This window comes from Poecile atricapillus, chromosome 7 (genome assembly GCF_030490865.1).
Source record: "Poecile atricapillus isolate bPoeAtr1 chromosome 7, bPoeAtr1.hap1, whole genome shotgun sequence".
In the NCBI taxonomy this organism is placed as follows: Eukaryota; Metazoa; Chordata; class Aves; order Passeriformes; family Paridae; genus Poecile; species Poecile atricapillus.
The window spans coordinates 22,795,129-23,042,379 of record NC_081255.1 but is presented as its reverse complement, the minus strand read 5'-3'; the positions used below and the strand labels follow the sequence as shown (position 1 = coordinate 23,042,379).

Sequence of the window (247,251 nt, the reverse complement as noted above, 5' to 3'; positions counted from 1 at the left end):
ACACGTTTTTACTAAATTGTTTATTACAATATTTCTGCAATGAGAGCTATGATAAAGATAAAGTCTGACAGAAATTTAAGATTTTTAATTAAGATTTTATTATTATTATTATTATTATTATATAGACTTTGTAGGGATTTTTTTGCCCTCTTATTTCTCAAAATATATGTTTTTCTGTCAACAGGTAAGTGAATGTGTACAGGAACCATACCTTCCATCTACTGCTTCTTAAGCCACTGGGCTATATATCAGTTTTCTATAGGACACATAATTGTATTTTTTTTTTTTTTTAATTACTGTAAACACCCTGAGAATTACAGGGGGATTTGCACACTTTCAGTTGGAGGTTAGGAGTTGGTCCAGGTCTTTAGATTTTGGACTCTGATTTGTTTATTGAAAGATCCCTCTAATCAAATACCAGGTTAGAGAGAATGTTACGTATTTGAAGACAATGCTAGACATTAAATGAAAAACATAAGATTATTCCGGTAGCTAATAATTCACAAAAACAAGGCATCACTTATCTTTTAATATTTTCAAGTGAAGGCTGGACAAACTTACTGAATGTAACAAATCAAATATGAAAAACATTGATGTGAATTAATGAGAATAACTTGGATTAAAAAACAACTTTTAAAGGTTGTGATTTATCTGGGAAGAGAGCATGTAGTGGCCAGCCTGTTTTTAAGTTGTTCCATAAAAAATTTCCAGGTAGGTTCATGTTTGTATCTGATTAATAGGACACCTTGTAATAAAATATTTGACCATAATAACATCAGGTACTTTTAACTGACACTTGGAAATACAAAGTAAATTTTGAAAACAAATCTTGAATCTTGAGCAGTGAGCTAGTAATTAATTGCCAGAATGTCAATGCCTAGTGCAGAGGGATGTTACCAGATCTAATTTAATAATAAAGAAGTAAGCTTTGAAATTGTTTGGGTTTTAGCGACTTCCTCTCTAGATGAGAGAGATTTTGCAATAACCTTAACCCTTTTATTTGTGATAGTAGCAAGCTATGGCTATTTTAACACAAAATCCCCACTGAAAATAGAACACATAAGATGATTCAGCCAGGTCAAAATGACAACGTTTCATAAAATGTTGTCCCTTTGTCTTCATTAGCCATAATTATTGCTGTCAGTTAAACTCTGGGACAAATACACATCTTCCTTTTGATTTAAAAATAAAGGATAAAAATGGCTCTGTAGAAACAATTTTGAGTTCATGTTTGAGATACAGTAATATTTTTGACAGATTGCTGTGAAGCCTTGTGCACTCTTGGATCTCAAAAATACAAGGTCAAAAATATCGTTTTTGATGCCCTATATATTTTAACAGTAATATTGTCAAAAGAAATTATAATCAGGTTTTGACACTTGTCCTAAAAGTGCCAAGGCCTCCATAAAATATAATACCTCAGAAACCTCAAGCAAAAAATTGTAAGTGTAATATTCATTCAATAACTCTGTAAGGTATCGATCATCTTGCAATGCTCAGTTTTGGATCAGGACACACATGAGAAAGAGGTATCAGCCCCTTAACCTTTGCTATGGATTTCATTAGATGTTTAAAAAAAAAAAATAGAAAGGGGAAAACCCCCCAACTAAAGAGAAAAAGTCCAAGCCCCCCCTCAAAGAACATATTCAGCACTGTACCAAGCTCTAACAGCTCCAAGTAGGGTGCTGGGAGTGGGGCATCAAGCTGAGATGATTGCTGTGTCAAAAACTGAAGAAGAAAAGGGCACATAGCATCTGAAGAATTCTGTTTAGAGCCAAAGAAATGGAATCATTGGGAATATTTCCAGCTCAAGGCATGCAAGCAAATTAAATTCAGAATAGTTACCAATTATTATTCCAGATTCAATAACGCCTATGGGTCTTTGGGATATTAAGAGATCCAGTATGGTCCAAAAGTGTCTGAAAGAGCAGGGGGAGGCGCAGGATCATCCTTTAGCACCTTTGGCGTCACTGTGGAATGGCCAGAAGTATAAAAATAGAGGTGCTGATGGCGAGGAAGGAGAGATAGGTGCAGCACCCAGACAAAGGCTGTTCAGTAGCGCTTGCAGCGCTGTGCACTGAAGGGACATCAGCTCAAATTGAAAAGGAGCTGCTGGCTGTGTTCTCTGCTGCAGAAGAGTCTGTCAGTTCACCTTGAGGCAGCAGATGGACAGTGTGCTCAGAAGCCATTAGGAAGCATTATGGTGAAGCTGGTGCTGGGGGCAGATGAATGACTACAGCCCTTGTCAGGTGTATGTCAGTCCAATGAGGGGATGGTAAGGGACCCTGAAAAGCAGTTGTGGCCAGGGGCAGATGCACATGCTGACAAATTTTTGGAATGAAAGAAAACTTAGCTATGTGCTTCAGTCTGTGTTTTTTGACTGGAGTATGTTTTGCTATGATGGACTGCTTGAAGAGAGGGAGGTGGGTGAAGTAATTTCTAGGACATTTTAGAGATGACAACAAATATGTGCTACATATAAATACATAAAGTACATGGGATTATGACATGTCCACAGGCTGGTTATATACAAATAGATTTTATCCCAAACAAGTGTAAAAAAACCACAAAGCTCCCTGTAAAACTTACCAAAAAGGAAGATATTTTATATCTAGGGCTATGTTAGTGAAGCATATTTTGTCTTTACATCTCAGTTCATAAAGACCTCCTCTTGCTTTCCCTGAAAATATTTGCTAGAAATCACAAGTGAATTCTCTGCTTAGCATGCTGACAGGGAGAATACGCTTTATATCTCCTTTTATTTGTCATACTTTGTATCTCCCTTTTTTCCTCCTTCATCTAGAGTTTGGCTGAGGGTTCCTTATTTCAAAGGGAATTTACTCGTGCTAAACCCCTAAATGTGTATACTTGCTATAGTGAAATGAAAAGTACATTTTTTTTAGTATTTGTTTGGCATACTGTCCAATATTTGAGGGGGAAAATGCTACCTAACACATATTTGAATAGAAAATGCTACCCAGGAAATAGACTAAAACCCAGCTCTTTCTTTGAAGGGAAGTGAAACTGGCCTGATGTTACTAAACACTCCAAAGTAAACATCTCCAGTTCACTTTTTTAGAGGTATGGGATTGTTTTCTGCCTCTAAAACATGCAGTTTCATTAAAGAGAAGATAATTGACAATAAAAGCAGGAGAAGAGTGTGCATTCTGGTCTTAAATGCTATGTAAGTGATGTAACATCAGAAGAAAACTGCATTGCCTACTTAGCAGGCTGGAAGCTGCTCTTATTTTCTATCAAACAAGATTTTCAAAAATCACTTTACAGCTTATAAGTGGTATGCAGGCTTAATTGTTTCCTTATGCTCCAATCTGCAAATATACTAGATGATAACAATCAATTAGCTATCGGTGTGCCAGACTGTTTCTTAATGTGGAATGCCTGCTGTGTCTTAATTTTTGCCCTGAACAGGTATTTTCACAGAGCTAATTCATAATATCTTATCTCAGTATAATCCCAACTAAACATTTGGATACTTAGACCTCTTGGAGTTCTTGTGCCAAGGGGTTCCTCCTTAACCTGTCAGGAAATGTGACATGTACCTGGACATGTGCAGATGCCAATGTGAGACAATTCATGTGGAATGCCTGAAGGAGGCAATAAATATTGCATGCAATGCAAATTCTGTTGACAGAGATATCCGAGGGAGAGTGAAATCCTTATCTGGCTGTTTGGAGGACTTTGTATGGAAATGAGCCACTGGTAGGGCTCTAGGAATTGCCATATTCCATCAGAACACTGAGTTTGATTTCTTGCCCTCAGCAATGCTGTTTTATAATCTGGTTATCCAGAGAATGAAGGACTACCCTTCTACAAATATGCCAATGTAAGTCACTCAGAAGGCAGCTATACTTGTTCAGGGATGAGGAGTAGACTCTGTTGATTTTTTTTCTTTTGAAAGCCCTGACCTTCTTCCCTGAAAGATGAGAGTACAGTATCCTCAAAACATGTACACATTGACATGGCCACAACAGGTCTAATTACTGCACTTCAAATAAATTCTGCAAATATTTTTGTGTCCAGTTTCTTTTAACCGCAATTGGTAGAACTTTTTACCTGATCCATCTTATCTGGTATTTTGCCTGTACATCAGCTGAGAGCATAACATTTCTTTTTCAAGTGCATCAGTTAAAACCTTTTTCTTAAGTTGCTTAATGTGACTGGTGTTTAGAAAGACATGCATTTTCTTGAGTTTGGCTGGTCTTCAGTTTCAGCTGCAGTCTGAGCTATTGGGCAAGGTGGATCAGGCTGATAGGGACTGCAGCTGGGAGCCTGGATGCACAGAGTAAACTGTGTTGTCTTCATTCTGGTCAGACATAACCAGTGTTTAGAAATTTACTTCAGATATTTCAAGCTAAGCAAGCGTAGTCTCAGTGTACTTTATCAATTTGCTGATTAAGCCCTCTGCAAAGTGTGACTTATGACTAAATGACATTAAACATCCCCTGTAGGCCTCAGTGGGAGCTTTGCACAAGGGTTTGCATGCAGCTTTATGATCCACCGTGAACATGAACCATATACAGACTTTAATGGCACCATTATGCTCTCCTTTATCCTAGAGAAACCTGTTAATTCTAAGTAGCTTTACTTATGTTTATTTTTTAATTATTCTTCTTCCTTCAATTTCTTACAAGGAACATTCAGGACATGCAGGACCTATAGTCCATTCCATTTTATCCAAATTTATGTCAAAGCATGTGAGAAGCTATATACAGATTTGTGTATATATATTTAAGAGATTATCAGAATATAGTTTTTTCTTGCAGTTTTCACTAACAGCTGCTGGAAAACAGTTATAGCCAGAGAGAAAATATGGAGATATGTGAAACCTAGGGCACACTAAATGCAACGCTGATTAAATTCATAGCAAGATCATTTCCTGTTCAGCAAAGCTTGCTCAGCCAGCCAAGAAAAAACAAGAAGACAGATACCCAACCTGCCTTATTTTCAGTGCTCAAATCTTGTGCATTCATCCTCAAGGTTCAACAGTGTGTTTACACCAAAGTTTTAGTTGGATCTGTATTATTGAAAGGCTGTCCTGGAGAGAACCTCACAACACATTACCACAGAAATCACCCCTAGCAGTGGAAACCTAAATGCTGCTTAATTGCATAAATAAAGGCAAAACTCAAGGCTGAAGCAGGGGTGGCTTAAAATAACATATCTACAAATTGCTCAGCTCTGGTAACAACTGATAACAAGCATTAATGCATAACACAGCAAAGAAATTATAGACATTTATATCCATCTCCTCTCTACAAAGAGCCATAAATGTTGTTCTTTCAAAATGTGTTACTGCTATGTGTGAGACTTGACATTGGTGTGACAAGATAAATTATTTAATTGGGGTTTTAGCATACTAGCAATGTACTTATCACAGTATTTAGCATTCAGTGACTAGGGAGCCATGAAAGATTATCTTTCCTGAAGAAGTAGAAAATGGCATCTCCTTTCCACTTGCTGTCCTCTAAGCCTCTTCTGAATATCCTATTTACCTTTTGGAATCACCTTGACTTTTCCCTGTGTCCAGTTTCCAAGAGGAAACTTACCTTGGAGTTGTCCCAGGTTAAATACATTGCCTCCATCTACTTCTCTAGCCAGATGAAAGCCTCTACCTATCTAAAGGTGTTTGATTGTATTAACTTGTGCTTTTTCTGCTGTGCAGTATGTTGCAGTTGCCTTCTCAACGCAGGCAATCAGGGTGGCCTTGGGAGTTTACTGCTTGAAAGATTTATGGTGTGGATCACACTGAAAGAAAAGAAAAAAAAGAGAAGAGAAAAGCTTCATGTGGATGTCCAGTGCTTCTCACAGGTTCTGGGAGCATCCTACTTTCCATATGTGTATATTTCAACTTCTGTTATTAAGTGAGGTGGAGACATTTTTATCTTAAAAATAATGGATGAGCTACAAAGTAGTTCTTTCTCTCAGATTTATGTTTTACATCCAATAGAATGTGGCTGGTTTTTTACTGCTACATACTGGTGTGGTGCAGTTTACTCAGGTTCTCTCTGCATGTCCAGAAAAAATTGATCCAATCCAGAGCCAGCAGTTTGACATAAGTGGGAATGGCCTCATTTACAAGCTCAAACACTTGTAACATGCTGCTGGTGTTTAATATACACATACTCAGTTCCTCCTCTGTGGTTACCAAAACCACAAAACTTTAGTCACATTCCCTTTTTGGTTGGAAAGGGGAAAGAGTAGAGTGTGACATAGTTTTAGTATTTAACTATACAATGAGTATCACTAGGATCATCTTGATAGAGCTGTAGCTGTCAGTGGGTGAGACAATTACTAAATGAGGGCATAGAAATACCCTTGAATAAGGATTCTGCAATAAACTTCCATATTTATGGGTACTAGAGAGAATAAATTTTGTAGTAAAATATGATTTATTATATTTATGCAGATTTGGAAACTGCTGAACAGCTGGGCAGAGAAGTCACAGAGCTGGGTATGTGGGTATCAGCTTGTGCTTTATCTTCTGCAGGAATACAAGAATTCCTGTCCCAACCGTTTGCAGAGATGGGTTCTACCAGCTGGAGAACAGCATAACCTTCCTTCCAGATCAAGCATCTGTCCAGCAGTCACCTTAAAAATTTAAAACCCAACTACTGCAACACTTACTGCTTTTTTCTCCTCTCCATAGATACTTCTTACCCCCAGATTCTTAAGAGCGCTGAGTGTTATGCCTTTCTGAGGAGTGGGACACAGATCAGATTATTTTGTTGGCCTCAACTTGTTTTCCCAAAATGTTTGATTCTTACCAAGTCATTGTCTTCCATACTTTCATCCCACTGGTAGCCTTTCTGTGCCTCTTTAAATCAAAGAGCCTGATCTTCTCATGTGATAATCTCCTCCCATTCCACTTGGCTGCAGCTGGCATTGTGAGCACTCAGCACTACTGTAAATCAGTCTCCAAGTGTGTAACTGGTAGCATGTGTTCTTTGTAAGCACTGGCTCACTTGAGCTGAGCTGCTGCTTTAGAAGCTTTGAACTTCCTTAAGTCACTGACGCACAATTCATTTCCTACTGGAGTTCATGATTGTATGGGAAAATCTTTATCTTGTCAGAGACAAAGGGAAAGGATGTAGTGGGTTTGTGTTTTAAACTCTGTTTGCATGATGTCATGTGCTGCTCACTAGTATCTATACAGGTTTATTGAATTTTAATTTGTAGGACTAGCTGGAATTATAATCTTCTTCATCCTGTGTTTTCCAAACATCATTTTCCTAACACATCCTGTTAGGCAGATCACCACTTCATATGACCTGCAACCTAAGGCTGACAAAGACACTTTCTAAATCACATTGGCTTAAACGTGTAACTGCTTATATGAACAAAAATCAAATTACTTTTTACAAAGGACAGACCTAACACATCAAAACTTTCTGCAGTTCTGTGGTCACAGTTTTCAACTCATTTAACTTCACCCTTTCTAGAGCTGAGCTTCCTGAGCCAGATATGCAAGATTACCAGGAAAGCTCCCAGTTTGCTTTCTGAAATATCTTCTTTGCTGTTTAAGACACTGAACTTTTGCCTCTGCTCAGGCTGGTAGTCATGAGTAGTCACGAGTGCTGGCTGCAGCCGTGTGTGCTTGCTCCTAGAACACAGCAATGCATTTCCAGCCTGCCTAACGTTCTCATCAGCAAAGGCTGCTCATGAGCTATGCCTGCTAAACCTATTTGTCTCACCTCTATTGCATTGTAATCCAGCTCCGTTGTTTCTGCAGGAGTCACTTGTTTTGGCATGCTCCATAACTGCAGTATTTCAATCACACAGCACAGAACTAATGGGATTTCACATTCTTTCACTAAGGTGTTATTGAAACTGGATGGCCACAGCAAAATGGTTGTGGGGCAACTGTTTGTAGCTATATAAAAGAGATGCTGGAACTCAAAATAGCTGCAATGATTGCCTGCTTAGCATACACCAACACAATTCATCCTGACAACTGTCTCATGGCCAAGGCAGGTTAAATGATGTTGCAAACACTGCTCAGAGAGAGAGATGGCACTGTAGTCCTCTAGCTGGGACTGCTAGTAAGGACAAACCCTGAGTAGAAGCTGGAGAAAGAAAAGCAACGTTTAATTGCCAACTCATCCTTTGTATTTATCTATTTCACCTGGGAGCGGTGCCTTCTAATGGAATGAAGATATTTTCAGAACAGAATAAAACCAGCATGGGCATGAATAGGAAAAAGGCAGGTTGAGGTTCTAATACCACCGAAACATATTAGAGGGGGCAGAAATTGAGTATTTTTTTCCTTAGTTCCCCCACACATCCTTTATTTGCACTAGAAGAGCTTTCCACTATAGTATTATGTGGTCTGTGATTATCTGTTGAAAGAAAAAGCTACAGAACACTTAAGTCAGCCTAAAATCAATCTCCAAGTACAGTGGTCATGCTATATCTTGTTCTCCATGACCGTTTGTGGTAGTAAATGAGAAAAAAACTGGGCACTTGCAGAGAATTTTAACATCATTAATGTGTTATAAAAACAATTAATTAAGGCTCCACAGGAAAAACATCCTTTTGCCTCCCACATCCTTCCCTTTTGCAGTCAAGTTTCCAGCTCTGCAGATCTGGGAAACAGTTTGTCTGAAAGAATCTGGGAGAGATTCTCTGACATAGCAGATACAACTGGCAGAAAGGGCAAAGAAAGATATTTTTGATTTTTCCATTTACATTTTGTCTATTCAGTTAATCAAGATAAGGGAAGTTAGGAACTACTCGGTTGTAGGACTGACTCTGCAATGATTAACAATGGGTGGCTTTGTGGTTAAGAGCAGCGTTCATCTCTGCAAATGCAGCTCCAGATGTGCCAGCCCTGAGCAGTACCTGACCCTTCCTATCTGCAGAAGGAACTGAGAAGCTTTGCTTAATCAGTACTAAACAACTTTATAGAGGACATTTTCCTCCTATGTGGTTGAAGTGTTTTTCCAGAGAGACATATAAAGGAGGGAGGTGGTGGCCCTGCCAGGTGCAGCAAAATTATTTTTACTAAACTTGGACAGTTTATGAACTTGAAGAGTTTCTCACAGTCTCTGTAAGTGGTCAGCTGATGGCAATACCAGCATAGTTTGATTACCTAAATTAGATCCCAATTGTCCCAATTGGCTTTATAGCATCTACTTTAAAAATAAATTAAATGTGAAATGAGATACCAAGCAGAGTCCCAGCAGTAATCTACAAGTGGGGATCAATTTGAACTGTGTAATCTAACATGAAGGAAAGAAGAAGCCAGTAGATACCCAGAGAGCCAGGGAAAGGAAGTAAAAAGAACCTGACTGGAGAAAGTGACACAAATGTGTTGTTTGTGCCAAATAGTCAAGTTAACTCTGACTGGAGCTGAGAGATGATAGTTTGCACAGAATTAAGGCCTAGAGCTGCAGAGAGTTAGTTGTCTGACTTTGGTTGTAGTAAATGACTTATATGCCTAAAAGCCTTTGAAAACCCAGTCCTTAAAATGCTTAAATGTATACAGCTCTTACAAAATTTGAAACTTCCCACAGCTATTAAAGAAGTGAGCAGGTAGGACAAGACAAATACATTGGCTTTACAAAACAGCTGCAGAGCAGAAGCTCTGGTTGTGACAGTCACTGCTGCCAAGGATTTCCCAAGAAAGGGTGGGGTGGTTTATTTGCTGCCGAATATTTCCTGAGCAGGTTGATGTCCATGGCTGATGTAGCTGTAATCCAGGGGAGGGGGCTGCTCTCCACTCTGACAGCTTTTCACTCAGGACTTGCACTCAGGAGACCACGCTGAGCATTATTCTGGGTAAATATGGAAGGAGTAGGATGTGCTGATAAAAGTTGTTTTGCAAATGAGCTGGGTTGGTGAGGTGTTATTAGGAGTGTTTTTTTCTTGAGACATTACATGTGCAGTGCTGGCTTTCTACTACTGACACATTTCAGAATATCTTCTCTTGTGTGGGCTACGCTGTCTCTCAAGCAGGCCTGGAGTTTCATATGCATCTTCAGGATAATGAATGTATGTTGTATTTTTTTCCCTTTTTGGATTTTTTTCTTCGTATTAGAAATCCTTTCACTTTGTTTTAAATCATTTAACTAATGTAGATCTTGAAATGTCATGAGGATTAGCTTAAATGTTTTTGCTGTGCTTGCTTTGAAGATGTAGAATATTAAAGTGCTAAGATTAAAATATGGGCTGTGAAGAAAGTGCTGCTGATTGAAATTTTAGAGGCAGCGTGTTAGATAACACTGAGTTTGTTATTTAAAGGTAAAATGAAAGCCATGGAGAACTGCAAAGTATGAATAGTAGAGAAAACTTCTTAATGACTTTGTAGAAAACAATATGTCTCTCTTTTATGGATGCTTAAAAGCCCTTAGGGTTTGATATAGATTAGGATACTTGAGGGATTGTGATGAGAATGGCAGCCAAAGCACATCTTTTGGCCTGAGACTATCTTGTGTTGTTGTATATGACACATATAATTGATGTTTTATAGTTTTTTTGTTGTTTTAAATTTTGATCCATATATGCAAAACCAATAGAATAAAGACACAAGAGCTTTACTCTTGCACTACACCCCCCAGAGAACAAGGAAATGCAGACAAACAGGCCTTAGATGGAAGGGCTATAAATTTTCTTCTAAATCAAATACCATTTTGCAGAACAATATGGCACAGATATTAATGGGTTAAAGCATCCTGCTAAATATGCTGTTAAGCCTCTAGGAGGAGAAAAAAACACCCACAGTTTAATTCCAGTTTTCTTCAGGGGGTACAAGTATATGGATTGTGGTGTTGTATTCCATGCAGCAGATATAAAACCCATGTGGCAAATATTCCTTCATTAATAAAATATTTGAATGGAAGCTTAATAATATATTTGCATAGAGATTGATGTGTTTCTAGTTTTTCTCTTTGAATAGAGAACATATTAAAGTCTTCCTCAAAAACAGTATTAATGACTCTTTTGCAGAATATGCAATAAACATTTAAAGTGTTTCCTCTGTTAGTGTCTTCTGCAGCCACATTTCAGAAGGTTAAAAACTTCAAGTATGAAATGCTGCCTTCTGTTTTGAGCAGGGCTTTTTTTTGTTTTCTCCCCCAAGAACTGAGAATATTTTTGACTAATTGGAAATGAGTTTTTGTGTTCCCCAAGCAACCTGCAATATCAATTATTTGCACAGCCTTAGTCCTACTGTGTATCATCTGCTATTGTGTGTTCTCAGGAAGGCAGTAGGTCTTGGATGAGCTGGAACATCTCCAAACAGCCTAAGTGGTACCTTAGATCAGTTTGATTCTGTGATTTACAAAATCAGCATAAAGATGGAAGCAAATCTATTTTCTATTTGTTTCAGCAAGCAGCTTTGTTTCACATAACAGTATTTTATCACACTTCGTCTGACGTAGAATAATCCTTGTAACACATTCTGAGTAGGATGCTGGAAGGATGTTCTAAAAGAAAGGGGAAAATATGTTCTCAAAGGGACCAGCACTTCTGAAGAGAATGAAAGGCCAATGAATAGTTGTTCAGTGTTTCTTCTGCCTTTTCCTTCACTTTTCTCCAGAGATTTTGCAAATATCTTTTGACAGAATATAGCTGTCAGCACTGTAAAACATAGAATGATTGTACCTTGCCAAAAATGTGATGCCATAGTGCCAAAACTATCAATAATATGCATTTTCTATTTTAGAGGGCTCCCTAAATCATGAAATTGAGTGAAAATCTAAATTCTTGATTCCCTGCAGGCCTAGGCAGAATTTAAGCACTATTTTTGTTGATTAGTTAAATAAACCAATGCCTTATGTGAGAGACTGCTGGATTTGTGAACTTGTAACTGGGGTGAGAGGTTTGCAGCATGAAAACATCCAGGGATGGCAGCAGTGGGTGAAGAGCCTTGTATTGGCCAGGAAGACCAGGTAGCAAAATCAGCACTATATACAGCATGTATTTATTGTGTACTTGGTAAGCTAGCCTTGGATCTTTCTGCTGTGCTGGATATTTTCCTACAGACAGGTGGCTCAGACTCCCCTTTGGTTCACTACAAGGTTTCAGTTTGAAGTTATGAGTCAATATTGATGATCTACCTTGGCATCTGGTGGGTAGGTGCACCCTTTATGAGACTTTGGCAAAGGAAAACTCTAGGAAGAGGTGGTCAGTGTTGGAAGTCCCTTTTATGTACTGCCAAAAAGCTCATTCAGATGCTGCAGCAGTGACAAGAGGGTGCCATCATGGCAGATGGGCAGCAATGAAACTGTGTTGAGGTTTTTTTACCCAGGGTCTTGCCTGACACTTATTACCTTAGTAATAAACCTGCTTCCCAGACTTGTAACACACGTTGAGTGACTTGTATAGAGTATCCAGTGCTTTGCCAGCAGCAGCCAACAATTAAAGCTCCTATTGGAAGCAACTGGAGGAGAAGAACACTGCTCAAGCTTCACTGGTGCATGTGGGTGGCTTCTACACCCATCCTAGTTTAGCTTTCCAGGGTAAAACAGGTAAGCTTCAAACTTGCTTGACGTTTCAAAAACCCTCAGGTACAGATGGATACCTTCACTGGTATCCACTGGTAACCTGCCATGGCCAAGCTGAGCATGTGAGATGGAGATGCTCCCATGGAAGAACACCCTAGGGTTGTTGTTATGTTCTCTTTGAAGGTTTGCAGAGGCCTCTTTTTCCCCAGCAGATGTTCTGCAGCTGGCTATTACACAGGAAGGAAGCAGCAATAACTCTTTCCCTTGTTTCCAATGAAACAGATTTTTACCAAGAGAGTTATAAGTATCTACCCTTGGCAGTGTGTGACCACAGAAAGTGATTGTATGAGAGCTTCAAAGACATGGCTTATGAAGTTTTGTAGCAAGCTAAAGGCATCATTTTAGCTAAGGGCGGGGGGAGTCATTAAGTACAATGGAAGCACATTAATTTGTGCAGTAATCACTGTCCCCATCCACCTTCATTCTGGAAACTAACCAAAGTCTTAGCCACTCAAAATAACAAAAACCAAAAAAAGTAATTGATATAAAATATGATAATGAAATTCAGTAGTAGAAGAAGAAAAAGTGTTAGGGTTGTGTCTGAGGCTTTGCTTTCAGGCAAGTCACTTGATTACTGAGAAGAATAAGAGCTGTAATAGGTGAAAGTTGTAATCTTTCTAAAGAAATAAATTCTGTCAAAAGCTTCCCTATGAGGTTCTGAGTGTTAAGCTTGGGGAAAGAAAATCTGGAATTAACTCAATTAGTTATATAAGCATATGTGACTATTCTTTTCCTACAGGGAGTGTGCTATAAATGGAGTCAATCCAGAATGGCTCAAGGGCTTTTTGGTTTGTTTAGCTTTTATCAGCTTGTAAGGGTCACTTGTGAACTTATAGCTTCAGAGAACGATCACATGGAGGGTCTCTGGCAAATCTTGGAAAGCCACAGATCTGAAAATTCTCATCAATGACAGTCTGTTTCTCACCTGTTGCTTAGAAGGACAGGAATTTCCAACTGATTTGAAATTTCACTCATCAGGGTGTGTGAGGATCAGCTATGGGGCAAACAAAGAGACAGTATTTTTCTCAAAAAACCTTCCCAGGGAGGATCACAAATAGATAATTAATTCCAAAGGACAATAGTTCCAGTGAGAATTCACTTTTCTCATATGTATGTTATGAACTGTTGCCACAGCAGGACTGAGTGATATAAAGTCCAAATGACACAACAGATGAACTTAGGGGAATTCTGAAAAATGAAATGGAAAACATATGGAGGCAATATGAATGTCTCCCTAGTGTGAGGATCCAGACTAGATCATTACAAACGGGTGGTACCTCCTTCCTGTGATCTTGCATCATGTTTGGCTAGTCACTGACAGGAGTATTGCTGTGATTTCTATCCCCCAGCTCTGCAGAAAAGGCAGGACTTCTTCAGAAACTGAAGGATCCAATTTGAATTATGACTCTGACTATCGTGAGGTTATTTATTTTAATCACATGCATTTTTCTGTGGTATATCTCCTAATAACTGTGAATACTTTAGTGGAAAACATCTGTTATTTCCAACAGTTAACTGAAGTGGAAAATTCAGATAGACAAGCCCATTCTATTATTGCATTCCAACAAGAAATGTAGATTGGCTCTCGGTCCATATTCAACATGCTACTGGTATTTGCTCTAGGATGCCCAATGTCTATTATTCCTTTATTACTCTTCCTCTTGAGAATGATTTCAAAGTAAGACAAGACAGGCCCAGGTGATCCTGGCTGCCTCAGTACGTCCTGACAGGTTTTGCTTTGTAATTTAACTGATCACGTGGTCTATACCATTGAATGCTAATATTTTTTTAAATTATTTTTTTGTTTGGGTTTTTTAAAAAATAAAAAATAATTTGGTTGGGCTACAAGTAACATAGGAATATGAATGCAATATCTGATTCAATTTGTAATTTAGACTGGTGGAGCTATTTGAAAATGTAAAAATACAATAATGTCTGGCTAAATCAGGCTGAGTTCAGATATTCTGTGCTACAAGAATGGTGCACTTGAGACTACTGAAAAGCAGAGGAGAACAGCAAGGTTAGAGAGGGCAAGTTATAAAGCTCTGACTCAGAAAAGTAATTCAATCTTCTCACCTGCAGTCACTGTTAAGTACAAGCCATGAATTGCACTGTTGTAGTTCTGAATGGCATTTAAGAACTGCAGTGAGCTGCTGTACCCAACCAAATACCATGAAGGGGAATGGAGGTCAGTGTATGTGCTTGGGTGCCTTTTGAATTTGTCACTTGAAAGTGTACATTCTCTGAATGCTGCTGCATGCATGCTCCCAAGCAAAAGCATTCAGTGAGAATTGGAGGGCTCAATGCTAACACGTTTATTTTCCTATGTTATTTTATGTTTCGTTGCCCTCTGCTGAAATCTTGAGCAAAATGTACTAACTTTCCCCCCATGGCAGTGGTTTGCCTTTGAACCTCAGGAGGAAGGCCATGGTCATAGAAATTTGAGCACTCTGTCTAATAGCACAGCATAACCCCATCACAAATGATTTGTCTTGGAGGTTGCTAGTGCCAGGCTCTAACATTGTTCTTGTGTTCTGTGATTGCTACAGTGCTGTTTGACTACAAATGCTGTTTATTATCCTTTTGGGAAGGTTTCTTCTCTCTTACTTTCCAAAACAAATCAAAGTGCTCACTATTTAAATTCTTACTTCATTAGGTAACTAAGCCATTAAAGACTGTGAGACAAATACCATGAAATAATTTTGAGGGGTAGTGTGAAGAAACTGAAATGTGTTCACAGCCACAGAAGAGAAGCTAATTATATGAGGACTTTATATACGTACACCCACAGACATACATGTGTGCACAAAACCAGACAAATATATGTACCCACGCTGGTGGCTAATTATGTAGATCATTTAATAATCTCAACTCTTTTGGATCCTTTTTCTGGGTTGCAGTGTCCATATAGAAATATCTGATGTGAGATTTGCTAATCCAAGATGAAGAGAGAATCCCTTCTAGTTTGTCAGGACATGCACCTAGGAATATTTCTGTTATATGATTCTTAACAGTATTTCAAATAGCAAGATATTTTAAATTAAGATAAAAAAAAGCTTTATAGCATCTTTTCTCCCATGGTTCTCTTACAGCCTGCAGAACAGCACTGGTTGCAGTGGAAAATACCCTTGTTTTTCTTTAAAATTAACAGTTCTATTTACAACTGATTATTGGTAGTACTCTGTGCAAGGAGAAGGAAGCAAGGATCCTGTTACATGTGGGTATCATGGATAATCCCAAAGAATAATACTGTGTGAACACTAGAGTACACTTGAGGCTAAAGCAGAATAATCTCCTAATGGGGTATTTGCTGCTCAAGACAAGTGGCTCTCCTGATGATAATATAATTAAGAGCTTTTTTTAATAACCAAGCCTGACAACTTTACACTTAGTGTCACTACTGGCCCTTACACAAAAGGTACTTTGATGTCTGTGTAAATAGTTGCCACCATTCCTTGAATTTCTGTATGGTGCTGTGCAGGTGTCCAGTTTGCAGCTCAGGCAGTGCTGCTTTTCAGACATGTCATGAACACTCAGTCACAAGTAACAGGCAACAGCACAGATTTGGCATAGAAGATGTTTAAATAACTTTTTCTTAGAAAAGGATTCTGTTCCAGCAGAGCAAACTGTTAGATTTATTTGCATTTACCTCACTAAAAATGCATGTACTTACTGTGAAAGTACACACTGGATGACATGACCACCTAGTGGGGCTTGTTTTTTCAATGTGTAAATAATTTGCTTTTGGAATAAGATGTTCCAGTACTGACACTGCAGCCTGAAGTGAGAACTGAAAGAGCCAATATAAACCTGGGCTCAAAGAGATGTGGCTTGTTTTGGGGTTTTTTTGTGATTTCATTATATGCAGTATGATCAGCAACTATAGTTAATGTTCTAAATTCCTAAACTGTTTAAGAGCAGATCCTGACTTCTGTGAATTGCTTTATAGCACATCTAGGAACTTCCTGAGCAGTTATTGGAGTTTTCTTTCTCAGTGGGCTAAATCATAATACTGTTTACTTGCATTTCAGCCACAGTAAGGAAACTTTCTGACTAATCTTGGAATAGGTGAATTTAGACTGTTCCTGTAAATAGATTCATGTTTTGTTTGAGAATGTTTTCCAGTGTGTTTCACACATCACTGAAAATTCTTTTGTAGTTTTAGAAAGAAAATGCAAATGAGTGCTAAACACTTGAGCAATGCCTCTTTGAAACACTAATTAAGTTAATACAGAAAATAAATTAAAATATTTAAAACTTTAAATTTCCATCTGTGTGTTGACAGTCTTGTCTCATGGTCTTCTCTCTCTCAGGTTTTTCCATGCAACTTGCAGAGTCCTGACCTAGTTTTGTTTTGCCTCATGGAAGTTTAGTCATTATTTTTGTCAACTGCAGCAAGTTAAACAGAAATGCTGGCTTTTTGTAGATTGTTGCTTGCTCCCCAGCTGATATTGTTTCCTCTAACAACCCATCTCCCCTTGCTGTATCAAAATTACTTTTTCCCAGCATTTACCTTGGCACACAAATATGGGGCTATGTGGGTGATCTCTGACACTATTCTGGTTTGGGCATGGTCAGCATCCCTGCTACTGCTTTGAGCTGGCTTGGAGACAGGGAAGTAAGGATGAAGGAGAGCAGGAGGGGGCAGGTGGAAGGTTGGGGAGAATCCCACATATTTCTGCAGCTATTCTCTAGGAGAGACAGGATACCATGATAAAACTCCAAAAGCTTTGTTCAAAGTACAGCAGAGCTCCCATTTGAAATATATTCAAACCTAAATTCTTCTGCCCCTCCACTGAACTTACTTTAGCAGTGCGTGTTTTGACTGTGCAAAAGAAAAGCTTCAAGTGATGCAAATAATGGCCTTCTGAAACCTGGATAGAAATAAACTGGGCACACTCTAGAAATGTAAATGTCACTAAAATCTCAAGTGGGTTTAAGAAACTGCTTTGAAAATTCACAGATTTGCTCTCACTTAGCCAGGCCTTCTGTTGGGGAAGCTGTGTTAAAGGAAGAGATTTTCACTTTAGCACAACAGTCTCCATTTCTGTTTGTGAAAACAGAATTAAACACAAATCTGTCAGCTTTTCACCCAGCCCTGATGCTGTTCTGTTGAGCTGTGCCAGTCAGTGCCCTGGTGCCTTTACCCTTCTAGTGCAGAGCTGCTGTCAGCTTGGAGGAATTCCTGATGCTTCGCTTTGTGGGATTTAAAAATAGTAACCAGGAGAAGGAAGGAACTGCTCTTAAAGTTGCAATAGGGTAATTTTCTGATTGTCATTTTTCTTTATCATCCCACCATCTATTAAATATTCCAAGACCTTTAGTCCCAACTGAAACCTTACTAATGTTACAGCCCTTAGCACTCCACAGCAACAGCAGCAAACTGCATGGTTCACAGGAGGAGAGTGTGACAGGAAAGCCTGATGTCCTTGATGTTTCCAAAAGGGGAACTCTACTGGTCGCTATTATATTAAACTAAGATTTTTACAGGGCCGAAACAATGTGCAGTTCTCTTTATTCTTACCAGGAAAAGATAGAGAAATGTTAAATTGCAAAGCAAATTGTCCAAGAATACAAAGGCTATGTCTGAGCTATGAGCTGAAAAAGCTGTCCCTCCTTCCTCCCACTTAACTTCTGACCCAGCTGCCTCTCAGGCGTTCATGACTTCACCTACCAGTCAGGTTTATTTCTTCCTTCTAATGAAAACTCTCAAAAGATGTTGATTTATACCAGGAAGGATGTAAATATAATCCTGGACAAAGTTCAGTGGATCTGGCCATTTCTCCCGTGGCATCTGCTTCAGGAATGATAATTCACTAAGGGTATTAAAGGAGAGGATTAGTCCAATATAATAAAATTTCCCTCTCCCAACTCCAAAGCTATGCAAATCTACTTCAGGGGCCTTTAACTGCAAAAGATAATTTCAGATTAATATAATAGAGGGACTCTATGTTTGTAGATACGTGTTGCATTTAGTGTCACACACAAAAAAATCTATGCAATCCATATACTCTGACACTTTTTAGTGCTAGCAGCCATCCTATTTGCATCTGAACCCCTGAATTTAAATTAAACCAATCCTTAAAATACTTCATGGACCTCGTCTTGACAGCTTGCTTCCATGACTGTTATACAAAAAATTACAAAACAGGTGTAAGGTAAATCTTAGCTACTAATGTGTGTTTTTTTCACTCAATGAAATCTGGTACTGCAGTTTCTGCAAATGCTGTTGTAAATTTTATTAAAATGGAAAGCCAGACACAGTAAGTTTATCTCCAACTATAAAATATTTTCTTTATCAAGTACTGCAGCATTATAAAGAGACAAGTGAGCTATGGGAAGAATTATGTCACATCTTGATAAGGAAAATCCTAGAAGGTCTTGAAAACAATAAAAATGTTATAAAACTGTATTAAGGTGTGCATAATAAATTACAAGCTATTTTTAAATTTAATGCTGTCTGGTTGATTAAGACATACTGTAGTTTTATTGAGATTAACAGTAATTCTAGTGATTTGTTGCTGGGGGAAAATGAAGAGTGTTACCCATCTGAGGATGATTAAAACTATTTTCTTTCCAAAATGTTTTCTATTTAAAATATGTCTCTCTATGCTTATTTTTTCTTATCCTGGATGTTGACATGCAACACTACTTGTACTTCTGGTGCAAAAGAAATAGGTTTTTATGTGACCTGCTAACACTGCTCTCAATATATGAACAGACAGAAAAATGAGATGCTGATGATCATCTTCAAAATATAGGGGCAGGAAAGGTCTTTATTAGTCATGCATATAAATTTTAAAAATATGCATTATGAACACATTTCACTTGGATGTTCTCAAATTGGCTGGACCCAAGTTCTGATTCCTTTGCTCCTGAGATGTAGGCTATAATTATAGAGCAATCTTAACAAACTTCTCCTGGAGATATGGAACTTGCTTCCAGTGAAAACTTTGCAAAACCTGGTATTTTACACCAAAGGTCACTGTGTCCATAAAGTCTCTTACTTGGCTTAGAGTGATCTATGGCAGGATTGCATTGCTTATAAAAAGGGTTTTTTTAAAAACAACCAGATTACCAAATCTTAGTGTTTTGACACCATAGTGGATCTGTGAATCTTCAGCTTTCAGTTTGGGGAAGCTGTTAACAGAGGGCTTAATGACTTTTTGAAAATTCAAAAACAACTTTGAACAAAACATCAGAGTCACCAGAAGCCATAAAATATCAAAATTAATTAACTAGGTTGCCTAATTTCCTAATGGACACTCTTATGCCATTCACTGTAATATGACACCTTGACATTAAAAATGATTACTGTTTTATAGGAAATAAAGTGAGTCACAGGGAAAAGAATTAATGTGTCCTTTTATGCTGCTGTCCAATATTAGGTGTCTAAGATTTTTTTTTTTTGTTCAGAGCAGTCAGCATTATATATCAGTTAATATGATCAAAATGTAACTCCTATTACGTTCAATTGCAGCTGCAGGTACCCAGTGCATTGGTAAATAAGCCCTTATGGTTTCAAATTCTGTGTCCAAAAAATGAGGAAAAATAACACCAGAGCCTAGGTATTAAATCAGAGACCATTGCAGTGGACTTCTGTTAGAAACAAGTTCAAAATCCACCTCTTCAAAGATGCTTTCAATGATTTAAATCATCAGACTTCTGCAGCTTTTCTTTAAAACCACATCTCCTGCATTGTATCATATTTTCCAGTAAATGAAGCAGTGATCCTGTAGGAAACATCATATTCATGCAATGCTGATTCACACTCATCTTTTGCAAGTTTCATTTTTTGAACTAGAAAAGAGTGGACAAATGGAAAAAAACCCCAAAACCCCAAACCTCACTCCTCACTCCATCTAAAAAAAAACCCCAAACAAACCTAAAATCAAACAACCCACAACCTCAAAGCTTCCTCTGGGGAAAGAATGGTGTGATCATGTTAAGCAATTAAGCAATTCTGAGATCTGTGTACTCAGACTTAATTCCTGTATTTTTTTAGTCTTGTGTTCAGTGCTGCTATTTTGATTTCAAGGTTGCTGTTTGGTCCAACAAGGCAATATTCACAAGTCCTTTAATTTATTAAACACCTTAAGATCCCCTTATAAATGCATCTTTTTTTCTTCTAGTTCACTATTACACAGCAGTGTAGACAAGTGTTGAAGGCAAAACTTGTCAGCTGTAAATTTTGTTAATTAAAACAATTGCACGGGTTAGATTTTGTTGAAAATTTGTATGAGAGCTGTCAGATGTTCCAAAACATGTAAAGGTGTTTTCCTTGAGTATATGTGTGAATAGTTGGAGATGGACTCTTCAAAGTATGGCAACACTTTGCTACTGGCAACTTTTATGGGTGAAAATAACTTCAACAACAAAATATTTTCTTCACTTTATATCCAGTGGAGCAAAGTCTGTTGGCATTTGGGCACAGCAGGATGGCTGGTTAGAGCCTCTGAAGGCTCCAAGGAGAGTGTGGATTTACAGGGCAGTAGGGTAGCAGTTTATTTGGATTCAGAGGAGTAAAAGCTCATGATTCCAGATCTATAAGCAGCTTTTGCTGCTGCTCATGCTGTGGCTATGTAAGACATTAAATTTGCCAAGAACAAATTTCACAGAAAGAATCTTAATGGAAGGAGTAGAGCTGGATTTCAGTATAGTTCAACTATAACTCAGGTATCAAGTACAGAATGAGGTTTAAAAACAGGAATTAGGTGTTTTTTGTGACTTTCTGATCATCTTCTCTAAAACTCCCCGTATGACACCTTTGCTACCAAGAAAATGTCACTTACATTTGTGGTTGCACAAATGTAATTCTTTTCTGCATGTCTAAACATTGTGGCCATAACTGAACAAAATATATCCAAGACAGGAAAAAAAATCTGTGAAAACCTTTTTTTTTATTCCTAAAATTATGGTAATCATATTAAAGATCGATTTACAGCATGCGAAAATAATGCTAATTCATGTAATTTCCTGAAACAAGACCACCAGTTACACTTGAGGCTAGTTTATATCCCGTTTTGTGATGGTGTGAGCAGGATCTTGCAGAACAAGGTGGCTTAAATTTGACACTGCTGGCGTTGAGACCCTCTAGATGTTACTTGAGAGTGGTGTAAAAATCCACCCTTCCCTCCCCTGCCCTGCATCAAAATTAAGCCACTCCTGAATTTAATATATTTGTGTTTTCTGCTGCACTTTTAAAGTTTTCCTTTCAAGTGCAAAGAAACATTAGATAAACCCTTTGGATGGAAGAGAGAGAGGTTTGGTTGTTTCTGTTTTGGGTTTTCTTTAAATACAAACCGTTTGGATAATGACAGAGCTTAGCCCACAAAAACAGGCTGGATCTTTGGAGGAAGGAGGCAGGGTATGTCTCTGCTTCTTCAGTTCAGGTCAAGGCATTCCCCTAAGCTGAAATTCTGCTTTTAAATTTTGTTCCAATTTAAGGCTTTCAATACCATGATTGAAGTTGTTTCCGGTTCCTTTTCCTAAGCTGCTTTTATGTGCACAGCTGTATTCTCCAGGATAAAATCTCATTAGAGGATAAACTGACATGGCCATAGACTGTGAAACGGTATCAGTATTTTTGTGATGTTAGTTACATCACATAAAACTAGTGGGAGTGTAAAGCATTGATAACAGAGCAAAGAATGTAAAAACTTTATAGTGGAGAAACCCAATGCATCCTTGACTGAAGAACGTACAAGAAATACCTATTGACCACCCATATCCTCTACTCAGCAGCTACCTGCAAATGACAGTGCATTTTCAAACACATCATTTAGCTTTTGAATGCCCTTCAGAATATTACTGGTAGGTTTTCTTCTCCTGGAGACTGCAGCAAATTTTACATTTGTTTATAGTACTATTTTTATACAGGCAAAACATCTGGTGGCATAAGCAGACACAGCACTCTTCAGAGTTGCTTAGTCTGTTTATTAATTAGACGAAAGCTGTCTGGGACAGACACAGTTCTGCTCTAAGCATGTGGGGGTTTTGGTTTTTGTTTTGAGTTTTTTCCCCCTGCATTTAAAAAAATCCACTGTTTTTGTTAAACACATTTAATAAAAAAAATAAATTAACAGATGACATACACTTTTTCATTTATATTTAAAAAGCCCAACAATTTGTAGTTTAGTGTAAAATGATCACTGGTTAATAACCATTGTTGAAAACAGACACCTGAAGCTCTCAGATGAGCATGCATTGAAAATAAAATGCCAACAGTCTGAAAAGATTACTGATTTGGCGGGATTTGCTTTTTTCTGCTTGCAGGAACTTCTACAGACCTTTGTGTTTTAATCTCTGAATATTCATGCAGTATTAGGTGTGGCCAAAACTTGGTTTTATTTATTTATTTATTTATTTAAAATAATGTTTAGTTGAAAGAAAGTTGGGAGGCCTTGATTTGAGTGTTTGTGTGTGTGTATTACAATGGGGCTGGGGGGAACACCAGAACATGCAAGGTCTGCAAGGGCTGTGTGGCTGTGCTAAATTGTTACCATGACACTGAGTAATAGTGAGGTGATGAGCTGAATTTCAAATAGGAGGAATGGTGCTGAGCAATCCTTGTACCCTGCCGCTGAGACATGCAGAAGTATTCCATGACTAAACCTTTTTTTTTATTTATTATTTTATTTTTTTTAATGGATCTGGGTTGTCCTGCAGCTGAATCAGGTTCAGATTAATTATTCTGAGAAGGAAACTGGGCAGGGCAATATATACTGGCTCTTTCAGTAATGTGCTCATGGCAAGCTTGCTTTAAGCTGTAAGGATATTCTGAAAAGTAACAGTAGAATTTAGGCTGTAACAAACCCCACCTGTTCTCCTCAGCTTCTCCACTCCAGAATGTAGCAGAGGTTCACCTCTAAAGTGAAGTACTCAGGCTTGATTAAGCCTTTTTTCTTACCTGGAAAATCAGCATCAATAAGAGTTTTAAATTAAAAATTCCATGTAGCATTTGGATAACCTGGTAAGGTTTCCTGTTCATAATCATAACCTCCTGGTTTTTCAATCATCTCATCCTCTACCTCTGCCATGACATTGGGCTGCTGGGTACCTTAAATTTCTTACTTATAGTGTTGAGTTACATGAGGTAAGAACTTGATACAGAAGATTGGGAAGATGAGATCTCTGGATAACAGCAGAGTGGATCTGTTACTCTGCCACTGACTCAGGTTGCACCTGAAGGGAGAAAAATGTCACCTTGTGTCATCCTTGTCTGATAAAACTTTGTACTGGCAACAGGTTCTTCCTTTTTGGCACATTTTCACTACATGAACCAGTGTCTGATTTCATTGATCAGTGAGATGATAGCTTTCAGGCTTTGTGTAAACCTGCACATCTAAAACACAGATGTGGGACTACAAAATTAACTTACTGTTAAAGTCCGTGAGGTTTTGGCTTTGAAGTTCTTTCCATAGGTGAAAGTGCAGCTTTATCAGTGCCACAGTGCCCAGCCACCAACCAAGCCAACTGTTCATGGCACAGCCTGCCCAGCAGGACTACCCACACTGGCACTACAAACTCCTGCCTGGATGCTGGATAGCTGTATTAATCTCTGAAAACTGAGGCTTGATCAGCCGTCTCCATGAAGGATTGATTTCTTATGACAGAAATACTTTTTAAGAATTAGAATTGAAAAGGGCTGCTGCCCACACAGCCATATTTTCCCCAAGGTTACGTCTCCGTAGGAATGTCATCGGAAGGGTTTGGACTAGATGGAAAACACGCAAGGTCTTTCTCTTCAGAACTAAAGGTCTTTGTCCTCAGAACTAGAAGCAGTGACTGTGTGGCCTGTCACAATGACTCAGACTTGAAAGGCAGATTCACACTGCCTTTGACATCCCTACCAGGCAACAACAACCGTGTTAATTTTGGATGGAAAATTACAATTTATGTGAGCTATGTTTGGCCTAAAGCTGATTTCAAGAGTATTGTAAGTTCAGGTAAAGCACTTCATGAGACTCAGGGAAAGATGTCCTTACAATGGCTCCTTGCTTTTATAATTTGGTGGATGCCTTTCCTGAGGTGAAATTAGCTCAGCCTAAGGCTGGACTTTCTGTTGCTCTTTGTGGTGATCTCAGCTCAAGTCACACCTTCAGTTTTGTCCCAAGGGAAAAATAAAGTGAAATCTCACATCCCTCCTGAAAGAAAGTGGGAAGGATAGATGATGCTGATGTCTAGAAATGATGAAGTATTTTTAAGATAAATATTCATTTACAAGAAGTCTAGAAGTTAAAGTTCACTACATTTTGGCTGATGTGATGTTTAGAATAAAGGCATGTCAAGGATGTTTAAAACAAGACAACTACCCATGCCTCTGCCTTTCCTTAAGTAATATTATTCACTGGAAATCCCTCAATGCTTTGGACATGTTGAAATGGTTGACCTTTCCAGGACGGTTTCTCTCCAGTCTCATTCCTTTTATTCTTTACAGAGCTGGTATGGTGGAGGGTGGGAAGGGGGTGGAATATGAAAAACTCAGATGAAGACTTCTTTCATGCCCATCACACAGGTGAAAGGAACAGTTTCATTCCAAGGAAAACCAGATTCTTGACTGCTAGAGAGAAAAATAGCCAATTATTTTTTATTCAGGAAAGAATGAATTATTTGTTTACCTTATTCACTAAGAAACAGAGCTTTGTTACAAAACTCCTTATGAATAACTAGCACTTAAAGACACATAAACTGCTATCCAGAATGATCTAACACTGGTTGGTGGTAGCCTCTAATTAAAAAAAGGTTGTAAGTCCTTCCTTTAACACCTTCTTCTGCTGACTTGTCATTTAGATATTTCCTAATGTCAATCAACACAGTTAGAAACTTCACTAAATTATTTTACATTAGTTGTCCCAGCAATACTACAATTTTCAGCTCAAGAGCTTCGGCTTGTGTCTGTAACTGAGCAAGGAAGTGGATCTCCAGTGGTGAGAGGTGCTGAGGAGTTTGGAGGACCTGTGTAAGAGTACAGCACTTTGGACGCTGATACAAAGGCCAAACACACATTGGCATCTTCCCTGGAAATGCTCAGGAAGGCAGCCAAGGAGTGTGAGCAGGAGAAATCCCCCCAGGCCATTTGCTCTGGGGAGGATTTGCCCCTGCATACAGATGAGGACATCAAGTTCCTTTAGTTTCAACCTACTTACTGTCTTGAGGGATTGCACCTGCATCCCAGAGGCTTGCCAGGCAGGGGACAGTATTGGTTGTTAAATGAGCAGCACAGCACTAACCCCTTCTGGCTCCCACCCACTGAGGGGCTCCGCGGTACATGGTTCCATAACATGAACTGGAGGGTACTGCCTGCATGTAAACAGGTACCCTGACTTGCTGCAGAGGGGATGAAGACACACACTACAAGGAATTTATTAAGAGAGCTGGAGAGCTTTTGGTACTAAAGCAGCAGGAGTGAAGCAATGTGGCACAAAAGGAATACAGGGAAGGTGCCAAGTACAGAAAACACAGAAGGTTCCAAGATGAAGTAATGAGAAGTACTGAGAAAGTGTAAGAAGGGGAGAAAGAAACTGCAGGAGAAGTGACAAATATGAAGTAAAACCTCTATGATATATAGAGTATGTTATGTAAGGGAAGAATTTGAATTTGATGAGATTATGTAAAGCGAAGGATTTCTTCAACAGCTTAATTTATTCATCTGCACTTTACCCCACTTTCTTATCTTAAGAAAGTCCAAAGAAAGCTGCACAAGCAAAAAACTTCACAAACCAATCCTAGATTTCCATTCTCTGCGATGGATGCCAGCTCTTTATGCAAAAAGGTGTGCACCACACAACGCAAACACCTCTGGTGGGATATTTGGGCTGATAATGATTATTTCTCATAGGGCAGCAATTTAGACAAAGTACAGTGCAAAGGGCTGAACATTAAACAACACTGCGCTCTAACAAGCAGCGTAAGGATTTTTCCAGCCCAAATAACAGAGAGAGATTGGACTTTTCTGCCCAGCTGCCAGCAGCCGTCTCCTGCGAGCACTGAGGGCTGCAGGGGGTTAACGATGAGCACGCAGCTCGGTGTGCAGGCATTGCAGAGCCCCTGCGAGGTACAGGCTGCCGTGGGCAGGGATGGCAGGGGCAGGAGCTCAGCAAAACACGCTGGAGCCATGAATCAAAGGCGGTCATGTGACGGAGGGGAGGCGCTGGGCTGGCTCCCAGCCAGTGGCAGGAGCTGATGGGTGGAACGAACCGGGCAGAAAAAGACTAATATGACTAACGGAGCCTGGATGCGTGGTACCTCCGTTCGGATCTACGGGAATGTAGATTCCAGCAGTTCTGCAGCTCCACCAGCCTCTTGCCCGACACTGGAACTGCTGCTCACAAAGTAGAATCCTGCTGCTCTTTGGTAGGAAGGATAGAGAAAGAACATGGCCTGCATTCTGAAGGTAAATCTCTATCTGTTGCTTGAATGCATTGTTAGAGAGCCCCTCGCTGCTCGGAGGCATGGATTTGGTATGGTCCTATTGCATCTTCGTTGTCTTTTTGAGTACTGGCTTTGTTTGGCATATGAATATGGAGAGATTCTGCAACGCACAGCTGTGCTCTGCTTCCCTCTGCCATTCTTTCTCTTTTTCCCTGCATTGTCAGAACTGTGAGCTAGCGGGAAGAGAAGTGTGTACGAATAACGGGAGGGGGGAGAGCGGCTCTGGATTGTCTCAGCTGACTTTGTCTCCGCTGAATTCCTTCAGGAGCAATAGCATTTGGGCAAGAGACTTCCAGTGCAAAGGACAAAACGGGCAACTTATTTTCTTTTTCTAACCATGCAGCATTTACCGCTCTTAAAGCAACGGCTGCAGATGTCCACAGCTGTCCCAGATGCTCCTTAAGCACACACTCCCCTGCTGCATCTGCTCCAGATCCACATGCCCCACACAATTATACTTAGCATTTAACCCCATTTTCTAATTAAGCAACCTATTTGACAGCGGGTTTTCCCCCTTGGCGCCAGCAGACACAAGCACAAACTTACCGTGTGCTCACGTGTTTTCTGCAGTGTGTTCCCCAGCGGGGTGGCGGTGCTGGAGCCCTCACGCCGTGCGGCCGGGGGGAGCCCCGGCGGTGCTGGAGCCCTCACGCCGTGCGGCCGGGGGGAGCCCCGGCGGTGCTGGAGTCGATGGCAGGGGAGGAGGCGGAAGTGCGGTCAGTGAGAACAGGCAGCGTTTGTTTCCTTGCAGCGCTGTCACTTGCGGGGAGCCGCTCTCCTGAGCTCGCTTTCAGACCCATTTGTTATCCGCCCTGCATCAGGTCCCTTCGTTACCTGCCCTTGCTGCTTCCTGTGCATACTTAGCGTATACCTGCGCTTTGTTTCTTTTGGCAAGTAAAAGTGATGTGAGAATTCTTTGTTATTTGCAGTCTGATCTTCTAGCATAGAGTTGATTATCTCAAACTTTGGGATGGCCTGTCGTAGCAGTTGCTTTCAGCAAATTAACGAAGTGGATAAATTGCAAAACTTTAAAACACCTTCTGGATAATGCACATTTAGGTTCTCCATTAATCCAATCCTTAGCACTACTTTTGGGCATTCAGCTTTGAAAAAAACTTGTTACTTTGCTGCACTCTTTTCCTCATTCATTCGTTCATTCATTCGTTCGTTCATTCATTCATTCTCAGCTGGTGGGTCTGTGGCCCATGGATGTTTTTTGATTTGTCTGTCTTGTAGGTTGTGGTAGCTTATGTTAATAAATATGGCAAAGTCTGCTGTGAGTGCAGAAACTTCCCTGAACTAGCAGGTTCTGCTTGGAGCTAGATGCTAACAAACTCCTTTAGTCAGACAGCAGTAAGGCAACTGAGAGTTGTGATTTGAGATGAGAAGATGTGAGCTCTGCGAATGGAGCCTAGTTTCACAAACATAAGCCTGTATACCCCTGTTTAAACACTCCCTAAATGACTTAGGTTGGATCTGCTAGTGATCTGGAAATCAGAAGTGGATTTTTTTTGTTGTTGTTGTTGTTTTTGTTTTTTGTTCTTAAATTCTGTGGCAAGATCACATTTCTGTGGCAAGATCACATGCAGAATCTTCCTTTTGGCCATAAGAGTTAAGTAAGAATCGCTTTACAAGCAAACTCCAGTGTCTCTCTCACCCTTCTAATTGTTTCCTCTGCAGTCTGGTGACATAGCCTGCCACAAGCACCTTAGAGTTTGAATTACAATGCAGTTTGCCCGGGCCAGGAACTCCATTTGGTTGCTATTCTGATGGTTGAATCAATAGATCAATTGGCATTCCTTGACAGACAGCCCTCTTCCAGCTTAATTCTTAATCTTGTTAATTCAGGCAGGTGCAAGGATAAAAAGTGAAACAGATATGAGAAGATTAGCATTGCCATAAGGCAAGCTAGATTTTCTCAGACAGACATCCCACAGGAGTAATTTAAACGTCTAGCTCAAGATACTTGTATATAAGTTTTTAATGTAATGTCTACAGCTTTTTCCCTAACAAGGAATTTCATACTAATATGTATATTTTGACATGACACTAAGCTCATTCCTTCCTGAAAATACAAACCTGTTAGCTACACCCTTCTCCTTTCCCTAGGGTTTGCCTTGAGCTTGTGTGGAAACAGGAAAAGCCCCAGAAATCTGTAGGTATAGATTTGAAGTAAGTTGTGGCACAGTGGATGGGAAGCCAGAACAACTGTGTGTCCTTTCTACTTCACCCTGAGTGTCTCTCTGACTCTGCCATGTGGCTTATCCTCCTCTTTTCCTAGATTTTTAACCCCCTGACAAAGCTGTTGAGACTTGTTGAATGTTGGAGTTCCATATGTGTGAGAGTTTAATATAAATGCGATTGGATAGAGGTGTCTGTAAAGTGCAAAGATCAGCGGTGGCGGTTAATAATTAATTGGCGTTAGAGTGGTTAAGAGTGTATTAGAAGAGGTGTTATCACCTTCAGATGTGAACATCTCCTTGTACTGTGACTGCTGCATGAAATAATCTCTGTGCAGCCTGAGAGAGCGAAAGTGCTTTGGAAGGGGATTTTCCCTAAGGGTGCCTGCTGTCTCTCTGGTGTTTGCTGTTCACTATTCCTAGGTAAGAGTGATGGGGTTGTTACTGGTCGTGGCTCCAGAAACTTTGTCTTCTGGCCAATAGTGGGGCATTCTCAGTAAAAACAGTGAAATTATTATTCTGAGGCATTCTTTCCTCTGTTAAAGAAGAGCAGGGAAAGATGCAAGTTCTAAAGTGTGTGATGTGTTTTTATTTTCTCTGTCATGGTTTTAAAAATCATGGCAAATAGCTGAGTGAAATGTAGGCATTTTTGGAAGCTAACAGTTGATCTTATGCTTTTTACTATGGCAGCTGCATGTCACTTTGCCAGCCACTAGATTAGCAGTAATTACTAGTTATGTGTCACTCTTGTCCCTAATGATATTGAAGTCCCTAAGTTCCACTATCAGCCAGTGACTCTTGAAAATGAGGACAAATTTCACTCAATAAATTACTTCCTGCTCTACTTCCTGCATAATTGAAAAATAATACTTTAAAGTATGTGTCATTTTATGATAAACACAGCATAAATGACAGCACTCTGTAAAACCATGATATCCCCCAGTGAAGACTGGACCATGATATTTTATAGCAAATAGGACAGGTAACTGAGTTTGCACATGCTGCAGTTTGCAGGAGATTATGTTTTACCCTGTTCCCAAACTCTTCTTTTTGAATGGAAGTTTTGAAGAAGATGATGAGGATGGCTTATATTGTCATCCAAGTACAATTTTAACTTGTTAGGCTTAATGTGGTAGAGCTTAATAAACAAAATCTGTGTGTGATGGGCCTGTACAGTGAGGACTAAGCATGAAATTGAGGAAGACACTTCCTTCTGGTTTGCGTGCTGTGTATTTACTGTGCAGTGAACAGTAGAGGTTTTGTGTGCCTGGGGGCTGGATGTGACCTTCTATCAACAGGGATCACAAACCTTCAGTGAAACTCTGTGGTCTAAATATTATTTGCATAATGTGAGGCAATGTTCTTATTACCACAGCTGATTGAGGGTCCTCTCAAAGTAAGCAGGTGTCCAACTGAAATTCATAGCCTCTTTAGTATTTTTTAAATCGAATTTAAAGATTGAAAGAACTGTTTTGCAAAGCATAACTTACAGGTTTCAAACAAATAAAACCCTTCAGCACAGGCTTGTAAGTGTTCTGCAGGATGCTGTCAAAGTTAACAGTACCTGTGTGTTCATCTACAATTCTTTTACATGCTTCCTCTCCGTGGTTATCTCCACTGGCTTAATTAAATTCACAGGTTGCATTTTTTCCCTTAGTGCACATGGTGAACTGTTTTTGGCAGGAATTTTCTCTGAGAGTTTTTTTCTGAGTGTTTAATGGCCTATGTCTGATTGGGGTCTTCAGACACTGCAGTAATACAGATAACATTACTGTCTACAGGCATATGCTCCATCTGCACTTTTGAGACTAAAATAGCAAAGCTGATCTCATTACATTGAATTTTTACCCTGGCAAGTAGCTGGTCAGAGGGGAGAGGCAGAAGGTCTGAAAGGATCTGATCCCAGTGTTTGGATGCTTGTAATCTTGGATATTATTTGATTTTTTTTTAACCTCTATGTACATGACAATGAGTGTAGATATTTCCTCCAAGCATGTTCTCTGTTTCAGTCTGCTGTGTTGTGCAGGGTAGGCTGTGAGTCTCACCATTATTCCATTCTCTACTAGAGATTTGCAGGATGCAAGCATTTCCATTGAGTTGACCTCTATATCCTGCTTGAATCAGGTCCAGGATAATTCACATTCTGCCTTGACTGTTAAATTGACTGCAGCAATGTTTATGCATGGCATCCATCCGTTTTCCTGTGCTGAGAGTTGTACTTGGATCCTGTTTGATTTTCATGCTGTGCTCTTTCTTCTGACATGACAAGGGATGGAAAGATCCTTGGAAAAGGAACAAAGGTGACCTCCCCTCCATATGGGAGGATGCTGCACTGAGGGGCCATTTCCCAGCATTTTCTGCAAGTTTGCTGTAATGTGAGCTCGCTCCTCAGCATGTCTTAACATGATCAACAGTTCTGTGGGCTGCAGCATTTCTCTTGTAACTGGAATAATTTCTAGGATTGTATGGTTGTGTCTCTAGGGAGGCAAGGTGTAAATATGCAAAGGTGCCCCTGATGAGGTGTGCATAAATGAGCTGGAAAGTATTTGGTGGATGCAATGAGGAGTTAGAGAAGAATCAGGATTTCTGAGGTAATACCCATTTTTTTTTGTGGATCACTCCATCCGTATTTGTTATGGGTTAATGTTCCCATCCTTTTTCACCCCTACCCAACAAAACTGGCAAAACTTCATTTTTAATTATTTCTAATGCTCCTTCTTCATTGGATGGTTCTACATTGTTTACCTCTAAATTGCTCCAAAGTAAATGAAGCTGCATTAATGAACCTGCCAATGTTCAGGGCTAGGATTTGCCGTATCATGGTCCGGTGGTGCTTAATTACCATGTAAGATTTTATAGAGTGCAGTACATGGAATTTCATAATGTGTTTTTTGTTATGTTCACTTCTTGAAAATCTAAGGAAAATTAAATTCTGAGAAGTATAAAACCACTTTTCACTCTTGCTTTCAATGACCTTAAACTAATCATACTTTAAGGATAATATATTAGCCCCCTCCCAGAAAGAGACAGTTTCTAGTCAGTCTAGTTGTACAAAAGGACTTGCTTTGGCTGAATGAATTTGATTTTAATGCCCATGTTACTGAACCAAGAAAAGCTCCAGTTTTCAGTGCACTTCAGTTGGTTTAAAACTGGAGATTTGTGTCTGACTTGGAGGTGTGAAAGGTAGAACCACAAGACCAGCATGAAATTATGATGTGTCTTACACATTTAAGAAGTTATTTGATAAAGCAGTAATGGGGAAAGGTTTTTGTCTTGCAGTTCATCTTTAAACAACGGAGCATGTGTCACCCAGATGTTTTAGGCTTCCCCCTACCAGGGGCACACTATCTTTGTGCACTGTTTGAGCAGCCTGGTTTAAGGAAAAGTGTCCCTGCCCAAACTGATTTGGCCAAATTGCCCAGTCAATTCTGTGATTCTGTGATTATCATGGGTATGGAATCACATATTAAAGGAAATGGTCTCAAAATTCAGCCATTTGTAGACTTGTGTGTGAGCTTTGGTGGTTTATATCTTGTTCATTTTTTTCAATTTCCATTTTGAAGTCCTGAATGCCAGATGACTTGGCCTGTCAGAGTATGACATAAACCATCATAGAAAGCAGCAAATTGCTATACTTTAACATTACATATTGAAATTCCTTGAGATGTGCTATTACCTATTTCTAGCTACATGGTAGCCAAGAGAAAAGCACATATTTTCTTGCCAAACAATCATGATTAATTAAAGGGAGTGTGAAATGCAGCTAAAAGACCCCATATTTTAGGTTTTAATCACAACTATCACAACATCTGTGTGGCAAATTTAAAAAGGCAGAGCTTTAAGCATTTTGTTCCTTTGCCATGTTTCATTCCAGCAGTATCTTGTGTCTTCCAGAAGTGTAATACTGGACATGGTGATCTTTCCAGGATTTGTTCTCTCATCTTTTCCCAGGAAAGCAGTATCTATGCAGCAGATTGACTTTTTTTTTAAGAAGATTTTTTTTTTTTCTATGTCTGTGGCTTAAAGAGAATAAAAGTTTTCTGTGTGTTTTCTAGGAAGGGAAAGGTCAAATGCTTACACATGAAATGGAAAGTGAATTTCTTTATCTTCCTGAGGCTAATGGATAAATAAAATTTTTGGACCAATCTACTCCCCAGGGCAGCTTCTACCATAGTATCAAGAGCTATTTTGTGCAAGAAAAATTATTGATTCTAAATTTATTTTGAAATTTTAGTTTTACTTTCAGATATTAAACAGGTAATTTATTTTGTAGTTGTTATCCATGATATTTTCCCAATACTTTCTTCTGCCTATCAGCTGCTCTCCATTCATATTCGGATTCCTAGCACAGAGGGTTGGAAGTGTGCACATACATAACAATGAGAGGTGGAGATGTGTTTTATCATATTAGTGTTTGAGATTTCTCTGAGATCTCTGACCAGGAGCTAGGAGAAATTGATCTTTGTAAACAAGGTGGGTAAAGGCAGCTCCGTTTATTGGATATATTCTTAATAAATAAGGCAAAACTCTGCCTTGGGCCTTTCATCTCTTAAAGCTGAGGGAGCAGTTGCCTTGCTGTTGTCAGCATCAAATACTCATATGGAATGAATTTGCTGTTGCTTTGGAGGAAAAGCTGCATCTGCTGCATTTTTTGTGGTGGTTCTTGTCAATAACCTGTGGACTGCTGAGAGAATGGCCGCTGCTTTTCCCCCAGCTTCACTGGTTTCTGTGAATGGGAAGTATAAAAGGACAATGTGTGACTGTAATGTGGGTTGTGTTCCTGAATCTGTGGACAGAATAAATTATGGCTGGATGAGGTGAGAATTGCTTTGTGTGATCTCAGAAGATGTTAAATATTGAGCTGACTGTTCTCTACCCCTGCCCCTTCAGGAACATCCTCTGTTTATGTAAATATTGCCTTTACATGGTTATCTGCTTTTAAATAGCAGTGTCCCAAGTTATACTGAGTAAGATATCCTTCTGCTGGTGCATTCATATGCTTTCTGGGAACTGTAAAGGTATACTAATTTTTTTTTTTTAAGTCAGTCAACTAGCTAAAGTTATGAGTACAAAGTTCATATAAATGGGATTTGTATTGAAAATAATAGCAGTTATTTTCATTCTGATTATTTTAGCAGAAGCACCTGAAAAACATGACAATTTTTGGTTTATATATTTGAAAATGGATAAAATACCATGCTGGATATTCTTTTTCATATTTACTATTGAGGAGAACAAAGGTGCAGCAGGAACTGAACTGGAGGGGTTTAGGAGATGAGATCTTGTAAGTGATGCTGTTCAGGATCAGTGGTTCATGTGATGGAAAGGCAGTCCTGTTAAGCAGTTCTTGTTTACTTGCATAGCATGTGTGACATTTAAAATTAACATGGGAGCACTACACTTGCAAATAATTAAATGAAGCAGTAGCTTCTTACAAAATATATGTTTTCAGCAATTTGCATTAACAATAGGCAGAACAATGCTGGCCTAGGCAGGTAGATCGGCAGGTGTGGAGCGGCTGGAAGTGATCAGAAAAAACATGTTTATTTCATGGGAACAGCAATTTGTACAGAAGATATGTGAATGAATTATTTATGATCTAATCTCATCTAATGATGTGTTCCCTGCAGTGTTGGTTTGGTGTAGGATTTGGTATCTTATGTCTCTTTCTTTAATTCTTTTCCTTAAAAATTATGTATAATCTTAATACTAGGAAAAGTTTTCCTGGGCTTTGGCAAAGAGAATGTCCCTCTGAGCATGTAACAGCATAAGACTTTGTTCCATGAGGTTTGGTGATTTAATTGTAAATAGGAAAAGTCAGAAACCAAATACCAATTAATTATTTTTTTCTGTTTCACAACCTTTTTTAGCCATCAGCTTTTAGTTTCCTCCAAATCTACTGTTTAGCCAGATTTGAACATAATTATTTTCTTGGAATGATGGGCTGTCATTACATTTAAGAAATAACAATATGTATCTATTAAGCCTTTAATATACACAGTGGTATTATTACTAACCTGTTGAGGCCCATAGAGTGCTTCTTGGTGTAATTTCAATAATTATTATGACATTGTTTTATATTAGATTATAAAATCATATGCTATGTAGTTTATGTATGTACTCCTCAATATTACTATGATCTGGCCTTTCTCCATAAGTTGAAATCACTTTATCTTTTAGATTAATTAAAAAAGACTGGAAGGCTTTTGTGTTTTGATGTGTTGTGTTCTACTGTGGGATGCAGTTACACCAGAATAAAGTTCCTGTAAAATTTTGTTTGACTTGATTTGTCAGGGGACCAAATATTTTAATTCCAGGTTATGGGTGTCCACAATGAGGCTTATGTGATTATTGAAATTCCTTATAGTTTTACTGAACCTTTCTACCTCAGTCCTCTGAGCCATGTGGTTAAGTTACTTACAAGTTACTTCATGGCAGCTGATCTGTTATAGTTTTCCCGTGTTTACATTCAACTCTAACAAGCTAGTCAGGTTAAAATCAGCTGTTAACAGAAGAGAGCTTTCTATTAGTGTTTCTTACGTAGAAACAAAAAAAAACCCAACATTTTAAAAAACGGAATGGAGAATGAGACTGACTCATTCTGTGGGATCCTTGGGAGCTGTGGAATGTGTAATGTGGGGAAAAAACTAGTGGAAGACACATCTTTAGTAACCGGGGAATGGAAGTTTTGACAAAAGATTTTATAACTTTTTTCCATATGATTACAGAGAGATTTCAGACAGCTGTCTCTGTGTGTGTCTCTATTCCTTTTCTATTTTTCTTCCATGGGGTATAAAAATATATTTACAGAAAAATTAGTTCTACTCTACTAAATGCTTTTCTTGAGAATGGCAGCGGGGAGAGAAAAGAGTACACCAAACCAGAGAGAAGAAATGGCACCTTGTGAGGACACTTCTTGAACAGCATCCTTGCTTTATTGTGCATGTTTTCTCAGCCAGCGTTTTCTGTACCTGTTACAGGGACCTGGAAGTCTGTCTCTGCTGTTCACAACTCTTATTATGAACTTAAGTTCATACTGTATTTTTACTTTGTGTTTGCTGCCACTTGCCCATTCATGTTTCATTAAACCAATTAAGGTGTCTTAGTGGTTTTACCAGGTCACTTAAGGTGAAAACAGAGAACCGAGGACCTGGAAATGCCATCAAAGCTCCCCCCATTCTAAGCACGCATCCTCTTGGGAATCCTAAATATGGAGGCTCAGTTGCCTTGTCTGTAGCTGCTGCCTTAGCCACGAGAACAGAGTGGGATCGCAGAGCCAAGTGAGGAATCCAGGAGTCAGACAGCTGGCAGTGGGCTCTGTCCCAGGGATCGGGAATGGGCTCTGTCCCAGGGTTCGGGAATGGGCTCTGTCCCAGGGATCAGGAATGGGCTCTGTCCCAGTGTTCTGCAGTGGGCTCTGTCCCAGGGATCGGGAATGGGCTCTGTCCCAGGGATCGGGAATGGGCTCTGTCCCAGGGATCGGGAATGGGCTCTGTCCCAGGGATCGGGAATGGGCTCTGTCCCAGGGATCGGGAATGGGCTCTGTCCCAGGGATCGGGAATGGGCTCTGTCCCAGGGATCGGGAATGGGCTCTGTCCCAGGGATCGGGAATGGGCTCTGTCCCAGGGATCGGGAATGGGCTCTGTCCCAGGGATCGGGAATGGGCTCTGTCCCAGGGTTTGGGAATGGGCTCTGTCCCAGGGATCGGGAATGGGCTCTGTCCCAGGGTTTGGGAATGGGCTCTGTCCCAGGGTTTGGGAATGGGCTCTGTCCCAGGGTTTGGGAATGGGCTCTGTCCCAGGGTTTGGGAATGGGCTCTGTCCCAGGGATCAGGAATGGGCTCTGTCCCAGGGAGCAGCACATCTCACCCTCTCCTCAGCACAGCTCTGGTTCATGGAGTGGCACCCCTGCAAGCCACCTGCAGCTGCTCGCCTCCCCCTCTGCGGTGCAGCATAGCTGTTACACAAACCAGAAATGCAACTGGACTACCAGGACTCCTCTTGCTTTCTTGAGTGTTATTTTTAAGATGAATTTGTTTCCTGAGTGTTGCAGGGTTGCATTTGACCCAGCTGAGAAGGTGGTGCAAGTACGAGAGAGTTGGTTAGAAGGGGTCAGGAAATCCTTATGAGGGTCCTACTACCAAAATACTCCTGCAAGAGTAGGAGCTCATATTGTTAGTAGAGATTGCTTGACAATGTAAAGGCAATAAACCCAGACTGGATCTAGCTGCTGTTTAAATGGGAAGTTCTGTAGCAGAAATTCAGTTTTATTCTGTGTAGGCCCTGCTGCCCTGAGGAGGCAAGGCCCCTTGCACAGTTTGATAAATTGGTGCCTGCTGAGTGCTGGAATATGGTTTTAGTGTGCCTAGAATGGACAAAAGGGAGTGTTCCCTATTTCATGTGATCCTGATGGAGGTCACTGTTTGTCCTGAACTTGTAGTACCTGTATAAACTTTCCCAGGTAAGCTGGTTGTCCAGTTTTGCTGTCTTTGGACAATGCCCCTGTGGCCCCCCTGTGTCCGTAGGTGCCTCCACCTCACCTGCAGCCCTGCACAAACTCCAGGTACCACAAAGTATTTGCATTCTTAATTTCCATGCTTGACTGAATGCAAGCCTTATTTATTTAGGAAGCAGTAGTATTTGTATAATGCTGTAGTTTTAGATAGTAGTTGTATTCAAGCAGCTTTGTATTCCCCATTCACAGTTAGTGACTGTGTCTGTTGAATCTATGCTTTTAGGCCCTTTATTTCTTCAGATACATCTCTTACTCAGCAAATGAGTATATATATTCTTAAAATGTTTGTTGTTCTTTTGTGCTTCCTATGTCTGCAGATCAAAGACTTTATTTCTATTGCTGTTTCCCCCAGCCATATTTTTTTTTTAATTAAGAGAATGATTACCCATTATTTGTCAGTCGGAGAGCTTGGAGAAACTATTCAAAGTCCACTCTACTTCAGTATGTTTCATAATATGGCCAAAAAGACTAAACAAAATTTTCCCTCGTTCGATCCTACAAGAACAAGAGGCAACAGTGACTGCACTGTAGGTGGTCTTTATTGAAAGAGTGATGCTTGTCTGACAAATAAAAAATACTAAAATTGTTTGTGATCTTGCATCATGCTGGATTCTGAAGACATTTTGTTTCCCTTGTTTTACTAAATGCCGTGGGTATTATGGGTATTCCAAGTTTGACCACTCGTCTGAAAGACCATGTGTTAGTTCCTCTGCTGTTTCCCATGTGTGCTTTTGTTTTTGAAACACAGGAGATGAAGCTCAGCTGGCATTTTGTTAAAGCTTTACTTGCATTGCATTCTTTGCCTCTTGGTGAGGCTTGTAAAATGAGTGTTTCTGAAAATTCAGCTTTCGGTATTTGCTAAAACTAATGTTACACTTGGTGGCACTTAGGAATTAACAAGATGATTGACTCTGATTTTTTCCCCACTAAAATCTTGCATGACAGCTTATTACCACTCCCCATTCACTGATTCCAGGGGGAAAAGCTGACTTTGGTGTACTTGTTCTGAATGCAAACTGCGAGAGCTGTTAGAACTCCTCTATTTTGTCTTTTACTTCAGATCCTCAGTTTCAAATCTGCCTGAGGCCATTGCAGTGAGGAGCAATTGTACAGTGAAAAGCACATCCCCCAGAAGGCAGATACCATGCAGGTCATAGATACTGTGGAAATGGATTATAACTTGTTTTTACCTTTAAAATCTGCAGGAAAACACTATCAGTAACACTGAAAAGAAAATGGGATTTGACAGCGTCGCTTCTTTTTAGTTTTTTTTTTTTCTTTCTGTCACATCTTTCTCTCAATGGGAAGTCCTAAGCCCCTCTTGAATAAGTCCAGAGAGTTGAATTTCCTTCTGGGCCTCAAGACAAGGTACCATGGCTTGTCAGGATTTTGCTAATGGCACCATTAAGCAAGCCTTGTGTTGGCAAAGTGTCTTGTGAAGCATTGCATGGAAGTGCTCTAAAGCGAGCTAAAGAAAAATGTCATCCATTTATGGAAATAAGCATTCCTGAAAGAATGAGAATGGAAAAATCATCAGTATGTTAGATATAACTGTGGGAAGTCTACCTGGGGGGTGTCTGTGTGCATCTAAAATAAAATAAAAACCTGAACATTTAAAAATATTTACTGGAAGGAAACATTTCTTTTCTTGTGCTAAACGAAGATGAGTTATGAAATTGTTCAGGTTCCAAGGTCTATGACTCTAGCAGCCTGAGATGTGTGATTACTAGTCATGTATTTCTTCAGTCAGCAAAATGTTCTGTAAACAGTTGTGCAGTTTATTAATTGTTAGTTTTATTGTTTATCAGTATTTTATTACCAGCTACAAAATGCTGTTTTCATAGGATCATAGAATGGTTTGGGTTGCAAGGGGCCTTTAAAGGTTATCTCATTGCTTGGACCAGAGATGTTATGGTAACATTGATCTAATGCTTCCCTTTAGTGGACACAGGATTGTTTTGGTTCAACATAGTGATTAATCATTTTATATAAAGGAATTATGCTTTGTTTTTCAAGTCAACACTTGTGACCTTTCATCCAAACAAAATGGGAAAAATTGCTTTATTCACATAGCACTAGCATTGCTTTACTTCATCTTTCCTACCATCTGTAGCTGGGAAAAGTGAGATTATGGGATCTGTATTGAATCATGGGTATGGTATTCCAGGCAACTGGAAAGACTAAAGCTACTTTGCATACTTCTGTAACTACTAGACAGGCAGAGTAGAGAGGAATATAATTGGTAACCAACTCACTGTCTAGATGATGTCCTTTAATATGCCCTGGATTAAAAAGCATAAATTATTTTTGTGCTTTAATAGGCATGTTTCCTTTCAGGAATTTAAAAGTACTTATAAATTCAGCAAGAAAGTATTAAAAACTTCAGAAAATGAATCAGGTTTTGCTGATCTTCTGTTAAAAACTCCTTCCTAATATTCCATTTATATGATTGCAGACTATGATAATAACTTAATTGGTATGATACATGTACAGTATTGTTATGTATATGTAATATGCTTGCGTAATAATTTTGTTGGTTTTGTACTTCTATTAGGCATCTATTTTCCATGCAGTCCATGAGGAAAGGTAATGAAATATAATAAGGGCTGTATCCAAAGCAGTGGAATGAAGTAATTAAACCTAATTGAAGTAATTTCTTTGAACTATAATAGCAGATGCAAAGGATTAATTCAAAGCAGATTAAGGCCAATGCATGCTTTGAATTGCCAGCCTGCAAATAGATAAGTATTACTGTTATTTAAATGAAGTTATATGAAAGTATCTTCTGAAACCTGAGTCTGGGAATCAGTTCTAAAAATAGACAGTTGGGTAACGTTTTGATAAGAAATTTCTGTTTCCTAATTTATTACACTCTGCCAGTCAGAAATGAAATCTTAGAAATGCTTTGCACAGCTCATCAACCAACTGCTCTAGAACTGGGAATTAGCCTGGGCTATCCCTGAAGTTATTCTCTGAATGGCAACTTAATCAGCAGCTGTGACAAGCCCTTAGTTGGAAATTACAGGAAAAACTACTTTAATGATGTGGAAGTAAAATTACTTTTTATTTAGAAATGTTACCTATGAAGTTATAAATGTTCTTCTGTCTTTGTAGTGTAATATTCCAATGGATTTCACAGTCAGTTTTACATTAGAAACTTAAATTAGGCTTATTTGTACTATAACAGGAAAACATATGGGCTAATATTGCATAGGGGACTGAATATGAAAATTTATATGAAAAAGAGGTAAGATAAAGTTAGCTTTTACAGCACATGTTTTATTTTTTTGCAGAACTGATGCAAACATGAGAACCTTAAACATAAATTGGAAGTTTTGGTTTCTTACTCTATAGAACTTTAGAATTGGTAATTTCTTTCCGCCTGCACAATGATTCTAACTAAAAGAGGATGTCAGATATCTCAACTGTCTAACTGTTCTGTCAAACTCCTAAGTGGCTAGATGTGAGTACATCCTTTTCTCCCCAGACCTACAATGTGGCAAAATAGAGGAGTGAGAGCTGTGAAAGACAATCATCCTTCTCTGAATTTGGCTGATGGGCTGAGTGTGGGGGTAGGAACTGAGGCAAAAGCAGAAGCATATGGATTGGGAGACAGGTTTTTCCAGCACTGAAATGGGAAAATGAGATAAGCCATACACAGACTGGAAGATGTCAACCATTAGGAAGAAATAACAGAATTGTAGTGTGGGATTTTTTTTTTTCTCTTCCCTGGTTTAATCTTATTGTTGCTACTGAAGCACTAAACAAGAGCAGGCAACTACTGTAAGATTTACTGCAGAACTGTGAGAGGGACTGCACTTTGAATGTTTTCTTGGTGTTAATTTGTAGCTTAGACTGTTGGTAATTCATGGCAGAGGTGGGGTGGCATGACATTGTATGCATAATTCCATAGACAGCATCACCAGGCTTCCAGAACTCTTTTCATTGCGCAAGGAAAGAAAAATTGACTTCTCCTTTCTGTGTTGCAACAGTGAAGGACTTGGAACACAAGCCCTGTGAGGAACGGCTGAGAGAGCTGGTGTTGTTTAGCCTGGAAAAAAAGAGGCTCAGAGGTGACCTTATCACTCTCTACAGGTACCTGAAAGGTGACTGTAGCCAGGAGGGGGTCTCTTCTCCCAGGCAGCAGCTGACAGAGCAAGGGGACACAGTCTTAAGTTGTGCCAGGGGAAGTTTAGGTTAGATGTCAGGAAAAAATTCTTCACTGGTGATTAGGCACTGGAATAGTCTGCCCAGGATGGTGGTGGAGTCACTGTGACTGGATGTGGCACTCAGTGCCATGTTTTAGATGATGAGGAGGTTTTAGGTCATAGGTTGGACTTGAAGATCTCAAAGGTTTTTTCCAGCCTGGTGCATTCTGTGATCAACTGCTGTGGAGTCTGTTTGCTGCTCCCATTCCCTAGAACAAATAGCAGGCATGTCTGTGTGTATGGAAAGTTGGGATGTGTGTGCCTTCTTTTAATAGGAACTAAAATTAAAGTGAAAAATCCCCGGAGTCTGAGGTTCTCCTTTGCAAAGGATAGTGGGAGGCAGATAACCACCCACTAATATACTAGTTGTTAAAAAGAAAAATCTTGTGAGTCTTAGGCAACTGGGTTTGCTCAGCCTGTAAAAGCAAAGACCTGGGGAGTAGCTTTTGGCGGAATGCTACCTCCTCTACAGGAGATGGAAGCAGGTTTTTCTCATAGGAGCATAGTGGAAAGCGTCACAAGCTGCAACAAAGAAAATTCCAACTGAATATGAGAAAAACACACAGCAAAACTGGAATATTACTGGTACAGGAGCCTGGCAAATACAGCCTTAGAAATACTCTAAACTCAACACGACATGGCCCTGAGCAATCGGATGTGACTTTGAAATTAGGCCTGCTTTAGGCAGGAGGTTTGGCAAGATGATCTCCAGAGGTCTCCCAGTCTTAATTATTCCTCAGTTTTATGATTTCTTCAATGTTGCTTCTGCCATTCATAATGTTAATTGTAATGTACCATATGTGGTGGGTTTATTGAAGCATGTCTAATAGCTCTGTTAACAGAATCACCCTCACCTGTGGGCAGGCCAAGAATTTGTGCTTGTTTCATTAATCTTGCTGAGGTATAGTGTTACCTCCAGAAGGTAAAAACACTGGAAGTTTAATTTACATGTCAAGGGGTAAATGGAAGAAATGGAAGCAGTGGCCTCTCAGTCATTAGTAGAGAAACCATTTACCAATTGGCTTAGGACACAAATAAATTGCTCTCTGGCTATCATGAGTGTAGCATCCTTGATCTTTTTTTAAGGTCTCTACAATGAAGTGCAAACTTCCTCTGCAAGGAATTACAATTTGCATTACTCTTGAGAATGCTTGAAGGGTTGTATTTGGCAGAAAACTTTAATGTGACAGGGTTTTTTGTCCTAGAGCCTAAATTTAATTTGTTCATGCATAATGCACTCAGTTGAGAATTTTCTGAAGTGGTGGAGTGTAACTCTTCTCCCCAGGTTCAATGAGACAGGAAAATCTAGCTAAACTGATGAGCCTCTAGTAATTTGATGGTTTGTGAAAGAGTGAGTGAAAACTCAGTCTTTTCAGCTTTTCTTTCTGCAGTTCACTGTCTCATCCTTCCCTGTTTTTCTCAAAGGACCCTATTTAAAACCTATATTCAGGATTATTAACTTTTTTACCAAGAAGGTTAAGCTTGATGTAATTATACAAGAGAGGATAGCTGCAATGAGGTTTATAGCTCATTACTGGTATGAAAATTCTATAGAGGTTTTTTATTAGTATAAGGGATAAGTAAGGGAATGTTTGATACATATGCCTTTAATAGATACAAGTATGATAAGCAGGAGTGATTTATTCCAGCTGTCTGTTGTCTGTTGAAATCCACACCTTTCCTTGTTTCTCAAGGGCTGTAGTGCAGGCACAGGAAACTTTGAGTTCTGCTTAAGCCAAGCTGTGCATGACTAGACTGTGTTATTTGAATTTCACAACATTATATTTACTGGAATGGTAGAATGTACAATGTTGCTCATGGATTATGACTCCTAGATGTGCCCAAAGTCTTGTGGGTTTCAGAGGAGTTAAATAAATGCTTTGCTTTGTTCTCATCTTAACGCTTTTCTTGAGGATTATAATGCAAATGTCTTGTCAACATATTTTTTCTTTTTTCTTTCTTTTTTTTTTTTTTTTTTTCCCTATTTGCCATTTGTTCACCATAGCTTAAAATCAACTGTCTGCAAAAGTGCTTAGTGGTAAAGTTGTAGAATCTTTGTTGGAATGAAAGGTCCATGGCCTGGTGTCTGAAAAATGGATTCATTCTAACGTGATGGTCACAATTCTTTGCTTCAGTGCGGTCTTGGCTCTCCTGTAAGCAGCTCTCATTTGTCATCTGGAAAGGTTCAAATGACCTTCCTCTGGCTAATATGCTGCCACGTTTTGTATTTTTGAATTGAAAGCTAAACTTAGTCCAGGTTCTCAGACAAACTCTAAATGGTGGGAGTTGTATGCTTTGCATCCTCTGATTCTGGAAGTAAATGATATGTTTTTGCTTTGGCACAGAGACAGAAATTCAAACACACAAGTTCTAGAATTTCTTACAAGCATCCCACAGCCACAGAATCAATTTTATTACAGTATTTTTGCAGTCTCACTATCAGTGGCAAATATGTACAATTTAAAGTAGATTTTTTTTGCAAGACTGGCCTATAATGTGTGTTTGCATGCATGTCCACATTCTAGTGGACAAATAAGAAGGGCCAACGTCACTACAGACTTAGTCTCATATCCCCCCACTTTCTGGATGTAGTTTCTGGCTTCTCGATGCTTTTTTAAGTTCCTAAACTTTTCTTCTCAGAGATCCTCTAATACAGATACAATATTCTTAATATTTTCTGAATTAGGCTGAAGACCATAAGTGGGTTACTACACTTGACTAGAATAAAGCTTCAATTTTAGCAGTTCAGGCCTTCATATGCAAGAACAACAAAATACTCCAGATTTTTCAACTGAAAGGTTGGCGTTCCACCTTAGAGAAGCTGTAAATAAACGCTTTGTGTCAGTTTGTCGGTGTAGCTGCTGTTCTGTGCTTAATGGATTGGAATTTTTTCTTCTGTGGCTTAAGGCAGAACTCCTTGTTAGGTTAGCTCCTCTGGAGCAGTAGTCGGAGGTTTTTCTAGTCTTTCTCCTCACTCCAAAACCTTTCAAAATCTTCTTCTAGTAAAGGATATAAACTAAAAGGACAAGTAAAACTGTTGCCTTTACTGACACCTAGATTGAACAATACTGTTGACTCCTGCAGCTCTCTCTGGGATTTTTAGGAATACTTACTAAAAAAACCAAAAAAACTGACAACATAATAAGCAGACTGGACATAAGTCAGAATAATGTTCTGTCTTAAATTCAGTCTATTGTGTCTTCTTTGATTTTCATCTAAGCAAACAAGAGTTTGATTTAATTTGCCAACTGGTTGTATTATATGCAAGTCTAACTTGGCTGTCAGGGACAGTATCTCAAAAGGGTCTTTTTGAGTAATCTGCTCTTTTCTGAGCCATCTACTTTAAATTTAGAATCTAGGAAAATAAGAGACTGCAGGTCATTTATTTACCTTTTTATTTTCTAATGGAACAAGGAATTTTTTCTCTGCAAATGGTTTAACAACAACAGACATTTCTGATCAGCTGCAAGAATTTGAAGTTTTAGTCTCTTAGTTTGAATTCTTCTTGTTTAGGCTTTTGCATATTTCTAGGAAACTTGTGCAAGGTCAGCTCTGACTGTACTCAAATGGGAGTAATTAGCCTGCTTTCTGTGAGGCTTGACCTATACTGCCCAGAAGAAAAGATCTCACTTCTCTCTTAAGCTCTGCTTTTTAAAGGAGTATCATAACAGAGCAGTATAGTAAGCTAAAAGAAAAAGATTAAAAATTTGTGCTCTGATGATTTATTCACAATTCTTACTTCATCAAGATTGTCTTTCCAGGACAGATACATGCAGGTTTCTTCAGATTCAATAATGAGGCTACGGGTTGTCCTGACATAGGGAATTGGGTTTGCCTTAAGCATTTTAAGCATTTTTGTAGCTATTCAGGAATTTGAATGCATAATATGTTATTTTGTTGCTTATGAAGCAATCTGTGTGCTCCAGGGGTGGAAAAAATTTTGAAGTAGGAAAAGAATAGGGAGGGAATAGTGCTGGGACAGAGAAATAAATACAGCAAGTATTTTGAGCAGTACTGAGTCACCCTACAGAAGTGTTGACAACAGGCTTTCATGCTTCTGTAAGTCAGAACACACTTCCATGGAATAAAAGATGCAGTACAGAGCTCCTTAAAAATAATATTATGGCTTTGCATATTTTATTTGCTACCAATAACCAGATTTCTGGGTAAATAGGCACAACTTCATTAACAACAGCAAGGGTTCACTGGAGTAAGAATGAACGGAATTAAATTCTGCAGAGCTTCTGCTCTTATTGAAGCTTCAAGGTAACAGCTAATGCTCTGCACAGCATTTGGAAGAAAAAAAGCACAGCTTAATTGAAATCAGATGCAGTGACAAAGCTGTGTCCCAAGGTCAAGGTGGGTGGTGGTCATTTGCCAGGAAATATAGCAATGGTTGCGCCTGCATCTTTTATTTGGGGGCATGACTAATGTTTGAATAATGAGGAATCAAATTATTGCATGCAAATCATAATTTAACAAAACCAAAAAAAAGGTGTTTAATACCACCTTACTTGATGGAAATTTGGGGTATTTTTCTGGTTAACTTTTTAAGCTGCTTGAAAGTGCTGGGATCCTGACCCTTTAACTGTGATATCAAAGGTACTGCACCAGCTTGCTTTTTCAAATTGAGTCCAAAGCACTGCTCACTTCTAAGGTATAAATACACTGTAGAAACAGAAGGTAAGCTTTGAAAATCTGCAAGTGAAACTAGCAAGTCTTAAGGTAGTTGCAAGAGTTCAAAGACAAGTAAGAATCAGCTCCCTGTTTTAGAGGATCCTTCCAGGACCAGAGAAATCAGGAATTTTACTCTGGAAGTCTCCCAGAGCATGGTGTTCATGTGGTGTTTCTCTACCCTGCTGTTCAGTTCTGCTGGGTATCCAGAGGAACGTCTTCTGTCTGAAGTCAGGATAGCCTATGAATTGTTAATACATTCATCCTAAGCTATGAAGTAGTTACTGCAGAGAAGACTGGTGCTATTTCAACTGCTGTGAAAATGTGTTTGTTTTGAGCGCTGCATAACTTGGAATAAATGTTTCATTAACTGTGTTATGAATGATGTATTTAACAACTAGAGCAGGTCAGTAATGTTCAAAATTAAATTTAGTGGGTTTTTATTAGAGGTTGCCTGTTTCAGTGGTGGATAGTTTAGTAAGCATGTGGTGCTATAAACAAATGCTTCATATGGTCTGTTATGAGTGCTTTATTAAATAGTTAGTCAATAGCTGCATTTACCAAATGAACTTAATTTATTGTATTTATTTTTTCCTAAGGGTTTCACAGTTCATTGTAAATGATTTATTGAACATATGTAAAGCAGTTTAGTAAGCTATGTTCTGCCTCGTAAAATGAATGCATTGCTAGTAGGGCTTGGTATTGCTAACACTTCGTGATTGTTTGAAGAGTGCTTATAAGTTACTAAAACATCATCAGAAAACACTGTTTGTAGTGGTGGTTGTTGTCTTTGTTTTTTTGGTATTTTTTTGTTTCTTTTGTTTGTTTGTTTGTTTTTTTTTCCCCACTTCCTTAGAAGTCATTGTAGATGAAGTTTAAAACATTTAGTCAGTCTGTAGTGTGGTGCTTTCTGTAGTTCATTCTTACTGGTAAAAGCAGTTGTGGGGACTCACCTGTATACATTAGTATTATTTTCCTACGCAGCAACAACAAATTCAGCATTGCGTGTGGAAGACACCAAAACTTAATTCATAGGAACCATCATCTAGGAAAACAATGCATGTGGCACTCCGACATTTGAAAGTTTTCCTGCCTTATATTCCAGCCAAAGATGTGTGCTTGATATATTTGAAGACTGATATTTGGAGATGGATTGTTACCATTCTCTGAGAATCATTTCCTTTCTTTTTTTTTTGTATGGCATGTATGTCAGCAAAGAAAACAGTTATTCTAGTTTAGAGGTTAGAGCAGACTTCAGTTAGAGAAAATAGGGCATGTTCTTAAATTCACACTTATCTTCATGGTTGTGGCTAATATTACTGCTAGCTGGGCTATGAATATCCAAAAGAGCTTGTTTGTCTGGCAGAATAATGTTGCTGAAGGAAACAAGAACCTGGAGCAGAAACAGAGTCAGAAACTCAAGGACAAGGTGGGGCTGGGAGCTGCATGGTCTCTGCTTTGGGGCAAGGTCCTCATCCCATTCTAGCATGTTTCTGTCTCCAGCAGTGCCATGAATTAACATGTTTAATTGACATGAATTAACAGGTTTAATTTTTACATTTCTTGGCTGACCCTGAAACTGTTTTGAGCCCAATCCAGTTGGTCTCATCAGCCTGCCAGTGTGCCCTTATCTTGTTGAAGCTACAGGAGTCTGATTGGAGCTCTGTGAATTTGTATGTGGGGTTGGCATTTGAGACAGCTTTTAAGCATACTGTGGATGCAAAAAGTATTTTTGTTGACATCATAAAACCCACTAAAGGCCTTGTCTGAGGGAAGGATATGGTACTACGGAGCTGAGTATGGATATTTATAAGCAGCCTACAAAGCAGAAAAAACCCCACACTTCATTTTGATTGCTGTTCTGTGAAATGGTGTAATATCACACATGAATAATTCATAATTTAAAAGCTTAGCTGAAAGTACCTACAGAATGTGCAGCTGTGTGTGGATTGTGCCCCTGGTTGTTTAGTTGTTGTTTTGGTTTTATTCTGTTTTGTTGTTTTTTTTAAAACAATATATGATGAAAATTAATTTGGAGTTGTAGCATGGAAGCAGAAACAAATGTCAAAATATTTTTTCAAGAACTATATCCGGAGAGAGCATACAAAATTGTAAATGTAATACCACATGCATGACAGAAGAAATGAGAGTAAACATGAAAAATGCTTTCTCTATAACTGTGCCCTGGAAGCAGAGGCAGCAAATAGTAAGAGTGTTGGAAGTGTCATGTAGTGCACTGTTATCATTGCTGAGAAAGAGCATGGAAATGCAGGAGGTTGTTCACTCCTTCAGATAAAAATGCAGATACTTGTATTGGCAGGATACGTTTGGATGCAAAGCATAGATTAGCAGGATTAATCCATTTCTGCACACCATTCCATGTTCAAAAAGTGGTCTACAGCCCATACATTTAAGCTGCTTGATGACGTATTAGAGATTTTTGCCTCTGTTTTGTGGTTTCTTACAAAGCTCCAAAACCAAACAACTGTGTGTTTGTAGAACATCTTTCTATAACTTTTGCTGTCCTTTCAGTTTTCCTTTTTTTTTGCACTTCCCAAAAGTAGTTGCTGCACAATGTTGCTAGTACAAATGTTCTGCACCCTTTATTAAACTAATGACTTGAGTTCGTTGTCCTGAAATCTACACATAGAAAAGTTCTTTAAGTAAAGGAACATTGTAAAAGACTGGATTCCTTTCAAGTTAATGAGTTCACAGAATCACAGAATAAGCTGAGTTGCAAGGGACCCACAAGGATCATTGACTTCTGGCCCTGCACAGGACCATGCCCCAAATTCGCACCATGTGTCCAAGGGCATTGTCCAAACGCTTCTTGAGCTCTGTCAGTTTGGTGCTGTGACCACTGCCCTGGGGAGCTGTTCCAGCCACCCTTTGGGTGAAGAACCTTTTTCTAATACCTGACTTGAACCTCCCCTGACGCAACTCAGGCCATTCCCTTGGGTCATCTCACTGGCCACAGTGGAGAAAAGATCAGGTATCTCAAGCATGGAGGAGAAATATTCTCTCCTGTTCAGACCTTCGAATTCTAGTTTGACTGTACTGTGATGTTATCTTATGGGCAGTGTGAACACACAGGAAATTATTAGACCTGTTGTTGTTTGTAGTGGTCATCATTTGAATTAATCCAGGATATCTCTGTACACTAAAACACAATGTCCAGCCTGACAGAAAGTTTGATACTGGGTCTGGTTGTACGTGTGCAAGTCTGGCTTGTTCTGTCCTGACTCCCTTCCCCTCTGGCTGGAATGTAAAGGCTGTTTAGGTGATTTTGATGAATTCAGTCTTTAGGACTCATTATATTTTAGTGTGTCAATTAATGACTGAATAGCTCAGTAATTCGGCTTTTTAAGGTCCAGAATTAATTTTGTCTCCTCTCCTCCCAGCTATTTTCTACTGCTGTTAGCAAAATCTGCTTTCTTTCTGATTCGGCAGATGGATATACAAAACCCTGAAATAACTCTCTTTGGACGGTGACAAGACAAATGCTGCACAACGTGTTGGCCATGACATGCAAGGACTTGAGCCCAGAGCCCATAAAAGGCAATGTGAAGAAGCTCATTGACTAGATTGGATCTTAACTCAGTCCTCTTGCCAGCAGAAGAGGAAACTCGATGGGATAAGAACTCTTACATGTCTGATATTGCATGAGAAAATATTTGTGCCTGATACATTAGGAGATTTGTCATCTTCTCAGCAGTGTCAACACAACTGTGTGCAATTCTTCTCAAGATATTGACATTATTTGGGTTAGACTTCACCTTGTGCCTTCTATTTATGCATTTCTTCTATGAATATTCTATTAACCCATCTCAGAAGCTTCAAGTCCTTGTTCTATGCTCCTGCCTTGCTTTCTCCCCTTTTTAAGACAGTGTGGTATTGACAGATGTTACAATAAGGCTCTTCTTTGCTGCAGATTTATCTGTCCTGCAGCAGTTCTCACTCTCCGTTTGATTTTTCAGCCACCCTGCACATTTCCTTGGATCTGGGTTGTCAACTGCTCTCCATTATCTCTACCACAAACAGAATCCTTTTTTATAATATGGGAATTAAGGTTGGTGATGAACTGGAGAAAAGGCTCTTTGATTTATGATGACAGAGACCACACAGAAGTGTGGTGACGTGTGTGAAAGGTGCACACAGCAAAGTGGTAAAATCTGCATTGTCCCGGTCTCTCCGGTCTCTGGTTGATGTTTGTCTGTGCCACAGGAGCTTCCCATTTGCCACAGAAATGTCCCAGAAGATGGCTGGGAGTGATGTCAATCTTTTTGCCTTATATAAGACACATTTCATAGCAACTGCAGTTTCTGGGTTTTGTTCTTTGGCTTTTTTTTTGTCTCCAGTAATCTGTTGGGCGTTTTTGTCAGACGTTCTTGATACCAGAGCATGGATGGAATTGTGGGGAGAGCAGGGGGAACAGGTTTGGTGGTTTTTTTTTTTCCTTCTTTGTGAACCTGCTTCTGCCAGTCATATATCTACTGCTGTTACAAGAACTGAAATCCAGGCCCGGAATCTTAGAAATTAGGAATGTTAACTGAAAATACTAATCAGTTGCAGAGACTGCTGTATGAATATGAGGGGTTTTTTTGTGGTTTGTTGCTGTCCTTCCCCAGGGAGCCTGGTGAGAGGTGTCAGGAGGTGTCTGAGGTAATGGGTATCCAAGCCCAGCATGCGCTGTTAATCAGGCAGCTGAAGAGGAGCCACCACATTCAGATTGCTGCCTGATGTTTTTCTCTGCACAGATTTTCAAGCTGTGAAGCCAGGGCCCTGCCAGGACTGATAAGGCTAGGCATGAAGTATTGGAGATGGCATCATGTTGGCCCAAAGGGTAACAGTACACAAGCCTGTCACACTTGGGGTTTAAAAAAGACTTGCAGGATTGCTGGGACTCAGTCTCATGTTTGAAAAGCAGTTTAAGCATTTAGGCAGACAATGAGAAATATCCTTGGTGCCTGATTTCCATTTCTCTGATATCAGTGAGAATTTAGGTCATAGGAGCCTGTATGTTATTTGTAAGGCTCCCAAGGCCTCTGAGTTGCTTTACTTGTATCTTACCTGAAGTGGTGTTTATTTTTGAAAGAGATAGTTTAAACAGGTACTTGTAGATATAACTGAGCATTTTACAGCTGCTGTGTGGGGTGCTCTGAGCAGTGAGATGTGGAGATCTGAGCCCTCCTGTTCCCATTTCTGTGCAGGTGCTTTAGGGCTACCAGCAAGCCATCGATGTCTTTCATGTCCTAAGCAGCTCTAGCCCTGTGCTCATGGAGTTTGATACTCCAGTCATCATGAGGACTTTGGAATATCATTGTGATAAAAAGGAGGGAAATTACACAAATCACATATAAGCCTGGCTGTGAAAGGTGAGACCAAAGGCCTACTTGGCAGAAATGAAAGACCAAAGCAAACATCAGACGGTTTTTCCCCTGCTCTCTTCCAGCTCTCAGCAATCCAGGAGGACAGATCTCCTGAGTCAGCTGTGGTTTCTGTTTATTCCGTAACCCTTAATGCACTTGGTGAACTTGCAGAGGCTGCTCATGAGCCCACAGAGTTTTATTATGTCCTGTGTCAAGGACGGCCACGTGCACAGGAAACACCTCTAAATTCATTTGCTGCACCCTATTTCTGTTCTTGAAATGGACACTAAAAAACTATTCCTCCTTCATACCTCGAAATACTTTTTCCCCAGCTACTTGGGGAAGGAAGATACTCAGCATAATTTCTCTGTGGAATCTAGAGAAGTCTACCATTACCTGAAGAGAAGCTTCTCTTTCAGTAAAAGACAGTTGTCTGCAAACTTCGAGTGTGGAAAATAGTACTGTAGCATTCCATCTGATTAACATGGTACTCACCTGGATAACATCTCTAGATATTATGTAGCTCCTGTTGTATTTAAAGAGATTGATACACTTTAAAGCCCCAAATATGGCCCTTGGTGACAGGAAGTTTGTTGCTACCTAAGTAGCCTGACCATTAGGCTGGGAGATGGGAAGTCCTGCATTTTAATCCTTATTCAGGTTGTTTCCTTAAATGTGAGACAATTTGCTTGTATTTCCTTTTCTCAATTAACGCCCCCCCTTCCACCAAATTGTTGAGAGAATATTCTTTTTTAATGACAATTAACCAGCCAGCATTTTGTAAACATAGAAGAGCATTCTTTAAGTAATTTTGATACTGCTGATTCTTTATTTTTAAATGTTAATATTTTTGATAATACTGATGTTAAACTGTCTTCATGTGTGTCTGTATTTAAAAGACCTTGTAGCAAATAGTAGAGCACTCTAAACGCCATTATACTACATTTAAATATTATGGAACTTTTTCAAAGTTATTATTCTGTTGAAAACTTGCAAATAGTGTCTGTAACCTTCAAGCTGTCTTTTCAAGTCACATTTTGGTTGGGAAGATGAAATTGTGGCATCTAATGGATATAAATGCTTCAATGCTGGGCATATTAAATAAAAGAGATAAACATCAATAGCTGTTACTTGTGAGCAGTGGTTTATAGCCTTCCATTGTCTAGAAAATATGTTTTCTTAACCCTTAAAGTCTGATTTTCTCATCTTTTCCTAGGTATTCCAAAAGCTTAAGCTTTCCAGACAGCAACTTAGACATTATTGGGCATATAAGGAAAATTAAACTCTGCTGTGAAATCACTTTTTATTACTATACCCACTGGTAGTAGATCACATCCCTGGGAGAAGAGTTTTGTTGATGAAAAATACAGCCCAGAAACAAGAATGATAGGAGTGTCTTTGAAATAATGAAGAAGGGTTATAGTTTACAGATCCATCTATATATATTTTAAAACTCCCTTGTCCACAAAAAATATTCTCCATTCCAGTTCAATAACCCTATATAGCTGTGCATTTATTTTAATGCCATGGAAAGTCTAGATTTATTAAAATAAAACTCTGGACCAAGGAGAGGCATCCTCCATCCAGTCTCTGTGGATGGGGTGTGTCAAGTGTCTTGACCTTTTATTGTCTGTAAAATTTTATCATCTTCTGCCGTTATTCGAGGACAATGCTGAGCTGAAAAAAACCCTACACAAAACCTGAAAAAACTCTCTCAAAACACTGCTACCAGCATAAACCACCTCAAGACCCAACCCCCAAACAGGTGTCTGAGAAATTTTGAGAGAATAGTGGAAGATCGGTGTTAAGTAATTGCTTTTTTACATCCGGCTCGTGAGCCAGTTGAAGATCTTTTTCACAGGAGTCCACAGAGAATGGCATGGTTTAAAATAGTATGGAACACATCAAAGTCCTCCTATTCCTTAAATGCCTACGTTTTTCATTCAAGGTGTGACCTAGATTCCTGACTTCTTGCCTACAGCAGAGCTTTTTCTCTGTGCCATATAAAATGAGGGTTTAAGAGAAGCTGCCCTGTAACCTGTCCTTGCAATGCAGATCCCTTTTGGAGGAATTTTGGAGGAATTCTTGCAGTGTCTCAGGCTTCCCAGTGAGGAATGGCCAGGAGGATTCTGCTGTGTACTGTAGAGAAACACAAGCAGCACAATAGACTCTATTGTTTTGCTTCCACGTGGTAAGCAGAAGAAACTCCCTGCTGATGAGAGGAAAGCTGATGACTTTACCAACAATTGGATGGGTGAAGGGCTGGGTGCTGACATCTTTGCAATGGCTGTAATGTCTCTGCTGACTTTGGCCAGCAGGTTTGCTGCAGGGCCCGGGCGCCTTGGCTCCTGGAACAAACGGGGGTCTGCACGAGCCTCAGCTTGAGAACTTTGGGGTAAAATGTCAGCTTCAAGGGGGAATATGGGGTAGGAGACTGGGGAAGGCTGTACCTTCCCAGTCCCTCAGCAATGGGGAAGGCAGAGAGCACCATGTGCTCAGGAGAAAAGGAGGCTGCGCCCTCAGAAACCTCGAGAGACAAAACCCCGCGGGCCTGCGCCCTGGACACTCTCCCTTTATTCAAATAAAGGTGCAGAACTCCTCTGTGTCCTGTTTGGACATAAACGTCTGGCTTTTGTGGATTTTCCTAACTCTGACAACTCAGGAGCCTTTGTTCGTGTTGTTCTTGGAGCTCTGAGCTTTTCTTTGTTCCTTTTTCAGGGAGTGGGCTTCCAGGCATTGTTTTTCCAGCAGAGAAACTGAGCTAGCTGTGGGTGGGTGCCCTCCCCTCCACCCCCAGGCACACATAAGCAATTAACTTGTAGATTTAATTGGGGGTTGAGGGAATAGTGGGTATGGCATTGTTTCCATATTGTTAAAGGGCTGTAGGGACCAGTTAGGAGACTTCTCAATAATTGGGATTTTCAATGACCTGGTCCTGTTCACCTTCCCAGACAGGGATTCAGAGCACTACCAAAATTCTAGTAGCTGGTGTTCTGTCAACAGTCCTCCACAGCAGCCCTGATTTCTGAAGGTGTGATCAGTGTGGGATATGTAATATCCATGTGGACTTCTAGGTCAGCTGGAGCTTTGTGTTCAGAGAAGTTGAGCAGAGCCTGCTCGGGCCACTTTTACAGAGTAGTCTTGGTGTGGAACAGAATTGGGAGGTTTTACATTCCAGCTGCAGCAGGAAGGAAAATGAAATAATTCATATTAACTTAATTTACTGTATTGTGCCTTCACTTCTCAGTCTCACATTGCTTTCAGCCATTTGTAAGGCCAAGGAGACCTGTCTGTAACAGCAGCTGTTTTCTGTCCTAGTAGAAGGTTCCTAACTAAGCAAAATACTGGATCTAGTTCTATTAATCCTGAAATAATGTCAGAGGTGGTCTTGGTGAAGCCTGTGGTTACTACAGTAAGTATTTACTTACAGCTCCAAGATGGCAGTGCCTATTTATTTATTTATTTATTTACCCTGCAAAGTCTCCCTTTTGTTGTGTCTTGACAAATTCTCAGAGGCATTTGCTGCATGTAGGATTTGGAAGGAGGTAATTTTCCAGATAACTTGTATTGCCACATGGCAGCTTTAATATGACCTTTGTCCTAACTAGGTCTTAAGCTTTTCCCATAATTCTTAACAGTTGAATGTTTCATTCTTTGAAGCTTTCGGACTTCCATTCCATTTCACTGACCTAGATTTTGTTGCTTGGGACTGATTGCTGGGATGATCTAAGCTGCTGTCTACTAAAGCCTTAAATACTCTCCTTGGTATAAACAGAATGTTACTTCTCAGCTTCTTGTGTAGAGTGTAGTCAGGAGAAACAAATTCAGATGCTTTTTTAACTTTTCATTCCTGGGGAAGTGACCCAGCTTGGATTTTGCTTAGAAAAGAAACAAAAGTGTAAACTGGATTTGCTGAGGCAGCAGACCAAGGAGAGATGAGACAGCTCTGTGCCTCGTGCTGTGGGACACCAAGGGCAGGGGAATTGTTACTCAGGCAGCTGGTGACAGTGACACTGCTGGGCTTTAAAAATATTTGAGGAAAAAGTGGTGGGTGCTGCTCATAATGTGCTGTCTGTCAGTCTCTGACGTCCCAGAGGAATGTTACTGTGGCTTTGAAGACAGTCCAGGAGTGCTGTGTGTTGACATTTGTTTTGCCTTTTCCATTTATTTTCTTTACTTTTTTTTTAATCCAACCTTAATTATTTTTTCTTTTCTTCTTGGTGTGGGATTTTTTTTTTTCATAACCAGGACAGCATTATAGAGGTATATTAAAATACTGCTGTGGCTCTCAGGTGACTAAATACTTCTGCAAATAAAATCTGAAAGTTCGAAGGACATAATTTACAGTTTGGTAAATGGATTGGAAAAAAGCAAGATGATAAACTTACTAATAAAAAATGAAGCTTCACTGTTTTTGACAGAAATAATTTACATATGCTATTATCTGCCTCTTGGTGTTCACACAGGGAGCACTAAATGTAAATATTACCAAGGTCTGGAAGAGAACATGTAATAAAGAAGGATGGATGTGTGTATGAGAGAAAGGGAGGTAAATACTTGGTCTGATCCCAGCCCACTTCTGGCTTTCTTACAACACTGAGGATATGGGCAGAGAGGAAAGACTATTGATGGGTAACAACTGTACACATGTTCCATTAGGATTCAGTCCTTTGTGGGATGAGAGGAATGTCTTAGTATCTTGGCTTATGGCCAGGAGGTATCTGAAGATTTAATGGAATTTCATGTTATAAAAGTAGGACTCTGGAAAGGCAGTGAGTGGGTCTGGTATATGGAGGCACTCATAAAACTGATAGAACCTTTTATTATAAGTAGCTCTTAACACACCTTGGTGTTTGTGTATAGTATTTTCTCTCTGGGAATCCCTTTGTTGACAAATATGCCCATATCACAACATTTTGTGGGGAAGTTGTGCATTACTTTTCACTAGATCCAGCCCGTGTGCACTGGTGGCTGTAGCTGATCATTATTCCACATATTCATTCTGATGCAGAAGAGCCCATCTTAAGCTGAAGTTGCCTTTCTTCTAATTTTCATGGTTAGCCTCTTGCATGAACGGGTGTCTGCAGTAATTTTGAGGTCTGGTTTCATTGCCTTTTTATAAAAGTGAATGACAAGGATGACAGAACTTGTATTTTCTGTTAGCCTTTCTTAACCAACTTTGCCAGTGCTCTGCAACATGACACCCCATTTAATTCTGTTGAGAATAATTAGTGCAGAGTTAGAAATAATGATGCTTTGTATTTGTTTTTATGAACAGTTTTGCCTTTTTAAAAGCTTTGTCCTGTAGAAGCCTCTTGAAGTATAAGGCAGAAATAAATGTGGCTGCATTCAGTAGGACAATGTAGCATTCTAGCTTGTGATTTTTATTTAAAATACTAGGAATGATTATCACTTCTCTTTCACTTGTAATGTGGAACAGGTAAGATTTCTAATAAGAGTAGATTCTCAATCACATCAAGGGGTTTTTTAGTAGTTTTGTCAACATAAATGCAGATCTAATTACATGAAGATTCACTTTTTGATACCTGTGAAGAGACAAACATGAGACAAGAAGCATTTACATTTATTTATAATAGTAAGGGTGCTTGAAGCATACTAATCCAACTTCAGGTTCCTTTATTAAGTGTCAGCAAAGGAAAAGTGGTTATCAGCACTATGGAGTCTCTTCAATCAGACCTGAAGTTTTGTAGTGCAGTTTGGAGCCTCTTGTTAGTGATATTTAATGCAATGGCGTGGCGGTAAGTATACTTTTGAATGACATCTGTTGCTAAAGATTCTCTAATTTTAGACTTAAATGTTTGCTGGGTCCTAATTCAGCTGCATTTTCAATTGTTCCTCCATTCATATGATAATCAGGCTGCACAAGAGTTGCTAATTAATACCACTGTTGTTTAAAGAGTACAGTGAGAAAAAGCATGTCTGTGACCAGATGCTTTTAGAGATATAAGCATTAAGATGATAAAGCTCACATAATTCACAGCCCTGCATCATGTGCAGGGAAATGATTAGAAAGCAGCTAAGCCTGTCATGTCAGCCTTCTAGCTAAAAGGAGAAAAAGTCTGTGTTTGTAAGCAACATGGTAACATTTTAACTGAGAGATGAATGTCAGCATTTCCATAAATCTCCAATTTAGAAAATTAAAATACTTTGGGGGACCATAAAGGGCTGAAGCTGACATCTAGTTTCAGTTCTGTGCTGCTACAGAAGACAGGCTGTCAAGGACGTTCAGTTTAATTGCTAGGAGAAGGCAAACACAGAATTAAAAGAATGAGTAATTCTAGTGATGAGGATTTCATGTTCTATGTGGATTCAACTTGTAAACTCCTTTCCTCTCCTGGGCTTCTTTTATCTTCCTTCATTTCAGGTCCTTCCATCTGCCTCCTCCCCTATTTGTTTCTACCACGCTTCCTCAGTAGCTCTGAGTCTGCTTTATTTTTGGTGCTGATAGCAGCTCTAAAAGGCAACGTGTGCATTTTCCCTGGTAAATTTGGCTTTGCTCTGGCCGCTCGCATTTGGGGCTTTTAATGAGCACCTGCCAGTTTGCATTCTGTGGCATTAGTCAGTACATTACCTTCAAGCAGGTGTCTGAGATGCCTTTCAGTCTTCATCTTCCTCTGTGACAAAAGATGCTTTGCTACCGACATTCCAGTGTAAATAGATAATTATTTTCTGGAAATTTCCAATTGCTGACTGTCTGATTTGAAGATGGACAATGAAAAGCGAGTCGAGTCCCCTGCTTGCTCACCTCTCAATTCAAATTCCATTTTTTCAGTTTTTCTCCTATCAGCTTCAAAGTGTCAGCTGATATTTTCTTCTTATTTTTATTAGTGTCTGGTATGTGCCAGTGCCGCAGCCTGGAGGGAAGTATCACTCCTGCAGAGCTGAGTAGGGAAACACTGGAAGAAACTATTTAGGAGACAAGATAAGGAATAGATTATTTTACACTGATTTGGCTTTGACTTTGCCTGCTCATGTGTCCGTGAGAATAGAAATCCAGTGAAAACAGGTTGGGAAAAAAAAAATTGCCTGTCAGGAACAGGCAAAGTTACAGGGTGATAAGAGGGCATGTAATTACGTTGTTGCACTTTTGGAAGTCCATCATGTTTCAGCATTGCACTCAGTGTCTGGCAGTTCTCACACAAGAGGGCGCTCCGGGAATTTTAAAAGAAATATTAGGATGTTAGGGCTCTTTTTACATGCATGGGTAGTTGAATTTGCCGTTTTCAAAGCTCTCGTACTTTAACTAAGGCTCAGTCTCCGAGCCTTAGAAAGCAGTGTCTCCCTTCTATGTTTACCTTCAAAGTAATTAATAGAAATAACTGTTCTGATTTTGACTTTTAGCCACTAAATCCACTCAGTGAGAAGGAATGATTGGCAATCAATCTGAACAGCATAACCATGCAGATTTTGTTAACAGCTATGTCAATAGTGGATGTTTATTTTTGTGCAAGATGTAGTATTTGTGTAACGTCAGTCAGAAACACATCCTAGTTTTAATTTTCTGACAAAGCAAATCCTTGTATTGGGGAAGCACTATTACATTTCTAGTACCTGGAAGGAAACACCTGCTTTTAGGCTAATGTAGAAAAAAAACATTAAGAAACCAGAATCTACACAGAAAACCACAGCAAGAAGGTGGTGCTGTGGGATTTTTGTTTGTTATTGTGGGGGGTGGGTTTGTTCAGTTTTTTTGTTGTTATTTTTGGTTTGCACATTAAAGAAGTGTGTTCAGCCAAGATCACTGTCTTGGGTACAGTCAGAACAGGGTAGGACATCTGGCCTGTAGCTTGGAAGGCAATAATCAAGTGTAATAACACTTGTGAAAAGTGGAAATTCAATTTCTTACTGAGCTTGTCTCGGCTGTTGTCACTGATACCATTTGGATGCTCACTGGCCTGGTTAGGACTTGGACTGGATGGTGTGAAGCTGAAAGACAGTGTAGGTCAATCAGCAGCACCCATTTCTTACCAGTTTCCATGCTGAGAAACGTTAAGTGTTGGTGAGAGAACACTGACTTTCTGGGAAGAGAAATGTGTTAAATCTGGTTGTGACTTTTTTGGAGCTCACAGGAGCAGACTCTTCCACTTCTCCAGAAATGCACCCGCTTTCCCCTGAGTTTGTTACCTCCTACTTACACTTTTAAAGGAAGAAAACTTGTGTAGCAGAGCACAAGCCATAGTTTAGCCTCGGTGTTAATGCATTAGTTTTGCAATGCAGTGATCTTCTAGGCCTTTTGTGAGTATTGAGACAGGCAATATTTTTCTCCTAATATCTGGGCATGCAGATTAGTGAGTGCTCTGTCTTTCAGGACAGGAAACCGGAGGGAATCAGTCTCACCCTTGCTTACCTTCCCAGTGAACTATTCTTTGTTTTGCAAAATTAACATGTAAATAACCATAAATAATCCCGCTACTAGTGCTACAGCTGTACAGTCCTGGTAAGTTTGAAGATATTTTTCAGTGTCTGTTAACGTGGGTGATTGCTTTTAGGAGGGTATTTAACATTCAACCTCTATTTATCCCTGGTAATGAGTTCTGTGGCCTAGCAAACTAATGTCTTAAAGAGTATTTGCTGTTAATTCACTTGGTTTGCTTCTTATCTTCTGTCTTTCAGATTCAGTGACTGGCCTTGTTCTTCACCTGTTGATAGGCTTACAGGCCTGGACAGGACCTCTGTCATCACCCCTGTGATCCTGCCCGAAGGCAGGATCAGCTGTATTTGGTCCTTTGGGATGGTGATTTTCTAACTAGGTCCTAACACCTTCAATAAGCCAGACCTTACAGGCTAAACCGCTGTATTTCATTACAGTCTGAAAATGTTGTCCTTATCGGTCTTGCTGAAACTTAATCCCTTTACTACTTGTACTTTTATGTATTTGAAGCATATCACATTGTCATCTCTCCTTCGAATTAATGGAAGCATTTATCCTAGCCTTTCCCAATATTTTTTTAGCATCTCTGGTCTGATCTTCTTCATTGCTTATCATTCTTTGGATTCCCCATTTCATTTCCATTTTTTTGATGTGTGATGCTCAGAAGTGAGAATGATATTTTGACTGATATTTTACAGTCTCTCTGTAGAACAAAAGTATTTGCAGATGCTTCTGTATAGAGATCCTATGCGACGCTTACTCATTTTGTTTTTTCAAGTCAGACCGAGGCATTTTAAGTTGCAGATTGCTCATTGGGTCTTTAATAGAAGTATATTTCAGTTTTGCTGTTCTCATGCTCTTAATCAAACTTCCAGTCTGATGAGTCCAGTCTTAATATTCCTTTATATGCAGGCTAACTCCAGATTTTTCAATCGGTTACACGTGCTACTCTCATAGAAATTCAATTCTTCTGTTTCCTCTAAAATGAGGATATCAGAACTGACTTTGTATTATTTGCTGCCAGTTTAATATTTTCTCAATACTTTCAGTAGTTGCCACTCCTTCACAGTGTAAATCAATCACTTTATTTATCTTCAATCTTTAATCCACCAGGAACAGGAACTGTAAAATCCAGGACTTTGTTTTGGTTTTTCTCTCAGTGATTGTAGTTAACCTTGAAACTAGGAATCATAGTTTGAATTATTCTCTTCTACATATATTACACTTCTCAAAGTTTCCCTTTTATCTTTATTGGGAAGAATTGAGTTCACAGTTGAAATTTCTCTAGTACCTAACCATCTTCTTTCCTTAACCTGAGTAATTAGATGTTATGCTCACAGGTTGCTGGTTTACTCTTAGACTAGTTTTTTCCCCTTTTCAGTGGAGTTTTGAGTATAGCAATAAGCACAAAGCATAGATTTTTAATTTTTTTTTTTTTTTGAGGAGGAATAGATTAAAGGTTTTCCAGCTTCTTGATCTGTCAGATTGAAGTGAGTCTTGTTAAAAACAGCTTGCCTTTTCCTATTTGTTTTACATTATGTGCTTTTCACCATGAATTGTACCAGTTCTTTTTTGATTCACATTTCCTAAATCTCTGTTTTATATTTTCTGATCTGAGGCCCAGGCAAGCACAACACATGAGAAACAATCAAAATGTTAATGTAATTTTCAATTACTTTAAGCCCAGCCCTGGTGCTCTCTTCCTAGAGAATGACCTTCATTTTTGTCCCTGCAGGGAAGAAATCTTTCTTAGGCAAGTATAGGCCATAATATGCTACTGTTTTTTAAGCAGAATTCCCCATTGATTTCTTCAGGGAGTTCCACTTAAAATGCGACATCACGGCAGAGCTCAGTCTAGTTATATATATCAAATGGAAGGATGCAGTTCACATACATTTTTGAATCCTGTGTCTTAGATGCAGTGGCCACTAGAGGGAATGAGAGATCTCAGACGTTTACATTTCAAAAGAAACATTTTTTTCCTCTGGTTGGTTTTAGATTAATCTCTGAGAAATAGCTGCTAATCTATATTAGCTCAGTTTTTTTTATTACAAGAAAATTAATCGTGTGCATAAATGTTTGCAATTCTTATCTCCACTCTGTGTTTTTTAGCTCTTCAACAAAAATTGGATTGGTCCCAGAAAAAGATTTGCAAATCATCAGTACAAAAATTAAAAATAATAGGGATTGTGGTTAAAGGGATGTGTTTCTTTTGCCCCTTTCAGAGAGCTCTAGAGCTACTGGCAAAATACTGGATTAGTGTTGCAAACTATTGGGGCCTTCAGTTTCAATACTGTCAGACTGTTTATGCCAGCTACTAATGACTATAGAAGAGTAGGCATTTTATGTTACTGAAAAATCTAAATTGCATTCCAGACAGGTTGACACTGATGCTTCAAATTGTGGGTTTGCGAGATGATAATTCCTAATCTCAATAGAAAAGAGGTGTCAGATTCAGTTTTACTAAGGGACTGATTGTATTTTGCATTTTAACTCTAGAATGCTACAGAAACAATCCACTCTTTTTGGCTCTAAAAGTATTTTCCCTTCACTTTTTTTTTCTGTCTTTAACTAAACATAGTGTACATATAAGCAAATTTGTTCCTTTAAGTTTCTGGTTACCCATTCTCTGTAAACATGACTTAATCTTAAATAATCTCAATATTTTCTCTGTCTTAGCTGTCCTTAATCCTGAGTATGCATCAGGAATTGAGCATGAGGATGTCTGAAAGAGATTGTGCTCCAAGAAATGGCGACTTCTTTTGGGGGGGATAAAAAAAAGGACTTTCTGGATTACCGTAATATTCACTCAAGTGTCTGTGGTTCTTTGTTTGAAGAAACTGGGGGAAAAACTAGGAATGTTAGAGTAATTTAGTGTTTTACTTGTATTTCCATGTAAGGTAATAGAAGCACATGTGTGAGTAGAAATGACAAGGTAGTGCAAAGTTTCTCCTGCACATATCCAAAATGCTATTATGCTAAGTGGTTTAGGATCCTCAAAAAAATAAATGAAAAAAAATCTGATGTTCTGTTCTACAACATTTGTTGAGGTTCATACGAATTCTAGTCCCATGTGCTTCAAAGGATAGACATCCTGAGTGTGTAGTACAGCTAACATAACAAGCCAAATTGTTTAAATACCCCTTTTGAAGGGACTGGAGTGATATTGGTGAGAAAATCCTAATAATGAGAGCTTTTGGGGTGTTTTGATAGCAGCTAGTGTAATCATGAAAGGTGGTGAGCATGCTGCTATAGCCTTTTCAAGATGAATAATGTTACACTTAAAAAGAGGCTTAGGATGAATTTACTGATAAAGCAAGCTTTTATAAGGTCTTCCATATATAGAATACTTATTGGCACTCGACCAAATTATCTAAAAGAAATGTGTGCCTGCCCTAAAATAAATAACTTTAGGCTGTCTTATGACTTTCAAAATACATACTAATTTAAGAAGAATAGATCTCGGTATCTTTTGTCCTGAAATAACTTGCCTAACCTCAGTATTTGTACAGTGTATATTTGGATCGCTTGCGAATATTAACATGATCCAAATTGTTACCCTGTGCAAACATTTACTATTACTCCAGATAGGCAGTGTGAGGTATAGTCTGTAGTCTGATGGAACTTAAAATGCCAATTAAAAATGATGACTTATTTAATGCCAACAGGCCATACCCTGCAGTGCTTACTCAAGCAAAATTCTAATTGACTCCAGTGGGAGGTTTGCTGAAGTGAGAACAGTGGAGAGGGGAAGAGGCATAAGCAGAGGCACGACCTCAAATATTACTCCAGGCATCACAAGGGGCAGAATTTTATATTTCCTGGCATCAGTGAGGAGCCTGTCTTGCTTACAGACAAAGATTGGAAGAACAGGGATTTCTCTGCATGTCTGGAGCTCCCTGCAATTGTAGCTCACTTTAGGGAATGTTTTTGGTGAAGCCTAGCTGCTCAATGAAAATTGCAGATTTAATGACAAAGAAATAACTCGTGAGTTTGTATGCATTTTCACAAATGGACATGGGATGATGAAGTAGGGGGTAAAAGGGGAGATGACATTAAAAAGTACCCACAAAAGTAAAACTTTACAAGGATCTGTTTATTTTTTAAAATTATCTAGAAACAAGATTCCTCAAGAAAACAAAGTTGCTAACAAACAAAAAAATGTGATTTCCATCTCTCTTGGGCTTTATTTATCCTCTTCTGGTTCTCCATGCCATGCTCCCAGCAGCCAGAAGAGCCTCTGCATTTCATTTCGAGTTAGTAAGGTATAAGAAATGTCATCCAAGTGATGTTCTGTTTGCTGTCCTCTGTCCATTGTTTGACAAGTACTTTGATGTGCTTTTTGAACTGCAGTAAACTATCTGTTGAAGATTTTGGTTGCTGCTACTTGAGATGTTTTCACTAGACAGACAAGTTAGAAGGTTTTTCTCTGGCTTTGTCACTGGAGTTATTCCTAAATGCTTTTGACAGTACCAAAAACCCTAGAGAGCAGACCTAATTGATTACTATTGACTGACAGATTAGTTGGTTTGTTTGGGTTTTTGCAGGTAGTAAGTTACTCTATTCAGTGTGCACCTATAAATTACAGTGGTTTAGTTACTTTTATTTTTAATAATGCTTTAATTTAGTATGCTTCTTGCACAACTTCACTACTGCTGCATTTTAGTCAGCAGATCAACTTTATTGCAGACTGGAACACATTAAGAGATGTGTGGTAAGATGTTAAAAATAGCAAGACATACTTCTGCAAGTTCTGAAGCCAGTGACAGGACAATTTAATAGACTTGACTTTTCATATCTACGTATTTTTAAATTATAAAAGCTTAAATGTGGACATTTGTAATGGATTATATACCTCTCTAATAGTCTTTGTACTTCTCCACTTTGTTCTCAGAAAACAGAAATGGCTCAAGGGAGAAATGAAAGTTGAGTTTATATGGTCCTCTTGAAGACCTTTGCCATTTATTGCCAGAAATACTGGGTTTTTCTACTAATTTACTGTATCTCTGTGAGCAAATGATGTCTTGCTCAGATTTACCATCTTTGTGACTTTATTTTTAAATTTTTAAAATTCTTGAATGTTGCTAATTATCCTGTGAGATAAGCAGATGATCTATTTAGGGAATAAAACCCTGCTATTTAAGTGCAGCTGCTGTTCCAGCAGTGGAGATGTCAGCTGTTGCTGGTGGTAGAGAATTTAACCAGTGGGCATGGGCATGGCAAAGGGACAGGAAAGGCCCCTGTTCAGTGCAGCTTCGTTTTTTTATCCTTTTCTGATCTCCATACAAGAGGAAGAATGGCAGCTCTGCATTGGAATGCTGAGTGTTAAGTTTAGAGAAGGAGCAAATATAAATAACATCTCTGTTTTTATAGATGACATCTCCATCTCTGTGGTATCTTTCTAGCACAGAGTATTGAAGCTATCTGAAACTCATTTACCTTTGATAAATGTTGGGGCTTTTCCTCCTCTTTGTGATCTTGTTTCTTAAATGACAGATATTTAAGAGAAGTGATTTAGAGCTCTTTACTCAATGCCATCTAAAATTATGCTTGAATCACTGGAAATTTTTGTAATAGATTTTGACATCAGCAGTACTGTATTTTGCAAGAATTGTATTCTAGTAAGACTTTGCGCTAGATCACTTCTAAAAATGAGAAATGTGCAGTTACCCTAAATTTTTTTTGGTAGTAGTGTGCCACCTCATTGCCATGCTCCATTGTGATTGCCACAGTCATCACAGTGCCACAGATCACGGTGACAGTACTAAACAAACTGACAGTAACCCTGTACAGACTGGGTTTAAAATACAGTTCTCATAGTGATGTACCCCTGCTCCCAGACAGCTGCTTTAAATGGTGCCTCATATTATGCAGGTCTGTAACATTTACCTGGCTACATTTAGACTTTAGTGTTTAATATGCTTAAAAGCTACCAATTTTTAAAAGTATATCTAATCCTGGGATAATAGTTACCTAATTGTTAATTAGTAATTTATTTTTCTGTCGAGAGGCTTTTTAATAAAGGCAGTAGTTTGGTCTTGTTTTTCTTTTTCACTTGTGATAGGAAATTTTCATGGACTATTGAGAATATTCTCCAACTCATGAGATATACTGCTTGTGTTCTTTCATGGAGTTTCTTTCCTAAGAAGAGGTTGGTTTTGAATTTCACAGTGTAATGAAATTGGCACCATCAATATACTGCACAGGAACACAGTGCTTTGCTGACCACAGAAAACAAAAATTCCCACCCAGCGTGGAAATTTAAGTTCACTTCAACCTGTGAACAGACTCTCACCAACAGTTAGTAGTACTTATTCAGTGTTTCTTTATCAAATGCCTTCTACTAAATAACTGCATGTCTTCTAAAAAAAAAAAAGGGGAATGGCAAGGCATTAATTGCATACAGGCATTGGATTTAACGTGATGGTGGTGTTTTTGTTCCGTCATAAGAATGTGTCTTTTAACATGAAGTTGTTAGGAGAGTTGACAGCTGCTTAGGTGGCTCATAATAAGGGAATATTTCATGTAACAGCTCTGGTTTTGTAGATCAATTTTTCTATTGAATTTTTGCATTCTGTATCTGCAAATTTAATTTATTGTATCAAAAACTGATTTAAATAGATTTGCAATTCAGGGCTGACTTTGATCTGTCTCTAACTAAAAAACTGAGCAGCTTTATCTTTTTATTATTTTATTTTGCAGAAGTGTAATAGCTTCAAGTGCTTAAAAACCACAGTGACTTAAATATTCTCTTTCTCCTTATCTTTTTGTTGGCTCCTGTAATTTAACAGTGCAGGTGAAATGATGAAAACTGTGCAGACTTGTAAAAATTTTATAATGGTTGAATTCATTGTAAATGAAGATTTTTTTTTTCTAAATGAGATTTTTTTTTGCCTTCCACTATAGCCTTTAGTTTCAGCTGATTTCCACTTGTGGTTTTTTGTGGAGGTCGTGTTCTGAATGCACATTTAAATATGTAATCATGTGCATGCGTGTGCAGGGCAGTCCCTCTGCTGACATTAGAGGCCTCTAGTGATCCTAAAATCAAGGCCATTCAGAGCTGTATTCCAGGTCAGGAGCAGATGTTTCTGGGGGCTAAAATCTACCCACTTAAAGCGTGATGATTGGCCAATATTTTCTAAAGATTTTTTTTCCTTTAGGGTTTGCTTCTTAGTAAATATCTTGTGTGTGGCCCTTATAAAAGACATACTTGTTAACAAAAATGGCTTTAAATGAGTTTGTTCTCCTGAAAGGCAGCCTGTTTCCAAGACCTATGCCAACTGAAACGTGCCCTACTAATTATGACTGTAGGGACACCAAGCAAATAAAAGACTGAACTGTGCTTGTGGCAGTCATTCATCACACAAGAGGATGCACATGGAATTCATTCTCATTATTACTTTCACAGCCTGGGCACTGGTGACTGTTCTCTTCTGCTCTGGTTGTGCACTCTTGTTGTTTGAGCTGTCCTATTGAGCGTCCTTTTATGTTTCTTAGAGATTGTAAATATTTGTTTTCTAGATTTGTTCGCTTTAAAGAATAATATTTGCTTTGTAGTAACTGTGCTTTCTAATCCATATTAAACAGTGCAACTATACGTGTAGACTAGTTTCCAAGGAAACGTCATCCCCTCTCCTGCCCCTGAACCCCTCCTGGAACTTTAGAAAGTGAAGTGTCTTACTTTAATCACACCCAGTTTTTGCCATCCTAATCCTGAACTCATATTTCCAACAAAATTACAGCTTTTTAAATGTTTGCAACGCTGTTGTGAAGTTTATCATGCACCAAATGATTTCAGATACTTAAATGGTATTGGAACAAATTACTGCCTTCATTGTGACAGACAACAGATGAGTACATTACACTACTTAGTCTCAGCTTCTTTAACTAAAATACTGTGATTGTTTTCCATCCAGTAGTTCTGTAATTACTCTTTCTTTATGTTCACTGTAAGAAGTAAGATGGCACTTTTTTAATCTCTTTAAATGGCACAATCAATATACGTCTTGTGCATTGTTGGAAGATGATCCATTATTTCATTTATGTACCCATGTGAGTAGAATGGTGGTTTAGTTGGGTAAAATTTGGCAAAGATACTTTCTTATTGTTTTGATTCTATTGTAAGATTTCATGGGGTAAATTTCAAGGAGTTGAGTGTATTTACTGCAGTGCTGATAGGAGCTAAGATGGTAATTTGAGGAGTGTCAAATTACATCCATACTTTGATCACTAGATACCTGCTTTGGCTTACAGGTTAAGGAAAAGAGAAACTGATGACTCAGTTAAAGACAGTATTGACCAAAGTTTGAGTTTGTTGGTGTGGAATTCTCTCTCCAAGGTTTACAAAGACCAGAACTTGCTGCTGCAGTTTCACATCTCCTAGAAGGGTGTCAGTCCATTGTTGTTCAACTTGCTTCACATTTCCAGGCTTTCCAAGTGTGTTGTTTTTCTGCATGTGCTGTGTGGATTTTCTGGTGATCAGAGGAAGTGAGGGAGGTGGTCTGCTCTGTGTTCATTGCTATGTTGACCAAATTCAGATTAATTTAACATCAACTGCAAATAAATCAGAAAGTTTTGTCTACTGTACTAGCATCTAAGAGAGCCAGTAAAGACACGGTGTCTAAATAGCTTCTGTATTTCATTGGTTTAAAAAAGGCATAAAGTTAGTGCACTGATAAAAGAGGATGCTTAAGAGAACTGTGTTCTGAATTCGGAACTGTGAAATAAAGAATTGGGAAAAGAATTTTTTTCAGATGTTTTCATATTTCTGACAAGGTGTTTGGCGTTACAGCATGTGCTGTGGCAAGATGTCTGAATTTTATAAATGAGGGATCAGATACTTTGTGCAGACAAGTATTTAATGACATACTGCTGGTATTTTTTATTTTTTCAGTGCTTTGCTTTTGAAGGAGCTCTCAGTGAAGTTACACATCACACACAGGCACAGAGGCTGCCTGAAGCAGTTGAGTGAATCTGTGACCGACTGCTTGTGCCCCTTGGCGCACAGGCTGTGTTCATGCTGGAGCCAGCTTCTGGGAATGTTAGTGTGGGAGCATCTGGGAAGAAGGGGATGCTGCTCTCCTGGGATGCTGAAATGATCCCATGCCATCAAGATAAAAATGTTTTCATAGAAGTATTGCTGAGGAGTGAAACTGGTACTTAATGTAAATATGTCCTGGACAGACCACAGATTATGTCTGAGAAATGCAGCATCTCTGCTCACAGAAGTTTTCTGAAGTCTGGTAAAGTCAAACACAGTTCTCCAAGGACTCTTTGCTTTGAATTACTCCTAAGAAAATTACTTAAAGGACTTGAAGAACTGAGATGGTAAGGAATGTAGTGCAGAAATAATTGATCCTTTTGGTTTATTAGGTTGTGTCCCTGTTGTGGAAGCTTTATCAATAACAATAACACTGTAGAGATGTCTGTCTGCAGTTAGTCTGTAGCTAGATCAAACATTTCATGGGGTTCTAGCTACGTGATTTCTCCTTGAAGAAGGTGATGTATTATTTAATTTGTAACTAAGTCCTGGGACATCTTGAAAAACAGTGTTGTTATTTATCTTTGCTATTCCAGGCAGAAGTCCACTGGTTATGTACAGTACTAGCTTGAGTTTGTGAAAATCTGGCTTGCATACAGTTGATAATGACTTTGGAATATTTTCAGAGCAGAATGAAACAATTAACTTCTTAATTTGATTTGAAAGCGTAGTGTGTTTGAGGGAAACCTTTGAGTATGGTGTTTGCTGACTTTGTGCTTGTAGTTCTTACAGAGTGATTTGATTTGTATTTTATATTTTTTTAAAAATGCATTTCCTTTTAGATACCAGCCTAGCACAAGAAAAATATTTTCTCAGTCAGTACCAACACCACCACTTTTTTCTCTAGGGATAATAAAGATCTGTTTACCTGGAATCAGTGCTGAGGTGTGTAACTCACAATTAGCAGGCAGACTTACTCAGGGTTGCTCGTTACAACTGTTTGGATGCTGGGGAATTAAACTGATTCTTTGTTGGCTTTTTAAATGTTTCAGCCCCCCTATACGAAAGTCTGTTGCTGCAATTGGTATGCTGGCTTTTCTGCATCAGTCACGTTGTGCAAAGTAGTTTCTGATGGTTTCCTTTAGCAACCTTCATATGGTAAATTAAACCTTGAGTTCTAGGTATCTGATTGTACTGACCTTCACTTCAAGGAGGTTTTTTATTTAAGCTTCCAGCCTTCCATCAGACAGAAACATGATCGCCAATAAAAATAAAATAAACACCTAGTCTTGCACCCTCTGCTTACTCAAACTGAAGTGTTCATAAACGTATAGCTCTTAGTTGGGCAAATACAGGCAGCCTGCCGACTTCATTTACATTTTAAAATTTACTGCAGTGAGGGTCATTCCAATTCAAAAGAGAGTATTTGGTAAATGAGTTGGCAAGCAGAATGACTTTGTAGTGTTTAAAGGAGCTCTGCCAAGAATTGGCTGAAAAATGCTTGTTGTCTGGTTGCACCCATTGAAATGAGATGGGAGAAAAGACATTTGGATTTAGTAGAATAAAATATATGAGACTCCCTTAGTCAGTGAAGGAGCTGCCATATTCTAGCATGTAATTCCTTGTGATCTCTGCCTTGAAAATGCTAATGAAGAGAGAAGAAATTTGATGACCAATAGCAATCAACGAGAAAGTGTCTAATGAGTGATGTAGCCATAACTATAAGCCATAAAGACAGTTACTTTTACAGTTACTCTGTGGAACATCCAAAACCCTTGTCCTGAAATGCCAGTTTAGTGTAGGCCATGTAGCATATTCAAAATATGCTGTGTATAGGTCAGGATGATATGAAGGAAAATCACCCTGGAAATCAGGAGATCCAAATCTAGTGAGAGAGCTGAGAATTAATTTCTCTTGCTGTCAATCATACAATCATGGGATGCCAGAATTTGTACCAAAGTGTTTGTGTCTTCATCTTGTCTTCTGGCAAGGGGGGTCCAGTGAGCAGCACATTATCAGTATAGCTGGTTTTTCATTAGAGCAGTTGAGGAAAGAGGCCTCTGGCCCAATATTTGTATGACACATGTAACAATAACACAGAGAAACCTTTGAACTGCGAGCAGTTCAGATCTTATTTGTAGGAAGTAGAGATTGGAGGTAATTATTTACATTTGTTTCAGATTAGCCGTTTCCTGCCCTTCTTAAAAGAGATAATCTTTCCCTGTTTTTTCTTTTGTACAGCCATCTATTTTACTTATTCTTCCACTTTCTAAAAGGAAAAGAACAGTAGGAAGGAAAGAAAAAGCTTTGCTTTTTGAATGGACACCCGCATAACATGGCTAAGGAGTGCACTCTCTTCTTGTAACTCATGGCCTACATCCAGATTAATCAAAGGGACCCTGGGGGTAGAAATTCAAGGTTCTTCTGGACTACAGAAGATGGTGTGGTCCACAGGTGAAAAACCTCCCCAGAAATTTCCCTGCCACAGTCCTCTTCCACTTACAGTAAAGGAGATTTAGTTCTAATCTGGCACTGCGTGATTTGTTTTGTTCATAATGAGAATTTAGCCTCATATTTTGCTCTGGTTCAGAGATATTTCTGCGGTCATACTGGCAAAATATGTAGCATAGTATTAAATTTTTAGTGAGGAGGATTGTTTTTTTATTAGTTAAAACAAGGTAGGTTACGTTTGTGAAAAGAATTGATAAAAACCACGTTTTCTTAGCTGTTGCAAGTTAATACCTGGCAGTAAATACTAAATCCATGTGTGGTGACAGGCAGATTAAGCACTAGGGATTGCAGTGAAGATTAGACCATGTTTTGTGCAGATGTCAGTACTATTTTACGTCACTGTGCTGAGTTTAGCTGCCTTATGTTTTGCATATAAACAGGGGCTATTATATCATCCTCTTTTTCCTTTTTTTTTTTTTTTTTTTTATTTTCCCTTTTATTTGGTGTCCCATTTTCTCATTTCAGTTGCCTCACAGTGGTGCTCATCCTCACGGAGATCGAGTGATAACTGGTGCAGCACAAACATGAAAGGCAGTGTAAGGCTGTGAGCCCACTGCATGAGTTAGGCAGGTGGCCTTCTGGTTAAATGGGAGAGTGAAGGAGAAAGAGCTGGAGGATTTGAGAGGGAGTTGAAGTCAGGCTATTTAGTGGCAGAATAAAAATAGGGACACAGAGATGGAAAAACTAAATGAGACATGGCTTTGGGAAAGTTGTGTCATACAGATGTGATACTTTTCAGGGCTGCCACCTTTCACCTGGGCTGCTCACAGTTTGCTAGATAATGTGTTTATGTGTTAATACCAGATGCACTTTATGAGTATGCTTATGAATCCATGTAAAGCAAGTAAAAGTCGTAAAAGAAATATTTCTGGCCTTGAAGCCTTAAAATCAATGTGGGGAGAAGCGAGTTGTATGCATAAACCCAGCAAAGTGAGAGAATGGATTCACTTTCATCAACTAAAAGTAAGAGTGCAGCCAATCCTAAACAGAACTATCCACATGTAACTGATCACCACCATTCACTGGCGTTGCAGGATCTGCTGAACAGGAACAAATGGTGCTAATAAGTCCAGTAATATTATCAACAGACCTATTGTGTCATAAATGTCATTAGTGACTCTTGATAGCTTTAACTGCACTCAATGGATGGAACAGTGCCCTAGGGAGACAGTGGCCTTGCATCACTGTATTTAAAGAGATATTGTCTCCTCTCAAAATAACTGTTTTGCTTCATTTTTGTCAGGTGTTCTTTAATTTATATGTACTGGAGGTGTGCAATTAAAGGTTCCTTGGCCTGTTTCTTTCCTCCAGTGAACCCTGAAAGAAACTAGCTTTTATTATGTAGAACTCTGCATTAATATGATGATTATATTATATTTCATACATCAGTGTTTCTGCTAATTGCCTGCCAGGAATGAATCCCTCTTCTGCACTCTGCCTGTTCTTCTTATGTATTTTGACTTTGGTGAAATCAGGGTTCCTTGGGAGCATCAAAACCAGGTCGTAGCTGACATCTGAATATGAAGTAGGTCAGGTCAGTGTAATCTCCAGGAAGCTGATGCAGAGAATTCCCTTGCCTCTCTCGGCAGTGATTTGCTTTCAGACCTGTGATCATTCAGGTTTTTCCTCTGGCTTAGCCTGGCTGCAGCTCTGGGAGTGTTTTATCTCTGTGCTGCAGAGGTGTGGTTTGGCTTTTGGAGCTGTCTGGACTTCTGCTCATTAGCTCCTGGCCATTGCAAAGGCTTTGTGTAACACTGCTGCTTTGGCTTTTTCTGTTCTGTAGTTACAGTAGGCTAAGAATTTCAGTCCTAAACTGAAGTACATAACTTTCAGCCTAATGAAGTTATTTGGGTGGGACACAGTTGCATTTTCTGTAGAGGTCAGACTGGATCAGAGGTCAGAAATGACGTGTGCCTTGCTATGCAGAAGGAATTTAATGTTCTGCAAGTCTGACTCCCAGCCTTTGGGTAACTGAAATTAAGATTATTCTCCCTCAAGTGGCCCCTTATGCTCAATCCTTACCATGAGTTCAAGGACAAAGTTAATGTATAGCCCGTGTTTTCTCCCAATTGAGATGTCTTCTAAGAATTATTCTTTTCTCCCTGACTGCAAAGAACAACTCTTCCAGCAACTTAACCAAAAATATCTGCCAACCAAGGGAATAATTAGCAACCAAAGAGTTTGAAAAAGCTATTTAACCTTTTCAAACAGAAGACCATGTCTTGCTTATTCCACATTGAAGTTGGACTTTTTTTTTTCCCTTCTAGCACTGCAGAAACAGTTTTGAATGGATAAATCCAAATTACTTCAAAGGGAGGTGGATCCTGCAGTAATGCTGAAGGGAAAGGAAACACAATAATTGCAAGTTCTGCTATATTAAAGCTCTCAGACCTAGTCATCTCTTGCAGTTGTGCCTCTTGCAGCTGGAGGACTTCTTTCAATCTACTCTGCTTAAGCTTATTCTTTTGCCCAAACTAGTTTGTTTGAATTTGTTTGGCAAGTGTGGCGAGGGGATTCTTTTTCTTTACCTGGCCTTCCCAGACTCAAGATTTCCTGCATAAAAAATTATATTTTAATATTATAAAAGAGTTTTGAAAAAAGACTCTAAATAGCTCCACTTGTGGGATGTGGTATTTATTTAATCTACTACTTAAAAAGTGGTATTTTACACTAGATAACTCTAGTGCTCTGAGCACATTCTTGGGACACAGCCAGGCTTCCTGGTTTCCCCACAACATTTACAAATGCACAGAGGAGATCTTTGCATGATTAATACTGGTTTTATCCAAGGCAGTGAAGTCCATTTTCGTGTAAATCTTTTGTATTAGTGTTCTTTAATAATTAGTCAGAGATGTGAACAGAACTGTGCTGATGAGTAATAAACTGTCGCTGCTTAAGGAAAAGACACGTGAGCCAGCGGGGACTGAAAGGGGACCTCAGGCATGTGCAGCATCCTCTGTGTAGCTCTAGGGAGAGGGAGCAGTGAGCAGAGGATGGAGCTGTGCCTGTGGGGCCCTGCTGCAGAGCCAGGCGTGGTGGAACAGCCCCAGTGGTGACCCACTGACTGGGGAGGCCCCTCCTGCTGAACCCTGGCTGGAGATGGATGGATGGCTGCTGTGCTGTTCTGTGAATGCAGCCATACTGTCCTTCTGGGACACGTGCTCTTGGGAGCCTCTCCTACCCTTCTGACTCATCTGAAGAGGCAAAGCTGAAAAAAATGTGCCAGTCACTTTGTCTTAATTACACTTTACAAGTTTGTCTGTACATTTATATAATAAACACAGGTACTTAGATAATCAAGGAAAGGTGGAAGAAATGGTGCTTTAGTGGCAGAAAGCCGATCTGATTTTGAAGGTGTTAATCTTTCACAGTTTACTTTTTGTTGGGAACTGCTAGTGACCTCAATTTTAATTTTTTTTTCTTAAGCAAGTCTGAATCTTTCCTTAGAGTAAAAAAAATTCTTGACAAAATAAGATTTTAGAAAAAATTGCCATTTTCTTTTGTGGTCATCTGATTAAGTCTCAAGAGCATATTATGTCCTCTTCAGCATTCTCAGTTATGACTTGGTTTGTTATGAATAAATTTACATGTTGTTTTTTTTTTTGTGAAATATATCGCAGCCTTCTGCAATTTGTTTATGAATAAGTTAGCATCTGCTAAACAGATTTGCTCTGCAATTTGCTCTGAATGACTGACTGTCTCCAAATGTGACTGAAGTTAGGCCTAATAATCATCTGAAATTAAGGCTGATGTAACCATGGAATCATAGAATCATTAAGGTTGGAAAAGACCTTCAAGGTCCTTGAGTCCAGCCTTTAGCTGATCACCACCATGTCAACGATATCAGGGCACTCAGTGTCACATCCAGTTGTTTCTTGAACACCTCCATGCCTTTAAACAAATAAATGTAATATATATGTATTTTCCTCCTAATTTTTGATTTCTGGTTTTGCTGCTTTTGAGTGTTGGGGTAATTTTACAATGTCTGACCACTTAGCCAGCAATCTGGAGGGCTTTTTCTACATTGTGCTAATGTCTTTTCCTTGTGCTTAGGCTGGGCACCATTGTGTGAGTTATATTTGTTCACTGGGCTCAGGTGTCTTTTGCTGTGACCGTGAGGCATCCATTGTTTGTATTCCAAAAGATGTGTGAATTTGTATTTAGAGAATTTCTTGTCTCAGTGATAATTTCTCACTGGGATTCAGCCACCACCATATCTAATTGTGCCTTTTGCCATTATCTCATAGCTCAGATATGCAGGGGAGGAAGGTCTTTCTGTTCTTGAGAACTTGTATTATTGGGAAAGAGCCTCATCCTAGGAAGGTGCTGGATGTAAACTCAGTTGTACTGGATGGCAAGTCAGTTATGTATACCTCAGTCTTTTTTTCTTGACATGACTTTTTTTTTTTTTTTAAGCAGCTCTCTGGTGATTTATGATCTTTTCACTAGAGTGGTTTCCTGTCCTTGAACCAAACTTTTCACATGCAAACACTACTTTGAGACATTTCTTTTCAGTCAGGTGTGTATTTTTCCTCTGGTGATAGTGACCTTCACACACAAGGTACTGACTGTCCCTTTTATAGGAATGATCCTTCAAGCACCATCTCACTGGCCTCATGTTTTGTGATTTTCTTTTCATTCACGTACTGCTTCAAGGTGGGATGATTGGTAATAAGCTTCATGCTACCTCTGATGGCTGTGTCAAGTTAAAAGAGGCTTTTCAGGTTGCATCTTTATTTTGCATCAGCCTCATCTCTCATAAGAACACTGCTTGTTTTAGCATTGCCAGGAGCAGCCATCCACTAGGTTTTAACTGAAGGCACTGATTGTATTGTCTCTACTTTCTGAAATGTCACTCTGCGAGTTTATTCTTTGATGCTTTGTATATAATTATAATCTGTGTACTTCCTTCAGTTTTATGACCATTTAATTCAGTTGGTCTCACAGTAGCTTTACATTATTTTCTTGTGTAATTCTGAGGGAATTTGCATGATGTATTACATTTAATTGTTTGAACTTTGTGCGTGTGTGTCTCTATACTTAGTGTTGTCTTTGCTCTGCAAACAAGGCACTGCATGAATGTTACTGATGCAAAATGTTGTCTCCCAAGCCACTGATCCCTGTTGCTGCCTGCCTCAATACAGTGCATTACTTGCTTGTCTGGAAGCTGCGATATAATTCTGCTCTGTACCATAGTTAGTGCAAGTGACCCCTTATATTAACCCTTATACTAACCTTATGCTGGCCTGGCTATTGCTCTTCCTGATTTCCACACTTCTTTGTATGAAATTCATCCATATTTTGTACTTTAGTATTTGCTTTTTCCTTGTTTTCTTACCTTCTGAGGTACTGCACGAGTGGACTCCAGGCCTGTACCACATGTTATCTTTGTTTGGATGTGGTATTGCTCACTAGTTTTGTATGTATCTCTACAACTTTATTATAGAATTCCTGAGTATTCTTACTTGTTTCCCATATTTGTATTTCCCCTTATTAATCTATTGCATGTTAGTTGATCTTTATAAGATTTCATAATAGCTTGACTCGGCCATTTCACACAGCTTGGCAACCAACCAGTCTGCTTTTTCTCCAAATGCATTATTACACTTTCTTGGTATATGACAAAAACTGTGCATTGAAAATGCTTCTAGAATTTGATATAGGTGCTCCTGGTTTGTGCTGAAAAATCCAAGTGCTGTTTGTTGCCCGTGGCAGCCATTGCCCATTACAGGTGATAATGTGACTGCTTTTATTCGAGTTCTCTCTGTCAAACTTCAATGCAGTCTTCCATTGTGATGAGTTTCCAGTTTCTAACTAAATTCCTTCCATGTCCATCTGCTCAGGTACAGGTCTCTGGTCCATTGTCATGATCATGGTTGGTTCTTTGTGTGTGTGTGTGTGTGTGTGTGCCGGAGGGAGATTCAGCTTTTTTAGCTTCTGATATTGGGTATCTGAAGCAGCTAATTCCTTTCTGTCACCAAGTTCACTGCAGGAGAATAAATGGGAATGGAGCCAGGGGTCTAACATGAACTTTTTGCCTTTTTCTGTATTTCCCCATCTCCTCAAGCACTTCTAAAATGAAGAGCTGTCTAGATGTTGTTTCGTATATGAATATGCTATAAAATCATATCATTATGATCATAAAGCAACAACCTTGAGGAACTATTGTCTTTCCTGTTGGGTTTGGCTTTTTTTTTTTTTTTCCTTTTTAGTTTATTTGCCTGAAAATGGGTTGGACAGAGTCTGGTTACCTCATTAATGAACACTTGTATAATCCTTGGCAACTTGTAAATGAAAAACTTGATTGAACTGCAGAATTTGTGGTAGTGATGGCTGTCTTTGTTCATGCTCATTTTCATTATTGCAGCTGCATGTGGTTTTCCCTCCTCACCTGTACTTCAGCACTTTCTGCTCTGCACGTAACAGTCTCAACAGCTTGGATTTAAAAAAAGAATATAAATGCCTTGCTTGGTTGGACCAATTGTCCATGTGGCCCATAGCTCTGTTCCAGTAGCAGCAGCAATCCCCAGCACCCACCATCACTGACTTTGGGATCTTGGAGATACATTCTCTCACCTTTATCATATGTTAATGGACAGATTTTGCAAGCATTTCTTCTTTGCTGTGATGATATAGTGGTTGAAGCTTATCACTATTGAACTGCTGTTAGCCTGAGCACCTTCTCGTAAATGATCTGCTTTCTTTTGCATTTGATAAAATTTGCAGTGCTCACATATTTATGATCACCGAGTATTTTAAAAGTCAAATCTTCTTCTGCTCTTACTGGTTATCTATAATGCCAATATCCCACTTGAAAATACTGATCCTAATTCCACAGAAGTGCTGGAACATGGTGTGTATGTGCTAATTTCCAGAAAGGGCCAAGGCTTCCTAAGGAATTCGCCTGAGTGAAAAGCTGTTTGGGTGTCTCCTCACTGCCAGCCTTACTCGGTTGCCTGATCCCCGTTGTGCCCCGGTGAGAGGGCTGAGTCTGGATAGATCCTCCTCTGCTTGTGGTCATGGGCAAAAATAGGAACAGAAGAGTTGCTCTTTTTACTGAAAGTTTTCTTTGTAACCTTTGGCTTGTTTTGAAATGTAAAAGTTAGTTATTTCTAAAAATTATTTCCTGTCTTAATTAAGCTCTCACCTTAGAGCTCACCTCAGAGATGTTTCTTTTTTCTGTTAAAAAAGAAATGGTTGAATTATGCTGTGATTTTCATCTTGGCAGTATCCTCAAAGAATCTTAATTGATCAGAGATGAGCTTTTTTCCCCCTTCTGGAAATAGATCAAATTTGTTTTAATCAAGTATATTCAATTTTGTTGTTCCTCTTTTTGATCTTAAGAGAGCAGTTTCCATTAACTCAAGTTTGTCTAAACTCTGGTTCCCTAGGGCACATACATGACCTTCTGTGTTAGAATTACACTTGTGACTAACACTAGGAGTCTTATTGGCTTGAACCTGTTTGTGAAAGTCTCTTCTGAATTCTGTGAGTGATCTGGGTATCATGGTTTTCCTTCTAGATGGAAATCCCTCTCATTTTAAACAATATCCTCAGTAGTGTGTTGGATATAAACAGAAATTGTCTTCTCTCCCGCTAAAGAGACTTCCTTTTCCCTAAGCTTTTTAAGTAAATATCTGTGTTTTGTAGGGATGCCTTAGTTAAAAGGCGTTACTGATGTAGCTTCAAAATTTGCACACAGGTGGAAGCATGTAAATGTCATTTGTAATTCTGCATTTGTCCCGCTACATGTACATGAAGAACTGTATTTTAAACATATTATTGTCCAATGCTCTGCATTGTAAAGTGGAGCTTTCTAGTAATCTCATTATGCTAAGGCTTTATCCATCTAAACCGAGGTGGTTGTAAAAACCTTACAGCCTTAAGAAGCTAATTAAGGACAAGAACATCTTGGTCTTGAAATAAAGAGCAAAGAGCACAGTGCTTGTTCCAGGGAGCTTAACAGCAAATTTTATATACTTAATTCCATTAAAAATTGGATGTACACTGTAGATTTAGTCGCAATATGAATTTCTTAGAAAAATCCTCTTCAGAGGTATACAAACATTTCAAAGAGGAGGAACTCTGTAATATATTTACTCTGGGGTTTTGTTTTCTTTGGTTGGTTTTTGGGGGTTTATTTCATTTTGTTTTGCTTGATAGAGAAAAAAAATATTTTATGCCTACTAAAGAATATTTCCTGGACTTAATCACTTAGTCCTGTGCAAGCATTTAATATTGAAGACATTCTTTTCAGGTTTGGTCTGTAGCTTGCTTATGTTGCCAGATGAGGTGCACATTCTCACATCCCAAAGCATGCTGGCTTTGGTTTGTACAAATGCTATTGTGTGCAACCTTGAAAACTGCAGGCTTGGGTGTTCCTTTGTTAAAATTTCTGTGAATAAAGGTAATCTCTGAAATTCTGACAGAAAGCAGAAGAGCCAAAGGGCTAAGCATGGCCAAAATGATCTTATTATGATTGAAAGCTGCAAAGATCTGGCTCATCTTAATTATGATGTGGGGCAAGGGGTGAGTTGGGGTAGTTGAAGGGTGGTGCTTTTTGGTGTTTGGCATCAAAACAGTTAAAAGCTGAGGGGAAACTTAGAAAATTAATTCTGGCAACAGCTTTTTGGGAGCATTTGAAATTAACAAAATTTTAGCAGCTGTGTGAAGAAAAAAATCATCGAAACTGAAATAGCAGGGACCCAAATTAGTTTGCAGTGATGTGCACACAACAAAGAAATGTGCTTTGGAAATGTTACATAGGAAGTAGATAGCTTTGGGACACCTAAGCTTTCATTCTTGAGAGGGAAGAGTCAAAGATGATCCCCCATCTGTTGGCCCAAGGATTACAACTGCAGTGATTATTTGCAGAAATATTCTGCAGTAGCAACCAAGACCTACTGATTATTTCTCACACATGTACTGCGGATTCAGAGAGCAAGATGAGCAAATCCTTGTTTTTCTTCTCAGCAGAAATGTCAGAGAACAAACATTGGCTACCTTTACCAGAATTTCTGCTAGCTAAAATAAAAAGCTTTAAGGGAATTGGAAAGCTCTATAAACTAACTAAAAGGAAATGTTAGTGGGTTTGTTTGTTTTAAATAAGGCTTGTTTTGTAGTTATTATATATGCATGTGCACCAGTATAATTTTTTTTGAAAATTGCACATAACAAAGTTGGAAATTGTGCTAAAACAACATTATTCTGGTTGTACATTTTATTGCCCTTCCATTTTCCTCTACTGTTGATCACACTGCAAAAAAAAAGATTATACTAATTAGTTGATGATATGTAACAAAGGTATTCATGGTGTGGAAGTTAAAGGTCGTCCTAGAACTGATTTTTAGATCATCATCTTTATTATTTCAAGCAGTTTGTCTACAGTAATGGACAATAACACATTAGGAAATGATGCTTAATTTTTCTTCAAAGTTTAAAAAAAGTATGTAGTGCTTTTTCATCAATTAGCAGCAGGAGAGCAAATTACGGTTATATTAAACTGTGCATGCTATATAAATCACAAATCTTGTTAGCAAAGAATTAACATCATAACTGGTAATTTAAAAATTGCCTTTAGCTCTGAATAAGGATTGGCTGTGTATATATTTTAATGGTATTGAAGAAGTAAAAATAGATCTCTCTAGAGGAGAGCTTTTCTGGTGGTAGTGAAATTAACTATCTGCTCTTTTATGAAGTAGCAGTGTCTGTCTTAGCTGTGTAATGGTAACGTGCTATAGAAAGGACTGGCTATCTTTTCCTTGATTCATGGCACTGATTCTAGATTAAAAAAAAAGCAACCAAAGCCAAACTGTTTTTTTAAAAATAATGGCAAGACTGGATTGTATCACCAAAGCACACAGACATCTAGTTTTCTCACTTTTGTTGGCTATCCAGGTACAGATGCATGAAAACTTCATGACTTCTCAGATGCGGATTAATAATAAGGAAGTCAAGGAGATCTTTTTTTTTCCCTCCAGCATATCAAATATGTTTGGTATGTTTCTGAGACAACAGACAAATTGCTGAGTTGCACGCTCCAAGACTTTCCTCCTGCTGGCAAATGAAGTAGAACAAGACATAGAAGAAAAATACACCTTTTTTATTGGTTTGCTGTATCTCATTAATTATCTTGTAGATTCTTTCAGTGTACTGACAACCTCAAAATGGAGCCTATGCAAACAGTAAAATGTGGTTTGCAGTGTATGTTGGGTTCTGGGGGTTTTGGTTTTGTTTTTATTTAAATTTGTTTGGTTTTTTTCCTGGGAGGGCAGGAGAATAGCATTATGCATATCATTAATAGAAATTAAAAACAGTCCACTTACAGTGATGACATTCCCTTCCAATATTCCCTTTTTGGTTAGTCTTATTTTAGTCTTATTTTCTTGCTGGCCTCATCCTTATCTACTCCTGATAATAGATGGAAAATACTATATGAAGAACACCTTTATCTTCAAAAATGGTTTATTTTAGTGTGAGTCTTGGCATGTTGTATCCTTTTTTATCCAGGTCAGTTCATGCTCTCATATACTTTGAGGTCTTCAAAAACATTTTAAGACTGTCCTCCCTCACTGCTACTGGTAGCTTTGGTCTGAGAGAAATACATTATGCAAGTATTTTACTGCTCTTTTGTAATAATGCTGATAATTACTTAAAGACTCTTCCCAATTTGTTGCAGTTAGGCTTGATCAAAGACTGATATAAACAGACATTATGGCTGGGCACTTGTGTTTATTAATCTATTATGGCTTAGAGGACTCAATTAGAAGAGCAGAACACATAATGATTTTATGCAATGCAGAAGGATAAACCAAATAATTTCCACAACCTCTTTAATTTTTAAGATACTTTCCATTTGGTTAACAGATGTGTTCTGTGTTCTTCAAGCTATTTCCCATTCTGTTTATACATTTTTAATGTTTCTGTAAGCCACAATGTGTAGGCATTAGATGCAAAATTCAAATTCATGTTCTGGATGGCTTTAAAGGAAGAACCGCTATTTTTGATGTCTCTCTTTCTTTGTTGTTTTCACTCTACCTGTTTGTTTTGTCATTTGGAAGGTGTTTAATGCAGCCTTTGGAGGGATGAGAGATAGCTGTGAAGAAAGATTAACCTTACAGTGACTTGGACCTGTTTTCTTTGTCAGCGATAAGGAGGTTCATAACACAGACTATCCCTGCTAGAATTTGGGAGGTTTAGTGGGGGACAGTGAAAGGGAGAAAGAAAAAATCTCCCTGATACTGTATCGATCCCAGACAGCCATAATGTGTTGCACAGGGTGTATGGTATTCCAGAGAAGAAACTATATTTTTAACAGTTTCTTTGAGGAAACAGATCTTTAAAATACCTTTTTCTGTTATGCCTTGCATTTTCCTGTATACTTGGCTGTGATGTATCAAGTCAGCTCTTGATATGGACATGTGGGACCCAGTAGAGCTTTCCTGAAGCAGCATACAAGAGAACTGGTAACATTGGAAAAAAACATTGATTTTTAAACTTCTAAAGTAAGTGGATTTTGAGTCCTAAATTAGGGTGGAACAGGATTAGCCTAATATAATTTTGACATATTCTGTAAAAAATGTTTAAAAAACCCTAACTCTGTTTTCAATTGGGAAAGTTGTATTTAAACTTAGCTTTTTCTGTTGTTAGGTATTGTTGTGATAGTTCATGTCGTCTGATGCCTTAGTGCTCCTCCTGGCCTGTAGTAGGATTTCAGTGTTCTGGCCCCAGGTTCCCTGGGCATGCAGACTCTTGGGCTGAGCACCGAGGTGGGATGTGTAGGAGACAGTTGTAACATCTGCAAAATAACATGGAGGGGTTTATTACTTGTTTTTTTGGGAAGCAGAGGAGGGGGACAATTAGTATAAAACTATTCCAGCCTGTGCTATACCTGTTTTGTATGAATTTGTTCTCTTTGCTATCTGTCACATCAGACACAAAGGTATGTCTGCTACAAAATTTCAGATCCCCACCAACTAAGAATTCCATAAGCACCATGATCCTAGAATATATTGAACTGTGATTATCACACTGTTTAATAGTAAACACTTCAGACCAAAATACAAAGTTTTCTAACTGCCAGAGACATAAAGGGAACTTCAGTATTAAAGTATTTTTCTGGGTCAGGGTACTTTTCTTTGGTAGACAGCAAGTGTATATCTTCTCTTTTTGGTATTTTTTTAACTTGTGAATGTCAGAGCAAATGTTGATAAAGGATCCCCATTCAAACCACAGATAGTTTTTTCTCAATTTCTTTTCCGCCCCTGAAATTCTCAGCTCTAGGTTATTTCTAAAATATCACCAGCATTGCATTCCCACCAAGTGCCTCATCTTTGGTCCACCTCCTGTTGTATTTTGTTTTCAGTTGATAACAAGACCCAGAACCGAGCACAGCACGTTGCCCTACATCCCTCCTCCTGCTGCCAGGGCTTGCAGGGGTCTGTGGTGTCGCAGCCCAAAGAGGGCAGAGCTGGAGTCTGGGAGTGACCAGGCTGCTGTGGGTCTCTCCTGGGCAGCTGGAGCTTGGCATTGCACTCGGGCACTCCTCAGTCACGTTGCTCTCAGAAGTGGTCAGATCACGTTCATTTTCTTTTCCAAGTTTCCCACCTTTCAGCGTGTGACTGTTCCTAGAACATCTAATGATGTGGAGCATGATTGATGAGCCCTCGCTAGAGCCATATCCCTGTGATGTAGATGATGAGAGTAGATTTCTTTATTGCTTTCTAACTTCATCTATGAACTCATCCCACAGAGCTGCACTATCTGGGGTATGTTCTTTTTTACCTAATTTTTTCCCTCTATTTCTTTCATGAGCAGTGGTGTCTTGGTGTGGTTGTGGCATTTTTTTCAGGGTTTTTTCTGATTGTTTGTTTATTTTAATTTAGACTACCTAAAGGGGAAAACAAATTGAAGATGGCTGAATAAGTTGAATAAAGTGAATTGAGAAGTGCTAGAAAACATGGAGGAAGTGAATGTCTTCTGCTTCTTTGTGGGTCATCTACTCACCCAAGACACTTGTGGCTATGTGTGTTTCTTCACACTTATGATTTCTTTTGAACTACTTCATAACTAAATTTACTGACAGCAGCACCCACAGATTGGCCTTGTAGATCATCAATGTTATGACACTGTTGTTTTGTAATAACACAATAAGAAACTGAGGCAAGGAAGTTTAAATTACATTGGTGAGGACACAGTGGCATTGGCAGATTTTGGTTACTGGTCTGCAGCTTGGGCTCATTGCTCTTTCTGAAGAACACTTACGTGGGAGTTACCCAGTGAACCTGTTTTAAATAACTTTGTTTAATTCTACTGAAGGTTAATAAAGCCTTTTCTATTTGCTGAATTAAAAAAAAAAATTAAAAAAGGAAAGGAAAAAAGAGGAAAAGAAGGTATAACAGATGACTTTATTAGTACACATATATTATAGTTGCTTTGACACTTTTGTCTTCCATACTGATATATGAATTATTTCTGTACAAGTAAATCAATTGCACCAGAAGTAGTAGCACCAGGGTCTCTGTGATCTAAACCAACAGAGGTTTTGAAATATTTTGAAATAAAATTTAACATGCTTCTCTTCTAGAAGAGTTCAGTGGGGTTTTTTTGCTCCTAAAAAGCATAACAGTTTTGCAACCTGATGTTTAATGTAAACATTCATTCAAATTTCAAGGACCTGCCAACCTTACTTCTGAAGAGTAAAGTAAGAAATTCACTGATTTTTCTTCCCATGTATTCAGTGTTCACTTATTTTCTAACCCCACTTTCTTCTGCCTAATTCTGAATATTGTAATCGAGACTTCACTTCAACATTCAGTCAAATTATTGTAACTTGTAATGTTTTCTGCCAGCAGATAGCAGTCATTTGTTATTGTTATCAGAGTTGTTTTCTTAGGTAATGCATATTTTAAAATATTTTCTTGAAATCAATTATAAAACAAAAAGGGAAATTGTGTAGAAAGAATGTTCTAAGTTCTTAGAAATAATTAGGTAATTCAGTGATTAATTTCATGATTGGCAGTCAGGAAAAACTATTAGTATGTGTTATGACAGAGTTTGTAGGAAAGGTATTTAAAGAGATTTTGAAAAATCTGTTCCAGTACTTTTGTTGAAAAATTTTGCCTTCACACCGTAATTTGAATAGCAAAACATTTACTTGGTTTCGCTGGCCCCCTGTGGATTCCCAGATGATTATTCCATCTTCCCTAACTGTGAAGCAGTATGAAATGCTATTATTATAACAATCTACTGTTACAAAATAGCAGTGACTAATATGTAAACTCAAGTGTACAGTGAATTTATAGAATACAGCAGTCTTAAATCTTTTCAATATGGTCTTTAGGGAGTCTGTCCTTTGAGACAACAGTGGAATTAAACTGTATATAAAAATACCTAAAGCTCTGAGGCTCCTCTTCATCTGTCCTGAGCCAGGTGCTGAATTTGGAGTAGATCTTATCAGACTGACGCAATATTTCTGCTTTGGGAAGGTCTGTACTGGATGACAGGATTCTCTTACTTCAGTTCCTTCTATATAGGTGTCTAATGCCATTTTACATGTTCTGGGACAGAAAAAATGTGTAGTCATCACACAGCCATCTTGGAAAGTCAGCCAGAGACCAAGGCTTGTAAAATGGTGGTAGACATGTGCATTCAGGTATCTGATGTTCAGCTATTTTGTCCAGAGTATTAGAACGAAGATTGTTAATGGGAAGTAGCTGACCAAAAAATCAAAGCTGATCAGTTAGCTTTGGTACAGTTGTAACAACAGGCAATGCTGATCTGAGAAGATGAAAACCAGATTTTGATGCCTTCTCTAAAAGGGGGAAAGGAAAGGGTAAAAGGAAAAAGAAAGGCTTTTAATCATTATTTTTAAGAAGAGGCATTTTCCTCACTGAAGTGGTTTTTTATTCATCTTTACTTAAGGTTTCCTGTATCAAAACATAGCTGTGGGAAGGAAAATGCATGGAAATCAGTAGGAGTTCTGCTGATTTCAAGGAAGAAAGCTTTCATCACTAGATATTAACTATCCACCCAGAAGAAGTCTGTCCCTTGCTCTAACTCATGTGCCCTCACAAGGTATCTTTCATTGCCTCTGTTCCCATAAAACTGGAGGCTTTCAGATGAGACATTTACAAGTATATCTTTCTCTATATAGAACTGACATCTCTATGACACCTTTCTTTCAGGTAATGTTTGTTCTGGCACCTTTTTGCTCTGCTTTCTCCCACAGTGTGCTGGTTTGGGGCTCTGGGAGGCTAGTTTCTCTGTTCCAGAGATGGCTGGATTTCAGTATGCCATGAGGTTATAGACACTAAAGCAGTCGGTGTAAAGATAAATAAATCATAAATTAATGTATATTATTCATGTTGTTCTCTTGGAAGCCTGCTCAATGAGGTGAAGTTCTACTGGTGAGAATCAGTAGCAGTGTTGAAGATTATGAGAATATCTGAGTATCTGTCTTGCACATTTAAGTATAGGTTTTAAATAACTATTTTCTACACTACCTAAATGTTACCAATCCGGGAAGTGACATTAAAGAATGATTCTTAAGCTAATGCTCTTTACAGTTTCCCTATGCATTTTGTATCACAGAAATTTCTTCAAAATAAGTACTGCAGCTTTCAAAAACTGTCGTTCAGAAACTGCAAACTGTCGCTTACAGACACATTATATTCTGAATTAGCCTCTGTAAAATCTTTTTCTCCTTAAAAGTGATGGCAGTGCAGCTTTTTGCTTTTTTTGTTGTTCCAAGTGTGGCCTCACTGGTAGCCATAAGGCAATTTCTGAAGGGAGCTGACACCAAAAGCAATGAGCTGCCTTGTGTTGTTCCTGTTATTTACAAACTTTAATTCAAGGTGTTGCAGTAAGAAAGTGATACCATCAGCTCAGACAGAATTTTGCTTATTCCCTCCTTAGAAGCATCATTGACCTGTGGGGAAACTGTGGGATGCCCAGTCAGATGCAATAGAACACACTCAAAGGCCAGAGTAGTAAAACATATTATTAAATGTCAATGAATACATTTGGGCATTGGGATGCAGAAAAGGTACCTTGTTTTCCAGACTCAGATTGGCAAGAGCAGAAAGCAGCACACAGATCTATAGCAGAGACATAGATCAACGATGGACACTTTTAAAAAATGTATACATCTGGAAATCCTTTAAAATGTGTTTTGGAGGACTGGAGGAGATGGTAATTAATTTTGCATTGACTGCTTGTAAAATATACACAATTAAGCAAGTGTCTTCAGCCCCCAGGTGATTAAGATTGAGGAACTGGAACAGGTCTGAATACAGGGCCATTATCCTGTCAGCAGTGGCATGAGCAGAGCCTTTGCAGGGTGTCCACATTGACACTGAGCTTGTGGGAGGAAATTACCACTTACAGAACTGGAGCACAGTTCCATTTTTACTGAGACCTCCCAGGGGATTATATTTTGCCTCTTAAGGGATGAGTCTGGGATTATGCATACGAGATAGTTTTATTAATTGAACAATAGCAAAAATAGTCTTCCATTCTTACTTTGATTAAGGTTTCAGTAAAAGGGCTTATTTTGTATATTACTTGATGCCCAAAACATGCTAAGTGCAACAGTAAAAATAACTAGCAGTCAAAGATTTTATAATGATGATAGATCTTGACACAGTAGGTAAGAATAGCTCCAGCAGAAAAGAGGATAATAGAGAATAAGGTTTTCAAACTACTCATTGGTGCATGACTTTTTTGGGGGGATGGAAGGATGAATGGTTTATATGTTAGGCGGTGAACTAAGCCTTGGGATTTTAATGAGGTCCAGACTTTCTCAGACAGATGAAGAGGAAAAGTTCTGCTTTTTGGTGTTATTTTTGGATCAGTATCAATGGTGCAGCATCCTAGTTAAAGGCAAGACTAACTCCTAACAATGCTGCTCCTTTATTAGTAAAAAAGTTTGTAGTTTCACTGTAGTGAATGGCAACCCAATTTTGCTGGTCAAGGTCTTAAGTGATATTTTTTCCGTTCTAACTCAACTTCTTTCTTACATTCATGAATGTCATGCCAAATTCTTTCTTCAACTCTAATTTCTTCTTGATTTTTTTCCAAGGAGCACACTTGAATAGGAACAGATGGCACCTGATACTGTCAAACATGAGGGCTTTTCTATAAGTGATTTATAGCTGTGGCTCCTTCTGTATTTTGAGCATGTAGCTTTGCAATTTAGATATTATATAGATTAAGTGCTTTGCCTCAGGATCTGCTGCATGACCACGCTGCTCTAACCACTGTGCAAGTTTGTGCAAGGATACAGTTGCTCTTTTGAAGTTAAAAAGTTTTTTGCTATACAAAGCTTGTTTCAGCAGAATGGAACATCATACGTCATATAACATATAAGTGAATATGTCTTGCTTTATGCTGTTTTCATAGCTTTTGTAATCTTTTCATAGTTTGATTTTACCTTCACTCTCTAAAGTCATGCAGCTCAGTAACAGTTGTGCCTGCACTAAATGGCTGAGTTAAAAGGCAGTATTAATGCTTGGGCGACTCACAGGGGTATATGCACATGTTCTTCTATTTGGATTGCATTAAATGAGTTTTCAGAACCATATGGCAACGTACCTTAACTATTCTTTCTGAAAGAGTCTAACTGTTGCAGCCTTCTGTTCTAATTAGTTACATCTTCTGAGCTTTACCAATTCGCTGGAAAAACTCCATGCTTAATATTGCTTAAATTTTACCCAAATGCTTTTTGTTCTTGTGGGTGTATTTTAATACTGTGCGTGTGAAATGCAGATAGCTTCTTAGTTACTTGCTTTACTTTTAATATCTCCCCAGACAATACATCACTGTTTAGAAACAGTTACCATTGTTTATTACAGTGAGAAGTATTTCTCCTGAATAGTGGGGATTTGATGAGTTGTAGAAGTCATACAAATATTCCTTCTTTGAAACAAGGAGATTGCAGAGCTGCACTGAAATATATTATCTGTGTTCATTCCACCCTCTTGGGGACAGGGAAGAGTCATATGCCATGTGGGTTTCAAATGGTAGTGTGCTAGCCCATCATTTCCAGGTGTTGGAATATTCTGCTGGAGTATGTTCTTTCTAAAGGACTTAATGTTACATAAAGGATTTGTCATTTATTTAACTGCTTTTTAAAACAGTCAAATACATGACTAGGTTATATACTCAAATACATGAGTAGGTTATAATAGAGTTTTGCAAACACAGCAGCATGTTCTCAACCACTGAGCTGAACTGCTGTATGCACTTTTCATTAGCAACTGGGATAATATTGGTGAGGTTTGTACTATTCAGTGTGTTAAAGGTGGAACTGTGTCTCCACTGTGTGTAAATTTGAACTTGCATCTTTAATGGGAGTATCAAATGTATTGGTTTTGTTATCCAAAACAGTTCAGAAAATGGAAGAAGCACTAAAAGTTGGTTAGCATGAACATATGAAGACAGGTAACTCTTTTTTTAGGAATTTGTAGGCTCTTTGTGTGTAGAAAAGGGAAAATACCTTTTCATCAGTAAAAAGAAAACTCCATTCGCTTGTTCCCAAAGGCACTGTGCAAGTAAGAATAATGTAAGATGTAATATCAAATCAATCACATTTACATTTCAAAAGCATCCTTCGTAAAAGTGCCCTAGAGGGCTGAATTCTGCTAATAAAAACACAAATAAAATAAAATATTTAACAAGCTATATCAAGCACAGGTAGGTTGTGCATATTTTGTAAGTCTGACCTTAAAAACTAACAGGAAATCAGAATTTTTCAAAAAAAGTTTAAAAAATGCAGTGTCTAAAGGTAGGGACCAAAAAATACAAAAAGAGCATGGAATCTATAATATCTGCTCATGATCAGAGGAAAGCCACTGGGGCTGAACAGAGATATTGGTCTGAACAAGAGAGAGAAAATGGTCATATGGGTGTGAAACTCTTCAACACTGCATTGAAGAGTTCATGTGTTGCCCCCAAAAAAAATTAAAAATATAGAGTCTTCTTAATTGATTGCTCGATATAAGACTAAAGTTGTAGGATCAGACACTCAGAATTAAAACATTTTCTCAAATTTACTTCCACATTGTCACAACTGGGCTGTATTTTCAGTCAGGCTTTCAAAGGGATTGAATAAAGAATGGAGATTTATGTTTAAAATGGCTTGCAAGGACAGGTGGCCTTGGATGGCCTTTGATCTAAGGACATTGTAAGCTGGCCTTTTATCATAATCATTTTCATGCTTTTCTTTAGCATCAAAATGGTTCCTTTCAAAGGGTTTAAAACATGACAGACCCACACACTTGTGTATAATGTTACTGTCTCTCCTTAACTTCTTCAGAGCCTTTTGGGTTGCTCTTCAGGTGACTTTATTTAAAGATTATTTTTTTTCATTTTATGTTGGAATGCAGTATTTTTTGGCCTGTATTTTTGCTAACAGATATTGTTCTGAATTGGACTAAAACTGTTGCTGCCAATGGGGAAGCAGAAGTTGCCCTTCATCTGGGAATACTGTTGTGAAAAGAAGTGCTCTTTTACAGAACAGATGGTAGAGTGATAGCAGCTTCCACTTCAAACAGAGCAGGCACAGGGTGCATGTGGGCAGAAGGTTTTGTTGCAAATGACTTTATGAAGCCTTGAATGTACAGGTGAGAGAAAGTAGATGGGGTACTGGAGCAGTAAGAGAGGGCTGTATATTTAAAGCATTGGATATTGTCACAGAATCCCCAGCATTCAAGTTCAGAGTAAAGGCCAAAAAGTCCTTCTGAACTGTCAGCTAGAAAGAAGTTTGGTACTCTGTGACTACAGAAACTATCTCCTTTTACTTTAATTTCTGTTACATTCAAGGCAAATCTTGTGTGTTTGGGTGGGGTTTTTTGGGGGGGAGGTTGTTTTGTTTTATTGATTGGGAGGGTTCTTGGGTTTTTGCTTTGGGTTTTTTTTTTCATTTTTCTATTATTAAACAGAATTGCATGAGATACTTGGTTCTATCATAAATTTCTCATCCTAATCAGAATAAACTGCAACACTCCTGAACTGGGTGATGAATTCTGTCAAAAAGGATTATCAGAAATATGAATTCTGTTAATTTGCTGTTGTGTCTCAATTGTTGCCGTAAACCAAACCCTTACACTTTCTCCATGGAAGCATTTGGTTTCTGATAACAGGAAATGTATTTATCTAAAAGTCTTCGTGGTGGCTTCTGACTTGTGCTGGTCCATGATAAGGTTTGGACTTGGTGGCTGTGTGGTGCCACTGCTAATAGAGTCTGAGCACTTTAATTGTGACCTTGCAGACATTCAAACACCCTTACATTGACTCATTTGTCCCGCAGACATATCGCTACCTGACCCTCCTAATCAATCTCTCTGTTCTGGGAGCAATGAGAACAGACACCAGCAGACTGTCTAAGTGAGTTTCTTAACGAGTAAAAAGTCATTCCATCAGTAATGGAATTCACACAACGTGCTTGCCTCAGGATGGGACTATTGTGTCATTGAATGTTTCCCTCCCTCCTTCCACACAACATCTCTTGCTTTTCTGGCTGTTTCGTCATAGCCTTTACAAAAGAGCATCTCCTTGCCATACTTCTGATGTTTTCCTTGGTGTTTTCTAGTTACTTTTCCTTTGTAGCAGGGCATTCTCAAATCAGTGCTGTGAGAGATCCTGAGCTCCAGGAGGCCTGGGTACCTGGTAGTCTGTGTGTATTGGTATGGACCAGAAGTGCAGTGGGTGTCAACAACTTTTGAGTATACCCTGTAAAGATTTTCATGAAATTAGCAAGGAAATCTGACTATTGCAAGTGGTGAATAGACAGGCAGGTTAGAGACATCTGTGACTTCTTTTCTTAGAACAGCAAGCTAAAAATAAAAAATGAGAGGGACGATGCTGGAAAAATACTGGAATGCTGCTCACTACTTCTAGTGGCCTTTCAGCTGAATCTCGTGTTCGTGCAGACTCAGTTCCTATTTGTTTCATGCAAGTGTTAAGTGCCTTCTGTACTAGTCAAGGCTTTAGTGGCAGACCTGTTTTTCAACTGGTGGTTTTATCACAAGTTTTCTTTGTGTTTAGGCGACAGATCAGGTGTGAATGTAATGGCATACAGGTTACAACAGCCCCAAGCAGCGCTACAGGCTCGGGGAGGAGTGACTGGAAAGGTCCCTGGTGTGAAAGGACCTGGGGATGTTGATTGCCAGGCAGCTGAACATTAGCACTGGGTTTTCAGGTGGCCAAAAAGGCCAATGGCATCCTGGCCTCTGTCAGCAACAGTGTGGCCAGCAGGACCAGGGCAAGGATTATTCCCCTGTACCCAGCACTACTGAGGCCAGACCTCGAATCCTGTGTGCAGTTCTGGGTCCCTCACTGCAAGGGACATTGAGGGGCTGGAGCAGGTCCAGAGAAGGGATGAAGCTGGTGCAGGGCTTAGGGAGAGAGTCCTGTGAGCAGTGGCTATGGGGGCTGGATGTTTTTAAAAGTCATGGTTGTTTCACTTAGGGATATGATTTAATGGTGGACTTGATGGAGCCAGGTAAGTGGTTGGACCTGATGATCTTAAAGGTCTTCTCCAACTGAGACACTGATGTGATTGTATAAGTTAATTGGCAAATAATGGTTGTCCTTTTCTCCAGGCATCCCTTCCTTCTCCCTACTGTATGCATGTATTTCCTTCTCTGTTTTTTGATGATCTCCTAAATTCACGTGCCAGCTTCTTTATTCCTCAAGCTAACTTTCAGCCTGGTTTGCTTTTTACGCTTTCTTTTATTTGCATGTACGTGCACAAATTCACAATAGACGCGACCAGCAAATCGGTGTCCCCTCCTTCTGCAGACTATGTCTCATTTGTATCATGACTTTGCCCCCAGGAGTTCTCACCCTGTGCATGTGTGTCCCTGCTGTCAGCTCAAACACAGACCATTAGCAGCAGGGGACTTTCTTACCCTGGAGTGCTCTTTTGGTGTCCTACAGTGTTCTAAACAACTTCAACCTGTAGTTTGTCTGTCCATGTTTGGGTCTGTGGAATATGAAATGTTAAGGCCCATTAAGTTTTTGCAGCAATTGGATTTTTTTGCTGGAAGTGGTCTTGGGTATTTGAAGCAATACAAGGATGTGTATAAATTGAGTGGCATTTTGAAGTTTTCTTTCACTTGAACTCTCATCTCAATTGAATTGCAGTGAAATTGAAACAAAACATTTCATCTAATTGTTAAATAGTTCAGAGGCAGAGCTCAGTTTTAAATGAAATTTGCAGGATATGACAGCTCATAAAACAATCTTAGTAGGAGTGAGGCATAGATTTCCCTAGCAATCGTCCTGTGGTTTGTAAAAATTCAGTGACTGGTTTTGAAACAATTAGAACCAATTGATCAGAAGTTACTGTCCACAAAAGACAGGGTTTTGTCTGGAAGTAATAAGAAAATTAAAAAAGTGTCAAAGGATGGTGTTTCCTTCGATTTATCTTGCTTTATGGGAATATTATAGCCTTTCCCACTTCCCCTGCAATTTCTGTCTTGTAGTATGTCTTTTCAAACCAATGAAATTTTGGAACAGCTTTTAAACTGCAGTGAGGAAAAGTGGTTTTGTAAGGTTGGAAGGGATGCCCAACTGAGTCAACTCATTTCAGGGTGACGTCTTCAGAATCAGCCTTCTGTGCTCACTTCATGTTTGTAGACTAAAGACTTCTATTCCAGAAAAATACACACTATCAATTAGCAAAGCATTTCAGTCATGAGAGTTCCTACAAGGAAGGTGTATTGGTCTTTGACTTCTGAGATAAATGAGTTTGTTGCTTGCTGGATGCTGTTTCTACTGGCAAACTCAAGACTTTTTGAGGGAGAGCTGTTTGGAAGTATGGTCTGAAATATGTACACATATTAATATATGTGCTTAGGTTAGCTTAGCCATAGGTTGCTTTCTTTTTGCTGGAACTATTTTGTTCATGTGCATTAATTAGACATTTGCATCAAAATACTTTTTAACTCTGGTGAAAATAGGATCAAGTGGATGGTGAAAAAACAGTATATGTAGATTTGACCCAAGCCCTGTCCTTGTTTTACACTTCTTTTCTGTATACCGTAGGCTTTTATTGAGGGCTGGATTCAGGAGAAAAAACACTGGCACTATGTGCATCTTTAACAAACATGGAAGAAATAGAAATGGAGAATCTGTATGTTTTAAGGGTATGGAGATATATCTTTGCTGTTTCAATAAGGGATGCATTTGAGGTAATTTACTCTTATCTCAAGTAATGTGAAGTATGTGAAAGAGAAATGAAAGGATATTAATTTCAGAACTTATCTTTTATCTGCTAACAATATCCAAGGGTTTCTCTGAACAGTTGAAGTGTTAAGCAGTTCAGGAGCTTGCCTTGCTCTGTCTTTGCTAAGTAAATATAATTGAAGTATTTATGAAAGAAATACTATCCTGCATGATGTATTTTTACCCTCCTCTTTTCTGTTTATTTACCAGTCAGTAGTGTCATTATAAAGCCAGAAATTCTTGGCCTTGAAAACTATAAACTGTGTTTTAAATTTTTGTCATCTTGCTGATAAAAAACTTGGGGGTATTTCCTAATAAATTTACAACAGGATGCTGTTTGAATTAAGTAATTTCAGACTCTGGGCCAAATTAGGTTTCAGTGAAGTGGGTACAGTGTTGGCAGAAGTGTGCAGGTCCATGAAAGTTATGGCACATGCAGTTACTCTGCATATGGTATAGATGGACACCAGGCAGAAATTTAGGAACAGTTCCTCATTCCAGATCAGCATTCAGATTCTAAACAGTCACTGCTTTGGCCTGAATTCAAGCCACAGAATTTGAGAAACTGAGGACCCTGGATCCCTTATGTATCTTTCATTTGGGATTGTTTGAATTCTGCTAATTGTTGTAGTGCAGAGGCCACTTGGCAGTCTCGGTTTGGAGAACGAGACTAACAGCAGAGTTGTGGGCAGGTTTGTCGCACATTTGAACACAGATCAGTCTCCAATTTCTACGGTGTGCAAGCATACTTTAGGAAACTTATTATTTGCCCTTGAGTGCTCCAGTTTTTGAGATGCTGGAACAAAAGAAAGCTCAGTCATGTAGACTTAGTTTAAAAGCAGCATGTGTCTACAAATACCTGATTCTAGCTGCTCTGGGAAGGGTGCATGAGGTGCTTTTTGTGATTAAATCCAGCATAAACAGTAGAGAATGCTGAAACAGGGTTTATGGTAGCTATAACTGGGCTGCAGGAGAGAGTATGGGAATTGGAATACGTTGCTAATGTGGTAGCTTTTGCTATGAGGGCAGATCATTCCCAAAGGCAGATTATGATAGTGCATCTTTAAGGCATCTAAATGGTTTAGAAATTTCTAATCCCAGCCTGTTTGCCTCAGTTTAGTGCTGTGTCAGGTTCAGCAGCACTCAAAGACAGCTAATAAGGGCTTTTATGCATAGTGGTGAACAGTTACTGAAATGTTAGTGGGACTTGTGTGTCAAGGGTGTGCAGTCTAGTCCTATTTCTATTTAAATCACAAGATAGGAAGCTAAGCGATGTGGAGAGGGGTCTGGATTGCAGGAACAGAGATACCTTCCTTACCAGCAGAGCAGATGAATCATCTTTGCTGTGGGACTTAGTGTGGTAATGTAATTAATACCATTTAGTCCGGAGGAATTTGTGCAGATGCATCTGTTTAATGAAGAAAAAGCCTGCCCTGCCATCAGTACATTTCTGAGCAATTTCTTTATTTTCTTTTTCATTCATCATCCGTTTGATGAATCTGAGAATCTGGTACTGGTCTAAGAGCACAGACTTTGTGCATAACAAGTTGGTATCTGTTTCACACAGCTGCAGTTTTTAGTATGTCCACAGGATTGAAATACAGCAAATAATTCTGCTTGGCTGCATGCCTTTACGTTTCATATTGTACTGCCCCGCATCATTGTATGCATTATATCCCTTTGACTTCTTAGCTTTCAGTAGTAAATTGATCAGGGTGCCAGTATGCCTAGCCCACAGTGCATGTCACACCATTTGCTTTGTCTTTAGTTTTCAGAAGCTTAAGCAGAGATCATTGCAGACAGAAAAGTCTGCACTGCTGTTTGTATAGAGTACTGCTTTTGATTTTTAAGACTAAAAAACCAGAAGCTATGAGGGAGTTCTGTGACAAAAAACAAACATGAAAATTTCTACAGAGGCAATAAGAGAGGCTGTGGTCTGAAAGTAACTAATAGAAGGTTGCCTCTTGCATCTTGGCAATGATGATCTTTAAAGGAACGCTGAACTACTTTAAGAGATCCTTGCTACAGGTTATGAGAAGGACATGACACTTCATCCTCTTTGTGATTCACCAAGTTTTAATTTACCAAAGGCACTTTGCAACTTTGTTCACTTCCAGCCGAAACATATATAGAAAACACTGCACAGGAACTAATTCCCCACTCAGGAGCAGACAGCCCCATCAAGCAATATTCATCCCTGACATCCCACCTTCTTTCCAAATAAAAGATGCTTCAACTATACTTTCTCTAACCTAAGTGCTGTGGCATTAAAGGAAGCTAATGTTTAAGCTTGTCTTTCAGACAGCTGATGACAGCAAAAAAGGCCAAGTTTATTTAATGTGTCTCTTGACAAATAATAAATCAGTTTGAGCTCTCACCCAGAACTCCTGTAAAGCTCCTTTTTCTGGTGCCTTTGGAAGCAGAATTCTCCATCCATAAGCATGGTGGAGAAAATTTATGACTGCAAGACCTCCCTTTTAATTTGAAAACCACCTGAACAACAATCTGTAGGGGCAGTGAGACAGTATTCCTTCTTGGACTGAGTGAGTGAGTGAGTGAGTGAGTGAGTGAGTGAGTGAGTGAGTGAGTGAGTCTCCTCCTTCTTGTAGCCAGTGGCAGTGAGATCACCCAGTTGTGTTTTCTATTCCTATAAAAAAATCATCCTATTGAAGTATCAGTACTGGCCAAACATCTCCTTTCAGATCAGCCCCCTGTCCCAGCAGTGCTTTCTGCGTCTTGCCTCAGGTTCTGGCACCTGAAATAAATGAGTAATGGAAATGGGAAATAAGTGGGGTCCCCTGGCTTTCACTCAGGGATATTTCCAGTGGGTGCTTGCTAGTCCCTAGGATACATGGCATCCTGGTAACACAGGGAGCACTTTAAAGGATTAGGAGACCATCCTAATGAAGCTCGTCAATAACACTATTTCCACCTTAGCCCCAGTGAAGCACACCAAAGCTCTCCTTTTCCCTCTGCAATGTCTCACAGCAAGCCTGCACGGTGCACACACACAGCTGTGTCCCTGGGGAGGGGCTGAGACACGGGCAGCTGCAGGTGACACCCACTGTGCATCAGGAGAGGATTTACTGTAGTGAGCACGCTGGGACAGCCTGCAAGGAGCGCAGGGAAGGCAGGGCTTGTGTGTCACCTTCCCTCTGCACTAACTGGAGGGAACATAATGGCTTATGGAGAATGCTGGGAGAAAGCAATGAACTTTAAAAGCAGCGTCCTTGCTCTTAAACTAGAAGGTTTGGTTCTAGGGCATGTGGTGGCTGAGAAGCAGAGCTTATGGCTGTATAAATATGGCTATATAAATGCGTAAATTAGTGCCTGCTCATAGACCAAAGGAACTTATTTAAACCTGGTTCCTTCTGCATGGCAATATCTAACAATAAACTAACTCCACAGCATGCTGAAATCTGGTAACCTTAAACAAAAGCTAAACATATACCTTTTGAGAGAATAGGCAGAAAGAAAAGGAGGCCTTGACAGGAGAAAAATAAGTAAAAAGGCAAAAATAAGACACGAGAGAATAAAAGTAGAAAGCATGAAACAAAGGCAAAACCAAATCCACTAATAAGAGAATTGTCAGACAGGAAAAAGAAATAGAGAACAAACAGAGAGCAAGACAGAAGTAATGAGACAGGGGGGAAATCGGATTCAAAATGAAATCTGGTAATAAAAGAACTGTCAGACATAAAACGAGCCAATATATGACAAAGGAAGAAAGAGCCAAGGAGACGGAGCAAGGCAATCTTTGAAGAATTAAGCTAACCAGATGTGGCCTCCAAAGGTAATTTGTGGAAAAGTTGATGTTACTCCTGATTTCTAATGAAAGCAGACTCTAAGAAGCACATTTCTTTTATGCTCTAAGGAAAAAGGTGTTTGGCTTTTTTAGAAAATAAGAAACTATGCAAGAGAAATCAGAGTTTTGCATTACTTTTACAAAACTGTTTTGTAGGTAAGGCTGTGCTGAAAAACAATATGAAACAAATAAACTGTAATAGATCTTGTGGTTTGTGTGTTGAATTTTGTGTGCTTAGTCATCCACCCTAATGTGGGTTCCTTGACCTAGCTGCATTGCCTTAGTTTCCCTCATTTCAAAATACAGACTGTAATATAAACACATCACTAAAACTGGAATGGAACAGAATTCAAAATATTCATAAAGGTTTTGGTTGTGGGAGCATTTTCTGCCTTGCCAGATAGAATCTAAGGTTTTCTTTGAGGACAAAGATGAAAAGAAATCGGTGGAGGACATGAACTTTTTTACTCAGGCAGAATAAACTCATTGACTTCAAGGGACCTAGAATTGAAAGAAAGACCACTGATTTAATAGGCTAGCTCAAGAAACCCAGAAGTCCACTTAAAATGCTTGTTATGTTGGAATTCTTAAAACTTCTTGTGTCCAGAGGAGTATATACAATAAAAAATTAAATACACATATGGGCAGTGCATGTCCCAGGTATGTGCTGCTGGCTTCACAACCACTCCCTGCCTACCAGCAGCAGTGGCTGCCTGTGGGAACAACAGCTTCATGCCCCCTGGAAGCTCATTGTGTCCTTTACTTACTGAATTTTGGGTCAGATCCTAAAATGGGTTCAGCTCAGATGTTTTCAGCATGTTAATTCTTGAATCTTGTAATGCTCCCTTTTCCCTTTCCTTCCTCTTAAGACATCTGAGGATGGTTTCATAAAGATACTTATGTCTTGTGGTTGCTGTCTTTAACTTGTACAAAATACAAAGCTTTTTCTTCCTATTTTGGGCAGTGAGTTCTAATCTGTGCTGATTTATCAGGTGGTACTTACCAGGAGTTTAGCCAAACAGTCCCTTGCTTGATGTGTAATATTCCACTTAACAGCTTATTTTGTCTTGTTTCTTTTTCTCAGTTAGATGGCTAAAACTTCTCAAGCAGAAATAAAAATTAGTAATTAATAAAGAATATGCATATATCCTCACATACCAGAATATAGGTATTTGCAGAAAGTGTTGCTATTTGTCAGATATTTGGATAGACATACCAGAAATAGCAACTGAGTCACTAATAAAGGGAAACTAAGCAGAAACTCATGGACTGAATGTGAGGTCAGGACTGCTGCAGAAATATGTGAAGCCATGCCTTCCTGTGAACTTCGGTGACCCTTGGAGGAAGCTCTTTAGAGTTCCAGTGATGTTAAAAATAATAATTCATCCTATCTACTTTCAGTTTTGAGGATAACATAGAAGAAGGTACCAGCTCTGTGGACACAACTTTTGGGTTTTTGGTTGGTTGGTTTTATTTTTTTCCCCCTTCTTTTCCATATAATTTTTTTTTAGAAGAAACTAATGCACTTTCTGTGTCTGTGGAAATGGAACACTTACACTGGGATATGCTTGAAGCAGTATTTCTAGCCACATGTATGTAGCTATGTGAAAGTTAGTGGGAAGGTGACATTTGGAGAACTCTTCTGAGAGCACTCAGGGTGACAGTAGGGAATGAATAATAGAAGTGGTGCTTGCTGAGTTTTCTCTTGTGAGATTTGCCATGTCCTAGGTTATCATGTTTGATGCACTCAGAGTAGTAGGTTACCTCAAGGTACCTTACAATTGGCCACATTGTAGGATAATCTTCTTGGGGTTTGGGGGAAGGGGGTGGGAGTAGTGGTGGCGAGGTGTTCATGTTTAGTCAATTGAAGAGAAAAAATTAGAAATGTAGATTGGAATATGATTCTTACAGGTAAATGTTTGGGTTTGGAGGTATTTCCTTAGTCCTGCTTGCAGTTTACCAGGTGGTCCTTGTCTGCAGTATAGCCTTCAAGTGAAAGATTGTTTCACAGAACTCTTGGAAAAGCTTGAATATGGGAAATTTGGTCTCCACACAGAAGTTCTGGATTTTAGACAATTTCTCAGATGAAATTCATATTGTATTTGGAAATTAAGTTAATAATTTATACAACTGTATTGGAATTAAGGGTTTCATGAAACTTAGAGTTTCATGTGCTTATAAGGAAACTGCATGCAGAATGATGCCTTAAGGATTAAAATCTTGATGGCAACAATAAATAATGCAGAAAATTCAAATATTGAATGCAGAAGAGACTTCAGTCAGGCAGAGCATTGCTGACATTTCTTTTCACACTACTCTGTTCATATTTTTTCTCCTGTTGTTCCTGAAACCAGTGGCCTCCTCTTGAGAATTTTATCATGAGCCATATGTACACTTTGGTGTAGTTTAAAAATGAATACTCAACTTGAAGGCAAATTGAAAATGCAGGAGGGTGGAACCCAACAGGGTCAGGTCCCAAGGGAATCTCTGTGCATTTCACTGAATAATTTCTACCCTGAGTTATCATGCAAATGATAATAAAATAGTGAAAATCCTGTGGGATTTGAAATCAATAGCCAAGTGTAGAGCTATACATCTGTTGCATTTATTTTTAATTGTTTTAAAGAGGGAACTCTTTTATTAGATTTTTTTAGTCAGTGAAAGAAAGTTGTATAAAAGTATTAAGAGGAATGTGGAAAGATGAGTTCAAAAGCTGAAACATCAAGCAGTGACAGAGTTGCTGAGCTGTGAAACCTTTAACTCTGTATTCTTTTGAGTTTCCTTTATAATGGAACCACCCTAACCCCATCTATCTGTCAGCCATTATTGTTAGCAGCAAGAACTGGGCTCAAAGTCTGGAGTGTCTGTGTAGAAACATGAAACAGGATTATTTTGTGTTCCTGATGAGTTACCTGGGAAAAGCTTGGGCTTGCATGATGGGTGATGCTCATACACAGAGACTTTGGTAGCACAGTTTCTGACTTTTTAATAAGTGTGTTTCTTCATAATCTCTTTACTCTGTACCTGTAAGGGTAAAACTGTTGGCTAGGATTTAGAAAACACTATAAAAAAGTGGATCATTGCATCAGGGGATAGCAGCCATGGGAATGTAGAAGCCAGACATCCCTTCCCTGGTGTCCCAGCCTTGTCAGTGCCCTCCTCAGGGGATGTAAGGTCTTTTTTCTTCCACCATGTGGGCAGGCCTCAGGGGAAGCCTTGTGCTTCTTCAAGAGGCAAGCTGCAAGTGTAGCAGAGCATTTTGTTTGTGATGGGAAATGCTTGAACAGGTGGTCAGTTAACAGGCTAGAGGTGTCTGCAACTGCCATGGAAGATGGTGTCTGGAGAGGGCTATGGCTACAGAAGGACTAATGGCTTTAATTTGGTGAGGGGATTTCTCTTCTCTCTGCAAAATGACAATGGCAGAAAAGCCAAGGGACAAATTCTAGATACCTCACAGCAAAATATTATTTGACTCTATTTATTTTATAGAATTAAAAAACAGAGTATTCTTTTTCAGTGGTAGAAGCTAGGAGACTGGGTACTGTTACGAGTTTTAAAACATGTATTTTTTGCACAAGAATGCTAAAGTAAAAAGTGAAAACGAGAAGCAGTGTTATGAGAAAAGTGTCTGAAGTAAAACTCCAGGAAAGCAGGAAGGAAATTAAATGCCAGGTTTCTTTGAAAGATGGACTTTTCCTGCTCCTGGGAATAGAATTTTTAAGGATTCTTAAATTATAGAGTGACAATTCCTTATACAAAGAAGACAATTTAAAAATTTTATTCATAAAATTGAAAGTTATATTTGCATGGGAAATAGCTAGAAAGCTCTTCATCTTAATTTGAATCAGAGGATTCTTTGCAGGAGTTATAGCAGACTCTCTTGAACAGGTCAATGTGGAAGCAAATTCCCAGGCTGTATTACTGGGAAAGATATGTAGCTGGCATTTTATCAGCTACAATCAAAAGCAGCAAGGGGTAAAAAGATACTGTGGCAGTTTAGTTGAAGCTCTATATTTGAGTTGAAGCACTGTTTGTTTTTCAAGAATCAAAATAGGCTCTAGATTTGGAACAAGGATGCTATTCCATCCAGTGCAGGTGGGCTTACTGAATGACAGCACTCAAAGAGCAGAGCAGCCTTTTAAACAAATAATTGTGATGATGATGAGACCACTTTGAGAGCCTAAGAGCTGTTGTAAACCAATGGAAATTGTGCCAGAGTTCAAGCAATACAGTCTGCTGTGAAATTGCTGTACACAGAGCATGGGCCGATCAATGGAGCTGCGGCATTTCTTCCCAAGGGGAAAAACTCTCCAAAGGCAGGCCACTGAGAATGGAACAAAATTCCAGTGACATGAAAGAAGTGAGAGTTGGAATCAAAGCAGGCTTTTCAGACAGAGCGCAGACACCATGGCAGAGGTAGAAAGTTTGCACCTGATTTTGTGCATGTTCCAAGAATGCAGACAGTGGAAATGCTTTTAGGGTTCTGTGTGCAGAGGGAGCATGTGGGAAACCTGAAGAGGATAAACCTTCAAGACTGGCAGGCAGACTCCAGTGCCTCCAAGTTCTGTGCTATTCAGAAAACCTTTAAGATTCACAGGAGCAAGGTTACTACGACATTTGAGTTATAAGAACCAAGTTATTTTTTATTTGCCTCCCAAGTAACAAACCCAGACTAGCTATGTAAGTTAGTCCAGTGTTCCATCACTGCAGTAAGTGCCCAAGTCAGGGAGATGTGAGAATCCAGGTGTGCTGATTCTTGTGTCCGTAGCTAGATAGTGATTTCACCTGTTGACAGAAGAGTCAGTGGAAATGGAAATTTGTTTTGATATAACTTCGTTTTACATTGAATATTATGGATGAAAAAGAAAGAGCTTCTTATTAGAGAAATAGGAATAAACTCTTCTTTAAGCAGAAGGCTTATTTATTCAGTTTGCAGAAGGCTGTCTGAGATCCAGTGTGGTGCGTGTTTTGAAGTCCCATTATTGTCAGTGTTTCCAGTTACATGTTAAAGGACACTCCTGTACGTCCTTACAGTCCATGGTGCACCTGCAGACTGAGGGTCTACTCTGTGCTTGTCCATCCTGTGGTCAGTGTATTTGATAAAAATATTGAAGGAGAACTGCAGTTGAGTAGCTTGGATCATAGAAATGCTATTTGGTATTTCCCCCCTCAATCTATCTAATCCTTAAATGTGTTAAAAGTGGTTGGCTTATGTGTAGATTTAGATGCCTCACCCCACAAATCAACTCTAAATTTAATTCAAATCCAGCTATTCTAGTTAGGCTCCAAGTAGCAAGACACAAGGACACTGCACGACCCAGCTACTATAGTATAATGTGAAGATAGTGCAAGGTGATTACTTGACCACACCCTCAGTGCTACAGAATTCCAAGCATCTCAGTTCAGTCAATTGTAGTTCAGTATTATTTATGCCTGTTTTTCCCCCTTTTGCTTTCCCGTATTTTCACTTCCTTATCACTGTCGAAGTCTGACATTAACCTACATGTGCACTCAGAACCACTGGGGCAGAAGTATTCAACATGCTGATTGTAAAACACATTCCAGCATCACAGCAGAGACATGGATGCCAAGATAATCGAAATTTCAGAGGTGCAAGTACAGAATTCCTTCTCTATTTAAAAAAAATAAAAATAAAAAAATCTTTTAGTGATTTTTGTTGGAAATCATTGACTGCTATGTAGGCTGAAAGCTTGATTCAGTGTTCTTTGCTGAGTAAATTACAGCAAGTTATCTCACCATCTGTGATACTCATGTGGATTCTTCAGAGGAATGGCACAGTTGTTATCAATCAAATTGCTTTATCAAGCAGACCTCTGCACCCTGCACTATCAGAAGAGTGTGTTCACAGGACAAAATATAGAATAATTATATAATGTATTACCCTACCCTATTTCTTTTTAAGATGCTTGGCTGCTTGATTTACTGCTGTCCAGGAAGGCAGGTTTGCTGAATTCATGTGTGTAAAACACTTGAGATGCACATTCTGCACAATACCCTCTGAAAATGCTTTCACTCTGCAATGCCCTCCAGCAGTTGTACAAATCAGAAATGTAAGTCTGTAGGTTGTAATCCTTTAAGACAGCTTTCTCAATCTTCTGGGCTGAGGTATAATCAGACAGCGTTTCTGGAACATGCCAAACCAATCAGGAGCAGACGTTTTTCCTACTCATTAAATAGGCTTTTTCAAGATGCTGTCATTAAAATCTTATACCAAAATGTTAATTGAACATTATCAGATTCTTGCATGCCTGCATCTCTTTTCCTTTCTTAAAATTAAGCTTAGTAATAGAAATGTTTCTCAAGCCAGCTAGCCAGTGCCTGGGAATACAGAACAGTTGTCTCTAGTGAATTTTCTCTGTTTTTCTTTCATTAATTAAATATTCGACATTGTAGCATCCTCATTTCTCACTTGTTTGAACTGGATCAGCTTCCATTCTCAGAACATTTCATTGCACCAATTCATTCTAATCACACTGCTGCCTTGAGCATGTATTTAATCGCATCCCTGGGAATAGAAGCTGTGTAGTTCTATCTACATGTGTTGTACACCCCCAAATTTCAGAACTTTGTTTTTGTGGTTGTTTTGTTTTGTGGGTTTTGTTTTGGTTTTTTTCACCTCCAGCCCATCCCTGGCGTTATGTATAAGCTTCCCATGCACCTGAACCTCATGGAGTGTATCTTGCTGTTCATCTCTAGTGAGATGCCAACATAGCAAGATTGTCTGACAAAGTACATGTTTTGTCTACTTATCAGTTTGTAACTTTTACAATTGATATAAAAATAATACAGTCCAATTAAAATCTTTGACTTGCTGTAGTATATGCATCTTTCAGCCTCTCATTTAGTTCATGGGGTTGAAAAACCTCAGTTTTTTCTTAGTATTGAACTGAATTCTTTTAAGTGATGAAAACCAGAAATGGTTCAATTGGCATAAATACATCACATTAGCTGGAGTGTGTGACAGAAAATCACGCTCTGTGGGTGCAGTGTGCTTGTGGAACTATTGTCATATGTGATTTAACAAATATTTGCCTTTTCCAGCTTGGTTGCATTACAGCATCTTCTGAAGTGAGTTTGAGGTAAATGTGTTTAATGGAACTCAGGTTTTCTTCTTACTTGAGCTGGTCATGTCTGATGAGCTGCTGAAAGAGTTTTAGAATTTCTTTACAGCACCACTGGTATTTGAGTAAGCAAGTTCTTCTCCACGTGTGGTGATCTCATGTGCCCTTTATCCTCTTTATACTCTCCTGCTCCCCTGCTCTCTTTCTGTACTCTGGATGTGCAAGATGGCAAACGATCTGTCAAGTCTGGAGCTATGTGCGTGTGCTGGCCAGCCAGCAAAAATGTCAAGTTGAATGTTGAATAGCTGAGTTGAGCCCATCTGACCTCAAGTGTGGGTGCTACTGGTTTTTTGTCTTGGGAATTTAATTAAGTCTGAGATAAAAGACCAGCCTAGCACTCTTTATCATTTTGTCAAAATTTGCAAGTGCATATTAACTATGGCCAGAAAGAAGGGATAACAGACAGATAAGCTGCATTCAAATTGTGAAAGAAAACCATTCTGCCCACAACCAATAACAAAAGCCCCCCATTATCCCAAACCCCCAATATTAGTATGTTTTCAGTAGTGAGTTCTTATATTAAAGATGTTTACTGCCTGTAGTTCTTACTTTTCATCTAAGAGTGAGTTATTTAATGCTTATATGCTTCCAACAAATGGAATTAAAATTGTGTAACATGCACTCAGTTTTGGCAACAGTTCAAGAAAAATTCTTTTTGCCTTGGAAGGATTAGATTCTCTCTTAGTTGCTTTAAAATGTTCTGCTGGCCATGCTGCTAAATATAGTTACAGCTGTGAATCCCTCCATGGTCCTGGATTTGTTAAAGAATTTACTAAAGCCAGCAGTATCCAGAATTAGAGTATTTCAGGCTACTTATTTTAAAATAAGTCCCTAAGGGTCTTTGCAGTTACATTGTACTTAAGTGCTATTAAAAAAGTCATTTGACACTCTGAGTTGAATCCTGTCTTACTGTTCCTATGAAATGAAGACTGTCAAGAAATGCCTGGGAAGAGCAGGTGGAGCTATGATAGAGGTAGGATGTTCTTTGTTATCCTCAAGTTTAAAGGCAAATAAGAAAAATCCATTCTTTAAAAGCTGTTCAGTCTGTCCTTACTTACCATGTATTTTAAAACTGCTGTGCAAGCCCACAAGGAAATAACTGGAAGAACAGTCACAACTGAAGTTTATACAGCCATGCTTATGTGCCCATTTATCTGTCTGTCCAGTCCTCTGCTCCAAATAACCTCTGCATTTCCTGATTGTCTCAGAGCTACTCACATTCTTCTAAGCTTTGTAAGAAAAAAACATTTTCTCACAAAAGTTCCAATGGAAGTCGAGGATCCAAAGCAAGCTCCCAGGCTGAGGAAAGGCAGGCAAAGCTGAGCTGTAATACACACTCTACATACTCTGCCTGGCAGCAGCTGCCAGTTAATCAATGCAAAAATAATTCGTTAATAACTGCAGTGTATGTGGTCTCTGGCTTGGGGAGAGTGTCTTAGAGGACATATTTTCATTATTTCCATTATTCATGCAACATCTTGTAGTGCTAAATGATATACAAGCAGCGGGAAGATGGAAAACTCGTCTCTGTTTGATCATGAACTGCAGAAACCTCCAGGGACTAATGAGTGTATTGCTGCTTCGTGCTCTCACCGCGGCCCAATGACAAACAGAACGTCCACAGCCAGATGCAGATGAGAAATCATCCAGCTGTACTCTGACTATCTTTGATCTGACATTACAATTAGGTAATTGCAAAGGGTGGCAGTGTATGTGGGCACTCACGTGCACATTCATACAAGGGTATCTCAGCTCTGGTACTTTTCTCTTTAATTTACAATCCACAGGAAACTCTGAGGATGTCTTACTTCCATTAGTAACGTTATCATTGCTGTTATATTCTGGACAAATGCACTGTTTGTAGTGATATGAAATCTTTCCCCTGAGACTCTCCTGTTTAAATATCCTCCTTTTGTTTGAAATAAAAGACACTTTAAGCTTCATTTTTCCTTTACTTCTGCCTCCTTCAGATGTAAAAGAATAAGATATCATATTAATTCTGCTTGTAGGAATTCATTCCACTCTCATGATCATAACTGCATTGTAAACTGTATGTGTTGGGGGGTGGGGGGTATCCTCCTTTGTTCTCTTTGTCACTGTGTACCAAATGGTTCTACTCCCAGAGAATGGAACGTTATGCCTACAATATTTTTATCACGCTATCTATAAAAGACAAGTCATGAAAACAATGCACCAGGAAGATACAAGATCAGAATAAGGGCCAGTTGTTTTACAGCAGCAGTGTGCTGCTATCCTACGCCTTTTAGGTCTGTTTTCCAGCTCTCCTACCACTTATGCTTCTGTTGAAAATGACCTAGGGAACAAACCCGTATGGTCAGCTCTGGATGATCAAAGCAGGAGAAATATCAAAGAAAAAGCAATGAGGACATGAGTTTAAAAGAGAAGGATGGAAAGAGGGAGGTACGGATAATGAGTTTCTTAACCTCATCTGCAAGCCCCAGTTTCAGGTTTCTTTATACTGAGCAGTAGAAGTGGGCTATCAGCAATATGTGACTTTTACTGGAACAGTCTCTAGTGAGCTCAGATATGTCTCAGGAAAAATTTTCTAGTTCTTTTGACAGATTTAGGATGAGATTTCTGTAGTGGCTGCTTGCCGCACCTGCAGGTTCCTACACACAGGCAGGTTCCTGGAGTCGCTGTGCGCTGCCAGTGGAGCCTGGACAGAGACCGATCTTGCCCCTCTGCAGGTCGTGCTCTTCAACAGTTTCACAAATGAATGACCTGGCACAGGACTGGAAGGCATGCTGAGGAACTTTGCAGATGATACAAAACTGTGAGGAGCTGCTGAGTCCCCTGAAGGCAGGGAGGCCCTGCAGAGAGACCATAACAAATCACAGGGCTGGGCAATCACTGACCATATGAGGTTCAACAAGGAAAGGTGCTGGATTCTGCACCTGAATGGGGCAGCCCTGGATGTATGGACAGACTGGGGAATGAAAGGCTGGAGAGCAGAGCCATGGAAGAGGACCTGGGACTTCTGGTCAATGGCAAGTTGAACACGAACCAGCAGTGCCCCGGCAGCCAGGAGAGGTATCACTGTCCTGGGGACATCAGGCACACCATGGTCAGCCGGGCAAGGGAAGGGATTGTCCTGCTCTGCTCTGGGGCAGCCTCACCTCGAGTGCTGGGGGCAGTTTGGGTGCTATAAAGTAAGAAAGACATTAAACTATTAGAGTGTCTAGAGGAGGGCATGAGGATGTTGAAGGGCCTTGAGGGGCAGCTGTGTGAGGAGGGGCTGAGGGCCGTGGGTCTGTTCAGCCTGGAGGAGACTGAGGGCAGAGCTCACTGCAGTCACAACTTCCTCGGGAGGGGAGGGGGAGCAGCAGGCACCGATCTCTGCTCTGTGGTGACAGTGACAGGACCCGAGGGAATGGCCTGAAGCTGAGTCACGGGAGGTTTAGGTTGGATATCAGGAAAAGGTTCCTCACCCAGAGGGTGTTTGGGCAGTGGAACAGCCCCCAGGGCAGTGGTCACAGCACCAGCCTGACAGAGCTCAAGAAGAGTTTGGACAGCAGTTGTGGGCACAACTTTTGGAGATGGTCTTGTGCAGGGCCAGGAGTTTGACTTAATGATCTTTCTGGGTCCCTTCCACCTTGACATACTCTCTAATTCTGTGATTTCTTCTCAAAAAGAAACCGTGCAACAAATAAAAGGCATTTTCAGACGCTTTTGTCTCTTTATGTTGCTTGCTCTCCATTCATCTCTTGGTGCCTCATGCTTAATAGCCTTGCTAATAAAAAAAGAAAATCAATTTCACTTCACTAGATTTCCTAGAGAGATAGCAGAAAGTGTTATTGGTGGAATTTATTCTTGAAACTTTGTTATAAAAGAACTCCAGGCCTTACTGAGTGCCGCACCGAATACTTCTTACAGGGGATCAAGGGCCATGCTGTGAGGTCCTTCTTCCTGTGACCCTCTGGTGCAAACATTCCATTTGAATTCAGCACATTTGGCATCCGCTAAATAGTTCATCAGAAGCACACAGTATTTCCCTGAGAAAAAGTGTTCTTTCTTGGTGCTGTAAAATGTCATAAAATTATAGCTAAGGCAGTGGTGTTTATCATGTTGTGTTACTCAATGTGCACTATGCAGGAGTTTAACTAGGGCTTCAAGGAATGGGAAGAAGGTTTTTTCCCTTTGTTCCAGCTTTTCCTTGTTTAGTCACAATGTTATAAATGTACATCCAGTCAGTTTGATCTTTCCTGAAGCCTTGGGAAGCATGGTTTTAGGTTTCTCGGTTCAGTGATCTGCTTTTGTTCTGCACGGTGTCGGTGTTAAAAGCTTAGATGTTATAAAACAACACGTACAGCAGAACAGCACTTCCCATCCACCCCTGCTTACAGGGTGTTCTGGGAGTCTGTGCATGGCAAACTATGCTGTCCTCTCTTCAGTTTTTGAAACAGAACATTTTGGTTGTCTCTCAGTATATTCTAAAGAGGTTTTACAGGTGAGAGCTCCATCCATCAACATGGAAAACGTTTTACAATTTATTAGACAGTTCAGTGTGACATAGTTTATCAGAAAATGCAGGGACTAATTTCTGTTGAAAATTTACATGTGAATACAAGATTCTAATCTAGATTACTTCCCATTCATTGTTTGGTGAATGCTATTCTGCCATAAAGACCATATAATTAAATTTTTAAACCTAGGACTTGGGAATCAGATATATGTTTGGAAGAGATTTAATCCAAAATCTGTAGAAATTGATTTGTCATGATGGAAGGGTGAGGAAAAATAGCAAAATCATGCTTAAGTTTTGTATTCATCTTCCTTACGGTATGTATTTACTGCTAGCTACTGCTTAGGGTTAAATATTTGCCCAAGGCAGAACAGTTTTCCAGCAGAATAAGTGACAAATTAAATGGCTTGTAAGATATGTTCTTTAAACGAGGCTCCATTATTTGAGTGGCACAGTCCTTCTCACCTTGAACTTTCGGAATTCAGAAATTTTTACTTATATCCACTTCTAGCTTGTGGTCATGTTAAGCAATAATACAGGCTATATATAACAACAGCAAGGTACTTCGATCTTTTTTTTCTTCTCTCCCTTCTTGCAGCCCTCCAGGGTGTTGGAGTTTCCATAAGATGATGTATTTCTAGTTAGAATTTAAGTCTAGTGACTGGAAGTTCAAGGTTCGCATCTGCTCAGAATAATATTCCTGGACTATTGCCTATTAATTATTCTCTTACAAAAGCTTTGCAAGCAAGTATCATGGGTCAGGATGATTTAAACTTCCTTGAAATTAATCTAATTAATAGATAATTTTACCATTGTACTTTCAAAAAGATGATAAAGTTCAACAATAATGGACTCTACTATGGATTTTTTTATCTATTAATATCATTATAGATCAAATTTGGTGATCAAATTAAATCATAGATGGGTATTAAAAACCTTTGATGAAATAGTAATTTTTAAAAATCTCATTCCAGTACTGTTGTAATGTGCTGCTTAGGAGGAATGAATTAAATGAATCAAACTGAACTTATTCATTGTTAGACAACAGCATAATAAAAAAAAGGGGAAAAAAAAAATCAAATTTTGCTTTCTTGGTGGTGTTACTACCTTACTTGGTTTGATTCTTAGAGTAATTGACAAATTTTGAACTACTTTGCATTTTGAATTTGTGGGCTATTATTCTATGATTTCTTTCCCTCTGATGCCATTTTTAATGGGCTTTTAGTTCAGCTTATTGAGCAAATAATTTACCCCTATATAATAGAATAACAACATTTTCCCCTAGTCAGCAGTGTTGCCTGCTGTGGTCTGCTTTTGCTGCAGGTAGAAAAGGGGATCTTTTAAGGTCTTTATTTTTTTCATGGTGCAGACTGGATTCTCTAACTTAGCTTGACTAATGTACCATGACTGGGTTTGGGGGTTTTTTGCCTCGCAGTTGGTTTGTCAAAACCTCTTTGATGCTCCTCCCTCCTTGATCTCTGTGCAGTAAAATATATCCATTATTTTTCTATGTAATTAATATCACATATCTGTATTTATTCTGTGTTCAGGGAAGACAGAGGAAACTCAGGGAACTTCAACCAGTGCAGAGCTTTGCTGTAAGTTTTGGTACTCTTTGGATCACCAAAGGGAAACACTTTGGGTGTACGAGAGAAGCTGCGTTAGTTCTCCATTTCTGTGAGCGTCCAATAACAACGAGACAGATGTGAAAGATGAGCAGCAAATATCTTGCTGTACTTACTGTTATTTATCACCCCCAGTTTTATGATATCACAAAATCTCTTTTTCCTTTCACTTTAAAGGGTTATGTCAGCTGCTGTCTCTTTGAGGTGACAGTAGGAGGCTTTTAGGAGATGACAGCTTTAGTATAGAAAGGCAGGAGGGTGAAATAAAATGTTTGTAACCCTAGTAGCTTACTTCATCCTCTAATGCTTTGTACCCTTCTTCTTTTCACTGGACAACATATGACAAGGGTGGTACAATCTTGGTCAAAATTTGAGAGGCTAAATAATTTGGTGTCAAAATTTCTCTTACCTCTGTTTAAAACCATAGTGAATGTAAAGTGACCTGGCTGTGGCAGGTTTTCTGTCATGGTACAGCTTGGGCACAGTGTGTTTCCTTGAGACACTTCCGAAGTATTTGAGTTAAGGCTGACCATTGCAAACTGTTTTTAAAGTAGTATCTAAAGGCTTGAAATAGATTGAGATGCTGTTTTCAAGACCCATTTCTGTAACTTCCCTGTCAGAAAGTGGAGAGTGCTTTCCAAAAATCTGACCCTTAGCCTAACAGCTCCTATTATTCTAGCTGCTGCAGCCTTTTCTGTCCTGCTTGGCATGACAGAGACCATTTCTGCAAGTTGTTTTGTAAAAGCTTTCTGGAGGTCATTTGTCTCCTACAGCTGATACCAAAGTTAAAGTAACAGAAAACTCTATGGATGTTCTGCAATGTAAAAAAAAAAAAAAAAAAAACCCTAAAAGAAAGAAAAATTACAGAAGTCAATTAGACAAGCCTTAGAAAAACAGGATCAAGCAACCATGGTGCTTGACATACTGACAGCTCATTAGCCAGAAGCAAATGACTTAGGACTCGTTATGGGCATGCTGATCACTCACAAAATTATCAGGAATCTAAATAAAATTGAACCGTGAAATACCTTTAGTCGGGGAAGTTGTGTAGCTGAACACACAGAGTGAGATCCCTTTTGAAAGGTTGAGTTCACTACCTGTGGTCAAAGAGGATGACCTGAAAGCAGAAGAGCAGAGGTTGAGAAGCTGATGTATCTGGAGAATGGGGGACCTATTTTCTGGAAGATTGAGGAGTTGTGTTTAATTACCTTGGTAAATCCAGTTGAGAGAAGCTGTATCAAAGGTCTGGTTCTGAGAATGGACCAATTAGATACATTACATGCAGTCTGTTGGTTAGAAAAGTACTAATCTAGAGATGGTTCATTTAAATTAGGACTTTCTAGGCAAATGCTTCCAAAAAGGCGGTGCCCCCAGCAGCCCCCCAAAGCACCTTCTTTCACCAGTGTTACAAATTTCCAGCTGTGCTTCCTTCATAGAGGGCACCTTGCACAGCCCAAGTGGAACAGTACTTTCCTTAATACAACTCCAGTCAGAACATCTGGATCACAGTACCAAAGTCTAAAAACTGTTATCAGGGCTGAGATACAGCAGCACATGACCATTACAGCAGCCACAGGGGCAGTGTTGTAACAGAGAAACAAAACCCAAAGAAAGACAGGAAAAAGGGGCATACACTCACTGCTCTGCAGGGGACTCTGTTTCCAGAAAGAGAAAGGCTATACAGGAGGATAAAAACAATTATTACGAGATGAAAGATCATATTCTCAGAGGGAATTTAGCATGGAATTAGTCAACTAGGTAAAGGACTATGTATAAATGTAGAACAGTTAACTACAAGATTCTTAAAAACAGTTATGAAAGGAGAAACTGATACGGAGGTTTGACTTAAATGGGAAGTTGGGGCATAGGTGCAAAAAGAAGGGATTAAAGAATTAAATATTGCAGCTCCTTAAGGTAAGTAAAAGAGGAAAATTTGACTATTTTTCGTATTGTGGGATAGTAAGAAGCTGCTGAAGTAGAGGCACTATCTGGCAAAATAGGTGTGACATTTTGGAGAATTGGAGTACCTAAACATAGTCAGAGGGTATAAAATTAGTTGTGGTACTCAGTGAGGTAGTAGGTTTCAGACAAAAGGAAATGGAGGAAGACAGGCTAAAATTGGACCAGTGACATTTGTGGTGAATGCTGAATAACTAAGAATGAGAAATTGAAAATATCAGGATTTAATGTCTTGAAACATTAACATCTCAAATGGGATCTTCTAGGCATTAAGTTGTGAGAGTCCCAACAGACCTAAGGTTTCAACAAATTAAATCTATTTTCCAGCACTCTGGTATAAGTTATATGTGCAGAAGCAAGGAAATTGCAGATAAATATTCTGATTACTCACATATTCTGTTTTTTATTTAATGAAAAAAAGTATAAAAAAATCTAACTAAAAAGGAAGGGCATCATTAATTTTGGCATCTAAAATCAAATGATAAATGATCAGCTGATTAGTGATGTGCACTTTGTTCTTTTAACTTCTTCAGTAATGTGTGAATGTCACATTGTATAACACTTAAAATGAATAAACCTGGAAATGAAATACATTAGGATGCATCTTTGTGTTCCTCCCCTGACTGGTGGACAGCTTGTCTCATTAATCTGTACGGTGGTGTTAGTTTCAACAAACAGCATTATTTGTTGAGTTTTATGGCTAGAAGATTGAGGGGTTCACTAAGAAAATTTTGAGCTGTTTTATTTTCAGAGCACTGGGATATATTTTATGACTTTTAGTGACTGGAACATGTAATAAACTCTCATAACTTGTAATGACTGTACAAACTACTACAGACCCAGGTATTCTGACAGAGAATGAGGGCACAATGAAAGATGGCCAGCAACATGTGGCCACAGGGCAGTGGGGTATTATATCCTGTTCAAATTCCATCTTGTGTTGGTAATGGCTGCCTAACCAGCACTGAGATAAAGGTAGAGATAAAAACTGATAAAAGTGAAGACCTTGGAGGGGAAAAATGGAAAACACTGAAAACATATGAAATAGTAAATGTAAGTAACATTTCTGCATTCATTATACATGCTTTTGAATATTGTAGAGTTGAAGTGTCTAGGATTTATTTTTAGAAGTAATTGAGTATGATTCTGCTTCTAAATGAACTTTGTGAAAACTCATCTTTCCCTAGTACTTCCAGAGGGTCGTGGGGCATATTATTTAATCTCACCAGTGTCTCTGGCAGCGTCCCTGCTGGAAAGGAAAAAAACCCCTTCAGTAACCTCTGAGACACTGTGAGGAGTTCATTAAGGTTTCAGTGGTCTTATTGTACTGCTTTAGACCAGATTTGTGTTTAAGATAATTGAAGATATATGGCCTCAGGGCTGTTAGTGTGTGGGAGAATTTCATATCCAACAGCAGAGGGGTTGTGGGCAGAACCTGCTTCCTGCACCAGCTGCAAAAATGAAGATGAGAAGTTGTTGTTCATATCCAGGTCAAAGCATGCACAGTTGGCACCTTAGGAAGTTCCCCTGTGGCTGTAAGCTACAGAGATGCAGTATTGGGTCCCACAGATATCAGCAAGAACATTCACAAGCTGGGTTTGGTGACACCAGACTTGGCTCAAGTGAGAGTTGCGGGATCTCGAGTTTGCAAATTGAGTAACTCATACACAAAGGCCCTGGGAAAGAATTTTTAAAAAATTGTATTTTTCGTACTGTTTCTGTTAAAATTTAATTGTGCTTCTGGCTTTCTCTTGCTCTCCTTTGAGTCAATTAGAGATATCTTTATATGAAGGAGGGACAAAATTCCACAGTTGGCTTTGTTTGGTGCAAGCAGCTGGATATGCTGTCATAGAACCAAGTACCTGGACAGCAAATTATGTCTTTATTACACAAAAATTAAACTCAATTTGAATGTTTTGAGGGTTTGTGCTACTTTAGTTTGTTTCTTGCATGCAGTAGAATGTGGATGCAGGGAACCAGGGGTTTGAAATAATTTCTGACACATGACAGTCTCTCTGTGTTTGATGGACTGAAGGATGGAAAGCTGTGCTAGCTGCCCAATTGTGTTGCATTTCTTCTGTCAAAATGTTCTAGACCAGCTCTGGTAAAGTGGCTAGGAGTGGTTTCTTTTAAGAAAGCCACAAATAGGATATATTTGCATTTTCACATGTAGCACTTTTAGTTTCTAATATAGAATCATGTACAAATGTGTTTTTATCTAAGCCTTATTAGACAGAGATTGATAATCTTCTGTATGAATTTTTCATGGATTTTTTCTTGTGCATATGCTGGTTCAATGATGCATTTTCATATGAAATACATAAAGCTTTTTTAAGCAAAAATAAAAGCACAGAAAATCCAAATCAGTTCAATTACACTTGAGATTAAAATAAAGCTGTAATATATATCTATTGTATTGAAATGCTAACTCTATGAATTTTTGATCTGCTTTAAAAATGTAAAACTTGGATTTGATTAGATTAGCTGTGGAGTAATCTACACTGAATAAATCTGTCTTCCTTTCATGTGATTTGTCAGTGTTTGTAGTGGGTTTGTACACACAGCTTTCACCATTATTTTCCAGGCAATAAAAGCAGCCATGCAGAAAAGCCACCCATAAATGTCAGAAAACAGAGATATTTTGTTGCATTCCAAGGGCTTTGAAGGTCAAGTTCAATTCAGTTAGCTCACCCAGTGTGAGAGGAGGGTGATACGATGATAGAATGTGTGTTTGGGTAGGATATATATGTTACTGTCCCTGTACTATTCTATCAGGGTAACAGATCAGTGGGAGATTAAACTTTACTGCTTGGAAGAATTTCTTTTGGAAAACTATCAGTTTTTATGATTTTCTCCAGCTCCTATTGAGATGCTGTGCAGAAATAATGAATCCAAAGAATTTACAGCTTTTATCACAATGGAGATTGACTCCTGATTGTGGTTTTTGGGTGCTATTCCACTGCAGGTATCCCATTCAACTGTGTGTATTCACAAAATAAGTCTCAGATCATGGATTTTATTGTAAACATGAAATTGTATTTTGCCTCCTTCTAATGAAAAGATGTTGTATATAAATGGTTTCCTAATTCCTAGAAGTGAGAGATCAGCACAAAAGGCAAAGGTTTCCCACTCCAAGTAATCTGTTCTGCCAAGTTCCACTGCAGCTCACTGCTTTGTGGTTACGTTCCCCTGCCATGCCCCACGTGTTTTTTTTCTTTTTATAAAGAGAAGACATGATCAATAAAGCTCATAATTAAATTGAAGGCACTACCTTGATCAGTGCTTTTATTGAGTTTCAGGGCCCTGATTTAAAGAGCTCCCCAGTCAACAGAGGGATATGTGATCAACTGCTTGAGCAGTATGTGAGCGGTCGTGTTTTGTAACTGCAATGCTGCATATTCTTTGCTATCTGGAGAGTCTCCTCTGTGGTGGTTTCTGATAACCTCTTGCTCATGTTATCCAAGCACGAATAATGAATAGACTCCTACCTGTAGAAGGAATACATTTGTATTAAATGGGCAAGGAATTTTGTTTAACTTCCTGCTGCTTTGCAACATCTTCCCATGATTGTATGAGCAGAAGTGAGTAAAGCAGGGTCAGATCACACTTCTCTTTCAGAAAAGAAATCTCTCTGCCAAAAATGTACAGGTCATTTTCCCCTCTGTGTTGGTACTGACACTGCATTGCTCAGTGCAGCCCCTCCTAAAAAAAAGATGTAAAATGCAGTCCTGCCTCCTATTTTTTATTGGGATCATGAAATAGTTGGATGTGCTGCTAGGAACACGCAGTGTTTAACACAGTTGATATGCATCCTAGATGAAAAGCTGAGTTCTGTAGTGCTGTGATAATAATATGATTGTTAATGTTTCCAATAAAACTGCCTGGCTGGGTTCTGCCTGCCTTCGTCCAAGCACACCCCCTAAATCCCCTCCCTCTTCCCTGTGTGTGCTATGGCATATTGCTCTTGTGCTGGAACATGCAGTCCTTGGAATGGACCTATCGTGACCATCCCAGCAAATCCCACATCCTCCGTGTGCCTCCATTTGCTCAAAGATTTGGTGCCCTGAAGGTTTGTAAGTTTTGTAAGCCACAGGAATAAAGTCTTTTTTCAGAGAGGACTCTGCCATGCAGGTGTCCTGATTTTGGGGTTATTTTTTGTTTCCCCAACCCCTTTTTCTAACCTTCCAAAAAAGGAAACAGCATACAGAACAGAGCAAGAACTAAGCTGGGAAGGTGTTTTTTCCCCTCACTGAAAGCAGCATGCTCCCAGCTATATGGCAGAAAATTTCAAATTCCCATTACAAAACAGCTGATCTCAGCCCAGACTTCTCTGTAATTAGGTCGTGCTTTTTATTGGCTATAAATGGTTACTGCTATTGGAATGTTACTCAGCGTGCCAGAGGCATACAATTCTTGGAGACATTGAATAATACATTTTGCTTTTCTGATGACGGATGTGTCAGTTACCTATGGATGAAGTAGGCTGGAACAGGTTTATCCAAAGTAAACAGGGAGATTGCCATGTCTGATGGAAAACAGATGAACTGCCAAAAGAATCTAAGCCCAAGGTTCCCTTGTTTTGTGTGAAAGGCCATCCATAGAGGCTGCTCTTGCCTCCTGCCAATCCAGGACAACATTCCTCAGCTGTGCTGGAGAGTCTTTTGGTCAAATGTAAAAGAAAAAAAAGAAAAAGGAAAAAAAGAGAAGAGACTATGGAAGATCCCCTGCAGCCTGGTTGAAGTGCATCATCTCTGCTTAAGAGCAGCTTCTTTCTAATTCACAGTTACCCTCCTGTTTTTGTTTTGGTTTTTTGGGTTTTTTGTTTGGCTGGTTGGTTTGTTGTGTTTGGGTTTTTTTTTTAAGAAGACCAGTGTGTAAACACTTCTTTTTCTCCTGTCTGAACTTGGGCCTTTGCCTGATGGCAGAGCTGTCTATCACTTTAATATTTTTATATTTCAGAGTAAAGCTAGCCTTTCATTCAGGCAGACCTTAAAGAGCCCATATGGCTAAACAGGGTTTGCATCCCTGCCTCTGGAACAAGGCATTCACCTGCTCTGTGTTAGGGTGCCCTGGCTGGCTGAAGGTGCAAGAATAAAATCCATAATGATGCCCTGCTTCTGTTTTTCTTTTCATGCTTATGAACAGCAGCTGCATTGCACAGACTGGCAGAGAGAACATCCAGAGGAACTTTCCAGAAATGCTGCCCTCCCAAAGAATAGTGTGGGATGAAGCTGGTGTGAAGGGCCAGAGCAAGAGTCCTGCCAAGTAACAGGCTGGGCAAGATCTCCTGTGCCTTCCAGTGTTAAAGGGCTTCTGGAAGGAACCAGAGGCACGGTGCTACTTTTTTGTAAATTTCAAGTCCAGCATGGCAGTCAGGGATCTTTACAGAAGAAAATTCAGTGGAGAAAGTCTGGGGTTGTCCAGATGGTGGTAGGCAATTACAATTCATTTGTGTGAATTTCTGGTTATGCAGTTTTTGCTCTGTAGCATAAACTTTCCCCCACAGGCAGAAGTGAGCTGCAGGCAAGTAAAGGTTTCCAGCAAAAGGCATTTTCTTCACAGATGTGCAGCCTGGGAGTGTGGGGTTGTTACAACATTTTATTTACTTTCATTTCTTCTGCCTCTGGGCTGCTGTCAAGTGTTTAATTTTATTTGTCTGATTATTTTCTTTCTTCTCTACAAGTTAGTACTTTCAGAGGTTACATCCCAGTGTAGTATTTACTAAACATATAGGTATGTGATTAACATCCATTCCTCCTGCTGCATACCAATCACACTAATGATTTTACTGCTGCGAGCAAAAATTGAATTTATCTCACTTTCACTTCAGAAGCCATCACATTACCTTTTCTGTGAGTTTTTGAAACAAGAAATTGAGTATTTCTGGTATTTCATGTAAAATAGCAAAGAAATTCAAAAGACTTTTAATATTTTTTTAATACTACATCTTTTTTCAAATGTAAAGATCTGCTGACCAGAAGTGTGCTGGTATTTTATTGTCTTCTAAGAATCTTGATGTATTTGTGGGGATTTTTGTTGTTCTTGTTTTTTTACTGGTTATGCATTTTTCAGTCTGTTTCTGGTTGAATGAATCAACTTTTTGAAAGGGATTTTAATGAAAATGTTGGCAGCTATAGAGTGCCTTTCAGAATGTTTGTGAAAATCCCTCAGTTACAGACTCAGTCTTAGGATGCTGCCGATCATGAATGTTTATATATTTCTATAGAGGAGAAAGAGAGGTCATCTAAGTGAGGTATATCTGGCAGGATAAGAGTTAATACTCACATATGGGTGATTTTTTTTTTTCTTTGAACTTTTCTCAGCAGGTGAAAAATAGCTACAATCAGGTACTACTTCAATAAGTAGTAACAACCAACTGCCAGGTTGAAAGATCACAAATTCTTGTACCAGCAGTTCTATTATAGGGAAGCGTATGTCAGCCCGTGTGTGTCGGAAAGCTTGCCAAGGTATTGATAAGAAGAGCTGGGCAATAATCCAGCTCCAGAAAAAAAAATAAAAAAATTAAAAATCACCATTTGAGAGCTGTGCTGCAGTGGCTTTTCTTTTTTTCTCCTTTTTAATATTACTTTATCATGCAGAGACTACATTAGTGTTTATATAATATGCATCTACAGCTACTGATGGAGTTCACCCTAGTTGTGAAGGACATCAGTGAATCAGTAACTGGAGTTTTAGAATAAATATTCTTAGCAGATCTTATAGAATGAAAAATCAACAACCTTATTTAAAGTGTGCTTTGCTGCCATGGGGATTTTATGGGGATAGATCTTTTAAATTACTGGACAGCTTTCAGCTGCACTATAAAATCAAGTAGCAGACTAGCCAAAGGCATGCCCTGCTCAGAAGTTTAGGTTGTTTTGGTGGTACTGTGACCTTGTGGTGTGTGAGACTGGGGCTGTGCTAATGATATTTGTGCCTGGTGGAGTGGGGCTGTTTGCACAGGGAAGCCTGGGCCAGGAGTAGGCTGCTGAAGGAGGAGGTACAGGTTCAGCTTTGAGTAAGCATGAAATTAATAGTGGGAACTATAGGATATGGGGAGCTCAAAGTGCTGGAAAGCCTGAAGGAATAAGAGTATCTCCAGACAAATAAATGCTCCTTCTTATCAGGCTTCAGTTTAGGGCAAGAGGGAATAGTGGCATAAAATAATTCCTGAAATTTGGCAATGCTTTGCAATTTGGAGGGTTCAGAATCACTGGGGCTTTTCAAATGTAGTAGCTTCTTATGCATGATAGCATATGGAAGGCCGTCAAAATACTTCAACAATTGCTCCTTGAAACTTGGAAGTTCTTCACCTTACATAATTTCATATTATTACCTAAATAAATGTGCTCTTTCTGATGGGAATGCTGTATATAATAAAGCTGTGCAGTTACCTGAGACTAATAAAAGGAGTTTACATATAGGAGGATTATCTCTTATATAAGGTTTTTAATACAGACTGCTGCTGTTACATCAATTATTTAGACTGTGCTGATTAATGTTTTGTTCATTGCTCAGGTCTTACCCCACCCAGTAAGCCTGAACCCACTCTGCACAGTTGTGGCTTTAATGAAAGATATGGTTGAATATCTATGAATTGCTATGAGCCTAGACACACCACCTGTGAATTGTGAATCATTGTGAAAACTGAATTATGTAACAAGTTTTTAATAAATGACAACAACACAAGAGGTACAATGAGCTGTATTTTGAGAGCCCTTGAGCTGCCTTAGCCATAGAAAAGGCCAGAACACCTGCAGAGAAGTCATGCAAGAAGTAATGTGTCTTATATTCATGTTTGCTTAAACACCACAGTTCTCAAACACAGTCCTGATTCAGGGTACCTTCTTATGAGAAACTCTTTTCAGGATAAAACTCACATGTTTCTTTCATTGTAACTACCTATTTTTAGGTATGCTGCATTTCTTACGTTTCCTTCTTCATCACTGAACTTCATTTTTGCTCTTATTTCTCAGCTTCCCGGCTGCTTACATTCCAGTTTAGCAAATGTCTGTTTCCAGAAAAGAAATAATAAAAAAAGATGTTGCTTTAATCCTAATTTTACTGGTTTTTGAACCCAAACCAGATCTTACAGGTGATATAACCCCTACCAGCTTTGTTCTTCTCTTCTGAGAGAGAAACACTGACAGCAATCTCCTGTGGAGTCTTTGAACATATTCAGGTTAACTTTCACATCTGGAAGAGAAGAAAGTAAATCTTCAGCTACTGATTTTATGCAAATGATGTTTGACATGTGACTGTTTCTAGAAGGCTCTTTTCTATATAGTCTTACTCTCCTTGCAAACTTCTAGGACCCCTGCCTGACTGTCTGTCTCTTCAGCAGCCCTGTTAGAGGGATTTTCAGGACAAAAGAAATAGCTGGAAGGCACTGTCTTTTTCCAATACTGGTGAAATCAGTAAGGTATACTGAACTAGAGTGCTGAAAGAATTTCATTTAATGCTCTGTTGTAATAGAAAGTAGCTTTTAAATGGGATGCTCTAGACTATAAAAGAGAAAATTAAATAAAACTATTTTTTACATATAGTGGTCTACAAAATGAAACAAATTCAGTAAGTGTAGCCATTATTGTTTTCAATTGGTATTATGCTTGAGTAAAAACTGAAACCCTACATCAGTCCTGTAATGAAAGTAGTATGATGTGAGGGGATATTAAAAAAGTGTCGAGTTACTCACTGTGCCTGTAAAGGTAGGTATTGTGAAAATAATACAATATTGCTGCATATTGTGTCAGCTAAGAGACACAAAGCCCTCACATAAGTCTTTACCTTTCATTTGTCCTTCCAAGCTCGGTGCTGCCATGTATCTATAAAATAAAAGAAAGAATGAGTGCTGAAGAAAATCAATTTATGAAAAAAAGGCTTATTTGCAATTACTGTTTGGGGCATGGTTCCTAGGGTTCTTTACTGGAATCTTTCATAATATTATGTTCAACTTTGTCTTTTAATAAATTCAGGCAGGCACTTGTGATAGAAACAATAAGCCTGAAAAACAAAATAATTCTAGAATGAAAGTTTAGGAGTTGAGTAAAAAATCTTCTGTTGAGTTCTTTGTGATCTTAGGGAAGTTGATTTCAACCTCAGTTTATGCACCTGTGAAATGGGTTTTTACTGTGAAACTCACTAGGAGGGGGATTTATTCCTGCTTGTGAAGTGGTTTGATGGTCTCTGCCATATAATACATGCCAAGTGGCAGGTTGCTGTGCTTTGGCTAGAGAGTAGAATAAAGATACTTAGTACAGATCTCAGTAAAATTTACAACTTAAGAAATTATCTTCCCATGCTGAAAATATTTCCTCCCTCCCTCCCTGCTAGACAGCTGTATACAACACAAAAAATGTTTGTGTCTTATTATTCTGTCAGGCATTATTGAACTATAAAAAAAGGATCTTGTCATCTCACACTTCTTAACAGATTATGAAAGAAAAATGACTAAAACTTGTTCAGACTGTCAAGTTTCTGCCAAACTGAAACTAATGAATCACCCTGGCACTGGTAATTAGCCAAAACTAGATGATATGAAGCATATAAATCATGCTAGGGACCATGTTGCCAAATACATATATTTACACCTCTGAAAGTAGTTATTGTTTTATTCCCATGAAGTTTTTAATTAAATTCTATCCACCAGAGTAGTATGACACTCCTGTTTTTATTTCAATTCTTACTTTAACAATCTAGATATAAATTGAATGTGATTCATGCCTACTAGTTATTGATTTTGATATACATGCTAGACAGAATGAGCTTGGAAATAACCGACACCAAAAGTGGGACAATGCTGTTGTGGGGATTGAGTAAAAAGAATTAGAAGAAACTGTTTAGTCCTAGTGAGTGCTTTTGGCCCAATGGGGTCTCTGGTATTGCAGTTCATGTACTCTGACCTCAAGTTTTTCATCTTCTACCACTTTTTATTTTCTTTTCCAAACTGCAAATGAACCCGTAGGTAGATTTAGTCTCATTAAGAAAAGGTAAACTCCTTCACTCTTCTGCTATAGGATCCCGTATTCCATATGTATGTATGAGAAGGGAAATTTTGTTCTTGCCACTGCCATCTAGGCTGGTCAGGTACTATAGTGACTGAAATAAAATGTAACAAAAACTGATATACCATGCAAGTCATCTGGCTAAGAAACACTTTAACATATGTCTTACTGTGTACTCCTCACTGAGTATGTGAAAAATGGGAAACATTTAAAAGATGTTTATAACCGAATATACATTTCTTCTGCAAATGTTATCAATATCAAAATGTCTACATTAGATTAGCTAAAAAAAAAAAAAGATTGATTGAGATTTATGCATGGGGTATGTCCATATTAGAGAAACATTTCTTTTGTTAAGAGACAATTTGCATTCCTGAGAACTGAAAATTAAGAAGGAGTAAGATTTGTTTCTCTGCAGACTTACTAATTAGTGTTGGTTTAGCTCTCCCAAATGGTAGGATGTGTGAGTATTTAAAATGTTGATGCAGACAAATTTTGAGACAAATTACAATTTGGTATTCATCCCTGTTTATAGCTTCAGACTTTTCTGTCATATCCTAATGACATGAATGACATGTAGAACTTCTGGATTCTCAAACGCTAAATTTTAAGTTTTATCAGAGGACCAATAATGAAATCCATTTATCTATAGTAAAGGAGATTTTACAAGAACCAGTCAATGACAAATAGCATCTGGGTTTGATTGTTTTGTTTGTTTTTTTAATGAGCAGGTAAAAGAACATAGGGATTTAAGGGAATCTAATTACTTTTAGAAAGGCCCTGTAGAATACTCATGGCCACTGAGCAGACATTTTACTTGGTGCTTTAAGAGGGCTAAAGTTATGAAAAGTATGTGTTTTGGTGTTTTTCAGTATTTTTACAGTGAAATTTATGGAGCCACTGAAATTCCAGTTTGCAGTATTCTTTCCCACAGAGAATGCCTATTGGATCTCATGCCTTCAACAAATATTGCAGGGGAGCTGAATACTTAATACAAAAGTCCTTTGTACAAGTTGATAAATAAACATTGTGTTTGCATATGGCTAGATTTTTTTTTTCCAAAACAATTTCAATAGATGCCTTAATTCTGTTCTGTTGTAAAAATTCCTTTCTCTCATTTGAATGATCTTGTTAGTGCAGATTCTTACTGGCTAACGAACACACAGAGAAAAATCTTTGCTGTTTTCCTTTTCAAACAATATTTTCTTACATAAAAAACCGAAAGGCCACAATTCTGCTTTCATCTGGTAGTACAGTGCATTTAAAAAGAAATACAAAAATCAGGTGGCTTCCTAGTGAAAGCCAAGAAATTTAGCTACACAATCTGAATTCTTCTCAGGGCAAGGGCTGTTTAGAACAACTCCTTGTGAGAAACAGATCTGCACCAAAAAAAGGAAGTACAAGGTGATATTCAATACACCAGGAAGACAGAATATGTGGAAATCAGGTAGTTGCATCATACAAGCAGTCTTGCTTCCTGCTGTGGATGTTTTGATTGAAACATGCTCATGTAGTGGAATGAGACTCTAGATTTCCCTTTAAATATTTGCAATATTTTAATTCTGGTTTGCAATAAATAATACGCCTAATCCATGCTCCCTCTCATTGCCTTATGATTATCACTTGCACTGCACATCTTGGCTGCTCTTAGCACTTACAAGGCTCTGATATATAGCTAAATGTTTCTGACTCCATCTGCTACAAAGAGAAGTGACACAGAAGTGCTCCCCAGCCATTTTATTGCAATTTAATGTAAATCTGTTATAATGCAGATGATGAAAAGTGCAGTGGCTTCCATGAATTCTGAAAGCTGCGATTGGGTTGTGGCTGCTGCGCTGCCCTCTGAAGATTTGCTGGGTTTAATTTTACATTGCACAGTCATTAGCTGACTGAGGTTCCTCACTGAATCACGCTGCCAAAATACTTCTTCATCCTCCTCTTCCTTTTCTCCTCACAGTGACCTCATTCACCCAAGTTTTCCAACCCAGTATCTCATTGCTTTTATCTTTTAAATTAAAACCTCCCAGTACATCAGAACACAAAACCATGCAATTGACCCCTGCAATGGATTATTTTCTTAACTCTTGTTTGTGGGAATATCATAACATCCCTTCCAATTTGCTTGTTTTGATTCTCACTGTTGTGCAAAGAACAGATTTGTCTTACCTGGTTGCAATAAGAGCTTGCCTTTACCGCGGCATCATGTGTGATCTTACTGCCATCATGTAAAATAAGTGGTGTTAAATGTGTTCTGTGCTGCTTAGTTGGTGGAATTTGTAGATGGGAATTGGGGTGGTCAGATTCTGTCATCCAGCATTAACTCATGTATAGGCCCTTAGGCAAATGATTTTTTTCCCACTGTATTTTTTGTAAATGTTACTGTTTAGAATGATAGAATTACCTTCAGTAGAGTAATTAAACTGTGGCAAATCAGGTAAACCTAGAATGTAATTAAAGTACAGTAGAAACTCCTGTAAATTATAATTGTGTCATTCCCTCAGGGAGAAGGTGAAAATAATCTTTTTGATAGAGTATCATATCTAGAATCTTTACACATGCCAAATGACATGTTTATCCTTGTGTAATTTGTCTAGAAGTAATTGACTGCAGTATTAAAAAAAATAGCTAAAAATAAGCAGAACATCCTGTTTTCTTACAAGTTTTTCCCCTGCAGACTGGGGAGTTACCCAGGAAAAGATCTTTCTGTGATTACATTCTCCAGTCCAACTGACTGGATGGGGTAGAGGTGAAAGGGAAGCACTAATTAGACACAGATTTCAGATTGATTGAATTATTAACAATGAAGGTCATCTTGTCCAAAATAATAATGCCTTACTTTGTAAATTCGTGAACCTGCGAGTAAGGCAGAAAGTGGTGCTGACTTCACCAACAATATATTCTAAAGTATTTAAAGTTAGAGCATGAATTCTGTTGCATGGAATGATCTGTGGTGATGGTAATCTTCCCAGTAAACTGTGTGGCATTTTCCTTTTGTGTATTGTCCCTAGAAAAGTGATGATTTTGAGCAAAGACTTTGGTGTGGATGTTTACATAAAATCTTTATTCCAAATGCAAATAAAATTTGAAGTGGATAGATTTTTTATGAACCTTAAAAAAAAGGCTCTTTTTTTTTGTGTGTGTGTGCAAAACTGACTCATTTGCAACCAGTTCTAAAAGAAACTCTGCAAACCTCTGAAATGCAAATTTATTGAAATGAAACAATCCAGTCACCTGAGTCCTTGTGCTCCTGCAGCAAGGTGAATACCAGAGGAATAATTTCACCTAAAGCTTTCTCAAGTGTTTTTCCTTCATCCTCCAATTGAAGATATGTATTTTTTTATTAAAACTGACTCTCAATTTTAATAATTTATTTCCTTTCTTCTTTTCATTACAGAGAAAGTCCATTGTTGCTGTGAGTTTCATTGCTGCATTCCTCTGTCTGATCATCGTTCGTCTCACAAATGAAGTAACTTTCCCTTTGATCCTAAACTGCTTTGGACAAACCAGAGTCAAGTGGATCCCACTTTCTAATGGCCAAAGGCAGCCTCTGAAAACTCATTATGGATATATAAATGTAAAAACACAAGAGGTAAGACCTGCTTTTAACAGCCTGGCAAAATGGACCAGTAGATTTCTTTTCTCCAGTCACATCTAATGCTTTTTTACAACCTGCCCAGTGTGAAAACTGAACAAGGATGTTTCTGAGAAAAGTGGCTATTTTAGAAGTCTGCTGCCACTTAGATGACCTTTGAAATTTTAAAAATTTCTGTCATGTCTGCAGTGGAGAGAGCAGTGAACTGACCTCAAAATGACCCTTGATTGAGTGAAAACTTGTTTATACAAACAAGAAAATCTTTCAGCTTAATTTCAATCCTTCAATCCCTCTAATGCAAAAAGAAATTTTCTTGTGTTTGTTGTAATAAGGTCCTAAAAATGTTTCATTTTGCCTGGGCTGCCCAAAGAAGAAGTAGCTTATTTTTGTTTGTATGGGCATGAAAGAGGAAAAGGGAGTGATTTGTGAAATGAGCATATGTGAGTCTAGTAAATGTTTAAAGCTAGAGGTTTACTGGATTTTTCTGGAAGTATTGCATTAATATTTGATAACTAATTCAAAGCTAGGTATGTGTTTTCATTCTGTACTTTAAATACATAAATAAATTTAATTTAATTAATTTAAGTAAATAAAAATACTTGCTGTGTGATAAAAATACTTGTCTGATGAAATTAAGTTTTACAGGGACTCCTGTTTAAAGTGCCTTAGTTGTCAAAATTTCTAGAGCCACTGTTGGGTTTTGGTGGTGGTGGTGGTGCATTTTCTTCAGGCTTTTCCTCTTTATAATATTTTTAAAATGGAAGCTTTCAAAAATAAGGTAACATAAAAAATGAACTGTTTCTATAGTTTGTGATCAGTTATAGCATTGTCAATCATGAAAAATACTATCAGACTTTCAATAACTGTTAGTTATTTTTTCCTATAAAATTGCAGCTATTAATGAGTGAAATTCATTCACATAACAGCTTTTATAGAGAATGAAAATATTTTCCCACTTCATTATATTTAGTCCTGTAAGTGTATTGGACTAGCCAGTTATTATCCTACCCTTAGCGGGTTAAATATGAAAGTCAGAATGACAGAGGGGCAGTTTTTAGGAGGCAGCTTCTTTTAAACATTTTATATATATATATATATATACACATATAGCTTTTAATCACTGTTCCTGTAAGATGCAGCACTATTTTGGAGACCAGAGTACATTATCTATGAAGCAGGAAAAGGACAAGCCCCTGAAAGGAGAACTGTTCCCATGTGAATCGTAGTCCCAGGGAAAGGAATGGGAGGTGCTGTTGAGCTCAGAAGGGTTAAGGCTCCATGCAGCATCTTCATCCCTCTAGAAACGAGAGGGCAGCGTGTTCTGCATGTCCCTGGGCTGTTGGCACCGTGGCAGGCGTGGAATCTGAATGAGGCAGAGCTGCCACGGTCACCCGATTGCTATCGGTCTGAGCTGATAACTGAGAGCAGAGGAGCATGCTAATCTGTTTTTATTCACCACTGCCTTCATCAGAGGTTAGAAGTAGTTTGTGAGGGCCTTAATTCATTCTTAAATTTGATAACACGCTTGGAAGTTCTAACAGTAAATGGAAATGAATGTCCTGAAAGCTGGTGACCGGTATAGATTCGCAAGACATTTGTCTCAATTTAGCTTAGGTCATGAAGGACTCCTTAAACTTAGTAATTTTAGTTGTTTTCCCTGTTGTATTTGCAGATTACATTAATATTTGCTAATTAAAATGATAATGAAGAACCTGAACATGGCTTGCTTATTGTAAATGCACTGATTTTTGACTTAATTATTCCCTGTGCGAGGGAACTTTTGTTGTGATGCTCATGTGAAAAGCTTTTACATAGCTCATGTTCCTAGCTCACACTCATAGCTTTCTCAGACTGTGATTTTTAGAACACATTTTGCTTTTGTCAAATAAGCATTTGTATACTATTTGTATTAATATAGCTAGAAAATCTCAGTTATTAATTTCTTTATTGAATCAAATACATTAATTTTCTGCTCATTTCATAAAATTAAGATATTTTCTAATTTTTTTTGTGCTACTGTGGTATGTAAGATAAGCAGAAAAGTCTACTCTGTGAAACAAGCTAATGCCCCAAACAGATGTGGCCAAGTTTTTTGTAAGATGGGACACATGATGTCTCATTATGGACCAAATGGTGTAAGGAAACAATACCAAAAGGAATTATCAGAAAATAAAGTGATGGAAGGGGAGATAGAAGATAAGGCTTTTAAAGATGTGAATTTTGGCTTTTTCTCTTTTCAGATTCTGTAAGGGAATCTTTTTGCACCTGTTGAATGTCCTCATGTTCTAGAGTGTAGTTTGAATCCTGTCACCCCACTGGTGTCTCCTGCTGTCTGATAGTACTCCCTCCTGTTCCTCAGCCACTTCTAACATCCTTCTTCTTTTCTTCACATTTGTTCTCTGTTCTCCTTTACCTGTTCCTCTCAGGCTGCACTCCAAGGTCTGGCTGCATGCCAAGTCCTTAGTCTACTTAAATACTTAAATGTACAAGGTCAACAAAACAGGAGTTAGGGTAATTTGCCACCAACTCAGTCAGTCATCTGAAGTGACAGGGAAGCTAGAAAATCTGGAATGAAGTACTTCCCTGCCTTTCCAGTCTCTATATTGCATGTTTACTTTCTGAAGAAAAGGGAAAACCAAACCAAAAAAGGCCCAACCCCTCGAACTTTTCCATATCAATAAAAGTTTAAGTTAGGAGGAGCCATTTTTTGGGGGGTAAGGCTGAGTGGGATGAGACTTGAAAAATCTTATGAGATGATAGAAAATCAATTACTTGGTGAAAGTGGTAGTGATCAATCATTTGTATTAAAAAAGATCAGGAAATATGATGATATGAACATTAGTGTTTATCTCAAGTAAAAAACAATGATGTGGCTGTTGTTAGGTATGATCAGAATAATGCTGTAAAGACATTTTTCAAGGCTGTTGTGTATTTGACTTGACACTAATATTGTGGAATTTTTATTATTAAAAAGTCTGAAAAAATTAAGATTACTAAAACTAGATTGTATTAGAGTATTTAATATAAAATGCAAAGAGAGACATAACTTAATCCGCAATTAAAGCTGTACATAATACAGGGTTGTTGCTATGGTTTCCTTGATTTGTAGCCATAGCAACAGCTTTGGAAAAGCTGTCATTATGTACAGTAAATATATTAGATTTGAAATACAAATAGATGTGAAGTGTTGTATATACTGGGCCATTATGTCTAGGCACATTTTAGTTTCACGTTGGAGATATTTCTAAAATAGAGGATTTCTCACGTAGAAAATTTGCACCCAGAGCCCACCCTCACTCCCCTTGGTAGGAGAGGATCTTGTAGTAGCCTCCCATGATGTGATCTCTTTCCCCTTTTCAATATCCACATCTGAGGTGACTCCTTGAGATTTGTGGGAAACCATGCCTGTCTGTTTTGCAGTATTGCTGTCTCGCTCAATACATGAATTTTGACCTTTCAGTGAGAAGGAGGTGTATGAACAAGATGACCTTTCTTTCCCTTATTTCCTCCACTTTGTGCCTAAGGATTTTTGGTGAGAGGTCCCATGAAATCTGTCTTTAGGAAATGTCATGCCTATCATGTGTTAGTTATTTTTATCCTATTCCTGGTGATTTTTTTCATAGAAAATATTAATTTGATACAACTCCACAGTGGTTACCCAATTGAAACCTATTGAAACCCCCATCCACGTCAAGCTGATGTAGTGACTCTTTTTGTATATCAAAAATGGGGAAGCAGATAAGAAGAAGCAGGTAGAGAAAATATAACCTTCCTCCTTCTTTCATACCACTCCTACTCCACAAAGAGTTCTGGCAAAATTAATGAACATCATGTATTTAAATTGCAGCATTATGACATCAATTTAAAATCCATTAGCAGTTTGAAACTTTATGCTAGGCAAGTCTAATAGTGTTCTTGGATATTTGATTGTGCTTCCTGAAAGGTGAATATTGAATAGATTTTTACTCTACCATCAGTATTAAAATAATATAGCATTTTCCTTCATACGTAAAATCTGAAATATAGCTGCAATAACACTTGAAGCATAATTATAAAAGTGTATTCAAGTACTGAACAAAGATTAAAACTGTTCTTGGAAAAGGGTAAGTTCTGAGATGACCTAAAATCCCTACATTAAACTGCAACTGTGAGATCTAATGGCTTCCTCTGAAATGAATTCCAAGGGAGCAAAGAGCCTTTGTGTCGTGAACATTGAAGAATCTCGCATTACAGTGATGAGCCCCAGATAAAAGGAATGTGCATTGTAGCACTTAAGACTTTTTAAAAATCCTGTCATAACTGAAAAGCTCATCAGTACTGTATTGATATTGAAGAAATACATTTGGATCATATTATCCCATACCATTTTGTCCCTAACCTGAACAGACCTGGGTACAAGCATTAATTGCTCACCACTTGTGTCACACACAGCTACAAACATGTGTGACTGGGCTGCTTAAATCTGGTTCCTTTTTTTTTTCCTTTTTGCCAGAAGTTCTGTAGTAGAACTTGGCTGAAGTGAGTGGAGGTTTCCACAGATGAAATACCCAAGATATGAATATTAACAGGAGGCTACAGACCTTACAGATATCTGTGTTGTCCTTTTATTATTCTTTTTTTAACACAATAAATTAAGTGCACTTAAAAATTACCTGAAATGTAGAAGAAAACTAACATAGCATGCAGAAATATGGGCTGAAATAACATGCAGAAATATGTGGTCTCTGGCTGTAATGTAAGGCACATACAATTTCAACAATAGCAAAACTGTAGTTTTCAATGTGTTATAAGTAATCATTAGATGGACCCACACAAACCATGAGACACCACCTTCTTACAAAACTTGAAAAACTAAATTAAAAAGTGCATAAGGAAAGCATAGAATGGGATTGATGTTTTAATATTAGTTCCTCTCCCGATATGGGAAGTAAGAAAATTTTTTCGAAAAGACTGAAATTTTATAAGAAATATTATAAAAAATGTAAAGCTAGCAACCAGCCTGGGAAGGTTTGCTTTGCCTCTGTTAGTAATGGATGAAAATGACACTATGAAGTGTCAGTGGAGAATATTGCAGTGCTATTGGAGAACAGCTTTGGATTTCATGTCAGAAGAGAAGGTACCAGACTGTGAACTTGAATGGTGTGTTCAGCTGACTCCAGAGATGCTCGTTTCATCTTGGGGGAAACTGGGTCTTAAAGAGGCTAAAATGCTACATCAGCCAGAACTCCTGTGCCAGAAGGTTGCTGTAGTACTTAATTTTTGACACATGGCTAATTTCTATCCTGTCTTTTCCTTTGGGATCTTGTTCTATGTTACAACTTAAGAATTCACAGGATATTTTGGTAATAAAAGGTCATCTGTTTCATAGTAATTTATCATTTATATCCCTTCTAAGACATTTTTTTGTCAGTTGCACTATTACTCATTATTTCAGCCTCAGAAATAAGGTAATAATAATAAGAATGAAAGTACAACTAAGCACATATCTGGATATTTTTCTGCTTCCATTTTATAAATTTTCAGGAACAATTTTTGTTGCAAGTATTGTAGAAAGATTAGTTACATAACACTCTAAATGACAAATGACACTGCATGTTAAACTTCTGGGAGACATTCATAAGGTGGGTTGATGGTTCCTGTCCCCCCGCCCCTGTTGTGTTTTCCAGCTGTACCAGTGCTCCCATTCCTGGCTCTGGGAGCCACAGTCACACACTCAGAAATAAAACTCCTACCTTAACCACCAAATGAGCAACTCTAGGAGCACATGTTCTATTATAGAAATAGAACCCACTAAACAAATAGACCTCACCAGAATCCTCACCACCCTCTTCCTCTCTCCAATCCTCTTTTGGCCAGGAAGAAGAGAGAATGATCCAAATGAGCTGCAAGGTCCACTTGAAACCACTCAGCCTGTTATGAACCTACAGGAGAGAAGGGAGCACAGATTATGTGTGTCCTCATTGGAGCAAATCCTGCCAGCTCAGCCATTTTCCTTCTGTATATATGGAATTAGCTTAGGTTTTTAAAGCTGCCATGACTCTGATGGTGTCTCATGAGGAAAAAGTCAAGTGCCAGGATAAATATATCAAGTATTCTATACAGAGGAATTAAATCTGCTCCACACAGAGCCTCAGTGTGATGAGTCAAGCAGTGCTGCCTGTGTGGCAGCTCTGCTTTAAAAAAAAAAACAGACTAAGGGACTTGAGGAGAGATTAGTATCAGCCAGTGAGCTGTGCCTTCAAAAGTCAATCCCTAAAGAACCTGGGCTGGTAGAAATAAATGTCTACGATGCAGTCATGGGCTGGATTGATCTATTGAATGGAGCTTATAGGTTGTATTGCAGAAGGTTACTGGTATCAAAGATTTGCCATCCACCTTGGTTATATGTAATTTTCAGAGATTTCTTCCACCTTCTTGAGGATTTTTTTTTTTTTTTGCTGCTGCTGCTGAAGGGTAGAGTTATAGTAGCTAATGTTATTCTTCCTATTGAGAGGATGCCAGTTGTGTTCTCCATGTGAAAAGTGTGAACAATGTCTCCCCAAATGAGAGACATGACACCTAGAAAATGGACTGGGGATCATCTGGAAAACAGAAGAAAAGCTAACTTTTGCAGTTAGCTAGTTTGATAGGCAAATTTCTGTCAACAGTGTTCTGTTTGAGTGGCAGGTGGACCAGAAAAGGGAATGGAGTATTCTTTGGACTGGTAAAGAAAAGAGCAGAGAGGTTTGGTGTTATGTCTTCTTGAGTGAGACCAAACCTCTGGGAAAATCAGAGAGATGTCATGAGCAGATGAGAGTGAGGCTTGTCAAGGGGAGGGGGAACTTACTGATTTTACTCCGGATGAGAACTTCTGTTACTGTGACATGATTTCAGCTTTTGTCAGTAATAGTTGCCAAGTGAAGGATGGGCTGTTTTACATTAGTGGCAGGCAAGGTGTCTCCTTGGTGTTCCAGTTCATCAGCTGGGAAAGCAGTGCCCTATCATTTCCTCCCTGAATATCCTCCCACTACTGCTGTTTAAAAATGAGGATGCCTTCATTAAAAGAAGCCCAGTGTCACTCTCAGTGTCACTCTCCTGAGTTTATACTTGAAGCCCATTTCTCACAGAGATTCAAAGTGTCCATTGTAGCAGAGTGTTTCTAGTTCTGGATTTGGTGATGGCAGCTGAGGTACAATTTGTACTGGTGTATAAAATACACCACAGAGTAAAAAGAGTCACTAAAAATGGAATTTTGCTCTTATAATCGTTCCTACACAAGGGCTTGCTGCTGGCTGTGGCAATCAGTGAGTTTAGCTCTTTGAGCTCTTGCCCAGCACAGCTATTCTGGCAGAGATGCACAGCACAGAGCTGACCCAAAGCTATTAATACCTCCCTGCAGGGAGCCGCGTGCCAGCCGCACACAGACGTGTGTGGGTGCACATGTAAACACAGCAGCTAGAACTCGCTCAAGAGACAGACTCCTAACACTGACAGTCATGCCAATTACTAGTTAGCTTTAAAGCCACAGCCATCTTCCTTGAAAGCCTTTGCTTTCCAAGTTTGCTCCCATGGCCATCTGTCACAGCCTGCGTTTGGCAGCTTCAGGTTCTGCTGTGAGGCTCTGCGGATTGAGCACAGAGTTCTGTCTTTTTTATTGTTCTCTGAGTGGGTGGAAAGTTTCTATCACATGGACCTTTCCTCTTAGGCTTTTTTATTAGATTAAAATGTGAACCTTAAATGCATATTTGAGCTGTTAATCTGTGCTATCTGCTCTCAAACCAGGAAGGAACAGGTGGACTGGTGTAAGTGCTGCACAGAGAGAAATGAGCTTGGAGACCCTCTTGGAGCAGATGCGAGTTGTACCATCAATAATTGCTTTTCTTGGGATAATTTCTCTTGTCTGACTGAATGGCCTAGTCTGTACTATCAAGTCTGTGTTGTTTAGTCTGTAAGAGACATATATGAATGTTGTATCAAAAACCTCATGTCCATTAATGACATTACTGTGCTGGCAGTGTGTGCATCGTAGAGCTCTACTTAATAGACTCACAATATCTGTTACAAGGAGCTACATTTTCTATGGGTGTAGCTGTAAATTTTGTGTACTCATCACAAATAATTTTGTACCTCTAAACCAATAAATTGTATTCCTACCAATGGTGGAAGGTTCATTGCAAATGGTGTCCATGCAGCTGCATCCTAAAATAAAGAGCAATTCAATCTGGGGAGGGGTGGCAGGGAGAAAAATGAAATTCTGTGTTACTTGCAATATTTCTTCCATCTTTGTTTTTCTTTCTCTCTAATTGATATATTTTCCATATTGAGCTAGTCAAAGATTACAGTAATCTCTTGTTTCCTGTCACTTAGAAAAGTAGTTGTCCCATTAGATGAATAAATACAGTGTTAAACGAAAATCCCCAAACAAGTGCAGAGAAATTACTAGAGTGATTTCGGGATTGTCCTCTTAATAACAACAATTGATCCTTCTTTTTAATCCCCAACTCCAGGGATCCACATTTACTGCCTTTACCAATCAAGTCCTCTTTTCTGCACCTAATATCATTGAAGGACCACTTCTTGAATTTTTATTTAAGAGTTTCTTGCAGTTAGGAGGACCCAGAGTTTTGGATTTGAAATTGATGAAAATGCTACCACTCTTAGATCAATATTTCTTCAGCAGATGAAACCTACTTTGTTCTAGTTAGAGACTGAAATGAGCACTCAAGGGTCTTGTATTAGTTACACCAGTCAAAGTGCAAGTTGGTTTGGGTTGATTTCCCTGGTTCTAGTTCAGTGATGCTACCACCCTTCCTCCCTTCTGCCTGTTTCAGTGCTGGTACCTAGGATTCACATTTGTAAAGAGAAAAATACAATTTCTGGAGTGCATCAAGTTGAAAAGGCATATTTCTAAGCTTTTACACAGATAACTTCAGACTCCTATGAAATGCCTGACTGCATGCACAGGACTCACTCCAGAGTAGTTCCAGGGCAGTACACTGAAAGCTTAGATCAGCACTGGCAAATATCCTGCAGCAGAAATTAAATAACAAGGTGAAGGATAAAGTCTGGCCTTTAGGTAAAAACAATAACCCTGTATTTGATGACATACAGTGTCTTATGGAATTGATCAATGAATGACAGTTTTGTTCTCAGGTGTTTTTTGTGTAATTAATTTTATTGATTTATCAACATTTTCCAGCTTACAATAGTTTATTGTGTCACCTTATTCCTAACATGTAAAAGATTTGTAATGTCGATCCTATTTCCTATTAGCTCTGTCTTTTTAGAGCCAGTCCATGATGTACAAAACTGATGATTTTTCTTCAGTTTCCCCTCCAGTTTGGCTTTCCCTTTACTGCCAAAAATTTCTTTTGTTAAATCATCAGATTTCCTCTTCCCCCAAAATATATTACTATTTATGCTTTGAAGGCATAGATTGGAGATTTAGGAGATAAAAGGCTGTTGTTAAGCTACCTACTGCTGCATTCTGTGCAAGGTTTGATTCCTGATGGAGTCGAAATGTGGCCTCAAGATGAACATATTGATCCAGTCTTCTGGTAGCAGGCTTTGGATGAGCATCTGGAAATAGGTTTCAGATCAGAAAAACCTGTGGCAAAATGGTGTCTCAGGTCAGTTCTTTTTAAGTTACTTTCTGATGTCCTTACTAGAATGACTTCTTTTTCAAATGGAATAAGCCCAGAAAAAGTTTATTTGAAACCATGTCAGTGTTTCCCAAAGGCTGAGTACAGGCCCTTCTCAGAGTTTCCAAGGCTCTAGTAAGAAGCCAGAAAAATGTAATTTTCTCAGACACATAGCAGATGGTGCTTCTTCATGAATCGTCTCCATGATAGACCTTCAGAGTCCCACAGGAGTGCCTTGGAGGTAGTGGGATCATCCTTTGGGATGCTCCATGCTGGTGAGGTCACTCTGGAGCTGTCCTGTTCATTTCTGCTCCAGTTGGCCCTTGGTGCTGAATGTGCCTTGTCACCACTGGTGTCAGTGACAGCGGATGGAGCTGATGACATTACTGTGAGGCAAATAATGATGATTAGTGTTGGTCTCAACACTAATCTATCAACAACTCAGAAAGGAGTGGGCAGAGGAACAGGCTGGAACTCTTATGAACTTGTCTCAATTTCTGTCCTGCTGCTGATGTGGACCGAAGTATTCTTCACTGCTTCAGGATCATCATGTTTGTAAAGGATTCAGGTTTATAAAGAAAAAGTAACATTTTTTGATCAAGTTACTTGTGGTCATGTTCAAAAATTAAAATGTTATACTGACTGTTATAAAATTATTGTGAATCTACTATCCCAGCTAGATTATCCCTTATTACCACTGCATTATAGCCAGAACTTTATTGTCAGAACAACAACAAAAATAATCTTTGCACTGCACTAATGCTTCATTCTGATTGACAAAGGATGAGGCAATCCACGTACTGTGACAGCAGTGTTGGCATGTATTATATAATGATATATAGCAACTTCCATAGACTGCCATTAATTTCTGCATGAATCCTGTCTGTCTTTGATAAGCGTGTGTAACTCCTAATAAATTATTTTGGAGCTGAGCATAAGCATCAAGGAGAAAGGACTTTTGTAGGTATGGGGGCTGGTGATAGCTGAAAATGAGAAGGCAAAACTGACAGATAATTGTAGATGAGAAGTCATTTTCAAGCAATAGACAGAGGTGATATTGTTTCCTGTTTAAAATTAGTTGCCACCTGTTCTGTCTGCAGTGAAAGGTAAGTTCTGCTGTAAAATCTAAATCACTTGATCATTTGTTATGTATAGGCTGTTGATAATAACATAGGAACCAGCTCCCTCCACTTGTTCTTAAATGGCTTGCTTCCATTCTGGTAGGTGTTATCCACTCTTCATTTCCTGGGTAAGAAATGGCCCTCTGTGAGGCTGTTTATCTGAATAGTGCAGAAATAATTTTCTGCAAACGTAACTATTACCATAACAGAACCCTTAAAAAAAATTACAGTGACACTCCAAGTTTTCTAAGATTACTGTCTTCCTTTAAGGTCTCTATTACCTCTGGTATTACTTCCAGTCCTGTTCACTGAAACTACAGTGCATGTCTGCCACAAATAGCATGAATAATGCATATATTTCTCTGCTGGTTTCAGTGTGTGCTAAATAGTTGTATATACAAAAAATAAAATCTAGAGCTGAAAGAAGCCAATTGGCCACTCATGACCCTGCTAGTACATGATTGACCTATATTCCACATTATCTCAGGTTTTAACCTGCCTCTTGCTATAATTGCAATTCTTGGACCTTTACCCCACATCCCTTAGAAGATCATGTGGTACCACTTGAGTATTTTCTGAGATTGAGATATGGCAAATAGTACAACTGTTTATATCTCTTTATTTCCTGTTTTTTTAAAGATCTTAGATATTTCTAGTTCTTATTCTCTTTCTTATTCCAGTGTGTATAGACACTTGCAGTTTCACCTTTATTACCTTGTTATCAATCAAAATGCTTCCTTATTTTTCCTAAATGATCCATAGAAAGAGCCCACTTTTTCTTTCCTCGTTTCTTGCTGTTCAGTTTCCTAGAACTCAGTATGGGAGCTGTAATGGAAGAGAGGAGATGATGTAACATGGTCCCTTTGTTTCTAGATATCAAATTACCTTGGACTTCTTTTTCCTAACATGTCTTGGATCTTTTTCATGAGATTTATCACTTCGTTATTTTCCTAGATGATGCCACCATGTTACTTCCCTCATGCTTATGACCTCTTTATGCAAATACCATTTATTTTCCCCTGAAGATTGTTTGTCAAAATAAAAGCAGATTTTGCAAAAAAAATAAAATTCTCCAAAAAAAAATCTCAAATATGGTGTTGTATGAGGCCAATCAAAAAGATATAGAATTAAAAGGCAAAGTGATTTTTTTTGTTGGTTGGTTGGTTTGTGGTTTGCTGGGGTTTTCCTCCTTAGTTTGTTTCAGTCCATATCAGAAATCTTAGAGTGGCTTAAGTTATTCTTGAAAATAGAATTTTTTGTCATAATTTTCCCTACTGAGTCTGCAGTAGCATTCTTGCAGTTTAAATGCCCTTGTTCATTAGAGGAACAGTTTTCATAATGGAATAAGAAAATGGATCTGTTAAGAAATTACAGCTTCATTTTATGTTCAGAGCATTTGATTTGTATATACATTTGTATTTCTTGTACATTCAGATTAATTGTTCAATTATCTAGGAAGCTGTATTCTGAATTCATGAAAATCTGTCTTTTTATCAGTCTTTAGTAAATGCAAGAATGCCTCTAGTAATTTCCCTTCACTCACTAAGCATGTCATTTTTCTTTGAAAAATCTAGTTTGTCTGGCAAGGTCTTTATAAACATAAATATAATTTTAGCAACTACATATCACTAAGAGGCATTTCTGTGTTAGAAGTGAGTGAGTAGATATTATTGCATAATACATCTTAAAATCTGTTTGAATTTTTAAATTGCTACAGGATTCATGAATGTGGTTTTTCGTTTCTTTCCAATATGAGTATCTGTCTCTCTATACAACCATTAGTTATTTTTAGATGCAATGAAGTATTTGTGTATTTTAGGATGTCCAAGAGTTTTTCTACTGTTTTGTATTTGAGATAGCATGATTTTTAAAAGTGCTCAACACAGAGGCAGTGTCTATTATTTAACGATTGTGGTGATTTGTGAGGGCAAGGGTGCTTCTGGATTTCACAGTTAGGTTTGCTCCCAGTAACATTTGGAGTGAAACCTCAAGTTCTCCTCTTTGTGAGAGGAGATTGCAAGATTCCTTTCCTGTTATACAGGTACCTGTTTTGTCAGGTTCACAGCCCAAATCCTGTCAGCCTCTGCAAAGCACAGGTCACAGCTCCAGAGTTGTAAGAGCAAAGGAGACTGAAGAAGGTGAGGAAACATCTGCATATATTCAGCATATCAGCTTACCCAGCCCTGTGCTCAGTGCCATTTAAAGCCCCCATGTTTTGCCCCTCCATAACAGAACAGTGCACAGTAATCAGTAGTATTTTTGGCTGTATTATAAATTCTGTTGTGAAAGGATGCCCAGTTTATTTTTGCAGCAGAAAATGGACTCGACATGAGCTTTGGTCCATAGGTAATAGGTTCTTGAAGGCTCAGAGTGTTTCTTTCAGCAAAATGCTAATCTGGTAAATTGGTACATTTAGCAGTTGTCTGGAAATGCACCCTTTTGTGTAATATGTAGTTGATTGTAACAATTATGGATGCTATTTAATGGTGCCATCCTTAAACTTTCCAGTGTGATACTACCTAGAGAATTTGTTACTGATGAAATCATTATAGTGTTATAGAAATGAAATAGGTTGCTGCTGAAATTACTCTGAAAATCTAATTGTAACTTCACTGGAATTTTTCCCATGATGGATGTTAAGTATATCTGTATTTCTTATTTTTATAGAAGCTGCAATTTTATTTGTATGCTTAATTTTATTCCACTATCTATGTGTATATATTACGTTTTGCTTCTCATTTCCAGTTGTGGTCAAATGCAACTTCAGTCCAATTTGGCTTTTATCTGATATTTTTTATTTTTATTTCTCCTGTCACATGACTGAATAAGGCAACATATTTCTTGAGACTTCCCTAGGATTTCTCAAGTTAACACAATAAAGAGTTCTATTTTATCAATACCTGAAATGATGCAAGTCCTCTCAGTTTCCTTGTGAGGGCTTCCCTGGAAAGAAGAATGTGTTTTGTAATTTCTGATTTCTGGCCTTCAAATCAATTCAGATTATTTTTTTTAGATTTTTTTTCTAAATCATATCCCTTGTTGTACCCATATTGTTGTTGTTGTACCCTAATTTTCCATCAGAAAACTGAAATTCATGAATCCATGCTTCTAAAAATGTAAAAGATATGCTCCATCTGTATAAAGTGTAATAAATGTGTATTTGAACCCTGTGCTCTCATTGTTCTTAGGAGTAGGCTGCCCTCTCTCCTAAAAAAAGCTTTGCAGAGTAAGGAGGGAAATATCACTGGCATGGTTTGGATAGTCCCATGGATTTCTATTATTTTGTTTAACAATTCTTTCCGAGGATTCTAAGATACCCAAAGCTATTTGTTAGAAGCACGTATTTCTTAAATCCATCATGCTTATGCCCTACTGTTGAGAAAATTGCCATGGAAGTGTTCCCCTTCACCCAGGTGGTCCCCAGTGATGGGCAGCAGTGACCTTGCTGGGGTGTCTCATCTGAATGCAGGCGGCTGGAGCTGTGCGCAGCCATCCCCCAGACCTCTGCTGCAGTGTCAGCATTGGACACGAGCCCGTGGCTCAGTCAGAGATGTGAATCCCTGACCTTCCAGTGGAGAGGCAATAGTGCTGCCAGCTGTGTTATGCTGACAGGCAAAGGACTTGTTTTTGAGATCCAGAAGTGAAGAAATTGAGCTAAAAACACAACACAGACTTCTAAGTGTTGAAAAAAGGTAGCAGTAAACCTCAGACAATCTTACCTTCAGTTTCCAAATTATTTTGTTTTCCAGGTTTCTGGGAGTAATTTGCTTCATTAATGCAGTTCTGCAGCATGAGCTATTTAAATTTTATCCCAGAATGAGTTCTTCTAGCTGCATAAAAGCCTTTTGAAAAACCTGATTTATGTCACATCACAGCTTTAAATGGAGCAATTGTGGTTCAGTGGCAAAGTGTTGGGGTCAAGGTCCACGTTCTGCGTGTCCCGAGTGCTGTGCATGGATTTGCATGCACACAGCTTACATTAGCACTAACACAATTTGTGCATGTGGCCCCTGTGCAGTAGTTTAGGAATGTAGCCCTCAATAGAGAAGATATTTACAGCAGTGAAGCTCATGTTGGGAAATATGAACAGCTGTGCTCCAAACAGAAAACACACATCTGAAGTAAGACAAGCATACTGAAAATTATGTCCTGGCAGTTAACGTTTTTATTTATACACACTGCTAGGCAAAACTGAAAGGAAATACTGTTCTTTCAGGATTCATATGTTTTGCAGAGCTAATAGGAGGAAGCACCTGTCATCAGAAAAAAATTTTTGCTGATTATAATTTTTTTTGCTGCATTTCCTGTAAGCGTTGGTACAAAAGAAATATAATTAATAAGTAAAAGCTGTGTCATTTACTAATTATGTTTTACTAGCATTCAGATGGCCTCTCTGTACTTCTGAATACTCAGTTGAAATCATTCCTCTAGAACATTTGCATAGATTTTTAGATTTAAATATTTTGGATTTTCAATTCTAATATCTCAGCACCTGCTGTGCACAGAAAGTGAGCACCTGAGAAAGGCATTATCCATCATGCTGTTATGGGGACTTTGTATTTACTTGCATAATGCCTAGAGCTGACTGGTTGCTAAATCCACGGCAATTTTAGAGGACTTTTGAAAAAGAAGTTTTAATTAATTTTAAATTTGACTGATGGAGCACATGCCAATACCTCAGATTTTGCCTGCTGGGCTTCCCTGGAATTAATCTGCCTGCCTGTTCCCCAGTCCCTGCAGGGTCACACCTGGGGGGTTGTTGGCTCTGTTCCACTGATGCCATGTTCAGGGCTCTTGCAGGAGGAGTGATAACTCTCTGACTAACTGGACCATGCTGAATACTTTGCCTTCACAAACAGCGTTACCTGTGGAGGGGTTTGAGGTGGAGAGGCTTTTTTTCAGTAACACTAACATAGCAAGGCAGGTCTGTTTTGCAGATTGCCAAAGTGAGACCTTGAGGTTGTCATTTACCTGACACATGAAGCAGATCAGACCACAGCTCAGGCTTCCTGAGTTCAAAACCCCAGACCTTTATTTTGCCTTGCTTCTGGGGTGGTGGGCTTGTACGTCCAGGGAATAATTTGTATTGCCAAATTGAAATCTGGTGGGTGAAAGACACAAAAAGCAGTCTAGAACACGGTCTTGATAAATACCACTTAATTAGTTTACATAATGAATTTTGGAACTTGACTATCTGTTAGACAAAAAAATTTGGGTGCTTCTTTAATATTAATATTTTATTTCTTAATGATATATTAGTTTGTCAGGTGGAAATATTTTCACTAGAGTTAGCTGGAAAAATATTTTCCCAATAACAATTATGACATTATAATTACAGAGGAAAAATAATGTGGCTACTGAAGTAGAGAGTGGTGCTCTGCTGCTGCGTTAATTCATGTGACTGAAATCTGTGTGGAGGATAGGCAGGTTCTGGCCCTGCTGGACAGCACAGGTGTCACTCTCATGCTCTGGACAGATTTCTTGGCTCTTCTAATATCCTTTTTTACTTTTGAGGCTGACATAATATTAGTAGGGTTGCAAAGTCAAGGCTCAGGAACTGGGGAATGCCATAAATAAAATAACTTGTCCACTTTTGATTCAGAATTCTTTAATGTATTCATAGCTCTTCAGAGTGGGACAACTTCAACCTCATTCATTGTCCAGACTTTACCATTTTTGGTGCTGGGTGGAAATGTATAAAGAAGTTGCTAGGACTACTGCCTCGTTTGCTGAAGAAATGAAAAGGTGTGAAGGAGTTGGGACACTACAGGAATGGAAGGCAAGGCTGTCACAGTCAAGTGTTAATGCTAGCTGCTATATTCTGTTCTTGCCTCCGTTACAGAATTTCCATGTGATTCCAATCTAATCAAGCTATGTTTTTACTAATTGTGTGTGTTTACTTTCTGAATGCTTAGTTTGAGACCCTTGGGTCTGATTTATGAAGCACAGATAGCTCAAGTCAATGAAAACTGTTTGAACATAAAAATTACCAAAGAATTGTAATTGTTCCAGGTTCTGTATGTCAGTGAATGTATTCTTCTTAATTTAAATTATAACTTTCACTTAAATTTCTCAGACCCTATTGGCTGAAGAGAACTAACACAATATTTTCCTGTCTCTCTTTAGAATGGTATTTGAGAAGGGAGGAGCTACTGTGAGTGCTGAGTGACAGCCCAGGCAGAAATTAATAAGTCTCAGAGCAGGGTGTGAATAATGCTCAATAAATGAGGCATGGGGACACATTGACTAATAACAAGAAAACAAAGGCATTGAGTAGCTGCTCATTATGTCAGTCAGTGCAGGCAGGGGTCCAGTGGAAAAAATAGTAGGTGGTCTGGTAATTAAAGATAGTATCTTAATGCATGCTCACAAGGCTGCCCAATTAGGGCTGCACAGCAACTCTAATTCTGACACTTCCCTAAATTTTCAGTGCTTGATTTTACACATTTAATGTTCCCTAGCATATTTTTGGTGTATTTACATATATACGCTCCCCCATTGCCTCCTTCATTGCCAAACTGTTAATTAGGTAGAACTACTGAGAAATGCAGTTGGATAAACAGGGCTTTGCAATGAACCTTGGATATCATGCTGCAGAGCAGGAAACCTCAGGCTGCCAGAGCTTTGAAGGGTTTACATCAGTGGTAATGGATTTGTTTTCTTTGCTTAATTATTTTTAGGAAGTTAGGTTTTTGGTGCAGTCTGTTTTTTTACTCACTATGCTATGTTATTTGTAAGCCTCTATGGCTGAGGGTCTGGATGAAGCAACTTTTAATGAGACTTGTTTTCATAAGACTCTTCTCCTGGGGGTGTGAGTTTAGTGAGTTGGGTCTTTAGCTGTGGCCCTCATTTAAAGGAATAAATTTATTTCACCCATTTATTTTTGAAAATTGTGATCTGCAGTTAGATACTTTGATTTTCAAGTGGGATTAGCTGCCTGTGTGATGAGGAACTTTTCAGAATATCACAGAGGAGCAATAAATGCAGAAGTGGAAAAATGAGAGACTGGGAAGGGAGAATGAGGGACAGGAAAATAAATAAGCTTTATTGAGACTTTTTGTCTTGTGCATGCACATAAATTATTTCAGTGCTTCAGTGATGCTGTTCTCCTGAACTGTTCTACTACAACTGCACTGTAAGTGTTCTACCTAATGTAGGAATCCAGTATTCTGAAATATGGCCTCACCTGAATATGAATATGGCCAAGGGTTGAGCAGGGGCTGTGTTCCCTGTGCTTCCTGGCCGAGGGGAGATGCCTGGATCTCTCTGTTGTTGACACCTGCCAGGGCACAGGGACAAAAGGAGGGATAGGATGAGTGAGAGCCACCTTTGCTATCCCTAAGAACTTGCAGCGTTACAGCAGTCTTGTTTCCTGGTAAAGCCACATTCTTACATTCCTGCTCATGCTAGATCTGTCTTCATACCAAAGGGACTGCTGGTGGTGTTGGGTAATCTTCAGCATTAGTAATAGCATCAAAATACAAACCCAGGTGATAGATTCAGGATTAGAAAGCCTGAAAAGCTGAGCCTTTTTTCACCTTGCCCTGTCTAGATACTCATAACTCAATTATTTTCTTTCCCTTTTCTGTGAATTTACCTGAAATGAAAAGGTGTCATTATGGTGACAAGAAATCACAAATGAAGGTGTCTACATTATATGTCAAGCCATGCAGACATCATCTTTAAAGCACTGTTTGTATTTTTTTGCAGAACCAGGTCTTGGACTTAGAGTCAAATGTGCTATAATTAAACATTGATTCTCAGGAATGAAGGGATTTTTTTTTCTTCTTTAAGGAAATAGATTTTAGGTGAGTAATGGAACAAAGGAAACACAGTATAACTTCAGTTTTATGTCAGAAAATAAGCTGCAAGCAACCTTTTACTTGCACCTAGAGCTTAATATTTATTTTAGTTTTCCTTTCATATTGTCTTTAGTTGTATCTTTTTCTTTTGATTGCTTAGCATTCCGGAATTCTAGCCTTTCACAAAATATCTAAAGTTGCAGTGAAAATAGGTGGCTGACTCTGAAATTATATTTACTATTTTCTTGCACTTTTCATAACACTTTTACCAAGCCTTCTATTCTTATCAGCCCTTTTGTTTTAGAAACTATATGGAAATAATTTGGCAATGAATTACATTATAGCATAGCCTCATATTGTGAAGCCTTTTGGGATATTTTGTTGAGACTTAGGTTGGTATGGGCTCTGACAGTCACAGCATTTAGGTAAACTACACCAATTTTTCAGAACCATTGTTAATTTGAGCTCCATGGCTGAATGTTGTGACCTGTGTTTTCTAGTTAAGGATTTGTAGAGTCACATTTTCCTGTCACTCCCTGTTCATGTGAATTAAAAGCTGAAGCACAGAGAACACAGATAGTCAGATGATAACAAACAAGGATGATGGGTTCAGTATTTATCCAGAACTTAGAATACAACCTGCTGCTACACTTAAGATTCTTCAAGAAGTTGGTCTTGCAGTGTCCCAGTGTTTCCACCTTACACTGTTTAAAACTCACTGTCTTGGATGGACCAGTAACATTCAAGTGCTCAGAGAGACAGAAATGACCTCTGTGAAATCTTTATTTCTCCCTGATACTTGTATAGCAAAACACCTCAGCTCATGCTTAGTCCCAGGTATGTTTAACAGGGACCTCATCCCAGACCAGATAAAAACATTGATTTTTCATGTGTTTTGGAATGGACCCCAAAGCATTTAAGCACATGCAAAATTCTGTATTGGCTGAATTACCTCCAATTTGTAATAGATAAAAATTTTAAAGGGAGATAGTAAATACATGTACATTGAAAGCAGTGAAACTAGGAGACATTTACACTACATAAGTATTCTCTGAATTGTCTTTCCTTTTTTTCTTTTTTTTTTAACAATTTGCTTCTATCACAAAACACCGTGATTTTGGTTGATTTCCTGCTGTATTTTTCATCCACAATAAGCTTCCTTCTTGCAAATTGCAGCTCAGGATGCTCACTAAAGTATTTGTGACATGGTCCTGCTCTGTGATGGTTTCAGAAAGTGACACCAATTGTAAAGATACCATACAGTTGGCTTTAGTGTATAATTTATTGTAACCTTCAAATCCTTTCCTTGTCCTGGATATTGTACTGTTCATTCCTCCCTTTTATGATTCAGTCTGTATGATTTTTACTACCATTCCATCTCAGAAGCTTGCGCTTCACTTTCTTTCAGAACCCATTTGGAAAACATGGGTTTAATCTTTCAAAATTAACCTGGATATGTATGGTATTTACAAATTTTGATTCTTTGGTTAGTTTTCCAGAACATGGGCTGATACCTAAACATAATTAAAAAAAACAACAAACAACAAACCAAGAAAACCAAACCAGAGCAACCAAACAAAAGTCAGTTTGAATGAACTGCTATCCCTCATTCTTCCTTGTTTTGGTGCAATTTGGTGTAATTATCTGCACTGTGGATACAGAGATGTTTGACTTTTTGCAGTATAATACTTTGTCACTCTTGTCTAGTGATTGCACAGAGCTTGCTGATACTTTATCCCAAAGCTATGATTTCAGCTCTCCGTAGTCTTGCATTTAAAAGCAGCCAATTGAGATAGCTCCTGTGGACCTGAATCTTTCTCTTCAACTATCTGTGCAGATGCAGCTTATTACTAGTTTTATGCTAACAATAAAAAGCAATAAAATACATTTTAGCAGAGACAAAAATATGTAGTGAAGGCTTTTTTTAAAAAAAACCCTACATGTTATCTGCATATCTAAGATACATAGTCTCTATCATTGACAGAAAATTACTCCATTAGGTGTAAGAAAGGCCCACTGGCTAGCATGGAAGGTTACAAGTTCATTTCTTTCTCCTTAGAGAAATCTTTTACTATCAATTTCTGGTTTTATGTTTTACTTACGTTAGATGCCCTGATTTATCTTCTTTGTAATGGCAAAAATGGTATAAAAAAAGCTCAAGTAGGTACATATATGGCACTACACATTGTTTACAGTAAAACCTTGGAATGTTCTGTTTATAGACATCCTTGTTTCCTTGTCTATGGAAAGATTTATAACCAGCTCTGTTTTCTATCTTTTTCAATGCCATGCTTTCCTACTTTAGAAATCAATCTGTTAGATTAAGCAGCATCAAATCAGTTTTTGAGATCCAGAAAATATATGTCTAGCCTTACACCTTTTTGTTTGCCGAACAGCAAGAGGGTTTTTTTGCACATGGTCTTCCTCTTCTTAAAAAAACCCACAAAAACTGCCGTGAGTGAGTGATCTTTCCTGTGAGCACAGCTCAGCTGGGGTTGGTGGTTGTATTTGCCTCTGGGTTTGGAGGCTCAGGAGATCATCTAGTCCAACCCTGATCCCCAAAGCAGAGTCAGCTAGAGCAGATTGCTCAAGGCTCTCTCCAGGTGTGCTTAAATGCCTCCATGGATGGCGACTTCCCAGCATCTTTGGGCAACCTGTTCCAGTTCCTGCCCAGGCACCCTCACAATAGGAAGGTTTTTTGTATGTTTGACTGGAATTTCCTGTGGTTTTGTTTATGCACATTTTATCTTGGTCTGTCGCTGGCTATCACTGAGAAGAGTTTTCTTTCACCTTAACTCTCACCCACCCCAGTCAGGTATTTATACCAAATCTTTGAACAGTACAAAGTCTTTCTCTTGGCATTTAAAGCTGTACATTCAGACTTTCTCCCATGAGCCAGGATCCACAAGGTAAATATTGCTATATATTGCTGTCTTTGAGACTTTGGCCCCTTATGTTCCCTGCTGTCCCTGCCTACCTTCTGCCTTAGTAAGCTTCTATTCCCATTCCTTCCTCCCTGCATCTGTCTGTGCATTCTCCCCATAGGAGAGAGCAAATGTTACACAGCACAAATAAAATTGCATAAGAATGAATGTTGCCTCAAACAGCAATATTTTGGGATCAAGTGAACATAAGCAATAGCTCACTCCAGGGATAATGCTGCTGATTGTGAGAGGCCTATTCAGAAGGAAGTGCTATTTAAGGTGACACTATGAGGCTTAGAGTCCAAGGGAGTGTGAGTTACATGTCATTTGTTATCCATTTGCTTCAAGACTAGAAAAATTTATGTTTCTTTCAGAAATAACTTGGTATCAGAAGTAACCCCAATGGCAACTCCCCCAGTTCAGAAATGGATACTATTGCCAAAGTTCAGACTCCTAAATTTGAAAATGCATCCACAGACAGATCTTTTCTGCTCTGTGCTGTTTATTGCTTCTTCACGGAGGTTGTTTCGTTACCCTGCTAATTACCCCTCATCTGTACTTTAACATAGCCCTTTAACAATATCACTTGTTTATGATAATGGTGTTTTTAAAAAATCCATCTTGATTTGAAGGATGTCTGTATTCATTATTATTTCTCATATATCAGGATTTTGGGGAACAGAATTGATATTTTTGTGCTCAGCAAAAAGGACAAAAGTAAAAAGTACAGTTATATACCAGAAGCAATATCTCCCTTCAGCACAGCAGTTTCTCAGCAGAAAGTTGTGCAGTCTCTTACCCTCCTTTGTTCACATCTCTTTATAGTGGTTTACTATTCACAGTGAAGGTTTCTTATTTCTGCCACTGGCATAAATGACTTACCCAGAATTTCAGGTTTATATTAGTGTTAAAGGAGAATTAAGTCCTCTGTTGCTTTTCCTTTGTCTGCATTATCAGACTCATACAAACTTGGGTGTTGGTTTTGGACATTTTTTCTTTTTTTAATTGTCAGTGTTATAGATTCTGGTCATATGAATAGTGCTGCTGAAGATGTAAGTAAATTAATAAAATAGTGGTGTAAAGGTTGTGTCTTAGAGAAATCTCAGCATGATTGTGCAGAATAGAGTGACCTTGCTGTATTATTACATTTAATGTTTATAAGTGTAAAGTCAAAGATAGCAGACACAAAAAAAGTCAATCTGATTCTCACATCCCAATGCCAATAACTGAACAATCACATCCCAAAAATGGAAGCACATCAGCATTTACAGTCTGTCTTTCTGAAGCCTGCAGTTGTTATTTTGCCTTATAACCTCTTCTTCCCATTGTAGCTGAGCCCTCACTGTGTAGCCCTGTGCATGTGGTTCTGTTTCCAGAGCTCTGTGTGAGTGCAGTATTTGCTTCCCATTCAGGAACTGTTGTAAACAGACTGATCTCTGTCACAGGGAGTCATTCAGTACTGTAACTGATTTGCAAATGTTGAGGCCAGCCTGGAGTTCTCTCAACAAGCTCAGCTGCAGTGATGGATGTAGAAATCTGCAGTAGCACAATCTCTACATGTACATTTCCACAAGCAGTGGGTTTTGTTTGGTGATACACTGAAAGTCATGAATTACAAGACCTCTGTGATGCAGGGGAGCATCAGAGATTCCACACAATGCACTGGTGTTTTATCAAGGGTTATTTCCTGGAACTCCATATCTGTTTTTACAAGTGATACGGTTACTTGGTTAGCATGTAAACTTGCAACAGCTTAGAACCGAGCAACACATAAAATGCAGATTTAACCTGGGGGTTTTTCCTAGTCCAGGAGGGTCATTCACCTAGCAATGGCTTTAAAACATTCATGAGTGCTTTTCTATTGTCTACATTATCAAAGGTAGTAGCCACAAAATGGCATTTCTTTACCATAGGACATGTAGGGTGTCTCTGCAGTAAACAGACATATGTTTGCCTTCACAGGAGAATTCCACCAAGGAACTTCAGTGCACAGCACGTTTATGCTCTGCAGTCAGAAACTTTCTGCAGAAGGTTCCTTTGAGGCTTCATTGCCCTTGAGAAATTTGTGGCATCTGATTCATTTTCCCCTGGCAGCTATATATGAAGATGATGCTAACAATATGGCAAAGACTTTGGAAAGGAGTCAGGGAAGAGCTGATCAGAAACATGTGAAAATGCACACCCTCAGACTGACTTTAAAAACAACATTTTTTTTGAACATATAGAAATTCTTATTCTTTAAATACGCATCCAACACCTCAGTTAGTGCAGACATATCACTATTCCAGACTTGATATGTACATCAGGCAGCTTTTTAAAAAGTAACTCATACAAAATACTATTTATTTAAGCAACCTTGAAAGCAGGGTCTAATTGCTTATCATTTGACAGAGCTTACAATAGAGAAGAATTTGACATCCTTACTCATGATGAGTGGTACTTTATTCCACAATTATTCCTATTCTTTGTACTAAAAAAAAAGAGGGATGGCAAGTCTAGAGCTATCATAAACTATGAAGAAATACAGCTTTTACACAAAGGCAGCTTCATATCTACTGTTGTCAAGAAACAGGGGTTTGCTAGAAATGCCTCAGGTAACATTTAAATAGATTTACAGGAAAGAATGCTTGGTTTCAATCCTTCTATTGCATTTAAACAGGATTTCAGCATAAAAGGCGATGGGCTAGTGAATATTTGTATTTCAGTTTCATTTTGCTGTAGCTTGAACTTGAAAATCAGAAATGACACTACTAAAACAACTGTTAATAATTAGGAAAATATTCTTGACTTCTTAAAATGTTTGAAGCTATCTTTGCTGCTGCTGCATTACCTGTTCTCATTTTCCTGATTTTTCTGTCTGGGGATCAAGGTTTGTCAAATTGCAGGTTGCTTTACTAGAGCATGAGTTCCATCCATCTACACACATCTGCCCTGGTACCTTTTTGATACAGGGTACCTGGATAGCTGCTTTTCCATGCAGTGCAGAGCACAGTGCTGAGCTAGAGACTGCAGCACTGAACATTATCTTCCTTCCTCAGTGTCACCCAGGAAGGCTAAGTTGTGAAGTGCTGTGTTTACATCAACTAACTAAAATTCACAGAATTACGGAAAACAGGATAAGAAAGGAATTCTGGAGATAGCAAGTTTGTAATTGTGCCCCTGGCAAGATTGTTTATAACTATGTTTTCATATAGAAAGCTGCTTAAGGTTTAACCCAAATCTAGCTACCACCCTGCTAATGTAGAACAGACGTGAAGAATCCTTTGCAGCATGTTTTACGTATTTGGAAACATTTATCACAGCTCCTCCATTTTCTCTTCTCTCTTCTCTTCTCTTCTCTTCTCTTCTCTTCTCTTCTCTTCTCTTCTCTTCTCTTCTCTTCTCTTCTCTTCTCTTCTCTTCTCTTCTCTTCTCTTCTCTTCTCTTCTCTTCTCTTCTCTTCTCTTCTCTTCTCTTCTCTTCTCTTCTCTTCTCTTCTCTTCTCTTCTCTTCTCTTCTCTTCTCTTCTCTTCTCTTCTCTTCTCTTCTCTTCTCTTCTCTTCTCTTCTCTTCTCTTCTCTTCTCTTCTCTTCTCTTCTCTTCTCTTCCCCTTCCCCTTCCCCTTCCCCTTCCCCTTCCCCTTCCCCTTCCCCTTCCCCTTCCTCCATTTTATTTTCTATTTTCTTCTTCCATTTTAATTTTTCTATGGCATGGATTCTTTTTTTTCCTTTTTTCTGGCCTTTCAGCAGCAGATCCAAATCGGTGCTGAAGTCGAATGCCCAGACTGAGTTTACTATCAGTGCTGCTGAATAGAGTGAAAAGATAATTTCAAAACCCTTTATGTATGTCTCAGGATTATGTCTGCTTTTTTAGTTGCTAAAACCTGTATTGATGATTTTGCTGCCACTGAGCACACATTTGTGACTTGTAGCTCTGGAGATGACTACCATTGTCACTGAAGGCTGCCCCACTTTAGGAAGTTAAAGCATCAGTTAAATTAGCTAAATGTTTATACTGCTGACATCTGGCCAGCAGAACAGATGTATCTTTGTTGGAACAGAAAAATCCATAGAAATCAAAGGTTATGCTCAGAATAAGATTATAGCATCATAATCTCATTACTTGAATTGAGAGGGGGATGTCGAGATTAAAAGGAGAGAGAAATGGAATGCAGTATACACCAAAACTGGTATTTGTTACAGAGAAAATGCAAATGGAAGAAATTAGAGGAGACATGTCTGATTTGAACTTCAAAATAGTGAAAATAGCATTTCATTTCTATTTTTATTTCAAACTACATCCAAGAAAAGGAATAATGTAGATGGAGACAAAAAGAGACTTCTAAGTGCTTTTCTTTTCAAAATTTTTCCTAGTGAGAGATGGATGGCAGGGGATTTTATGCCCCAAACAGCACTTAAAAGTGCTTTTGCTTTTTAATACCGTCCTTCGACTGGGAAAGGGAGAGAAAGGAGCAGACAAGGTGCCCTGACACATCACTTCTAAGTGATTTATCTCCCGAAAGTATTCAAAATACTGATAGAATATTTTTTTTCTGTTTTATATTTGTTTTGTTCTGTGACTTGGCAGAAACGAAGTGGGAAGATGAAGGGAGAGAGCTCTTGCTTGTGGAGCAGTATTAAATACCTGACTGTAGTTTTAGCTGTGAGGGTGATTGAAAGGATAACCTTCTCTATTTGGCATGGCATGCTACAGAATTTTATTGTTATGTCTTTTGTATTTCTCATTGTGGGTCTCTTGTTCCAAAGTATGTAGCTAAGCCTCGCCAGGGAGCAAATCCCAAGTCAAATTGTCTCATGCATAAAGAAAGACAGTTTGGAAGGCAGGAGTCATTAGAGGGAAAGGATTTTTCATTTTAGTTATGAAACTTAATTTGTTTTCACTGCCTTCCTTCCTTTGCATCTCTAAAATATTGATAGAGGTTATAATTTCTGACAGTGATGTTGATTGTGGCATGTAAGTAGGATCCAACAGCTGAGAGCGATAGCGCAATATCGTGACAGGGCTTATCACATAGAGACAAGATTGGAAGGTGCAGCTGAAAGAGTGTATAATTGGTATAAACGAGAATCTTGAGTCTGAACAGGCCTGAAATTAGAGAAAGTTTGTATCTGCATGCAAGTTTCACAGCTCTCATCCAAGTTCTGAATTTTAGCAATGATATTTCAAGTGCGAGGACTGAGCAGCACTGTGTGATCACAGGGATACGGATGAGAAGGAAACCCTTCCTCAGCAATATAGCAGAGAACTGAGCAAGCCCATGGACTTTAATCCTGCCAGAAAATGATTCTGTCTCCTGTTGCTTCATGGCAGATCCTGCCTTTCCTATTTTGGAGTGCTTTCCATCTCTGGCATTAGTGATGACTCCCATCAGACACCTGTGGTCTCTCTGCTGATGGCTGATTGATCATACATGCAAGGCAGAGAAACAGCCTTGCAAACCTTTGATCAGTGTCCTTAAGTAGAGTATGTTTTATGCATTAAATTTGACTCAAGGATTTCAGAACCATGGACTGCTTTCTCTTTAACGAAAGTTTCAGAGTATTTGAAAACTGAGGAAAATTTTTGGTGCATGTCTATGTCTGTACTTTGTTTTTTCCATAAACCTTTTTACAGAAACAGTTGTTCTCACTTTTTCTTGAAGTTTTTCCAGCTGCTGATAGTGTTCAAAATAGCTCTCTACTATGTGGGATCAAAACAGTTTTGGCATTTAAATAAAGCACAGCATTAACTGTTTCATTTCAATGATAAAATGGGAAAGAAATGAATAATTTTGGAAAAATAGTTACATTATCAAATAGACAGAACTTCAGAATTAATTTGTGACGTGTATTGGTTATCTCCACATTTAATTACATTTTGATTTGAAATGTGTGGATGTGGAAGCAAACAGCAATGTGTTTAATAGTCACTGCAGCTGGATCACCCCAAATAGCATTTAATCCCCCCACATCAAATGGTTTGTGGGTAGAAGGGGATATCAAGGCAAGAGAACAGCCATGCTCTTCACATTTAACCTATTAATCAACAGGTAAGAAGAAGAAATGTCTTGTGTCTGGTCAGGTATCCATGAGCAGCAGCCAGATGCTTTGCCCTTTCCAAATGTACTCTGAAGAAGAATGGAGCCATGCTCCTTGTTTAGCCCATTAGATAGCATTATCTCTGTGGAATGCCAATTCATATCTCCTCGTGCCGTGTGTGGTTCTCACATATGGGATTTTAATAACCTTCATGCTGTGCTATGAATTCATAAACAGGGCTTATAGAGGAAAAGCACCACAGGACTTTATTTTTTAATTATTGCTCTTTTGAAAAACGGGGTCTGCAGAATTTTTGCAAGGGTCTTGTGACAGAGTCAGCAATTGTTTTGCTGCTGCAGTGAGGTTATTCCAAGAGGAAGGGATAAATACAGTATTTACCTATGATACACTTTTTCAGAATTGATTTTCAGTATCCTATATTTCATAGCCATTATAATTCTGCTGTTTTGTAGATGGAATTTTGAAGGTCTGATGGTATGGGAGTTTTCCCCATTTTTCTGGAATGTAATGTGCATTTGATTTCTTAGAGCTTACCTCTCCTCCTCCTCCCTCCCCCCAGTCTCAGGCTGTGAAACCACAGTTTACTGCTTAGTGGACACTAGCACATGGCAGCAGTTTCAATTTCTGTTCTGAAAAAGACCTATTCATTCTGGATCAGTGGAGTTTTTTCTTTCTTTTTACCCCTCTTCTCCCTGGAGTCCATTTGAGCACCATTTCTGCATCTCAGCCATGTTCCAGTACTGGTGAAGAGGGCACCACTCTTAGTTGGTAGAGCTAAAATGAGTAACAAAACCTCCCAGCACTGGTCTCCAGGTATGGCATGGTATTTATCACCTTCTGTTCACTGCTCACAGCCTTAGAAAATAACCTGTGAGGATGGTTCAGTAATGCAGTCCAGGCATTGGTTCACACATGCCAGGAGGGAAATTGCACCGTGTTGCCTGCCCATACCCTGGGCCACAACCAGCTGGAATGAACCTGTAGTCATTCTGGATTCCAGTCTAGTAACTGTGCCTAGTAATATTTTATCTGGAATAAGATTTATTAGGTGTAGGTTCTGTGCAGGATTCTCATAGGACATGCAGATCAAATCTTTAGTCCATTTTCATTTTAGGAATGTTTCTCTCTCATTCTGTATTTTGTATGACTTTGTATATGACAGGCAATAGAAAGAACCAAGAACAGACAAGAAAAAAAGAGAGTAATTTTTTACTAATTATTTCATTTTCAATATTTTGTTGTCATTTTGAGTTATTTTATTTATAAAAGTTTCCCAGCACATTGAATAGTCTTCATTATTAAAAATGTGTGCTTTTTCATTAAAATTCATTGAGCTTCCCCTTAGTTCTTCACAGTGATAGAACTATAGAATTACTTCAAAAATTATGTTGGAAATAACCTCTGGAGACCATCTTGTCCAATACCAACTATAAATAAGACGAACATCAAGGTTAGGTCAGGTCTATGCCTATTCAAGCTTTGAAAATCTCTAGGAACAGAGACTCTAGAATCCTTTGGGCACCTGTTTCAAAGCTTAATTGTCCTCTGTCATAAAAGTGTCTTCCTTGAAAAAAGGATTATTTTTTAATGAGATATATATAGTCCATCAGGTTTTTTTTTCTCCTCAGCTCATCTGCCTTGGTCTTTTTTAGCCATGAGAACACTGTGAATGTCTGACACCATGTATGATGAGGTAGCTGAACACAGACACACACAAACTTCTTCGTGCTGCATCTGTAATTCTGCAGTTGTATGACTCAGAGAGAGGGGATGCCAAAACTTGCACATTTGCTTTGTAAATATTTTCTTAGAGTTAAATTAATACGTAATCTAGACCCTCCATCTCTCACTTGCTCCTTTTGGTGTTGTTAATACATATGTACACACATGTGCTTTTTTTAAAATCACTAAGCAAACAAGAACATGGAACTAAAGTTGAGTATGGAAGAGTTTTCCATTGTATATATAATATATGAATTATATATTATACATATAGTTTATTTATTACATATAAAGTTTTCCATATATATATTTCCATTCTATACTGTTCATAGAAATGAAATGTTATTTTTATGCTTTTCTTCAGTATAAGCTGTAACCTGGACACCTGTTCATTTCCTTTGGATAATTATTTTATAATTATTTTACTTCAATTGATTTTTTTTTTTCTTATTCAGCTGCATCCCTGAGTCCCTTAGACCGGCTTTGTGGCAGTGAGGTGGAACTTACCCTCCCAGTTCCCAGTGTGCAGTTGTGAGCTGTTGATAGCTTGAGGTGCAACAGAGCCTGTAGCATGGAGCAGCATTGCTCCAGAAGGAGGATGAAAGGAGAGACACAATTTATTTGCTTAGATGGCAGTTATCAGTATTCCATGATCTCTTCTCTTCCTAGGCCCTCAGCTGAGATGCATTTTGCTGTATTCATAGTGCCAGCAAGCCACAGCAGGCAGATGCTCTCAGAGGGCACTGATTTTCTCTCTCATGTTGCTCTCCCCAAGAACGCGTTTTGTCAGAACCATGGTAGTCATTGCTCTATCAGTGTGAGCTACGGAGCCGCTGATGAGCTTAGGTGTTGACCTTTAAGCTTGCTTTTCAAGTTTCAAAGATCCTGCTGTCATTTACAGTCTTTGGAAACATTAGGAATCACAAGCTCCATTAAAGCCAACAGTCTAAAAGAACAAAACAAAAAAACCTACACAAACTGTGCACTCACAGGCAGGGTGGAAATGCAGGGTCTGATGCTGGTGTGGAAGCTGATGTGGCTCCAAGGCTTCCACCCCAGAGACAGACTTGGGGCAGGAAAAGGTTCCAGCAGTGACCAGGGAAGTCCATCCAGCCCAGAACATCAGTGTGTGTGCTCACACACAGAGGAGGAGCACTGCATTCTGGCTTTGTGAGTACATAACTGATAGCAAGAGGACATTCTACGTCCTTTTCAAGGGTTGAAGCAGAATCACAACTGAAAGGCCTCTGCTGCTGCCCAGGCAAAGGAGTAGCACCATGATTTTGTAATCTTGACCACCCATGAACTGCAAATCCATATTTCTTTTCCTAAAATTCCTGTGTTAAGTGAAATCTCCATGAAGTCTTTGGTCACGTCAATGGGAATTTTGCTTTTAACTGTAATGAAGGCAATGAATGTGCCATAGACTTACCCAGAAGGTCCATGTGTAAGTACATTGCAGTAGTTTTTTTCTTCTGAATATGTATGAAGGAATAAAAACTAATTTCTCTCTTAAAAATTTATATTATTGGTAGAGGAGCTATATGATTATAAATACCCATTTTGGAAGTAGTGTTTATATCTTGCAACTATGTCACTGTCAGGCCAGACTATATAGTGGAGAAAAGATTGATAGGGTTTATTATTTTCATATTTTAATTAGATTTTGTTTTGCAATTGCTTCTAGCATGTTTCACCTATTAACTTACCAGCTTGTGTGGGTGTGGGTGTAGGTGTGTCTGTGTGTGTCTGTGTTTTTCAGCACCTCAGGCCTTGCTTTTTCTCTGGCTCTGTGCTGAGGATGCACAGACCTGCCCAAGGGCCTGGACTTCAGTCAGATTTTGGCAGAGGCCACTGGGGCTTTTCTTCAGCAAAGGCTTTTAAGTGAGGGGTAAATGGGGCTGGTTTGGGATGTGGTGGGAGCAGAAGCTGCACTGTTGAGCCCCCTAAGAAAGGAGAACCGACACAGAAGGATCTTTGAATTATTTACAAGTCACTTAACCCCAGTGGTTTCCACCTGAGTTCCTGCTTACCCAGTTCTTGCAGGTGTTGTTAGTCCAACTGACTAGTCCAACTAACTAGTCCAACTAACTAGTCCAACTGACTAGTCCAAACTGTTGTCTGCATGAAATCTACACTGATTAAAAGGTGGTTAGTGGACATATGCACCGAGGCAATGATGCAAAAGCAATCAGGAGAGAGCATATGTACAGTGATTTTTTTTCTTTTGAAACAGACTTTTAACTTCAAAGTTTTAAAATATGCAGCTATGCTTCAGTAGCTTTCTTTAATGAATTTAAAAAATGTAAAACACATCTACCAAATTATTTAAGCAGACCTTCCCAATCCAGTTCAAATTTTTGTCCTAGTGCCCATTGCCACAGTGTTTGAAATTTCAGGTGTGTGACAAAATGATGATTTAACCTTGTATCTTTCTGCAACTGAACTGCTTTTTTGATCTTAAAATAGAAGACATTTAAAACAATTAAATTTTTGGACTAGCACTTTCTAAGTGAAAATTTAACATGAAATTATATTTTTAGAGAAAATTTTAAACATTTTTACAGATGACAGTCACAGAGTGGTACTGCAAATATTGTTGGTGTACTAGTGAAAGTAAATGAATGTGGCCAGAAGCAACTGTGTATTCCCTTTTAGATAAGGCATCCTGCAATTAAAAACACTGGACATAGAGAGCTTCTTAAGGCTTATTTTGTCAAATGAAAAATGCCACTGGTTTTAATGCTATTGTAATAAACCTTATTCTTATTCCTGGCATGGATATTATATATTTTTTTAATTTCAGAAAAATGGATAATTAGCATTTTAGCTTATCACTTTCCTTCCATGCATACAAATAATTTGTCAGATAGACCACCAAGAGAGACAAAATTAAATAATAGGTCTAGACAGCATGGAACCAAAATAATTTTGAGGTTAAGCTTCCAGCCCGTTAGGTGGGTTTTCATGGGAAAGAAGAGGCGGGGGGTTAATACCAGGAAGTTTTTCTGACAGTTTTTATTGCCTACCTTGATATTGTTTCCCCATATCAAATCCCAAATAAATTGACCTGAAACAAGATGTGAACTTCACATTAGAAGTCCCCTAGTTTATTTGTGAGTATAATTTTTTCAAATGTATTTAGATTAGAGACCTAACAGGCATTACTGCATCTGTGATTCAGCCAACTAAGTTCCTAGATAATGGTCCATGATTAATGGTGAGTGCTGATAATAGGAGGTTATTAGAGAAAGCAAACTTGGAACAAATCTGCTGTATACATTATATACTTTACCGCCATCTGTGGGTATTTATAATAAATACAAATTAAAGTCAGCGGTTAGAGAAACCCATGTTTTCCATATGTGACGGAGAATTCCTCAGACACAGTCTTCCAGTAGGCATCTTTACTGTAAGAATTCCCGTTCATTTTTTGGCAGAGACGCTATTACTTGCAAAGAAAAACCAGTTTTTGTGGATAGAGTTCTTTTGGCCTTGGTTGCTGTGGAGGATGTCTTTCTAGAGTCCACTCTGTAAAGAAGGATTGATTATGTGTTACATGTTACCTCTGCTGTGCTGCCACACACGTTATTGGGTGCGAAAAATTGGTTTTGTCCTTTCGTACTGAGATTCATTTGCTATTCAGCCCATGTGCTAACAGGATGTTCCTCCCTTTTATGTCTCCTTGAGTTGTGACATTTTACCTCCTTGTGGTTTGTATTGTTTGCTGAGCAAATATGTCTGTATAGACAAGAAACAATTTTTATCTTCCTTATTACTAAATGTAAAAAGCAGAAAAGAAATGTGATACAGACAGAGAATTGCAGAAGATAAATTAGAGCTAAATATTATGATACCAAGAACCTGCTGAATCAAGTGACATGTTTTGCTGGTAGCAAGCGTACTGTTGCAAATACAGTTCTGCAGCAGAGTGACAAAAGGGGTGCCACTGTTAGGATCAGCCTGTGTTGTGCTCTGAGTTGTTTATGCTGTTTGATGGACAGTGTCTGGTTTACATCGTGTTTTTCCAGTAACTTTTGTGCACAAAATTCAGGAGTCATCACATAGTACTGAGGGCAGGTGAGCAATGTGGTGGATGTTGAGATAAATGACTTACTGGATTCAGCATTCAGCAAGCAGTATTTGGTTGGAAGAATTCCCAGCTTTTGAACTATTACAAAGTCATGATATTTTAAACCCTGTGTGTTTGTAAATGGGTGACAGATGAAGTGTCACAAACGTTTTGGTTATTTATGGTCATCAGCTAAACCTCTGGGATGAAGTTAGGAGTACTCTAGAACTAATGCCATTTGTTTGGTTTTCCATTTTGTACAGCTGTGAAGCTAATTTTTTCATAGGTTGTTTTTCAGAGTGAATGCTATTTTAGTGCCTACTTTGTGAACTTGCCTGCGTAGGGTGTGCATGATGGAGTTTGCCTTCCTTCCATAGCAATTCAATCCTCAACAGTGTTTGACAGGATGTTTGATGACAGGAATTTGGTGATTTCCACATATGTTCTTGGGTGTACTTGTATTTTTATGCTTATATATATATATATGCCAAAGAGTATTCCACTTTTCTTCCAGTTCAGAGGGGTTCATTATGTGGATCTGAAGGTGCAGGCACCTGCATGCCTAGGGATATCAGGGTTTCTGGTTACCTACAAACTATAGTACTATATGCTGGACCAAACATATCGAATTACATCTATTTTCTTCTTGAACAGTTGCAGTGTAGAGGACAAAAGCTTTTCTCTCTGCCTAGTCATTTCCAAATTATTTGCTTGACACATCTGATTAAGTTTTCTTCACAACAGTTAGTTTATAACTTAACAAATATGTTTAGGAATTTTGGTTGTTCTCTGCTGGATTGCATTCCCAAACATCATGGTTTATCTTCTCTGCTGTATGTCAGTATTTTGCTCTTTCTCAAATCCTTCTTCCCCTTACGTATTTCCCTTTTAAGCACTAAACTACATTCTACCCTTTCATAGGTGTCTGAAATCTTTTCTGCTCTCTCTTCTCTTCTGTGTGTTCTTTCCATTTATTTCCTCCCTGTTCTGTGACGTGATCCATTCCTGTAAATAAGAGCACGTCCCTTCTGCCATCTCGCCTAGGGACAGGACACTTTGCCAGATACCTGAGACACAAATGAAATAGGTCTTCTGCAGACTGACTGAGAGTGCACATGCAGGACAGGAAATGCCTTAGGGCAAAACTTCCTTCACCTGCCACTCTCTCAGAGCCCAGAGTCCTTCAGAGCAGTTTGCCATCACTCCTGCAGAGCTCTGCCTCTCCCGGCTCTTTCTGTTCTTGAAATCCTGGATCTGGCAGCTTCCTTCCTTCTTTAACCCTCCATGCAGGGGCAAAATAGTTTCTCCTGTTCTTATTTACTCCCTGACACCTTTCTATTTTTAAATTGTTTTTGCTAGTAGACCTATGAAGAGTGTTCCAATAGTTTATTACTCCAGAAGAAAATACTAGTGTAGGCTTATTTAAATGGTACCAGTTTCCATAACGTTTCAGCTAGAAATTGGGGAGAAATAAAAAAAATTAAGGGGACTGTATCGTTGATGTGAACTCCCATTCTTTCACCTTTTCATAATAAAGCAAAATGTTCAATTGGAGGAGCATTTTAACTACATTTTAGAAAATTACTTAAATGCAATTTTTGAAAAATAGAAAGCTAAACTATTTTGATCAAGCTGGACATGGCTTTTATTCAATTTTAGTAAATTTTGTTTTATGAGATTATCATGAGGGTATTATTTTTGCCTTATAATAAAGTAGTGGAAAATACCTAAAATACATAACAAGACCTAGTTTTATTCTTTGTAGGTTATATTCTTGGTTCTTCCTACTCAGAGTTTTCTTACATTTATTTGAGGCATTTGGTTTTTAGCTTTTGGTATCAGGTATGTACTATGTAATTCTTGCTTTGTTTCAAAGCTGCCTATATTGTTCCCAATAGGAGCAGCAAAATCAACAACATTCTGGTGAGCATTTGCTCTGCTGTATCTTGAAAGAGGTAGGAGCTGGCATGGAGTTGTCTGGAGCTGTCTCTAAAGTGAGAAAGATGACACTGCATCACTTTGCACTGTGGTTTGTATTTGGAAGGTTTGAGTTTCTGGTTTGTGGTTTGTTTTTTTTTCTGTGAAAAATTAAACTGTTTCAAAAATACACTTGCTGGTTGAAAGTTTAGATGGGGTGGGTGACTTTGGTGCACAAGTTTCAACCTGCGCTCAAAGTCCGAGCTTCCTTTGTTTTTCTGTCTTATTACCACTGATATGAGGAATCCACGAGATATTTGTTCAAGCAAAGGGCTGGTACAGCCCCTTTAAGGAGCTGTAACAAGAGCTGTAAATCAAACAGTTCTGTAACAACTGGGTCAGTGTATATAGAAAGACGTTCAAATATGGTTATTTATTCAGTCTCCTGCTGTAAGACTAGTCCCATTATGTGCCTCCTATGCATTCCCTTCCACTTCATTCAATTTTTTAAAAAAAACTTTCTACTAGAACTCATGTACATATCAGTGACATTCATCTAAATAAAATATCCCAGGCACTTGAGTCTCAGGATCAGTTTTATGAAGAAGCAGATCATATTCTATTTATTTGGAAATGGGATGCATGTTGACGTTGGGCTTATTTCAAAATAATGTCAAAATGTTAAAATCTTTATGAAATCTTAACATTAAATTTTATGAAGACAGATGTTTACTGGGATGTGATGCTGAGGGCTAGGACCAAAGTCAACTGCTGAAGGTAAAAAAACCACAGTACTGCTAGTAGAGGGGAAGAGGGAACAAACGCAAACTCAGGGTAATCAGACCTGTCTTTTTATCATTTTTATCATTTTTTTGCTTGATGTTAGTCATATAACATAAGTTATGTACAGTGCTGTACTAATTTGGCAGTTCTTGCTGGGTGAACACAAAAATACTATCTTTCTTTTCTTTTAATGTGCTGAGGTTTTTTTCCTAGAGATGCTTGGCAAGTCTTTTCTCCCAGTCAGAGGTCGGAAGAAATTGAGTAAGTGTAGATAAAACCAGCTTGTTTAATCACTGAAACAGAGGAAAAATTAAAATGCATTTTTTGCTTGTAAAGTAGAGAAAAGCAATAAAAACAATGCCAGACGGTTAATGCCTCTCTTGTACCTTTCATTTCAAAGACCTCAAAAGAACATCAAGAAGAATAAAGGCAAAATCTATTCCCTATTGGCATCATTATAAATGTTGTATCCTCTAAAACTCTAAAGACATCCAAGAAGAGTAGAAGAATAAATGGCATTGAAATAAAGAAAGTCTCTCTGGAGCTTTGTTCAATCGGCTTTGTTAGAATTGACTCAAATAGGATGATTATAAGAAAAGATCTCATTTGTTTCAACATTAAAGGAGCAAATTAATATGTGGCAAGCTGCTAATAATTGCCTCATTATGTAGTGAATGGGCATTGCGTCCAATTTACAAAATTACAATCTATTGTTAAAGTAACAATTGAGAAAGTTTAGTCTGAGTTTCCTAACTGTCTGCATGATTAGTTGTGGGATTCAGAGTGGAACAGAGTTGGTCAGAGGGAGTGCACCACTGGTCTGTAGTGCTGAGAAATTCAGCTTTTCATTAGTGGAAATTCAATCTGCAGAGGTTCTGAGCTGGATTTGGTCCAGCTGAGGAGTGAATCTGTCTGTCTCCACTGAGACCAGAGCTTGGCGTGTGTCTGGTCTGTCCAGATGTTATTTTGTGGTTCAGAGACCTGGCCTAAGGTCACCCCCACGTGGACCTCAGCAGATGGACAGGGCTGGGAAACTTGGTGGTCCAAGATCTGTGCCATTGGGAAACCTACCCATAGAAATGGTTCTGCAGCTGGAATTGCAGTCTTCTGGTGGAAACACTGGAAATGGTGGGGGAGTTGTCAAATTTGGAAAGTAAGCAATTTTTCAAATAATGAAATCCTGTGTGGAAGAGAATCATGTTTTGTGACCTACTTTTGTTGGATTTGTTTGTGACCTTTTCTAATTCTGGCTGATTTTGTTATTTAATGATTTGACCTTTGATTCAATGAAGCCACTTCGGTGCTAAATGCAAAGATTTAATAACTAGAACTGTTTGATAAGTGACCTTTATTACACAGCTATTTCTCTTTGCTAGAGAAATGGCACTGTTTTGTGAGTTCTAATTCACAGTTTTAATTATCTTTTCTATTGTCTGTAAGCTTGCACAGGAAATTGAAAGGTCAGACATTTCATTTTCTTTACTGATTAAAATATAAGTGTTCCTCAATGCTTACAATGTATCATTCAGAAAACGATGGGACTATTTGTAAGAACCTACCCAGCTGCTCTGCTGAGGACTTCTACATTCTTCTGGTCGGCAACAAAATGAGCGATTTTCTAGGAGCAATAATAGCTCAGCCCCCTTCGTGTTTAGAGGTGAAATAAATGTCTAAGTACATGAAAAGAGAAGAAAAGGTAAATGGTTCTTAATGTTTTTAACTCGTGTATCTATGATGCAAGTGAAGGAAGATCTTGTGAGAGGTGAACCTTGGCCTGATGTTCTGGGTCCGCAGAGGATAAGCAGTAGCAGCTCAAGTTTCTGTGTGGTCCTGCCAATCTGTTTCAATCCCACTGGGGATTGCTGGGGTCCTGCTGGACCATCTCTGCAGAGATGAGGGCAGCCTGAACTGCCTGGAAGACCCATTTGTATTGTATGTGCATTCATGTGTGTTACTGAAATCACCCTTCTCGTCTGTGACACTTACAAACCAACACCACAAACTGCTGCCCTGTCTCCATATGGGGTTCAGTGAGTGAATACTGATGTATGTTTTCACATATGTTGAGGGAGATATGATGCAAAAAGATGATGAAGACAGTGGGTGATTCTGGAGTCAGTGGAATATCTATCATGGGTATCAGTCAGTCTCCTAACTCTGTCTGGAATATCTGTTGAAAAATATGCATATTGGGACATGAAAAATCTCTCTACATTACAAAAATATTTATTGAGATAGAGCTGGGAGCAGGTTAGCCTCTGATTCTGTTCAAGAAGAGCAGATTATATGTTGACCTAGTATAGGCATTCAGTATTATGAAAGCACTTCATAAATTGGAACAAGATAAATGAATCACAACAAAAGAGCTAGAAAACCAGGGGACGCAGTTGCAGGAGTGAGTGTACTCAGTTTATTCAAGCAGAACAGTTGCACTCAGTGAACAGAAAATGTGCAATGCATTTCTAACTAAGGTGGGAAAATCAAACTATTCCAAATTTAAGAGACCAGCTCCATTTTAATGAAGAAGGAAGAATTTAGTGAAAAAAGCAGCTCTGAGGATGAGACAAATTTAAATGGAACCAGATTCTTGACCAAATTGGCTTTTCCTATCTAGCAGTTTCATATTCAGCATTTGTTAGTTTGAAAGTTCACCCTGAAAGCTATAAATTAATCTACTGGGACTGTAACAATTCACTTCATGCTAGGATATGAGTTATGCCCATGGATTTGTTTAGGTCACCCAGCCATGTCCTCATAATGTATCTTAGAGAGAATTTCTGTAAGTAAGCAGTAAACAGAAAGACGGCTGCGTTCAGCTGCATCTCCTGGGATTTCATCCCTGCTGTCAGAGAGCCATGCAGGACAGCTCTCTAAAACTGTAACAGCTATAAAAAATGCATGGTGCTCTGTAAAGGAAACACTGACAATGCTTTTGCATTCAATCAGGAATCTTTAGTTACTGATGAAATGAGGAAAGAATGTTTTCCTGAACCAGCCACATAACGAAATCAAATCAATCACAATAGAGAAATCAAAGCTTTGAAATTGTGAGGTTTACTGCACAAGTCTTGCAGGATGCACCTTAATTCAGTACAATATTTGTCACACAAAGATGAGATATTTTAGCTCTTACAGTTTGGCTCTCTTCAGATGTTTGTCTCTTGTCCTTGCATTATTCCCCCTTATCAAAGAATTTGGTTTTTTTGTCAGCAGTCGCATCCTAGGGTTATAGTGGTCAAATGTAGGCAGGCTATTCATTCACATCAGCTAAATGAGGTGTGATTTTTGAAGAGAAATAACCATAAGTCTGATCAGAACAGCACCTAGCATTCTGTCAGAGTAAATGTCCAAAGAACGTGAAGGGAATTCTTCCTAAAAAATACTAAACTGAGATCACTGGCTCCCAGTTGTGAGCATGACAGAGAATCAAGTCTGTGACCATACAAAAAAAATGTAGGTTATCTCTGACCTGGATGATCTTCTGTAGGGGGGTTTTTTGGTGGATCTAGTTTTCATTTGATTTTGATTTCTAACTGAACTCTATACAATCAAATTTAAATAGAGGGCATTTCCTTTTAGTCTGTAGGTACAAAAGAATGAAAAGCATTTACTCTTTATACTGTGACAAATGGAACATCAGATAGCTCCTTATATCTCTGTTAGATTATTTTTTCTATTTTCAGTTCATACTGGAGTAATAGCACCCTAGAACATGGTCAGGAAATAGTGTCTTTGACTGAAGTTTTCTCAGGATTAAGTTCCTAGTTCAGGTGTCACCAGTCCATCTGCGTCTCGTTTTCCATGGATCATAACTGCTCTCTGGACATATTCCTCTGTCCACATTTCCTTTCCAGCTGCAGGATTTTCATACTATTAGATTGCTTTTTAGAGTTACATCTCCCATTCGACTTCTGTCACAAATTTGGGAGCTATTCATTCAGACACAAACGCAGTTAATGTACAGTTAAACTTCCAGCATTACTTTTTTAGTAGGTTTTTTCCTATTGCTGACACCTTGTTAAAAGAGAAGCCATCGATCTAAATATTGCCTTCTGCTGCTTCTTTATTTCCTTGCTTTTTAGTGAAAAAAGTAACATTTAGAGGAAGAAAAGGAATGATTATTTGTATAGTTGACTTTGCAAGGTGTTAACTAAGGCAAGGGTTGGAAGTGCCTATTTCACTGAAGAGGTTTGCATTTGGAGCTTTGTAGTGGCAGAGTTTCTGAGCAGCTCTGCCACATGGGGATTGTGGTTTTGTTTTTTTAAAGAAAGGCATTGCTATCAATTTGTTGTACTGTACCTGTTTTTCTTTTAACTGAATTTCCAGTCTTTAATGTTTTAAAGAGAAAAACCTGCAATATATATTATTGTTTCCTGTCTTCCAGCCTCTACAACTTGACTGTGACCTCTGTGCCATTGTTTCAAACTCGGGACAGATGGCTGGCCAGAGGGTGGGCACTGAGATAGACAAGTCCTCCTGCATATGGAGGATGAACAATGCTCCCACAAAGGGCTATGAGGAAGATGTTGGGAAGAGGACAACTGTCAGAGTGGTCTCTCACACAAGCGTGCCTCTCCTGCTCAAGAATCCGGAGTACTTTTTCAAGGAGACCAACAACACCATTTACGTGATCTGGGGTCCTTTTCGAAACATGAGGAGGGATGGAAATGGCATTGTGTACAACATGCTGAAGAAGACTGTTGACAGCTACCCAACTGCCAAAATCTACGTGACGACGGAGAAGCGCATGAGTTACTGTGATGCGATATTTAAGAAGGAGACAGGAAAAGACCGGTAAGTCTTAAACGTGAAGAACAATTAAAATGTTTGACAAAAGATATGTGAGAAGAGTCCATGTGGGATGTCAGCTACTAAATGAGTCCCCAGATAGGTTTTTAATGGATTGTTATATATGGGTTTGACTGTTACAAGCACTTGATGAGGCAGCAGCTAGGCCCCATTTACCCCACCTACGCTACCTTCTGTTCATTCCGTTTCTGTTGGCTTGAATCCCAAAAATATTGGATGTCTTCCTGAAATGTTTTCAAATGTGTGTTGTTTTCAGCTCAATTTACTATTGATTAAATTGACATTTTATTTGAAGAGGATAATCCTACACAAACATTTCCAAATGCACAACCTCAGGATAATTCTGGATATTGCATTTTCTTCTGTGTTGAGATTCACTGTAGCTTTTCTTCAAACACAGACCTCAGTGTTATGCATTATTTCTGTTTCTTGGTGGAAATGGGTTATCAGAGATACTGGAATACATTTAGGTTTTTACCAGTATTATGCTGAAATTCTGTTTTCTTGCTTGATAATGTGTATTTATGCTACTCGAGTGAGGCTGTAAGAAGTGAAAGTGTGAGAGCCACTATTTGGGTTAGCATGTTCAAAGCAGAAACTGGATTTCTGGAATTAAGACCACAAATTTCAAGAATTTGCAACCAAGCTGCAAAAATTCAGGTCATCTGTGTTTTGGCATGGAAGAGCACCTGTAATACGTATTCATTTGAGCTAACTAGGAAAGAGTTTCCAGATCACTGCTGTGCCTTAATATTAATTTTTTAATTTGCACATCATGAGTTTGAGGTTGGGAAGGATTGTTGCTATTCTGACCAAATTAAAGATACACATACAAGCAGCTTGATGTAGTCTGAAATTTTGACTTAGCTTTTGAAGTAGAAAGGCTTGTTATCTCAAATGTACTTGTTTCACTACGTTATTAAACTGTCAGAACTTGGTGACAGTTGATTTTTCCTATTTTTCAAACTATTGGAACATAAGGAGGAGCCTGTCCCCGTTCACAAAGTGCACATGTTGCTGCTGTGGTTCTGGAAATGGAGTGAGCTCACATATCTCATAAAAGTGTCAAGGTTATCGTGGCTTCTTTGGTTTAGCTGAACAAACTGATGAACAGAGGCTAATAAATACACAAGATCCATTCTTCAAAAATGACCTTTAATAATCCAAGTCATCCTGTTTACATATTAATCAAGTTAAATATGATCACAGGTACATTATTGCATTGCTGTACATAAATTTGTTTATATTTATGAGTCAGTCAGGTCACAGCGACTTTATAATACTTCATCAAAATCCTTATTGTGAGAGTAGACCTTGAAAAAAATCTCTTTTTCCTATGTGAAAGAACCTCATCATTCAATGTCAAAGTATCCTTCTCTCCAGCCTAATCCATTCCTCTTCAACAAATTAACACATCTCAAGATTTTATAGTTATGCAATTAACACAATACAAATGCTTCTTTTCATATCAAAAGTAGATTGAACTTCTGTGCTTATAACAAAGTTCTTAAGCAGCCTAATGTTGAAGTGGCCCATGTTCTTTCTCCTTAAGTTAAGCATTGCAACAACAGTAAGTTTTTATGAGCCTGTCTCACGACCCATCACGTTGTTTGTGCATGTGCGTCCCTTCGACACCAAGGGAAAAACCCACCACTTCTCACAGTGCCAACCAGGTAATGTCCTTGTATCTACTGCAGCTTTAGTCCTGCTTTTCCACATCAAATAGTGATGTTTTTAACATCATTTAATGCTTTTGTCAACCAGAAACAAGGGAAATGATTGATGAGTCACCAGCTAACACCTTCTGTATCTCAAGAAAACATCTTGCAGTTCCCTATTAATCGGGGACTTCAGTTAGGAAACCGTTTCATTTTCTGTAACATCTTCAATTTGCAGGACCTGTCTTCTGTTTCTAGGGAGGGTCATGAGACTGTTAGAGGTATGTGGCATTTGTGGAAGGAGTAAATGGAGAGCACAGGAGATTTGTGGGTGATGAAAATACTTTCGCACATTGTGCCAGGTTATTACGATGCTGAGAGACTTGGGTTCCTCAGCCAAATATTCCTTCAGTTCCTCAGAGAAACATCAACCCTTGCTTGGAATATTAGATTGAACAGAGGTCTGTTTCGACATGTTTCCAGCAAAAATTCTGGAAGGAAACCAATTTCAACTCATATTTTAAAATGTACTGAGTGGATTGCAACTACATCTATTTTAGTTTAATCCTAAAATACTGCCTTTCTGTACAGTGTATGCTACTAATGCGTAGTAAGATTGCAGCAGATTTCTAGTCTGTCGAGCCTTTAATGAGTTTTCTGTTTCTACTCTTTGATGTACAATCTTTTGAGGTAATTAGTGGGACTTTTCAGCAGTTTCATCCTTGTGGTGCCTAAGTTTTAAAGGATGTTGTGAGAAGCAGCTAGCAGGTATGTGGTGCAGTCACTTCTCTACTGCAGAAAAGCTCTGGTCCTGCAGTGCTGACATGGGAGCTTTATCCCTGAATTCACTGGGTGCAGGTTCAAAACCCACAGCTTTGGTATTGACAAATTATTTATTACTGATGTATGGAAGAAACAATAATTGCTTCTAAGTAACTTCCAACAAACAGTCTTTTTTTATTTTGTGATGCATTTTTCAATTGTACAGTAGTACAAAATACCCTCTGATGTGGGCTATCTGCACTGGATAATTAACCTCGCATGAGTGTTAAGAATCTGGGGAACATATGTTCTTTCTGAGAGTCTTTATTAGTGAAGCAGTTGAGTTCAAGGTGGTGAATGCTCATCCACTTTCAATAATTGTTGTACATAAATAATATTCATTACCAGACATTCACAATTTTTCATTAATGCATTTTACTTGGTACTTCCCTAGAGGGAGCATAAAGCTGGCAGCTTCTTCCAGTACTTCACTAATGTGCTGGTGTGTTATATATATTGACTTAAGTGAAAGGATTTAAAGAAATATTAGATAATTACTAAATGTGGCATCTTTGTATGTACCTCAACCCAGATAAATGTTTCTAAATCCATCTATATCTTTACCATGCAATACAAATATAATGCAATATGATATAATAACATTTGTTTGGTAATAACAGAGAAAACTGTAGTCTTCATTAAAGCAGCAAAGCTAATTCTGGTCTGATAAAGTGCACTGAGCATCCCTAAATAGGTTTTAATTAGCTGGCACCAAAGCTGCACCACCCTTAGGGAGGGTAAAATTAATGAAAACTAGCAGCAAATAGATCAATGCTACTGGATGTTCTTGCCTTAGGTGAAGGTGATGAGAAGGAAAGGAGTGTCTTTTAAGGATCATTGAGAAAACAGTCTGCGCTAAAAGTCACTTTCCAGAAGCAATGCTGAAATAAATCTGTGCTGATATCAGCAGAGCAGTCTAAAGCTCTGGCTCCCTTTGTGTTTGTACCACAAGCATCTGGGGCTAACCCTGAGCAGTGCCTGTGGGGGCCAGCTCCTCATCCCTCCTGGGATGGGCTCAGACCACTCCTGTCCCCCTGCACATGGGAGGCGTTCAGCCCCAGCCAGCAGCCAGTGCTGCTCAAAAACAGCTTATCTGGGTGTTTGTAGTCACTCCTTTTGTAACTGCTGAGCTCTGCTGAAGAAATGTATCCTGAGCTCCTAAAATTTCTCAGTAGGAGATGTGAGATGATGTTCTGAAACCCAGCCAGTTTGGTAGACAGAGGACTTTCAACATACACTGTCTTAACTCTGACAGTGCCTGTCCCATACCCAATCACCGCAATTGAACAACATTATTTAAAGATCATTAGGTGCACACACAGGTCTTCAGGACATGGGTTCACTGAGCCACATTTGCAGTCAAATCACTGTTTCTGAAAGACTTCTGTCAATATCTTGCACAATTCTGAAGAAGCAAAACTGCTTTTGTGCTTCTCTTCCAGAAGTTCTTCGTTTCCTCAGTTCATGCCAGATGGTGCTGTGTGTTAGGTTGTGAGAAAGCTGTTTTATCATTCGAGGCAGAAAGATGTATCATTCTGATAGCTGGTTTCTGCATCAAGATTCAAAATTTGGGGTTCTGTTCAAGCTGCCGTTTTACTCAGTTCTGCTCACTAATTATTTATTACTTTGGTGATATACGAGATCTCTATTATATCTCTGTCATTTAGAGCTAGCAAATTACATTCATATAAAATTTGGATTGACACTGTTAAGACAACTGCAGTCATCACAGCTTCACCTCAGCTAATATGTGGTTTTTCATGTGTCTCTAACTAATATACATAAAGCTATAGTCTAGTAAAAAATGTCACTGAAATGAATAAATGAAATTACATTCTCTGAGGTTGAAGTAGCTGCAAGTTCTATTGTTTGGTGATATTCTCTGTGAATTGAGGTAGTAAAGCTGTCAGTGTCCAGAATATGAGTTTTATGCTGTGTTTCTGGTTGTTGGCTTGAATGAAATACTATAGCGATGATATTTTCATTTTTGAACTTGCTTCCATATATGTATTGGTTTCTCGATCTTAAAGTTATTCATAGGAAATAGAAAAGATTAGCTAATGTTGCTTAAAATTTGCAGAAAGCAGTTTTTCTCTGGGAAGCTTGAACATTGACACTGAGTCTGGCTCAGAGAGTTCAGTTTTGGCACTTGGGAAGTGTGTCCCATCAGTGCTTTGTATTAACGTGATTTTTCTAAAAATTATATATAATTTCTAGAAGATGAGTGAAAGTTCATTTAATTTTGAATAGAAATGAGCAGAGTTAGGGAATATCAATGTCCTTTAGGAGGAGAAGGATGAAAAAAATGATTCAGACTGACAGAAGAAATGTATAATGCCTGCTGGAACATTTTTAAGGACAAAGATTAATTGTAGTTTACATTTTGCTATAGTCTTTTTCATGATGATGTAATATCTGCTGCTGCACCAATAAAGTCAGCAAGAAGTTCTCAACTGCCCGTGAGCATCTCAGCAACCAGAAAAATGCATGTTTGATATAGTTACCATTCTTCAAGTACTTGACAGGGGATCTTTCTTGAACTATTGCTTGGCACTTCCATTCTTTCTCTTTATAAAGTAATTCCTTCAAAAAATGCTAATGGATTTGTCCATCTTAATTCATAAAAGTTCTAAGTAGTTTCATTGTCAGTCAAGACTGCTTTATTACCTGAAAAAACAAGGGTCTAAAGCATGAAACCTTAATGAAATAAATAGATTTTTCATTATAAAACACTTAAAACCTCAGCATCTATTGCTATTTGTGGTCAATCACCAGATGGTTAACAACTGTTTGGGGGTTTATATCCACTCTTCCATTTCCTGGTAAAACACCAGTTGTTCCTGAGTGTTCTACATTTATTCCCTGCAGCCCATTAGTAACTGCATTTATATTCTTTATGAAGATTTTCCTAATTAAGATGAACACTTTTCTCTATTAGGCAGATGGAACTCAATAGAAGAAGTCCATTCTTTATTAACATGCCAGTAAATGCTGCTCAAAGCACCAGCTCTTCTGTTAAGAAACACAGCTTCTACTACATTACACTAATTACACAGTGAAGTGAAACTTTATTAAAAAATATCAATATTAGCTATTATTTTGTGATAAAGCTGTGGCTGCATATAGATTGGTGTGAGCTTAGAGACCTATTGATTCTGCAGCAGTTGCTGACTATAGCCATGGAGTTGTTTCTTTTTAATTAATGATTAAAGACAACTAATATATAATCAGGATCCACTCTATCATTGTGTATTTTCTCATGTTCTTTGAATTTATCCATCTATTTCTTTTAATTTGTCACATCTTCTTTAAGTGCCACTGGATCTGTTTTCTGCTCCTGATGAACTGTGTGTTAAATCTCTGTACAGTGTTTGGTACGGCCCTAATTACATGCACACCTTTTTTGTCCTGTGCTTTAAATACTCTGCAGCTTTTATTGGTATGAGAGAATTGCTGATATCTCTCAGAAGGAACTGTGCATGTGGATGGGATTCTGGACTTGATCCTTTGAGGGTCCCTTCTAACTCTGCATATCCTGTGATTCTGTGATTCTCACATCCCATGAACATTCACCTTTGGAAAAGATGATGTAAGTCAGTGACTCACGCTGGCAATCCTGGTAGCATCCTGGGCTGCTGGGCTTCCAGTTTTGCTGCTGCTGGTGAGGATATTTTATGGTTGCAAAGGAAAAAAGTATTGAAGAGAAAAATCAGCAGAAGCGTAGATTTTGAATGAAGCCTTTGGTGTTCATCTTCCATAGTTCAATGTTTTTCACTTTTCAGATCACAGTTTGTAAAATAGACCTTGATGCTCCTAAAGGAGCTTAAAATTTTGAAGGAATAGAAATAAGTCCTTTAAAATTAAAAAATTACAAAGAGATGAACTAATCTATTTTTAAAATTCAGCCTTGCTGCCAGGTGAAGTAATTGTCTTGAAAAACAGAGTGGTTACCATTGAAGTCTGTACTTATTACCAGTTACACATCAATTATTTTCTAAGAGATATTAAACAGATTAGAAGATAAATGTAATGCTGCTATTGCTTGTGATACCTGTTGGTTACTGGTAACTGTGGGGTTTCTAATGGAAGCTCCCTAAAGAGCTCTGAGCTGAATTTACAGTGATAAGTAAAAAAATAAATAAATAAAATACTGCAATCAAACTGCATGAGATGCACTGGGAGGTTTGTGCTTCAGAGCTGCTGCTCAAGTGAGGATAGCAACTTTAGGAGACAGGGAATAAATCTCTCCAATAATTTCTTGCTTTGTATAGAGAAGAGTTTCTGTACATCTGTCCACCCACTAGCTAGTCAAATTTATTAGAAACTACTTTCATAAGAAGAGGTGTATGAGAACTCTCATACATATCTCACTGAATGATATTTTGAAAAGATTGTCGTTTCAAAGCTTTTTACAAATAAATAACACAGCAAAAGAACATCTGTTTGAAAGTAGAAAAAAAGTTTATCCTGAACTTATGTTCGAATATTTTATCTTAAAATGTAAAAAGATTAGTAAATGAACTCTGAATGGAAAATTTAATTAGTAAGAAATCAAGCCTGTGTGAGACCTCATAGACATAGATAGGAGGAAAACTAAGGGGAAATGGGAAATTTTGTGACTCATTATGTTAATTTAGAATTCTTTGTTAACTAGGCACTTGCTTGTGCACATCTTAAATTTGTATTTTTACCCAGATGAAAACAAAGCAGATGCTCTGAATTTTTTTTATTTCTTTGTGTGTTATCCCGCATAAAAAATTTAGGCTGTAATTTCAGAACATTGAAATTGTTCAAATATATGGATTTATAGCACATGTCTTTGAAGGTGGCACAGGATTCATAGCAATGCTTCTCAGGGAACCTGATGTACTATTGGTATATTCTACAACCTGTGTTTAAAAAACAATCACTCCTACACAGTTCCTGTGATACTCAAACTTCTCTGAGCTTTTAACCGTGAGGCAGCTCTGCATTTAGAGAGTAACATGCACAAGAACAGCATGTACAATTTTTCTCAGGGTTTCACATCTTCAGCAGGTTTTGGAACTGTCAACAGTCTGGGAAAACCTAACTGTAGCAGTGGGGATTTATTTTGAATCTTCAATCTTACGTCTTCAAACAGTTTGTGTTAAGTCTCATATATTGACCAGCATGGGCCTTAGTTTGTGTGTGAAGGGAAATAATTTTTTATACAGATGTTCAAAGATTCAGCTCTTCTATTTTCAAGACTTGTAAGCAATTCCTGTTTGTGGGAGCATTCAGTACAGTTGTGACCACTTACCAGAGACACCACTCATCTCAGAACCTGAGCAGTCCTATCTGGTGCATTAGAATTCAGTAAACATGCAATTGCAGTAGAAGAAAAGGTTTTTAAATGCTCGTATTTGTTATTTACAAGTTTATTGTTGGTATCCCATCCTTATATTTGGAGACTTCTTTTTCTTTGTTTTTATTTTTAAAGTCATGTCATCCCAGCACACATATCCTCTCTGCTCTAGTCCTACAGGTTACAGAAAGGAGGCATAGTAAACTCCTGTCTAATAAAATTCTCTAAATGATTCATTAAAACTTTCAAAGCGCAGGATTTTCTGCAAAGCTTTAAAAATTGCTGCAGATGATGTCACTAGTGTAGAAAAAGTCAGAGAAAGAAAGAGCTAGCAGATGAAATTCTAAAAAACAAACAGCATGCTTTTATCTTAACAATGAAAACAAAGATAAATGTCAGAAATATGTTCTCTGTGTTGAGTTGGCTCTCCATATGTTTCAGAATTTTTACTGAATAAATTCATTATATTTTCTACTACTCTTGTCTCCAGAAAGTGTCCTAAACATTTTCCAAGAGGGTATTTCTGAAATATGTTGCAGGTATCACTTTAGTCTCAAAATGCCTTTGTAAGGCAAAGGATATTTGTCCCCTTTTTACAGCTTGACTTCTCAGAGAGAAAAGGACTCTAGGGGAAAGCAGAAGCTATTGCTGTGCAGAAATTCATGCCCATAGGGCTTTCTGAATATTGTACACTTACCATGAAGGCGTTTCAATCTCTTACAGTCCTAATTTGGGGTTGGAATGGTCTGGAAGTGCAGTATGGAACAAATTTCTGCTGTTCTATAACCTGTTTCCAGCTAAACATGTTAATGTTACAGCATTTCCTTCTATATGAAATTATAAGTAGTCTCCTGATCTTTTACAATCAATCAAAATATTAGGAAAAGAAAATCGTCTGAAGAATATGTGCAAAGCAATGTTCCTCTAAAAGAAGATTTTTAGTTTATTTTTTTCCTAGTGTTATTTAATATATTATCAATATTGCCTGTCTATGCATTTCAGCATTCTTTACACATCTTTCTTGTCCTTTAGGAAATGGGTCTAGTGTTTGTCATGTATTGCTTTTTGTTTTATCATGGGAGTGTGTCTTTGCCAGAGCTCAGTGGTTGTGGATTTTTGCTCACTCTGTGCTGCTCTGATTTTATATAAGTGATGACACTGTTGAAATATGTTTTCTGTTTGGAGTAGAAGCAAGAAGTGGTCCTTAACTCCCTGGGGCTAATTTCATGGTCTTAAATTGCCTTTACCTCCCTTTCCAAGAATGCCCAGTGTTTGGGAGAGTTGGATTTCAGCTTCAATGTGCAGAATGTGCCCGGGACTCCTGGCTGCAGTGACATCCTGGAGCCTTCCCACTCCCAGAGAGATTTTGAGTCTTGCTCATGGAGTGCCTCTTGGATATGAAACTTAATTTAACATTACAGAGGACATCCCCGAGGTATCCTCAAGCTTTATGTACTGCTTAGATCTGTCTAATCACTTCCTACCAAGCTACACTGCTTTGCCTGGTTAGAAGGAAGGCAATGAATGGAGCAGTAGCTAAAGGCAGTTCAGTATTTATCAGTGGGAAATCAGTAGGATTTATCAGTAGGATTTCAGGCACAGTTTCGGGATATGGTTTAGGATGGTACTTGGAAATGATGCATGGAGGGAAGGCTTATTCTAGTTTCCCTTCCAAGCTCCTAATTGTGGATTACTTGGTAGTTTTCTTTTGTTTTTGAAGTAATAACCACTGGTGCTATAGAAATTTGACCAGTTTCAGGGTAGCACAAGCAAGAGAAGTTCCATGTTTTCTTTAAATTTCTTCAGTCTGCATTCCAGGCCTGAGGCTGGCATGTAACATGAACATTTTCTTCATTATTGCTTTACATTTTTTCTTGAGGCTATCGTACTGATTTCAAAACCATGGTCATCATTACGCTAAAATGGTGGCATTAATGCATTGGTCTTTGTGGGTAGATTATAATATGAAGTTTCAAAATAATTGCACAGTAATATGAGAGGTGGATGTATAGTATTCTATTGCTTGCAATGCAACCATTAAAATAACAATTATGTGATAATGAAAGGATTCATTATGCTTTAGTTTATCTTTGCATAGAGTTAATAGCTAATGAAAACAGGAAAGATTATATCTAATTACATTTTACAATATTTTTGCTCTTCCCATAAAGAGAACATTTTGCAGAGAGTTGTAGATTGGCATACCTCAGTAATGTCTATGTCCACTCTCTATGTGCTCTAAATTACAACTGTTTTAAGACCAATGGTTGCATGTTCTTTTTTATCAAATGGTACACATAATCTTCACAAAGAACATTTTTGCAACTAAGTTATCAGAGGTAGTCAAACTTGCAACGCGACTGTGCTGAAGATAAATTTAGTTTCTTCAGGTTTGAAGTGTTAGAAAAATGAAGGCAGCTTGACAGTGAGTCAGTCAGTAGAATACTGTCTCTCTTTGGGTGAATGAGAAATGTCAAATGGGTACATTACCTACCATCTGTGGCAATTTTGATTCAGTATTGTCTACAAGGCATTGTCAGGCAAGTGAGGAAGTTCCTTTTCTATTCTATCCAGGGGTGGAACATGTGAGAGCAAATGGAAAAACAGGGCTTTGGCATTGATAGAGAAATCTCTCATTTTGTGTGTTGAAATACTAAGCTCTGAGCAAAGAGTGTTTAGTTCAGGAATGCATAGATACAGCTCCCAAATTATCTTAATGGCAAGAAGACTAATCAGAATTAAAACATTTTGATGTTTTTATATACAGATCATACTACACTGATTTTCAGAGATGCAGCAAGATTGTCCTTCACTTTTCAATATTTTGCGTGTTTTTTAAACATAATGATTTATTTGAGTGTTACCTTTAAATGCCAAAGTCATGGAGGTGGGACTTAGATAACCTAATCCATTTCACTCCAAAACAGAATTAAGATATATGAATTAAGCAGTTATGAATGAACTAGGCATTAAAAGTATAATTGTATTGATTTTAGTAGGTATTATATGAAATTACATCAATAGTAAATGTCTTTGGTGTAATTGCATGACATTTAATTAATTTATGTTCCAGTGAGCTAAATGGTGGGTTGAGTTTGTGAGCCACAGTGTACGTGGTTTTAGGGTGTTCAGAGCCTGCTTACTGTCTGAGGCTCTGTTTGGATGCCAGGACAGCTCCATACATACTAAGGCACACATTGTCTGTGAGTCTTGAGGCCGAGTCCCAAATAATTCCTGAAGCATTTCAACTTTCAAGCCTGTCTCAGACTCTTCCATTTGGATTAGCTAACTTAAATCACAAGCTGTAATGTCACTGTGTTTTGATCAGAAACTCTTGCCTCTCCTACACTTTCTCCTTCTGATGAAAGAATCACAGGATTGTTATCCTTGGAAGGTATCTCTGGAGATCATCCAGTCCAACCCCCTTGCCAAGGCAGGGTCACCAGAGCAGGTTGTACAGCAACGCGCCCAGGTGGGTTTGGAATGTCTCCAATGATGGAGATTCCACGACTTCCCTGGGCACCTGTTCCAGTGCTCTGCCACCCTCAGTGTAAAGAAATCCTTCCTCATTTTAACATGAAACTGTTTTTGTCTCAGTTTATGGCCATTGCTCCTTTCTCTCACCTGTTGCTGGGCTCCACTGAAGAGAGTCCGGCACTGTCCTCTGGGCACCCACCTTTGAGATATTTATATGCGTTAATGAGATCCCCTCTCAGCCTTCTCTTGTTCAGACTAAATGGGCCCAGCTCCCACAGTCTCTCCTCACAAGAGATGCTCCAGACCCCTCATCATCTTTGTGGCCTCTGCTGGACCTTCTCCAGCAGCTCCTTGTCTTTGTTATCCTGAGGAGCCCAGAACTGGACACAGTATCCAGATGTGGCCTCACCAGGGCTAAGAAGAGAGGGAGGATTACTTCCCTCAACCTGCTGGCCACACCCTTCCCGATGGGATACTTGTTGTTACATTACGTTCCTTGCTTTTCTTGAAGTACTTTTTTCCTTCTCTGGCACTTTTTACAGATATTTTGGACATTTTTTCCTCTTTTATTTCCTGCCTCATTGTTTGTAACTATGTTGTCTGTATAGCTTTCTTCTTTCAGCCTTTTGTCCTTTTATTGTGAAACATATTGCCTCGAACATACCTCCTGTTTTCGACACAATCTCTTTTAAAACAGCTCACAGACCTGCAAGGTATCTGATGAAGAGCAGCTTTTCCCTCTGTGCCCTTGCCCTTGCCCTTGCCCTTGTGTTTCCTGATTCACAGGAATCCTGGTGCAGAACACCTGAAAGTCTGCAGGTCCGGAACTGCAGATCTCAACTCAGTACATCCAGTTCTTAAAACAAAAACAAAATATCACAGTGGGACGTAGAAGCTGTGCATGATTATTTATTGATGATTGTTGGTTACAGGAATTAAAACAGCAGGGAGCTCAGATTTTGATCAGAAACCAAGCGATTTTTCTGTACACTGTTTATTGTAAAATGTGAACATAATATAAACCCATTGTGCTCCTGCTGTTAAATGCTAAGCCCCGGCCTGACCTGCTGTATGAACAGAGTGTGTCCCTGTCACACAGGTATGTAGCTCTGTGTATGCGAGCACTGATTAAGGCTTGAAGCTGTTACAAAGCAATTTTTATATATGTGAATATAGGAGCTTCCACAATTGCTTCATGTCGGCTCTCAAGCATGCCAACCACCTGGCACAATGGGATCTCCAAGGGAAAAGCAGAGGGATCTGGGGCTGAGCAGCCCTTCTGGGGGCTCCCAGCACAGGAGTGTTCACACAGAGACTCAGTTCTTGTGCTGGCAAGGAGCAGAGTGCATGTGCTTTGCTTATTGTAAGCCCTTTTCTATTATAACAATGCGAGATAGCCAGCCTGGCAGTGACTTTTATGTCTACAGTTATAATTTATTTGCTTTTAGTTTTTGTAACATCACCAACTGCTAAGGGAATTGATGCTTAATACATTGCTAAATAAGTAAAACTAAACTATAAATAAATTATGCCTGGTTTATTAGTCCAGGTGTTTTCAGCATTGCTGAAAGTGGTTTGATGACAGCCACCAGCACTAGCAGTGGAAAAAAACTTGATTTCACAGTGATTATTATCATTATAGTAAACCATAATTGAAAGATTACAAAATTGATTCTTTTAAAAATTAATGTTGCATGAGTGAACAGGCTCTGTGGCATTGAGATTTTTTCAGTGTTACTTGGAAGGAAAGTGGCTTATTTTATTTCCTGGCAGAAAACTGCTGATTTTCAAACAATCACATTAGAGGAAACAGTCCCAGAGGGTTACAGGAGGCAACAGACCTGTGTCATTATGCTTTACCCTTTCCTGATGGGTTCAGAGAAGAGCCAGAAACAAAAGAAAGTTACATTCATTATTGAGAGAGCCTTGGGAAAATCTGTTTGGCCAAGCAATTTTGCATGAAACGAGTGAGGAAATATTTGACTGCAAAGAACATAAACTCCTTCCATCAATATGCAATTTTCTGGATCCATTTGTCCAAGTGATTATTAAGAACAGTTTCTAAATTTGTAGTGCTTTACAACTTCAAGGGGCTGTGAAAGCATCACCTAGTTAAATGGATGGAAGTGTTTTTTAATAAATAAAAATATAGACTAAAGTCAGTTGTAAGACAGTTTAAAGTGCAAAGTATTGAAAACAGCAGGAAACCTGAAGACCTGCAATAGCAATCATCTGCTCCAATCAGGAACATGGAAACCACAAATTTATCTTTGATGATTTCCTGTAAATATGCCCTTTGAGGACAGATTGCCCTGCCCAGTCTTGTGGAAAATGCTCAGAGTTACAGCTCTTCTCCCTGCAACATATGGATCTCAGCAAGCTCTGCTTCTCCATTTCCGAAGTCATTCTTCAGATGGAAAAGTCTGAGCAAAAATGTAGTGCTGCAAAAATGCTGGTCAGCAACCTTCAACGTGGTCAGCCTGACTGGAAAAACATCTTTCTGAGTTGTTGGGTTTTTTTTCTTGGCCATTTTCTTCAGCAAGGTCTTCCCAGTTTACCAGACATGTTATCCTAGTGGAAATGGATTTATTGATGTTTTTGTTCACTTCAGAATGTCTCATATTTCCCTAGGACACTGCAGTATAAATACTTTCCCCCCAGCTATGTAGCAGTGTGTGCTGGGGGCCGGGGAAGGCACATTTGGGTGTCTCTGGGTGCCCCCAGGGACACTCTCTCCAAAGGACCCCACCTGCAGTGTGCCAGCACGTCCAGAGTGGCTGTTCAGCGTGCTGGGGTGACTGTGCAGATGGGGAGTCTGGTCTTTCTTTCTTTCTTGCCAGCTCTGTGTGGCACTTCACTCCTGGTGTTGCGTTACTGGGTCTGAACGCCTGGAATCTGGGCTGCAGCCAGCAGTGGTGCATCTTGCTAGCTTGGGGTTTCCAGTCAGTGCCACATCTCACATTTATGACACAGACATCAAAGAAGCCCAAGAAATTGAGGTTAGATGTGGCTTATTGCTTCCCCATATATATGCTGAAAACATGCTATTCCATTTTAAAGCTGATGTTTATGCACCATTTCACATTGTCCAGATAGTTTGCAGACTCCGAAGAAGTTTTCTATGCTTGAATTTACAGTAGATATATAATCTACCACATTTAGTATGTATGCTCTTACTTGATGACAACCTCCTACTGGCCCTATGTAATGTTTTATTAAATAGAGGGACAGTTCCCAAGCCCATCTTTCTCCCCAAGATTGAAGTCGGTGTTAGGTTTCATTAATATTATTTAGCATTTTATTGTGCATATCATCCACAGACCTTAAAGCACTGCAGGACCTTAAATCAGCTTTAATTTTCCCATTTTCCTGATTGTAAAACTCATGCAGGGAGTAATTTGTCAAGTTGCACAGAGGTATCATCCTGCAAATCTGTGGCAGAGCTATGAAGGTACCCTTCAGTCAGGGTTCCCAGTTGTCTCTGATGCACTACCCTGACATTCAGAAGGCTTGAGTGTTTATTCATACCTGTGCAAGTTCATGCTTAGCTGGGAGGGAGTCCTGGGTGACCAAGTGATGACCAAGTGCATTTTTATAGGCAGAAGGAAAGAACTGGGATTTCTTAAAAGAATTCACTAGAAATTCTATATTTCCTAAAATTTTGTATGACTAGACCCAGCTCTTGTGTATTGGCCTCCGTGCAAAGACAGGATTGTATTGCTCAGCAGAGCCTTGTTTAATAACAATACTTTGCAAGAGGGAGGGGTGATCATTAGATTTAGGAAGGAATATTAAAAGACGTGTTGGAGCACTCCATATTCAAGCAGTTGCTTTCCTGCCACTTTCCCACAGTTAACATTGCCCATCAAAGAAAATTGCTAAATAGCTCTGCTACATCGTTCTTCATTTGCATTAGAAATGGCTCTAAGCAATAACAGGATTACAGTCAAAAAGTGCCAGCACTTTATCATTCATTTATTTGATTTAATATATAGAGGTACCTATTTGAAACAGCATTTACTTTTCTTGAACTCATCTTAAAACCCACTCTGAATGGAAGTGTTTAAGGTAATGACGACTCCGATTAATTCTCTTAGAACAGCATGACTGGCATCAGATACATTACTTCTCTTTTCATTAGACATTTCTGAGCTGCTATGAGTGATCTTATAGCATGGGAGGAAAGAAATTAGCTGTATAAATCCCCATGTAAATAACCCACAGCACGCTGCTACTCCTGTTTAACCTGGTGAACTGTAAGCTCAGAACCCTTTGTGGTGGTGTCCAGATGGCATTAATAGAACCTGCTGCAAACTTTTTGTTTTAAAAAAGGCAGAAAAGCCATACTTGCTGTGTGCTGCAGATTTCTCTTCACCTGCACTGTGAATTGAGCAGTGTTACAGCTTTCTCAGCCAGCCATTACCACCTTCTTCCCCTCTTCCCACTGCCACCAAATCCCTGTAAATCCAAGCCTGGCCTGAACAGCAGATCTCTAATCTGTTTTTCAACACGCACATCCCCCACCAAAGTCAGGAGGTCAGACGCTGTGTTGCACTTTTGTTCACAGGTAGGATTGATACATGGGATGCTGCATCAGGAACTCTCTTCTAAGTGAGAAGGATGTTTCAATTCATTCTAGAAATTTTGAGAGCTGGCAGCTAAGTTTTGCCAGTGTTTTATTCCTGTTTACATTTCTTGATCATCAGTAACTACTATTTATTATCAATGAACATGGCACAAATACAGGGAAAAACATTTTCCAAAGCACCTCCCTGATCAAATAGCCTGTATTACATCTGAAAATGAAACATTTCCCTGAGTAACTTAGGCATCTTGACTTTTTATTCCAACTGAAGTATCTGAAATGTCCATTTTCTTCTGAATGCAGAACTGGAAACACTGCTGTAGGATGTCCACATTAGTTGAAGAAGCAAAGATTTTCTGGTAACATTTGTCTAAATTTCTTATGCTGTTTTTCCTAAACATGATTATGAAGTTCTGCGTGATTGCTGGTGTTGCAGGTGTCTTAACTTTATAGCATGGTAGTAGTAGTAACTAAAAGCAAGGAGTGAGGAACTCCTTGTTAGGAGTAATACTACTACTACTACTACTTAGTAGTAACTAAGAGAAAAGGCTAGGAAGGCAACATGATAAAGAATCTCAGTGAAAAATTTTCTGAGAAAATACTCTTTGAAGTCAGAGTTACAAAGTGCATGCTTTTCTACTGAAGACTGAACCTATTGGTTTCAAATTAAAGGTTCATACAAAAGTTGTATCAGCTGTGCCTAATCTGCAGTAATTGATTCTTCTAATTCCTAGAGGAGCCCTCTCCACTTAAAGTACAATTGAACTCCACATTACCTTAAAATGTTACAGTTTAAGAGGCTGTATTGGCCTAGCACTGCACAGTACCAAGTGGGCTGCAGGTGCAAGCAGAAACTTTAGACCCTTTTCACTTCTTTGTTTCGTGCCCTTTGAATGCTAAGCAGTAGAATCAGCAGCCGTTCCCACCCTCTATTTCACACATGCTTTCATTTCTTACATGTCTGTGCCTGGCAACAGAAGAGGAAAATTCAAAATGGTATGGTGTGTTCTCATTCAGACTGGCTTATGGGCTGGGTTTTCTTTTCTGCTTTCTCATCTGATTCTAAAAAAATCACCTGTATCACATGTAGTATCAAGGCTAATAGAACTGCCTGATCTTCATTATTGTTTGAATAAATTTGCAGGAGAAAGTTAGAATTCTGCTGAACCATTACCTTTTCTTTCAAAGGAAAATGTATTTATAAGCCACTGTGCAGAAGATTATATGAAGATAAGTTGTATCTTATCGTGTGATCTGAACCATTATGGATTATAGAAGTACTGGCTTTCCAAAATCAGTTCTTAGCATTTTTAGTGGCGATAAATTTAGTCATCAGTTCTACAAAAGTCTGGCTGTAACTAACAAACTGTGTGTATCTGTATTTGTAATGACTGTCTTGATAGTTTCACATATCAGTTCAATAAAACATCTTCCACTCAGGGGAGGCATTTGGGCAGGAATATCTCATGACATCCTTGCCATTCCCATTACCATCACTACACACTCAGAGTAATGTATGTTTTAAAAATTGATTGAGTGTGTATTTACAACATAGATCATAGGACATGTTTTTTTAATGGTGAGAAACTCCCAATGAGGCATTCTGTGATCTGTAGCATTGATTTGGATTCTTTGATTTTAATGCTACAGAATACAGTCATAAAACTTTTAGACCCTTAATGTCATAGGGTGCAGCTTCTTGACACAGAATGCTAATGTAAAAGGCAATAGCTACTGCAGGTAAGAGCTGATGAAAACCAAAGGCTTGCACTAAACATAGCTAACTAAATGAATTAGAATTCTTAACACATTAAATATAAAATCTGGAGGAGTTTCTTGAAGTGACCTAAGTCTGATCTGAAAAATCTCTAACGCAGGTAGACTTCCAGTGGGTTACTTCGGAATTGTGGAGGATACACGTTTGGTTTAGAGTTTACTCACCTCCCTTCAGGCAGTTTTCAGTGAGCATCTCCAAAAAGTATTTTTCTGAAGGAGTCATCTAAAGATGGGTGAAGCAAGTTTTCCTTCTCAGTTTCCTTCTCTCCCTTCTCAGTTGACTAAAGATGGTCTAGATGAGTCACCTAGACATCTAGCTCTTGGTTAAAAAAGGAGGTGAGGTAAATAGTGGTTAAATATCTTGTTATATGTTGTATCATCTAACAGGTATTTGTGTTGTACTTAGTTCAAGGTTTTGGTAAAGACAGGACAAATGTGATTTGTTCTTACCACAGCAGAAAGTTCAAATGCTTTGTCATACTCTTTTCAGTCTGGTTGCCATCCTGGTTCTTAAAAATTTCTTGTTTCTAACAACATAAAACTAGGTCTGAAATTTAATTCCACCCTGGGTCAGAGGTAAAAGGTGACAGGGAAAAATGAGTGAGAGAGGTACCAAAAAAAGAAGTTTTGCCAGATAGCAAGTGTTGGAATAAGCTGTGAAGATTTTTCCATAGATCTAGTTATAGTGAACAATATTAGGAAGCTTTTAATTGTCATACAGAAATCCTACAACCATCCAAGGTGTATTAGAGTTCACTTGGATATAGAAAATTCTTGACATTTCTCACTGCAGTGAGATTATCTGGAATGCTTCCAGTGCAAAAATTGAGTTTAGAAAAGGCTGAAATTGCTTTGTTCTTGTTCTGTGTGACTAAACTCAGATGGAACAGTCAAGACAACAGAACTGTGGACTTAAGTGTGTGTGGTTGGCAGTTTTAGTTTACTGTCTTTTCTTAGGAATTTTATTCCTCCCATTTGCACATTAACACCTGGCCTTCTGTGTTCTTAGAACATTGTTTGGACACAGACTATTTTTCACTAAATTTTCATTTTCTTTTTTAAGAGAAGAGAGAATATTGTTTGTGGGAATGCCTTTTCTTTGTTACAGGTGTCTGCACTGAGAGGTGTTTAGGAACACACATTGTAAGCCTAATTTAGCACGCCAGTAGGTTTGTAATTTGGCAATATTGGTGAGGACAGAGCTTACTTTCCCTGTGGCACTCTCTCCTGGCATTGTAACCCTACCCTGTGGGACATGCAGAGCTGCAGCTGGGTCAGGCTGGCCCATGGGCTGTTGTGTGACTCTGCTGAGCACTTAAAGTTGTTACCTGTTTTCCCTTGAGATGAGGGATAAAGGGCAGAGCACTGAACCCACTGGAGGAATCGGTAGAAGAGAAACTCTTTTTGCAAAGGAACAAGACACCTCAAGCTGCTGCTGGATTGTATTTACAGTGCCTGTTCAGACCTATGTCTCTGTGGCTAACCTTGTCTGCCGTCCAGGAGTAAATTACCTTTCCCAAAGGTCGTGAGCAGATTTTAGTTCCGGATGTTACAATTCCAAATGTTTCCTGCTGCTGTTAACAAGAGTGCTCCTGTTGGCCAGGCTGGGGGCCCAGGAAAGGCAGTAAATCCTTGTGACATTGCTGCCTTGGGCCTTACACCCCCATCCCCTCACAGGCACAGCCAGTGCTGGGGTGTAGCAGCCGAGGGGAGGCTGCCCCACACTCGGGTCTCCATCACCTTGCCACGCTTCACAGAGCGTCAGGTGCTGCCACAGCGGGGGGATGCTTGAGTGGAGAGGATCCAGCTCTGGCAGGCTGTTCTTCACTGTTCCAGCTGTTCACAGCTGCTCTATGGCTGATTGAAAAGGCATTTGCTCCCCTCATGTGAATAACCTTGAAGGATCAGAAAGTCAGCTGTGCAAAGCACCTACAGTCGGTGCCAGATGTGTGTCTGGGAGCCACTGCAAAGGCGACTGACATTTAGAAGAGCTTTTTGCTGGTGGTTTAGGGACTGGCTGTACTCAGGAGAATTTATTGCTGGTGAGAGGGGTGCAGAGGTTACTTAGCACACAGCTATTGGTATTTAAAATCTCTCTTTGCACCTCCTTTTCAGAGCAGTACTGAGCATACATCCCCTGTAGTTTTCAGTCTGTTAGTTCATCTGTGAATGAAGCAAATGTTACATTAATTGTAGTTCATTAGTTCCATCTGGTGCCAGGGTGGGGAATGGAGACCCTTTCTTACCTTACAAAACATTATATACCTTTCTTGCCAAGCTGCTCTACTGAATAATAGTTAGAGCCTGAGGCTAACTAAATGTAAAGATTTGGAATTGTTTCTCCACTGGTTTTCCCATAGTTACACACTTGGCTCCCTGCATCTGGCTGCTGTCTAAATAAATTAAGACCAACAGTATTTTAGTTAAAGCAGTAGTGTGCCATATGCAAGGCCAGAGATGCTCTGTGTGATACCCACAAAATTTGGTACCTGTCTGCCTTTTTTTTTGTTCCCTTTAATCGATAAAATACGATTTCACTCTAGTTCAAAGGAAATTGAATTTTCACATAGCAGGGGAAAACAAATACCCTCCAGCATTGCTATCAGTGAATTGGGGCACCAGATGTCTTTTAAACAGGTCCAGCATATTGTCTCTCCATTTCCAAGTCACTCTTTATGCTTCTATTTATTATAGGCAATTATGCTTTGACCCAAAGACATAATCCTAGTAGAATTAAAAATCATTGACCTCTTTTTATAAAAAAGCTGAGTCTGATTTTATGAAAAAGAAATGTAGAGAATGAATCTAGTGGGAAATTAGACAGTAGTATTTGATGACTGTAAATGTATTTATTTATAACAGCTAATCTTGGTGGAAATGAAGAAATAAGAAATAATTAACTTTACTATTTATAAAAGAGTCTCTTTTATCCACTGTGTAATGCAGACACCTCCAGGATGAAATGCAATGTTTGCTAAAGAGCATATAGACATTTAAGAGAGAAAGAAAAGAGCAAATGTGTGTTTGACACAATGGGGAAAATGTAGCATGGAAGGAAAACATTTGCATGAAAATGTTGCCCCTTTTAGTTGAAGACATATTTTTTACTGGTTCTTGTAATTATTTAAACTGGAACTTGGTCATAAAAGTAAAATGTTTCTGGCCTTGCAAAATGCAGTCTGACATTTTTAATAGCTTCAATATAGAAAAAGCACTTACTTTACAGTAAAAAAGAGCACTTACTCTCACAAAGATAAAGGGCTTCATTTTCCTTTCACAAAGACCAGTTTTACTGATGATGTCACTGGAGTTATTTCAGACTTAGAACAGTGCAAGTGTGGGAGAAATTAGGATAGTCACTCCAGCAGCACTGGGACAGAGGTAAGAGTGCTGCTCACTGAATTAACAGCTCTCTTCATAAACCCAGAGAATGAAGGAGTGACAAAGAGGCTCCCTGGCTGTTGATGAATTCCTGACTGTGTGCAGTGTATCCTGGAGCTCCAGTTAAACCATTATATACCTCAATGGAGAAAGGGAATGAATGATACAGTAAAGAGCAGTTTGCCAAACAAAATAGAAAGATCCATGGGATTGCTGCACTATTACAAGTGTCAGCACACAATTAGGAGTCGGTTTATATATGCAAAATGTTTTACTGAGCTTGAGTGAAATTTACAGTTTTTAGCAAGAGACCTATTGAAATACACCACACCATCTGTGATACATGTACTTAAAAATTCTACTGCTCATCTTAGATCACTAAACTTAAATGCACTATATGCTATTTTACATGTAACTATTGCCCTCAAATCAATCCACATTCAGCCAGTAATAACTAACTTACATGCTGACTGAAAGTCAGAGGGAGACTCAGTCTTGATAAATTGAAAAAAGGCAGCAAAGTGATTTTAGTATCTTAGTATTGTTGATTAAATGTGTTAAGCTAACTAAGAAAATAATCTGCACAGAGAGATGTTGTGATAGCGGTCACGTTGTGTCATTGATTCGTATTAAATGCTAGGGAGGAGAGAGAGACAACTTTGAAGATTTGCTTTTCATTATGGTATAAATTGATGTTCAGCTACTAAAATGAAATAGGTTTGCATAAGAGTTATGACTGTCAAAAACCATTTGGAATTTCATTCTGAGCAGAGAAATTAAAATTTTGAGTGATTATGTGAAAGACTCTTCTGAGGTAAGGTTATAAAACCACATGTTTCCCTTGTTACTGGACTTTTTTAGGTTAGGTGAAATTCTTACTGTTTTATCTCATCTCAAGTGCTTTTTTAGTGACTTGCTGAATTAATATCATATTAAATTCAAGAAATTATGTTGATGGAACAGTATGCTGCAGTGTCTAACTGCACACAAAGATATTCAAAGTTACAGGTCATACAGCTAATGCAAGTTAACCATCTGGGTATATACATACAAGAAATTATTTATTCTAGTTTCTAAAAACAGTGTAATTGAGTAGATTGGACAGATACACCATTAATTACATGCTTCAATACAGTCTGATCTGATATCAGGAACAGAACACTCAAAATTCAGAATCTCTTGACATTTTTCAGTCATTTCCATAACAATCAACCACTCAAACCACTCAGTTTAGAAGGAAATAATGATACTGGAAAAGCACTGAGTTTTACAGTGTGCTTTCAACATCCTAGGTTCAATTAAAATGGAAGAATATATCCTGAAATTATAAGACTTGTCCTTTGAACAAGAATCTGCAGATGAATGTGTATGATTCCCATTGGCATAAATTTCCCAGATCAGATTACCTGAGCCTTGAAAAGCAGAAAAAAATTTTGGGGTCTCTAAGTTATGACTGTTAGGTTTCACGGTGTTTTACAACACCTGAATATTGCAAAATGCTTGCTGGAGTTCTGGGCCTGTTATTATAACTGCACTCTAGAAATACAGAATGTGGCCATGCCACTTTATCCTCTTAGAAATGTTAGAACAATCAGATAATAGAATTCACTGCAAGATCCTAATGGACTTTGTAACCATGGATCTGAATGACTCACCAGTGGAGAGCTGTCAGGTAGTGATGCGCCACAGAAAAAACATAAGTAAACTTTTGTGCATTTAGGGCTTTTAGGCTGGTTTTGCTCTGTTTGCAGCTATCATCTGTTTTAAAGAAAACAATAAACCAACAAAATTGCTCACTTGATGACAGAATAAATTTTTTTTTTGCATGTCTACGATGAGATGTTGAGTTAAAAGCACAAAATGAGTGCAGTCCTTCGAATGGACGCCCTCTGAAATAAATGCACTTGTGTTTTCTTTTCAGAAGGGGTTTCTAGACGTGTAGTAACAAGCCTGGTGTTCTTTTGCTGGCATGCAAGGTCACAGCTTCAGTCAGCTGCCTTGCCTTCAAATCCCAAAGTGTGCTGGTTTTCTTGACTTTTGAACTTTGTCTCTTTGGTACAGTCAGTACTGTTGGGAAAAAACACCAGGTGCTGTAAGAAAGTGTCTGTTTGCAGATGGTGCCTGTGCTCCTCATCACATCTACATTGACATGTGCTGGGAGCTTCTCCTCAGAGTCCCTGTGTAGATTCTGGGCCAGGAACAGAATCTTGTTAGAGGTGTCACCAAGGGTCTTAATGCCGTCATTCACAAGTGTTCAAAACTGGAGCTGAGGTGATGAGATTTAAGAAGGATAAAACTGGAATTCTGTTAATTTCTGTTCTTTTTCCTGGGCTTCTTGAGTTTGTTTTCCAACTGCTCTTTGAAATCATGATGGCTAGGAAATTTCTTTGGTTGCAGCAAAAGTGCCATGGAGTGCGATCAAGTCAATGGATTCCAAAAAGTGAGGTTCAGAGAATAGTAGATAGTGTAAAATTTACAATGAAACTGTGAAATTTCACAGCCCCAGGGTCTTGCCATTAAAACAAAAGATGTGTTTGGATGACATTTTCCTGTATTTATGAAAAGTACTGTAGAGGAGAAGACATCCTGGGAAATGGTTTTGCTACATTTTTAACACAACATCCCAGATTTGATTAACTTTCCTTTTTTCCCCTGTAAAGTCATTTGAGTTAAGGTTACTGCTGGCTTTTCCCCTGGACTCTCAGCAGAGGCAATGAGTGAGGCAGGCAGTGTCCTGTTGAGAGATCCTTGAACTGTGCCAAGGGTTCAGCTCCCCATGCTCTTCAGGCATGACTATGCAAATAAATGTGCATTTCCTCCCCCAAGCTCACGTCCCTTTCGTCTGAACTGCAGTCTCTTGTAGGATTTGCTTTATTGGCTTGCAGCCAGTGTCATGTCCTGGAAGGCCGAGGAAGGTGTTACAAAGACAGTTCAGCACAGGGGAAAACTTCAATCCGAACAGTGCAAACTTCCTCAGAGAAAAATGGGCTTTAAGTAGCTCCTGAACATGGTGCTCTCTCCACTCTGCCACACCAGTTACTAGTGATAATGCATTTTAGAAGAGGCTGATAAATTTGTTCCAGCACTCAGCCACCCACACATTTCACCATTTCCTTTTTTCACCTGGGCTCTGTTTAATAGCTGTGTACTCAGATGACAGTTTAAGTGATACTGGACCATTACTTTTTGGTCCAGGGACCTGCTGAAAGAGAAGCTAAAGTGTTAAACTTAAGGAAGGGCAAATGCATACATGTATGCAGTGAAAAATACATTACTGCATCCATCCTGAAGACAAAAATAACCATAAACAAACATGAAATAGACCATATTATTTTTCACAGACTTTTCCAAGCAAAACACAGAAGCCTGTATAAGAGGCTTTAAAAAATCCTACTATTTTCTGGAAATCTTCAAATGCTCACTCTGCTTCTGTACTGCTGAGATACTGCATTGGTGGTGTTACTCTGGCATTACTAGGAAACCTTGGGGTAATTTTCCTTTCATACCTGCCTTCCAGGATGATTTGGTCCTTTCTGATAACATTGGAGACCAGCTGAAACTGAAAACCAACCTCATATACTTTGAAAGACTACGTCTCAACATCTCTCATTGTCATTGTGACAGTTAACTCAAATTTCAGCTAAGGCAACCTACTTTAATTTTTATGTGTCTGTTTGCAGCATGATACCTCAAAAAGGCTGTCTGATGTTAGCATCTTAAGTCTTCATATAGAAATGTAAAATATACCACAGTTTTTCCAAGTACACATGCAGCAGTTCCTGTATTTTAAAAACATGGGGTTTTTATTCCTTTTAGTGTCACTCAAAAATAAGATGAAAATTAGGATAATAATTATACAGCAGAGTGCATTGATTGCCAGTGCCTGACGCTGGGTACTAGCAGAAATACACTTTTAAATATCCAAGCAATTAATTTGGAGATAGCATTTATTGATTGTGTAAAAAGTTCCTACAAGTCAATCTAAAATGTGTAGTCCAAAGATGTATTGTTATAAATACAATAGTAAGCTTTGCACTGGATGTGCAATGAATGTAATGGCTTTGGGGTGATCCCAGTTGGATTATTTATGCATCAAGTCACCTTAGATTTTGCAAAGGTATTTTCATTGGAGGATTGAAACCATGGCAAATAAAAGCCTGGTAAACCTGGCCTTTGCTAAGGTGACACAATGGAGAGGTCAGTGGAGGTCTTTTCCTGTGTAGTTCTTTCATCTCCTGCTACAGGTTATCTGGGCCCCTCTCCTCACACGGATTGGCACAGCCCTACCCCAGCTGTCTCCTCTCTGGGGTAATCTTCACTTCCAAGCCTGTCAGAGCTGGTTTAGAAAAGGGTGACTGCAACTGTGGCACAAAAAGATGGTGTGCAAATACCAATTAAAGCCTCGAGGCTTTGATTGGCACTGCTGGAGAGCTGCCACTCTGTTCATTCAATGCACCAAAACCTCAAGATTTCCTGTTACGCCTTCCAAGGTGAGGACTGTTCTGCAGCTGGTGTTGCCACAGTAGAATTGTGATTCTTGAGTTTGTCAGGAAAGTCAGGTTCAGATTCCAGCCTTTTCCTCCTTTCCTCCCTGAAGTATTCCAGACTGTGAATGAGTTTGACTGTGAATGTTTATTTCCCTTACTGCTGTTACTACATTCCTATCCTGAAGCATCTTCAGTTTGGGCAATGTCTGTGTTTAGTGCAGCCCTACTTGTTAGACCCTTGATGCACAGCTGAGAGCGAAGTATCAGCATTAATCTCCGCAATGAAAATGTATTTTGGGACATTAGCACACATATGGTGAGGATTTTTTAACCTACATTACTGTATGTAACTTTGCAGCTTAATTAATCAATTACGATTAGTGCATTTGTAATCAAGTCCAAGAGTGATTGATGCATGCCATGTTAATTGCAACATTCACATGAAGCATGTCATATACACAGTCATTTTACAGCTGGATTTCACATTGGGTTGCTCATAAGCACTTAATGGCAGGAATATTTTAGACTTGCAATCAGGGAAATTGTATTGCACAATATGCTTTATATGTTCTACACCCTGCTTAGATAATAACTCCTCCATCACTGATGGATCCTCTTGCTCCTCCCTCCTGGTTCGATCGTTGGCAAAGTAGTCCATTTTCAAAGGCTTTTCTTTGCTGTGGAACAAGAGGTATAATTAAATTGTATCCCAGTAGTGAAGGTTTCTAATGATGATGAGCCAAAACTAATTGTATTGATTTGTTTATTACTGGCTTAGGAAGCTCATCAAACAAATGGACTGAAACTATTTCCATATTCTTATCTGTTTGGTAAATGAGAAACAAATAACACTTCCATATGTCTGTTGCATGGTGTCACGGCATTAATACTAATTCTGAAGATACACTCAAGCACAGGAAGGGAGGTAATCCCTGGTGCAATTTTCTACAGCTAAGAAATGCCACATTTTTTCCACATTTGTGTTATGGGATGAGCAAAATGAGGACGTTTTCTTTCTTTTTCAATACAGATGTTCTAACTGCCCGAACTGGGGAGTAACAGGCTAAACCCAGAAAGCAGAAAGGTTGGGGCAAAAGAAAGGAAACTGGGTTTATGTTCATGTCTCCCTTTGTTCTGCACATTTGTTCCTTGGCTTCTGTGTTAAACAAAGCTGGATGAATACCGTGAACTAAAAATGTCTATGAATATTCATTCTAATTTTTAAATTAATTTACTTCATACTCTCACATTAACTCTGCAAACAGTCAAGCAATCACATTTGGTGTAAACATTTGCAAAAAGTAAATTTCTCTATTTCATATCAGAGTTTTTGTAGAAGAAGAGTTTTGATTTTGAACGTGCACAAATGTGTTACTGCCCAGCCAGGCAAAAGTGTGGGCCAGACAAAACTTTCTCTGTCTTCTCTGAAAAATCATTTTTGTTGCATAATGACTTTAAAATGTTGGGCTTTTTATTACTTAATATTTGTGATCAATTCTTAGAGCAACAATCTGTCCAACTTCATTTAAACAGTTGCTGATCTAAAACCATTGAAGCCACCAATAGTCATTCCTTGGCTTGAGTTTTGGATCAGTTTCCTCATGGATGCATTTGAGAACAGCCAGAGCTAAAAACAAAGGACTAAGTTAATTGTATAAATTGTTACTTTAATTGAGTTTGGGGGACTGATTGTATTTAGGCTGTGAGAATGTGGTTTCCTCCACAGTGAAATGTTGACTTGGGCTGTGTTTTACTCTTAGAATAATACTAGTAAAGTGTCCACCCTAATCAATTTAGAGCCTGAATCTGCTTCCTGTGGAAGTAAAAGCAAGTGTTTTATTCTTAGGAGCTGCATAACACTAGATAAAATTGCTATTTATACATGTGGAACCATCCCATTCCTTTTCTGAAATACAGCTTCCTCTTGCACTCAGCTGTGTGTTTTCAATTACAAATGTTTGCCACATCTCACATCTCTTATATGCTGTAGCAGATGACACATTGTGGCAACTTTTGTTCAACTAGGAGGTTTTTGTCCAAAGAGGATTCAATAAAGTTGGAGGGTGAATTACCCTTACATCCCTTGAGGAGCTGATCCTGTCAGCTTGGCAGAGCATTGCTCGAGCTGCTGCACTGCATATTATGTGTAGACTGAGGATAAGTTAATAACACTGAAGCAGAGCTAAAGGTAGAGGGGAATTATACACCACAGTTATTAAACTTTGACCTTTATGATGCTTTAAAATCATAAACCACTTTAAAATAGGTACAGGATAGCACTTTCGTTGGGCAAACTGCCTCTCAGTTCAACGCACAGCATTTATTTCAGCACCTCTCTTCCAATATTCCAATTTTCGTATGTAGCAGTTACAGACTGGTAGTGCCGCCTTTCTTCTGGTTATGTTTTCTGTGAAGATCTGCTGTTAGAGACAGAATCTGGTGTGATGTGAAGCATCACATCCTGCCTGTTCTGCCTCTCATGCTCCCATTGCACAGCTGTGGTGCTTTACAGGCTTCAGCATTAACCTCCGGCCCTGGAGCTGGTGGAAGGGGACCCAGCTGAGGCACCTGGTTATTTTGTCAGCCACAGTCTTGTGGAGTAAGCATAAACTGAACTGAGGAAATTCAAAATACTGCTTAGGAACTTTCATTAGGACACCTTGGCTTTCCTGCTTTCTCTGTATTCATTGAAGAGAAAGCCTCTTTTCACCGCTATTGGGGTTCTTTTCAGAGCCATACCTGAGAGGTGATTGGACATAGAGGGTTACTTAGGGGCTCTGAGTTGCCTTGTGAAGCTGACTTTCTTCAGTGGCTGTAGAAAACCTGGGGAAAAGCATCTCAATTAAGTTGTGTTAATATCCTCTCTCCCCATGCTGTGCCTTGTGCTATAATTATGAAGCAGCTTTTATTCCCTATTTGTTGCACTGATAGGCAAGGGAAGAAACACAGGTACCAGGACTTAAGCTTATCCCCTAACAAATAGCTCAAAGGTAGATATTTTTCAGTTAGGATTTAGATTTGGCTCATTTTAAAGCTCCAAGACTTTTTGCGAACTGTGAATGTTTCCTGGTTCTGGTCTCATAAGTTGCTATCTTTCCTCACCTATGCAGGGCTTACTGGCCCTGGGTGACAGAGTTCACCACCACCTTTGAAAGTTTACATTTACTAAGGAAAAAAGGTTCTTTTTTGTTGCAAAAAGCACAGTACCTTTTTTTCCCCAAGCTGTCTGAAAAGCTGCCCATACATTTGTGTGCACACTGTAATTTTGTTTAATATTTACAAAACTTGTGAAAGCTTTTGCATTTGAAATGGAAGGTGAATCAGAGGTCTTAAGAGCACTAGTGAGCCAGTCCTGAAGGAACTATTTCCATATGTCATGTCATTTAACTGAAGTTTGAGTTCAAGGAAAACAATATCTCAGCCACTTAGTATTCAGACATTTGCATGTGCCCTCCAGTTTCTAAGTTTTGCTCCAAAAGTCAGCTCCATGGCTACTCTATGCTTTAACAGTACAAACTGACAATTCCATTTTTCCATTTGCCTTGCAATAGTAAAAATATAAATGATGAGATTGGTCCCGCAGGTATAAAGAACATGCATTGAGCACCAGAGTTCTAAAGCAATAGGGGAAGTGCTCAGCACCAGGACAGGAGCAGGCAGCACTTGCAAGGTCAGATTTTCTGCACTCATTTAAAAAGATTCACTGGCATTTCATTGCAGAGCTATTAGAAGAGCATAAAGCAAAAACTTCAAACCCCTGAATACTTTTTTTTTTTTTTTTTTGCTTTCACTGTGTTTATGCCTTTGCATTGCTTTCATGTTGCACAGATGTGAGCGTTGGAGTGCAAAGCATTCTCAGAAGTACGTGTGGCTATGCACTGTGCCCACTGTACCTCAGAACAGAAGAAAGGTACTGGCAGTGTCTCCTTATAATGCAGAAGAGCAAAAGAAAGAGAAGTTTGTCACCTGTCAAGGCTGTGTAGTGGTAATGACCTTCTCTGTGGTTCACTGGAGAGCAGCAGATATTCCAGGGAGAAGCTCTACTGCAGAGCAGACATCCCTGTGGCTAAAATATCAGCTTCTTACGGTGCTTATTCCACACACATTCTGGGAAGAAAAACCTTGGGGATGGGTTTTACTATCAGCAAAGGCTGACAGGGCTCCCATTAGGTAAGGGATGCTTTTGCCTCCTATTGCACTAACAGCAAAGTAAACAATTTCCTGAATGCTTTTGAAAATCCTTTCTTTTGATGCTGGGATGTTTGTAAATATGCAAACAAAGAGGGATGAAAGAGGACCAGAAGTGTCAAGGGATTTTATTTATGGAGCTATTGACAAATACCTTTTGCTCTGTTTACTCACCTCTTCCCTTAAGGAGAAAGTAGATAATGCCAAGGATTTTTATGAAACCAGCTGAAATTCTATTATGGCACCAAAGCCCAGAATTTTGTTTTTTTAAAATTTCTCTAAGATTGATATGCTGGGCATGGCATAGTGGAGGAGACATGAAAAAACAAGAGAGAGGAAAAAACCTTGAAGGGGTCCTGAAGGCCAATTAGAGATGGCAGACGGTGTTTTCAGATTTAGATAGGTCTGAAAATTAAAGTACTTCAAGTTCATGGAAACCTGTGAAAGAAAGGAATCTAAAGCCATTATATTTCCATTCTTTCTATCATAAAAATGAATCTTCAACTGGGTGTATTGTAGCTACTGTCAGTGGGAACAATTCAAATTCTTGTACCCTGCCGATAAAGAACCCCCAAATTGCCTCTTCCTAAATATATCCTCATGGACAGCTCAAAAGCTGGATGGCCTTTGTGAGGCTCCCAGGTGCAGTTTGCACAGCCACAGCTGGTACCAAGACCAGCAATATTTCAGCATGCTTGAGTGCACATTCCCAGGGGAAACACAGCGAGTCTTGGTGCAGACAGTAGTGAGGTGCTTGAGGACAAGTCTGGTTTGGAGGTGACCTGTCCTTTTGCAAACCCAGGAGGATTTGCTTCCTTTCAGAGCTGTCTGTGCAAAGCTCCCTTGCCTAGTGAATCTGCCAGTGATAATTCTTTCCCCGTGTAGCTTTCACTGACTTCTGAGAAAGAGAGAACACTCATGCTTTACCTTCCTGTCACAGAGGAGAAATGTTGGCCTCAAATCTCAGCCACCCAGCTCTTTTTCCTCTTTATTTTTCTTCTTGCTCAGCCTTCTCCCGACGACTATTGCTGTTGTAGGTTGAATAACTCAGGTGGAATGAAGTGAGTTGAAACAAGTGGACAGTGTTCCACCACTTGTCCACTTAAGTTATTCACAAACTGTCCTGAAATAGAACCTTTGCTCTGTGTCTTAAATGGTTGCAGTGTTCCAGGCTGAGTTATGACCGTGTCGTACAATAAGCAGCTGTGTTCAGTTTTAAATAATCAGGCATGAAATACATTAACAACTTTTCCTTACTGTATAACTGAACATGTATTCTTTCATTTTAAGTTCTGTTTTGGCCTGACACTAATGAGTCATGTCATTGCATTAGATTGCACAAGATTTTCTTAACCTTTTTTTTAATGCTTCTTCATTACACTTCATATGATTGGCTGCTCCTATTAATTCCACCTGCAGTTCCAGTTACCAAGTTCATGTTAAGCCAAGGTACATATTTGAGTGTCATAGACTCAGTATCTAATTTTCTAAAAATCTAAACTTCCCCCAAACTTCCATCAATAGCAACTTTGAAATCCATTTGCAATGTAAATGACTCCAAGTATCCTGCTGTGTTCCAGAACACTTCCTTCTTACTTAATTGCCATAGACACTTTAGTTACTAATTAAGCTTTATTGTTTATGATGTTGCATTTCATTAATAGTTGTGATAAAAATGCGTGTTCCAACAGATATTTTGTATGTTAATGCCACTAGTGGGGTAGAATTCAGAATTGATGGGAAACAGTTCATCTCGGAGGTTTCAGGACTGTAGTCTTAAAATAACTTAGAGAAACTGCCCCACAAACACCATCCTGAAAAAAGAGGGTTCATGTTTGAGTCTCATGTCCAGAGTCTTTGACTTCTCATATGATGGAATGGCTTAAAGGTTCTTTAATTGTAATGAGGAATACTGGAAGTATCATCACAGTAATTTACCGAAGTACTTCAGATTACATACACATATCTATGTTTATATGTATTTGAATGACAAAGTGAATGGCTAGGAAAATTTGGAACATAGTTTGAACCAAGAATTTTTTAGTTTCAAAAGCTACAAAACCCTAAAGCTGTAATTAAAGATATTAAGGAAAACCTAAGGCTAAAACTTGAGCTATAGGTACAGGAAGAAAATGGGAAGTGTCTTAGATAGAGGGCAGCCAAGAAGTCACTGAACAGATAATATATAACTCAGTCTCAACGATGAGAAAGGTGCCTGAATTTCTGAAGACTGGGAGTGTTGCACCTCCCAGTCTCATGGTTTCAGGAAAAGGATCATTTACATCCAAAAGCTCTGAAGTCACTCATGGGACCTCCCTGTCCCCACCATTTCACTTCCTTCCACAATACCAGTGTGGCCCACCAGCTCTAGTTCTACCACTGGTATTCCTGAAATAGCATCTGGCATGTGCTGGATCACCCAGAGAAAATGGTGCATTGCAGCATCTGGTATCTGACAGTACAGAAAGCCACATTGATCCAAGTTACTTTTCACAGCATAGCATGATTACAGCAGGATTTTGTCCCAGTGAAGCTGTGTTTGCTTCCCTGTGCTGAACAGAGGCCTTCTCAGAGTCCTGCATAAAAACCCTCAGGGATGAGAGCAATGAGAATCTCACTGATGCTTCCCTGCAAGAAGGAGCACAGGCAGAGTGCTGGACAGCTGCCTTCAGTGTTGAATACAATTACAACAATTCTCTCTCATTTCCAAATTTCAGCTGCATTTGGGTAAACAAGCTTGCCAATCTCAGACATTATTTCCTAAAGGAAGCTGAGGCTTTCTTTCAAACGCAACAGGTAGAGTCCTCCAACTGCCTGGATGGTCCAAGTAAAGGTAAACAATACATTTAAATGAGACAACTAATTTTGTAACCTCATCCACAGCTGTTCTCCACACCTCAAGTACTTGCTCACTCAGTGGCACATTCAGCACCATTAACAAGATGCTAAACAATCATCACAGTCTTAACAAGAGGTTCCTTTTTCTGGATCCAGATCACTTCTTCCAGGCTGCAGCTGTATTGAGCTGACCCGGGGAGCAGAGCAGCCCAGTGCTGGACGCTGCCAATCTGCAGGGTGCAGAGTACAGGATTTGTCCTGCAGCTGAGCAATAGCTGTCTTTCACCTCCCCATCTCTCCTGATGCAGCCCTTTCAGCTCCTAGGGAAACTTTGGTCTCCTAATGACTTGCCAGACTGTGTGATTAAGAATGATTTCTTTTGTGCCGTAGCAGAAAAAGATCTCAAATAGATATGATAATGGTATTGCATTCAGCATGTAAAGATCATTGAATATAAACATGAAATAGAATGTACTTCTGTCTCACAGAAAACTGCATTTAGAACTTGTTGCCTACCTCTCTGCTTTTGTAATAATGCTTCAACTTCAGATCCTGGATCTCAATATAAATATGTTGGCGTTTCACACAAAGGAATAAGAGAACAGCTATTATCTCCCAAAAGCTGAGAAATTCTGGAAGGTACATTAAGACATGATGGGATCCTTCTACTTGTGCCTCCCAGAAAGTCACAAAAGATATTATTTTGGAAGAACTAATTTTTAAAGAGCACTTTTCATAATAGGATTATGTCATGCTGGTTTTTTGCACATACTGGCCAGGCCACAGATCTGTTGCAAGAGGAAAAGATGGAGAACTGGGAAAAGAATAAATGATGGGTTAGAAGTTCTGACTTTAGCATAGCTCAGAAGAGTTAGTAAGTGTCACCACAAATTCATAATTACTTTTTATTTGTCAGTCATTGTGTGTAAAACACAGTGAAAATAAAACTAAGATTTACACACTTTGGTACCAGAAGTTAGATGTTCACTGCAGAGTTTGACAGTGATGAGATTTCCCAAGGTGCACCTGCCATTTCTGTTCCCATGACTGCATGTTTTCCTTGTGAAAATCTTCCCCTTAATAAATAGCTTTAGTTTAAATTAATTCTGAGGTACAGGAACTTCACTGGTAGCTGCTGGGTAGTTATTGCTTTAGAAGGTCAGGCCATTTGGATAGACATTTCTTGAATTGTTTTATTACTGTTCAGACAGGAGACATGGAACTTGTTTGCACTTCACTCCTCTAGCTAAAGTTAAATACATTTTGTATTGCACTGCTTTGTTCTACACAGGTGTATCCTTAATTCATAAAAGCAGAAGAGCACTAGGTATTAATCAGCCATGTCAGTTTTCTGAATATAGCATGATTCTTATAGGTTATGTTTGCATTAAACTCAAAATAGTGCATAACAGAGATTAATGCTGTTTTACTGAAAAAATAATAAATCAAAATTCAAACCTCATTTTTAAACTAAAACTTAAGCATTAAAAAATGGCCAGTCACACTGTTTGTAGAGTTCTGCTTTGGAAATTATGTTTATTAGTTTGCAGTGAGATTGAATTTTGGACCATCAATAGTTGCCATAAAATGGAAACCACATTCTGGCCCTTTCTTTTTCTTCCAGCACATCCTCATCACTACCAGAAAGACACTTTGTGGGATATGAGCTGGCCTGACTATAGCTGCTCTCTTTCTGCTGGGAACTAAGTGTTCTACATCACTCTTTATATTCCACAAAGTTAGGGTGCTGGGCAGTTTGTCTTGTCAAGACTGGAATGTCACTCTGAAGTAATTTGCTGTGCTTGGCTTTGTAGATTTCATCAGCTTCCTAATGAACATTTAAGGGGGAAAAAACCTGCAAACCTTTTTTCTGTCTTAATCTTGTGGCTAGCCTAAGATGAGTTTTGAAGACAGTGGGACCATATATTATAGACAGATTTTATTAAGTTATTTTTTAGTATAAAAAGATCCAACAACATAGCTGAAAGAGAAGAAGTTTAAGCTGGGATGGCTGCATGTGGATGTCCTTATCCATGTATGTACCTAATACTTGAAGATGTACTCTGCACCACCTTGAGCTAAGGCAGCTTCCAGTCTGAAATCCTGTTCTCATCAATTCAAATCCCTTTCCAATGCACAAGCAAGTTCCAGCTTCTCACACCAGCCATCCTCTGCCACATCCCCTTGCTTGTAGTCACACTTCCAGCCTATTCCAAAGATTTCCAGAAGCTCCTGAGGGATATGGCTTGTCCTGAGTGTAGTTTCTCTCTTTAGGAAACAAAATGCCTCATCTCTTTCATGCCACAAGCTACCAGCCCGGGGTGCCCTGCTGTCCCCAAAGACAGATCCATGGGGTCACAGCCGAGCCATTGAACTGACAGCAGAAAACAGACCTGGGTTTAGACAGCATGAGAAGTGTGCAGTGATACACAGTAACCTCCTGAATGCAAATATGTGTGACATTTCCATTTTTGCAGTTTTCAGGGGAAGCAGCAAGCCGGGTCATTGTAATGAATTGGTAAACATCACGCTGTATTACATATGAAATTCATTTCCCAGAGCTCAGGAGCGGGGTATTAATGCAATGCTCCCCACTATGGTGTTTGCTTTGTGATATTGGTTCAATGCTGTGTTCTAAAATATTCGTATCCCAGTCATACCATACCACAGAGTTATTAGCCTAAATCTATGAAGACAAAAATGACAAGGAAGAAAGCTAATTTCACTTTTGGTTTTCAATTCTTATGCACTGTAAAAGAATGTGAATAACCTCATTATTATACAAATTTTTTGTGTCACATAATGACCTCTATACTGAGGACCAAAGTTTGCATAATTGAGGAGAGACTCACCTACAGCAGTGCTGGAATTCATTAGCATAAGGCTGAAATAATGCTAAGAAAATAGCATTTGATGTCACCTATTTAAACTGAAGCACTAGGTGTTTTCTTTCCTTTGGATTTCTTAAAGGTATATGCTTATGATAAAACTTGTCCTACTGAATCTGGCAAACAGTGAGAGATGGTTCTGTAACTCACTGGGTCTTTCCATGAAAACAGAAAAGGGCTGCTCTTATGTAGCTTAGCAGTTTCTTGCAAAGATCGGTGAAGTAGATGTTACCTAATAGGTTTATTTTTATAGGCGATGTATTAATATATTTATCTTGACTTTTAAGTGTTCATCCTTCATGCTAGGTTCTTGGTGGTAATTTAAATATACCATAAATCATATCCACTGTAATTAACAAAATTCACTGTAATTATCTGTTGATCTTTTGCGCCTATTAAATAACTACTGGGATGTTTCAAAGCTGAGTTATTTTTGTATTCCTTGAGATAAACCTACTGCAAAATGTTGGTAATTCACTTAATATTGCGGCATAGATCAACTTTGGAGGGTTTCATGTCTCCTCTCTCTTCTCATTGTAATGTTATGGCAATTCTATTGACTATCATTCTGTTAAAAATCACATTTATGAATGGCACCTGAATCCTGCCAGCTGATGACAGCATCCTGGGGTATGCAGTTATCGAGGATCACTCTGCAGGCAGCTATTCCTTTCATCCTGCTCTTTGTCTTTACCATGACTGCAGTCAGAAATTTTACATGAATTGGGGGAATTCAAAACCTGAGCTGGAAAAAGGAACAACTCTTATCTGAAACCTGCAGGTGGTTAAACCTACTTCAGTGCAGCTGCTCAGAATGAGAGAGAGTTGTGAGCCCAGTGGTAATAAGCACAAACATACAAAAACAATCCGAAAAATGGCAAAATAGTTCTGCTTACCTTCATTGAAGGTATAAGGATCCATGTATGAATGTTTGTAATGTAGCCTTGGAACAAATGCACCAGGCCTTGCTTACGGCAATGTTTCTGAAACGTTTCCCTTTTCACAAGTATTAATTCTAGCTAAAACACAGGCACCTTGCCAGATTTTTTAATATTACCAACTCTGTGGTTGTATGAGAAGCATGAGGATGCAATTTGTTGTAGTGTTTTATCGGAAATCGAGGTGAGCCCAAGTGGAGTTATATAGGTGTCAGGGTTAATTTTCTTACTCTTCATGGAAACAACATTACATCAGTTTTCTGCAAACTTGAATTTCCAGTGATAGTAATATCTTGCAGCCATGGTTGTGTGGTGTGTAATGTAGTAGTGTTAAATTCTTGTCTTCAGAGATTTATGCAAGTCATTATTTAAAAATAGAGATCTGGGAGTCACAGCTAGCTAATTAATCTCTACCAAGGAAAGCTAAGTGCTTGGCCTTTCAGGCATCCTGTGATGGCTGAGTAAGCTTGCAATCCCATAAAATTCTCACTTTTATGTTGTTTGGCTTTTTCCTTTTTTTCACTTTTTTTTGTGTGTATGATTTGTGTTTGGTTTTGGGTGGGTTTTCTTGTTTTGTTTTGTTTTTGTTATATAAAAAATTAGATGCTGATCCAATCAGCTTATTGCAGACACGGTTTTAAAATATTTGCATGGATCTAGTCCAGAATTTGACATGAATTGGAAATAATCAGTGTACTGCTCTCCACCATGGACTGAAGATTTGTCAAGCATAAGCCTGTCAGGAATTCCTTGTCAGGAATGTAACCAGCCAAGTATTGCTTTCAGATTGTATGTGATATTAATTCACCACTGCAAAAATTCAGCCTTCTTACCTGATATTATTGTGGTTTTCTTTTGTTCTTGTCAGGATGTTTCTTGACATCTATTGTCATATTGCAGTTAATTTTAACAGGACTGTGGGCAAACCTGAAAGCTGACCAATTGTTAAAATAATACAAAATATATATATATGTCAACATTGTAGTAATCCATACTATGTATTTACTATCAGTAAACAGAAAAGGTAAAACCATGTAATCATAATAGCTTGATTGGAAAAAGTAATTTTTTCATAATGACTGATAGAGTGAGTAGCAGTAGTCCCCAGTTCCCTGTAAACAGAAGTTGAAGGTAATCAAATGGCTCCAGTCCAACCAGCAGAATCTTATTGGTTCAAGATAGTCCTTTGTAGGTTAATAAGCAGCTAATTATTTTTACAGTCATAACAGCATGCATGGGAATACTCCAATATTCATTTGGCTGTAGCCTGAATGACATGTAGTTTCTGGCACACCAGATTGGAGAAATGCAGTTCACAGGAGTGACTGGATATTGTGATCTCTCTCACAGACTCGTTATTCTGACAAACACATTATTATCCATTATTTGTATCGTTATTAGTAGCTCTAGTGAACAATTAAATTAATTATGTTCTTTAAGATGTATGTATCTATAAATTGATGTTATCCATCTCTGTGGAGGCAAGAATTACAGACATTAACAAAAGATCGTGTATAAAATTTTGAATATCTATGCTAAGGTTTGAATTTCTGCAAGAGCTGTAGGAAGGTTTAGGTCTAATTGTAATCACATAAAGAAAGTGGGTTTGAAAAGGAGGTTCCTGTCAGGCCACAGTTCCCTTCAGTGAAAGCAGGTGCCAGTCCCACACAGGGCAGTGGAGTTTGTGCTAAGGAGCTGAAATGAAGCTTAGGTAGCAAAGCACGTGGGGCCTGTGTACAATGGTGAACCTGTGTCTAAATGCCACTGATGTTATGTTACTTTCTGAGCCTCTTTCTTCTATATATTTACACAAAGAAAGTCTCCACTTTAACATCTTTCTTTGCCCTACAGAACTGGTGTAACCACTGTAATATCTTGACATATTTTACATATTTTAGTACATTCACCTGCCAGGTGAAGGCAAATACATTTGCTGGCCTCCATTCCCACAACTGGAAGGATGATATTCCTGGCTCAGTAGGCAAGAAACAACAAACATCTCACACAAGTCAACCTCTGTGATGCAGAAAAGATAGATGGTGATGCTCTTAATCGGTTCTGTGTCCAGCAAACTTAAGTGATAACCCTTCAATAACTGCTAATTTTTATTCCTTTATCTGAGCAGCGTGTCTTGTTTATCTCACACATTGCCAATCTACCGGTGTAAGACTGAGATACTGTTATCTTAGTCAATTCAAATTATTCAAATTATACAAATGGCTTGTTGTGACACAGAACTGTGTGAAGACTTCTCTTCTACCCATCCACCCATCACTGAGCAGTGCCAAGTGAAAATTACAACCAACTTCCACAACAAAGATAATTTTTGTCAAGTAATTAGATGCAATTGTTCATACGTTTTTTCCTAGTTAATGCTCAGTCTTAATAATTTTTGTGAAGTGTAGTCCAGAGGGCTTTTTTCCTGTATTTGAAATAAAATCTACTGAGGTCTTTTCTTGTTTCTGTCAGCAGGAGTTGTCATTTGATCCAGAGCAGGGTTTTTAACTTCCTATTCCTTTGTGTCAAATGAAAGGAAGAAAATTGGTAAAGGTATTTATGGTCCTGTGAGGTAGAAGTGAGAATAATTCTTTTTCTTGCAGAGTCCTTCTATGGGTATTGGTAGACATTGTGCTAATTACAGTGTGACCATAACTATCTGTAGGGAGGAGTGAACTGCTGCAGGTGTGAATAATGTCTTGTACCTGCTATGATGGTTTCAGTCCTACGTGTCAGAGTTGATGGAAGAAGACTCCCTAACTCCTGTGGGAAGTGGATTTCCCTGTCCCTTCATGTCCATGGAAAACAGCTCAAACGGTGCTTCTAGTGTGTCCTACATTAGTATTTAGTAAGATTTCATTCCCTCACCTATCCACATACCTTAATGACATCTTTACAACCTTCTTTTCAACTTGTCTCCTGTGGGAAATTCTGTGTGAATATGGGCTAATGCTGATATCTAGGCTTAATGTATTCAACTGTAATAACACATTTTCTAAAAAAACAACCTGAGGAGACAGCTGGGATGCGTGTCTTTTCTAAAGTACTAGAGGAGCACTGATAGGCTGCCCAACTTAGGCAGTTATATTGCCTTCTTTAATAGTAAATCATATTTCTACTTTTCCATGAAATTTAGCTTTTATCTATTATAGCTAGTCCTTCTGGTGAAAACCCAGTCCCGAGTAGCCTCATAGGGAGAAATGCTTTGCTCAGTAATTATGACTAAGGAGACTGACCTACACTACATACATTCCTTCTATTCTTCTATTTTATTTCACTTTTTTCTCCTGATCATTTATGACAAATCTCATGTAGCCTAATGTAAGCAACTCTGAGCCCAAAAGAGCAAGAAATGACTAAATATAGTAAGCAGAAAATCTTTTACCAGGAGTAAATATGTGCCTAAATATTGTTTAAATTCATAAAATAAATCATGATGTCTTGATCTGCTGGTTTTAAATTATTTTGTGAAATTAGAACTTCTAAATTAATCTTGAGTGAGAGAGATGCTGCAATTCCCAGAACTTCTTCCTGCCATTGACTACAGACTGTTTAGCCTGACCTCTGGTTACATTTGTTTGCTTTTTATTTTTGAAAAACGCAGGGAGGAGTGACAAAACTCTCAGGAGTTCACTTCATGATTAACCGTGACGTAATTGACAGAAGAAAACAGCAACAATTCATGCAACCAGTAATTAATCTCTAGCTTTATGGCCTCATTTGCCAACTGTCTCCCTATTTGACAGGAGAAGTGACTTGCAGAATGTTTAATTTCCACAGTGACAGCTAAGGTATGAAATCAGATTTGAAGATAAACATTTTCTGTGGCTTCTGCTTGCAGGAAGAGTAGCCAATTAAGTGTGCTTGCTTAGTCCTTGCAAATATTTGCCATAGGATTGACATAGGAAATAGAATATTTTCCCTGTCTGGGCAGGAGCCCCACCCCACTGCTCCCCTCTGATGTGTGTGTTCAGGAACCTTCTCAGTTTCATGGACATGAACGATGCAGGTGTTTTAGTTTTCTCCTTTCTCTTCTTTTGCCTCTGTCTGTAAAAGGCCCAAATCATGTGAGATGCTGGCTATCTTCCAATAGGCATTGCATGCCCTAGTGGGACATGGCAGTTTGACATATCCCAATTTGTACCTCTTGGGATTGGTAAAACAAGTAATTCAGAGATCAGGAAGTGAGAGGCTGCAGTGAATTCTTTCCAGAAATATTTTCTCCATACTGCGATGGGAAGTATTTTTATTTTCATGTTTTTTGTGAACAGGCAAACTTGCCTATCTGACCCACACCACATACTGCTGACCAATAAGAGAAAATTTCTCCTCTCTGCTCTGCCCTGACAATTTGAGATTCTATCCATGTTCTGCATTCTCTGGACAAGTCAAGCAATCTGCAAACAGACAGCTGCAGTCCAGAAAGGAGAGAGAAATTTTACCATAAAAGGAGAAATTAAATTAGTGTCCTGCTCACCTGCATTTGATTTTTAAAGTAAATACATTTTATATGTGTCCCATTTAGTATTATTGAAAGGGCAGTTTCCTGACACTGCTCATATGAAACAATCACTAATGTGGACTCTGGTATCTCTTTATGTAACAGGACTGTTATTGTCAGAATCTTCTCTTTTATTAAGTTGGAGTTAGTAAGGGAAAAAAATTTTTTTTTTCTTTCTGTAAGCTTTAATGTGCTTTTGTTTTGAACTTATCATTTTTATTTGCCTGTGAACTTTGTTTTGATTTTTTTGGAAGATTTCTAGTAACAATAATTGTTTGCAACAGGAAGATTCATGTGAACTGACTTCCATTTTAAACACTAGTTCCTGTGAAATGAAAGGGTATGCAGAGTGGACGTGGGCAAAGTGGACTGATGTGTCCATATAGTGCACTTCTGCTCCAGTGGTAAATATATTTTCATGATTAATAAAGAGAGAGCAGAAACCATTGTACTCTGTTAGGGTTTTGTTGATGGCTGCTCCCCAGAATACTGAAAAGATGCTATCAATACTCTTGACACTCTGCTTAATCAAGATGTGACCCTCCAATGCAACCAGACAGCACGCTTGTTTCAGAGCTGGAACAGTGCTGCAATTAAAGGAGGCATGGTTGTTGTTATTTTTGGTTGTGGGATTTTTTATAATTTCATTAAAATTTAATCAGTGCCATTAAATAATATTTAATGCCACTAAAGTGCTGTTGGATACCAATAGGAAATCAATCAACTTGTGCTCTGAGTGGCCATCAGCTCTGGAATTGCATAGAGACCTCAGGGGGAAGGGCTGCACCTTGCACAGCAGACAAAATCAGATCAATAATAGTAAGTTTAGTTCAGTTTTTAAAATTGCCCTTGCTTGGAATGTGCCAGTGGGCACCTTCAATATCAGATATGTGGGCTTGGAGCAAGAAATTTTCGAGTGCACCCTTAATGTTTGCAACTTGCTAAGTATTTCTGTTCCTTAGGTGCTGCATATCAAAAGCCAAAATTATAAGAATGGAGGTTCCCGTGGGCAAGCTGGAAAGATGTGTCAAATATACAGCATGATCTTAGGCTGGTGGTGGAATTAGTCAGGCCTGCTCCTTGATGTGCTTTCCAGCTTGAACAGTAGGTCATCGTTGCTGGCTCGGTGCAGCCAGCCCTGTCTGTGTGCACAGATACGCTGGTACGGCGTCCTGAGAAACTGTGTGGCAATTGAGGAAGGTCTGGAACTAAACCACACTCTGGCCTCTGTTACAGCCAGTCCCCAGTGGGTTAATGGAATAGGACAGCTTCCTCTGAAGGATTTAGGATGATCCCATTAACTGCAGTGGATATTTGTTCACATTCCCTACCTGTGGGGGCAGGGGGAAAAGGGATTACAATCAGTAGCCACTAGCAAAGGAGGGCTCTGCTGTCAGTAATGTCTTTATAGGACTGGGGAAAACCGAGCAATTCTGTAAAATTTCACAGAGTCCTGACCAGAGACTTATGTCTTTCCTTCAGAAAGTCCACATGAGGTGAGTTTTCACATAAACTCAAACGATTTCAAACGCTCCCGCTGGGTCTGGCCAGAATGCATTTGACGATTCCTTGCAGCTGTTTAATTCCAACATAATTGCCTTTGAGATTTCCTTCCTGATTTTTCTGTGTAAGCTGCACTAAGCTATGTAGATAAGAAGCAATCTATACATTCTGTGTATAGGAGTAAATCCAAGATTATAACGCAGATGGACAGAAGCAAGCAGAAGACTCAGTTCTTGTAATTTAAAATACATTGCAACGTGAATCCCACTGAGTTGAAATATCTAATTTCCAAGAATTTCCTGGGGCAGGAAGTATGAAGCTGCTTTATTCCACACCAGTCACATCAGTCTACAAATTAAAATCTAATGAAACATGTTTAAAACAATTACACATACCTTTTCTGTGTTCTTCACACAATAAATTTGTGTAAGCCATCCAATGACTAGCAAGCAGTGCTTGCTGACAAATAGGATAATAGTTAAGATTGGTGCTACATAATTGTGCTGAAAATGTGCTTTTCCCCTCTGATCACACATAAATGGCTTGATCAACCTTCTGTCATCTATAGGTGGCAGATGGGAGGAATTATTAAGTCTGGCCCTTTTGGATGTCATTCCCCTTGGTATTGAAGCCTGTTTGCACTCCAACACCTTGCCATACCAACAGTACCAATTCCAATTGTGGGTTTTTTTCAAATCAATTCTCAATTCTAAATGATACTTCAAAATAGTCTTGCCAGGTCTTTTGAGCACTCACCCTTTTGGAGCAGAGCCATGGACTGTACAAACCATTGCATTAAACATTTAGTTGTGACAGGTAGGTGGGGGAGGTGTTGAATTGGATGGATGGATGGATGGATGGATGGATGGATGGATGGGCGGAAGGAAGGGCGGAAGGAAGGGCAGAAGGAAGGAAGGGTGGAAGGAAGGGCGGGAGGAAGGAAGGGCGGGAGGAAGGAAGGGCGGAAGGGCGGAAGGGCGGAAGGAAGGAAGGGCGGAAGGAAGGGCGGAAGGAAGGAAGGAAGGAAGGAAGGAAGGAAGGAAGGAAGGAAGGAAGGAAGGAAGGAAGGAAGGAAGGAAGGAAGGAAGGAAGGAAGGAAGGAAGGAAGGAAGGAAGGAAGGAAGGAAGGAAGGAAGGAAGGAAGGAAGGAAGGAAGGAAGGAAGGAAGGAAGGAAGGAAGGAAGGAAGGAAGGAAGGAAGGAAGGAAGGAAGGAAGGAAGGAAGGAAGGAAGGAAGGAAGGAAGGAAGGAAGGAAGGAAGGAAGGAAGGAAGGAAGGAAGGAAGGAAGGAAGGATTACATTAGTGAGGGGAAGAGCTGAATACCCCTCATCCCAAGCTCAGCCATATCTAATCTGTGAACTCCTCTAAGGAAAAGCAAGATGTTCACTGTGTGCAGCTGAAAGAGCTATTTAAACCATGCAGTAGAAGCATGTTGCTCTATGTTGTGAATTTGGCTCCTCACACCATCTCCATCCCAGCATGAGAGAAGTCTGCAAGCTCACTGCAATCGTATCATAATTTGGATCTCCACAGGAGACTGAACTCGCATCACCAGAATGCATCGAGCCAATGCATGTGTCAATGCACAGTTACATATACACACCACATCACAGGCCCATGGTGACATTTTTCAAACTAATATATTGACAGAGTGCCAGGATATTTTTTAAGCATAGCCAGAAGGAAAAAGAGTATTACAATGAGGAAGAAAAACCAGCAGAATGCTGACACCCAAGTACATTACTTAGTGTGCAGTTGCATTAATGAACCATTACTTCAAATCCCAGGTTTGCCAATAGTGTCACTGTTGGTTTATCAAGGCAGAATCATCCTGGATGTGAACAGAATGCCTTTATAATAGATAACTTCTCAATCCTCCCATACCATCCATTTCCTTGAGCCCATTACAAAAGATTTATTTTTAAATTGGAAATTTTTTTCAGCTGGGCAGAATGAGACTGTTTGTTGAACAAATGGTGTTAAAATCCCCAAGGCTCTGACTTACTTCAATAACGACCAAGACTACTGCTTGAGCCAGCTGATGCTCTTTTAATGAGCGCTGCTTGTCAGAGGATCATATCTGCAAGTTGCTGTGTAAAATAACTGTTTTCCATGAGTTCATAAAGCAGTCTCTCGTTTGAAATGGATGAAGTGTTGTACCAATCTCTGCAGCACAAAACAGTCACTTGTTTGAACTGAAAAGGAAAAAAAAAAATCCTAACCCAAGGTATTTGACAGAGTTTTTTCTTCTTTTTTAAAAAATTGTTTTCCCTGTCTGTGACAGACAGCTTTGTGTTCATACACAACAAGCTCAGCTGGTTCAACACAAAAGATGCCGAAATACGAGCTTCAAAATGAATTTCAGCTTTGGCCTGATTGAATTAATACAAGCATGACAAGTTGCTTATTTAGCAAAGTGGGTAGACAGTAAGATTAAGCCTTTTCCTGTGACAAGACATCCCAAAAAAGTCTCTTGCTGTCCCTTGTAAGGTTTTTCAAGGCAAATCAAGAAGAGACTCCCAGATAAATCAAAATGACAAGTTCAAAACATGTGAGTCCTTTTTTGAAGAAATATCATCTCCATAACAATCCCAAGTTTATTAATATTGCATTCTGACAAGCACAACTCCTTTGTGTTTTTGTTCAGTCTGTGGACTTGATCATACCATGTAACTACTGTCCTGCTACTGCTAACCACTGGATTCAAAGTTAGGATCACAAAGTTAAAGAGCAGCATTTAGTAGCTTTGCCATCAACCTGTTCTTTTTAATATATATGTTATTTATGACTGCAGGTTAGGTTATACCCTTGAATATCACATTTCTCACCCGAAACAGCAATGAGTAATTGAGTACTGCAGGGTTTAATGTGCAATACTGAGTCATTTTGATTAGACCCGTATTTTATCACTCATGCTATTAACATCAAAGATTTTTTAAACTACAATACTCCATGCACTTGGTATTAATATGAATTAAGGAAATAGGGTTCTAACATGCTCAAGTACCTTGAGTTTTCTTTGTCTTGTGCATATCACATCCTCTTAGGTCACTGGTAAAATCCAGCTGGTACTTGTGTACAAACAAGCTCTGTCCTATGAAAATGAACCACTAAAGTTAATTCTGATTTGTTCAGGGCCTTGAACAATGTAAGTAATGAATCTTTCAGACAGTTAATTTGAGCTGAACAAAAATAGAATCCACTTAAATGTTATAACTGCTTGGATTGAATCTTACCAGCCTTGATAGGTCTGAAGATCCAAGCCTCAGTGGATGAGATCTGCAAATCCCAGCCTTGATCTCAGCAGAGAGAGAGGTGATGACTTGGTCTCTGTTTATTTAATGAAATTACTGCCCTAGCTTACTTTCTGATCAGAAACATAAATATGTAATTCTATTTTACTCTAAAAGGAATTTTTACATTTGTAAACGTTTCTCCATTTTGCAGATCTTATTTCCAGGCTGATAAAATCATGAAGCAGGAATAATAATGATTTCCTGCACAGAAAAATGTGTATGTTAGAGATGTTGGTTGAATGTTTCACCTCTATTAACCTCTCTTCCAAACCAGCAGAGAAGTGGGAATATTTACTTATCATACAAATTCAAACTAAGATGCTTTTCCTGTGAGCAAAAATTCTCACCAACTTTGTTTGCAAGGGTAAAGTCTTGTGTGGTTTGCTGCATATGTTACCCTCATGCTAGTTTTTCAAATTCTGTGATTCTGTGAAATTATTTGGCATTCTTCATATGGGGAATAGTAAGAAATAGTCTCACTGGTGCTTAATTTTTAACTTCAAACCTGGTTAAACTTCTATTTCTGTCCATCTGTCTCAAGTTGTCATATTGTCCAATAGTAACAATGTTGATGTGTTATGATTCAGGTTCTATATGTGATATTTAGCATGCTGCTTCTCTTTGCTGTTCCCGCACAGCTACACAGAAAACAGCCTCTAGCATATTAAATGCCTGTTTCACCTGAAGTAAAAATGGGAGAACACTTTAAAAGATAAGTTTTCCTTTGCCACATTTCTTGCTTGTACTGTAGATTATCAGAGCCTTTCCCCCCTCACATGTAAGCAAAGACAGATATAGAGAAAAATGAGTTCTTTGAACCACAGGAAGATTTTTCTTTGCTGTTCTATTAATATCTGACTGAAATAAAAAGGAAAAATTCTGAATAAATGACTACAGGCATCTTAAAACCTGTAAAATTATTTTTTAAACAGGGCTTTTGAGTAAAAAATGGGATCTCAACATGTGTGTAATGGAGCCAGACTCACAGAGGAAAATTACAATTTCTATGTCTAGCACCTGTCAGGTTTCTTCAAGAGTCTAAAATGCATGTATTATCAGTGATAATATTCCCAAATAGACCAATCAAATCCTAATTTTCAGAGGTAATTCTTAGAATCCTTTTGAAGTCCAAATTTAAAACATGATCGTGTGTTATCCATCCGAGGTCACTACCAACTAGATATGTTTGCAATAAATGTAGCTTTGGAGCATGGTAGTGATAAGAAATATGAGAGAAACTATCTTCCACCATTGAACAAGGAGTGATAACAGCATCAGAAGTAGTACTAGTCCTAAAACTTGCCTCTGTGCTCCAGTGGTTTCACACCAAGCATTTGGAGATGATACTCACAGTATCAGATAGCAGTATCACAGTATTCTCAGAGATCCTACTCACAGTAGGGATTATGCTGAAATATATGCTAAGATACTGGGAGCAGTGCTCAGAACAGGTAGCAACCATATTGCCCTATATATCATGATTAATCCAGGACAAAGAACAGATGGCAGGAGAAGGAGATGGATTCCATGAATATGGAGTGGGTGGCAGTTGTAGCTGGTCCAAGCTTTGAGACCTGGGAGAGTAGTATTGGTAAATAGTGATAAATGTGAAGGGATTGTTTCCTGCATGTTACAAGTTTCAGGAAGACAGAATGGAGTTGTCAGCTACCTGACAACTAATTTTTATACATGAGGGTTTTTTTATGGCTGCTTTTATTCTGTGATCTGTTGTTTCATTTGTTTGTTTGCTGCCAGGCATTCACTGTGAGATTTCAGGTTTCCCAATTTCTGAAGATATGGCTTTGTGTAGGGAAAGCCTGGGAGACCAGGAAAGCCATGGTTTCACAGTTAGAGAAGATGAATTCTCAACTAGTGGTGAATGTTTAAGTGCTGATTTTCAGGAAAATGAACATAAGCAAATATCTTTAACTTTCCTTTGAGTTTTGTCCCACAAAGTTAATTGTTTAATGTTGAATTAGTATTGATGATTCCTTTTCCACACTGCAATTACTGTGTCAGGAGGAGCAATGCTTTGAAAGGCAGGCAGAAGAGGAAAATACTCCAAAGGCAGTTGGACTGTTGGTCTCCTGAGACACCCAGTGTATAGATTTCGTTGGCTTGTGAAATGCACATCAGTCACACCTCCGTTTAGATCAAGTCTGGCTTGTTTCTGAGACTTAGTGTCACAGGCAGTGAGTGATACCTCTACAGCGGAGAGATGACATGTTTCAGGGGAGATGCCAAGGTGTAAGCATGGATTAGTTCAAGTGACCTTTTCTTGGCAGATGGCTTAGAAGGTGCAAAATGGCTCAGCAGATCCCATGAGAATACAGCTAGGTTTTTTTATTCCTTTGCCCTTACTAATTAATTAATTAATTAATTTCTGTGTTTAATCCTTTTAATTGCTGTAATAATAATTTTTATTCCAGAGGAAACCAGAATGGTAATGATGTACAGTTTCATGAATAGATTTTTTTCTTACTGTTTACTTAGGAGAGTTTGTCTCCGTACCTAATACATATTTTAGAGCATAATAGTTATACACTTCCAGAATATTTTTGCTTCTCTTTGCAGGAAAAGAAAATGGGTTTCAGACTTTCTCACAAGAAAACTATAAAGTAATTTCTGCTTCATACTAAAGAAATATTTGCTATCTTGACAACACTTGCACTGTTTTTCTTCTAAATAATTTGTGTCTCTTGCTGGAATTTAGAAAAAGACCATCAGTACTTTTTTTCTTTCAGCAAGATATTGTTACTTGAGGTGAGGCTCGTGCTCATTAGTGGGTGCCATATAGGTTAAATTTAGAATACTGTTTCTGTAGGCTATATAAATTGTGTAATGAAAATTGGTTATTTTCTTTTGCATTCACAGCTGATCACTTACCCTTTCTAGACCAGTCCATATAAATTTTTGAAGATCTACTCAAACTTTTTTGAAAAGAACATTTTGTAAAATATGGAGAACAAGAATTGCAAAATCCTCAGGAACATTAGGTCAATGTATTGACAAGAATTTTGCACCATTTTGGGAGATGGGGTTGAACAATATCTGACTCTTTTCTATTTCTTGTTTGTAGGAGCATGGATCCTGTGACCAGGCAGACATTCTTTTGGCTGTTTTGTAGTACAGTTGCACTCATTAGAGGGAGGAATATGCAGGACTGGCTGAGAAAACAAACCTCTGTGAGAATTTGAGCCAATGAAGGATGGCAGTCTGGGAAATCAGCTTCCCCATATTTCAAACCTGTGTTCAGTGAAAGGACAGTCTGCACAGCAAAAGAGGATTTACTGGGGTTTAATCCTGTTTGAAATTCTGTACTTTGAAAAGTTCTCTATGCATTAAGGCTAGGATGAAGGTTTTTCTTTCCATACAAAAACCAAGCATACATCCCACTTAGTTATGAGATTTGGGGACAGAAACAGACAGGGATTTTCACTTTTTAGATGGACCTCCATTTGTTTTGCCATCACAAATGTGCATTGCTGGCACATTGCCCACCCATAAGGGAGTCATTCAAGAACTGCTAGGACAAATTCCAGACCAGTCATGTTGCCAGTGCCTGTGTATGCCCTGTGGGATATCCCATAACTGGTCTCTGTAACCTGTATTTGCCAAACACACTGTCTTCCTTTTGTCCTGTAGTCTGTGGTGCATTGTCAGTGCAACTGATTGAGAATTAGATTTATCTTTTGTCGATTTGCAGCTTACTCTGGGCTTGATACTACGATTGTGGAGACAGTGAGAGTGCGACTGTGTTGTCCATGAGTAGGCCATTTGGATATCTGACACAGCTTCCATGTGCTTCAGTTAGTAAGTCAGAATCACAGAGTATTCTGAGTTGAGACTTGAGTGTCCCATACAGGGAACAAACCCAAAACCTTGGCATTACCAGCACCCTGCTCTAACCAGCCAATGCTTGCTGCATTCACAGGTGTGTGAATAGTTTAATAATTCTGTTTGCAGAAAGTACATGGAACAAAGCCCAAAAGGTTGTTGTTTATTTTGGAGCACCCCAAAATGTGAAGGAATGTAATAGTTCAATGCAACTTTGTGCAACTTCTTATTTCTTGGGCACTTGAAGCCTTCTATCCACAAAGTCATTTGGATATAAGTACAGCGCAGTTTAATGTCAGACCAAAAACCAAAAGAGATCACAAGGAACATAAATAATTTTACTTAATTTTTATGGAATTTAGATAAAATTTAATTTGGATTGAAACCTTTTTCTTCTCTTACAAAGAGGAGGAAAGAAAAAAAATATTTTTATAATGTGCCTCTACCTGCAGCTACTGAATGAAAATCCATCTTAATGTGAGCCTCCACCTAACCACTTTGTCAAATATCTTTTCTGCCTCTTTTCATTATTATTTTTAACAAAGCTAAGTACCTAAGGCAAAGTACTGAAAAGCTCACAGCATTATTTGCTTAGGGAGGAGTGCTTTACTAGTGGTCTTGTCTCAGGTTGACAATAGTCTGTTGTATTGTATATTTGAATTATGAGGGTTTATAGCCACTGTTCAGGTAAACAGCAATGTCATGCTAGGTAAAAGATACAAAGAGGTGAATAATTTAATCATAGCTGAGTCTGCTACTTAGGCTCCTGGAGTGGCAAAGAAATTGTCATTACAACAATGATCTTTGTATGTGAATATCAGGCATACGTCAATCCAGGCTGGAAAAGATGTGATTCCAGTAATTGTCTTTATAGGCACAGGGCCATTTTGAAGCTATTTACTTGTCCATAACCACAAGATCTGATGTTTTGCTCTCTCCTGGTGGATTTATTTTTTCCAATTTCCTATTAATAAAAGTTCTAGGAAGCTGCTTTTCCAGGGCTCACAAACACTCTCCGGGAGAGCCAAGATTCACTTTTCTGGCCGCACTGCTTCAAGACACATCCACTTCCTAACTCTGCTGTCCCTGCTGTTGTGCTTCCAGCATCCAGGAGTTGGTCTAGTATGGTTATTTTGCTCAGAGCAGGTTAGAGACCTGTGCCATGTGCTCCAGAACTGTGTGGGATCAATCACCTCCAGCGGTTTGACAAACAGCTGGAGCAGTAGCATCCTGTAGCCCACAGCTCGTCTCAGGCAGGGTCTGACAGGCTGCTCAGCATAGATGGAACTGAGCTGCACAGAGCTGGCTTTGTCCACCCCAGGTTTAGCTTTTCTACTTGTTGATGATAATATTTGTCCTTCCATACCTTGCATAAAACTATGAGGGCTTGTTTACGTGCAGCATCAAACTGCTTTAAAAGGAATATGTTGCCAATGTAGATTTCACCTCTGGATTGAAGTGTGTTTTCCCATGGTTAATTTTCATGCATTCATGCAATTCAGAATCACATTTCATATGATTTATGCACTAGAGAAATGAGTTATCAAGAGGAGATAATCTTATATTTGTAATGCCTTCATCCCAGACTCTCTTCTTAAAGGGAAACTCGAGAAATCTGTAGGAAAGACAGTTTTAAAAAATGTTCCAGGGAGAAATGAGGTTTGACTTACATGCTCATTTACTGTGGTATTTGAGGACTGAGGGAGAGAAGATCTAGCATCTTTTCAAACACTGCTCTGTACAAAATACTTCCACTCCAGTTGCTTGTTTTCTATTGCTTGCCTCTGTAAACTCTGTTTAAATATTATGGAGTCTGTCTGGTCTACGTTGTATTTTACAGGTTAGAGGTGGGCAACTCAATCCACAGCAGGGGAAAACAAAGCATGATTTCAAACTAATCCTTTGCCTACACTCAGAGAAATCAAATGAAAATACAAAGGTAAAACAGAACAAAGCTTCAGTCAAGTTCAGAGAAGTCACAGCTCCCTGGTTGAAGAGCAGCTCTCTGGTTATACTTGTACAAGTAAATGGCAAACATTAATGATCTCAGTTGAAGATGTTCTGTCTTCTTCCTTCGCCTGTATTGTTGTTCTCAAGCTTTTAAAAAATTTCTGAGATCTATAAAATAGTGTAATTTATTTTCCTGCCCCCACAGGTGCATTTTTATTTTTTACATCCTCTTCAGAACAAACTGAAGGAAAACAAAGTCATTTCACCACTAAAATAATTCAATATTTACAAAGTATAATCTGCTTGTGTATGAACTAGTGTAACTCTGCTGCTTTGCCTTGTGAGGGTGAGGAATACTCTGATGGATGTGAGTGCAGTGTGTGTCCTTGGCATCTGTAAATCAGCTGGTGAAATCTGTGTGTGTTACATACTCATGCAGAGGCAGTGCATGACAAAGTGTGTAATAATGAATACTGCACAATGGAGGACGATACTACACAGCATAAAGATAAAGGATAATGGCATTGCTCTCAAATAACAAACCCCTGAGCAATGCTGGCAAACCTATGAGGGGACATAAGACATCTTCATTGTTTCATATGGTAATAATTGTGTATGCATGTGGTTTTCGTAATGATCCATGGATATAGAATATTATATGAGCAGTTCAAGAAGAAACTACCTGTTTATATTGAATAATTTCCATATGAGTGGGTTTTCTTGCTTTGCTTTTTTGAGCTCTGCAATTTCTAACACTGGTTTCTTATCACAAACTTGCAGCCATGCAATCTGATCTCATCGGATCAAACAAATTCAATGTAGTCAGATCCGGTCAATATTTAGGTGAGCAATTTCCAAGGTAATTCAAAAATGCATTGGGAAAGCACTCCATAGCAGTCTTCCTCTCTTGCCAGCACTCAACAAGCAGCTCCCATATTTTTGGGAAGTTCACTTGATACATGGTTCTTCATCCTTATCCTAAATTGTCCTCTATCTGTGCCATGTACAAGTGGCTGGATTTGTCAGTGTGCATGTATTCTACTAAAAACCTTTTGTGATGAAAGGTACTACATAAGCAATGGTGCCAGCTCAGACTTTATATTTTACATTTTATATTTTATATTTTATATTTTATATTTTATATTTTATATTTTATATTTTATATTTTATATTTTATATTTTATATTTTATATTTTATATTTTATATTTTATATTCTGTATTCTATACTCTATATTCTATATTCTGTATTCTGTATTCTGTATTTTATTAGCTTTGTGCTAATAAACATTCATTAGCCCTGGTTTAGTAAAACCCAACAAAATGTTATTTTTAAAGCACCATTTAGGTCAGCCTTTGACTGAAGAGCTTAGAGCACTATTTCCTTGTCAAAAATACCTGTGCAGAATCAGAAGTGCTGTCATATACCTGTCAAATGGACAAGATAAAGCAGCATTTCTGTTATCATCTGTGAGATAAACAAGAATTATCATGTTTGGGGTCTTTTTCTTTCTTCATAAGATGTGATTTAATTGACTTACTGGACTTGAGGGGGAGCTGGACCTGGTCATTTCATCTTGATGTTTTTGTTTGCTTTCACTCTAGGACAGTTGTAACATTTCTTGTAATTGTGTAACACCTACATTTCTACCTCTCTTGGAGAAAATGTATGGGATATCTCTGCATGAGACCTGTGTATTATATAGCTAAGAGCTATCATAAAGAGTCCAAATTCACTTGTTCTCATCAAGCTATAAGATAGCATCAGCACAAAATGAAACAAGAGGCTATCAAACCTATTGCCAGGAGAAAATGCAGATTAAATACTAATAAACACAAAGTACAAATGAAAGATCTGAGTAAGCTTATATAATGAAAAAAGGGAGCCAGCAAGCTTCTTTTCTGTTTAATGCCATACTCCAAAGACAAGTATTACAGCTAAGTTTTCAAGGAACAAAAAGTCATGCTTTTATTCTGTATTTTTTCCTGGCAAAGCCACAGAACAATTTTCCGAACTGGATGCAAAGAATAAGACCTACAGCAAAAAAACCAAACCACTATGAGCTTGATCATAATTCTGATCATGTAAACACAATTGATTTTCTTGTTCTAAGACTATCATGTTCCACCATTGTGAAGGAAAACCACACCAGAAGTGAATTATACTCTCTGCTATTAGTCTAGCGATTCAGTCCATATACTGTGTCAAAATGCTGATGCCTCTGCTCTGAGAACTTCCAGTGAATATATCTCTTCAGAGCAAACAGTAAAATGAAGTTAGGAGTCAACCATTCCTAAATTTCTTGTATTTATATACATAAAGCTGGGTGTGTACATTTCTAGAAAGAACAAAGGAATGAATTCTCTCTTTGTTGGTGGTGTTTCAGTTCGGAAAAAGAAATATTCTCCTCAGTATTCTGGATACTTCATAATATGCACTTTTGCACTGTTCCTGCTTCTGGTCCTGTATGAGGATCCTCATTTCCAAAACCTTTAAAGTATAGACAAGTTTGATTATGACTTTTAAAATCAGGTTTAAGTAAGGAAGTCCAGTTTATACAAGCTTGGAGAGGTTTTATTAATACCAAGCATATCTGAATATGCCTGTCTTTGTACCTTTGCAGGATTTCACATTGCCTAATATAATGTTCATGGTTTTAATTTTTCCTCAAAATGGATCCCTTTTATGTCTGTTATTTACCATCCTTGTCAGAGTCATTGAGCACAAGAAATACAGTATCTACAAGATGCAGAAACTGCTTTCTTCCTTGCACTCATGTAATATGTAATGGATGGTTTTAAGAAAGGATCTTTACTCTGTGCTTTACCTATTCATGTGTAGGATTTTGATTTCATTTGAAATGAAAGGCGTAAACCTCAGGTCTGAAAACTAATAGAATTTCTGCATTTACCTGCTGATCCATAGCCTTTAGGTTAGATTGTGTGTCAGCCAGCAGTCGGCTTGTTGAATGAAGCAATACTTTAAAACTAAAATGAAAAGATTTCTGTTATATGTAGCCTGACACCAGATATGAAGGCAGATTTCTGCTGGCTTATTATTGGAAATATTTTCCAGTGTGTCTGATAAGCAAGACTGAACAAGCCGTAGGAAGTAGACCTAATCAGATAATGCTGACTTGCAGACCAGAAAAAAAGAGAAATGTATTTTCCTAAGTGCTATGCCTTCACTTGACAAGACTGAGGACAAAATGGTTGGTGTAATGGCAAAAGGCACTCAGAAAGCAGGGAGTAAACCTGCTGCTTCCTGGGAGTGGCTGTTGTATCTAAGCCTTTTTTTCTTGTGTACATTCATTGTCTGTGTTACAGAAGGTTTACATCTAAGTGCTGGAGTGCATTGGCACTCTGGAGATGGGGCATGTAAAAAGAACTTGGGAGAACATCAGACTGGATCAGCTCTTCATTTTTCAGTGAGTCTAGGTATTTTTTTGGAACTTCAGAGGAATTCAAAATAGATTTATGAGAGGGACCCCCTGAAGGATTGAGTGCTGTGTTCTGCTCAGACTCTCAGTGCTGCAGATCCTTCCTGGAAATACACTTAAACACTGAGGATATTCACAGGAGAAGCAAATTTTCAATATAATTACAGGACCTTCATGATGTTGCAGGATGGAGGAAAAAGGAAGGTCTTGCAGTAATTCTTAGGAAGAGTTCCCAAAGAACTGAAGAAAAAAGGTTCCTTTGTTATTCCCATGCCTAGGTGTGAAGTGGTCATTACCACAGTTCCATAGTTAACACAGAAAGATATTTAACACAACTTCAGATTCTTTAATGTCTTCAGATTGCATGTAGATAATAATTATATGAAATGCAAACATAGTGCCACATTAATATTGCATGACAAATGTGCATACTTTTATTTGTTGGCCTGAAGACATTAAAAAAATTGTTGGAAGATCCTCTTTATTCTAAGGCTTTTTCTTAAACCTCTCAGCTTTTAGTTTTTTTACCTTAAATGTCTCTGCTCAGGAAAAAAATGAATTTAATTGCATAAAACCTACTCTGAACTGATTTTTCCAGGGGAAAGATTAAAGTTTTAAACGGATTGAGTGTCCCTGTAAGTGTATTCACATTCATACGTGTCTAGACTGAACGTGCCATCTGTGGCTTCTGCTTTATTTTTCTTACTGTATATTTGGAATTCAAAATAACATTTATTTTCTGAGGAAAAAAATCAATAAATCATTTAAGTTGTTCTACATTTTGTATAACTAATTGTAATTAGTATAATGTCTTTGTTGGCAAAGGCTTATCAGGCACATAGCATGAAGAGGCAAAGAAAGAGCTTTATAGAGAACGATGTTGTTTTGTAAAGCTAATTGTGACTCTATCTCTGCTATTGTATGTGATTGAACTCTTAATTTTTTGATGTGGTGTTCCTTCCAGTAGTGTAGCTTCTACTGTTACCTGAGGTTCTCTGTAATGTAACCATAGAACAGATTTTAGTCAGTTCTAGATTTTACAGTTTGGTGCCAAAAGGGTGTAGTCTAGACTTGAGTCAGCTAAATTGTGGCAAGAGGGTTGCAGGTTCTAGTTGTAATGAATTAGCTTGTTTTAATGTTTGTCATGCAAATCTTGTAGGTAAGAATTTAATTAACTGTGATGTCCTGAACTTTGGTTCCAGGGGAATAGGCATAGGCTCCTCTGATGGATCCTGTCACGTTATGGCCTTTGAGGAGCTGCATCCACAATTCCATGGCAACACTGCCAAGTCTTAACTAGCTGATACTGGGAATTGCTGAAAAGATAATGTTACTAAGAGCAGTACAATGTGTAAGATAAATCAGAGCATTTATTTATAAAGCAAAGGACCACTGTCCCATTTCCTGAACGCATTCCAATAACTTGAGGTCACTGGAAATATCGTATTCCTGGTGCTAACTAAAATCCTCACCATTCTTGATACCTAGGCATTAGATTAGACTGACAGTGAGCTGGCTAGATGATTAGTATGATGATTCTTGTGTTTATTATTCTCAAAAAGCTAGATCGTGAAAGACTTGGAAAATTAATTTGCTACTTCAGTTGATAGTAGAGAAGCCATAAAAATTCTGGTTTCGAGCATTTAACTGCCATTCTAATATGTATGGAGATTTTTCTCAAAGCTTCCACTTGTATTATTAACCTCCTGCAGACTATTCAATGAATATTGGAATAAGATATTCTGAAATTGTCCAGTGTTGAAGAAACTGTTCAGTGGGATAGTAGGAAATAAACTGTGGCCCCTAGTTCCTCTTCCTATGAGCTTCACTGTGGCAGTCTCCTGCTTTTCTGACCTGTTTGCTGTACCATGCTTTTTCTATCATGAAATTCAAAAAACAAAATCGTTTCATTCAACAAGCCGACTGCTCAGGCTGCCATCTGAGAGAAGAACTTGTGCCAGTCTTTGTCCTGCCAAATGTGTCTGCCTGCAATCAAGGTGGGCTGCTCCCAGTGTAGATATTTGAACCAGTGGCTGCAGGCAACTGGCCTTCAGAGGACTCTGCTGCATAAATGTACTGACTCTAGGGGAACAAACGGGGAATGACAAAAGCTAATCCTGTGTGTACTCAGGATTTGGGACCCTATATTTTAAGTATATTTTTTAAGTATATTTTTATGTATTTTAAGTGAGGCTTTAATTAGACTTCAACCTCTTGTGCCCACAAAGTGCATGAGTGAAAGATGCCCTTCAGAAAGCCACCTACTGTGTCAGCCAAGCAGTGGAGGAGTTAGAGGAGGTTTCAGTAGCTCTGATGTAAGGATTATTTGCTTCTTTCTTGATATTTGCACAGAGGTGAGTTAGTTAAGAAAGAAGTGAAAGACTTGATCTATTTTGATGGAATATTGATAGTAAGCAAGATCCTAATATTGATACTAAACCATAATATGAATATCTATATATGTGTGTGTGCTTCATTAAAATGTATGTCAAAAAGAAAAAAAAAAAGAAAAGGAAAGAGAAATATTTTGTTCCTTTTATACTTTAAGGAAAAGTTAATCTGGAGAAAGTTACTGTAGTAAAAAGGAAGGCAATGTCTTTGTTAATTAGCAGTTCATCTTCAAAGCTTGACTGATGGGTTACACTATGGCCTCTTGCAATTGAATTAAAATTCAGACCCACTCAAGTTCTATTTTTACCTCCTTTTTCCATACCAGAATAATTTGTCTGGATTTAAGACTTCAATTTTGCCCAAAATATTGATATTTCATAATCAAAAATGAACTGTTGGTGAGTGCAAATAGGCTGTGTAGAGAAGAGCTCTGTGGCTCCAGATTCAATTCCAGAGAGCTTGGCTTTATGACGTGATGCGGTGTTAGTGATGAGGACAGGTTGTTCTCCAAAGAATCTCTTTCACTTGGGTATTTGACAGTTAAGCTCTTTGGTTCAGGAGCTGCCGTGTGTGTGTATGGTGCCTTGCACAGTGAGGGTTCACAGTGCTGCAGTAATGTAAATAATCAGTTAGTAATTTAGCAACAAATTAGGAATTAATTTTAGAATACCTGGAAACACTCTTCTGACTACCACAGCTGGGGGGAGATGAGTTGTTGATAGAGGAATGTGCACTGATGAAAGTCTAATCTATGGAGTTTGAGTTCTCTTTTTCCAGTGAATATTATCTGTTCAGAAATAAAACTTACAGTTAACATTCTGGTCCTCCATAAGCTTTCTTTTGTATGGGCATCCATCGTGGTGAAAAGCAAAGTTCTCAGATAAATGTGAAATGTGTGAAGAACAATGTAACATTGCCTTCCCTTCCATGTCAATATCAAAGAGGTAGTGCTTTAACTGCCACAATGACTGCAGACTGTGGAAAATTTGAAAGGGTATCAGCTGATGTACATCAGTGTGGGTTCTATCAGCTGAGTATCTGGTCCAGTGTTCTTCCCTCTTAAATTATCAGAGTTAGGGTACAATCTCATGCTAGCTATTCTTTCATTTTCACCATAGCAGTAAAACAAAATATCTTTGTAAAAGCCTCTGCTCACATCCCAGTGTCACAGAAATACAATGTACACCTTTACAAAGTTGTGTCATATTTTTGATTTAAACATAAAAAAGACCTAATAGTTTTTATGAAAAATTTAAGCTGCTTTCAGACAAGGTTAGATGAACTCCTTTCAGTATCTTGTATTGAGAAAGTAAGAGCTAATCAAGAAATTTCTTCTGTATTCACCCACAATACATTTCACTAAAATATGCAGCTAGGAGTAGTGAGTGCCCTTTAATACCAAAAGAAAAGGGTGGGAAAGCCTCCTTAATTAAATCTCTTCAGGGATCCTGGATTAACTGCAGCTCTGTTTAGTTTATATCCTCCCTGTAGAAAAATGTGCAGACCCAAGACAGCAAATATTGATTTAAATGGAGATGCAGGGAAAAGGCCCTGTTGTCTTTTTTTCTTCCACTTGGCACAGTTTTTAGTTTTGATTCACTTTTGGTTACAAAGGATGAAAATCTAAATCCTTCTCTGCTCCCTTTCACGCTGTGTGAAAATATTGAACCAGGACTCAGCAAACTGGATGCAGCTATTGCTGAAGAGAAGAGCACATAAAGCTGCCCTCCAGAGGACTGTGGCACCTGCCCTGAAACCTGTGCCAAGGTTTCAGCTGTCACTCCCTTTGTCACAGCCACCAGGGATTGCAGTAAGTCTTCAGCCTAGAAAAGTCCAGTGAAAAGTGGGGAATAGTGGGACGGGGTTACACCATGGTGCCACAACCTGGGAAATTTTGGGATTACTCCCCATTTGCTTCAGCCACTGCAAGCATAAGTAATCGTACTGTGGAGCAAGTGCTTTGCTGCCACTGACCAGAAGAGTTGCATTTCCTGATAAACAGTCTTTCTAGGCATGGAATGAATTTTACTCAGGTGATTTTTGAAGAGAAAAAAGGCTGTGTAAAGATGCCAACAGCTTAGCCCTCAAACCTCCTTATGTGAATTTAGTTTTCCTTCATTCTGAATATAATTATATGTTTGTAATGGGCAACATTTCTGTGCATCTGTCCTGATTTACCCACACATTTGTTCATCAACAAAATCCAAGTGCAAATGGAGATGTGTAGAGCCATGTGCAGCTCCAGCAGGTCGAGGTTGTTTGTGGTTGTGCATAAACTGCTTGACTGCAGACCCCAAGGGACAAGTGAAACCCAGGCACTCACAAAAGGCATCTTCTGCTGATAACTTGAGTGCATGCAATAGCATGGGCTGTGGCTCAGACCACAGTCTGTACTTAAGAAAGGGAAATTAAGAATCTTGACTCAAGAGAAATCAAGAGAATATGTATTTATGGAAACAGAAGGATTAGTGAAGAGAGTGGGGAAGGAAAAAAGTTTGGAGTTGGGATTCACTGTTCTGTAAACAGTTTGCACCAAGACCAGAGTTCTTACCTGAAGACTCAGTGCAACCTGTAGAAGCCCAGTAGCTGTAAGAAATTCATCTACCAATTCGTTCTCTACAGGGATGCCATTCATCTTGCAGAGATTGCACAGGTTTGAGAATACACAAGAATCACCTTGAAATATTATATATGTGCAATATATAGGCTGGAGGGCAGAGTTTACAATTATAATTCTTTGGTCTTGTTTCTCCTCTGTGTGCTTAGCAGCAAGCTGGACATCCATGATCACCCTTGATAAACAGGAATTCTGCTTTTCTTCTCTGAGCTCAGCAGCAGAGGCGTCTGAAGGAGCCCTCTCTGCCTGGGTGAAATAACTTCCTTGTGCCACTGCCTGAGTTCACAACTGAACTGAGATGCATCAAAGTCAGGTCAAGGAATCAGAAATAGGGAAACTACAGAAGACTGGAGAACAGAAGTCAATTTTCTCAGGCTGCTGACATTTCTTTTCCCCCCTTTGATTCAGGTTTCCATGAGTGTATTGAATAGACAAAGAAAGAAAGGAAATAAATTAGAAAAATGTACACAACACAAAGATTGGAAATATATCCATAAATTAAATACCCAAACAGATGCTTCAGGTATTTCAGTACTTGTAGTAACAAACTAGTCCTTATTTCTAATGTTGGCTTTACTTGTCTTGACCAAAATAATAAGTAAATAGTAAGTCAAAGTTTCAGTGTTCTTTTAATTAGATGCAGTTAAATACAAAGCCATAATTTCTCTGCTCCTTTTTATGATCATTCATAATTGTCCTTCATGTCTTTTTTTCAATGCCATTTTGACATTGGGTTTATTAATTGTTAAATCTCCTTTTAAATCAGATTGTGGGGGGAGATTCTCATGGGGCAGTTTGTGATCTAGGGGTAGCCTTTACTGCAGGTTTATAGCAAACTCCACTGAAATGGACTCTTGTCCCTTTGTTACATTGGTCTGGTATTAATATAAATATAAAGCAAATATTTCTGGAGATTAGTTGAACAGTATGCCACCCAACTGCAGTTTATTTTCAGGATTCACGGTAAGGATGATCTACCAAGAGTTTGGGCTGGCTGGAGTGCATCACTTCTCCATACCCAGGTACACCTTGCTGGGCACAGTCACTGCTTGAGTCTGGAATGTGGTCTGTGCTGTTCATAATGCATTCCACTTGTTTAAACTTTGCATAAAACTATACATAATGGATAATATAAAACATCTGTCCTTGTATAAATGTTTCACTTTTCAGGATGACCTGAAGCACAATGTGTGAGACAGGCTGCTCACTGCTAGAGGGGCATGGCTGTTTGTTATTAGGTGTCCTGCACCATTATGGAATGCAAAGCAAACACGTGTGTACATTCACACACACACAAAAGAATGAATAATTATAATAAATGGCTGCCTAACAGGTATCTTTATAATGCAGAAATAGCAACCATTTTTACCAGGTAAAATCAATTCTCTGTGCTTGCATCTTCTTTGCTCTTCTTGTGCTCTTTTCTTCTGCAGAAAGTATGTAATGAAATAATTAGCAACAAAGCACTGTGTCTTAGAGAAAACAGAAATAAATCCAGTCTAGGGCTGATATTCTTCAGGATTTAGAGTCTTGCCCTTCTCGTGTACCAAAAGTACTTCCTTTGCTCCTTTCAAAAAAACAGCTCTCTGGTGAGAGAAGTGTATGTGCTCCTCAGGGGAGAGGTGAGAGCCTTGCTGTTCTCTCAGGGGTGGGTGCATTTTTCTGTCAGCTCATTCCAATCTGTCATTTACAAATCTACATCTGATGTGAAGAGAAAGGCATAGACCAAAACCGTGACTTGGGGAGTGTGGGTGTTTAATTTGGCAAAGCAGAAGAGTTTTTCAGCAACTGTACTCAGAGATGCTTTCTCAGGAAAAAAAAAAAAAAAAAAAAAGGAGAAGTCTCAGTCAAAGTAAGTACAATGGTAGCATTAATTTGATTAGTATAGAATTAAGTAGTGGCTCACCAGTATGCACTGGCAGATACTTTCTGTACTGTTAGTTGTAAAGAAATAAAGAAAAAATGCAAAAACCCAGAGAAACCCAGGGAGAAAAAGAGCTGATTGTCTTTACCAAGGGAGTGCAGAGGAGACATGTACCTTCCACCCTCATTCCCAAGGACCTGTCACAGATGAGGCTGACACAGGGCACGTGACAAAGTGCCAGGCAAAACCAGAGTATCCTGACCCCCTCCCACAGGATTAATGGTCTCTTGATGTACCAGAGATACAAATAAGAGACAGTTCTATTTGAACATAGTCTAAGTTAATCCTGACTTATGTTTGAAAAATTTCTGTTTCTGTTGAATCATTTTAACAAACATTTTTGTTGGAAGGGTATCTTACATTATGAGTCCTCTACTCCATGTATTATAGGTCTCTTAGTTTGTTTAGACCAATACTCTTATTTATACTTATTTATTAATCAAGATGCCTGACAAGCTGCAGCAAATAAAGCTGCTGCTGATTCAGTGGTTTGGTAGGCGAGTCATCTGAGGATTAGATTCTATAAACAGCCTTTATGGAAAGATGTACTTTTTGTCAATTAATTGGCCTGGAGAATTTTGTCATTTCAATCTGTCATTGTTGAATTTTACTTTACTGCAATATTTTGAAATTAAGTCAAAGAGGAAAAGTGTCTATCTAATGCTTTTGGCAAGCTCTCTGTTAATTAATAGCTTTTTGAAGTACTAAATTTCCTTGGTTTTTATCTTAATTAACACTCTTAATTGACCTTCTGTGATCTCTAGTTTCTCCCAAAAGAATTAAAAAACAGACTTCTAAGTTCTTTTCTACAATCAGATTGACATGCAATTGCTTGTGTAGACATCTCCTCTGCCTTCACAAACATTTTTTTCATTTTTATTTTTTACCACTGAAGTCCCCACTGGATATAACAGTCCATTGAACCATAGAGCTAAAATTGATTGTGCACATAAAAAATCCTGAAACTATTGAATGAAGAAAAGAGCTTCCTGGAATTCTGTGCTAAAATCAGAACTAAAGTGACAAGAAAACTTTTACTCGATTTGAACTCACCTGCCCTGGATCACCAAGAAAATATTTTATGTTCTTCCATTTACCCCCAGTGACAGAAAGAATAAGTTTTTCCTTCATTTAGCCTAGATCAAAGCACAGTTATAGGTGTCAAAGAAGATTAATTCAATTGCCAACATTTTTATGGTGCATTCTCTATCCCATCTTTTTTATATCAATTTCTTATTCTTTTTGTGAAATAGTGGAAAGTTAAAGCTGAAGAGCCCTGTCTAATTGCTTCAATTTTAAATTAGTTTTTAATTAAAGCTTTATGTGTCACATATTACAACTCTAGCAATCCTAAAAGTGTGTTTTACTATTTTCTTCTGAAATATAGAATGCAAGACTCTTTTGTAACATGTTGTGAGAAACTGTAATCAGTTCTTTCTGCTGGAGTTTATGGAAGGCATTACTAAAAATGCAAATTCTATGTTTTGAGACTTGAAACTTTCAAGTAACTATTAATCTTGGAGCTTACTTTTATATTCTGAGATTAAATAATGACATTTTAAGCACTTAAACCTTCACTAAGAGCAAGATAAGCAAGCATATACTTCGTTTCATGCATTTTAACTAAGTTTATTCCACTGGTCTTTTCATGTCCTTAATGTTAAGCATATGCCTATGTATTTTTCTGAAATGGTGGATGGTATTTAGCAGAATGAATTACAACCAGTAACTATAGTTTCTTTAAGAATACTAATAAAGTAGGAAGTATGCAAAATAAGCTTTCATTTTTAAGGTAAACAAAGTAACTTTTTGTGAGCATTGCCTTTTTATTGCTGTACATTATTACAGCATTCAGCTGTAAATCATGTCTTGAAAGCTAAGCCATCTTTTTTAAAATAGTGCATTATTTTCTTCTGAGCTGTTGAGACAATTTCCTGTCCAGATCTGGTACCCCATTAATTTTATACTATTAAAAACAGTCTCTCTGAGCCCTAGGAAACAACTTGGGGATTGTTGCACACAGATATTTCACAATAGATCTGCCTACTGTAGTTCTACAGATGATGTTTAACAAACTCCTGTTTACCCGATTTTGGAATTAATATCCTCCTTCCCCCTGATTTGTGTAGTTACATAGCTTTATGCTACACATAAATGGAGGATTCTTTTATTTCCTATGTGTAAAATTTGAAATTTGAGTGCAATTACAGTAACAAGAGGAACTCTTTTTCTAAAGAATCTCAAAAAACCCCTGACCAAGAAACATGTAGAACTCTCCTGTAGAGAGGGAAATTGAGTGCACAGTGTTAGCATAATAGCAAGGGCTGAGGCATTGCTTTGCACTACAGTTTTATGGGATGATATTTTAAAAGGTATTCAGAGATTTATGGCTTTTTAGGGACAGCTAAAATTGTTTTCACATTTCTAGTATTGCTTTCATTAGAATTTTGAAAGTATGTTTATGGCATCAGATTGAATTCTAAGGTGTTACCAAATCATCCAGAATCTCCACTGCTTAAGTATATTCCCTCATATCCCTGTGCATCTTCAGAGGAAAAAATGGGATGAATATAAGTGCTTTGGTTTAAAGTATATAATCTGTATTCTGTCATGTACTTCATCTCCCAGGGAACGTACCTGGGAACTCACTCTGCTGTTTTTATTTATCCTGCCAGTGCAGTATATAGATGAGAGGACTAAGGTCCAATGGTGTTAAAACAAGACATGAAATATTGATTAATTCTTTTTTAAAATTCCTTTTTCCTCCTGAGTATAGCAAATTTCAGATGCTACTGTCAATATAGTGCTCTCCAATAAACCTGCATTATTGGAAGGGTCCTGATCTTCATCGTGTTCTTATAAGTGGTTATTATGATTCTAAAATGCTTTGAAAGCTCAAGGCCAGTGTTTTCCTGGTGCAGGAGCAGAAAGCAAGTTAGAAGCAATGCAGCCTTTTATCATGGCAGAATGTTATTTCGAAATAACATGAATTGGATTGGGAATTCTCCCTGCTAGACAGTAGCAGAACATTCTGGTTGAAGAGATGAAGATCCTGATGGGACAGATAAATAGCTCTACATTTTCATGGCTATAAAGGTGTCAAAAAAGAAGCACAATTCCAGTTGGTATCCACCTAATGAAACATGGGTGTTTGACACCCTGCCTTTAGTTTCCACTTGTCCTTCTTCAGTTTATTTATTATTTTCTCTTTATTTATTTTTTCCAGTATGATATTACAAAAACAGCTAACCAGATTCTTAGCTGTTTCTCCAAGGGAAAGTCTATTTCAGGAAAGGCAGGGGTAGAAGTTCACACTGGCTCACACATGAAGGATGACAGACACAGGCAAGAAAGAGAATATTTAATTATTTTCAGTGTTCTTGGACTCATCTCTGGGAATCGAGGTAATTGTTTTTCACTAAAAAAAACCCCTAAGGTTTATTTAAACTGGAATGGACTGGAGTTTCTTTAGGAACGTAAAGCTCTTGGAGCTTTTCTACTATCCATAATAAAAGGTATTACACAGAGAAGGAATTTGAATCTCAGACCTGTATGTGCCAGGTAATTGTCATGATAAAAGTTGTACAAATACTTTTTCACCCATTGTCTTAAATAATATTTAGTTCAACTTGTGCAAGGAAGTAACGCAGAATCTGTGCCAAAAGCCACTGATTGGTGTATTTATGCAAGAGGAGTGAGGCATGAGACTGGAGTACATTCTTGCTCTGAACCAGGAAAAAACATCTGAGGTTGGTTCTTTTGTCTTACAGGGAAGTTGGGGCTTATAGGCTGGATAAATTGCAATAGGTTTTTTTTTTTCCACATGAAAATTTTATTCCTACCCCAGGATGAAAATGTTTTCAGATTCTGTTGGTGGCAGTAACTGATTTTCACATAGGCTTACTTGGGAGTAAGCCACTTATACAGCGAAATTTAACTGTGTGCAAGCCTTAGGCTGCCTTAACTTAGGATGGAGAACAGACTGCTCCCTGCCATACCCAAAAGCTAAGAGCTTATAGGTGTGGCAGAAGGCTCATATATCCCCTCCTCTCACTCACACCCAGCTCTATTAAGGTGCTCTATTAAGATGGTTTTGTGAGTTTTGTGGTATCTTTCTTTGGAAATGAGGCATTTTAAAATATTTTAGAGATAAGTATTTTCACTGATTTCAGTCAAACTGAAAGCGGTACATGTACAAAGCTGGACTTCAACCAGTTCATAAGCAGCAAGGGCTGAGTGTGCTCTCACTTGTTGAGGTCTGGAAGCAGTGAGTCTTGCATGGCAAGGTTATCTGGGTAACTCCTCTGACTCCCAGTCCCCCATTGGTAACATTTGTGTGAGCAGAGCAAACAGGATTTGGTTTGTGGTTTACAATGTGTGTGTTTGCTCACAGTCTGTGAGCCAAATCCTTACACATGTAATTTTTCTCACTCGTGCAGGTCATACTTGTGGGCTGATTGAATATATCTAGTCATTTGAGCAGAGAATCAATCTGTCAATCTGGGCACTATCCTCTTGTGGTTTTTTTCTCTCTGCTATGTTAGCTCAAAGAATCATAACACAAAATTATGTAAGGGGATATGCACAGAATTTTGGTTTTCAGAACCTTGTATTAGATGGTTTTGTACCAGAATATCCTTGGAACACATTACATTACTGTGTGAATTTTCAGGTCAAGGATAGCCCACTGCAGATTAAGATTTTGCCTGCAGAAGAAGATGGTACCTACTCAATGCACACACCATGAATTCTGATAGTACTTTGTATTTTGGTAAACTTTATCTCATTTCACAAACTCCACTAATTGCTATCTTTCAGATGTGAAATTATTTTCTGTTTTACTTGAGATGTATTGTTTGACTTCAGATATTTAACATGGTATTTTTTTCTACGGACAAAAGCTGGAGGCCCCAAGCTGGGAAGAATGAGAGCATATCTATAAATAATTCAAAGTAATTGTATGGTTTTGACAGATTTTCAAGCTGCTTAATGCCTTTTGTCCCAGGCAATAGATTGTATTTCTTTGATAAAGTGTTGATAATTTCTCACTGCAATTTATTTTGTGTATGTTGTATTTTTACAGAGTCCAGTCAGGTTCGTATCTCAGCACGGGTTGGTTCACCTTAATTTTGGCTATGGATGCCTGCTATGGAATTCACGTCTATGGGATGATAAATGACACCTACTGCAAGTAAGATCATAGAAACTTATTTTCATGCATCTACAATTCTGATGTCTTGTCAAAATTTCACAATTGATTTTAATATCATAAATCCAAAAAATGGATCAGGCAGTCATTTCCCAGTGTTTTGCATTGATATGACACTATTGTCAGCATATTCACTCCTGATATGGCATGTGCTGTTGATAAAATAAAAACATTTACAAAATCTAACATCAGATGTCATAAGGAACTATTTTTAATCAAAGATATTTTGCAGTTTCTGAATTAGCTGGAAACAAAATATGCTCATATTCTTTTGATAAAATATACTTGCTTCCACTGCTAAAATAAATCTATAGAGGGAAAAACGAATACATTATTTTCTGAATATCAAATACACCTGGAAGTGAAATAAAATGATTAGCCCAGGATAGTTACCTGAAATTACATTTCACCACCATTGAGCAACCTACTTGAACTTTCTAGGTTATATATAGCTTGTTTTGAGTAGTAGAGGTTTCTAATTAGACAATAAAACAAGTCCTGTGAGCTTTATCACCATAAACTGACATAAATTCCAACCAACTACTGTTGCTGACCTTACAGTGACAGTGGATTAATCCTATTGTCAGAAGTATAACTCTAAATACAATTTTTAAAAGTCCATGTTAAATACTTTGATCTACTGTGTATGGTAGAAAAAATAAAATGAAACTATTCTTCATGTATTCAGAAAAGCAGGAAATGTCATGAAAAATGTATGGTACTAATACATACACAGTTATTCTCTACCTAAGCTGGTCCAAGTCCTGCATGTAACCAGTCCAGCGGGTCATGAGTTCCTCAAGTCAAGCCTTGGTGCAGATTCTCATTCCACATTCTGTGTCACTCCAGTGTGAGACTCATTCCTGGCAGAACCTAAAAAATGTCACAAACAACAGAATTTGAGTCACAGCTGTTTAATTAGGATATCTTAACATTAGAGGCTGACTTTTTAGAACTTGCAGATCTCACTGATTGAGTCATCCAGATGGAATGAACAGAATGAACATATGTTGTTCTTTGTTTATGAAAACACACAGTAGGCACCCTGAGATGAGGGGTGACAGGACTAAGGTTGTCCTCAGAGAGCTCAGGCAGGCTGGCATTGCATAGCCCTGATGTAAAACCAGTCAACAGAATGATAGCACTGTTGGCAGCAGAGAAGGATGTCTCCTTAAAGCTGTGATTCTGACTGGATTACCTACTTATATTGGATGTTATTCTTATAACTGCCTTGTTCAGCCAGTTCAAGAACTAGTTGTAACAGCTGGGACTGTCCAATGAGAAGACTTTCCTTAGGGAGGGAGCCTTGTGAGCTGAGTTATCACAGGTTAAACAAAATGTTCTGTGTCTGTAAGAGCCAGCCCATTGACGTCTTACTGACAAGATTGGTGTATGCTGAGAGATACACTGAGCTTCTTCTGCCTTAGGAAAATTCCTAGGAATTATAATGTAATGAAAGCCCTTACAGTTTAGCAAAGGAGTTTAAGTGCTGACACATGGAAGGGATTTCAGATCAGTCATAGAATTGCTTAGGTTAAGAAAGATCTTTGGAATCATGAAGTTCAGTAGTTAACCCGGTACTACCAGGTCTGCACTAAACTGTGTCCCAAGTGCCACATTTGCACATATTTTAAATACATCCAGGGCTGGTGAGTAAACCACTTCCCTGGGCAGCCAGTACTTGACAACCCTTTTGGTGAAGAAATTTTTGCAAATATCCAGTCTGAACTTTCCATGATGCAGCTTGAGGCAGTTTCCTCATGTCCTGTCACTTGTCCCTTGGGAGCAGAGACCGACCCAGTCCACATTACAACCCCACTTCAAGCAGTTGTAAAGAGTGATAAGTTCCCTCCTGAGCCTCCTTTTCTCCAGAATGAACACCCCCAGCTCCCTCAGTTGTTCTTCATGGGAGTTGAGCTCCAGACCCTTCACCAGCTCTGTTGTCCTTCTCTGGACTCACTCCAGCACCTCAGTGTCTGTCTTGTAATGAGAGGCACAAAACTGAACACAGGATTTGAGGTGTGGCCTCACCACCTGAGAACAGGGCACAATCACTGCCCTGGTCCTGCTGGCCACACTATTGCTGATCCAAGCCAGGATGCTTGTATCTTGTATTCAGGTGTATTATATATTTGTGTTCTTCTTGAAAATAGTACTTAAGTATACCTTTCTTCTCCCTAGGTCAGAAGGCTTTCGTAAAGTTCCCTACCACTATTACGAGCCAGGAAGAGATGAATGTGAGGAATATTTTCTCCATGAAAATGCTCCATATGGAGGCCACAGGTTTATCACAGAAAAGAAAGTATTTGCTAAGTGGGCCAAGAAGCACACAATAATATTTACTCATCCCAACTGGACAGTGTCTTGATACTGGTTTACTTAACTCTCCCTTAACAGCATATTACAAAAATGTCTCAGTTTACAAAAGTTTTGCTTACATATGGCTGGCCTTTCTCAGCCTAAGTAACACTAAACTAAAAACCAGAAGACAAGGAAGGTGGTGGTTCAGCTGTTAAGCAAAATTAATCATCTGTGGAAGGCAGACACATTGTTTGTTATTTCTTAGGGTTTTAATCCACACTATGCACTTTATACTTTAACTGGATTTTATTTCAAGGCAGGAGCAGTTAAAGACAGATGAGATTTCGTGTATATACAGGTGCACACAGGGAACATGGTGGTCCTTTGAACATTGTCCATCATCTCAGATATTTAAAATTATTTTTTGTAGCTCATTTGCTGTACTGAAGCACTAGTTCCATTTGTGGTATCAGTAGAAATTTTCAGCAAGAGAAATGTGAGGAAAAATACAGACCTCCAAGGTCCACGAGTGAATAAATTTTAAAAAACACCTGAATATATTGATATACAATATATTGTGAGCACTTGCATATATGGTAAAATTAGAGATGAGCTAAGCATGGTTCTTGAACTGTACCCAACTCTTGAGAGAAGGTATTACCTGCTCAAGACTCCTGATTAATTCATAACTTCTGAAATGCAGCTTCCTTCCACCCTGGTCAGTCTGCACCATCTGGGACTATGTAGTTTGTGCTTTTTGAAGCTGTTGTCCCACAGTTCAGCTCCAACAGAATGGCACTTGGCAAAAAAGATTGTGTTTTGCTGCCCATGATGAAGCTTTGGCTGTTTTACCAAGCCTGTTGTCAGTACCCAAGCTGGTGAGTGTAAAGTTGTCTCATGAATATCTCCATTTACTCCAGCTGTGCATTTGACTTGCTCCAACATCCAAATAACAGTATTTTGACAGTATTTCCCATGCAGCCATCATAATTTATTTTAGATCTCCAGTTTCTCCATCTTTAAAAACAAGGATAGTGTCTATCTACCTCACAAGGGAGTTGTGAGGACTAATTTAATTTAATTTAAAGCACTTTCCTGATGCAGAATGCTCCATATCATTTATTCTTATCACAAAAACAATGGTACCTGTCATTTATTCTTGTCTGTTGGGTATTTGAAGAAAGTGACAGTGTGTCTGGCTATGATGGCAAATTGTTCTGTGCATCCGCTTTCCTACTGAGGATAATTTGCAATACTGAGTTCTATCAGCTTGCGTTGCTTCAGATGAAGTTGAAAGAACTCCCCATCTCACAGTATTACCTGCACATTAAAAGGCAGTTCAAGAATCTTAAAATATACTCATCTCTAGTTTAAGTATGTATTTTCAAGCTTACTGTCATGGAAAGTTTTCAACTGCAGCAGACTCATTTGTGATATGACCATAAGTCAACTACACATGTGAGTTTTATTTAAACTGTATTTAAACTAATGCTTTAAGTTTAGAATGTGTCCTATGAATATCTTAACATCTGGAATGTCAGACTCAACACTGTAATAGCCAATACTGTGAACACTTGAAGGAATTATGTGTGGAACATGTCACACAGGGTTTACTCACACTACTTAAACATTAACCAACAGGAAACTTTGTATGCTTTTGTAAATCAAGAAAAGGGGAAAGTAAAAAGCTATTTTTACATGTAAGTATTTGTATACTGACTATTTCCTATTGTATATTTGTATATATAGATCTATATTTTATATGTTCATTGCATATATATTCTTCATCAACAGCTCCAACTCATAGGATAGGGAGGAAATCTCTTCACCAGTATTCCTCCTCCTGATCATTGGTTTCTTGTTCCTGTTGGTAGGTGATTCCAGGGTATCATCTCTGTTGCCCCTTCTATTTTCTACCAGAAATGAAGTTCTCTGATTTTATTTTTTAATATAGCTCAGCTTTCACTGGTTACTTTAGGTTCTCATCCTGGGTGTCAGATATAGGCTGGGGACATGCTTATGATCTTGGATAACCATCTATATTCAAACACAGGCTTTGTCACAGGTTTCTGACATAACCTTCCTGTTTGGAAAAGGAGAACAATAGTATTTTCCTACTTCCTTTCTTGACTGACTTTTTTGAAAGCTGTTGAGATCAATATTCCCATTTTCAATTTATTTGTATAATGCTTTGAAGAAAAGGTACCCAAAGCGTCTGAAAATTACAGGCAATGCTGTGATACACAAGTAATTAAAATTGGCTGTTTCTTGTCCATGGAGTTTAAAATCAGTTGTAGACTGATACAACGTGGGATGAAATCAAAAGGGGAAAAAGGGTCATGGTTGGATGAAGAGCTGTAGTAACAAAACCAGATTTATCACCATATGCATCTTTTCAGTTCAGATGGGTGGCTGGATGTATGGAATGCTAATAAAAAATTGTAAGGCAGGATTTGAAACATGCAGGACATGCAGAATTAGGGAGAATGTTACACACATATTTTACAGGACAGCCTGGGAAATCTAATCATTCCCTTTAGAGAAGAGGAACTGAGAAGAAGAACATCAGCCAATTGAACTTCTATTTAGAAGGTTTATGGGTTAATAGAAAACTATTATGAAAGTGCTGCACATGGAAATTGTTTGGGTGGGACAGACTCACATGGAAGTGTCCTCATGAAGCAGTGTTTCTCCCCACGAGTGTTTCTCCCCAGTCAGCATAAGGGCTCTGCCTGAGTTGTGTTCAGCTGCAAGGTGCTTTTTAAGCCTGTGAAAGTTTTTAAGGTAGTACTTGCCAGTTCACCATAAATGTGTTGTAAAATATGTGCTTCATTCTGAAGTTCTTTGAAGAGTGCTTGCATGCTACATGAAACACTTTCATAAAGAATAGCTAAGAAAAATACAGCTCTAAGAACATCTAAACGTACACAAAATTGAGAACACAATTAGAGTTCAGGTGTCACAGAGCAAAGTAAGTGTTGCTCTCTGCCTGGATTTGCAGTAAGAGCCAATCTACTTCAGAAACATTGCAGCAGAAACATTCATATGAGAGAAAATAAACATCAGTTCTCTTATTTAAATGAGCCTGTCTTTAGCATAAGTTAAATGCATATTTACAGGGTTTTTATTATATGAGTAACTGTGACCACTGCATTAAAGATGATTCTACAAAGAAATTACTTGCTTGAAATCTGTTAGAAACCAGCTGTGGTACTAAAGAAAGAATGTCAGTACTTGGATGTGTATAAGGGATCTTGCTGGTTCACCTGAGAGCAGTTAAGAAATCAGCTGAGAATCACTTATTAATTCTTTAAGATAAAACTACTACAGTTTACCTGAATGTAATCATATCCTAATTGCTTATTCATTCAAGCAGTCCTATTTTAATCAGCTACTCATGAGTATAAAACAAGCAGGGAGTTTACCTGAGGTTTTCAAAATGCATTTTCATGTTGCTGCTAATAGAGGAATGCTCAAAAATAGTTTGGCCTTTTTTTTTGCCGTTAGTGAGCTGAATAGTCATTAGAAGTTTCTTTTAAAATGTAGGGGGTGGGGAATTAAATAAACTTTTTTTAAAAAGAGGGAATAAAAGGGGCACAAATGGCTTGGTTTTAATAAATGTTTAAATTTTAATATACTTTATGTTTCATGTTGCATTACTTTCTGACTTTTTGTTTCCAAAGTAGAAAGTTTAAAATAGGAGCAGAAATTTTCATTTAAAAAAACCTTTTTGACTGGCTAATTACTATTCATAGATAATTGACTGAATAAAATTAAAAAGTGTTGTTTTTTCTTTCCAAACTGACATAACAGACATCATCCCAACCTTTTCATCCCCATTAGATGTCCAGATCACATCCTTCTGCTTATACCAATGTCTCTTCTCAGAAAGAAGAAAATTAGTCTATGTATCCGGCCAAATTCCCTTTCCATCTGGGCTGGGAGGCTCCATCTGCAGTCTGCTCTTATCAGTTGCATCAGTAAATGGGAAGGACTGATGGAGAGCTCTACTTAGGAGCAGATGGTGTTCCAACTTCTAAAAAATGCCCCTAAAGTGCTTTAGGCAAGGAGTACCCATTGATCTCTCTTGGAAATTCTTTACTAAAGTGTTCAGTTTCTTCAAATGCCTTTAGCTCCTGTGCAGAATAATTGTCCTACTCTCTCTAGTAGGAATTACCAGCAATGGGAAAGCATGCCCTTTACAGGAAAAAATGGAGGCAAATTCTGTGTTGTTAAATATTTCCACATAAACACCACCAGGGATGAAGAAGTCAGCCTGACACAAATTATTTGAACACTCATTGATTTAGGATTCTCTGAGGACTCTCTTCAAAACTAATGGAAGTGGTTTTGGCAAGTTCATGAGTACAGCACCTACCCCAGTAAAATCTTTGCACTCCTGGGTGCTAAGGTAAGCTGTGTTTTGTCTGGGAAGTACCATGTGCACATAATGCTTTGCAGAATTAATAAAGATAAGCCCATCCAACTCTTGGAGGGCTGATGCTGATGGTCTTCCATTATTCACCTGCTTGTGGGCTGGACTGAAGTAGGACCCCACACAAAGATAGCTGGTAGCAGAGCACAGATGCTCAACCAGAAGATATGTCCAGGTAAGTAAGAATTAAATAAGTGATCCCTTGTGAATTGTAACTGGATGATGCTCTTAGTAAGTAGACAATCAGAAGCACTTTACATATTGATGCTTATAATTTGCTGTCTATTTTTCTGCATGTATGTCAGAAGTAGTGTGTCTTTAGTTGTGCTCAAGCAAGCCTGGGGTTTGTTCATGATGAACCTTAGGGTACCCACAAGAGGGAAACTCAGTGTAACACAGGAGCTGTCTGTGGGCATTGTGATGTACTGTGAGCAACAGTCATATATTTACTGAAAAATGTCCTGGTTTTCCTGAGTATATTTAGTTCCTGTGGGGAGGAAACGTTTCATTTTCAACAGATGTGTCTAGTTCTGTTCCTTCTTTCCTGAGAGGATGCACAGGAATGAAACTTAACCATAGAGGAGTGAAGCCAGCCACCAGATTCATACATATTTTTCTGGCTATTGATGTGATGTATATAGCTAAAGTCTTAGGGAAGGGGAATCTTGTTGTAAGCCTTGTCTAGCATAATCTACAGAAGTCTTGTGTGTCTGTTCTGGATTAGAGTCTTTTAGGCAAAGCCTCTAGAAGGGGCTGAAGGAGAAAGAAAATATCTCTCTCCATTGAAAGACAGGACTTCTGTGGAAGCCATACTAACATGTGTGACATATCTGGGCCTTCTCCCCCAGCTTTTGTAGGTCCTCACCTAGCTGCAGCTTTGGGCCCTTTGGAGCCCCACTGGAGAAGAATTCTCTATCTGACTTATGCAGCCTGTGATCCACACAAAGCCTGCCCATCCTCCCCTTCTGTGGATAAGGAAAGTGCTGAATTCCCCCTGGGTATGCAGAGTCAGAGCAGGGACACACTTTCCTGTCAGCAGCGTGATTTTCTTGGGGCACAGTCTCACCTCAGGTGCTGAACTCAGTTTCTTGAAATGATAGGAGAGATATCACTGGGTTTTGTTATTGTTTGTACTGTTAACTCACAAAGAGTTACTGTTTTATGGGTGTCTTAAACAGCTGATATCATGTCTTTTTTTGCATTGCTAGCTGCTATTTCTGTGAATTCCTCAAAATATGCAGCTATCAACATCTGCCACTGCTGTTCTAATTTACTGGAGAGACTGTAAACTTGAACTAATGCATGTTCTTACCATGTATTATGCATGATAGCATGTTACACATTTTATTCTTCATTATAATAAATAATGTAAGTTTTGTGTAAGCTTAGTTCAAGCAGCAGAAGTAGTACTTTTTCTTTCTCTCATATCACGTGTTGCCCAGAGCACTTTGCTGGAGCTCTGTAAGTGCCATTAGCAGCTGGCAGCAAATAAACTGCTGAAACTAGTCAGAAAATAATTACTAAATTTGACATTTTTCACTGAAATATCAGAAACACTTCAGCTTGCTTTTGTGAACCTACTCTGGCACTCATAATCAGAATTCTATGTTCTAAGGAAATCTCACATCCTGAGTGTAACTTGGGAATGATTTTTTTCACATAGATGTTGTTAAGAGGTTAAGAAGGACAATGATCACAAAGTTTTTATATTTATAGGAGCATCTTTTTAATGGGAATTGAACATGTAGAAGATTGGCTAAGATGTCTGCAGAGTTTTTCATAATTTTGCTACTGAAAATACTTGCTACATCTGAAGATGGTTGAACAAAAAACAAACTGTGTGCCCTGTGCCCTCCTTATACACAGACACACTCACACAGGTCTGCAAACACGAGTGTCTCTTTTTTATCAGGTAGGGGCAAGTAATAACTAAAACTAATCTACATGGTAAATAGAGCTTATAGTACTTGTTGATTAATGTTTATTCTGTGTATGTCCAAAGCCTGCATCTGTTTTAGCAAAGAATTAGCTTAGCTGGATAGGATCTGTAGCCTGAAACTGTTGGTGCTAAGGACCTGATCTTCACACTTATCTTTAGTTTGATCCCAGGGGCTGAATGCCACTAGGGATCGGAGCACATCCTTTGTTTACATCCAAAAGGAATTTGGTGCATATCCTCAGGAACACTCCATCATGCAAGCTAAAGCTCAGTTAGTGAGGCCACTGGACTGGACTGTTCCACAGGAAGGTGGAATTCCTGATAGACCATCTTGTAACTCAGGCTTTGCATGGGTATTTTTTTTTTCCATGGGTATTTTTCTTTCAAATTTGGGATCTGATTCCTCCTGTCAGATCACGGGAATCAAGGGCTTCTGATTCTTCCTAAATTTACCATCCAAATGTGCTCCATGAATCAGGAGTGTGATATAGGACAAAGTGATCCAGCATTGGTACAGCATTGTAAGTGGTATGTTTGATGAAGTTAATGTGATTCTGCTCGTGGATGTAATTTTATCCTGAACATGCTGGGTGTTTGCTAATGCATGCATTGTTTTTATATACTGCGAAACACACAAAAATTCCCTTCATCATTTTCCCAGGGTAATTTTGTTCTTGTGGCCTTCCAGTTGTATCTGTATATGTGTGCATATATGCATTTATATACAGTGTGCAAGCATTCTTCTGTTCTTAGAAAGTTGCTACTATATGCTGCTAACATAAACTTTTTTAGGCCGTTCATGTTACACAATTTATTACTTGTATTCTTTGGTTGCCTTTTTGTAATGCAGACAAGTGTATTGATAGCAGATACCACTGTAGACTAAGAAAACTTTCATACTATTTGTACTTACTTTATGTGTTTTCCCATGTGTTTTCTTGCTATATGTTACTTAGTTTTTGCTCCCATTTGGAGAATGTGCTTCTATGTATTTGCAAAATTGTGCCTGGATTATTTTAAAACATGAATAAATGTATACAATTTTCCAGTTGTCTGACATAATTTATGCATGATTTTGTGCAAAACACTTTTATTCTTGTTTATGTATACGCCACTAATATCTGACAGTTCACTAAATTCAAGGAAACAAAGATATTTATTCTTGTGTTATAAATCAGCTGTACACACTTTAAAAAAGTTTTAAGGCATCTGCCCTAAAAATATTCAGTAATGTTGGGTTAACTCAGCCACAAAAGCTACACTTACAATAACTCATGGTTGTATTTCTGTGTGTTAAAATACATTGCAGGCACAAATGCACTTTGTGGAAAAGGTCCATTGGATGCTGGCCATAAAGGGCAGCCAGAACGTCGCGGTCTCAGGGTGAAGCCACTGAAGCCCCAGGAGTGGACACTGAGCACGTGCTCAAGAGAGCTGTGCAAGTTTGAAGGGCTGGGGGAGAGATCACATTTCAGGAAAAGGTGAAAACCTCTACTTGGAGCTACAGTGTTGGCAAAAATGTGAGGAGGACCTACATAATTTTTGTTCTCCAGTGGACCCCATGGTGCTAAGGGAGGAGGTGAACTCATTCAGCCTCTGCACTCTAATTTATCCTTTTTTCCTGTTCCCTGCTAAGAACATGATTAACAAGCAACAGCTTTGATCTGTAAATCTTAACATGGTCTGTATGTGCTGAAGTAAACATATGTAGAGTAGTTGGGTTTGTGAGAGATTCTGAGTTTATCTGTCAGCACTGGCATATGTAATGCAGCAGCTGTTACCACCTAATTTTGGGCCAGATTTTGGTATATACCACTTAGAACTGGGCTATTTTGTCAGCTACCAGAGTAAAGGAAATTAAGATATTTCTATGATAGGGATAAGACTAAATAAAGGGAGGAAATACCTTTTACATTCTCAGCTTTGAGGGTCCTTCAAGTCTGATATGCTGCCAGGGGGCTTGTTAAGAATTTGTGTGTTACTTTTTCAGGCATACTCTTTGCATAAACCATAATGCTCACTTCAGAACTATTACAGTGTGAGCTCTGAATGCATATTAGTAGCATGATGTAATATGGATTTGTTTCATCCTTCTTCCATGCACGATGGTTGGATATATTACTCTTGAAGTACATCCAGACATGATAGTAGTGACATAGGATGTGCAGGTGAGTTTATTTGACTATTTGTCATAGGACCAGATAATCAAGTGAAACATAGTTTAATTGTTGAATTAGCCCTCTTAGAGCTTTCAAACCCCCATAGAATAGCCAGCCTAGACTCCTGAAGCTTTTTCTCCTGCAGCTTTACATTTGGATCTTATTTTATTAGTTTGCACCAGATCACCCAATAATACTTGTCAACACTCTCAATGATATTTTCTTTTTATTACCAATTCCTTCCATAATGACTGAGTCTTCTGTTAACCTTTGTGTTTTCCTCTAAATTGCTGATAAAATGGTGAACTGGTGTATGCCCAGAAAGCTATCCCAACAGAATACCTGTTCTGTGATCATCCCCCATTTAAATTTCCATTTTGAAATGTCAGTTAACCAGTTTTCCATTCCTTTAATGTGAGACATGTCAATTTTGTATTATCATGTTTTCTTAACTCAAATGTCATGAATACCACATCAAATGTCATATAGAATCAAAGTGTATCAACAGTGTTGTCTTTCACTTGTACTCACAATTGGAAAAAAAGCCAGCAAATGTGTTTGACAGTATCTGTTTTCCATATTGCACTTAGTTTGGCATTTAGCATATTTCTCCTCTTTAATTAGTTAGTAATTGAGTCCCCTGTCAGCCATTCCATTACTTTACTCCAGATCAATTTCAGACTGACAGGACTGTAATTATCTAGGTCATTAAGTTTATCCTTCTTAAATATTAACACAACATACGTTTTCTTCCAGTTTTCTGGAACCTTCCCAATTGTTCCAAGACTTAGCAAAAAGCAGTAATAATAGTAGAGATTCTGCAGTCAGCTCTTGAATAACTCTTGGATACAAGTTATCTGAAGTTTCCTACGCAAGTGTTTTCTTACTTCAGTAGCTTCCATTTAATTTTTTCCTTTTTTTGTTTCTTTTTTGTTGTTGCCTGGTAGTTTATCATCCT

General features: G+C 38.6%; 1 protein-coding gene and 1 long non-coding RNA gene across 3 annotated transcripts; one reads left to right on the top strand and one right to left on the bottom strand.

Moving 5' to 3' along the window:
• Positions 1-21,452: 21,452 nt before the first annotated feature.
• On the bottom strand, positions 21,453-27,638 carry LOC131581221 (uncharacterized). Its single transcript, XR_009278032.1, has 3 exons — positions 27,504-27,638; positions 24,916-25,086; positions 21,453-24,670 (listed from the first exon to the last, which is right to left on the bottom strand). It is a non-coding gene; the product is annotated as an uncharacterized LOC131581221 (long non-coding RNA).
• Positions 26,723-241,265, top strand: ST6GALNAC3 (ST6 N-acetylgalactosaminide alpha-2,6-sialyltransferase 3). 2 transcript variants are annotated; one of them, XM_058843254.1, is made up of 5 exons: positions 26,723-26,919; positions 127,427-127,621; positions 168,008-168,417; positions 235,334-235,441; positions 237,641-241,265. In XM_058843254.1, exons 1-5 carry the CDS (start codon positions 26,902-26,904, stop codon positions 237,825-237,827), a joined length of 918 nt encoding a protein of 305 aa, XP_058699237.1. In that variant the 5' UTR covers positions 26,723-26,901; the 3' UTR covers positions 237,828-241,265. The 2 variants fall into 2 exon arrangements, with proteins under 2 accessions (XP_058699237.1, XP_058699238.1); XM_058843255.1 differs by lacking the exon at positions 26,723-26,919 and adding an exon at positions 29,532-29,560.
• The last annotated feature ends 5,986 nt before the right edge of the window (positions 241,266-247,251 follow it).

Bases quoted from the DNA above. Each gene is read 5' to 3' on its own strand.
- ST6GALNAC3 (XM_058843254.1), top strand. The intron at 168,418-235,333 runs GTAAGTCTTAAA...GTATTTTTACAG, and splicing joins AAGGAGACAGGAAAAGACCG to AGTCCAGTCAGGTTCGTATC. The intron at 235,442-237,640 runs GTAAGATCATAG...TCTTCTCCCTAG, and splicing joins ATAAATGACACCTACTGCAA to GTCAGAAGGCTTTCGTAAAG.